We start from the raw sequence: 288,358 nt of genomic DNA, 5'->3' as shown, positions 1-288,358 counted from the left end.
GATGGGGCTTCATGCAGTCCTCATAGCCTCAGTGAGCCCAAATTCACTACACTGAAGCAATGTCATCAAACATTAGGAAGTGAACAGTAAGGAAAGTTAGTGGGTCAGACTTTCCATGATCCCAAGTGACAAGTGCAATTTAAAGTTTAAAATACGATGAATGAACAATCCCAGATTAAGCGCAGTGGTGATTTGCCTGTTCCCATACTTCCCTGCTGTCGTGATTTTACACGTTATGCCATGGCAGCCATGCAAATCAATTACAAGTGGAAATGACAACTCTTCCAGTAATGCATATCACCATTGTTTCAAGGAGCAAAAAGCATTCCACAAGTAATATAAAATCTCTTACTTCATCATGTAGTCGCCATTGAGGAAAAGAACATTTCTGTCATGCATACAGTTAAACTCATGAGATTTGCACATGAGCACTCACAGATAAGGCACTTAAATGCGCTAATGTATTGTGTGATTCATATGATTCTTCTTTTACAATATTTAGCATTCTACTACATTTGAAATGAATAACATACTGGCATCAAATGTATTGAAGAACCAGAATTTGGAATATAAAAACTGGCACAACAGCTATCAGATTTTAAACAATGTTCTGTTGTTCTTTTTATGTTGAATGGATTCATTTTCAGTTAATTTAGGAGATAAGTTACAAATAGAAATCTCTCTGTTTTGTTATAATTATGTATAGAAACTTCAGATGTTCAGTATTTGGAATGCGAGTCTTTCTAAAGGAATAATTTAATGACTAGTTGCATTATTAGGTTTTACGTGTGCTATATCTAAATATGTCTGAGTTTCATTTCCATTATCCATAGCATAATGAGCAGAGATGCACAAGACTAACAAGATTTGATTTGTCAAATTTTGCCTCCACAAAATTAGCCATTGACTCCTGTGTGATTTTGCAAACCCTTTAAGTTTTCTTTATTTGCAGTTTCGGTTTGACAGTAAAATGCAAAATGGTGAACATTCACATGCACTGCTTCAAAGTCCTCTTTCCTTGAGAACTGGGCCCATTTTTGCTCAAAATTTGGCCCATTTTTACTAAAAAATTAGTCCATATGCACAGGTTATTAGACCCATTTTTACTTCCAAAAAATTGCATGCCTCAGCAAAAAAGTTTCAGGAAAATTGGTCCATTTTTCAATTTGTAATTAAATGACAAGCAAATACCTTGAATTCTGAATTTTACATTTCATTTGGATTCTTTTGTACATCTCTGGTAGTCAGAGTTTATAAAAACCTGCTTGATAAGTAACCTCCAGCAAGATTAAAAAATGTCATATGCTCTCATCCTCAAGTATGTCTTGCCCTGCTTTGTTGGTATTTTAGAAACTCGCTATTCTGATGCTGCATAGTTAGAGGAGGCTACAGTATTTCAAAGTGACAGGCTTAGAATATACAATTCACCACTTGCCCTTCTCCTCCCAGATAAGAATCCCTGGCCTTCAGTGAACTCTGTTTTTATTCCTTACATACATAAATATTTTAAATAAATCTATTGCCTTTCCTTTGGCTTGTCTTCCTGTTGCAGTTGTCAGCCCTGATCTCTACTGTAAGCCATGATGATTAAATAAAAATGCTGGGTCTGTCTTGCCGCTGCCTTTCTCCGTGTACTCTTGGAGGCAATTTCCGTGCCTACTCTGATTGTTTGTTAAACTCTCAGATTCAGAATCCAAAGCTCAAGGAGCCAAAAAAAGTTACATTCTTTACTACCCATCCAGCTGTACAATAAACATAAGGAGATTGGCTGATGGCACTTCAGGTGCCTCACAGCTGTATTTCTCCCTCAGTTGTCCCCAATAAAACAACTTTATTGTTTGTAGACTGTATATGAGCCCAGAAATGAAATCTTCTTTCTTTGGCTGCTCTTATTGTCCTAAACATTTTGCAAAGCAGTTTTCTACACAGAAACTACACTAGCAGAGCATGCAATTCCCAGTGAATGTGCATATGCAGAATATTTGCTGCCATCAAAGCTTAGGGATGGTGTAGCAGGTCAGTCCATGGCCAGCTGGCCTTGGGATCAGGCCATAGCGCCACAGTCTTTTTCACACTCTCTGTTCTGTAGAGGTACCCTGCCATGTCATACTCGGAAGGCGTCAGCCCCTCCTGTGGTTCCCCTAGTCTCCCCTTGGGGCTTTCTCTTGACAGAGGGACGGGGGGACCTTGACCTCCCCCTCCACTGGGTCCCAACCCAGCATTCTTCAGGGGTGTTGAAGTGTCCAGACCACCCATTTGCCCAGATTGCACTCCCCCAGCGTCTGTTCCTACCAGGCTAGAGATCCTCTCTTTGAAGCATGATCACAGTCTTAGAAATCTTAGAAGCAATGATCACAGTTTTTCTGTCCGGGAGCGGAGGGGGTTGTTGTTGTAACATCCCACTTGTCTGGGCCTCTCATGAGTTCCAACCTCTGAAATGGGGGCAGGGGGATCTAGATGACTGCTTCAGTGTATAAATACCAGTGTCACAGTCATTCTGCATGTAACTCCAGCCATCTATTCTATCTCACCTCTTGATGCAGCATGTAACTTCCTCCCCACTCCCTCTCCACTTTCCCTGGGCTGCTAGTGCCCTTTTAAATTGTCCCTCCACTTGAAGCATGCCCTACAACTGCTGAGAGGTAGGGCCTCCCTAGCCCAGTATTACTCCATGCCTTGCTCTGCTGTAGTGGCTATCTGTAAACCCCACCACAGATGGGCATTCCATACATATAGGGTAAGTACAGTAGAAGACTGCATTATTTTAAGTATGCAAGCCCGTGGCATCCCACACAGTCCAATACAGGACTCTGACTATGTACCACACAGTCCAATACAGGACTGTAGGTAAATTAATAAAGTAAGTATATATATAATATGATATTTTTACTGTTGTATGTTTTGTCCCAGCGCCTAGAGGCAGGGATAGATGATTTTAAAATAAATCAAAATAATTATACAGGTGCACAGGCTAACCTAAATGGAAAACCATCTCAGGGAAATATCTCACAGAGTTTTTACAAGTCATTCTGTTGTGGTAAAGAGGGGATGTTCCCCCACCCACCCACCCACCCCCGCAGAAATGGATAGAACATTCTGTGCCTCTGTCCATGGATGTACTAAGATTCATGTGGACCCTGGGACATTTGTAGAGGCATACATATGGAAGAGGAGGGCCTCCATGCTGCTGTCTTGGACTCCTGATAGAGATGTGCCTCAACAAAGAGTGGATGCTCCAAAATAATCTATCAGGAGTCACAAAAGTTTACAGTAATGGAAACAGAGTTAGAGCTAGTTCAGTCTTCAGTATCAGATGATTGGAAATCTACCCAGGCTTGAGGGAAGCCTTCAACAGAGAACTCTTCTTCCCAGTTTCTCTCCATCTCTGCCCCTAAATTTTGCCCCACCCAGATTTTTTTTCCGTTGAAATCCAGGTCAAATGTACCACTGACTTTGCTTTCAGCAGGTTGAGGCCCTAATTCTGTATTCAGGAAGGTCTTGTAATGGGGGTTCTATTTCGTAATATCATAGGACTGGAAGGGACCTTCAGATGTCATCTAATCCAGTCCCCTGCTACCTTTTGCTGCCTGTTTTCCCTCTTACCCTCCCTTTTTTCCATTAGCTTTATCATCTGTCTTCTTATCTCTCTTGAAAAGAATAAAATAATTATGGGAGCTTGCACACAGCTTCCTAGTTTCATTTGGTTCCTCGTTTCATAATATGACTTCATATGCCATAAGATTTCGGTAGGTTAAGAGAACATGTCCCATCCATTTATTAATGCACAGTAGGAAGAAAAGTCCACCTTTTTTATTCAGATTCTGTTACTTATGTTTAGTAATGCATCTAATCCCCATACTCAGCCAGAATTTTGCAGAGGACCTAAACCTCAAAGAATGGGATTAGTGCATATTTCTTGTAAATCCATTAATATCCAGACATCCTGCTTCCTTGCAAAATATTTGTGAGAACTCAGTAATGTCCACAGCAAATTATGCAAATATGTTGTTCAAGCTTCCCAACCCAGCTCAGCTCAGCACAAATCCTGACCTTCCGAAACTTCTGCTGTTCCAGCCCTGGGATTCTCCTGATCAGCCTGCCAATTATGTGGGATGGTGCCACGCTATTTGGTGGTTTTTAGTGTGGATAAATGTCCACTTGGGACTAGGATAACATCAACTAATTTAGTGACACATGGGACGTAAAACAGGATCTGAAGACCAGTATTCAGAAGTGAAAGTGTTCTGAACTAAACTCAACCACAAGTTATTGGGCTAGACACAGGAATCCCTAGGTGAAATAGATCACTTGTGTATATATATGCAGGAGGTCAAATTAAGTAGTTATATTGTCCATTCTGACCTTAATATCTAGGAATCTTTGAAACTGATGAACCACTTAGCTCGTTGGGATCTCCTGTTAAGAACCAAGCTTTTATTGATTGTTATTACATATTGAATTCATCTACTGCTTAGTAGGAAGTGGGGTAAATTTGTACACCCTTGTTTAGGCTGTGCAAGACTCATGTGGTAGCATTTGGGGATCAAGTGGGCCATAAAATGCCTAATACACTAGACAGTACACAATAAGAGTTCTAAACATCTTTAGAAATATAACATTTTAAAAAGTGTTTTTCCTATAATAATACATTTTCAGACTCACGGGAAGATACCCAAAGGCATTCAAACAGTAAAAACAATAGCAGCTGTGCAGAAACAATGTTACACTGTGATAGCTGCAATTAAGATAATTTGCAGTGGAAATGTTAGTCAGATCTAACATTCTGACTGGAAAATGGAAATGTATGTCAATTTCAGCTGAATAGTTGGCAGAAAAGGAAAACAATCCATTACAGTGTTCAGTGTGTAAGGATTCAAAAGAACAATGTCTAAAAAGACCTTTGGAGACCCTCATGCTTTTGATCTCAGACCTTTGCTTGCTTTCCATGGGACGCCAAGGAGTCTCATTGGAGAAAAGTACAGAAACTAAAAGGGATCTAGTGCAGTTTTCTGCCCACTGTCCCTACCATGCAGGAGGGAAGACAAAATGCAGAGGATGTAGTTTCATTAGGCTGCAACTTTATTAACTCACCTGGGAAATACCCAACAATAGTTGTACAATGCAGGTCCATTCTTTCCTTAAGCATTTCCACTTATTGGGCTAGTCTCGTGGTTAGTCCTCCCCACTCCTAGCTTGGTCCCAGCCCGTTGCTGGGACAACACCACTCTCCCCTGCTATGAGGGCTACAGAAATCTTGGGAAAATGGTTTGTCTCCCTGGTGCAGTTTCCTGCCCATTATGTTTGTATTACCATGCAAAGGAATGATCTGTCCCTTTGTTTTGTTCCCTATCTTCTCTGTCTTTTCTTGCTCATAACAAGTTGTTTTACTGACTGGATTTACCTTTACACTCAAAATTCTCAGGTTTTATTGCTGTGTTTACCATGATCAGTAGTGAACCAATTCTTGTGTTTAAAAAAAAAAGAGTTTGCGTTTTTTTACTTATTCCAGAATGGTAAACAACAATCAAGTTTAGAAACTTCCTATTCTGCTCTCGACAAATATAGACCACAAACAGCAATGACATCTACATTTTTAACATCTTTTTGTTATTGTCTACCAAGTGTATCTGTGCACTGTCCTTTTGCCTCTTAGGAACCTATGACTTTTTTTGTTAAGGAAAAAAAATGATAGTACATAAACTATGTTGTCCTTAATAATGCCAAAACACAAATCATAAACTCATAGAAATGTAGGGCTGGAAGAGAAGTCATCAAGTCCAGCCTCCTATGCTGAGGCAGGGCCAAATAACCCCTGACAAGTGTTTGTTCAACTTCTCTTGTGTATTAAGGTGTTTTGATTATTACATTCTCCTTAAAAGTAGTTCATTTACAGTAGCAGAGGAGGACTTTTTTTGTCAATTTCACCTCACTTTCATTGCCACTTTCACCTGACATTTTGCAACAACAAGACCTGTACTGATTTCATTAATTATAAAACACAGCTAATGATCTTCATTCCTCTCCCCCACTCCAGAAGCTTGCTAAGAAATGAATTAGTATTGCAAGACATAGAGTAACATTAGCAACAGCACATTGTCACCTCAGTCTGCACAAGTAGATTTTTGGCTAAATGTAATGCTTGCCTGCTTAATGTCACAGTGCTCGCAAATGGGAAGCAGGTTAAATTCATGTCACTTTTATAAACAGCAATTGCATGTAAATAAATGAATTGATTCATTATAGTCTCGTTAAGATTAGCATAACAGCTCACACAGGAGGACATTAAAGAACAAATGTGATATGGTTACATTTACCACATGAAGACCAGGATGTGATTTTAATTAGATCTTGGAAAGGTAAAATAAAATGAAAACATAGGTGGTTGTTATTTGTAGTGAGTTCACTCTAATTCCCAAAAATACTATTTAAAGCAAATACTAGAGAAATCATTTTCTGCTTAGCCCTCACTAAATAGACAAACACCTTTGCAGCTCCAAATAGTCAAAAACATTTGCAAACCAACTTGCTTGGAATTGGAGCAGCTGGTCTGTATTTTAATATTTTTGAAGTCTAGAAAGGCAACCTTAAAAAATCCAGGCAGTTTTCAAGAGTGATAACAGCTCTACTTGTTTTTTCTTTAGCTATATTTGATATGAGTTTATCTCGCAGATAATATCAGCAACTAAGAAGGTAAAATCATTGAAAACACTTGGACGCAAGCAGAGGATCAGCGAGGAAACTGAATCTGACGGTGAGGAGGGCATGCATGAAATTAGAAGGAAAAATGGGCAAAGAATACAGAACGTTGTGCAAAGAAATTTGTGTGAAGATCAAAGAAGATTATGAAGATTTTAGAAAGAAGAAAATGAGAGAGGCAGTCAAAAAGAATGAGAGTCTGAAGAAGGTAGAAAGAGATGTTAGGCTGAAACAGATTATCCCGGCAGCCCTGAAAGATGAAAATGGTGAAAGGACATCAGAAAGGAGCAAGATGAATGAAATATATACAAAATTCTACAATGATCTCTACTCCTCACATTCACTGTCAAGGCAACAGGTTACAGAAGAAGTTCCCAATGATACGTGGGAAGAAATTGAATAAGCAGTTCATAATATAAAGAGAGGGAAGAGTCCAGGAGCTGATGATGTTTGGCCAGAATATCTCAAAGCGGCGAAGATACTCTCTTCAAAGCATTTGTGCCATGGTTCACCATCAACATCAACAGCTAGTTGCTGTTCTTCCAGATGCATGGAAGAAATAAAAAACAATAATATTGTTGAAGTAAGGTGATCCAGAGTAAATGAGCAATTACCGTCCAACCACACTCCTCTCACAAGTGTATAAAGTCTTCATCTGCATCATACTGAATCAGATTAAGAAAGATCTTGAAATGCATGGAAGCAGAGAACAAGCTGGTTTCTGCTAGGGTATTTGACAATTGATCACATCCACTCAGTTCGGCAACTCATTAAAAAAATGCAAGGAATACAAAGTACCACTGTGTATTGCATTTGTCGACTATAAAAAACATTCAACTCGGTAGAGATTAACGCTGTACTCAGTGCGCTCAATGAAATCATAATTGACCTGAAATACATTGACCTGCTGGAAGAAATTAACCACCATTGCGTGACAAAGATATTATGATTCAACATCCCCTGCATTATTACTATACACAGAGGAGTCAGACAAGGCAACACAATCTCATCGAAGCTGTTTGCAGCAGTACTGGAGTTGCTGTTCAAGAAATTGAACTGAGAAGAAGGAATCAGACTTGATGGAGAGCAATTAACACAACTTCTCTTTGCTAAAGACTATGTAATACTGGCAAAGGACACTGCACAACTGGAGAACAAATTGCAGCAACTGCAAACACTTTTGCATGATATCAGGTTGAAAGTGAACACATTGAAGACAAAGTGGATGCAGAATGAGCATTGTGCAAAAGGAATCATCACTGTAAATGGGAAAGAAATCAAGGACATTGACAAATGTATTTACCTGGGTCAGCAGCTGAGCAGAGACAACTCATTTGAAGGGGAATGCAGTAGGAGGAGAAAGATGAGGTGGGCATGTTTAAACAAAATAAAGACATCTCTAACAGATGATGAACTGCCCATGAATAAAAAGAAAGAATGTTTAATTCCACTTTTGTGCCAGCAATGATATACAGAGCAGAAAGCTCATCAACAACAAAAGCGGAGGAAGAAAAATTCTCTGTCACTCAGAGAGCAATTGAAAGGCGAACGTGCAATATATCGCACAGTGATCATATACTGAATGAGGAGATCAAAAGGCATACAGAGGTGACCAATGTAGTGCAGGCAATGTACGATGGAAAGCGAAGATGGGAGGGTCATGTAGTCCGCAAGCCAGAGAACAGGTGAACAACCCGCATTGGTGACTGGATTCTCAGAAACCGCAAGCGACAGCTGGGCAGACTGAAAATGCACTGGGCTGATCCCATGACAAAACTCTTTGGCCAGAAATGGAAAGAACATGCTCACAACAAAATAGAATGGTGTGGTGTCGACTTGCATTCGTGGAGGAATGGGTGAGGACAAGCTGGACAAAGGTGACAACAGTGATATTTGATATTTTAAAACAATTATAATAGACTCTATAACTGACTACCTGTCAAGATTGAATCACATCCAATTTCTAAGTAACATTACCCCTATTGATGATACTGTCCATCTTTCAGGTTCATTCCTTTGTGTTTGTGCTACTGTACAAACTCTTGTAATTTGAATATGAATATGCATTTTAAATTGATTACAAAGACTAGGGTATAGATATACTGTATCTGAATGAAAGCAAAGATCAGGACAATATGTATACAATCCTGCAATGATTAAATGTTTTACATTAAAAACATGCAGGGTGTTTTTCCTCAGAAGTACGAAACCAATTGGTCACATCACTAGGTACAGCCAGTCTACAGAATCTGAAAGGGCAGCAAATATGAATGTATGCCACCTTGGTGCTCCCTTGATTCTAGAGTCAGACAGTGACCAGTTTGGCCCCCTACACAACTTAGAGAAGCCTTAAGACTGCTCTAACTTACCGCTAACTGCAACTATCTCCTAGGGCAAACCACTGCAAAATTTGAGAACACAGCAGGACTCAGCCATTCACCTTATTAATACCATCAGCATGCCCCCTATGTATGTGGTGGGGGTGTGAGGTAGACCCTGCTATGACAAGTCAGAGGAAGCATCAGCTGGCTTTTTGTGTTAGTATTACAACCTCTCTGTATGCTGGTGATGTACAAGGACCAGATAGGGCCAATAAGCTGACCCAGTATCTGGATGAAATTGTTATTATTATACCTCAGTAAATCATTTCTATGTGATGGTAAATATATGCTTATCTATGTGTATTTAATTTAGATTAGGATTCCAGCCCAACACCCTTAAATTGTGTCTGTCCCTACTGAGACATTACACTATTGTGAATATGAGAATAAAGGTTCTGTTTCTTCTTATCTGTAGCAGAAAGCCACAAAGGAGGCACTGGGGAAGTTTTTAGGCAGCTGCTCTGAAGTGAAGGAAAAGAGATGAAGAGAAAATAGCTTTAATGTTTTAATGGCAAAATTCCATTCATTTTAATGGTGCAGCATCAGGGGCCCCAGCCATTAAGGAGAATCATAGAGGGTCTAATATAAAGGAAAGTTATAATACAAGAAAAGAAAATTACATATGGATGTTGATATTGTCACAGTATCCTTCTAGACCCTACCAACTTTAGTGAATTACACAAGGATTATTCTTTTGAAAAAAATTCACATGACTACTCTGACAGTCATAAAGTGTGAGTTATCTTTCTACAATCCAAGGACTCCTTTTTGCAAACACAGGCATACTTTTCATATTAGTAAATCTGTAGACTACTCATATATTATGGTTAATTGAGACTGTTTGTGTGCATAAACTCATACATATGCATAAATGTATGCCAGATCAGAGCCTAAGTGAGTTTATGTTTCCAGTGTCATTCAACTAATTGTTCTACAATTATCATATCATATTCTTCAAGCTCAGTTTTGTAGAAAATTGGTAAGGGAAGCAAAGGGACACAAGAAGAAATATATGGGAGCACAGTTAAGTATAATAAGAGCAGGTTTTTTAAGTTTATTAAGAACAAAAAGAATCCTAACAATGGCATTGGTCCAATTACTAAATGGATATGGTAGAATTATCAATAATAATGCAGAAAAGGCGGAAGTGTTCAATAAATATTTATGTTCTATATCTGGGAAGAAATAGATGAAGCAGTCATATCAGATCATAACTCTAGTATCTCAGGGGGATGCTCAACAGCAATTACTAAAGTTAAACATTTTTAAATCAGCCAGTCAAGATAACTTGCATCCAAGAGTTTTAAAAGAGCTTGCGGAGGAAGTCAGTGGACCATTAATGCTGATTTTTCAATAAGTCTTGGAATACCAGGAAAGTGTCAGAAGACTAGAAGAAAGCTAATGTTGTGCCAATATTTTAAAAGGGTAAATGACAACACTTGCAATTGTAAGCCTGTCAGTCTGACATCAGTCTTGGGCAAGATAATAGGGTGACTGATATGGGACTCCATTAATAAAGAAATAGAGGGTAATATAATTAATGCCAATCAACCTGGATTTATGGAAAATAGATCCTGTCAAACTAACAATATTTTTGATGAGATTACAAATGTGGTTGACAAGCGAATAGTGTTGATGTAATAGACTTAGACCTCTGTAAGGCATTTGACTTGGTACAGCATGACAGTTTGATTAAAAAAATAAACCAATATAAAACTAATATAGCGCATATTAAATAGATTAAAAGCTGAATAATGAATAGGTCTCAAAATGTTGTTATAAAGAGAGAATCATCAAATGAGTGTGATTTCAGAAGGATCCTGCAAGGAATGGTTCTTGGCCTTACTCTATTTAAACATTTAAAATCCTGAGCCAGCAGCTGTTCATGCACCCCAACTCCTTGCCCCAGCCCTGAGCCCCTTCCTGCACCCAAACTCCCTCCTGGAGCCTGTACCCTGCACCCCCTCCTGAGCCCCCTCCCACATACAAACTCTCTTCTGGACCCTGTACCTCGCACCCCCTCCTGAGCCCCCTCTCGCACTCAAACTCCCTCCTGGAGCCCATAGCCCCACCCTCTGCCCTAGCCTGGAACCCCCTCCCGTACCCTGAACCCCTCATTTTTGGTTGCACCATGGGGCCTGCACCCAGAGGCCATATTTTCACACACACACCCAACCCCCTGCCTCAGCCCGGGCTGCCTCCCACAGTCCAAACCCCTCGGCTCCAGCCCAGAGCCCCCTCCTGCACCCCAAACCCCTCATCCCTGGCCCACCCCAGAGCCCACACCCCAACCCCTTGCCCCAGTCCAGTGAAAATGAGTGAAGGTGGGGGAGAGTAAGCAATAGAGGAAGGGGAGGTGGAGCTGAGCAGGAGACGGGACACGGGTTTTTGGTTTTGTGCAATTAGAAACTTGGCAACCCTAATATCGAATAAAGAAGTTATTTTATCTCTGTATTTGGCACTGATGTGACCACTGCTGGAATACTGTGTCCAGTTCTGGTGCCCACAATTCAAGAAGGAAGTCAATAAATTGAAGAGGGTTCAGAGAAGCCTCGTGGGAGTGATTAAAGGATTCGAAAACATGCCTTGGAGCAATAGACTCAAGGTGCTCAGTATAGTTGGTTTAACAAAGAGAAGGTTATGAGGTGACTTGATTACAATAGATAAGTACCTAGGTAGGGAACAGATTTTATACTGAGATGTTCAGTCTAATAGAGAAAGATATAACATGACCCAATGGCTGGAAGTTGAAGCTAAACAAATTCAAACTAGAAATAAGGCATACATTTTTAACAGTGAGAGAAATAGGCCATTGGAACAATTTACCAAGGGTTGCGGTAGATTCTCTGATACTGACCATTTTAAAATCAACATTGGATGTTTTTCTAAAACATATGCTCTAGGAATTACTTTGGGGATGTTCTATGGCCTGACTCGAGGATCACAATGGTCCCTTCTGGCTTTAGAATCTATGAACTTTCTTGCTTAACGCGAAATGAAATATTCAGCTGCATTCATGAGAGGAAGTCGATACATATGGACTCATCCTCTATTTTTATTTCACACCAAATTATGATTTGAATAGAAGAGCTTGAAGCACAAACAATCATCTCAGCTTGATTGCCTGTTTTAATTAATCATCCCAAATCATACTTTGCCTCTCTGAGAAACTGAAACTCTTTTCAACTGTAAAACCAAAACTAGTTCAGAATGTTTGAAATGCCAAAAGGGCTGCAAACCAGTGGAATTTGTACTGGAGGGAACCAGCCAATAAAAGACTCCAGGAGAATCTCATAAAATTTCCCTCCCTACCTGCTTTTTAATCAGTTCATCTATGCAAGGGAGTGAGCTGACCATCATTTATTACTCAGTCCTTACTCATGCAGTCTCCCATATTTTCAGTGGGAATTGGCTTGAGTAAAACCTGAGTAAAAGACTAAGACCTCCAGAATTTTGCCCCTTGGTGCCATGGGCTGTATGGTAGGAACCGTACTGTGACTCAATTGTTCTGTGATATTCCCTAAATTATAGTACTGATGCAGCCCTCATTTTATTTTCATTTTCTTAATGTGCTGTTTTTGCTATAATTATATCTTTGCTCCCATTTACTTGTGTTGTAGGTTCATAGTGAAACCATGACACTAAAAAACAAGTTGTTTAGCAGATAAGAATAGAACTGTAACAGGAAAATAGTTATTTCATAAGGTACAATTTGTGGTAACATTGTAGCAGACAGCAAATCAGGTAAACTTGTTTAAAAATGTATTGAGAATTATTGATTCCCTTTAAGGTAACAATAAAGCAAATGTGAAAAGAAAGTTACTGATCATATGCACTATTGATAAGTGTGTTTTCCGTGTTTGACAGTAAATTTTATTTTACATTTCCTATTAAAAAAGCCACACTGTAGTGATCCAGGAAGAAATCTGCACTGATTTATACTCTTACTTTCCCAGAAGAAATACTGAAGAAAGTGATGTTTGTGAATATAATGCACTACATTAATCAGTGCTGACTAGCAGAACTGTGAACAGTTTGTTGGGGAATTTAATCCCTTTTATTTGGCTAGCTATTTTTACAAATTTGTTGATTGTTCAAAACTGTCAAACCATTGTTATAAACATATTTGAGATATCAAATATTCATGAACTGTTAACAGTGAACAGTCAATTGATTTGATGGTCATACTCTGCTAATACTTTGTGACTGGACTCCAAGTTACATAGTGTTGTATCTCTTCCCTGACTGGATGACCTAGACCTAGATTCAGCAAAGTACCGAAGAACATGTTTAACTTTAAATGTGTAAATCCATCCCTATTTAGCAAAGACACATGCTTCAATCCCATTTTGCTCAATGGGATATAAGTATATGCTTAAAGTTCAGCATGAGGTCAAGTGCTTTGCCAAATTGAGATTCTAAACTACTTCCACTTCAAAACAATTGTTTTTTAATCACAAAATAATTCCTTTTCTTGATTAAATGAATCTTGGCTGTGGCCTGAAATTCTCAGCTAGAGACCATTTGTATGACTCAAACATCACTCATGTGACTTGTGAGCAACTAACAGTAAAGGGCCTGACTAGACAGAATCAAAACACATTTTTTAATATGACATGCTACTTACATACAGGTTTTTTTATTATATTTTATTTTTTGCTGTTTGAAGAGCTCCATTGATTAGATACTGTGGCAGACCACTGGAGGTCTGTGTCTTTAAGGGCTGAGGTTTCCAGACAGAGCAGAAGAAAATTCTTCATGGCAACATATGACAACCTTCTTTCACTGATGATAACTAACAGCTATGAGTATGATGTGTAGAACATACATTTCTAATCTATTCACCATCACTTTATCTACAGCTTTAAATCATTTCAAGGGTTTTTGTTTGGTTGGTTGGTTGTTTTTTTTTACCCTAGATGGGAATACTCTTCCTCTAACCTGCTTTTTCAGAACTGCTTTCTTAAACAGGAATGCTCCAGGCACTGCAAGGTCAGCGTTACACCAGAGGAAAATGTCTGAATGAAAAACAAGTCTTTCATCATGTCATAAAGCTGGCAAGATTTTGGCCCAATCTAACCTCTGCATGTGGCAGTGGGTCCCAAAACCTTTCACAAAAAAGCTCTCTGCCCTCCGCTCTCCACAAGATCCACTCTAAACGCCAACAACTGACGCATCCCCATTGATCACTATGTTAGATTAGGTGTTAAATTTTCAACAGTATTTAGGTCCCTAAATGTGCAATTGAGGTATCTAAATATGGGTAGCAGGATTTTCAAAAGCACCTACACAGGACAAGGCCAACTCACATTGATGTGAGGATTTACTCAGGAAAGAGTTCAATGGGAGTTGGGCATCTAACCTGCCTATGTTCTTTTATAAATCTATATTCTCTTTATATCATGCAAGGAGGAAAAAATGTCTAATGTGTTGAGACTTTAACATTACAAAATATTTTTCTTACTCTGTGTTTATAATTCTGATAATCAAATCAGTGATTAATCTAATTTGGTTGTTATCCAGGCCTTTCTGTCCTCAGAACATGTCAGGAGACTGGGTCCTGGGCAGTCTTGCCTAATGGTCGGACCAGATATCAGTCTGAATGCCAGGGCCAAGGTTTGAGGCTGAGCCAGGAATTGGAATCCAAGGTCAGACTCAGATTACCTGAAATTAAGGAAGGCAGGAGTAGGGCAGGTTTAAGGCAGGATCAAGAATGGGACAAGAGTAGAACAATGCCAGGTGCAGGCAGGGTCAAGGTTAGAGTAAGGCAGAAGCAAGGCAAGCACAGGGAGACAGAGAATACATAAGCATTTGCTGTGAGCTGCTGCTAGCCTTAAGAACAGGCCGGCTAACTTCCTCAGCCAATCAGGCAGGGCAGACCATCAACCAGCCTAGCTGATGCTGTGCTCATTAGGCCATCAGGAGACTGAGCAGGAGCAGCTGCAGGGTCTTATTCCTGACTGATCTGAGTGAACTTTGAAAACTGAATAAACAATAGCTTGTCCAAGCCCTTGAGATAAAAGAGAATCTTGTTTAGCTGTTAGCAGTATAGGAACTATGACATAGCTGTGCAATTATAATTCCAACCAGTAGAGGACAGAGGTACACTTAGCACAACATGTTCAGCAAAGTTAGAGAGAGAGAATATTTTTCGAACTTTCATACAGGTTTAAGCCCTTATATACATCTTCCCTACCATGTCTATTGCTTTGTTTCAGACAGAGCACATGTCATATATTACCTTTGTTGTGTTAGTTGTTAACCTCAGTATTAAAGCACTGAAACTTTTATTCTATGCCCTCATGACAATGATTGTTATACTGAGGACAGGGAATCACAGAAAATGAATTCCATTCTTTTGACAATAATTGAAAAGACACGAGTAAATGGTAGACACCAAATGCATTACCATAACAATTCTCATACTGTTCTGATTGCTATCATATGGTCCTTCCGGATGTCATCCTGCTACAAAGAAAGGAGATGTAAGTATTGCTAGAATCTCTAGTAAAACTCTTTCCACAGCTCCAACATTAACCAACAATTTAAATGCATTACATCAGTAAAAAGATTTTTAAAAAAGAAGGTGTCTGCATCTGCAAGATTATATGTTACCTCAGATACCAAGGTAATGGTGGAACATCACTGTCTAAATACCCAATATTCAGTCATCTGCTGAAAGATAGATCCTTAAAACTTTGTTTGTTACAATGTAGCACTTTTTTCTGTATTTTAAGGCTCATCCCACTTCAGTCATGGGAAATAATGAAATAGCCTAGAGTTTGACATCTCTTGCCTAGTGAAAAAACAGCAGGGTTTAATGGTTGTTTGCAACCATCTCAGCAGAAAAGAAAAGTCAAGCTAACCATTTTTTCCATGTATATTTGAAAGCATTTAAACAGAGAAAATGTAAATGATACCAAATAGATAAACTGTTATCATGAAAACTTTGAATTTAACAGCCATGCATAGAAATTAAAATATTGGGAATACCTTAATTGTCCTAATTTGTTGATAATATATAATCAGTTTGATAAGCAAACAAAATCAAGTATTTCTTCACACAATGCACAGTCAACCTGTGGAACTCTTTGCCAAAGTCTGCTGTGAAGGACAAGACTATAAAAGGGTTCAAAAAAGAACTAGATAAGTTCATGGATGATAGGACCATCAATGGCTATTAGCCAGGATGGACAGGGATGCAAAAATATGCTATGAAGTATCCCTAGCTCTGTTTGCCAGAAGCTGAGAATGGGCAACAGGGGATGAATCACTTGATGATTACCTTTTCTATTTATTCCCCATGGGGCACCTGGCACTGGCCACTGTCAGAAGACAGGATACTGGGTTAGATAGACCATTGGTCTGACCGAGTAGGGCCGTTCTTATGTTCATTGTCATAGCTGTTCACAAACAGCAAATGATAAGGAGTATAGAATCATAGAACTGGAAGGGACCTAGAGAGGTCATCTAGTCCAGTCTCCTGCACTCAAGGCAGGATTAAGTATTATCTAGACCATCCCTGACAGGTATTTGTCCAACCTGCTCTTAAAAATCCCCAATGATGGAGGTTCCACAACCTCCCTAGGTAATTTATTCAAGTGCTTAACCACCCTGAGAGTTAGGAAGTTTTTCCTAACGTCCAACCTAAACAGCCCTTGCTGCAATTTAAGCCCATTGCTTCTTCTCCTATGGTCAGAGGTTAAGAAGAACAATTTTTCTCCCTCCTCCTGTAACAACCTTTTTGTGTACTTGAAAACTGTTATCATGCCCCTCTCAGTCTTCTCTTCTCCAGACTAAACAAACCCAATTTTTTCAATCTCCCCTCATAGATCATGTTTTCTAGACCTTTAATCATTTTTGTTGCTCTTTTCTGGACTTTCTGCAATTTGTCCACATGTTTCCTGAAATGTGGCTCCCAGAACTGGACACAATCCTCCAGTTGAGGCCATATCAGTGCAGAGTAGAATGAAAAAATTACTTCTTGTGTCTTACCTACAATACTCCTTCTAATACATCCCAGAATGATGTTTGACCCCCAAATCCCTTTCCTCAGTACTCCTTCCCAGGCAGTCATTTCCCATTTATGAATTCTAAACATTCATTCAGAATCCATGCATTTTCATAAGTGCATTTTACAGTATTTTCTCAGCCCTAAGAGTGAGCTACAAACAGCAGCAGGTCCAGGCACCAGTGCTCCAAGCACGTGCCTGGGGCAGCAAGCTGCGGGGGGGTGCCCTGCCAGTCCCTGCGAGGGTGGCAGTCAGGCAGCCTTCAGCGGCTTGCCTGCGGGAGGTCCACCGGTCCTGTGGCTTCAGCGGCAGGTACTGGCAGACCTCCCGCAGGCAAGCCGCTGAAGGCTGCCTGACTGCCATGCTTGGGGTGGCAAAAAAGCTAGAGCCACTCCTGGCTACAAAAAGCAGGCATATGCACAGAACCAATATCCCCATCTTGCATTTTAAGGAAGGTATATTGTACAGTTCCTAGCACAGAGCGGTCCTAATCCTAGTTGGGGCATCTCAGGGCTACTGCTATGTACATACAGAAGAGGAAAGGAAGAAAGCAAAGTAGTCAAATTAATGCTCTAGTTGCTGGGTTTACAAGGTGTCACTTTCCCTATCCACAGTCAAATGGCACCAAAGAAGGTGAGATTTAATTTCCCACCTTTTAAAAATAGACAAATATACAAGCATAATAGGAAGTGGGGTTTGGAAAGTTAAATGACCTATGTAGTTGTATGATCACTACAAACAGTGAGCACTAAAATGGAATTCCAATGTTCACAAGATTGAGAGACCAAAAGCATTATCATTCATAAATAATTATCACTAGACACCCAGAACAGATTACAGGCTCATGCTCCCTGTTACTGTGGTGAAAATAATGGGACTCCAGTAAAAAGTAAAGTTTTTAGTGTTACAAAGGGGCATAGCACCCAAGGGTACTTTACAAGAAATGAATCTGTAGCAACAGAAAATGGCAGCTATCTCAGTTCTCGTTCCACAGTAGTGAAATGTATAAAGTGTTATTGCACAGAACTGTGTGAGCTTTGAAAACAATGTTATTGCCAAATAAGCATGCATAACATTCACCAGCCTTTCTGTGTGATCTCTTAATGCTGAATGGTAATTCTATGGGCTTCCTCCAAAATAGAATAAATACAAAATAGGACCTTCAGGCTAGTCATAAATGAAACTTCAAAGCAACTAAACTGGATTGCCTTGAGTGCAAACCTCTTTTTACGTTTCCCACCCCCACATATGTAGATCTGACCCACTGAATTTTCCCTATGGGCTGTATCCATTTGTTCAGTAGACTACAAAGGCAGAGCTATTTCAGAAACTGAAATATACTAATAGCTACATATGGTGGTAAAAACATTCATATAAATACTTAAATCTCTCTTCCTATTAAGAAGCCAAAAGGACATGCAGTATATTAGAAGCTGTAATATCATGACTCAATATTTATTAAGATTTAAGAGCACCCATATATTTCAAATATGATGTCTTGTTTAAGCTTCACAAAGAATTCCACCCAACCAGTAACTGAATGGCAACAAATGCAACCAGTGAAACACACCAAATCAAGTAATTCAGAGGGTAGAATTTTCTGAGAATTATTCTAATCTTTTCACGGTTGTCACAAACAAGACTGCAGTAACAAAAGATAGTTCAAAGCATTTTTATACTGCTTTGAAGGTATTAAACAATATATGTTTTCCCTTGTGTGCTTTAATATGAAATTAAAGTATATATGCTGCATGTAAACACATTGTCACTGAAGGTAAGTAATATGAAGGCTTAGTTACTTAAGCAAATTCCAAGTAAACTTGACCTGAACACGAGGGGGAAAATTCAGACTTGGTGTAGGAAGGTGCAACTTTTTTGACTTAATTATGGAAATTTAGGAGTGGAGCAACTATGGCACTGACTGTGTAAATCCCCTGAGAATGCTCTGTGTATACTATCACTCAGACTGAGAAGAGTGCCTGTGAAGTTAATAAAAGGGCTATGTACTTATTCCTAAACTGAAATCTGGTTATATAGTTTTGATAATAAAATAAAAAGAAATGTCCTTCATGAATAACATTTTTCACAAGGTGATGGTACCTGCCACATTTATTTTTCATCTGTTCCTTGTCGTCTTTACCTTCTCACTCCTCTCATTTAAAGGCAATCTCACCGGAAATTCCAATGTGAAGAATAGTATTAGATGGGTAGCCGTGTTAGTCTGGATCTGTAAAAGCAGCAAAGAATCCTGTGGCACCTTATAGACTAACAGACGTTTTGGAGCATGAGCTTTCGTGGGTGAATACCCACTTCGTCAGATGCATATAGTGGAAATTTACAGGGGCAGGTATATATATGCAGGCAAGCTAGAGATAATGAGGTAGTTCAATCAGGGAGGATGAGGCCCTGTTCTAGCAGTTGAGTTGTGAAAACCAAGGGAGGAGAAACTGGTTTTGTAGTTGGCAAGCCATTCACAGTCTTTGTTTAATCCTGAGCTGATGGTGTCAAATTTGCAGATGAACTGAAGCTCAGCAGTTTCTCTTTGAAGTCTGGTCCTGAAGTTTTTTTGCTGCAGGATGGCCACCTTAAGGTCTGCTATAGTGTGGCCAGGGAGGTTGAAGTGTTCTCCTACAGGTTTTTGTATATTGCCATTCCTAATATCTGATTTGTGTCCATTTATCCTTTTCCTTAGAGACGGTCCAGTTTGGCCGATGTACATAGCAGAGGGGCATTGCTGGCATATGATGGCGTATATTACATTGGTGGACGTGCAGGTGAACGAACCGGTGATGGTGTGGCTGATCTGGTTAGGTCCTGTGGTGGTGTCGCTGGTGTAGATATGTGGGCAGATATGATGAGGTGTGCAGTTCCTGGTGAGAATGTGTTTCAGGTTGGCAGGTTGCCTGTGGGTGAGGACTGGCCTACCACCCAAGGCCTGTGAAAGTGTGGGATCATTGTCCAGGATGGGTTGTAGATCCCTGATGATGCGTTGGAGGGGTTTTAGCTGGGGACTGTATGTGATGGCCAGTGGAGTCCTGTTGGTTTCTTTCTTGGGTTTGTCTTGTAGTAGGAGGCTTCTGGGTACACGTCTGGCTCTGTTGATCTGTTTCCTTATTTCCTCATGCTGGTATTGTAGTTTTGAGAATGCTTGGTGGAGATTTTGTAGGTGTTGGTCTCTGAGGGGTTAGAGCAGATGTGGTTGTACCTCAGTGCTTGGCTGTAGACAATGGATCGTGTGATGTGCCTGGGATGGAAGCTGGAGGCATGAAGGTAGGCATAGCAGTCAGTAGGTTTTCGGTATAGGGTGTGAGGTTATCCTCACACACAACTATTTCAAATTTGATGACAATATATATCTCCAGATCAGTGGCACCGCTATGGGCACCCGCATGGCCCCACAGTATGCCAATATTTTTATGGCTGACCTAGAACAACGCTTCCTCAGCTCTCGTCCACTCACGCCCATTCTCTGCCTACGCTACATTGATGACATCTTCATCATCTGGACCCATGGGAAGGAGACTGGAAAAATTCCACCACGACTTCAACAGCTTCCACCTCACCATCAACCTCAGCCTGGACCAATCTACATGGGAGGTCCACTTCCAAGACACCACAGTGCAAATAAGTGATGGTCACATGACCACCACCCTATACCGAAAACCTACCAACCGCTATGCCTACCTTCATGTCTCCAGCTTCCATCCTGAGCACATCACACCATCCATTGTCTACAGCCAGGCACTGAGGTACAACCACATCTGCTCTAACCCCTCAGACAGAGACCAACACCTACAAAATCTCCACCAAGCATTCTCAAAACTACAATACCCGCACGAGGAAATAAGGAAACAGATCAACAGAGCCAGTTGTGTCCCCAGAATCCTCCTACTGCAAGACAAACCCAAGAAAGAAACCAACAGGACTCCACTGGCCATCCCATACAGTCCCCAGCTAAAACCCCTCCAACGCATCATCAGGGATCTACAACCCATCCTGGACAATGATCCCACACTTTCACTGGCCTTGGGTGGCAGGCCAGTCCTCACCCACAGGCAACCTGCCAACCTGAAACACATTCTCACCAGGAACTGCACACCGCACCATAGTAACTCTCACTCAGGAACCAATCCATGCAACAAACTTCGATGCCAACTCTGCCCACATATCTACACCAGCGACACCATCACAGGACCTAACCAGATCAGCCACACCATCACCGGTTCATTCACCTGCACATCCACCAATGTAATATATGCCATCATATGCCAGCAATGCCCCTCTGCTATGTACATCGGCCAAACTGGACCGTCTCTAAGGAAAAGGATAAATGGACACAAATCGGATATTAGGAATGGCAATATACAAAAACCTGTAGGAGAACACTTCAACCTCCTTGGCCACACTATAGCAGACCTTAAGGTGGCCATCCTGCAGCAAAAAAACTTCAGGACCAGACTTCAAAGAGAAACTGCTGAGCTTCAGTTCATCTGCAAATTTGACACCATCAGCTCAGGATTAAACAAAGACTGTGAATGGCTTGCCAACTACAAAACCAGTTTCTCCTCCCTTGGTTTTCACACCTCAACTGCTAGAACAGGGCCTCATCCTCCCTGATTGAACTAACCTAATTATCTCTAGCTTGCCTGCATATATATACACCTGCCCCTGGAAATTTCCACTATATGCATCTGACGAAGTGGGTATTCACCCACGAAAGCTCATGCTCCAAAACGTCTGTTAGTCTATAAAGTGTCACAGGATTCTTTGCTGCTTTTACAATGTGAAGAATGTCGCTTCCTGCATTTTTGGCAAATATCATGTGAAAATATCGTTGCCAGCATTTGTCCTTAACTACAACATATCTGCTTTATTTATGAAGAAAAGGACATTTTAAAAAATGACATTAGCTGCACAAACTGTAAAGCTAGTCACAATTTCACAAAGATTTTGCTGAGATTTTTTTACAAAATATATCGCTATGTTTTGACTAGTTCCAATTAACATACAGTTCATTGTCACTGCTCAGGTTTCTGGGAAGATATAGTTCTCATATGGACTTCAAGGAGACCACTCAGTGGCTTAAAATTAAGAAAGTGCTAAGAGCTTTGTTGGATCAGAGCCAGAATGTATAGAATCCATGCAAGGCCAAGCCCTAAATAATTCTGCATCATCTTTTGCAACCTTGCTATTCACCCTCTTTCCAAGATCATTCATAAATACATTAGATTGGTGTTACTGCTTCAGAAATTTGGGGCTTCCCACAATTAATCTTTTTCAATGTTGAAAATTAAGCATTTATTCTTATTGTATGAATCTGATTCTTCACGCTGCTATAGCAGTTTTATACCCCAGTAATGCTGAAGCCAAAGGCTTTATTCCATATAACCAATACCTTATGGACCAGTGATATGGTTCACAAACCATGCTTGTTATAAACTCTTGAATGCTGATATGTTCAGGGAGACATGAAATTGATCAAAACATAAAAAGGAACTGAACTGGTAAAAAAATAAAAAATGACAGTTGCAACAGTTGCAGAGTTGGAAGAGATTAAAGCAAAATCAATGTGTTGGTTTATTAAAACAATCTGAATAACTAGGAGTAACCATGGCACCAAATTGGTAATTAATGCCAGTTTGTCTTCTCTTCAGCAAAAAAACAAAACAGAAACCACCCTTAATTTTTCAGTTTAATTTATAGAGCATCTACTGCTACCATAGCAATTATTCAGGCACTGTCAGAATATAAAAATGTGTTTTTTTTCTTTCTTGGTAACCTTTAGTTCAACACTTCAAAATAATGTGCTCACTTTAGTACAATTAGACACAATAAATATTTGAGTTACTGCTCTTTGATCCTTTTCATTAAAAACATGTTTGAGAAGGAAAATTAAATATAATAAGTAACTGTCATTCCTATGCACAAATAACGAATCTCAAAAGTTTGGAGATGCAACTATGGTGGGTAAACAGTCTAAAGTTAACCAAACATACTGAATCTGCAAATTTGAAGTAGAAATCTCATCTGAAAAGGTTTTCTTCTAAGAGTTTGAGTACAGTGGTTTCCATTAAAAAATCACCAGTTGCCAACAGTTACTACACAGTGGTATCCAATATAACGCATTCTTTCCCTAGGTTTGTAATTATGGTGATCTTTCAGACACCACTGTGTGGTTCCTGTTGGGAAATGGTGGTGGGTTTTTTTAATGGGTTACCACTGTTCTTCCTGCTTCCAGTCAAGTCACAAATCCCATGACATCAACCTTTTTGTGGTTTTCAACAGTTTTGTTTCTGTTTCCAGCTGGAAGGTTCAGAGCAGCAAAAGGGTGGAAAAGAAAGGGGAGGAAAGTTATGAAAGTCAGTTCAAAGGAGCAGGTTGAATATGCCTATTCAGGCATTGATCAGCTAAGACTCAGTTATACACAGCCAATACTTTTCCTGTCTCTCTTCCCATACTGTAACCCATCTGCTCTCCCATTCACTGATTAGGTCTTGTTTGTTAGACTGTAAGCTTTTGGGATAGGTATGAGTATTTTCTATATGTTTGTACAGAGCCTGGAAGAATAGGACCTTAATTTAGTTGGCTTCTGGGTACTACCACAATATAAATATGTAATAATTAATAACAATAACCAGCACCAGACAACACTAATATTTACTGACTGGAAGCCAAGTTACCTGAGGGTACAACAACTATAAGCAGGAGCAGCAAACTATTGGAGTAGTTAAGAAGTCTGAGCTTATTTCTGTGTTCATGCCTTTCCTCACACCACTTTTTTACAAATGTCCTCATCATATTGAAAGTTACAGCTAACAGCAGAATTACCTAATAGTCTATCCCTGTTTGGTTTATCAAACAGCTGTAAGAACAACAATGAGGACTTTGTGCCCTGTCACTTCAACTCGACATGCTAGACAGCTTTCTTCCTTATTCTTTCCAAAAACTCTGCTCCTGCAAGAGCTGTAGAAGTCCATCTGCTCCCACTGATCATTAGGACTGGGCCTCAGGTGATGAGGTAGTCCTTGTCAAGCTAAACAGTACATTGGTAAATAATAGCTCCTCCCTATGCTTGCTTATGACCTAAATAACGCATCCTAGATCCAAGCACAGAGGTGCCTATCATCTCACATATTTCCACCTTCCCACATAGAAGAGGTCTTTGCAGCCTCTTCTGAGACTGAGAGCTATGCTGGGAGTAGCGGAAGAGAGTAGGAGAGAAGAGGGAAGGCTCAGGGCTTGGGGAAATCCCTCTCATCTCTGTGAATCTTAGATGAGAAAGCTGAATACTGCAGCAGGCTCTCCAAGTGCCATCTGCAGCCAAGGTCAATCAGTGACAGCATGGATCCAGTGGCTGGGGTCAGGAGGTCCCAAATGTGCAGACAGTCTATTTCTTTATAAAGAAAAGTAAAAATAAATGAATAATTTCTTAAACAAAAAAAAATCTTTAGCCACAGTAACAACCAAAAGAAAACAATGCCAAACTATATGGGTAGAATTCAGTGGAGCACAGAGAAAGAAAAATGTGCAGTCATATCCATGGTTTGCTTAATAAAGGGAAATAACAGAGTAGCACTAATGAACTGATTTAAAGGCCATTGAAGTCAATGGAGTATTTCCATTTCCTTTAATGGGAGTTGAATCAGGACCCAGAAAGCAAATTAAAAAATGAGTATGACAATTCTTCTGAATTGTAAGCAGTGAGGCCCAAATTCTGCCTTTTCCCCAACCCGCAAATGTAATGTAAAAGCTGCATTCAAATGAGCCTTTCCTTCTGCACACGGCACTCTCCAGAAGAATGATTCAGGGATTTGGTGAAACCCTTTGGAATTTGCTGCTGTATGCAGGTGTGGCATTCACTATTTTGGCTGACACACTCGGTATTGAACCAAGGATATCCAGTGCTAAAAATACAAACTGCTACAGCTTGAGCTAAAGCTTTGTAACTAAAGTTGTAATAACTCATATCCTCTGCAGATTGGGCAGAAGGTGACCTGTAACATATCCACCAGTGGGTTACACAGGCCTAGATAAGGCCAGCCACACCCTGTACCTGGCTGATCATTCCCTTTTGAGGTTGTAAAGCGACACTCAAAGTGTTATCCAGGGGCCTGCCCATCTGGTTCCTGCATGGCTGAACTGAGAAAGAGGAAATTGTCTCCCTGCTACCACTCTATTCCCCATCACAACTGCACAAGGCAAAATTTACCCCTTACAATAAATATCCAAAGAAGTGCACATGGATTTAGTTGTGTGTCTCCCCTTGACATTCATGTGATGACATCCCACAAAGGTCATTGAAAATGTCCCACTATAATTAGCTGATTACCCATGGAGGTTTCTAAAGTGTAAGAGGCACGTGAAGGGATTCTAAACAGGGTCTGGCAGGAAAGGGGTTAAAACCCCTTCCCAAAAAGGCAATCATTTTCGTTCTGCTCACAGGACTTGGCGGGTTAGCATACAAATATCAATGACTTTGACTGTCATGAGGGGCATGATACATGAACCTGCAGAGAAGATGTTATAAAGAAGATTTGCTATAAAAAAATGCTACTATTGGCAATTTGCCTAAGGGAAGCCCTGCCTCATGTGTTTAATTTTCTGCTGCCAAGGTCTTAGGGAAACATTTCTCTTTTCCTCTGACTGAAAGTAGCTTGATTTCTTTTTTTCTTAGACCTTCAATGGGATGGCTACACTGCAGCTAGGAGTGAGCCTCCCAGCCCAGATAGACAGACTCACCACAGTACTGGGGCTCAGGATAACATGCTAAAATAGCCATGTGGATGTTCCCGCTCTGACTCTCCCCTGGGCTTGAGCTGCAATGTCCACACAGCTAATTTTAGCTTGCTAACTTGAAGCCCTCTAGTGCAAGTTTGTCTACACATGCTGGGATGCTTGGTCCTATCTGTAGTATAGACACATCCAAAATGGCGAAGGACCTTTTACTATAATGTTCTGTTATACATGATATATTTAAGTGTATGTATTAAAACTAGAAGTGTGTACCCTCCCTTCCAGGGAACAGAGTCTGTTGGCACTGCTGTTACCAAGTAGTGAAAACAAATTCACAGGTAATTTGAGAAGCAATTTTGATGCATTAGCAGTATAAATGAGAAGTTTCAAACTAGCTTATGGATTTATTAGAAAATCAGTATTTGATTTAAACAAAAATGTGAAATGACAGGGAGAAAAAGCCTAACACTGAAGTATTGGACTATTGCAGAGGCTTGTTCTTTTAGTGGCCAGTTTTGATTAATGAACCAGACATGCACAGTCCAGTGTAACATTAACAGTTCATGCACAACGAAGGAGGAAGAGCCTGTTTTGACAGGAGTCTGAAATTCCCAGAGATATTAAGATTTCAACAAGTCAGAGGGCAGTGATGAGAAAGGGGAGAATGAGCTGTTTGAAAGGTTTTGCTGGGAACAAGAGATTTAACTTGCCCTTGTTCCTGGCTTGCAGCTCCGTTCATTAAACAAACTGGAACTTTAGAGGCTGACTAGTATGCACTGTGTTGTGTTAAGTCCAAAAATTCACATTCATTGACACATCCAAAGTTGAGCAATGCACTGGAAGCTAATAAAAAACATATCATTCTTCTGTAATGAGTATGAAAATCCCACTCACAGATTAGATGAGGATGTCTGAGTTATTTTTCTAATTAAGGCTTTATAAGATTATTTTAAGTGGCTATAAAGAGAGATGTGTGATTCTTTGTCTACATGTACCAAACTGAGCAGAGTTAGTCAATAGGAGGCAGCTGCAAAATTCAGATCTATATTCAGGTTTCAAATTCTCCAATGTGTTACAGTGTTTTCATCTAGGGGATTCGTTTAGGCCCATCTCTCCTGTTGAGAATTGAAAGAGACATGCCAGTAGTTCCTAACAGTTAATACTGACTGGGGCACAGCACATTCAATTATGTACACAGTGTTTCTCTGTCTAAATCAAGCCTTTTAAAAATACCTCCATACTTTAATATCACTTGCAAGTAGTGAGCCAAAGTCGTGACTGCACAATTAAGGTTAGAAATCACTTTTATTAAAGCTCACACACACACTCATACACATGCACACACACACAGAAGAAGAAGAGGATAAAAGAAAGGAAACAAAAATTCCTTTTGTGGTATATAAAACACAGCATTTCTTGGAAAAATTAGATATATTTCACTTTTTGAAAAGTGTTCAGCTACACTGAATGATAAAGGCTTCAATGGAACTTTGACAATTTACAGCAGCTTAGGATCCGTAGCCTAACTTCATAGGGAAGAGCTAGACCAAGATAATATCCAAAGCATGGAAAAATAAGTAATCTAAGTTCCCCAAAACTCTGCTAAAAATCACCGAACATCTTAACTTTTAACTCCTAACAGCATTGCCTACTTAACTCACATTTTTCCTTCAAACACATCTATTAACAAAATGTGAACTGCTTAATCATTTTCAAAGTGAAAATATTGCCTCTGGGCATGCAAAGCTTTCTGTTGTGAGCCAAACCTGTCTTATGTGTGTGTTCCAGATACCATAGCTCTAAGCTTTCTGGTGGGAATTCTTTGGCACATGCAGTTTTTATTAAGATTAGGAATTATTGGATCACATGTTGATGTAAACCATCATCTTAAAAAACAATTAAGAATGCTTGTTTGAAAAAAAACATTTATTTTATTTTACTGGCACTGTTTGTTCCTCATTTTAAACATTTTTGGTGTCAGATTGTTCTGCCTCATGATGGTGTACCCAGGTTTGATCATAGCAGCTTCCATTTTTAAGTTCTTTCACTAGCCTGTATTGGAAAAATCTATATGTCTGCTCTAACACAGAAGTTGATAGGAAGAGCTAAGATTCACCTGTCAAGGTTCCTTTCTCACTCTGAACTTTAGGGTACAGATGTGGGGACCTGCATGGACAGTTCTAAGATTAATTACTAGCTTAGATCTGGTATCGCTGCCACCATCCAGAATTTTCAGTGTCTGGATCACTCCCTTTCTCCCCAAAACCTTCCCCTTCCTGGGTAACCTTGAGAGACTCCTTCACCAATTCCCTGGTGAGTCCAGATCCAATCCCTTTGATCTTAAAACAGGGAGAAATTAACCATCCCCCCTCCTTTCTCCCACCACCTCCTGGTGGATCCAGATCCAACCCCCTTGGATCTAAAAGCAAGGAAAAAATCAATCAGGTATTAAGAAAAAGGCTTTTAATTAAAGAAAAGAAAGGTAAAAGAAAACCCTCTGGGAGAGATTAGCATACCAGCTACTCTCACAGACAACAGATTTAAAACACAGTGGATGTTCCCCTGGGCACAAATTTAGTTATACAAAACAATTCCCAAATACCCGATTTGATTCTACCTCTAATTGCATAAGACAGGTTACAAAGAAATAAACGTAAACCTATTTATTACTTTCTAAAACTTACTATTCTGATAAGAGGCTGGTTCCTTGATCATTTTTACTCCGGCTGAAACTGAAACTCTCAAACAAAAGAAGAACTTCCCTCCTTCCTTTTGAAACATCTTGTTCCCCCATTGGTTCCTCTGGTCAGGTGTTAGCTAGACTAGGTGAACTTTTTAACCTTTTACAGGTAAAAGAGGCATTAACCCTTAACTATCTGTTTATGACACCACCAGTGCCAACCCCTGCTTTTATAGGTTACCAATCATGTGAGAAAAGCTCACCTGATCCTAACAAATTATCTCGGAAGGTAAAAACCCTAATGTCCCTGCCAGGATGTCCCTGGGGAAAATTCCTTCTCAGCCACAGGTCTGTCTATCACTTTAACCCTGAGCATGTAATCAAGATTCATGACAGTTAAGAATCTAATCTAAATTTATATTCACACCTCAAAATACCACTGGTGTCCAAGTTTTTGTTCTGGAATCTTTGTAAAGTGTATTGTGCCAGAAGCTAGAGAGAGATTTTCACAATACAAGCACCATAACTTCATTTTTATTCATATTTCCATATTCCAGATGGTTTGGCAACTCATAGTTGTGGGAGTAATAGAACAAACTGGAAGTAAGAATGCTAAGGGAAGTGATCTGGGTCATGAGGTCATCAGAATGCTGATGACACACACTGTAGTCTATTTCTTGTTCTTTTCAAATTCCTATGGGGACTGATCCAACTCCCATTAAAATCAATGGAAAGACCCCATTGGCTTTAGTGGGATGAGAGTTGAATGGGCCCTTAGTGTGGTGTCCATTCTGCATCTGGCTAGATGTTGCTGTATGGACACCTTCACAGAATATGTGTTTAAAGGGTTTCAACTTGTATATTGAATGTTTAGATTAATTTAATTTAATTTATATGAGCAGGAATAATCTGGCAATCAAATTTAGATCTGGTGACTCCAGAATGCATAACAGTAGAGGCATGACTATGACAGTGTTTGTTTATTAACTGAATGATAACAAGTTAGTTTTTAAAATTAAAAATGACTATGAGATCTGAATGTACTCAAATGTGTGTGGAGGGGGGAATGGTGTCAATTTCCATCCCTGTATACTGAAAGAACTGGTGTCTAAGATGACTAGCTTGATAGCAAAGATTTTTAATAAAGCTATCTATTCGGGTTACTACCATATGATTGGAGAACAGCTAACATTGTGCCTATATTTAAGAAAGGTGAAAAAATTAATCTGGACAGTTACAGACCTGGCTGTCTGACCTCAGCAGTATGCAAGGCTTTATAACAAATTATGCAGGAAAGAACAATTAAGTTCATAGAGGTAATTGGTAAAGTTGAATTAGGGAAGCTGGGGATCAGTACAAGTATTGTAAGGTAGATGAGGAATTGGCTAAAGGGGAGAAGGCAACAGATCATGCTGAAATATGAATTATCGGACTGGAGGAAGGTTACTGGTGGAGTTCTTCAAGGATCAGGGACTTGGGACAAGTTTTATCCAATATTTTTTAATGACCTTGGCACAAAAAATAGGAGTATGCTAATGAAATTTGCTGATGATGCAAAGCTTGGAGGCATTGTCAATACAGAGGAGCATTGGAATATTATCCAGAAAGATCAGGATAACCTTGAAGATTTGAGTGGTGGAAGTGGGATGAAATTTAATAGTACAGAGTGCAAGGTTATACATTTAGATTCTAATAATAAGAATTTATTTTATAAACTGGGGGCTCATCAGTTGGAAGAAAGAGATGAAGAGAAAGACTTGTGTGGGGGGTCAATCACAGGAGGGTAGTGGTGGTTGGTGACTCTTTTCTGAGAGGAACAGAGACATCCATCTGTCACCTTGACATGGCATCCAGGGAGCTGTGCTGCCTGCCAGGGGCCCATATCTGAGAAATTACAGAGATTGTTGAGGATCATCCAGCCCTCTGACTACTACCCCATGCTACTCATCCATGTAGGCACTAATGAATCTGTGAGGTATGATCCTCAGCAGATCAGAAGTGACTACAGGACTCTGTGAGTAAGGGTGAAGGAGTTGGGAGTGCAGGTGATGTTCTCTTCGAACATCACTTCGATCCTTCCAGTCAAGAGTAGGGGCCCAGGCAGAGACAGATGCATCCTAGAGGTGAATGCCTGGCTGCAAGGATCGTGTCTCCAGGAGGGCTTCGGCTTCCTTGACCACAAGATGCTGTTCCAGGAAGAAGAACTGATAGACTTAGATGGGGTCCACCTATCGAGAAGGGGAAGAGCATAGTTGGATACAGACTGGCTAACCTAGTGAGGAGGGCTTTAACCTGGGTTTGAAGGGGGCAGGTGACCAAAGCTCACAAATAAGTCAAGAGACCTGGGAGAAGCACAGGACTTGGTGGTGATGAGGGACTTCAACTACTTCGACATCTGTTGGGAAAATAACACAGAGGGGCACAGATTATCCAATAAATTCTTCAAATGTATTGGAAACAATTTTTTATTTCAGAAGGCGGAAAAAGCTACTAGGGAAGAGGCTGTTCTATTTGTTTTTTGACAAATACAGAGGGGCTGATTGAGATTTTAGAAGTGGAAGGCAGCTTGGGTGAAAGTGATCATGAAATGATGGAGTTCATGATTCTAAGGAATGCTAGGAGGGAGAACAGCAAAATAAAGCAATGGATTTCAAGAAGGCAGATTTTAGCAAACTCAGAGAATTGGTAGGTAAGATCCCATGAGAAGCAAGTCTAAGGGGAAAAAGAAATTGAAGACAGTTGGCAGTTTTTCAAAGAGATATTATTGAGGGCACAATAGCTAACTATCCCACTGCATAGGAAATACAGGAAGTATGGAAAGAGACCACCCAGGCTTAACCAGGAGATCTTCAATGATCTAAAAACCAAAAAAGAGTCCTACAAAGAATGGAAACTAGGTCAAGGCAAAGAATGAATATAAACAAATAACACAAGTATATAGAAACAAAATTAGAAAGGCCAAGGCAAAAAATGAGACCCAACAAGCTAGAGACATAAAGCTTAACAAGAAAATATTCTACAAATACACTAGAAGCAATAGGAAGAACAAGTACAACATAGGCCCATTACTCAGTGAAGGGGTGGAAACAATAACAGAAAATGTGGAAATGTCAATGCTTAATTGACTTCTTTGTTTCAGTTTTCACAAAGAAGATTGGTGGCGATTGGACATCTAACATAGCGAATACTAGTGAAAATGAGGTAGGATCAGAAGAGGCTAAAATAGGGAAAGAACAAGTTAAAAATTACTTAGACAAATTAGATATCTTCAAGTCACCAGGGCCTGATGAAATGCATCTGAGAGTACTCAAGGAGCTGACTGAAGCAATATCTGAGCCATTAGCGATTATCTTTGAAAAGTCATGGAAGACAGGAGAGATTCCAGAAGATGAGAAAAGGGCAAATATAGTGCCCATCTATAAAAAAGGAAATAAGGACAACCCAGGGAATTACAGACCAGTCAGCTTAACTTCTGCACCCGGAAAGATAACGAAGCAAATAATTAAGCAATCAATTTGCAAACATCTAGAAGATAATAAGGTGATAATTAACAGTCAGCATGGATTTGTCAAGAATAAATTGTGTCAAACCAACCTGATAGCTTTCTTTACAGGGTAACAAGCCTTGTGAATATGGCGGAAGCATTACACATGGTATATCTTGACTTTAGTAAAGATTTGATACTGTCTCACATGACCCTCTCATAAACAAACTAGGGAAATGCAACCTAGATGTAAAAGCAGCAAATACTTGACAACCTAGATGTAGTAGTTATAAGTTGTTCACAGTCATGCTGGAAGGGCAAAATGAATGGGGTCCCACCGGGATCAGTTCTAGGTCTGGTTCTGTTCAATATCTTCATCAATGATTTAGATAATGGCTTAGAGAGTACACTTATAAAGTTTGTGGATGATACCAAGCTGGGAGGCATTGCAAGTGCTTTGGAAGATAGGATTAAAATTCAAAATGATCTCAACAAACTGGAGAAACGTTCTGAAGTAAATAAGATGAAATTCAATAAGGAAAAATGCAAAGTACTCCATTTAGGAAGGAACAATCAGTTGCACACATACAAAATGGGAAACTACTGTCTAGGAAGGAGTACCTTGGAAAGAGATGAGGGGGTCATATTGGACCTCAAGCTAAATATGAGTCAACAGTGTAATGTTGTTGCAAAAAACGTGAACATCATTCTGGGATGTATTAGCAGGAGTGTTGTAAGCAAGACACAAGAAGTAATTCTCTACTCTTCTCTGCACTGATTAGGCCTCAACTGGAGTATTGTGTCCAGCTGTGGTAGCCACATTTCAGGAAGAATGTGGGGAAATTGGAGAAAGTCCAGAGAAGAGCAACAAAAATGATTAAAGGTTGAGAAAACATGACCTATGAGGAAAGAGTGAAAAAATTGGGTTTGTTTAGTCTGGAAAAGAGAAGACTGAGGGGGGATAAGTTTTCAAGTACATAAAAGATTGTTACAAGGAAGAGGGAGAAAATTTGTTTTTCTTAACCTCTGAGGACAGGAGAAGAAACAATGGGCTTAAATTGCAGCAAGGGCCATTTAGGTAGGACATTAGGAAAAACTTACTGTCGGGGTGGTTAAGCACTGGAATAAATTGCCTAGGGAGATTGTGGAATCTCCATCATTGGAGATTTTTAAGAGGAGGTTAGACAAACACCTGTCAGGAATGGTCTAGATAACACTTAGTCATGCCATGAGTGCAAGGTACTGGAGTAGATGACCTCTCAAGGTCCCTTCCAGTCCTATGATTCTATGACTATGAGCCACCAACGCGAAACAGGAATGAAAAAGGCAAATGTTATTCTAGGATGTATTAGAAGAGGCCTTTCCAGTAAATATTGTACAAGGCACTGGTAAGACCTCATTTGGAATACTATATACAAATCAGGTCATCCATGTTCAAGAAATATTAATTTAAACTAGAACAGAAGCAGAGAAGAACCATGAGGATGATCAGGGGAGTGGAGGGTCTATCTTATGAGAGAAGACTGGAAAAGCTTGGCTTGTTTAGCTGAGCAAAAAGAAAGCTGAGATTGGATACGATTGCTCTCTATAAACACAATGGGAGAGGGAGGATGGTAAATACCAGGAAGTGAGAACAGCTATTTAAACTCAAAGACAATTTTGGCAAAAGAACAAATGAGTATAAACTAGCCATGAATAAATTCAGACTGGAAATTAGAAGGTTTCTAACCATCAGAGGAATGAGGTTCTGGAACAGCCACGGAATTTTTGTTGTGGGGGCAAATAATTTCGTTTTATGACAGAGCTGGACATATTTCTGAGTGTAATTGTATGACACAGTTGCTTGTGATGGTGGTGGGCAGGGCTCAGCAACCCTGAGGCTCACATCTACTTTATGTCTGATGTTCCTAAATTTCATGCTTCAGGGTTTCAGCTATCCACTGGCAGAGATCAGGAAGGTATTTTCTCCCCAGTGTATTCTAGAAGGTTTTCTATCTCCTTCCTCTGAAAAATCAGGGTTGGCCACAGCTGGAGATGGGACATTGGGAGGGGTGGGCCCGGGATCTGATGGGGCACCTAGCATTATCTTTCTCAGGTGCTTGACTAGCTGGTTCTTGCTCACATGCTCAGAGTCTAACTGATCACTATATGCAGGGTCAGGAAGCAATTTTCCCCAAGATCAGCTTGGCAGTGACTTTGGGGGGTTTTCCACTTCCTTTGCAGTGTGTGTGTCATAAACAGATAGCTAAGGGTTAATGTCTCTTTCACCTGAAGCACCTGACCAGAGGACCAATCAGGAAACCGGATTTTTTCAACTTTGGGTGGAGGGAATTGAGTGTCTAAGGTCTTTTGTTTTCTGCCTGCCTGCTTTCTCTGAGCTTTGGAGAAGTAGTTCTACTTTCTAGTCTTCTGTTTCCAAGTGTAAGGACAAAGAGATCAGATAGTAAGTTATATGGTTTCTTTTCTTTGGTATTTGCATGAATATAAGTGCTGGAGTGCTTTGATTTGTATTCTTTTTGAATAAGGCTGTTTATTCAATATTCTTTTAAGAAATTGCCCTGTATTGTGTCATCTTAATACAGAGAGACTATTTGTACTTATTTTTCTTTCTTTTTATATAAAGCTTTCTTTTAAGACCTGTTGGAGTTTTTCTTTACTTCAGGGAAATTGAGTCTGTACTCACCAGGGAATTGGTGGGAGGAAGAAATCAAGGGGAGATTTGTGTGTTGGATTGCTAGCCTGACCTTGCATTCCCTCTGGGGGAATAGGAAAGTACTTTTTGTTTCCAGGATTGGGAACAGAGAGGGAGATTCACTCTGTTTGGGTTCACAGAGCTTGTGTCTGTGTATCTCTCCAGGAGCACCTGGAGGGGGGAAGGGAAAAAGGATTATTTCCCTTTGTTGTGAGACTCAAGGGATTTGGGTCTTGGGGTCCCCAGGGAAGGTTTTTCAGGGGGACCAGAGTGCCCCAAAACACTCTAATTTTTTGGGTGGTGGCAGCAGGTACCAGGTCCAAGCTGGTAACTAAGCTTGGAGGTTTTCATGCTAACCCCCATATTTTGGACGCTAAGGTCCAAATCTGGGACTAAGGTTATTACATGAGTGGCAGCTGGTGGGAGATAGACAGAACCCAGAAGCCAGTAGAAATATTATATTTTTCTTTTCTCTGCTAAGGGCTTTTTAGCAGAGAGAAACAGTTTGGTTTTAAAAGGGAACCAGAGAGAAATTTTTTTTTTCTGCTCTCTCTGGCAGTTTGTGGCTTGCATGTTAAGCAGAAGTCGTTAAGGACTATTAACAGTCTTTTGTCACACAATAGCACTCCCATTGAGAGTCATACCAGCACTATATGAATGCAAATAAAGTGGTTTTTCAGGTTTACTTTCATTGAACATTAGCTAGAAAGAGAAAAGGAAAATTAGCTAAAGGCACTGTTGCTAGGCAGACTTCAGGAGGCAACAGAGAACCTGCAGTGCAGAAGATAAACACCGGAGGGCACCCCAACACAAGAAAACAGGAATCATGACTTCTAAGGCAAAAATTGAGGCCGAAGAACAAATCAAAGAAGCTGAACACAGGCGGCAGATGGAGATGAAAGAAAGAGAAGAACAAATCAAAGAGGCAGCACACAAAAGAAAACTAGAAGAAGAAGAGGTGGCCCACCGCCGAGAAATGGAAAAGCACCGCCGAGAAATGGAAAAGCAACAAAAAGAGAATGAAGAGAAGGAAAAACAGAGAAAACATGAACTGGAGTTGGCAAAAGCTGGGCTGCCTGTGCCAGCCAACCCTAACAACCCGGCGCCAAATATTGCTCCACAGCACCGGAAATTTCCCACCTACAAGGCAGGTGATGACACCGAGGCCTTCTTGGAAAACTTTGAAAGAGCCTGTCTTGGGTACAGCATTCCCGAAGACCAGTACATGGTAGAATTGAGGTCACAGCTCAGTGGACCTTTAGCAGAGGTGGCAGCTGAAATGCCTAAGCACCAAATGAATGACTATAAACTTTTTCTAACCAAGGCCAGATACAGGATGGGGATAACCCCAGATCATGCCCGTCGGCGCTTCAGAACCCAAAAGTGGAAACCAGAGGTGTCATTTCCCAAACACGCCTACTACATTGCAAAAAACTATGAGGCCTGGCTAACAGGAAACAACATTCAAACCTTGGAAGAACTGAACCTCCTCATACAAATGGAGCAGTTCTTGGATGGTGTTCCTGAAGACATCACGCGGTACATACAAGATGGAAACCCCAAGAATATCGCTGAGGCGGGGGAGATTGGAGCCAAATGGATGGAACTGGCAGAAAGCAAGAAAGCTACTGTCAAGGGGAACGATTACCCCAGGGGGCACACAGACCATAAACCCTACAACCGAGGACAGCCAAAGACCCCACATACCACCCAAGTAAAGCCACAGATACCCTACCCTTCAACCTCACCAGTCTCCAGTAACTCACCTCGGCCCAGTGACCCATCAGATGGAAGATGCTTTAAGTGTAATGAACTGGGACATATCAAGGCCAAGTGTCCCAAGAACACCATGCGAGTGCAATTCATTACCCCACCATCACACCCAAGATCCCCAGGCCCGGATGCCTCTCAAATACCCTTGGAGCGAAGGGAAAATTTGAGAGTGGGCGGAAAGAAGGTTACTGCATGGAGAGACACGGGGGCACAAGTGTCAGCTATCCACCAATCCTTCGTTGACCCCAAATTCATCAACCCAAAGGCCAAAGTTACAATTTACCCCTTCATGTCACAAGCTGTAGACTTGCCTACAGCTCAACTGCCTGTCCAGTACAAAGGCTGGTCAGGAATGTGGACTTTTGCAGTCTATGACAATTATCCTATCCCCATGCTACTGGGGGAAGACTTGGCCAACCAGGTGAGGCGGGCCAAGAGAGTGGGAATGGTTACACGTAGCCAAACCAGGCAAGCTTCCAGACCCATTCCTGTTCCTGAGCCGTCCACAGAGGCCCCGTCTGTGTTGCCAGAGACCCAGACAGAGGTAGTGGACCCAGATTCCATGCCAACCACTGAAACAGCCACAGCACCTCCAGTCCCAGGCCCGGAACTGGAACAGCAACCAGCACCAGCAAGTGCAACTACATCTTCAAACTCAACGCCAGAGGGCGCCAGCGAGCCAAAACTGGCAGAAGCAACAGACAGCCATACCCAAAAGGCTCAGCCAGAGCCTGAAATACCCTCAGGTGCACCAGCGGAGAGCGGTTCACCAGCAACAGAAACAACCCCATCACCTACATCGCTTCCAGAGGGACCAAGCCCAAGTCCACAGTCTGAGGAAGAACTGGTGACCCCAGCCTCAAGGGAACAGTTCCAGGCTGAGCAGGAAGCGGATGACAGCCTTCAGAAAGCTTGGGCGGCGGCACGGAGCACCCCACCGCCTCTCAGCTCTTCTAATCGATCCCGGTTTGTTATAGACCAAGGACTTTTGTACAAGGAAATTCTTTCTGGTGGACACCGGGAAGAATGGCAGCCGCAAAAACAGTTGGTGGTTCCAACTAAGTACCGGGGGAAGCTCTTAAGCTTAGCCCATGATCATCCCAGTAGCCATGCTGGGGTGAACAGAACCAAGGACCGGTTGGGGAAGTCCTTCCACTGGGAGGGGATGGGCAAGGATGTTGCCAAGTATGTCCGGTCTTGTGAGGTATGCCAAAGAGTGGGAAAGCCTCAAGACCAGGTCAAGGCCCCTCTCCAGCCACTCCCCATAATTGAGGTCCCATTTCAGCGAGTAGCTGTGGATATTCTGGGCCCTTTCCCAAAAAAGACGCCCAGAGGAAAGCAGTACGTACTGACTTTAGTGGACTTTGCTACCCGATGGCCAGAAGCAGTAGCTCTAGGCAACACCAGGGCTAACACTGTCTGCCTGGCCTTAACAGACATCTTTGCCAGGGTAGGTTGGCCCTGCGACATCCTTACAGATTCAGGGTCTAATTTCCTGGCAGGGACCATGGAAAAACTGTGGGAAACTCATGGGGTGAATCACTTGGTTGCCACCCCATACCACCATCAAACCAATGGCCTGGTGGAAAGGTTCAATGGAACTTTGGGGGCCATGATACGAAAATTCATCAACGAATTCTCCAATAATTGGGACCTAGTTTTGCAGCAGTTGCTGTTTGCCTACAGGGCTGTACCACATCCCAGTTTAGGGTTTTCACCATTTGAACTTGTGTATGGTCACGAGGTTAAGGGGCCATTACAGTTGGTGAAGCAGCAATGGGAGGGGTTTACGCCTTCTCCAGGAACTAACATTCTGGACTTTGTAAGCAACCTACAAAGCACCCTCCGACACTCTTTAGCCCTTGCTAAAGAGAACCTAAAGGATGCTCAAGAAGAGCAAAAGGCCTGGTATGACAGACATGCCAGAGATCGGTCCTTCAAGGTAGGAGACCAGGTTATGGTCTTGAAGGCGCAACAGGCCCATAAGATGGAAGCATCATGGGAAGGGCCATTCACGGTCCAAGAGCGCCTGGGAGCTGTAAACTACCTCATAGCATTTCCCAATTCCTCACTAAAGCCTAAAGTGTACCATGTTAATTCTCTCAAGCCTTTCTATTCCAGAGACTTACAGGTTTGTCAGTTTACAGTCCAGGGAGATGATGCTGAGTGGCCTGACGGTGTCTACTACGACGGGAAAAAAGACGGTGGCGTGGAAGAGGTGAACCTCTCAACCACCCTGGAACGTCTGCAGCGGCAACAAATCAAGGAGCTGTGCACTAGCTTCGCTCCATTGTTCTCAGCCACCCCAGGACGGACTGAACGGGCATACCACTCCATTGATACAGGTAATGCTCACCCAATCAGAACCCCACCCTACCGAGTGTCTCCTCATGCCCAAGCTGCTATAGAACGGGAGATCCAGAACATGCTGCAGATGGGTATAATCCGCTCATCTACCAGTGCATGGGCATCTCCAGTGGTTCTGGTACCCAAACCAGATGGGGAAATACGCTTTTGCGTGGACTACCGTAAGCTAAATGCTGTAACTCGTCCGGACAACTATCCAATGCCACGTACCGATGAGCTATTGGAAAAGTTGGGACGTGCCCAGTTCATCTCTACAATAGACTTAACCAAGGGGTACTGGCAAGTACCGCTAGATGAACCTGCCAAGGAGAGGTCAGCATTCGTCACCCATGCGGGGGTGTATGAATTCAATGTCCTTCCTTTCGGCCTTCGAAATGCACCCGCCACCTTCCAGAGGCTGGTAGATGGTCTACTAGCTGGACTGGGAGAATTTGCAGTTGCCTACCTCGATGATGTGGCCATTTTTTCTGACTCCTGGCCCGAACACCTACTACACCTGGAAAAGGTCTTTGAGCGCATCAGGCAGGCAGGACTAACTGTTAAGGCCAAAAAGTGTCAAATAGGCCAAAACAGAGTGACTTACCTGGGGCACCAGGTGGGTCGAGGAACCATAAACCCCCTACAGGCCAAGGTGGATGCTATCCAAAAGTGGCCTGTCCCAAGGTCAAAGAAACAGGTCCAATCCTTCTTAGGCTTGGCCGGATACTACAGGCGATTTGTACCACACTACAGCCAAATCGCTGCCCCACTGACCGACCTGACCAAAAAGACCCAGCCAAATGCAGTTAAGTGGACTGATGAGTGTCAAAAGGCCTTTACCCAACTTAAGGCAACGCTCATGTCTGACGCTGTGCTCAGGGCCCCGGATTTTGACAAGCCATTCCTAGTAACCACAGATGCATCTGAGCGTGGTATAGGAGCAGTGCTCATGCAGGAAGCAACAGATCACAACTTCCATCCTGTCGTGTTTCTCAGCAAGAAACTGTCTGAGAGGGAAAGTCACTGGTCAGTCAGTGAAAAGGAATGCTATGCCATTGTGTACGCCCTGGAAAAGCTACGCCCATATGTTTGGGGACGGCGGTTCCAACTACAAACTGACCATGCCGCACTAAAGTGGCTTCATACTGCCAAGGGGAACAACAAGAAACTTCTTCGTTGGAGTTTAGCTCTCCAAGATTTTGATTTTGAAATTCAACACATCACAGGAGCTTCTAATAAAGTTGCTGATGCACTCTCCCGTGAGAGTTTCCCAGAATTCAGTAGTTAAAAAGTGTTCTTAAAATGTAGAAGTCTGTTAGTTATATACTTAGGAGTATAGGTAAAGGTGTATGTGTTGTATTAATCTGTTTATTTTCAAGTTCTAGAAGGAAATCGCCGCCAGTGAGCTTCCCCACTGTCTGCAATTTGGGGGGCGTGTCATAAACAGATAGCTAAGGGTTAATGTCTCTTTCACCTGAAGCACCTGACCAGAGGACCAATCAGGAAACCGGATTTTTTCAACTTTGGGTGGAGGGAATTGAGTGTCTAAGGTCTTTTGTTTTCTGCCTGCCTGCTTTCTCTGAGCTTTGGAGAAGTAGTTCTACTTTCTAGTCTTCTGTTTCCAAGTGTAAGGACAAAGAGATCAGATAGTAAGTTATATGGTTTCTTTTCTTTGGTATTTGCATGAATATAAGTGCTGGAGTGCTTTGATTTGTATTCTTTTTGAATAAGGCTGTTTATTCAATATTCTTTTAAGAAATTGCCCTGTATTGTGTCATCTTAATACAGAGAGACTATTTGTACTTATTTTTCTTTCTTTTTATATAAAGCTTTCTTTTAAGACCTGTTGGAGTTTTTCTTTACTTCAGGGAAATTGAGTCTGTACTCACCAGGGAATTGGTGGGAGGAAGAAATCAAGGGGAGATTTGTGTGTTGGATTGCTAGCCTGACCTTGCATTCCCTCTGGGGGAATAGGAAAGTACTTTTTGTTTCCAGGATTGGGAACAGAGAGGGAGATTCACTCTGTTTGGGTTCACAGAGCTTGTGTCTGTGTATCTCTCCAGGAGCACCTGGAGGGGGGAAGGGAAAAAGGATTATTTCCCTTTGTTGTGAGACTCAAGGGATTTGGGTCTTGGGGTCCCCAGGGAAGGTTTTTCAGGGGGACCAGAGTGCCCCAAAACACTCTAATTTTTTGGGTGGTGGCAGCAGGTACCAGGTCCAAGCTGGTAACTAAGCTTGGAGGTTTTCATGCTAACCCCCATATTTTGGACGCTAAGGTCCAAATCTGGGACTAAGGTTATGACAGTGTGGGTGCGGGTCACTTGCCAGGATTATCTGGGCATATTTCACTTAATCATTTCCCTGCAACTGCAGGGGGCTCAGGCACTGATGCACCTTGGGCCTTCCTATTCTCTGCCTGTGGCACATAATAATCTACTCTCCTGTGGTCTGTAATACTTTAATCCAATTTCGGTTGTTAGGTTTAGTGTATAGTTGCTGGGTGGTATTGGTGGCATGTGATATACAGGATTTTAGACTATAATGTGGTGATCCCTTCTGGCCTTAAACTCTGTGACAGTATGGACCAGTTGCTCCCATCTAAGACCTAAATAAACAGTCAGATTTTCAAAGGAGATTAGGTTTTATATAGAGTCCTAAATGAAGTTGTCAGATTTTTCATGAGTACTCAGCACGCAACAATTCAATGAAAATCTACCCTTAATTGTGGGTGCTGCGTTCTTCTGAAAATCTGGCCCATAAAATATAACAAAAGCTTGAAAGTGTTTCTTTTCCACATATATTATTTGAATATATTTATGAATGAGAATATTATTGCTACAAAGAATTCCTCAACTATAACATACATTGGAGATCTGTTGTCTTTCCTGTATTCAAGTCATTTATCTATGAAGACATTGGGGATAGGAAAAAAACAGTGTGTTTCTATAGTTTAGAACAACTGTATAGAAACTTTGCATTAGAAGAGAAGTCAATCTAAATTTGTGCTTGAATTTGATGAAATGTGAAATTAAAGGACCTGAAAACAGTAGGATACTCCAGAATCACATTCAACACGCAGAGATTCATAAATCAATTGTATATTTAATATGAATCACCAAGATGCAGTATACACAAAACACATATTGAAACAACAATTATTACATCTTTTGTAAAAAAAAAATATGGTATTGTACTTGATGAACTGTAAGGTTTTTAAGTTTGCTACAAGTGCAACTGATTGAGATTTCAAATGTCCACTCTTTTGATGAAGACCCTGTATATTGTAAATCAACTTCACTTGTTCCCCAAGCTAATTTACCCAAGCGCTCTGTGTGACTCCTGCCATATAAGAATTTCACAGGTCAGAAAAGCATTGTGAAGAATCCTAGAGGTCATTCAAAACATGTTAGCTTTCTAAGTGGTAAGCGGTTCCATCCAATTGTGGGAGGGAAAGAAAAAAGAAAGAAATTTTTTGCCTCTAATAGTCCCATTCCATGGGGAGATAAGATCTGACAAAAGCAGTAACAAAACTTTACAATATGTGGACCTGAACATATGTTGTTTGTTTCTGATTAAGACAGAGAAGGAGTGAGAGTGAGCCGAAGTCTATCTATATAATATACAAACACATACAACATATATCTGTGAATCATGCATCTATAGTATGTATGTATCTCTATATACAAAATATCTATCTATAGATGTATATAAATAACATAAATATAAACAATAGTGGTTTGTTGAACAGTACTGTAAATATATTGTGCCACTATTAAGGTGAAATCCGGGCACAATTTTATAGTCAATATAGATCTATCTATATGCATAGGAATGTAGAGAAATAATCTGATACTATGAACATACAATATTCTGGTGGGCAAGAATAATTTAAAGGTAGAAAATAGCATAAACTGTGTTTCCTAAGACACTTTTTAGCAAGACGTAGTACTTTGCCATGTACCAGCAGGTGTTTAAACTCTTTGCCTCTGATGTCCAAGGGGTTGATGCACATATAGTCCTGTGGCCTTACGTGGAATTTTAAAGCTGTAGTACCCTAGTGCACCCAGTCCCTGCCCTTCCACTTCCTAAACAAAAACCCCATGAAGTGCACATTTTAAAGATGCTAGACAGGAAGATTCGCACCTTCCATGCTAACAATGAGACATCTATACATGGAAGGGCTCCCAATGTGCAGATCCGCTGCGAATGATTGGAAGGCAAAATTCCCAAAGAAATAGGAGTTTTCCCTGATTAAGGAATTCAGGATCTGACTCTGTATTTAAAGGTAGTGACTTTATGCTGAGAAATACATACTATGATTTTTACTGTATTTTTAGGCCCTGTCTAAAATTATAGATGGGACCAAACCTCAAAGCTGTGATTTTGCTCTGAACTTGGCCAAACCCAGATCTGAGGTTTTGATTCACCACATTACAGAGTTCAGATCCAGGTCCTATTTTCCTCAAAGTGTTTGGATCTGGATCTGGATTTGATTTAGGCCTATGTCTATCTAAAACCAAAATGCTTCAGGATTTCTGTGACCTCTTTGCATTTTAAGTCTGCCAAAGTCCATGGTCTCAAAATGACTATAAACTAACTGACTGAAACTAAATCCTATGAAAATGAACGGCTACCCTGTTCCCACACAGAGAAAATCTGAGAAGGCTAAGTAGGAGAGGAGTATTTGTCAAAAAATCAAATTTTGGGGGTAGAGGGTTTCAACAAAATCAGTTATACCAAGAATATAACAAATTATAAAATAAATAAAATAAATAAAAATAAGCTTTGCTACCATCAAAAGCAAGATAGTATAAAATAGAAGACTGGTAGAAAAGAATGCTTAAGCAGTTTATAAGGATCTTATAAAGATATTTTTCATTACATTCAGAGTCCTCTATAAAAATATAGGATCCCTGCTCTTATCAGCACAGATCTTGCAGTGTATCATGCAGAGCAAGAAGTGGAATGTGGTTCTTATCTCAACTTGCAATAGAAAAACCAATAAATCTCAGAGAAGAGGCTAGAAGTGAATTATGAGGGCCTTACCCTCTTATTTATACAGTATATTTTTCTTTTGTAAGAATGATGGTGTTGATTTAAAAGTGTGGAGAGAAAGATAGAGAGTGGGAGAAAGTGAAGTGGAGAGTTTTTATCTTGTACAAGAAAATAATAGTTCTACACTTTCTGTTTTCCCTTCTCAGAAACACACAAACACATCCCCTCAAACAAACAAAAACTATCACCATTTTATCAACTGTGAAAACAACAATGAATCTGATACAGTAGAAAATATTTATAGCCTTCAAGCTGTTCATACAGCACAATGCTGTAGAATCTAGATAGAGAATACCAACCTGTTAAGAGGAGATGCTGAACTATAGGTAACAAAACCCCAACCCTAGCATGTGGGGTTATGGAATACCTGTGGGGAAAAGGGAACCCTTATCTTGGATTTGTCTTTCTCCTCCGTAACTATCTACTGAAGCCAGGGGAGATACACACCACAGGAGTTCCGATAGCTTTAGATCTGGAGTAATCCTAGCTATACTCAAATCTCAAAAAAGTTAACCAAAATGATCACAACACCCCCCTACTCCAATATTCATCTATAGGAAAAGCTAGGGGCTGTCTAAAAAGTGTGCCTGAGATAAAGGCAGCTTGTCTACTTGCCACTGCTGCAATGGGAATAAGACCATTATCACAATTTTCTAAGCAGAGATTCCTTCAGTGTCTAATTACTGTTCAGGTTAGTGGGAAAGGGAAAGGGGATGGAAATGTTCAGCCCCTTTCTGCTGTCTGATTAAAACCAGATCTGACGGCAATGAAGAGTTAATTGGAAGTTAACATAAACCCTTTTAAATATGCCTTAACAAAATGTTATTCAGCTAGAGAAGAAAGCAGACTCTTCTTCCCTATATGCTATATGTCAGATTTAAAGTTGAGTGGAGGATGGAAATTCATTTTTGCAAAGGGTTTTGGCATTTCTATATTAGGATTTGTTTCAGACTGGAAAAAAAACCCACATTTCCAAATTCTCCATGAAGGAAAATTTAAAAAAATTTTTTTGAATCAATTAATATATTTTGGTTCAATTTTGACTTTTTAATTGTATATTATAATTGATGAGATAATACATAATACATTTTAAAAGAAAAGTCATTTAAAAACAAAAAATTAAAAGGTTTAATTAAAAAAATGTCAAAATGACATATTTCAACATTGATGGAAATTTTCTGCTGGAAATGTCAGTTTTGCAAAGTGTTTTAACTTCTAAGGACCTGCATTTTCCAACCAGCTTTAGTGAAAATGTTGGAAGATCTGCTGGAACTCAGAGCATCTCTGTCATTCCCATACGATGAGTGGGAAAGTAGGGTTTAAACTGGCATTTAATAGCCAGTAAGAAAGTGGGTGAATCTATTTGAACTAGGAAACTGCTTCTGGACTCTGGAACTATAGAAGCCAAGTTATAGCTGAAGATGCTTTCTGAGCTGAACATTAGGAAAAAAGCATAGTTTAAAAAGTACTGACATCCCTTCATTTGCATCTGATTTTTATTATTGTTACTACAGAAGATACAAATGGAATCAGTATTTGACCCTTCAAGCTATTAGAATAATTAAAGTTTGTTATTTAAATAACAAGATATTGATGCAATTTATTAAGAAATAAAACTAGAAGTCAGACTCTCATCTGGTGTAATGCAGCATAACTCTATTAAAGTCAGCTTACACCCACCATGGATATGACCCAAAATAACTGTCTTCTGAAATCCAAATAAAGAATAAAGAATACAATGTATTTGAGACTCTGATCAATTGATTGTCATAAAGTAAGCTCTGTGCAGTTCTCTGCCTTCAAATCAGCCACTTGCACCTGCAAATGTGTTACTGATTGCTACAGTCTTGATTTGCGAATATAACTACGGCCTGGTCTACACTACGGGTTTAAACCAAATTTAGCAGCGTTAAACCGATTTAACCCTGCACTCGTCCACACAACAAGGCCTTTATATCGATATAAAGGGCTCTTTAAACTGGTTTCTGTACTCCTCCCCGACGAGAGGAGTAGTGCTGAAATCGGTATTGCAGATTAGGGTTAGTGTGGCCGCAAATCAACGGTATTGGTCTCTGGGCGGTATCCCACAGTGCACCATTGTGACCACTCTGGAAAGCAATCTGAACTCTGATGCACTGGCCAGGTAGAGAGGAAAAGCCCTGCAAACTTTTGAATTTCATTTCCTGTTTGCCCAGCGTGGAGTTCTGATCAGCACGGGTGGCGATGCAGTCTCAAATCCAAAAAGAGCTCCAGCATGGACCGTACGGGAGATACTGGATCTGATCATAGTATGGGGAGACAAATCTGTTCTATCATAGCTCCGTTACAGAAGATGACATGACAAAGCATTTGAAAAAATCTCCAGGCTATGATACAGAGTCCACAGCACAGTGCTGTGTGACAAGCATAACGGAAAGCCAAAGAATCAAATGAACAGTCATGGAGGGAGGGAGGGGGAACTGAGGACTCGAGCTATCCCACAGTTCCTGCAGTCTCCGAAAAGTATTTGCATTCTTGGCTGAACTCCCAATGGCTGAAGGGTCAAAAACATTGTCGCCAGTAGTTCAGGGAATATGTCATCAATTTACACAGACCCACAAAGAAAAGGGAAAAAAATCATTTCTCGCCACTTTTCAATGTCACTGTATGTCTACTGGATGCTACTGGTAGACGGGGTGCTGCAGTGCTAAACAGCAGCATCCTCTCCCCTCTCTTCCCTGGTGGCAGACGGTAGAGTACAAAATGACTGATAACCGTCCTCGTCATCATCCCATGAGTGCTCTTGGCTGGCCTCTGGTGAGGTCAGCCAGGGACGCCTGGGTAAAAATGGGAATGATTCTCTGTCATTCCTGGCAGACAGTACAAAATGCTGGGTAACCATCTTCATCATAGCAGCTGGAGCCTGAGCTCCATCAACACCTCCCCCCTTTTGTGTCTAAAGAAAAGATTCTGTACTGCCTGGACTATCATAGCAGCAGGAGGCTGTGTTCCTCTCCCCCCCACTCTTTAATGTCCTGCCTGGACTATCAAAGCAGCTGGAGGCTGCCTCCCCCTCACTTTATCTCACTAAAATGTCAGTGTTTCTTATTCCTGCATTCTTTATTACTTCATCACACAAATGGGGGGATGCTGCCACTGTAGCTCAGGAGGTGTGTGGGAAGAGGGAAGCAACAGGTGGGGTTGTTGCAGGGGCACCCCCTAGAATGGCATGCAGCTCATCATTTCTGCAGGATCTCTGGGGCTCTGACCCGGAGCGGCTGTGCTCTCTGGCTCTCTAGTAGACTTGTCCCATATTCTAGGCAGGACTGACTCTATTTTTAGACAAAATATAAAGAAGAGAATCACCCGGGGAGTCATTCCCATTTTTGTCCATGCGCCCCTGGCCGACCTCAGCGAGGCCAGCCAGGAGCACCCATGACAGCAGCAGACAGTACAAAATGCTTGATAACCGTCAACACCAATTCCCAATTGCAAAAGGTACAAAATGATTGAAAACTGTCATCTCATCACCAAATTACAATGGCAGACAGTGCAATAGGGATGGTAACCATCTCTGCTACCTTGCAAAGGCAAATGAAAGCTGCTATGTAGCACTGCAGTACCGCATCTGTCAGCAGCATCCAGCACACATACTGTGACAGCTCCATGGTTGCCATGCTATGGCATCTGCCAGGGCAATCCAGGGAAAAAGGGTGCAAAATGATTGTCTGCCGTTGCTTTCACAGAGGAATGATTGAGTGACGACATTTACCCAGAATCACCTGTGACACTGTTTTTGCACCATCATGCATTGGGATCTCAACCCAGAATTCCAATGGGAGGGGCAGACTGCGGGAACTATGGGATAGCTACAGGATAGCTACCCACAGTGCAACACTCCATAAATCGACACTAGCCTCGGTACGTGGATGCACACCACCGAATTATTGTGCTTTGTGTGGCCACGTGCACTCGACTTTATACAATCTGTTTTACAAAACCGGTGTATGTAAAATAGGAATAATCCTGTAGTGTTGACATACCCTATGTTACTTGTGTGCACTAAAATACTGTGTGCACTTGTGTGGTCCCACCTCTCACTTTGTGAAACTCAGGTCCTTAAATTCAAGTGTTTGGTTACTTTGAGTTTAAAAACTATTTTCTAAGGGATATGCCCTTTTCTTACCTCGGAAAAACCATTGTGATGTCTCTCAGGATGGTACTTTTGTATAAAATGCTAAGAAGGCCACAAGTCTGAATTTCCAGGTCAGTGTTTCTCAGCCTATGGGTTGTGGCCCCTTCATGAGTCAGTAACAGGTACTGTGGAATCCTTTTTCCCCTTCCTTCATTTTCAGCCTTTTGCTGAGGTACGTTTACATAGTAATATTCAACCAGCCTTGCGCAGATGCCAGAAATACTTCATAAACCACAGTGGGATGATTTTAGGGTGCATCTGAGGAAGGGCTGGTTGAATGTGAGGTCAAGATATGAAATATGCTTGAGAATGCCTGTCCCCAACGAGACAGCTGATCATTTAAAGCATAAAACTTGTGGTTCTTATTGTTGCTTTATTTTTAATTTTATTTTAAATGCATCTTTTGTGAGAAAGACAAGCTGGCCTTGTCTCATAGTCAAACACTCCCCCAGAACAAGCAAGCCTTTTTGTTAAATTACAGGAATGCTGAAAGAATTATGATGCCATTGGACAAAATCCTTTTGTTTTAAATAGTTGCCATTTTTCCATGAAGAAATCAGACACCTACTTGGTGTTTTCTTATAGTAAACATAAGGTCACCGAAAGGAAGCAGGCTAGATGAAAGATCAGCAAGCTATTAAATTACTTCCATCTGCAAACATTGTAAATCATGTAGACATAAAAAGAGAAGTTATGGTAAGAACTCTCAAGTGTCATATATTTGGACTTTAAAATGTTCTATTGAAAACTTTATTCTACTGCCAAAATTAAGAAACATGAATTTGTGACTCAGGAGCTGGACCATGTCAAAAGCATTTTATTTCAGAAATGTACTTCTCCCTCTCAGAGTCTTCCTCTTTCATCTTATGTGCAAAAGAAGTTCTAGGAATATTGACAATCCAGTATGATTTCTTTAGTATTTTTATTTTCTTACTTGCTAGCTTGAAACGTCTTCCAGTACAAGTTGGGTTACTTTCCTGATAACGATTAGAGCTATGTGAACTATTTACAGCAAACAGTCTATTGCCTTTTTCTGTTTGCAAATTATCCATGAATTGGTTTCATTATTTTACAGATGTTTCTTATTCACAATTAGTCAGTGAATGGTTAAAGCATACATATTTCACACTATGGATTTCTTGCACTTTCACTGTGTTGAACACTCTGGCTCCGAAGCAGCTAGGCACTTAAGCCTGTGTTTAACTTTAAGCATTTGAGTAGACCCACCAGGAGTCACCTTCAATTTACAGTATAGACCCCTAAATCTGTTGCTTTTAGTACTTGCTTTTCAGATTTCATGGTAGGTGTGTGATCATCTAGGTCACATGGGAGTTTTTATGCTTTCCTATTGGATGACTCCCCAAACCAGAATAACTTTCAAGATGGCTCTGTAAAATATTTCTGGTGTAACTACTCATGAAAATAACTATTTGTGACAACTTCTCTTTCCACAAGTATGAACATGGAAATCTAATAAAAGTAGTAGTGAATGTTGTTTAAAAAAATCATAAATATGTTTACACTTTCTTTTTTTTTAACTATCCACCCTCACAATGATATACAAGTATACATAAAAGGAGTAATCATTTTTCTTTGGGGACTGAATAATTTCAATATAGTTGAGAGGTTTGTTTGTTTTTTTATTTCCACAGCTATGTTGTTCCTTTTACTTCTGGACATTATATCTCCTTATCACATGTATTTCCCTCCTGGTTTATTGGATTTTCAGCCTAATTTCATTTAGGTTTAAGGAAGGAGCCCGTACTTACTTTTTCTTCCACAATGTGTTTTTATATCAAAGGCTTAATATGTTTTTGTGGATTTTTATTCATTCAGTACAGGATATTCATTGCAGGTATTGGCTGCACTGAGAGAAGGTGAATGTTGTGAGTCAGTGTTGAGGCCCTGCATATATAAATATAAAAAAGCTATATATGCACAGACCACAAATATAAACTTTTAACAAGGGTAACTCCTCTTCCCATTTGTCTGTTCCTTATGTGTATCAAACACATTATTTTAATATAACCAAGGAAAGGATGTTCCTGAAGTTGCCTTTCAATTGGATCTTGTATTTATCCATGCATAGAGAGAACCAAACTGTTTATTTATACATGTGGATCTTTATATTCACTACTCAGTTTGTATTGCATGCAAGCATCTAGGATTTTCTCTAGCAGAAGGAATACAAAGGCACACACTGAAGATAATGACAATAGGTGAAAGTTCTATTTGGCACTTGTCCATGCAGCCTGAAGATATTAACAAGGGGACCATAGAGAGAAATGCCAGATTTTTGTTCATCATTGTTATTGAGAGGTCTGGCTCCATGTTCAAGAATTTGTTTCCAACTAAAAGGACCTCCAGGAGTTTTCTTTGATTCTGACTTTGATGAGATCTCTCTAGCCCTCCCAAGAAGATGATGAAAAACAACAGTAAGGAAGAGTTCTAGAATCCTTCAAAGGAAAATTTCCCGTTTCTTTGGGCCATCTGTCTCCAAGGCTAAGTCCAGAAAATGAGATTGCTTTTTGGGGAAAGAAAGACCCTGACCAATGTGGCCAGCATCTGAATGCCAATGAATACAGTTTATGGGACACTAGAGTTATGTAACCCTAAAATATCCTATTTATTTAAACTATTTTTCATTTCAACTATTGTCTGTTTTCTAGAAAGATATTCCAAAGGGAGAAGAAATACCTTTACTTACCAGAATTTTATGAAATTGACAAAGGTTTCCCCATCTTGTTTTGTCCTGTAGTAGAGAAAAGAAGGTAATCTGAAAAGAATTCAAAGTGGAACTGTTTGAAACTTGGAATTCCTTTTTCACTGGAAATTTTGACATTTAAAAAAAGTGTTCCCTGCTAATAACTAGTTGTCTGCCATACGGCTAATGTCTCTCCATTGCCTTCTTTCCTTTGTTAAAGGACCAACACTATCTGTCGTAGAGGCATCTAGCATTTGTTTTCAGGTGACAACACTTCAGTTAGACTAGTAACTTCAAGATAGACTACTGGCTCTTTCCTTCCTATGTAGAAAACAGAGGAATAATTTAGCCTCATGTATCTCATGCTTCATTGGAGGAAAAACACACAAAGTGGCATCCTTAATTTACCTGATCAATCACATACTTTCTCCACAGATGTACAAACAATCCTCTCTTAGGGCTAGATTTTTGAAACAGATTTAAGGTAGGGGATCAACACTGTAATAAGAGGCTAAATCAGCAAGGTAGAATGGGGATATATGTGAAGGACCTTAAAGATAAAAACAAGAAGCATAATTTGTCCTCACAAATTACATGTGGGTTATGGGGGTTGTGTCCAATGTACTCAGGCACAAATAACAGTTGATGTGATCAAGTGAAATGTTATATCTTCTATTAGCGAAGAGCAGAGGAGAAAGGGGAACTATTTAGGGAAGGAGCCACTTATATCAATGATCAGTTCTTTCCATGTTTGACTCCAAATCTTGTAGAACTCTATGCTAATTGCTCATTCCAGCTATTACAACAGGTGTTATGTTAGAATGTGCGCTGCCGCCTCCCAGCACCCAGCCAGACTGTTGGGGAAGAAAGGAGGCATGTGAAGAGAAAACATGCTTTTTGCAAGTAAGGGAAAAAATTACTGGTCAACAAACACTGAATTTTAAGGGCAGCCACTCTATTAGAAAAATTCTGTGGAAATTGTTAAATGAGCTAATATGGCCAAATAACCCTAGGTAAAATCCTTGTCCCACTGAAGTCCAATGGGAATTTGGCCATTGACTTCAATGGGCCCAGACTTTCCATCCCTGTTTCCAAGAGCTCCTCCCAAGCACTCTGTGGCAGTCAGAGGATGGGAAGGAGAGTTGTTGTGATATAATAATCATCATCCTAGTCCCTGGAGCTTTCATAATATTCAAACAGTTTTGAGGCCTTGTCCAAACCAATTCCTTGTGGACTAGAGTGCACCTCACAGAACTACCATCACAATTGGCATTAATTGGTATCCTTGTTTACAGTCTCAGTAGGAAGAACAAGGACTGAATGAAGGTGGAGAAAGAGTTGCGATAATAGTAACGTTTCATTATTAACTTGTGTACCCCTTGTCTGTTTGTTGCTGACTCTGGTTGTCTTCTGTCTTAGGCTACGTCTAGACTACCCGCCATATTGGCGGGTTAAAATCGATTGCTCGGGTATCGATATATCGCATCTCATCTAGACGCGATATATCGATCCCCGAGCGCGCTTATATCGATTCCAGAACTCCACCAACCCCAACCGAGTTGCGGAATCGACAAGGGGAGCCGCGGACATCGATCCAGCGCAGTGAGGACCGGTGAGTAATCCGATCTTAGATATTCAACTTCAGCTACGTTATTCACGTAGCTGAAGTTGCGTATGTAAGATCAATTTCCCCCCGTAGTGTAGACCAGCCCTTATATTTAGATTATAAATTCTTTGAGGCTGTCTCTTTGTTCTGCAGTTGTGCAGCACCTAGCACAATGGGGCCATGATCCATGACTGGGACCTCTAGACACTATTGCAATACAGATAATCATCATAATCATCATCAGTCATCTAAGGAGCTATTATGCCTAGTGGTGACCCTTCAAGAATAGGGTGAAGTAACACTGCTGGGGTAGAGTCAGTTTAAAATGTCACAGCTCCCTCTAATCCATTCAAAGTGTTGCTACTTGGATTCTCTGCTTGGCTTGCCTCTCTGATCATATCAGCTCCCACTTGGAGTCCAGTCCACTGACTCCACTGATTCTCCCTGCATCCTTGCATCAAATGCAATCTCCTTGTTTTAACCTTTAATGTCTGTCACAACTTAATCTCATGCCACCCTGTTGATTTAGTAACTCACTGCAGTGTTAACTCCTGACTGTCTTCAGTAAACTCTTTCCCTCAGACACCTTCGTGTTTTCTCTCAAACAATCTCCTATAGATGAGGAAAATATCCTGACACAATCCATATCTTACAAATCCCTCCTTAAGACTTGTCTCCACTAGAATGCCTAGCAAACCCTGTCCGCATATTATTAGTGGGCAGATGGTGAGCTAAAGCTGTCCCTCTTCCCATTCCTCACATTATTCCTTCCTCACTCTTACTATCTTCCCCTTTCTGACCCTACCTCTAATTCCAATTTCCAAAATTTAAAAAGAAAAACAACTTACCATATAACTCACAAAGCTGAGCCAATGCTTCATCATTTCCATTTGCTTATATTTTGTATTGTCATCCTCTTCCCTTCATCTCTTTGGTGTCTTTTAGACTTTGTATCCTCCAGGACTGGGATCATCTCTCATCTATGTGGAGTGCATCATCCAGCACAATGGGGCCCCAGCCCCTATTGCCTTTGGTCACTACCAATAATAACAGTTCTGTATATATATTCTATGGCTAACCAGTGGTTTTAAAATATGATTAAACAGAGAACTTCATTCTCCAGCGCTGTCAATCCAATTCTTTTCACCAGTACATTAAATCGCTGAAAAAACATTTTAAAATAAAAATATTTTTCTTTTTTTCCCTCTTTCTGTGTCTCATGTAACAGGGTGATGAGTGCTATGGAGATGACTAAAAATAAAATAAGAGTTTATTAATAATATACTTGGCTTCAAGGGTATTATAAAGAAAATGAAATCAAAGGCATGCAGTGTTCATTGTGCCAGGTGCAAGTCACTACAGAATATTAAAACCAACAAATGTTTCCTTTTCCTTTTCCTTTTTATTTATTGAGTAAAAGATAAATTATTTGGATGTCAAGGAAATATAGCAGGGAAAAAATGACACCAGTGGCAAATAGTGGCCAATGTTGGCCAATAGTGGCTCATATTGTTTAACCATAGATGTTACAAAACTTTCCCAAAAAAATCCTTTGTCCTAGCTTTTCAAAGCCTATCCTATGGACTTTATGGAGCTACTGCAGCAACTGCAATTACTCTCTGCCCATTCTTCTTTAACAGCTGTGATTTTGTGCAATACTGCATTCAGACCAAACTTAAAGAGGAGTTCATTGCCCACTTTGGCAAACTGCACCCATTGAACCAGTGAAGGTGGCTATCATTCAGTGGGCTCTTACCACCACTGGTCTCCCTTGAGGACTCTGTGGGGTGAAAGCATCTTTAAGTGCTGTTGAGGACTCTAGTGGATCCCTGGCAGAAAAAATTGCTGCAACAATGAGTATAATCAGCATATCCCATGGCTGCTTTATCCATGTACGCTCCCTGGCCAGCACTGACCAATGTTTCAGGTTGTGCCAATAGACCTGTGTTTGAGGAGAGAATGCAACCAGTTTGCTTGCTGAGGTCAGGGACCCTGCACTATAGTTTACACCAACAGAAGTTGATATGGAACCTCATATGATTCAAGCCAACAGTCAACAAAGCTCGTCCAGCCTACACATTGCAGGCACAGAAGGCAACAATTTCCACAAACATTTCTCTATAGATATATTGGTCCTCTGGCTTCTTTATTTATATCACTTTGCTGCTTTAGTAGCCTACTTTGGAGTTGCTTTTTTAGGACACCCTCTCAGTTGGCCAGTAAGAATGAGGAATGGCTGCCTTCCATCCTCCCCCCCAAAACTAACCACTGCTACTCTATTGTATTGCACTGGCAAATGTTAACATGCTAGAGTTTGTTTGTAAACCCCCAGAACTCAGGGATGCCATATTTCCTTACATATAATTAGTGGCAAAACAGTACTGCATAGTGGAGTTCTGTGTCTGAGCCCACTTCCCATTTGTTCTTCAGTTTGACATATTTCTGTTTAAAATGTCACTTACGTTCTGCATTGGAATAAGATTCTTTGTCCTGATATGCACTTTTTGTTGTTCTACTTTGGGATTAGAGAGGAGGAGATGGTGACAGTGACAAAGGACGACAGAATGGTATCTCATGAATTGTTTACCGGAGCACCTGTTTCCCAGTAGCCACTATCTGAACCTGGTAGAAATATGTCTTTGATTTTTCTTTTATAACATGAACCATGAAATGTTGCCAGCCTATATATTTCTTTGCCAAATATCTAACATATTCTGCTGTTCATAGGATGACTGAAACTGATATCTTCTCCCTCTGCTTCTAGAGTGATGTTCCCTACATTTTCAAATTGAGTTTGGATTCCTTCCATAAAGATGTTATCTGACTAATATGGTACCTACTGTGATACATGTTAGGCACTGACTTCCCACCTGACCATTACAAACAGCTGCAGAAGAGTAACTAAACTGGCAATCTAATTCCAGTGAGTGGGAGGTCAATGCAACATCTGTCTTTCTTATCTTCTGCTTATTTGCACATGACTGTACTTTTTTTTTCTCTGTTAGTTGAAGAGTCTCTCAAGCGTGTAAGTGACTCCTGCTTCACTACGTTTTGCTAAGTCATCAGACTTCTGCAACTCATTTAGAACTTGTTTTATTTTAAACTGAGTGGCTAAAGTGGACACAGATTTTATGGATTATGCATTCCTAATATAATTCCACTGTTTTAGTTATGATAATGAAGTCATTGGGAAGCAGGATTATGGAATTTACGTGTGTGGTATGATACATGAATGTAGTCAGGCACCAATGTCTGACACAAAAATAACAGCACTAAGAAAGATAGGAGTAAGGGACAGCACACAGTTTTAGTGATAAGTGATTTATATGTTTTTCCCCCTGCAGTGCCAACAGCTGATTAGCATGGCCTTCAAGAAATATTAGCATCCAAGCTCATTTGAAAAATTTGGAATCACCAAGTCCTTGACTGCAATACTCTTACTTACAATAAGGAGTAGCTTGCTCCACAGAAGAGCCACTGTTTTCAGTGGGACTACTCAGGGTGGAAAGTACTATCCCAATATGTCCCTAAATGAAAATGTTTTTTCTAGTTTAATAAAGATATAAAGAAAAAAGTAGGAAAGGAGACCAATGATGGGATTTTCAACAGGGATTTTCACTTGAATAACAAAGGGACACAATTCCAGTTGAAAAAGTCAGTGGGATTATTGAGCTGCTAATTAGAACTGGGTGAAATTTTTTGGCCAAAACTTTTTTCAGCAAAAAATTCATATTAGGCAACATCAAAATGTTTCATGAGAAACATGAGAAAACTTAAAATGTTTTGTTTCTACATTTTCTAAAAGAAAAGTATTGATTTTTCAAATCAGAGTCTATTTTTGTTTCTAAATTAATGTAAAAAACACTTGAAATCTAAACAAAATATTTTGTTCAATACACATATTTTTTTAACTTACGATTTACTGAGGGAAAAGTTCTCTTTTTTAGAATTTCCAGCAATAAAAAGAGTCAATTATTCACACAGCTCTATTCCCACTTAGTTACTTAATCATTTAGTTGTTTTGGAAATTAACAACCTAATATCATATTTTGAAATGAAATTCCAATTTAACACTGATTAAAATTAAATAATTTTTTTTAAAAAAAAGCCATGATTACAGACAACATATTTCCAAAATGTTGCTGCTAGTTATCTTCAGTTTGGTAATTAACAGGCATTATCAAATACAAGAGGGAGAGGAATTTACTAGAGATAAAAGGAAGAAAGGTGAATGTAAAAGATGGAAACAAAGCTTGCAAGAAATACAAAGTGGGTTAGAAAATTGAAGAGATTATCCCAAATTAAAGAAGAATAAAATACTGTGGAGTGAAGATAATTTAGTCAGTAGAAATATACATATGAAATTATATTGATTAAAAAATGAAGAAACAGCCAGGCATGTTGTTGTTGTTGTTATTGTTTGTTGTTTAGGGTAAAAATAGGATAGTGAAAATAAGGAGTTTTTAAGCTCCTTCAAGCTTGCGAATGCCTTGCATATGTGGCAGGGTGGAGCTGGCTGAACTCAAAGCAGCTCTTTAACTCCTTGTTGTCCAGTGTGGGGTTTGTATACAGCTGGTAATAAATATGGGAAATATTTAAAAATTTGATTTGATTGAATGTTAAAGAGAGTTTGCCTGAGTAAAGACATCAGGACTCAGCCCAAAATAAGGCCTAAGAAAGTAATATTTAAATCACAGGTGAAAGTAAAAAACAAAAGAAGAAAGGAAGACAAGTCAAGAAAGGAAGTGATAGTCAGCGAGGATTTATAAAAGGAAAGTGCTGCTTAACAAGCAAAGCAATTTCTGAGGCACCAGAAATGGGAGTGGTTACGGGAGAAACAGTATAACAGACATCACTTCTTTGAACTTCAGATAGGGTTTTACTAAAGTAGCATAAATGGTTAGTGTATAAGGCTAGCAAAAAGATGTTGACAGTGAAATACTCATTGGGAAGAAAAACTTAGTAAGCAATCCTAGAGGATAGTGGTAAATGTTTAGAGAGCTGTTAGGATGGAAGTGGCAATGGAGTGTCACAGGAATCAATGCTGAGTTCAAATTTATTCACACTATACATCATTGAATTGGAGGCTAGAATGGGCCTGGCTCCTAAACTCACTGAAGTCAACTGAAGTCTTTCAATTAACTTCATTGGGTTTTGGATCAGGTCCAAAATGCAGGAAACTGTGAATATTTGCACATATTATAAACAGGGTGAGGATGGCCAATGTAAAATAAATGGAAGATTAGAGCCAAAGAATCAAGAAAGCATAGGACCAGGAGCAGAAAAGTGGCTTATGCAATTTACTGTACAAGAGAAAAATGGGAGAAGGGACAGTGCTCTGAGCAGTCCCCCAAAATGCAAAACATAGACCTGGAGGCAGATAAATGGGTCTCGTCCCCCCAGTTTCTTCAGTATGATGATTCCCAAACCAGCAGTGTCCATGTGTAGCAAATCAGTCTGACATTAAATGTGAATCATACTTTTAATCATCTCCATAATAACATCCGTGTTAAATTTTGTTTAAACCACATCAAATAAAGCCTTAAGCAAACTAATCTACTCTGGGTAAAATGTTGTGTGCTTTTATTGAGAAGCTGGAGTTGATGAACGGAATATTAAATAACATTCAGTAATTTTCCCACTCATGAGTTAATCTCTTTTCTTCCTGTTGATAGAGCTCATGCCTCACTTATCACAATGTCAGGCCCTTGATATAAGTTATTAAATCATTCTGAACATTTTTAAGATTACTCAATCAAACCTTGCAACTGCTTTATCTCATGTCATTTGTTTGATGACAGCTGTTACCTTTACAAAGTATGGATGACTCTAATTACAAAGTCAGGAAAATTCTGCAGTAACCAGTAATTAGCAACAAACACCTGGTTGGGTCTATGAAAGACAGGAGAGTAATCCCTCAACAAGTTGCCCCCTCCCCTCCACACACACCCTCGCCAAGAGAGGGAATTATATGAATATCAGGTTGTGCTGCTGGCAAAGTTTCAGCCCAGAAGAAGATACTGTTGAGCAAAATGGGAGGAGACATTACAGGCAAGAATATATTTCAGTGTATTGAGTGTTCTGTTACGTCAAAATATCATTAATAGTATTAAAGCAACAAAGAATAGATAAATACACAGAAATGGGAGTGCGGCATAGTAGGTAGGTACAAATCCAGGGAGAAGATTAAGACAAAGGTAAGGATGTTTCATAAAGCAGTTCTAAAGAGAGAGGTTGGGTACATTATTTTCCAGAGAATTTCTGTAATATTTATTCATGTTAAACAGGGTTAAGGGAGCGGATCCACTGGTTATTACTCAATTTGAATAAGGGCAGCAGAATCTTGCCCTAATTTTGGGGTCAGATTCTCATATATTGAATATCAAATTTCACCCCGTTCAGCAATCTGATCCTTTAGGCCTTTGTGGAGTCCCACTGAAATGAATCAGGCTCTGTACAAGTGTAACAATCCCTGTGTTTGAATCAGATTGCAGAATTCAGGCCCTACCTCTTCAGGAACATCATCTATCTATCTACTGAGAGTCAGATGAGTTCCATGTTACTTATTTATCAATCAATCAATCCCAAAAACTCACCTTTGGTTGGCTAACTCTGAAGAACTCTAATATACAATTTAACACAAACAAATGATGTTTGCAATGAAAAGATTGACTCTGGAGAAGAAATGGGTGTGGGCTCCAGGCCAGTGGAAGCTAAAACATGGTTATGTCAGCCCTGCTTCATATTGATTCAGTCATGGGGTGAAAGAAGGGAAAGAGGCCACAGAGAAGGATGATTGACACTCATTACTCATATCAGTCTGCATTACTTTCTGCAAGGTAATTCACAGAGCAGCTAATATTGCTTCCAGAGAGAAAAGGAGAAGCGAGAATGACAGACACATACTAACCCTTTGTCCCTCTAGACACCAAGTCAAGATGCCATAATTACAATATAGAAGAAAATAATAAAAGCAGAAAAGTAAAATAATATTAGAAAATCCATAATAATAATGACTAATACATTTGACATCTGGCACTATGTTGCATCTGTATAAGGTAATTGAGCTGACTAATTGAATTTGTGTTTCTTAATTTTCATAGCAAGGCTATGTTTAGTGCCTAAAATTAAACACAAGAGAATTTCTGAAAATTCAAAGCTCTCCAAGATGTTATTTCATGACATCCAGGAAATAGTTGGAATGAGACTTTGGAGGCTTAGCAGTAACATCCTAAAAACACATCATTTTACAATTTAACTAGAAAAAATTAAGGGCCAAACTCTGCCCTGACTTGGCTTCCCTTCTCCTTCCATTGTAAACTCACTTATGACTTCATTTTTGTGTCCCTTTTTTACCTCTTGCAGTCACACATCATGTCCAGCAGATAAGTGTAATTTATTTCTACACAAATAAAGCCAAAGTAATGATCATGGCCTGAGGAAAATTGTTCTAGTTCCCAAGCCAGAAAGGGAAGACAGTGGAGATTACAAATTAATACTGACAGAACCCGAGGAAGGCAGCACCCTTGGGAAACTTTAGCAAACAATGACTGACCACATCCTGGGAAAGTACATTATTGCCCAACTTAACACACAGATATCTTGCATAGATGTGACACATTCTCAATGGAGATCATAAGTCCAGTCCAGTAACTCTTTTATTAAGATGAGACTTTAGTAGGTGTCATATATTTAGTGTTACAAGAAACCCCAGCTGCATTTCAAAAATTATGCAAAGAGAAACTCAGCCAGCCTGCCACTTATAAAAAATTCCTTTCCACTCCTTCAGCATTCCCTCCACCTTCTAAAACAGCTCCACCCAATAGATGTCTTTTGTAGTACACCAAACCTAGGCTATTTCAGACAAGGGAGGGGAGCAAGTTCCAGAGTCCCAGAGTCTTAACAGAGAGGGGAGTGCAGCTTAAGCATCCCTGCTGACAGCAGCTAGGCAAGTGTGGCAGGTCTTAGGCTTTACAGCTCATAACCAACACATTAAGCTCCCCCTGGAGATCCATGGGCAGGCAGGTTTGATTCTGTTTTTTATTTGATTTCTGTTTCTGAGACCATATTTTATTTCGTTTTGGCCTTTTGTCCATATTTGTCACTTCCAATATCCATTTTGGAGGTTTCAATAATTGTCATAAGCTTTCACACAGGTAGGAGATTCTCTATACATGTGGATAAGTCTGGCTAAATAAAGTGTTTGCAGTCTAAACAGTTTATCACATGATATATTTTGCTAAATCTTCTGACTCAAGGTTATTTACTTATCCTAAGTTTTATTAGGCCTAATGTGTCCTTATGCTAACTATTACTACCACTAGTCTTCAAGCTACATACTTGGCCTCAGGTTCACTGAAAGGTCTATTTTAAAGTAATCTTAAAGTTTCTTTGTTTACTCCTACTTGCATTGTAGCTTTAGATTCATTTGCACTAATTTAGCAAGCATCTTAATTTTTCTCAGATATAAATGATTCTTTACATGATTATATGAGCTCAGGTCAAGGGTCAACACTACAAACCTGGGAGAGGTACAGTAATTCATAGACCTCTGCAGATTTGACAGAAGATTTGTAAAAAAAAAATTTCACAGAGCAGGCAGTGACATTATATCATCTAACTAAGAGCAAAGTATGACCTGTATCAGGCAGGGGGTCAGACTAGATGATCACAATGGACCTTCTGGTCTCGGAATCTATTAATCTATTAACTTTGTCTGGACAGAGGAACACCAAAAACTGTTTGAGTCACTGAGGGACAGACTGAGGGGAGGAGGGATAGGTCAGTGGTTTGAGCACTAGCCTGCTAAATCCAGCATTGTGAGTTCAATCCTTAAGGGGGCTACTTTGGGATCTGGGGCATAAATCAGTACTTGGTACTGCTAGTGAAGGCAGGGGGTTGGAATCAATGACTTTTCAGGGTCCCTTCCAGTTCCATGAGATAGGTATATCTCCATATATGACTTCTAAATCATAGAAATGTAGGGCTGGAAGGGACCTTGAGAAGTCATTAAGTTCAGCCCTCTGCACTGAGGCTAAATCTAGAGCATCCCTGACAGATGTTTGTCCTAGCTGTCCTTAAAAGCCTTCAGTAAAGGGGACTGGAAGCCTCTTCCAATACTACCCTTATAGTTAGAAAAAATTTCCTAATCTCTGACCTAAATGCCCCTTGCAGCATATTAAGCCCATTACTTCTTGTCTTACTTTTAGTGGACATGAAGAACAATTTATCACAGTCTTTTTTATAACAGCCCTTAACATGTTTGAAGATTGTTATCAGATTCCACCCTCTGTCTTCTTTTCTCAAGACTAATCATGCCCAGTTTTTTTAACCTTTCATCAGGTTTTTTAAACCCTTATCATTTTTGTTGCTCTCCTCTGGATTACCTCCTGTTTGTCTTTGTCTTTCCTAAACTGAGGTGCCCAAAATTGTACTCAGTACTCCAGTTGAGCCCCCACCTTGCCTTACAGATGACATTCCCGTTAATACTCCCCAGAATATTAGCCTTTTTCACAAATACATCACACTGTTGTCTTATATTCTACCTAGCCAATTATCCTCTGTTTTGTAGTTGTGCATTTGATTTTTCCTTTCTAAGTGAAGTAGCTTTGAATTTATCTTTATTGTGCTTAAATTCTCAGATTGGGCTTAAATTCCCATTTGTATCCCTTCTGTTCATGGCAACCAGTAATCTTTTAAAGGTTGCTGTTGGATTTGCATTTGAACAAATGGATGAGCTCAGTAGGTGCAGTAGGTCTTTTGAAGGTCACTAGTTTAATGAAAGGAAACTAGGTATTCAGCTACAGAACTAGAGTGACAGACTATTGTGGAGGACCTCAAGACTTATCACCCCAATTTACTAGGTAAAGAACTTATAATATATACAGATCATAGTGGATCTTTACAAAGCACAACCCAGAATGCTGCTTGTGGAGATGGATTCACAAACAGTCTGAATATACATTCCCGGTTCACCATAAACCTGGAAAGGAATACCTGGTTTCAGATACTCTCAGCTAGGTAAGGGCAGTGAGAACAGCCTTGTGAGGGCTTCTGGCAACAACAGTCACAAGACCTCAAAGTTACGTTGAGTGTGTCAGAAGATCTACTGAAGGAGACTCAGACTGGGGAGGTTCAACACAGTTCAGGAACAATTATCCATTGATCCTGCTACCAATGTGCTCATGTATGAAGGTACAGGATTGTCTTGCCAGCGAGATTACCGAAAATAGTACCAGAGTGTCTTCATGATAACAAAACAGCAGGGAACTTTGGGTATGAAAAGACACTAAGCCAGGTATCTGACAGATTGTTCTGTCTGGCATGGCTGCAGATGTTAAGGTCTGTCTTATCTGTCAAGAATGGAAAATGCCAGCAAGAAGAGGCAGAATGCCTTTAAGGAAAATTTCCCAACCTAGTAAGCCATGTGAATTCATACATGTTGACTTGAAAGGCCCAGTACCAGAAACACTTGCTGGAAATCAGTGTTTTCTGGTAGTGTATGATACCTCAAAGTATGTGGTGGTGCAACCACTGAAGGATAAAAGGATTGAGACAGTTATGGATGCTCTGATAAAACATGCAGTGTTGCAATTCAGCCCACCAGGCTGCATTTGCAGCGGTCAAGGGAAGAAATTTAAATCATGGTTGTTACACGAGGTTTACCAACAACCCCAGATAAGCAAGGGGAGGACCAGTGTTGGCCACCCTTCAAGTAATAGGAGAGTGGAAAGAGAAAACTGCATCAGTGGTTCTCTGCTTACAGTCTAGTCAGTGAAGACCAACAAGACTGGAATACGAAGTCACTTTTTGTCATCTTTGCATATAACACCAGCCAGCACTCAACTATCCATTACTTTCGTTATGAGATTATTTCTGGACTCCACAAACCCATGTTTCTGTGTTCAGGCAGCAAGAAATGGTAAAGCTACCTGCACCTGCACTGATGGGTGACGTGGCAGAGTCTTATATTAGTCACCCAAGGACAGCATTTCAGGGGGTATAGGAAGAGAATAGCTGGAAGTGAGTATGACAGGGAAAAGATGCCTGGATAAAGGAAAATTACATGCTGATTCAGGAAGAGAGACATTGTGGCTAGGCAACTGGAAATAATCCCAAACATAGTCCTTTTTGGAGGGGACCTTACACAGAGATTAAAAAATTAAACAACTTATCCTTGCTGATACAAAAAGCAAGAGCTTGCCCCTTTGTAGTGCAGCAAGAACTCATTCACAGATTTGTTGAAATAAAGGGGCAGGCAAACACTGGGGATACTCAATAACTATCTCATAGGGGAGAGGAGAAGGATATGGAGCTACCCCAGCAGGCTCCCGTGACTCGTAATGGGAGACCTGTTGTGGAAGAGTTCAGGGACTACAGCACACTTCCATCTTCAACAGTCTGTCCACCACAGATAGACCTGTCCTAGGGGACATGAACTCTGCACTCACTGATAATCTAGATCCAGCTATAGGTATGGAAGGGGCAGACGAACATGGAAACCTGTGTGGATGGCAGACTACCTGGATTCCTAGTAGTTACCATTGAAATTCTTATTCAACTAGTGGCAGGGGGTGGGGTGGGGGACATACTTGCAATGATTAGTGTAGACAGCACCTCCACCAATAGATGGTGTATATCCTTATCTTAGTATGAAGTTGTTGGCTTGTATGTTATTAAGTTGTTGATTTGACTGGTGGGAGTTAGCCTACAGGAAGTTCAGCCCTGCCTGTGTTTGGTGGAGTTAGTACTTATACTAATGAGGCTGTGTTTGACTGCTGACAGGCCCTCGACATTAAGCTGAAGAATTCAAAGTGCCAGTCAAGTGCCCACTGACTTATTTTGATGGCAGGCGACTGCCTCTCCACCTGGCTGATGATGACGCTGTTAAATGGCTGGGCACACATTACACATACACCAATGAGCACTTGTACTGTCCCAGTAAAACAGGGCCAAATTCTCTGCTGGCCTATATTCACTGAAGTCAGTGGGAGCCACACAGGGGCTCGGTGTCTCTGAAACAAAGCCATTTTTATTTAGGTGCCTCAATATGGATTTGGGAGCCTATCTTCAGGCACCAAGGTTTGAAAATTTGGGCCCCTGTGCTTTAAGTCTGGTGACATCTCAGTTTGGGTTGCAGAACACTCCTCTGAGGACACCATTTTAAATGCAACCTGCATAAAAAGGACACTACATCCCTTTATTTGGCTAGACAAACTGTCTATGGTGGTTTGAAGAAAACACGTTCTGTTTTCTAGGATGCTGGTGGATTTTTTTTTTCATCTCACTTACAATTTGCCCAATTGTTGAGTATACTGCAGCAGCTTTCTCACCTGTGATTATGTGTTCCACATCAAATTTGGGCCGGTCCTTAGGTCTCCTGGAGTTTCTTATTCTACTCTGATTTTTCTGGGATTTTTGTGACCATGCCTGTTCATCAAAAGTTGGAGTAAGAAATTGGTATTTTGAGTATTTTTCTTGATGCATCATGTGACCTCACTCCTCCTGAAGCTTTTTATTTATAATGTGTTCCCCTCTTGTCCCAAGACACATATATCTCTGTAGTGTGAAACACCAAAATGAGAAGGTAGCTTATTGCCACTGGCCTGTGACTGCTGGACTAATGGAATGTTTATATGAAGCATTTTTGCTGCTGTTATTGTAAAGGACCTTTAAATATAATTTTGCTAAAAGAGGTTAAACTACATCCTGACTAAGATGAACTGTTACCTCATAAAAAGTCTAAGAAGTAAAAAAGCGTTGCCTGATAAAAGGCTCAAATGTATGCCAGGGAAAAGGCAAGAGGAGAAAGACAGACATTGACTTCCAACAGCTTCCAACAGCTGCTGAACACTGTGCCACTTAAAGCTTCATAGCTCAGAAACACCACTTTTAGGCATGCATGCTCCAGGGGCTAGCAGTAGAAGTGCTAGGAAAAGAAGATTGAAAGAGATTTCCACAGAGTCAAAAAGAACCCAGAACACATGGGGCAGTGACATTTGATTTGTGACTCTTCAAGCTCCAAGTGGAGCTCTTGCCACCAAACTGATTAAATGAAAGGAGGGGCAGCTGTGCTGGTTTTCACTCACGTTAAACTGGCAGAACCAGGGCTCAGGAAAGTACCAGCATCTTCTTCTTGAATGTCATGTTTACCACTCCACCTGTCCAGCCCTTTTCTCTAAACATTAAGAGCACTGCTGTCTCAATTCCAAGCAGCATATGTACCTCCACCCGCTCCCCAAGAGCTGGAGGTGGAAGCTGGTGGCAGGGCATTTTCAGCGAGGGTCCTCCACTTTGGAATTCCTTTAATTCCTTTATGCAAAAAAAGAATGATCTGTTGAACATCAGGGCATATTACAAGACTATCTAGCTTCCCAGGCTTTCTCTGAATGGATATTCAATACAGTGATTGGAGCATGTGATGGGCTGAGGATGGTGATTTTATTTTGGGTAAGTGGAGGAAATTTCTCTTTTGGAAATCCTTTTCTATTTTTTAATTGATCTATTTATGTGGACTCAATTTATGTGTTTTTATTAAATTAGTATGTGTGAAGGAGCAGAAAAACTGCTGCCTGGCACAGCAGGGATTAAAGAAAACCTATGGACTCAGCTAGCCCCACCCCACTGTACCTGCAGCCAGTAGCAGGTCTGGAGGGGGGAGAAAGGAAGGGAGCCTGGCTTTACTAGGGGCTCTCTGGCAAGGAAGCAGAGCTCTCTGTTTCCTTGCCTGAAAGGGACAGATCAGCGACTGGCCAGCCATCACAGCCACTGGCGGCAAGTAAGCCTTCCCCTGCCAATGGGAGCCTGCATCTAAGCCCCAACAGTGGAGTAATAGAACTAATGGGGCCACACCCCAAACTAAAGAGACTCTAATAAGAAGTAGCCCAGGGAAGCAGGTTTTAAAACATAATCCCTCCCCCCACCCAGCAGAGAAGCAGACCCTCAACCCCTGTTTCAGGGTTGAACTGCATTGGGCCTGGGGAAGGTCCAGTCTCCCTCCAACCCCTCTGACCAGCGATCTAGCCACGAGGCCACCTGGCCACCAAAGGCTCTATCACAAGTGGTGGAGAATGCAGGCATCACCCTAGTCCCTGCTGAAGGGATTTTTTTTAAATGCCCAAATAAAAGGAAAGCTCTTGGATGGAAATGGAACAGCTGCTGAAATGAATGGCCAAGCAAAACACCCACCATCAACAGCAACAGCAGCAACTTTTGCAGCAGATGGCCACGCAGCAGAAGCAGCTAATTTGCAAGTCGACAGCCCAGCAGCAGCTGGTCCAGCAGGTGGCCTCTATATTGCAACCTAGTGCTCCAGCAGAGTTGGCTAACCCCGCCCTGCCCCAAGATGCGGTCTGATGATGAAGGTTTAGAGAAACTACCGCCTGGCACAGAAGGAGTTAAAGAAAACCTGTGGGCTCAGCTAGCCCCACCAATGCCAGGCCTGGAAGGGGAGAAAAGGAGGGAGCCTGGCTCAGTTGGGGGCTGTCTGGCAAGAAAGCAGGAGCTCTTTGTTTGCCTGCCAGAAGGGACCAGTTACTAGCCAGCCAACACAGCCACTGGAAGCAAGTAAGTCTTCCCCTGCCCATGGGAGCCTGCAGCTAAGCCCAAACTGTGTGGTAATTGAACTAGAGGAGCCACACACCAAACTAAAGAGACTCTAATAAGAAATAGTCCAGGGAAGTGGGTCTTGAAACTTCACCCTCCCTCCCCATGCAGCACAGAAGCAGACCCATCAAACCTTGTTTAGGAGTTGAATTACACAGGGCCCTGGGAAGGGTCCGGGTCCCCCTCAAAACCCTCTGACCAATGATCTAGCCACTAGGCTGCCTGGCCACAGAGGGATCTATCACAGTATGTTATCTAGAGGTCTGGACAGGTGACACTAATTTACTGAAACTAAATAACAGAAAATTCAAAGGCTGTGCTTCCAGAGTTGTGGGGAGGGTAGAAGATTAATGCTGGAATCAGGATATGTTAAACCAAATAAAAGGGGAAAGGTAAATATTTCCCCAACAGAAAAATGCTGAGGAAACTATGGAAGAATTTTCTGGTGTTACAATGGATAGCACAATCAGGCTCGTTATTAATTAAAGTATCTCTTCAAGGTAGTATTTTAAATATAAATACTACTGTTGTATTAAAAGCTGGTACTTTCTGTTACTTCCACTTTGCTCCTCAAGGCACACCACTAGATTTATGGAACATATGCCATGCTTACTATTTCCTATCTGAAGATAATGTTTATGTTGAGTGAATGAGTAATGCAATCGGTATACTGTATATTGAACTAAACACTACTAGTAGTTAAGTTATAGTCAAAACAGAGCACTGAACACTGGAAAAGCCATGGACTTCTTTGAACCACCCAGTGCTAAAATTAACCTTCTGTTTCCAGTGCCATCTCTTTAACAGCCCTAACCAGAGCAATTCATAGAAGTGCAGAGTCATCAGAACATTGTCCATCACTATTCCTTTGGCATAATTTATTTTTAAAGACAGCAAGAGCAGATGATGCAATTTACTGGGGGAAACCATTACAGTTTCTTTTCAAACTAATTTAGGATGAAAATCAAACCATTTGATATTTAAAAAAACATATATTTTATCTGCAGCATAATTCCATGGATGTTAATGACCCTTCTGCCTCCATATTGTAAATGGACAGACAAGTTCAAAATTTCCCTACAAAGGAAATCAGCTGGGAACTTACTGTTGAGAACCACATGTTATTTCACATTTCATTAAGCTCTAATGACAGATATGAAGAAGAAACTTCATCTCATTGTAACGCAGATCACATGCATGCTTTGTCTGAAGTCACACTGACAAGTGCTCTAGAAACCACACTGAAAACCTTTGTTTGAATTCGGAGAGCTCTTGTCATGATCAGAGAACATAACAGCAAAACTGATTGCCCAAGCCCGGTCTCACTCAAGCCAATGAGAACACTGAAAGCAGGAACAGGCCCTAGACATATCAATTTGCGAATCGCTCCTCTCCTGTAAATCAGGCTTTGATCTAATAATCCTGCTTATCTTCTGATCTTGTCAGCTAATAAATAATATCTGATACATGTGACAAAACAAGTCATCCACTTCGTAACACTTGTTTAAATATAATTTGAAATGTTTTAAATGGTAATGTTGAGGGCATTGTATTATTATTTATTAAAGGGACCGAAGGTGTATGAGACAATTCACAGAAGATGTAGTCCTTGCCTCAAAGAAATCATTATGTGGCCAGATTCTTTTCTGTGCCAAGAACCACTGCACGCACAGAAAATGAGGGGGTGAGTGCTGCCAAGCAACCAGTTCTGGCCACCAGATTATCAAACTTCCCCGCCCCCAGTTCCAGCACAAGTTAGTAGTCTAGTCTTCAAAGGTCTTTATGGCACTTGAGAATCGATGAAATGTAAGTTGACTCTTCCCTGCTGCCAACATGCCTACTACTGACAACTTCCTTTGGCTGCTACAGAATTTTTATAACTAAAAAAGACCTGAATGTGTTTTTTTTAACTTTAAAAATTTCAGAAATATCTCATCTGATCGTCCCAAGTTTTTTTTCAAGGACCCTCTCTCAGGGGTGTTCAGGCTAACTGAACTGGTAATGGTGCTAACCGTTTAACAACCCCCCCTTTCCCCCAGTAGTCATTGAACTTAAATAAGTATTAACAAAACTAAACAAAACAGTGTGACTAAAACTTTCTTCCACTCTTAATGGTTCAGTTTCCATGTTTGTGGCTCTTGTAATGTCATCACTTCACTGCCTCTCCCATTATGGCAGAGCCTTCCATGGCAGGTAAGACCTGAAATTCTAGGGTAAAAAAGAAGCCGTTTAAAAAAAAATCAAAAACAAACAAAAAAACAACAGCAAACTAGCAAGCCAAAAAGGTCATGAGCTGCAATTATTTTTCCCTTTGCAGATGACCTTTAATAAATTTGAAATGTAAATGCTAAACAATAATAAATAGAAATTGACACTGCTCAAGACCTTATAGTAGCAAACTCAATATATCACACAGCAATCTTGATGCAGAAATTGCTGGGTGAAGTTCCATGACCTGCATAATGCAGAAGATCAGACTAGATTATCATAATGAACCCTTCTGGCCTTACAATCTGTTAATATGGCTATTATATTTTTAAACTATTTACTTTCAAAAAAGATGAGCTTGTAGAGCTAAAAATACAAAAAAAATGTTTGTTTACGTATCCAGTTTGTTTTAAAAGTAACCTAAATTATGTTTCACAAATGTGATGGTATTTGTTTTTCAGGAACTGGCAACAATTTCACATATTTGTTTTGGAAGTTAATACTACAACATATGCTTCTGTCATGGACATATCAACAAACCGTGTTTATACTGCATTATATGCTTTTCTAACGCACCACAGCTGAGGCCTGATTGAGGCTGTAGCCTTAAGTGACTGTAAACCAAACAATTATTTTTGAGACCTAATGTGCATGCTTCCTAATGATTCATAACATTAAACTCTCACTTGGTAGGGCAGCAAAAACTTTCCTGTTTGCTCCAGGCATAAAAAAAAATTAAGGAACATTTTATTAAGTAGTCATGGGTGACCAAAATGCAATTTAAAATATTAACAGTATTTGCTCAGCATTTCTTACTTACTGTAAATTGTTTCCAGGATGTTTGTTTGGAAATTTATTAGATTATGCATCACATGCAATACCAATGTAGGCCAAATTCACTGCTGTAATACTTGGCACTGCAATTGGTTATGCTTATTTCAGCAGCATTTAAAAATAGCTAGTTCTTTATGCAAGCAAGAATAAAGGTAATTTCAATCTATGGTTCTTTCTTCCACATGCATCAGCATTAAATGAGTTGCAACAGAAGTTATTTATGATTTTCTGCCTTGCAATTTGTTATGGCCATATTTTTTACTTCTACAACAAAAGCAAATCAATTTTTTCTTTTATTCTTTCTTTCAATGTAAAAGTGAATTTAATTTTTGGTATAGGGATCAGATTAACATCGCTAGAAAATTCTCTATACACAGCTAATGAACATAAGAACATAAGAACGGCCACACCGGGTCAGACCAAAGGTCCATCTAGCCCAGTATCTGTCTACCAACAGTGGCCAATGCCAGGTGCCCCAGAGGAAGTGAAGCTAACAGGCAATGATCAACTGATCTCTCTCCTGCCATCCATCTCCATCCTCTGATGAACAGAGGCTAGGGACACCATTCTTTACCCTTCCTGGCTAATAGCCATTTATGGACTTAGCCACCATGAATTTATCCAGTTCCCTTTTAAATATTGTTATAGTCCCAGCCTTCACAACCTCCTCAGGTAAGGAGTTCCACAAGTTGACTGTGCGCTGTGTGAAGAAGAACTTCCTTTTATTTGTTTTAAACCTGCTACCTATTAATTTCATTTGGTGACCCCTAGTTCTTGTATTATGGGAATAAGTAAATAACTTCTCCTTATCCACTTTCTCTACATCACTCACGATTTTATATACCTCTATCATATCCCCCCTTAGTCTCCTCTTTTCCAAGCTGAAGAGGCCTAGCCTCTTTAATCTTTCCTCATATGGGACCCTCTCCAAACCCCTAATCATTTTAGTTGCCCTTTTCTGAACCTTTTCTAGTGCAAGTATATCTTTTTTGAGGTGAGGAAACCACATCTGTACACAGTATTCGAGATGTGGGCATACCATGGATTTATATAAGGGCAATAAGATATTCTCAGTCTTATTCTCTATCCCCTTTTTAATGATTCCTAACATCTTGTTCGCTTTTTTGACCGCCTCTGCACACTGCGTGGACATCTTCAGAGAACTATCCACGATGACTCCAAGATCTTTTTCCTAACTCATTGTAGCTAAATTAGCCCCCATCATATTGTCTGTATAGTTGGGGTTATTTTTTCCAATGTGCATTACTTTACATTTATCCACATGAAATTTCACTTGCCATTTTGTTGCCCAATCTCTTAGTTTTATGAGATCTTTTTGAAGTTCTTCATAATCTGCTTTGGTCTTAACTATCTTGAGTAGTTTAGTATCATCTGCAAACTTTCCCACCTCACTATTTGTCCCTTGCTCCAGATCATTAATGAATAAATTGAATAGGATTGGTCCTAGGACTGACCCCTGGGGAACACCACTAGTTACCCCTCTCCATTCTGAGAATTTACTATTAATTCCTACCCTTTGTTCCCTGTCTTTCAGCCAGTTCTCAATCCATGAAAGGATCTTCCCTTTTATCCCATGACAGCTTAATTTACATAAGAGCCTTTGGTGAGGGACTTTGTCAAAGGCTTTCTGGAAATCTAAGTACACTATGTCCACTGGATTCCCCTTGTCCACATGTTTGTTGACCCCTTCAAAGAACTCTAATAGATTAGTAAGACACGATTTCCCTTTACAGAAACCATGTTGGCCATTGCTCAACAGTTTGTTTTTCTATGTGTCTGACAATTTTATTCTTAACTATTGTTTCGACTAATTTGCCCGATAGCGACGTTAGACTTACCGGTCTGTAATTGCCGGGATCACCTCTAGAGCCCTTTTTAAATATTAGTGTTACATTAGCTAACTTCCAGTCATTGGGTACCGAAGCCGATTTAAAGGACAGGTTACAACCCTTAGTTAATAGTTCCGCAACTTCACATTTAAGTTCTTTCAGAACTCTTGGGTGAATGCCATCTGGTCCCGGTGACTTGTTAATGTTGAGTTTATCAATCAATTCCAAAACCTCCTCTAGTGACACTTCAGTCTGTAACAGTTCCTCAGATTTGTCATCTACAAAAGCCGGCTCAGGTTTGGGAATCTCCCTAACATCCTCAGCTGTGAAGACTGAAGCAAAGAATCCATTTAGTTTCTCCGCAATGACTTTATCGTCTTTAAGCGCTCCTTTTGCATTTTAATCGTCAAGGGGCCCCACTGGTTTTTTAGCAGGCTTCCTGCTTCTGATGTACTTAAAAAATATTTTGTTATTACCTTTGGAGTTTTTGGCTAGCCGTTCTTCAAACTCCTCTTTGACTTTTCTTATTACACTCTTGCACTTAAGCTGGCAGTGTTTATGCTCCTTTCTATTTGCCTGACTAGGATTTGACTTCCACTTTTTAAAGGAAGTCTTTTTATCTCTCACTGCTTCTTTTACATGGTGGTTAAGCCACGGTGGCTCTTTTTTAGTCCTTTTACTGTGTTTCTTAATTTGGGGTATACATTAAAGTTGGGCCTCTATTATGATGTCTTTAAAAAGGGCCCATGCAACTTGCAGGGATTTCACTTTAGTCACTGTACCTTTTAACTTTTGTTTAACTAACCTCCTCATTTTTGTATAGTTCCCTCTTTTGAAATTAAATGCCACAGTGTTGGGCTGTTGAGGTGTTCTTCCCTCCACAGGGATGTTGAACGCTATTGTATTACGGTCACTATTTCCAAGCGGTTCTGCTATAGTTACCTCTTGGACCAGCTCCTTGGACTAGCAAGCTTCCTTATGCTCCAGCAACAACATGTCTCAAAGATGACCTGAAAGTACCTCTTTTTCTTCTTCTTTCTTGCCACTTCCACATTCAGATTTGGCAATTTTTATAACCTTTCTTCTAAACTTATGATTGTATGCCTGGCTGTTGTGCTAATTAATCTCTCTTAGGTCTGCTGATATCTGGTCCATGTATAAAGTCCTTGGCCTCCACCTAGGTTATCTTCCATTTGCCTGAAAGTACCATTTTAGAGATTTATTTGTGTATTGTATTGCTGTAGCATCCTGAGGCCTCAGTCAGGGATCAGGTTCCTTTTGTGCTAGGTATTGTACAAATACAGATGAAGAGACAGATAACCATATATTTTATATGGAAGAGTATGTGAGGGATAGAGATGCATGTGCAAGTGTCTTCAACTGTAAACACATCTTGTGCCACATGGATTATTCTCTTGTGATAGAAGGTGTTTCACCCAGCAGAGAAGCTGGAATTCTCTGCAGTGCCATAGCCTGACTTGTGAGGTTGATGGACTATAGAAATTAAGGAACATATAATTTTATTAAGTGTTATTTTTAGCATAGGTTGAGTTCTGACTGGAGAAACAGTTCTTCACCTCTCTGGAAGGAAATGGAATTTTTAGGTATAGTTAGAACAGTTGTAGCAAAATAAACTGTTGAGGTTCTTTTCTAGGGGAAAAAAGTGCTAGTTTTAGTTCTGCTACTTCCATTTTTTCAGAACATTTTGCTTATCGATGTAACCCAAACCAGACTATAAACTGCACTGGATTACATGTTAAGTTAAAATAACTACTCAAAAGTTCAGAGGCAAAACTCCCATTGACTTGAGTAGGGGCAGGTTTTTAAACAAAATGATTTTGCTTACTTTATTTGAAGCTTTTGAGTGCACAAATTTGCACGAACGTCTCACAGACATAAGTTTTCATTTGAGATTTCTGACGTGTCCTGCTTTCTCTCAAGCCTGAACTGTCATTATAAAAAATTCTTTTTTACAATTTTTAGGACACTTATTCTAGTCCTTGATAGAAAAGTGAGTCCATGTTCTTTCCTATGATATGGCCACTTCATGCTACTCTGGATCCAGCTAACTGGGAATGCCACTATTATATTCATAAAAACAATGAGGAGTCCGGTAGCACCTTAAAGACTAACCAATTTACTTGGGCATAAGCTTTTGTGGGTAAAAAAAACCACTTTGTTGCATGGAGCGAAAATTAGAGATACAGGCATAAATATATATTGGCACATGAAGAGCACATGACTTGTCTGTAGTTAGCATAAATGTCACCTATGCACAGTATCGAGAGTTTACTTTCTTTGTCAAACACTTCACTACCATATAGACAATTTACTAATATGATTTTCATAACTTTTCAGAATATGCAAGATAAATTAAATATGAATTATTCATGATAATCTGTTTCAGAAACATTATTCTCAAATAATGTTCTTCTGTTGATCTGCTACTGTCATATTCACTTTCAATACCAATCCAACTATACTCAGAAGCAGTGTAAATGATTTAATGAGATCCAGTTGCTGAAGTTGTTTAAAAAATCTAGAACTTCAGCAACCTTACACTGCAAAGACAGAAATTCTGTAAAATAGATTATTGGATCAGGTACATCTAGCCATCCCATAAAGTTATCAAGACAGTACAAATCAGATCATAAAAATTATGGTATAAAAGTGAACAAATCACAGTTTATTTGGGTTCACAGCTTTGAATGTGACACATAAATATTGAATTCCATCAGTGTTCTAGGTACTGTGCAGACATACAAGAAGATAACAGTTCTTATCACAAACAGATTAATGTCTACTTCAGAGATAGAGAAAACAGTTCAGATACATAATACACCAAGTGATGGTACAAAGCTTGAGAGGATGGAGATATATTGCATTGTTAAAATGTTTTATAGTGGAATAATTTTTGTGTCAGAAGGAATTTAAAAGAGAAGAGGCAGGTCATTTAATGACTAAGAAAAGGAAGACAGATCCAAGTGCAAAAAGGTATGAAGATGAGTAAAGAAGGAAGATACTGATTGTGCCCTGTCATCTCTCGAAGAGTAGAAACTTTGCAATTTCCAGACCCTCACTGCTCACAAGGGAACAGGCAGGAAACATGGAAGGGTATGTTAGGGATAGAGATGCATGTGCAAGAGTCTTCAACTGTAAACAAATCTTGTGCTACATGGATTATTCTTTTGTGGCAGAAAGTGTTTCACCCAGCAGAGAAGCTGGAATTCTCTGCAGTGCCATAGTCCTGTCTTGTCAGGTTGAGAAACTACAGAAGGAGCACATAATTTTAATAAGTGTTATTTTTAGCATAGGTTCTGTTCTGACAGTAGAAACAGGCTGCCATTTTGTCTTTTCCTAGAATACAAACCAAGATGAGGATGACTATTAGTTCTTTGTTCTTGGACATGAGCATGAATGAAACCCAGGAGAATGAGAGGTAGGAACATTCAATCAGAAGCAGTTCAGGATTCTAACTGGTGAAGAAATGTGGGTTGGAAAGAGCCAGGAAAATATGACAGAAAAGTATTCATAAATATTCTTCTGAAAGAAAGCCATGAACTCACTTTTATGGTATCTACAACCCTTTTTATTATTTTCCCTGATGAGAGATTCAATATGTCTATGTTTGTAACCATTTTTATTCACTGTACCAGTAACATTTGTGCAAACAGCACAACCATTTAGGGAGTAGGTTGCATTTGTGTATGCATTGGTATTCTTGCATGAATGAGCTTATTTATATGTGGATGAGTGTATTTACATTGGATATTCACATTAGTGTGTATTTACCTGGTCCTCTGATATAAACATGCAATTAACTGATGGAAATGAAACATGAGAAAATTGCATGTAAAGTCAGCTGATTTACACATTTCTCTCTCCCTCAGTCAAGAAGGAATCCAGCCATTTTAAAATATGGAATCTGTAAAACACATAAATGTAGTATTCTTTTTGTGTAGTGGAGGAGAGGAACAATATGTTAAATGTCCTAATATTCCCAGTGTTTGCTTACCTCTTGCTATGTCTCCCTCCCTAATGATTTGTTCAAGCACTGCTCCTCTTTACAGAGATTATAGAGGTTAGGTCACCCAATCAGGAAAAAAATAATATATTTTATGCTTTAGGTAAATGATCACACAGACTGAATGCCAAATTCCAACTACTCAAATGAACTCTCTCTAGGATTCAAACACTCCTAGTCCCAAATATATTTGCAATAACTAAATTGTCAAACAATTATGAACAAACAAATATATAAAATACATTATCAGATTGTGTAATTTGTGAACAGAAAATTAGTTCAACAGCTCCAGTTCTCAGTCAACCTTTGGGGATCCCATGTGTCTTGTCATAAGAACAAAAGAACAGCCATATCGAGTCCAACCAAAGGTCCATCCAGCCCAGTATCCTGTGACCAGTGCCAGGTGCTTCAGAGGGAATGAACAAAACAGGTAATCATCAAGTGATCCATCCCCTGTTGCCCATTCCCAGCTTCTGATAAACAGAAGGTTTGCATCCCTGTTCATCTTGGCTAATAGCCGTTGATGGACCTATCCTCCATGAACTTATCTAGTTCTTTTTTGAACTGTTATAGTCTTCATCTTCATGGCATCATATCTGTGTCTATCATTTAAAATGTAAGATCTTTGAGTCAGAGATTAGTCTTATTCGCTTGTTGTACAGCACCAGGCATATCATCCACCCTTAATAAATAAAATACAATACTAATCATGGTAGCTGGACAGTTAGTAATTCCACATTACCAAGTTTTTATGGTATATAGGCACAAGTGTAATCTATTTGTCTAATCCAGATGTTTATAACACATTGATCAATGTGGTACTTTATTATTCTTATTTACTAGTTCTACTACAATAGCACTTAGGAGTCTGAGTCATAGACAAGGACTTCATTGTGCTATGTGCTATACAAACAAACAGAGAACAAAAAGATGGTCCCTGCCGTAAACAGCTCACAATTGAAGTAGAAGACTGGTGACTAGACAGCTAACACAGTACAAGATAGAACATATACCAAATGTAGTGTGGACCCTAGAAGAGGGATATTATCTAATTCTGTTTGCTCCTATGATATAATGATTCACATGCTAGGTGGATTTTTAGAAATCTCTATGTTCTATTTAAATCTTGTATGTTTCCATTCTGAATTTGGACTAACAGCTAACTCCACCCATATTGACTAAATAGAAATTCTCCTGAATAGTCATGTGCTTCTGATAACTAAACTTGGCAATTACTCAGAATTTTAGCAGTCATAATTAGAGAATAACTATGAGATATATTTGTGACTAAGTTTGACTTAGTTCTTGCTGATTTCCGAGGTGTCAGACTTCTCAGGATATCTTTTGCGAACAGGGGGGTTCGAGAGGGAGTTTGGAAGGGGAGTGGGAAAGGGGTGAGATACACTTGCCATTCTTTAAAACCTTTAACCTAAACTATAATCAAAACTTCTTGATTTAAACAAAAAGCCTAACATTAACTTAGGTAGCTATAGGAGAGAATGCAGGCAGAAGCCCAGCAGCAGAGTGGGAACTATCCTGTTTATTGCACCGAGTGCAGCATGTATGATTACCTGCCCTATGGGCGGGTGGTGTGTGTGTGCATTTGGTGAAGGGAGCTCCTGGTCCTCAGATACCATCTCTTGATACAGGAGAGAAGGAATCACCCCCAACAGTTAAGGAGGCGAAGCCTCATACCCCTAAGGCTGGGAGGTCTGCTGCCACCACTGATAATAAGAAACGTAGGGTAGTGGTGGTTGGAGACTCTCTGCTGAGGGGGACGGAGACACCCATCTGTCGCCCTGACCGTTCATCCCGGGAGGTATGCTGCCTGCCAGGGGCCTGTATCCGAGATGTTACAGAGGCATTGTCGAAGATTATCCGGCCTTCTGACTACTATCCCATGCTACTCATCCATGTGGGTACAAATGATACTGTGAGGTGTGACACTGAGCAGATCAAGAGTGACTACAGGGCTCTGGGAGTACGGGTTAAGGAGTTTGGAGCGCAGGTGGTATTCTCTTCGATTCTTCCTGTCGAAGGTAGGGGCCCGGGCAGAGACAGATGCATCGTGGAGGTGAATGCCTGGCTGCGAAGATGGTGTCGCCAGGAGGGCTTTGGCTTCCTCGACCACGGGATGCTATTCGAGGAAGGACTGCTAGGCACAGATGGCGTTCACCTTTCGAAGAGGGGAAAGGCCTTATTTGCGCACAGACTGGCTAACCTAGTAAGGAGGGCTTTAAACTAGGTTCGACGGGGACAGGAGAGCAAACCCCACAGGTAAGTGGGGAACAAGACCTGGGAGATGGGTTGGAAACAGGAGGGAGCACGGGCTATAATGGCAGAGAGAAAGGAGGGTCAGGGCAAAGCTGGGAGGCAAGATCAAACCAGTATCTTAGATGCCTATATACAAATGCAAGAAGTATGGGTAATAAGCAGGAAGAACTGGAAGTGCTAATAAATAAATACAACTATGACATTGTTGGCATTACTGAAACTTGGTGGGATAATACACACGTCTGGAATGTTGGTGTGGATAGGTATAGTTTGCTCAGGAAGGATAGACAGGGGAAAAAGGGTGGAGGTGTTGCCTTATATATTAAAAATGTACACACTTGGACTGAGGTAGAGATGGACATAGGAGATGGGAGTGTTGAGAGTCTCTGGGTTAGGCTAAAAGGGGTAAAAAACACGGGTGATGTCATGCTGGGAGTCTACTACAGGCCACCTAATCAGGTGGAAGAGGTGGTTGAGGCTTTTTTCAAACAACTAACAAAAGCATCCAAAGCCCAAGATTTGGTGGTGATGGGGGACTTCAACTATCCAGATATATGTTGGGAAAATAACACCGCGAGGCACAGACTATCCAACAAGTTCCTGGACTGCATTGCAGACAACTTTTTATTTCAGAAAGTTGAAAAAGCTACTAGCGGGGAAGCTGTTCTAGACTTGATTTTAACAAATAGGGAAGAACTCGTTGAGAATTTGAAAGTAGAAGGAAGCTTGGGTGAAAGTGATCATGAAATAATAGAGTTTGCAATTCTAAGGAAGGGTAGAAGGGAGTACAGCAAAATAGAGACAATGGATTTCAGGAAGGCGGACTTTGGTAAGCTCAGAGAGCTGATAGGTAAGGTCCCATGGGAATCAAGACTGAGGGGAAAAACAACTGAGGAGAGTTGGCAGTTTTTCAAAGGGACGCTATTAAGGGCCCAAAAGCAAGCTATTCCAATGGTTAGGAAAGATAGAAAATGTGGCAAAAGACCACCTTGGCTTAACCACAAGATCTTGCGTGACCTACAAAATAAAAAGGCATCATATAAAAAATGGAAACTAGGTCAGATTACAAAGGAGGAATATAGGCAAATAACACAGGAATGCAGAGGCAAGATTAGAAAGGCAAAGGCACAAAATGAGCTCAAACTAGCTATGGGAATAAAGGGAAACAAGAAGACTTTTTATCAATACATTAGAAGCAAGAGGAAGACCAAGGACAGGGTAGGCCCACTGCTCAGTGAGGAGGGGGAAACAGTAACGGGAGACTTGGAAATGGCAGAGATGCTTAATGACTTCTTTGTTTCGGTCTTCACTGAGAAGTCTGAAGGAATGTCTAATATAGTGAATGCTTACGGGAAGAGGGTAGGTTTAGAAGATAAAATAAAAAAAGAGCAAGTAAAAAATCACTTAGAAAAGTTAGATGCCTGCAAGTCACCAGGGCCTGATGAAATGCATCCTAAAATACTCAAGGAGTTAATAGAGGAGGTATCTGAGCCTCTAGCTATTATCTTTGGGAAATCATGGGAGACGGGGGAGATTCCAGAAGACTGGAAGGGGGCAAATATAGTGCCCATCTATAAAAACGGAAATAAAAACAACCCAGGAAACTACAGACCAGTTAGTTTAACTTCTGTGCCAGGGAAGATAATGGAGCAGATAATTAAAGAAATCATCTGCAAACACTTGGAACGTGGTAAGGTGATAGGGAATAGCCAGCATGGATTTGTAAAGAACAAATCGTGCCATACTCCTCAAACTAATCTGATAGCATTCTTTGATAGGATAACGAGCCTTGTGGATAAGGGAGAAGCGGTGGATGTGATATACCTAGACTTTAGTAAGGCATTTGATACGGTCTCACATGATATTCTTATAGATAAACTGGGAAAGTAAAATTTCGATGGGGCTACTATAAGGAGGGTGCATAACTGGCTGGATAACCGTACTCAGAGAGTAGTTATTAATGGCTCCCAATCCTGCTGGAAAGGTATAACAATTGGGGTTCCGCAGGGGTCTGTTTTGGGACCGGCTCTGTTCAATATCTTCATCAGCGATTTAGATGTTGGCATAGAAAGTACGCTTATTAAGTTTGCGGACGATACCAAACTGGGAGGGATTGCAACTGCTTTGGAGGACAGGGTCAAAATTCAAAACGATCTGGACAAATTGGAGAAATGGTCTGAGGTAAACAGGATGAAGTTCAATAAAGATAAATGCAAAGTGCTCCACTTAGGAAGGAACAATCAGTTTCACACATACAGAATGGGAGGAGACTGTCTAGGAAGGAGTATGGCAGAAAGAGATCTAGGGGTCATAGTGGACCACAAGCTTAATATTAGTCAACAGTGTGATACTGTTGCAAAAAAAGCAAATGTGATTCTGGGTTGCATTAACAGGTGTGTTGTAAACAAGACACGAGAAGTCATTCTTCCGCTTTACTCTGCGCTGGTTAGGCCTCAACTGGAGTATTGTGTCCAGTTCTGGGCACCGCATTTCAAGAAAGACGTGGAAAAACTGGAGAGGGTCCAGAGAAGAGCAACGAGAATGATTAAAGGTCTTGAGAACATGACCTATGAAGGAAGGCTGAAGGAATTGGGTTTGTTTAGTTTGGAAAAGAGAAGACTGAGAGGGGACATGATAGCAGTTTTCAGGTATCTAAAAGGGTGTCATCAGGAGGAGGGAGAAAACTTGTTCACCTTAGCCTCCAATGATAGAACAAGAAGCAATGGGCTTAAACTGCAGCAAGGGAGATTTAGGTTGGACATTAGGAAAAAGTTCCTAACTGTCAGGGTAGTTAAACATTGGAATAGATTGCCTAGGGAAGTTGTGGAATCTCCATCTCTGGAGATATTTAAGAGTAGGTAAGATAAATGTCTATTAGGGATAGTCTAGACAGTATTTGGTCCTGCCATGAGGGCAGGGGACTGGACTCAATGACCTCTCGAGGTCCCTTCCAGTCCTAGAGTCTGAGTCTATGAGTCTATGGGCTTTGGAGGCCATGGTGGCAGAACTGGAAGGGCTAAGGAAGCAGAGAGGTATGTTGATGAGGCCTTCCTGGACACTGTAGATTTGTCTCACCTCTGGTCAGACAGCCCCTGCACTGTTAAGCAGGATGAAAGGCTCAGGGAAGGAGAGCAGTCAACGGGAGCAGAGAGAAACCTTCCCACAGTTGGGACCCTCCTTCCAGATGATGTTGGCGCATCCTCTCGCACTGAGGTTACCTCTCCGGTGGAGGGAACTCCAGTCATTAGGAAAAGGTAGGTGTTAGTAATGGGAGGTTCTATCATTAGAAACATAGATAGCTGGGTTTGTGTTGAACGGGAGAACCGTATGGTGACTTGCCTGCCTGGTGTGAAGGCTGCAGAACTCTCGAGGCATCTAGATAGACTTATATGTAGAGCTGGGGAGTAGCCGCTAGTCGTGGTACATGTAGGTACCAATGACATAGGGAATGATAGGAGAGATGTCCTGGAGGCCAGGACACTAGGCTGCTAGGAAAGAGACTGAAATCCTGCACCTCTATGGTAGCGTTCTCAGAAATGCTTCCAGTTCCACATGCAGGGCCAAGTAGGCAGACAGATCTTCAGAGTCTCAATGCATGGATGAGATGATGGTATAGAAAGGAGGGGTTTAGATTTATTAGGAACTGGAGAAACTTTTGGGATGGGAGGAGCCTATACAGGAAGGATGGGCTCCACCTAAACCAAAGTGGATCCAGACTGCTAGCACTTAACATTAAAAAGGTTGCAGAGCAGTTTTTAAACTAAGAGATGGGGGAAAGCCGATTGCTGCAGCGGAGCATGTGGATTGGACAGAGACTTCTGTTAGAGGAGAGTCTATTGACAGAGATTCTCCTGGTTTTAGTGAGAAGGAGAGGATGGAAGAGTATAAAAGTATGGGCCAGATCAGATGAGAAACATTCACAGAAAAAAGAATCTGACACATTAGAAAAGGGCCGACAAATAAACAGTGACAAGTTTTTAAAGTGCTTGTACACAAATGCTAGAAGTGTGCCACCTATTGAATCAACAGCCCTACTTTTTTTAGTCTCTTAGTGATCTTTGAAGGTCTCCTATCCAAGTAATCAGTCTCGACCCTGCATTGCTTCCAAAAGCTGAATAGATCACAACCTATGGTGGTCCCCAAATAAGCAGAGCTGTAATAAAACAATCAGAAGTCAAAAACGTCACTGTATGGGTTCCACTTCACATCATGGCAGACTTGGAGGTTTGGTATATTAGGTACATGCTACTATTTATTATTATTCAATATGCTTTTAAGTGTGCTATATTGTACATGCTGATGTTGATTATTATAGAATATTTCCTGAATTATGGAGTCCACACATTTAACATATAAAGAGGCTGAAAAAATATTTTGGTATTATAGAAAATCCTAGCCTAATTTACAATAATTCAGTAATTTCCTGGTCACAAATCAAGGGCCTTGATAGTTATAAGGCCTGATATCTGCCTTTGGGAACCAAATGTTAAGTATATTTGTCTTTATATTAAGAATTTAAGATGCTGTCAACAAAAATTGGGTAGTCAAAGCACATACATAGCAATGACCTAATCCATTGCTCATTGGAGTGAATAGAAGGGCTCCCAATTAGAAAGAGAGAGTGTTGGATCAGCCCCAAAGATTCCAGTGGTGGAATGACTCTTTATGCATTGTGAATAGTACCCAATGAACACTGAAGTCACTGAGGTCTATTCAAAGTTAAGCACATGCATAAGTCATTGAACATTTGGGGCCTGAGTTAGAAAGGGCCCTTCATCCAGTCCATAGCACTTTAACTGAAAAGTAAGTTAACGTCTCTTAAAAGCCAAAAGAATCATAGCCTGTGTGGCAAAAGGATAAACAAAAGAATAAAGTTAGTGAGCAGCTCACATGTCATTCTAGAGACCTTTGAGAATTTTGATTATTACGTTTATATTTTAATTACTGTGGACAAACTTGATTTTTGTTACGCTCAGCCAATAGAGTAGCAATATGTAATTTCCTACAACATATAATCTGTGACTTGAGTCATCACAATCTGCCCCCATGGAAATACTTATTCCTATTGAAAACATACTATTTGGGGGGCTCTTTGCATAAATGCACAGGAGATGGTTCTTGTCTGAAACACAATTTCCTTTTAAGCTAATGGTAACTTTAACTGAGTCCCAATGAGCCCACTTGCCACTATGCTTTCAAATTTTCATTTCCACTTTTGTTCTTTCTCAGCCCAGTATTGATGTGTGGTTGAGGGGGAGGGGAGTCCTATATTTAGCAAGGTACAATAATTAAAATGTTAAAAGCAAAACACTGAACTAGAAAGACTATCTACATGAGCTCCTCTAGCCCAGCTATGGTTCGGCAACTTGAACAATATATTTCATTTTCTTACACTCAACTATTCCTGATCAGTGGAGCTTTGAAAATCCACAGAGAGCACCTAATCTCTTCATGTGTTCGTTTTCCTGCTGGCTTCTTAAACTCCTGGCATTTAGAAAAGTGGTGGCGGTTTTTTGGGCCCTGAGAAGCTTCACACAGCCTCACTTCAAGGAATTTATTTTCCCTCTCTTCCTAATCTTTTCAGCCACCCAAAAAAATTCCATATCCTGGACCAAACCCAAAACTTCTGGTGAAGGTTACAGTTCACTATACTCACCTGGATCTCATTGAAAAGTCTTAGCTGGCTAATGCTTCCTAATGCTTCCCATCAGGAGAGAATAAGCAGTGGAAGGGAGAAAGGGTGGCTCAATGGAAAGGATGAAGGAGAGGAAGAGAATGGGGGAAAAGTACTTTGGGCCACACATAAAAGCTTTGTTTTCTTTTAATGGAATTATTTAATCTCCTAGATCAAGACAGCCCTGAACTTTTGGGGAAATTTGGATCCAAATCTGGCTTTGAACTTTGCACTTTAGGCTCAACTCCATTGCAAATACATTGTCCCCCTTCCATATTGAACTTGTTTCCTGAGTCTCCTTTTTTTGTACATAAACAGAAGGTAAATAGCACTTTTCATTGTTCAGCATAGCCTGAAAAGCAGGCCAGTGCCAGTGTGAAGGATCATGAGGTAACTGCTGTTATGCTCTTCAACATGGAAAACAGAGATGACATGCTGGCTGCTTTTCACCCAAGGCACAACACCTTTGTCCAAGCGATAACTAACAGGTGGGTGGCTACAACTTGTCAGTAGGTTTTGCCTGCTCAGCCCAAGCTCGAGATAAGCAACTGCTTATAAATCAATCAAGTAAGACTTCATTGTTCTGTAAACCACATCTCTGTCTTTAATAACTTGGAAATGACAGCCACAGTACCACATTAGTATGCTGGCTGTAGATACACAAATGGTAGTTATAAAATGTCCAAAAGTAATAGAAAATAAGATTAGAAATGACTTTTAGCCACAAGGCTTCCCTCAGGCAAAGGAAGGCAAAATGTAAGACTTCAGCTTAGTGGGTTTAATTAGTTTGTTTCTGTCATTTGGCTGATATTTATTATTTATTCATTTAGTTTTATAGATGTTTAATGGCTTTCCAAACAATATAAACATTCCAAACCAAGAAAACTCCACTTTGCATCACTCCATTATTTTTTCTCTCCCAAGCTTTGTGTACGATCTTTTAAATTTTTCTGTAATTATTAATTATTTTTATTGCAGTAATGCTTAAAAGTCACAATCAAGAATTAATCCCTATTGGGCCAGGAACTGTATACAGATAGTAAGGATATGGCCTTATTTAATATATAAAATATATGGCCTCAAGGCCTTATTTAATATGTAAAAGTAGGATAAAGCATGTTAAAATAAATTATTTTGTACTGGGATGAGTAGCTTACCATGTTCATCACATCAAAATAGTTGTTTGGTTTAAATTCATCATCACAAGGTCAAGGAATTACAATTGGGAGAATAGCCAAAGGTGCCGGTTCTGTAAATTTCTCCTGAATCTCTTGTAAAAATGAAACTTTCAGAACAAGAGCGATCTTGAGTTGTAGTGATTGTTATCATCATGAAGGTGGTGCTGATGCTGGAGCATCCTCTCTTTGCTTTCGTTCCTAGATTGTGCACATTATGACTACTCTTATTGTCTCTTCATTCTCTTCCCTTCCCATCTTCCTGGGTTCTCTAGTTCTACTGATTCCTTACTCATTTTGTCTTCTGTTTTTCCCACCAGCCGCTTATCTACTCTTGTGAAATACCATAGTCAGTTAGAAACAAGAGAGCTTACAACCAAAGCACAAAACCTTTTTTGAGCAAGAGTCGTCAGTGAGATAAATCTTCAGCAGAGTAATTGTACCTTAATCTTCACTAGAGTTTTAATTCAGGTTATGGAATGTTTCATTCTCTCCAGTGTATTCAGACAACGCAGCCAGGAATTCTTTTGACAGTAATTAATAAATTACTTAAGATATTACTTATGTCACTTAGGAGACTTGAAGCAAAATTACGGGGTTTAATAATAGATATATTTCCCATCTTATATATCATAAAATTGTCCTATCATGCCAAGACTATCATGCAAGGCTTATGTATAGAACATTATTATATTATAATATATACTTTACAGAACTTGTGCAGTTCCTGAGAAAAATCATAATAATCATCTCTAATTTCCTCACATTGAATTTTGTTTTTCATTGTCAAGCCATCCCTCCCCAAACTGATCACTGAATGCCAGTATGACACCAGGCCTCAGCCAGACCATCTTGTTTTTTTCATAATTAGATTGCATTATCTATGTTTTGTAATATCACTAGGATACTTGGTAGACCTCTAGATAAGACCTCCAGATAAGAAATATGAGTTTTAGCAGTATGACTAGCACTTTATCTTTGGTTGACTTTATAGATGTCTCCCACTTCCAGAATGTACCTTTCTTTAATATCAGCATAACACAGGGAAGAGGTCATTGGAATGTCAGCTGATTGAAACAGTGATGCTCTACGGAAGTGATTTGAACCTTGATGGAATAAATATTTCTTATTTCACCTAACACCAAGGAGGAAATGTCATCCAGTGCAAAAATATGGAGGAGAATTCAATCCATCTCTTTACTATTTTAAATTATTAAAGTACAGATAATTTAATCCAGTTTAGGCTTTATCTTGATCTTAAATATGTAACTGGGGAAAGAATTTAGGTCATTAGGTGATCCAAGTTACATTGCTTTTGTTTTAGCTGCATAACATTTCACCGATTGACCATGAATCTGTGCTTCATTAAGATCAGATTGTAGAACATGTGATTTCTTCCAGTAATGGTGTATCATTTGCCAGCAACAAAAGAAACATTATGCATGAAGGAGAAGGAAAAAGGGACTGAAGTTGAACCCGTGAGGAACAACCCTTCTGTTCTGAACTAAACCAGACGTAATCCAATGTAACAAGGCAATCTGCTTTCTCTTCATGGGGACTTTAACAACGAATTATTGATGTGCTCTTGTTAATCATTCTGAGGTTTTTTTAGGTGACAGGAGACTATGATATGCCTTGTCATATGCCATAGTCAGGTAAAATAACAATATTATAATACATTCCACTGAGGATGCTACCAAAGAGCAAATGAGAAATTAATATGTAGCTGTAATATATGCTAATGTCTCATATGCAGCAGTTAATAGACAGAAGATGAAAGTATGGAGATCTGCAAAGACACCAATTTTCACAGGTCATGTTAATAATTATTTCTTCGTGTCACAGCATTATCACTTTATAAAGATTCCAGGCTATTCTTGTCCTAAGATTTTGTTCCATCTCCCTAAAGCTACTGGTTAAATAGCTTTCTTGTTCTTTTTTTCCTCTTCTTGATGGACAACTTTCCACTTCATATCTTTTCCTACACCAGCCTTATAAATATTAAAGGAACTCTGTCAAGACTGGTCAACCTAAGATTAGACCTACCAACTTTGGTTTGGTTTGCAAGATGGCACATTGTCCCTCTACTCTGCCTGTCCACTCTGTTCTTGTGAGCAAATAAGATACTAGAATTTACAAGAATCCTCTCCTTGCAACAGGATTCTTGTAAATATCAATTTATTGCCTGATCACTAAACAAAACGCAGAGTGAAAGATTGCTCTATGTCATTCAGTGTGAGGGTTTGGAGAAGAATTCAATCCAATTTCTTTACTATTTTAAGCTACCAAAGTAAAGATAATTTAATCCGGTTTGGGTTTTTCTCCATCTGTAAATATGTAATTGAGGAAAGAATTTAGGCCATAAGGTGATCTGCATCACAGAATGGAACAGAATGACAGAGTGAAGGGGGTCAGTGTGGTCTGCATGTGCCAGTGACTGCAAAGTAACACAATGCTCAGGTATAATGACTGTTAGTCCCAGAACAGTTCCATATTTTCAACACACACACTCCTATCCCTGTCCCCCTGTTTTTAATCCATCGCCCCATCTCCACCTCCTATCTCTGACCCTCTTTGGTCCCATCCCCTTCCCTGCTGCCTTCTGTCTTTTTCTCCCTTCTATTACAACAACCGTCCTCCCATGTGGGTCCTGTCTCTGTTTCCCCTCTCTATTCAACACCCCTTTGCATTTGAGTCAGGCTGAATCTCCTCCTCTTCAGAGCCTGGGCACTAGGGTAGCCAACTGCCACTCGGTGAAAGTCTCTAAATGGTAAAAAACAAAAAAAAATCTCCAAACTCCAGAGAGACTGTATTATCAGAGTATAGCCAGCTGAGTGATAATTTTCTCTCGGTGGACATAGTCATGGGGTAGGAAGACCCTGTGTTTTGTTCAAAACTTGCACTATAGGCAAGACTAAGGAAAGAGGGGGTTCTGGGTGTGTGGGAGGTGCATGGGTCTGGGTGGTTGGTGCCTGCTAGAGTTGGGGGATGCAGAAGGCTAGGTGTCCTGGGGGATGAAAGGGGATGGAAGATGCTGAGTGCCTAGCAGAGGAGATCATGCAGGGGGCACACGGAGGCACATGTCCCCCCCCCAGATTTCTGCTAGGGTTTATATGTCCTGCCCTGAACCCCACTACATACCACCAGAACCTTTAAATGGTGCCCTCTCCCACCACTATCAATAGTTACACATCATCTCTGGTACCTTGGGGGATGCAGGGAGCTGGGTAAATGGTGGGGGCTGGGTATGGGGCTGGGTTGTGGATACTATCTATATGGGAAATTCATGGTGACCAGGGGTAGTGGGTAACTGTCTGTGGCAGGGGGGGATGTGCAGTGTCTGGGGATGACAGGGGGTAGGTGCTGGGATGCCACCGGTTCATTCTCACCTCCTCCCTTCCATACACCCCTGTTAGGGTGAAAACCAGGTGCCTTGCCACAAGGGCACAACCAGAAGTTTCCTAAGGAGGGAGAACAAGAAAGCATGCATGTGTATGGGGATCCCCCCATTCACATTGTCATGACCTCTCCCCCCTTTCCCTCCCTTCCTCTTCCCTCCCACCAGAAAGATTGGGACTGGCCAGGATTTCACCCCCCACTTCACTCCATTCCCATGAAAGGGACCCCAGCAGGCTAGACCCTTTCCCCCCTCCTCGCCACTACCCTTCCAGGCCCCCTCATTGCACCCCTGCCTTTCTGCATCCACTTCTTGCCTGCTGAACCCAGTGAGATCATTGGAACCCAGAGGCTCTATCCTCTGCACTGCTGCTTCCAGTACATCAATGGGGATGGGCTATGCTATGGCTGCTGAGTGTTGCTGCCTACACATATACAAGTGCCCACCCTGACCCCTCCTCTCACTCCCCCCCACCAAATCTGGTGCCCCTGAAGTGCACATGTGCAGACTTCTGAACTCCAGGCAAGCTGACTGAACTGCCAGAACTGAAGCCCCCTGTCCAACCCAGGCAAAAAGCAAAGGCGTCAACAGACTGTTGACAGATTTATTTAAAAGTCACTATTTAGCAACTTGTCACAATAACCAGCAGTGGAGACACTGAGAGCTCAGGAAAGAAACTCTCTGCCCTCTTTGTACAGAGCTCTTCCAGGGGTACATCAACTCATCTAGATATTTGCCTAGTTTTACAACAGGCTACATAAAAAGCACTAGCGAAGTAAGTGCAAATTAAAATTTCATACAGACACATATTTGTCCATATACTATATTCTGAAATGTAAGTACAATATTTATATTCCAATTGATTTATTTTATAATTGTATCGTAAAACTAAGAAAGTAAGCAATTGTTCAGTAAGTGTGCTGCGACACTTGTATATTTTTATGTCTGATTTTGTAAGTTTTTTAAGTGAGGTGAAACTTGGGGGTACTCAAGACAAATCAGACTCCGAATGGGGTACAGTCATCTGGAAAGGTTGAGAGTCACTGGCTTAGAATTACAGTAGTCTGTGTACTCTCTCTAGCACAGGAATTGCCCCTCTCTCTGATCTTTACACCACTCACCCTTGGGAACAGAAGAGTTCCTTCCATCGTTCCCCTCACTGAGACCCTGAGTAAGGGTCCAGGCAGGATCAAACCCAGAATAATTTTATTAGAGCTGCTCATAAAATGGCTCCAGATTTTCATGACCATTTTTTATAAAAAGTTTGATCCAATTTTTCACTGAAATTTTCCAAAGTTTTGCTGTTCTACATTTTTTTGTATAATAATCTTCTCCTTTTCTATCCTTCTATGGAAGATATTTATATCATTGCCAGATCATGTAAATAAGGGTACCAGGATGAGCTCCTTAAATCTCAGTGGAACTATGACAATTTACACCAACTAAAGATCTGCCCTTTTGTCTTTTGCTGATTGCTCTCTTTTAAGGATAGTATCAGAGAGGTAGCCGTGCTAGTCTGGATCTGCAAAAGCAGCAAAAAATCCTGTGGCACCTTATAGACTAACAGACTTTTGGAGCATGAGCTTTTGTGGGTGAATACCCACTTCACATGCATCTGATGAAGTGGGTATTCACCCACGAAAGCTCATGCTCCAAAACGTCTGTTAGTCTATTAGGTGCCACAGGATTCTTTTAAGGATAAGATTTAATGACAGCTCTGGCCGGTGATTTGCCAGTCTCAACTTCAAATTAATTCCCCCTTTTTTTTAGATAGAAAAGATAAAACATTTTCTTATAACAATAATGAACCGAATTAATGTCCCTATTCTTTTTTACAAATTAAAGATGCATTACACTGTACTTTAGTAAATGTCACAGGGAATAATGATATTCTTGACTGACATCTTCAGCCATTAGCAGAAGTGTCCTGCAGCTGCCTTTGGTCATTTGGTCAGTAATTTATAAGGTATTCAAGATATAGCTTTTTTGTGAGAATTCTGATTCAGAGGCGGTAGGCTTCAAGCTTGTTCTGCATTCTAGACCACTTTCTCTGTATGAGCTACCTTTTTTCCTACTCCTTTGTCTCTCTGGCTCTTTTAAAAGATCTGTTTTTCTCACAGAACCAGAGTCTGGGGGATTCACTTTCTTTCCAGTGGTTTTGTTGTTTATGTATTAACTTTTTTTGTTTCTATTGCTGTGGCATCAAAGTACATTGATTCAAAATAGTTTAAAAAGTACTCTACAAATAATAGAATGTTATCACCATTATTGGTTATATGTTAGAATATACGGCCCATTTTTGCAAGGACCATTAACAACCACAAATTAACCAAAAGCTAATCTAGTAAATATACCTTAGATTGTGCTCTGAAGACAATCATCTTGGGATCTAGCAACCCACAAAGCAGCAGGAGTTCCATAGGTGAGAGCCCTTCTCGCGGCTAGTTCTGGAGAGTTAAATTCCAGGAACTGAGGGAAAATCATCCCAGCAAATCTTAAATTGTGGAAGGGTGACTGTGACAGAGTATAAGGGAGATAGCAGTGTCCCAGAGCTTTAAACGTTGTTAACTATATCTTGACCTGCAACCAAAATTGAACTGGAAACCAATTCAGAGTTTTGAGCACAGATCTCATGTACTCATAATGTCTTCCCCACTTAGAAGATGAGCAGCTATATTTTATCTGAGCTGAAGCTTCTAGAAAGGCAGGCCTGAGCAGACCACATGGTTTAGCACAGGTGGGTATGAATCTAACCTGATGGTGACAAAGTTACACTGTCCACATTAGAGAGAAGCCAGGCTACAACCTGTTAGCCACCTGTAGGAGAAGGTTGTAAGAGCCACGGTTGCTATCTTTGGCTGCAGGATTGGGTCTCAACAATCCAACCGTACTTGTGTCAGGTAGAGCCAAAGAGCCAAAGAAAACTTATAAAATAGCCTTTTCATATCTCAACTTTCTAGCATGTCTATAATCTCGTGCCTTTCCAGGAGGAAGGAAAGTGCTGGCTCAGTGTAACAAACAATGAGTATCCTCATCCCAACATATAAAGTTCTTGCTTCCAGATCTCCAGGGCTATGGGATATCAGACTTAAACTGTGATAGCTGTGGGTTTAGGAAGGTTGTCACGGGTGTTGCCAATACTGGTATTCCAGGAGGTCTGAGATTAGGGGAACTCCACATGAGGGAGAAGGAATACACATTGCTCCAAAAGGTAGATTTCAAAAATAATTGCTGTTTGAAGCCTCTCAGGAAGCAGGGTTGTTAGAATAAGTCCTAGGGGAAAAATGTTTAATGGCAGAAAGCAGGTGAGGAAGTCAAAGGAGCATAATTCCTTTACCACATGGCTGTACAATTTATCACCTACCTATATGTAGTGTGTTTGTGTCTGTGTACGCATATTAATATATAGTTATCTGTAGCTAGATAGATAGATAGATAGATTGATATGGTGTGGGGCCAGAGGAGTAAGATGGAAAGAAGCAACAAAAAAACTCAAAACCCATCTACTTCAAATGCTGAGGGGTTTTGTTTAAGTGGAGATTTTGTTGTTGTTGTTTGGTTTTGATTTTTTTGTGTTTTGTTTTGTTTGGGTTTTTTTTAATTCCTTCCCTTTCTCTCTTAGAGTAATAATCCTATCCTTGTGAAAAGGTCAGGTACCATTTATGACCATAAGGAATGAGAACCTTAGTTACAGATCTCATTGAAAGATGGCACCTCCACCAGAACGGTGCAACTTAGCATCATGCAATGGCACTGGATCAGTACTGACTTCGAGTTAAGAATATTTGCTCCATCACACAGCACCTTTTCCATGATATTGTTAGTAATGGCTCTTAGTATTTGGCCAGGTTTGTACGTTTCACATGTAACCTTTCTGCCAGGTAGAGTCGGCAGCAACCAGGGCCAAGTTCAATATGTAGGGGTTCCCTTTCAACAATATACAATACAAAAACAACAATTGTTGTTCCTTTTCAATAATACAACACAGAACTGACTCAAGCCCCCATCCAGTAACCTGGGAAAATTACACACACATCCTGGACTCCTCTAAGAGACAATTCTTCCCTTCTCACAAACATAGTCTGAGTGTAGAAAAGAAACTTTTATGAAAGGAGGAAAGACAACCAACATTAATTTGGGGAAATGCCACAAGCAGGATTCAACCATGAGCAAAACACCCATCTCAGAGCATGTTGGGCAGTGTCTTTTGCCCCAGGTTCTTGAGTTCAACAACCAAAAGTTCCTTTAACATGTCCCTCTTTTCTCCCTCCACCACACTCCACTCACAGTGATTGTCCTTGGTCAGTGAAGACCCAGAGTTTAGAGGTGCATCAGTGTGAGTTCACCTACCACCCAGGGGGTAGAGAAGGCACCTTGACCTCTCTGATGGACTGTGGTGGAGAGGCTTGGATGGGCTAAAGACCCTCAGAGGCATATTGTCCTGAGCTCTGATACTCCTCGTAGGGTCCCCCTTGATGAACAGGTCTGAGACAAGGCCCCTGACTAACTGTGGTCCAAATTTCAAAAGACCCCAATGGTGGATTGGGTGCATATAAAGGACCTTCTAAAACTCTGCAGCTTTGAAGGTGCATGAGGGCTGCAGCAGGAGGGAGACACCTGGTTGTCTTGGATCTCTTTGCCAATGGGTCAGGGTTTTCCCCCTGTCAAGTTTTGTGTGGTTACCACCTGCACACTAGTTTCCCCATGTTAACAGATTTCACACGCAGGCCTCTGCCAAAGGATTCACACCTGCACGAAGTCTGGCGGTGGTGGATGAGTGGTAGACAAGACAGAAGCAGTGATCTCTGGGAGTCATTAGTCACAAATCTGCATGCAGGCAGCAGATTTTGTTGTTTTGTGCTGGGTTGAGACAGAAGTGCATTTTGGCAGCAGCAGCTCTGACTGAGCAGGCCTTTTCAGGATCCCCTCTGCTCACCCCAAATGGGGAGGAAGCTAGAAATGGTGCCTCAACATAGGCTGTCTCACACTCTTCTGACTGGATGGCCGTATCCAGTGGAATCACTCAACTCCACAGCCAAAAAAAGAGATATAAGACTATGAATTTCACCATCTGGCATGTCCACACCTTTATGAAGCAACAGGGAGTCTTGTGGCACCTTTAACACTAACAGATGTATTGGAGCATAAGCTTGCGTGGGTGAATACCCAGTTTGTCAGAAACATGTAATGGAAATTTCCAGAGGCAGGTATAAATATGCAGGCAAGAATCAGTCTGGAGATAACGAGGTTAGTTCAATCAGGGAGGGTGAGGTCCTCTGCTAGCAGTTGAGGTGTGAACACCAAGGGAGGAGAAACTGCTTTTGTAGTTGGCTAGCCATTCCCAGTCTTTGTTTAATCCTGATCTGATGGTGTCAAATTTGCAAATGAACTGAAGTTCTGCAGTTTCTCTTTGGAGTCTGGTCCTGAAGTTTTTTTGCTGTAGTCGTGCAGAGCGCAATGCCATCCAGAGCCTCAGAAACAACTCTGACCTTATAATCAAAGAGACTGATAAAGGAGGTGCTGTTGTCATCATGAATAGGTCTGACTACCAGAAGGAGGCTGCCAGACAACTCTCCAAGACCAAATTCTATGAGCCACTTTCCTCAGATCCCACTGAGGAATATAATAAGAAACTGCACCATCTACTCAGGACACTCCGTACACTAACACAGGAACAAATCAACATACCCTTAGAGCCCCAACCGGGGTTATTCTATCTACTACCCAAGGTCCACAAACCTGGAAATCTCTGGAATTGGGACACTCACTGAAGGACTATCCAGATATGTGGATTCTCTGCTCAGACCCTATGCCACCAGCATTCCCAGCTATCTCCGTGACACCACAGATTTCCTGAGAAAACTACAATGCATTGATGATCTCCCAGAAAACACCATCCTAGCCACCATGGATGTGGAGGCTCTCTACACAAACCCAGGGCTGGGGGCACTGAGGCTAGGGCCACACCACACCACCACCTGGAGCTAGGGTTGGGGACACTCCAGCCACGCTGCCCGCCCAGACTCCAGCCACGCTGCCCACTGTTTCAAGTTGAGCTCCCAAAACTTGAGGCACCCTAACTCAACAGTTATTGTTTTAAAATCTTGCTCTATATTTACATCTTAATACATGGCTGTCTGAACACTTAATTCACAGCAATGCTAGTGATGGGTATGCATGTAGAACCCCATGTACTAAGATAAGAATCCCAAATATATGAGAAAATATGGTTTGCAATGTGTGTATTTATTTTGGAAAAGGAATCATGATGCAAATATGACAAATGCCATTATGTTCAAAGAGCTGAACAGAGGCACTGGATTTATTACTTATTACAACAACCTGTAACCCACTAACCCCCTCTTTTTGTCCAATAAGTGCAGATGTGTTAACAGGCCATGCTACCTTGAATGATCCTGTGCAATATGTGCTAATGACTTTTGCTAAACAATCTGTTCCCCCTTGCATTTTGTTGTGATGCTGGGAGTTCCTTTCCCAAACCTGAAGAAGAGCTCTGTGTGGCTCGAAAGCTTGTCTCTCTCACCAACAGAAGTTGGTCCAATAAAAGATATTACCTCACCCACCTTGTCTCTTTATTATGTTCAAAGAGTCAGATAAAGACCACAGACTTTGTGAAATATTCCAGGATTTAAAAGTAATATGGACATTAGAAAACATATTAAAATCCATGTCATTTGTTTAATACTTTATTTACATATCAGTAGAAATGGAATGTGTGACATACAAGCTTTCCAATCCACTGTTAGTACCAAATACCATGAGCCTAAATCCTATTTACACAAAAGCCTCTTTATACCACTCTGGCAGTATAAGAGGTGTCTTAAAATTACATTTACACTTTCTTTCAGGCCCCTTTACACTGCTTTGGGCTCAGTATGTACCAAAAAATCCCTATCAGGGAAAAGAGAATTAAATACTATATTGTTCTTAAAGAATAAATGATTGTGTCAACAGCAAGTCTTTGTAGATATACTATAATATGCATGGCTGGCTGTAAGAGTGTCAACCTTCATCATATCCCAGTGTATTTTAGTGATGGTGACTTTATAAAGTCTAGCAGCAATGCCATGAATATTCTTCAAAGGCAGGTGAAGGCACATTTACTGAAAGACGTACTGTGGTTCATGTGAAAAGCCCACAATACTTCTGAATAATGTCACTAAATCAGTAATAAAGCTGCCACTGTTATACATGTATTAGACCCATTTATCATTATTTGAATTCCAGCTGCGTTCAGTCCAAAGTATTATTTTGGCCAAGCTCACGTTATTTTCTTCATGTACCAGCAAGTGCAATACTAAGATAAGCAATGATGGAGTTTCCATGTATTTTCTTTAAATATGAGCCCCTTTGGGGTCTGTTCTTCCACTTTACTGTAATATTCACAGGAACTCTGGAAACAAAGTGGGTTCCTTTTAACAAAGATATGAATTGTCCAAACGATCTCGAAATCTTCACGAAAGCCATTTTGCAAAATAAAATGATTCCCTATATGGCTTAGCCTATAATTTAGGAAATTATGACCAGAAATCATTATTGTAGCTGTTAGGAAGCTGTGAAGAGGAAGGAACATAGACCTGGAAGACAGGAGGATTGGTCTATTCTTGGTTCTGCCACAGACTTCCTGTGTGACCTTGAGTGAGTCACTTAGGACCTTCTCAGACAAGGTGAGCACCCATAGCTCCCAATGACTTCAGTTAGAATTCTACCTGCTTAACACATCTGAATATCAAGCCCTTACCATCTCTGGGCTTCAGTTTTCCCATCTATGCAATGGGATTAGAACTGGTCAAATAATTTGTTCAGTTAATTATTTTTCCATTATTCACCCCGTATACACAGTAGGTTTAATATTTCATTAAGATTTATATTTATATGAACTATATCACATTTTTAATAAAATATTCATGATTTCTTCCATTATTCCCCAATGGGCTCATTAATATGCAACTATCCTCAAAGGGCGTTGTTGAGGCTAAATTTTCTAAAGGTTGGCTAGTGAGGCACTACAGAACTGTTAGTTTCACCTAGCTACCGTGAAGGTCTGCCCACAATCTATCAACCCCCTCGACTCATAATCGGAGCGAATTAGGCTTTACCCAATTGGAGTGGTTTACACTGTACTGGGATTGCAGTCACTCTCTGTGAATATCTGCTGTGTTTGTATTCTTTTAAACCAACATACATTGTGTTTACTTAAGCTAATGACGCCTTCAATTTTAAATTTATTTTGAATGCAGTCAGTCATGGTAATGTGTATGTCTTCTATTTAGCATCCTAAATTGCCTCTCACAAACAGCCATGGTATTGTATTTCTAGACATGTAAACATACACAAAGGAATCACTTCAACAAGCACAGAAAATGAACCACCCATGGAATTGCTTTGATTTACACCAAACTGTAGAGATGCCCCAGCTGGGCACCCTTCCAGACACACTCCTTACACTGAGATATGGTGTGGGAGCCACTTGGTCAGCTCTTCGTCACCTGAGAATTTTCACCAGCTGGTACTGCAAGTTCTTTGCCAAGAATCTAACCCATTTTCACAAGTGCCGCTTGAGCATCTGCATACAGAGTATTTATTATGCTGTCAAATAAATTACTAGATTACAAATGTGTCTTCTCCCACTTCCAAAAGATTGCTGCAGTTTCCATTATATTTATTTGTAAAGATCTTAAATATGGAATAATATTTTTGACACCGAAAAACATTTCACTGCCTAAACACAGACTTAGTCATCTCAGCAGTTGATATAAGCCTCTCCTGAGGAAAGTGTAATTAATAAATTTAATTAATTTTCATGAGGCAATATTCACAGAGATATGCAACATTGAACTCATTAATTTATTTCCTAATAATTACTTAAGAATATTCATCTGTTTGCTAAGACATGTTAATGAGTTGAATATAATGTTTATACTGTATGATTGGCTGGAAAATGGCTACTGCCTCCAAAATATTATTCCTCAGTTCCTACCCTTGTCATGTTCTTGACTGCAACTGTTCCTATCATCACTGGTGAGAGTCATTAGCTAAGTTACCCCATATTTTATTCCATGACTCTAGTTCCTATCAGACATAACATTAAGGTTGTTTTGATATATTTCAGTTTTGCATGGCTTGGGTCCTTCTTTCCAAATCCTGTGTTTGCTTTTCAGGATAGTCTTGTAGTAATCTACTCTTTCACTTGCATTCATCAGGTGCAAAAACATTCATTTACAGTACACTCAAGCTGTAGAACTTTCTTCTAAAAGATGTAAGCTTGCTAGCTCTGTAGAGAATTTTAGGATAGATCGAGAAGTCTCTTATTTGAATAGTCTCAGATATGGGCCAATAATCTAAGAGCACATTTTCACTGTATTTTTCAGTATAGTTCTTTTATAAGTTATTTCGCTTTTCCATTTCTTGACTACTAAGCCCACTACTGAGTACTGAAATATGAATGCTGTTTCTTTCTTTTTGCTTTGTTGGCCTCTTACTTTGTGCCGTCATTTTACTCACTGTCAGGGTAAGGACCTAGAACAAGGGTGGGCAAACTACAGCCCACTGGCTGCTTCCCACTCATCAGATGTTTTTATCCAGCCCTCGAGCTCCTGCTGGGGAGCAGGGGTCTAGGCTTGCCCTGCTCTGCCCACTCGGCGCTCCCCAGCTCCCGACTCACAATTCCCTTGATGAGCACCATCTTCCGGCACACAGAGCCACACTGCGTAGGCACAACTTCAATGTGCTGTTTCCAGGATCGGAATGCTGTCCCTATCCACCTTCCCCCACCTCACTCAGGGGCACACCCAATCCCCTTCCGATCTCCTACAGCCTCACCCTCAAGAGCCTCAAAACTACCCAGGGGCCACCACCCATCCCAGCTAAGGTGCCTCCACCCATGGCAGTGCCCATTACTGCCGTCTTGGTGTTACTGCTTGCAGGGCCCCTAGGAGTCCCTGGTACAGCTCATTTAGAGCCCTCACTCCCCTTATGCCACACCCAATGATTCCCCCCACCTCGGTAACATCCCTTATAGATTTCCCCCATGCTACACCCTATAGAATCCCCCTCCCCCCACCAAGCATTCATGGCCTGCAACACAATTTCCATACCCAGATGCGGCCCTCAGGCCAAAATGTTTGCCCACCCCTGACATACTACTAGCTTGCTTAACTATCAGCTTGACTCCCAGGCAGTCTAATGAGCACAGATGGACCCAGTAGAGCCACCCGATTGGCCAAACTGCCCAATTGGATGAAGGGATCAGGAAACCTGCTCTTAAACCCACCACCAGCAGGGCATTGGCTGCAACCTTCTGCTGTGTTAGCTTGTGCGTCAGCCCTGGCCTAGCCTCACTCCTGCCTTAGACTCAGTCCTGCTCTGCCCTTCCTTAACTCCAGGTAACCCATTTCTGGTCTTCAGCTCCAGTTCCTGGCTCTAGTCTCTGGGTCTGACCATCTATTTTGTTTCCTTGCTCCAGATGCCTGCTCTGACCACTGGGAAAGATGGCCCATGTCCTAGTTCCTAACACTTGCATTGGGTCAGGTAACTTGGTTTTGAGGAATATTGACCCAAACTAAAACCACTCTCAGGGGCTTTATGTAGATAGATAAGAATTAGATTTGGAGAAACTGGCTAAATGGGTTAACCCCCACCTCACCACCAGTTCTGCCACCAATATCATTCAGTCTCTCTTTCCATATAGATTACCTCAAACTTCCCTGCTACTAGCATTGTATTTCATTTCTCTGACTAGTCTGTTAAACTTGTTTATATTTTAAGGACTTCTAATGTTGCCTCAGATTCTGGGCCAAATTCAGCCTTGTTTAAATGAATGCAACTCCCATGGAAATCTCTGGCTCAAATTCACTACTGATGTAAATGATGACATAGTTACAATTCAAGTTAGTAAACTGGTGCAAGTGGTAAAACAGTGCAATTTGCATAACTGGTATCTTTGTACTCTAAAATGGTGTCTTTATGGCAGCCATTATAAGTGATCTTCCTTCATAAAACTTTCTATCATTTTTTATATATTCTCTTTAAATGTATACCATTATGCAGGATTGTGCTCACTAACACACAACAGCCATGGTTATATAATGGTTTTGTAGAGTAAAAATAAAACAAGACACAAGAAAACTACTTGCAGATAAAGTGTCATTAAGTTGCTCATCCATAAGGCAGAAAATGACATTAATAGCCGGTAGAAAATAAGATATCAGGGGCGTAATAAATGTAAGCCACACTGGTTATGTGGAGTTTTTCATATGTACTGTAAGTTTTGTGAATTTCAGGCATGAATGGAATGCTATGCTTGGTTAATTGGGACTTCAACTGGCCAAAGGCCAATATGAGCCATGGGGATTCAAAGCTAATAAGTCTACAGACCCTTCTATGTTCTGCAGTACTTAATATCTGGTTTTAGAAAATGATCAAGATATTTTGAGATTGCAATGGAGTGTTCTAGTCTTCTCTTGACATTTAAAGTTAGATGCTATTCACTCCATGCTTTTGTGCCAAGTATTTATTCCATTTCCAAATTCTTTATTCTTTATGCCAAAAATTGTATAGGTTCCATTAAACCCCCCCTGGAAAAGTCTGGAAATTTTTAGGGTTTGAGACTACTATTAGACAGAAAAACAAGTGTAAATCTAGTATTTATCAAAATTGTTAACTGAAATCCGAAATGATTTTTCTAGCTAATTTCTTTAAGAGTATACATAAATCAAAACAGATTTTAATTTTTATTTTCTGTGTATGTGTTAACATGGGTCTAAGAGCTACTGTTGGTTAAATACATAGCACTCAATAATTATTAAAAACTAAGTCTTTTAACCCTAAAGTGTAAACAAAAACTACTCTTTCTTTAATTTCCAATTAAATATAGGAGAAATAATTGCAGGCTAGTGACTAAAATATGCTCTAATTACACAAACCCAAATATTGTCTTTTTTCTTCAAAAATCAAATAAAAAATGTATTTACTCAAAATTCAGAAAATTTAGCTATTATATATAGATCTAGAAATAGAAAGTAGAATAACAGATTCTATCAATAAAATCTTAACAAGTATACAAATTTCTGTCAAAGAATATTCATAACCTTACACTGGCCCTAATTTTAATCCACAATCCAAAAGTCAGTGTTTTCTATCTATTGCAAAGTTCTTTATGGCTTCTCCATATCCATTGTTTTATTGTGTATTGATTGATATTCTTTTAAAAAGCTGAAATAGTTCAGACTGATTCTAATAGTTTTGTTTAAGGGTAAATCACAAGAGGGGGGCTGGGAGGGAAATGAGAGAGGACTTTGGGGTATTTCACACAGATACATCTACGTCAAGAAATAAAACATTAGCATCTAAAGGAAGCCACGCATGACAATTCATGAGTCCAGTAGGTACATTGCGAGTGAAGAGATAATTGCAGGATTGTGAAGTGCTGGCAAAGTAGAAGTCAAGAAAAAAACATTCTCCTCCTCCCCCCAGCATTGGCTGCACTTATTTTAGCACCAGCCGAGCAACAGAAGGCAAAACTAGTGCTCAAACGGAAAGTGTCAAACCCTTGGAAAAGGATTAGCTTGAGGTGAAAGAAGGGTGTCTGTGTAGGGTGTAGGATTAGTTTATGCATCTCTACCCTACAGGCTGAAAAACATTGGTGGAGCAGTGCAGAAAATCTTTTGCTGCCACTACATAAGCAGTATTTGTTCTGGAGATGGAGGATTTCTGCCTCCCGACCATCATCCAGCCCTTCCCCAGTTTACACTTCATGGGTTATTTGGACAAAATGTGAAGCCACGTATTTGTATTAAACATTAATGTTGCTTGCTACAAAATATGGATGAGATTTGCAAAGCTCAGCCACAGTATGGGCCAAATCCTACTGCTCAAATAAAGGCAGTGAATGGCTCTGAATGTAGTGCAACCAATATAGTTTTTAAGCATGAAGGCAGGATGTCTATCCCACTTTTTTCCCTGAGGAGAACAACTCTATTATTGTTCTGTGCAGTCTAGATGTTAGGTGGGGCTTAGGGACAGTCTGGGGAGTAATAGAGTGTGTGATCTGCATGATTGTGAATCAGCTAGCCAAATATCCCTATGGCTGAGAGATGCAATGATGACAAGCTAGAGTAGCTGTACAAGTACTTGAGAAATGATACTTTAGCTGCACCAGGAGCATGGTCTCCACCCTCCTGCCTCCCCCACAGCCTCCACAGCACACAGCCCATTTACTGGTACCTAACTGGGTGCTTTATTGGCTCATTCAGACTGTTATATGGTGATGCTGATATCCCTGTCTTTTCTTGCACTGTACTATTTTTACAGAATTACTAAATCATACACTTCTGATATCAAAATGTATCATGATTATAATATAATTAAACATCCATAAGTGGCAGAGGGGTTCCACAGATGGAGCACAAATCAGTTCATAAGTTCCTGATGATAGCTACATTTGTCCTCATTTTTTTTCCTGAAAAAACTAGGAAGATGGACAAAATGATTAAACCTCCTCTGCTGCCCAGGAAGCGAGAAGAGGATGCAACGACATAGGACAAACAGGAACTAAATCTGTAAGACACAGACAGTGCAGTGCCTAAACTGTGCGTGGCAATAGCACAGAAAAAGACAGCAGGATTAATTCTATCCTCTGTTCACTGAATCTTCTAATCCTTTCAACTCTGAGGATTATTAGTTTGATAGCTAAATGTTCAGCGAGGTCTGCTATTATTGCTGCTTTATATTACAGAAAAAGATAAAACATGAACTCTGACTATAGCTGGAAGGCAGCATCTTGAAGTAGAAAGTTTTAAGGAGAAACCATTTCACACCACCTGTGTTTCAAAATCTTTTGTATATTAATGTGTGGTAAAAGATGCAATCTCAGGGAATAGATAGTTAAACCTTGAGGAAACCTGATACCCATAATAAATCTTAAGATATATAGAATGAAGTCTAAAGCTTAGAGTAAAATAGCAACATCTCACTGGATCACTTATGTTACAAAAAAAATCAAGTACAACAAAAAACAGCTTTGAAATTAAGTACTTTAGAAAGGTAATACATTTATATTTTTTTAAACTGAACTTGAATTGAGTGTATCAAAATTAGAGATTAAATGTACCTGAACTATAGATTCTGCCATAAGAGGATGTTACTTCCCCTTATAATAACTGGAGGTTATTCAAAATGTGTAGTCTATCTGCATTCCACTTCCATACATATGCACAACATGCCCTTGGAGTTGGAGAATTCTTGCAAGTAGTGTCCATTGGTACATGCACATGCCTTTCCTTCTTCATGCTTCCAATCAAAGGAATAAAGGGCAGAGAAGACCATCTCTCAAGTTCCTTGTCTACTGTGAATCCAGTAAAGATCCAAAGCAGAGACGAAGGAGGGCTAGTAGGTCTCCAAGTGCTAGTCCACATGTGTATTCCACTGTGGATGATTGACAAGCCACACACAAATAGGAAAAGAGTTCGAGGATGCAGATGGCAGACCCATTTGGAGAACCACTGTCCCAAAGTAAGTGTCGGCTGAGAAGTTCTACACTAAAGCATATTTTCTCATGAACGTATTGATGGGACTCTATGTAGCTGCTCTACAAATGTCAAGTAAGGGTATTTCCTGAAACAATGCCACTGAACTTGCTTGTGCTCTTGTAGGGGAGAAAGATACAACAACTGGTAACAGAGCAGGATACAGCCCAAGATCCATTTAGATATCCTGTGGGAGGATATAGTTTGAACTTAGACTCATTTCACTTGGCTGAATAGCATTTCCTAGTACTCTTTCCTGCTGTTAAGGATGGTTAGTGAGGCTTCAGAACAGGAATGTTTTAATGCTGATGCCCATCCAAAAAGCAAGCCATGAGATGGCGATATACCTATCTCATAGAACTGGACCCTGAAGGGTCATTGAGTCCAGCCCCCTGCCTTCACTAGCAGGACCAAGTACTGATTTTGCCCTAGCTCCCTAAGTGGCCCCCTCAAGGACTGAGCTCACAAACCTGGATTTAGCAGGCCAGTGCTCAAACCATGGAGTTATCCCTCCCCGCAAAGTGCTGCAGCATTGGGAAGCTTGATCTTCCCATTTTTCCTGGGTCAAGAGACTGGGGAAAGGCCTGGGTGGTGACTGGAGGATGAGATGACTGTTGTAGTATATTTAGGAACCAAAATGCCTGGGCAAGTTGTGGGACATGAAGATAACTTATGGAAAATTCATCAGGACAGGGCACAGGACATGAGGTAGGAGCAGTAAGGAGGAAAGGCATGGCTCAGATAGTCTGGCTGGAGGGAGGAGAGTATTGCCCTGAGTGTTGCCCTTGAGCTTCTCTGGCGCACTATATTTTGCACTTCCTTGTTCATTTGGGAGGTTGAACAGATCCCATTTGGGGCTCCCCCATTTAATGAAGATGCTATTTACTACTGAATTGTGAAATTCCCATTCATGATCAATGGCTAAATGCCTGCTGAGGGTGCTGCCAACACATCCACATCTGAGTATTGTGTCCAGTTTTGGGCCCCCCACTACAGAAAGAATGTGGATAAATTGGAGATAGTCCAGCAGAGGGCAAGGAAAATGATCAGGGGGCTGGAACTCATGACTTATGAGGATAGGTTGAGGGAACTGGGCTTGTTTAGTCTGCAGAAGAGAAGAGTGAGCAGGGCCATAGCAACAAAGAACGTGGCCCCCTCCGAACATACGTCCGGCGCCCCTTACAATGCAGAAACTGGAATGCGGTATTTATTTTATACAATATACGGGGTTCATATTATGTATACATAGACCTACAGTGTACGTGTATTCCATATTTACGCAAAGCGCTTCTTTCGAGCCTTGTTCTCCACAAATTGGTTAATCAATGCGTCATAGTCCAGAGATCTGGCAATCTTGTTTTCGACCGAGATAACTGCAAGGGCAGAAAGCCTGTCATCTGTCATGGTTGAGCGCAGGATATTCTTGATCAGTTTCATTCTGCTGAAGCTCCTTTCAGCACCAGCGACAGTAACTGGCGTGGTCAGAAGAATTCTGATGCAAATGCAAAGATTCGGATATATCTCCTGAAGGCTGTTCTTGTATATGTATGTTAAAAAATTGTTTGCCGTGACAAGTCCTCTCTCTTTCTCGATGACATAAATAAAACTATTCAATTCCATTATGAGTTCGTTGGCATCGATGTCTCCCATTTTTCTTTCAAAATTTTTGCTGTGATTCTCCAGTTCATTTTCTCTGTGACACTGCTTCAGGCTGCTAGCGTTGTACAGAAATCCAAACAACTTATACCACTCCACGAGTTGGTCAAATCGCGACGAAACAGAAGATATGGCCTGATCAGTGAGAACAAGAAAGAACTGCGATTTGAATTTTTCTTCTGCAGAAAGACGACTCGAATCATCAACACATTCGTAATCAAACATTGTCTTCTTACGTTGCACCCTGGTTTCTGGAAACACCTGCTCAATACCCATATGCTCTGCTATTTCACGTGCATTTGTGACCACAGAGTTATATTCTGTATTTCGATAGTCTTCCAAAAACTTCATTGTAGCACCGACTTCTGCCTGCAGTACGTCAGTTGACACATCTGGTGACTGAATTAATTTGCTGGTTTTATTGACGTGAAATAGTATATCGTACCACGTGTACACAGTCAGAACAAAAGGCCACGTAGTAACATGGTCTAAAAGCGCACCGGCTTCTGTTGCTGTATTGCCATCTTTCTTTTCGAGCTCATATTCTCACAAAGATGACAAAGCATTGCACAATTCTTCAAGGTAATAATGCAATGGCTTCACAGCATCAATTCTCGACTCCCGAGTGTCCGATAACCCTTTAACAGATATTGGCATATGTTCTTGAAGTATATCCCAATGTGAAGGTGAAGAAGAAAAGATAACGTATATTCTGTTAATCAGACGGAAAAAGTCAACAGCATATTTCGATGACTTTGCCGTGTCTGAGATCACAAGATTCCATGTGTGAGCTCCACATGGTACATACAAGGCATGGTCATTTATTTCTAGCATGCTGGCTTGAACTCCTTTATTCTTTCCTCTCATATTTGCGCCGTTATCATAAGCTTGGCCTCTCATGTCAGCAATGTCTATTCCTAAGTTGTTTGCCTTTTCAAGAAACTCTTCCAATAAGCCCTAGCCAGTTGTATCATGAACATTAAGAAAACCAACAAACACTTCACGAATATTGACACCATCTTCACCGTTGCATTCAACAAAGCGTAACACCACAGACATCTGTTCTTCATGTGACACGTTGAGAGTACAGTCCAAAATAACTGAATAATATTTTGCTTTTTTAAGCTGCGCTATGTTGGCCTCTTGAATGTTACTGGCAACAAGTTGAAACAGTTCGTTTTGGATCTGTGGACTGAGGTACTGAACATGTGTCTCTGCCTTCTTAATCCTCTGTAAAAGTTCGTTAAGGACAGTATCATATTTTGCAAGCAATTCAAACAGTCCCAAAAAGTTGCCATTCGAAGGATCGCCGAGCTTTTCATTACTTCCTCAAAATGCCAAGTTTCTTTCGGACAAGAAAATAATGATATCAACCATGCGTTTGACAACATTTCTCCAGAAATCTCTTTCTTTCAGAAAAGCCTGCAATTCGAGTTGGTCAATAGATGTATGGTTTACTATGCCTGACCGAAGGTCAAACCATTTCACCATACAGTCTTGATGACCTTTGCCTGTTTCATGCTGCTGAAGTCTTTTTGAAAGTGCTTTCCAAGCAGATGTTCCACGACGTAGCGGTATGTCGCCAGTGCCAAATAATTTACAACAAAAACAAAAAATGGCATCTTTCTGAACTGAGTACATTAACCATGAACGTCTTATTTTCTCGCCATTTGCCATGGTTCGATAGAAATGAGTACTTCTGAACCTCCGTCTTTCCTCGTTAAATGGAAATTCTTAACTTTCATTCTGCTGTGGTGGGCCACGTGCAACAATGTCACACACTGGCCTGTCCGATATTATAGATGGCCAATCTCCTGGATCATCAGTCAGTGGTTCAAATTCAGATACTTCTTTCCCGGCAGCAGCTGGAATATCTGTCACAGTTTGTTTGGTAGAACAACTGGCTTCACCTTTGACCTCACTTGAGGCACTTCTGGATACTTCTGGATATGATTCGTCGCTGCTAGCGCTGTCCGTTTCATGTGCCTGTACCTGTACGTTGGATTGCAGTGCAAAATACTTTGACAACTTTGGAATTTTCTCAAGTTCCTTCTCGGCATCTTTTGCTGCCTTTCGTTTACTAGCTCCGCTCTTATACATTCTCTTAGACATCACAAAGCACACTTCTGCGTTGGAAACGATAAAAAACTAAACAACTAAATTAATAACATTTATCCGCCGACCGCCATTATGAACGCAAATACACATTCTTTGAATGGGTCCAACTAAAATTCGAAACTGACCGACAGACAACTGATGTAGCCAATAGCATTATGATGTATCATAATGACTTCACGGTTTTGTCAGTAAAACCGACATGGATTGTGCAATAGCGTCAATAAATGTCACTTACCTAGTTATACCTTACATTTTTTTTGCCACTTTTAGGGGCCCCCTTCCTTGCGGGGCCCCCTCCGGTCAAAGGGTATGGAAGGCGCTCACTACACCTCTGAGAGTGAGCGGGGATTTTATAACATCCTTCAACTACCTGAAGTGGGGTTCCAAAGAGGATGGATCTCAGCTGTTCTTAGTGGTGGCAGATGACAGAACAAGAAGCAATGGTCTCAAGTTACAATGAGGGAGGTCTATGTTGGATATTAGGAAACTATTTCAGTAGGGGGGTGGTGAAGCACTGGAATGGGTTACCTAGGGAAGTAGTGGAAGCTCCACCGTTAGAGGTTTTTAAGGCCCAGCTTGACAAAGCACTGGCTGGGATGATTTAGCTGGTGTTGGTCCTGCTTTGAGCAGGGAGTTGGACTAGATGACCCCCTGATGTCTCTTCCAACCCCAATCTTCTATGACTCTATGATCCTAAGTTCCTGGAAGATAAGCTGCCAACAAGGTGATTCGATTCCTTGTACACCAGTTTCATAGGGTAACAGATTCTACACACAGGGTTATTGATCTTGCCCCTCCCAATTTTTGTTGATGTAAAAGAGTTGTCATGTCTGACATTGTGAGGACATTGTGGGACTGGATGACTCATAAACAACCCTTGCAAGCTTCTCTGACTGTCCATTAACCTTCTGGTATTCTGTGCACCCTGGTCTCTCGGGGTGTCCAAGTGCCTTGTGCCATCTGGCAGTCCATGTGGGCTCCCTAGCCTGAGAGAGACATCTGTGCTGATCATCTTGTCTGGCAGGGATGTAGGAAGGAGATGCCAAAATATACCTAATGAGGATCCTTCCACCACATCAGAGAAGACATTACTTTGGAAAGCCTGGCAAAGAGGGTAACATAAGTACTTGAAGCCATGTGCCCCCAGAGGGAAAGACAAGTTCTGATGGAGTTCAGGGGTTGCACTATTAGGTCACTCATGGAGTGAAACCTGTCTGAATATAGTCTGTTTTGGCATGAGGACTGACTTTTCCAAGTTCACACTGACTCCTAGGTTTCCTGACGAGTCATAGAATCATAGAATCATAGAATATCAGGGTTGGAAGGGACCTCAGGAGGTCATCTAGTCCAACCCCCCTGCTCAAAGTAGGACCAATTCCCAACTAAATCGTCCCAGCCAGGGCTTTGTCAAGCCTTAAAAACCTTAAAAACCTCTAAGGAAAGAGATTCCACCACCTCCCTAGGTAACCCATTCCAGTGTTTTACCACTCTCTGAGTGAAAAAAATTTTCCTAATAACTAACCTAAACCTCCCCCACTGCAACTTGAGACAATTACTCCTTGTTCTGTCATCTGCTACCACTGAGAACAGTATAGATCCATCCTCTTTGGAACTCCCTTTCAGGTAGTTGAAAGCAGCTATCAAATCCCCTCTCAATCTTCTCTTCTGCAGACTAAACAATCTCAGTTCCCTCAGCCTCTTCTCATAAGTCATGTGCTCCAGCCCCCTAATCAATTTTGTTGCCCTTCGCTGGACTCTTTCCAATTTTTCCACATCCTTCTTGTAGTGTGGGACCCAAAACTGGACACAGTACTCCAGATGAAGCCTCACCAATGTCGAATAAAGGGGAATGATCACATCCCTTGGTCTGCTGGCAATGCCCCTACTTATACAGCCCAAAATGCCATTAGCCTTCTTGGCAACAAGGGCATGGTTGACTCATATCCAGCTTCTCATCCACTGTAACCCCTAGGTCCTTTTCTGCTGCAGAACTGCTTCCTAGCCATTCAGTCCCTAGTCTGTAACAGTGAATGGGATTCTTCCATCCTAAGTGCAGGGCTCTGCACTTGTCCTTGTTGAATCTTGTCAGGTTTCTTTTGGCCCAGTCCTCTAATTTGTCTAGGTCCCACTGTATCCTATCCCTATCCTCCAGCGTATCCACCACTCCTCCAAGTTTAGAGTCTTGGCAACCAGAAGCCAATTATTGAGTTGGGGGGAAATGATTAAGCCTTTCCATCTGAAATGAGCTGCTACCAACAGAAAGACCTTGGTAAAGACTCTAGGGGGCAGTGGAGAGGAAAAATAGGTGCACCTTGTGTTGAAAGTGGTCAGGGCTCATCATGATTGAGTGCACCTGTGGATGGGATGAACAGCCACATGAAAGTGAGCATCATTCATACTGAGAGCTGTAAACCATATATCTTTTTCCAGGGATGGGATTATTGATGCCAGGGTGACCATGCAGAATCTGCTAATAAAACAGTTGAGAATGTGGAGACTGAGGCTAGGTCTCCAACCTCCCATCCTGTTGAGGACTAGAAAGTATGTAGAGTAAAACCCTTTTCCTTCATGTTGAAGAGGTATGTGCTCTATTGCTCCTCCCTGGGGGAGAGATTCCACTTGATGCTTGAGAATTCACTCATGAGAATAGTCCTTGAGGAAGCACAGGGGTGGGGGTTTTGTGGGGAGGTAGGTAAATAAGCTTGATCACATAGCTGTCATGGATGATACCAAATCCCCACTTTCTGTTATTCTGACACCCCAGTTGTGGAAATAGAGTGCAAAATGACCCCCAAATAGTATATTGGGGTTGGGTAGTGGTGGCATCATAAATAGCATGGGGATTTTGAAATCAAAAGTATCTTTTTGCCAAGAGATGAGATTCAGATGGTGTAGATGGGGCAGGTGCAAGGAAATGAGTATCTTGTACTTTGTTTCTTATGAGGAGTGTCATAAGACCACTCAGGATAAAACTGAGATGCCTGTGTAGGTTTTTAAGACTAACTGCCTATGGTATTTCCCTTTTGTGCCAGATGTGTATATATTCCCAGGGAGTAGAGGGTGGCCCTGAAATCCTTTAAAGTATCCTGTCTTTTCATTGAAATGGTGAGATTCATCAAACGCTAAGTCCTTCATGGTGTATAAGACCTCCCTGGAAAACTCCAAACTGTGCGACTATGGCTCACGCCATTGTGATGCACTCATTGGCATTGACCTAGATGATGTGTCTGCTGCATCAGCTGCTGATGGAAGTGCACTTCTGGCCACCATCTTACCCTCTTCAATCAGAGCCTGGAAGTGAGTTCTGTCCTGCTGTGGTAACTTGTCTACAAAATCTGTGCACTTGGAATAGTTGAGATAGTTCTACTTAGCCAACAGCGCTTAATAGTTCACTGTACAAAACTGAAGGCTAGTAGATGTGAAAACCCTTCTTTCCAACAAGTCTAGATATTTAGCCTCCTTGTCAGAAGGAGTGGATTTAAGACGTTGTCTAGATATCTCTGCGGCAACCTTGATGACCAGAGAGTTCAGTGCAGCGTGGATAAAGAAATCCTCCATTCCAGTAGGTGGAATAAAACAGTGCTTCTCTGCCCTCTTCAGGGAAGCAGTGCATGTAGCTGGCGTATGCTATGTTCCAGAATAGCTTCATTAAGTGGAAGTGCTATTTGACTGTAGCCGGTGGTTTGTAGGACATCACAAGAGTTTGTGTTGAGGGTCCTGGAACTCCTCTAGGGAGTTCCTTTGCCACCCTTGGCAATAAACTCTGAAACTGCTTATAACCATCCAGCGAGGACAGAGATGCTGGCAGGACTGGTTCATTGGGAGAGGAAGAAAATAATCTTGTCAGTACCAGCTGAACCGTTTTGTATTCCTCCTCTTCCATGGGGAGGCTTTAACTCTTCCCTTATATAGGAATAATGGAGTGATTCCCTGACAGAACATATGGGCTCTGTGTATTTGGTATACAGGTCCTATGTTCCCCAAAATGACCAGTATGTTGGTTCATGAAGAGGATGTGACATTCCCCAAGGCATGGGGTACCTTTAGTCCCCAGGCAAATATCCAGGAGGCTCTCAATCTTCCATCAGGACTAACATTTCTCAGAGTTAAAGGCAATGGATCCTCTAGAGGTTCAGATTCTCCTGAAGAAGGTAAGAGAAGGTCTGGATCCGGCCGTTGTACTGATGAATGAAAGGCACAGCTGGTAGATGGAAGAGGGAATAGGCTTCTATCAAAAGTAACATGCCCTGGTGGAGTCACAAACCCCGTAGTGAGAAGGTCCAGATAAGTGTGGGGGGGGTCTGGGGAAGCACTGAAGAGCAAAGATGTCCCCTGGTGTAGTATGTCTCTGACCTCCCTGGAGTGCAATGGGTCTGATATGTTTGTGCTGATGGGGGCAGAGGAGGGAGGCTCCAGGTGGCCAGAGTGTGAAGCAGTGGTAGAAACTCTGATTGTGCCAGAACTGACAGATCTCAACTCTTTTTGACTTAGACAGTACTGGTGGAGCTGGTGTCAATGGTACAGAATCCACTACCTGTACAGCCCTAGATTTATGGGCTTTAAAATCATGGCCCTGAAATGTAAGACATCCCAAGTCTTTGTGGGTTAGGTGAGTGGACTTGATCAATTTAGGCACAGTTGTAAGACATCTTCAAAGCAGACTTATCGGGAGACCTGCTCTCATGCTTCTGTAAACATTCTCTGCCTTCCTGACGAGACCCAATAGGGTGGATCTGTGGATATGGCTTCCCCTCTAACAGAGTCAGATCTCCAGTTAGAAGGCATGTTCCATGTCCATTCAGGCCAATGTACGGGGGAGTCTCTTGGCCTAGGTCTCATGGCCTTCTCATTGAGGTGTTGTTTAAGCTGGAGTTTCCTGACCTCACAGATATGGCTAAGAAAAGAGCAGCAGATTTTAACCAAGCTGAGACATGTGCCTCCCTGAGAGAGTACAAAGAGTACTAAGGGCTGTCACTGACTGAGAAGGGATAGGGGCAGGGCATCTGGGTTCTGTCTGATACCGGTACTAGGGTACAAAGTGTGTGTGGGGGGGTGTCTCCCCAGATGGGGAATCTAACTAGAAAACATTGCTAAAAACACAAAAGGCACTAAGGCAAACTCTGAAATATTTACAATTTGAAGGAAAGCTTCAGACACTGAACGTTCTGATGCAAGCTATGCAGTGATAAGAAGGAACTAGAGATACGGTTGATCTGCTCTGCCCTTTATCCCTTTGGCTGGAAGCATGAGAAAAGCAAGAGCGCATGTGCGATCGAACACTGCTTACAAGAATTCTCCAGCTCCTAGCGCATGGAGCACAGGCACACACCCACAGTGAATCACCCCCTACCAGCACTCAAAGAATGGATATTCCTGAAATTCTTGTAGGCAAAGCAGGAAGCCTGAAAAATATGGATCAGGTATTGACCAAGAACTGTCTAGTCAGCAGTGAGTACTAAGAGATATTCACGGTTCTGCCATGGGACCCCCTTACCCCTATCTGAACATTTAAAATAGAGAAACTATGTTTTCCTTTATCCCAATACCGTGCACCATTGCAGCTGTCTGTTTAACAGCATCACTTTCAGATGAAGGATCCAAGAGAAGGGCAGCTCCTGCAATGCTTCTGACTACGATCCCATATGCCAGAAGAGGGCTCCAAAGCAGAATTAGTGTTCCAGGAAGACTGCTTACATGCCACTGAACAGCCCAGCAGCCACAAGAAAGGATCTGAGAAGCAGGTTCAAAGCTGTCTGTAATTAACCAGCACATGCACTACTAATAACCTGCTCTTAGAAGCTATCATGGAAAACTGACAAACGTGAAGAAAATAACAAGTCTTTACAGTGCTGTTGGGGGTTTTCTCTTACAGATGCTTCAGCAAACTTATGCCAGCCTGCCTACCTCAGTGTCTGTCTGTCTGTCTGTCAAAATTTGTACATACGCTATACAGAGGTAGCTAGCACCTGCTGTAGAGAGAGAAGGTAATTCACTGTTATAAATATTGTTAGCCATATATCTGTTGCTTAGTGAGAGGTTGTCTACCTCTTGCGGCTCACTAATGAGTAACTACAACTTTATCAGGGCTCCTACACAACTGGCAAAAGGCAAATCTAGCTGGAAATAGGGAAGTTCAGGGACAGCTTTGAGTAATTCGAATAAGAAACCAAACTGTTGGGTGCTTCTCTGAGCCAGACTTTTGAGCCTCTTCAAGCTTGTGCTCTGTTTCCACTGACTTTACTATGATTGAGTTCCTTATTACACTGCATCAAGTAGTGACGGGCTTTGTCACAGGGCCATGTTTCTCCACAGCTGCAAAATGCTTGGTATATCAGAGCATGCTTTGGAAGGAGGATTAGTTTCTTAACAGAAGTTAACAAACAGACTTCACTCATTCCTTAGCTTTAAGCTTCAGGGCCACCTCTCCTAGGGTCACTGGCACTCCTGCTCCTGGCAGCTTCCGAGTTTCAGCCAGTTCTAGGGTTGCTTTCTTGAGCCCTTGGTCCTGGGACCCACCACAGTAGTTAGGACGCTACACTGGAGTGGAGCTGTCTCTGTCTTCCAGTTGCCACTAGTAGCCCTTTATAACCCCAGGTGTAACCAAGCCCACTTCAATTGCCTGGCCTGAATTCACATGCTCTGGTCCAGGGTCATTGAGCTTAGCCTATCCACAGCTGCCAACTAACCTGTGACAGACCTCAATTAAAATCTCAGACACACACAGTTTTAAACATTACGTTATCTGCAAAGGTACATACAGAATCAGGCCCCAAGGTATAATGTGAAAACAAAAGAAACAAGACCAATGGCTCCCAGACTATTAACTTCTGTTTTGGTGGTACCCAGAAGTTCACCTTTTCAGATAGGTGTGGTACAAATGCAGAAGAAGATACAGTTCCTGCCCTGAAGAGCTTACATTCCAAGAATTTTTTACCTCACTTCCCCCCACCGCACACAACTTGTTTGGGTCGTCCATCTTCTAGGTCTTGGTTTTTAGATGGCAAGCTCTTTTGGGTAGGAACTGTTTTATGTTTGTACAGCACCTTGCACTATGAGTACCAGCCTGACTGGCCTCTAGGTCATGACTTTCAATGAGACTTATACTTCTAATATTGTCTGCAGTATTCTTGTAGCCACGTTGGTCCCAAGTCTCCTTCACCAACAGAAATTGGTCCAATAAAAGATGACCTCACCCACCTTCTTTCTTGTACTCCTAAATCATTTAGGAGCTTTTAAAAATGTCACTCAATTGTATTTGATGGCTCCAGGAGCTCTTGCTGGGGGCAGGACACATTTGCACCAGAAAGTCCTGAGCATTTTATTAAAAGTATCAAAGTGGGTGTCAGCTGATGTTCTGTATCACAGGCTAGTCACAGAACTTTCTGGGAACATCGCTAGTCAAATGATGATTTCCAAGCAAAGAGCACAGATGTCAGCCTGACAAAATCATTGCCGTGTGAAAAACATTTCGCAGCCTTAAACTTCACCAATACAAGACCCTTCAAATATGTTCCTGAGCAACAGCTACTTCTCTTCAGATGCTTCTACACTTAAAAATGATTTGTAAAATGTCTTTGGATCATTTCAGTTTGCCTGGTAAACCATATTTGAGGGCTGAGTTAATCCATCTGAATCCTTCTGCTCATTCCAACTGCTGTTTAACATTTTGATCTGACAGTTTAATGCTGTTTCACCACAAAATATATGTTCCCACTGAAAACAAACATTCTTCATATTAGCAATACAGGCAACTTCAAGGGATGAGGTTATCATGAGATAATTACACCCCAGGGGATTACAGGCACATATATCATGATATAACCTTATCTCTATTGTGCTTTATTGAATAATTACAAGCATGCCACAGCTAACTATAAATACACATATGCTTTTCAACTATTGGCTAATACTTGAATAAAGGTAAAAGCTTGTAACTTTTACCACTTTTCCTGCAACTTCTAAACAAGCCTTAATCTTAACATTAAACTTGAATTTGAAGTATGATACAGAGACCTAAATGTGTCATTTCACAGGAAGAAACAGGAGCTGAATTTAGCCTCTCTCTTTAACCACTATATGCAATATTCATTGAAACACTATTCTTCTCCCATTGAAGTCAATGGGAGTTTTGCCATAAGTGTTATTCAGCCATTTTGACATTAGAATTATTGCCATTGAGCACTTCTGTAAATCCCACCAGAGAGTCATAGAATCTATCCAGTTGGAAGGGATCACTACAGGTTCTCCTAAAACATCATAGAAGGGGTACTTCAAAGTTACTCATAGAACCAGAGGGTTAGAAGAGACCACAAAGCTCGTCTAGTCTAACCCCTTGCCAAGATGCAGGATGTGTTGTGTCTAAATCATCCAGGACAGATGGCTCTCCAGCCTCTTTTTGAAAACCTCCAGTGAAGGAGATTCCATTACTTTCTTGGGCAGTTTGTTCCATTGTCCTACTGTTCTTACAGATAGGAATTTTTTCCTGACATTTAATCTTAATCTACTGTGCTATAGTTTGAACCCATTGCCTCTTGTCCTGCCCTCTGTGGCAAGAGAACAATTTTTCCTCCATCATTTTTATGGCAGCTTTTCAAGTATATGAAGTCCACTATCATGTTCCCCTTGCCTGAATGTTTTCTTTTCAAAACTAAACATGCCCAGTTCCTTCAACCTTTGCTTAGATGGCTTGCGGTCCAATGGAGCTATACAGATTTACACCAATTGAGGATCTGGCCCAAAATCTCTAAATAATTCTGATTAGTTTCAAATGTAGTCTTAAGTCTACAACAAAACTTGCCTTCTTTTTCTACTGTATGTTTTGATGAGGTTATACATCGCTGAGAGCTGAACAAACAGAGATAAAAATATTCTGTGAATACTCATTCAAATTTGAAAGCAGTTTGATTTGACCAGATTCATAACTCTTACATCTTCACTCTCTAGTAACATTTGAACAACTGAGCTTTCCTGCCACAGATACTGCAAAAAGTTAAAATGTTAAGCTTCAATGCTCCAATACTCACCAAAAGCAAATTTCAAATGATCTATTTTAATAAGTTCACTCTGCGTTGGTTGATTATGTCACTATAATTAAATAGGAAAAATAGTTCTAAATCATCCCCACCTCTGCCTCTTCTAATGTGTCTGATCTATGCATCTGTCTTTAGATTATAAATTCTTCAGGGCCACTACAGTCTTTTTGTATGCATTACACATAACTGAGTACATGGTCAGCTTTAAACAAATTAATAATAATAATGAATCTAATCAAGGACTAGCACCACTAACCAACACAGCTCAACTTCTGAAATTTGAATATCCTGATAAACTCTTCATAATCTAGTCATATAGAGGGATAAATGTAATGAGGAAATTCACAAATGATATTGAATAGTGAATAAATCTAAGACTGGTTAACCCAAAGAGAATCAGAAAGATGAATACATGTGTGATGAATTGTGTGCTGAGCTCTTTTTCCCCCCCCTAATATTAAATCTAAACATTTCCTGAGGCAATATATTACTTGCTCTATTCACATCTACTAGTGAAAATAATCAGTCTGTTCTTGGCCACATTATAACATGACTTAAGATAGCTGCAGGCCATTGAGTCTCATCATTTAGCTCCAGAGCCTTATATAGCTCTTCAGGGTACTATTCCTGGCTCTCATGGAGTCCCTGCTGCAGGTGCACAGCAAAGCTCTCACATGGTTTATTCACTATTGTAGGCTTGTGTCATAAACAGATGGTTAAGAGTTAATGTCTCTTTTACCTGTAAAGGGTTAAGAAACTCAGTAAACCTTGCTGACACTTGACCAGAGGATCAATAGGGGACAAGATACTTTCAAATCTTAGTGGAGGGAAGTTTTTGTTTGGTTCATTGTTCACTCTTGGGGCTAAGAGGGACCAGATATACACCCAGGCTTTCCCAATCTTTCTGAATCAGTCTTTCATGTTTCAAAATAGTAAGTAATAGCAGGCAAGGCGGATTAGTCTTACGTTTGTTTCTTAACTTGTAAATGTGCCTTTTTGCTGGAAGGATTTTTACCTCTGTTTGCTGTAACTTTGAATCTCAGGCTGGGTAGGGGAGTCTCTCTAGTCTATATGAATCTGAGTACCCTGTAAAGCATTTTCCATCCTGATTTTACAGAGATAAATTTTACCTTTTCTTTCTTTAATTAAAAGCTTTCTTTTTAAGAACCTGATTGATTTTTCCTTGTTTTAGAATCCAAGGGTTTGAGTCTAAACTCACCAGGGATTGGTGGGGGGGAAGAAGGAGGGGGATGGTTAATTCCTCTTTGTTTTAAGATCTGAGGAGTTTGGATTGGTGTAAAGCTTCACAAGGCAACCCAGGGAGGGGAGAGTTAGGGGGGAAAAGGAAGGGGATGGTTAAATTCTCCTTGTTTTAAGACCCAAGGGGTTTGGGTCTTGGGTTCCCCAGGGAAGGTTTTGGGGGAACAAAAGCGTGCCAGACACAGACTTCTGGCTGGTGGCAGCATTACCAGATCTAAGCTAGAAATTAAGCTTAAAAGTGATCATGCAGTCTCCACTTCTTGAACCCTAAAGTTCAAAGCAGGGAAAAAATCTTGACATGATGAGCAGCATTGGGATTTCTAGGAACCAAAAGCCAGTAGGATTTTTTTTCTCTCCTTTCTAGCTGCTTGGAAAGCAGCCTGAGGGCAGAGGTGTTAAGTTTTTTTAACAAGGGTCTTTGTTAAGAGGAGGCTTCAAGCTGTGAGCCAGCAGACAGCCAACAAAAGGCATTTACAAGTTAAATTGTCTTTTTTTTTCTTTCTACCTCTCTGGTATAGCTAGTTAGAAAATCTCTGTTAACCAAGCAGCCTGAGCTGCAGAAGTAGTGTGGCCAGCACAAGAAAGCAGAAAAAATGAGTGCCAAAAAAGCAGTTAAACAGAAAATGGCTAGGCTGGATGCAGAAAAAAAAGCCAAAGGGGCTGACCACAGGAGAAAGCTGGAGATAAAAGAAATAGAAGAACAAGCCAAAGAGGCTGCCCACCAGAGGGCTTTGGAGCTCCAGAGGGAGGCCCACCAGCAGGCCATGGAATTAGCAAAGGTTAAGCTGAATGGAACAGCCAACCCTAACAACCCTTCTCTGGGTACTGTTTCCCATCACAGAAAATTCCCCACCTACAAGGCAGGTGATGACACTGAGGCCTTCTTAGAAAATTTTCAAAGGACCTGCCATGGGTACAACATCTCTACAGACCAGTACATGATAGAGCTGAGGCCACAGCTCAGTGGACCCTTAGCAGAGGTGGCGGCTAAAATGCCTAAGGAACACATGAACGATTATGAACTTTTTCAAACCAAGGCCAGAATCAGAATGGGGCTAACACCTGAGCATGCCCGTCAGCGGTTCAGAGCGCTAAGGTGGAAACCAGATGTGTCATTTACCCAACATGCCTACTACATTGGAAAGAATTGGAATGCCTGCATATCAGGAGCAAATGTTAAATCTCTGGAAGAGCTGTAGGCCATTGAGTCTCAACATTTAGCTCCAAAGCCTTATACAACTCTTCTGGGTACTATTCCTGGCTCTCATGGAGTCCCTGCCGCAGGTGCACAGCAAAGCTCTCACATGGTTTATTCACTATTGTAGGCTTGTTACACTATTAAAGAAAAAATGTTAGTATGGGATTATTTTTTTTCATGAACTTATTATGGCTATACATTCTCCTCTACTTGCTTATAGACTGATCGCTACTGATTTATTAATCATTCAGCTTGCCAGGCACTACAGTTAAATTCACCGGGCTGTAAATGCTTCAGTCCTCTTGTGTTCCCTTCTGAAACTAATTCATAGTGTAAACCCAAGAGCTTTGTCTTTTCCCATTAATTTGGCTGCACCTGACCACCATGAAATCTCAGAAATAATTGACAGTGACTCTCATGATTATGTGGCTAGTTTCACACATTAGGAGATAAAGGCATGAGGGTACTGCTGGTCTGAAAGTGTGTGGGGGGGAAAACACCTTCCATGCTTTTTATTTTTAAGGGGAAGATTTTTGTAGGGTTAGAGTAATTTACACAATCAGTTGCTAGAAGCAGCATTAACTTTCTCTCTCCACTGTCCACTCCTAAGTAACAGGCAGTGGGGGAAGAAACATAGGGAGAGGATATCAGTGTCATTTAAAGGAGTAGGCATGGGCCAGAGAGCAGACCCTCTGTGCAGATGACTTAGGATCCACAGGGATGCAGCTTTCAAACTCCTTTGGACTCTAGGGTTTGATGGCAGTGATTTCTACCCTCTCTGCAAGGCAACAATCCCTTCCCTTCTGACAGGAACATTCTATGAAAACTTCACAAGGTGAACCTCATAGTGATTCATGAGTTGACTTGATTGGTCCTACAAGGTGATGATCACTCTGGCCCTGATCCAGCAAAGGATTTAAGCATGAATAGTCCCATTGAAGTTAATTGGATGACTCAGCAGCTTGCAGGAATGAGCCCTGAATGATTTGTATTTGTGCATATTGCGATAATATCTTGCAACTGAAAACTCTCCTGCTGTACCAGAATGGTACCTTCTTCCATTTTGGTGCCAGTCCTCCAGTGGGAAGATCCAAGATAACTCTGGGCCCTTGTCCCTGCAAATCAGCAATGAAGTTCACCTGTCTCTATCATCCTGGGGAGGACAGATAGGCTTAATCTAAACTGAACTGAGTTTTGACTGCTCTATCTGGATGAAGTTACTGCCTTGTGCTCTCCAAGGGAATGAAGCTAAGAAGCTTTTATTTGCAATTTACAGAACAGAGAGAAAACAGAAATAAAAATAATTGATAGGTAATGTCTGTGGATACTGTGAAAAGCACAGTCAGACTAGCCCTCATGATTCACCTTGTCCCTCAGAGGGTATTAGTCTCCATTTTTTTAAAAAATCAAGTTTTCTCCAGCATTTCCCTTCAGAGCTGTGAGGAGTGTGCTTTTAACTCACTGCCCCTCATACAGCACAGAGGCATCACAGAGCATGTACTAGGCAGTTTGTGATGTCTCATGCTTATGGAGAGATCTGCAGTGTTGGGTTGGGAGGGAAAGACATGAGATATGATTGGCTTCTTCCTAGCTCATCTTTTTAACTGTTGACTATGTGGAGATTTTGCAGAGGGTGGACAGTGGCTAAAACGAGAGCATAAGCCATCCCTTTTTTACACTACTTTCCTCCTCTGTATGAGTCTGCTGCTTCTTTCCCATGGATCTGCTCCTCTTTGCACTTCACAGTAAAAGAAGGGCAAAATCACATGGGCCACAGACACACAGCACACTCTGAAACCGTGGTCTGTTCAGTGCATTGCATGGATATCAACATGACTATAATTAATATGTTTCTATTTTCTTGCTGATCTTATAATGCCAGTATTGTTTTCCTGTTGGCACTGGCTTCATATAAAAAGAACTGAACTATCTTTTGAAATCCTGGGGGTGATGTTCAAAAGCAGAAAGGGAAGTCAATGGGAGCTGGGTGACTAACTCACCTAGGCACTTTTGAAAATCCCATTTTACATTGGGATGAGAAAATAACTGAGAGGAATGCTCTTATTTTCAAGCCTGAACATATACAATAGGCAGCTTTGGTTGCCTTACTACAGACTGTGATGGTGCCACCAGAGAATGATTGTTTTTCTTGTACATTTCAACCATTCCTTGCTCTCCATATTGTATAAATAAATTCATAGCACATATCAGAAAGAGCATTATTCAATATTAATATTATTCAATATTAATCAATACTGTAATTACCACTACAAGGCTGAGACATAGGAAAAATTTAAGATGACAAGGTATAAAGCTGTTCTCTTTAATTTTACTAGTCTCCCCTTGTATGAACTGCTCTGCAGGTCAAATTAATCTGTGCTCTCTCACTTCCCTTTACTCTCACTGGATTTCAGCATTCTCTTCCTTACCCTCAAGTGCCATGCATATTCAACACAGTCTGTTCCCTGCTCTCACTTTATTCCAACTCTCACTGAGTAGCTCATTCATTATCTGCACCCTTCTCCCTGAGTGCACATTCAATGTTAGTGTCAGTCATTCTACAAATAGCCAGCCCAAGTTCTCCATAACTTCCTGCTTTTATAGCAAGGATGGGCCTACTCTTGTTCCACTCTGCACTTAGGAGGAGGAAAAGAGATTGTGCCTCTCTTCTTGTCTGGAATTCTCCATGTGCAAGAAGAATTTATTGTTTTTGAAGAATTACTTAGGCTGAGAGACCAGTAGCAAACTCTGGTAGTAAGTGCCTCTTATTCATCAGAAAAGGTTCTGGCTGAAGTGGAAGAATCAGTGGGACCCAAAGTAGTTCTCTTATTTACTTTAGCTTTTCCATTTTGTATTTCAATTAATTTTCCTCTGAGACATACTGACAAGAAAATGATGACTGGTTCACCAGTTTTATTTAAATTAAACTCTCTGGGGAGAGGGAAAGCAATAGTACAGATGTAAGGTTGATAAGGCCATAAATGTAATTAATATTTAAAAATATTAAGGATTTCATCTGCTGAATGGAACTCACAGAAATCCTGTCACTATGAAAAGTCTAAATTATAGATGGGCCAAAACACACATTCTGTTTGTTAATACACTGCAGATTTACCTAATTTTACCTTTTAAAAAGCACTCAGACAACTTAGGAATCACACTCATGTCTGAAATTGATAGCAAATGTCCTCCAGTATTTCCTACAGTTGTTACAGATAACACCCAAGGCCCTGATCCTGCAAACAGCTGTGTATTCAGGCAGGGATCCAGCAGGTTCCATGGAAGCACAGAGACTGGCCTGCATGGAGCAGCTTGCAGCATTGGGGCCTGAGATTACTGTACCTGAAAGAAGTTATTTTTTCTTTTTCCAGTTTGTTTACCCCAGTGGCAGATTCTGCTGCACGTTTACACTGATTTCAGTGGGATTACTCAAGGAGTAAGGTGCTGTTTATTGGGCCAGAACCTCAGCTGGAGTAACTTGGATTAATGGAGCTATGATGAGTTACATGAGCTGGGGAGCTGGCCCACTGTGCTAAAGACCACAAGATCTGGCTCCTTGTCCATGTGACAACATTTTGAGCTTGATTCAGATTTTAGGCACAGCACTTTGAAAACAGCACCACCCCAAGCATAGCCTCAGGAAGCATTGTGACTCAGAGACACACAGCTTCCTCCTGTTTTTCCGGGGTAGTAATTTGCTGATGGCCTATATCAGTAGTAAATTCTTACTCCCCTCACTCTGGTCCAGTTACTCTGGCCATCAAACTAAATAAAAGCTTTGCCCATTCCTCCATCCACTCCCCACCCGCCTGCTCCATGGAAGGATAGCATAGCACATCCAGGGGTTCTCTGTGTGGGTACATAATGCAACCTAGCACTATCTGGACAGGTAATTTCCCTGTTTCTGCATACAGCTCATTAGGCAGTCAGGTTCACCAGTTTGATTGGGTCTTTCACAAAGTAAAAGTATTAAGAAAAACATTTTAAAAAATAAGACAATGTAACTAACTCCACAAAAATAGGCTGTAGGACTTAGGGGTAGGTATAAAGCCTGAAACAGCTTTAATTTTTCAGTTTACTGTGTCTATTTAATTTCTAAGCGCTATAACTTCTACCATATATTTTAAGAAATATGTATTAAACTGGGACAATATATTTTGGAAGATGCATGATGAGCACATTAAAGTTTCAGCAGGGTGCCTTTTGCAGTTCAGTCAAATATGGATTTTTCTATGTTCATTGCATATTTAGTTCCTTAAAGAACATGCATTTTCAATGTGTATTTTGTTTTTGCATTCACAAGGGACCCGTGTGAGGATCTAGAGTACATACATGAAACATTCAGGACCAAATGGACCAGAAAGATTGCAACATTAAGGAGAACGCCAACATTAAATATTGATGCAGCAATGATGTAATCTAGTACATGTCAGAAATAAACAAAACAAAAAAGAGTTGAGTTAAAAATGGAAAAGATGACAGCTAGTGTTACAGACGCCATGAAAATGAAGGGGATGGCACAATTTAGGGGCATTCATTATCTCTGTAGTATTATGTGCATTGGTATTACTATAGACTTTTATGTATTTAGGACTATCTCTATATGGATTTTTAATATAACTACTCATGTTGGTAACGAGTCATCAGTGTGAGTTAAGTCTTCTCAGTCTGGACATCAGAATGCTGTTCATGACAGTTGTAAAAAAAAGTTTAAGTTTTCCCTGTGTGTTCTGTACAATGGGAGCATTTCATCTAAAAAATGTTGTAACCAGGCTGTACCTTTTTACAGGTAACCATTTGCATTTGTACTAGGAATGCTTATGTACCATTTGCGCACAAGGCAAACAGGCACAGATTCTGCCAAATGTATATGTGGAGCTAGCTCTTCAAATGAACGAGAGGCCAGATTTTCAAGTGCTCAGCACCTTCATTTGGGGACAGATTTTCAAAAGAGCTCAGAAAAACTGCTGTTTCCATTTGTGATACGTAGGGAGAGATTTCAAAAGAGATCCACACCCAAATTGCAGAACTCTTCTGAAAAACCTGGTCCAGACTGTGTGCATGCTGAGCAATCTTGGAAATCCAGCAGCCTATGCTCAGTCTGTTGATGGTCTACCTCTATTGATTATATGGAGGGGAGGGAGTTTCCTCTGTGAGACTGTGTCCTAGGCTGATCTAGGTTTTATCTTCAGTTAGCATGTAAGGTTTTTAATTGGTTTGTTTATTTAATGTATTTTCTTTAATTTAGTCTAGCAATTAACAAGCAAACTCTGCCCCTCATTGCCAAGCCACCTCTGTGCACACTCTGCCATTGCTTTCCTCACTTTCTCCTGGAGACTCTTGCACTTTGTGTTTGGCTGTATTTAGAAAAGGACACCATCTTCCAAAGCCATATAATATTGTGTTCAGATGATCAAATAACATAAGGCTTCTCCTGCAATATGTCTCATTGCAGGATTGGGGCTTAAGTGAGTAGCAGACACAATGCCAGAAGCCTATAAAACAAGCAGAAACTCTGTACATTGATCTATCTTCAGAGACTATAAAACAGAGAAACAACATTGACAATTTTTTCACTACCCCTCCCTTCCTCATTTATCCTGAGTTTTCCAGACTTCTTTTTTAATCTTGGGCCACTCTACAGTGTATTGCCAGCCATACCAAACTGTGTAGTGAATTTGTGCCTTGGATCAGTGGGTAAAAATGTATTGTGACCTATATCTTGAATCAGTATTGGACTCCCCCTCCCACCCCACCTCGCAAGTGTACATGGATCCTTGAAATTATATGTGAAAAGTAATACTTCATAAATACATGGCTGTAGCATCAGGAATATGCCAATTAAATCCCTTTTCTCCCATAATAGACCCCTGAAACAATTCCTTCATGCTCTGCTGTAGGTGTAGCAATTTCACACTTGTGCAGTATTGTTCAAGACTTTTCATGCCTCACCTAATAGTAGCAATTCAGTTCAATGTCTCTGTTGTACTCCATGTTGCAGAGTGTCAGAATGTATTTCACGCAATGTCACTCATGTGCTAATTTGACAAATTATTTCAGATTCAAACAGTGAGATTTCCTTTGAGGATATTTAAACCCACAGCACAAAATACACATTTACTTCCCAAAACTCAGGTTTTTAATCTCACATCAAGCATGGGCAATGCCAATCAAGTCAGTTAGGGATTCTAGCATGGCTTGACCTACCTTCTAGGAGGCAAATATACCCACTGCAAACTATAAAACATTAGAGGACATTCTGACTTTTAGAAATCTAACGGCTCTGTGCTTTGAAAAGAGATGACTAGTTCAGACTTTGAAACAATAATGCTTAAAAACTGCATATTAACAGTTGGATTGCCATTTTCCTTGCATGTATAATATGGGCCTGATGCAAAGCCTGCTAAAGTCAGGGGGAGTCTTTCCATTGACTCCAATGGATCTTGGATATGCCCTTTGAGTAGACTCTGAACATTGTGATGGCTTGAGAGACAGTTTTCTCCCCATGGTAAAGTGTTGTGTTTATTTATCATTGTGAATGAACCAACCCGCAGCTTTACACAAACCAACAGCTTTGATGTTCCAAAACAGGCTTAATTTGTACATAGGTGCTAATCCTTCTGAACATCCATGCAACCTTCTGGTAGGGATCTTGTTTTCTTGCAGCTCCAGTGTTCATTTCCCACTCCCACTATCTTTCAGTTGAGAAAGGCTCTATACTGGTCCTTGAGATATGCTCTGTAGAGCATAGTTAGCAAAGGCAATAAAAAGTTTAAGATAAATTCCTAAAACCATCAAACTTTTAGAAGCCTATTCAAGCTTCTCCAGGCTTTGAGACCTTAGATATTCTCCCACCTAAGTCATTTCCATTCTCTACAGTATTTGCAGTAAGAATTTAAGGATTAAGGCTCCAATTCAGGAAAGCTCATGCTTAAAGTTAAGTTAATTCTTAATCACCCTTCCTGAATAGGGATGTTGTCCTGAAGCGAGAGCAGTACATAAATAAAGTGAATCTGTAAATGCACCTGTAAATTAAAAATTCCTGCCGCTGGTCAGAAAGTGATTAACAACAAGTTATCAGGCAATTTCCTAGCCATTTGATATATTTAAGTCCTAAGCATGCCCCAGATTTTCAGTTATTTCTCTTATAGAATCTTGTTAAGGTTACAAAATGTATGGGGAACGCAACAACATTTTTAGCCTTCTTTGCTCAGCATCAGGTTTTCTGGTTCTTTGGATGAAACACCATGATAACCCAGCATGCATCCTACAGGCCACCTGGCTGTTATAAACTCAAGGTTAAGGAGTCTAGAGTTGAAGAGCAATAATTCTAACTCCTATTTCAAGAAAATAATCACTTAAAGGAACTGCAGGATGGTAATTATAATAATAATGAAAACAACCTAAAATACAACACTGCAAATTGCTTTTCACACTCACACATTATAAGCAATAACTGTGCAGCAAAAGCCCCTTTCCCAGATCTATTGGCTCCATACTCAGCATTTATATCATCCAACAGAATGACCCTGAAACATGCATCATGGGAACTATATCAGATGTTAACATGTAAGAAGTTTCATTGCATAATCAAAAACGGAGACCAGTAAAAGTAACCTTAAATGCCATTGACAGATCTGCTGTCCATTCAATTCACTATCACTTCATGTAGCAAAGTATAATCACACATATTTAGCAGATCTTGTAAAGATGATAAATGCTACATAAGTGCTAAAAATGCCCTATAGGGAGCCATCAATTTAAAAAAGGGAACTTTGAAATAAAAAAAGAAAATCTCTGCTAGAGGGAGTATGTGATATAAATCTAGCATAAGCTCCCCAGATTTGTAACAAAAGTCACACATCAAACTGCGGAGAAGTTGGTTTTCCCTAGCAGACAGCACAGCTGGAGATGTGTAGTTATTCAAGTGCTTGTAGTTGGCGAGATGCCTTATATCGGGAAAATACTCACTTCTTCATATTTAATACCTGTGATTTGATATTAAAAAATAACCCTGGAGAGACTGATATTCCTCTCCATTTTTTTCTCCTTTCAAGGTTGACTTTTAAAATAATAATACAAAAACTTTTATATAAGTTTTTCAAATGTCCTTCTCTGCTCATCATTATTTGTCATGTTACCTAGGGTTATGTTGTGTCAGAGCTGAGATAACTCAACATGACATGGCAGTTCATAACCCAGCACACTCCACTGAATGATACTCTCCAGTCAGGTTGTACTTGACTTGTAGTGAGCAGTTCACCAGACAAGCAAACTCAGCAATGGACAATCTTTCAGAGGTCCTCAGCTGACCACTGCAAGTTCCAATGCAGGGACTTGATCTTCATTTCTTGCCCAAAAATGTCATAAGATCAGTGATGAAGAACTATCCTGAAAGGAATGTAAAAGAAGGAGAGAGAGAGATGACAGAGCATGGATCAAGTCCCTCAGCAATCATTTTAATGCATTGGCACCATGGTCTAAATGTGTCGTCTGAAGGCAATGCAGATCACGTTGCAAAAGTTCAAAACAGCTCTCGACTTCTACCTCTAAGATAAGAGGATTCAAGTGGTAAAGCAGATGAAGTGAGAGAAAAGGGAATATGAACTGACCTCAGAGCAATTCTTTTGTAGCATCAAAAAGTAATGGGAATTGAATCTGGTTCCCATTCTGTTAAACTCTATGGAAAAACCCCATTGACATGCACAGTGAGTCTCAGGGCTGCTAATAAGGTGAAGTATGGCTGGTTCCCTGCCCTCTACTGCTTCACTCAACTGCTCTCCCCAGCTGAAGTGCAGAATCTAAGGAGCTTCTGGAGTTAGGCAACATCTTTGATCATGCCATCAGGACACACCTTCCATGATTCCTCAGCCCTGATCCAGGGTTTTCGGAAACCCTCTCCTTCCACAAGCAGAGAGGAGCATTGGGACCTAAAGCAGGAGAAATGAGTGAATTTGGATTAACTCTTAAAGAAGTAAAAGAACAGAGGAAAGCTGGATACTTTCAGCTCAAATGCAGTGGGCTTTTATGTAAACATCTCAATAACAATACGACTTGTCCTGGTGGCTCTTGAATATAATACTGTGGCACAGCCGAACTGTCCATTCAGGGCAAATTTACAAATGCTCAGCACACACAGTAGGGGCAAGATTTTCAAAAGAGCTCAGCCCCCAGTAGCTCCTGTCATAACACTTACAAACGGACTTTCAAAAGAGACTTTCAGCATATGGTGTGCTACCCACTTTGGAACACCTGGCCACTTCTTCTGGTGCCTGATGGATGTTGAGCTCTTTTGAAAATCAGGTCCCCAGTCAGCAAGAAGCACAAAGATTCAGACATGTGTCAATGATGTAATTAGGAGCCATATATCTACATAGCTGAAAACTAATCCATTTGTGAATGAATTCAAATTGTTTTGTGTATGAAATCAAGCTTTACCAAGACTTTACTGAGACTTTACTCTTCAGATAGCAGGCCCAAAGCCCAAATGGAACAACAGAATTTAAGCAAACTTTTGTACAGCTTTCCAATTTCTCAAAGTTCTTTACATATATTTCAGAAACCCAGGGAGATTATTTACTTCCCTGTCTGGGTTTTTCAATGCTTTCATACCTCTTATCTTCAGGAGACATAATCAAATTTAAGAACCACAGCTCCACAAGAGACGTGCAGAAGGAAATTTTGTTTTTGAATCCCACTTGGACTCTGCATCATTCAAGGAATCAATAAAGCCTCATGAACATCCATGAGAATAACTGCCAAGATTGGGGCTTTTTTTCCATGAATAGCGGCCCTTGTAACAAAAATAATATTTTACATGTTCAGACACTGACAATATGAACAACAAAATTTATTTTCACCAACTTTTACTTTCTACAATTAGATCATGGATATTGGTGATTTATATGAAGATGATATTAAAGGATACTAAGTCTCTGCTAGAGATATGCACATCTGCTTATAGTTAGTTATAAAAAAGATCATTCATTACAAAATAATTATATGTATATTATATATAGAAATCAATCATGCTAGGCAGGTAGTAATGCACATACAGTACTAGTATCATATAAAAACAATGGATTTATAGGAGACTTTTGTCTCAATTATTTAGCATCAAAGACCTGGTTTTGAGGTATGAATAGGAGTACACATTAGAATAAGATTCTAGTAACTGCACTTGGTTAAACATGAATTTATAAAGTATTGTGGTTGGAGAAAGAACAAACACTCACATGATCTCCACAATCATTGGAATTTATCTGTAGGAAGCTTGCCTGAATAATAGTACAAGAAGCTGCTGATTTTTTAATGCAGATGTACAGTACAGCTAGTGAATTATTCAGTGACTCAAACTGCCTGTGGATAATTCAAAACTAATATCTTATGGATACCAAATCCCTCACCCAAAACATCCTTTCAGCTTTAACAAATTATATTTTTGTTGTTGTTCACATTTGGAAAATTAACCAGCACATTAGGTGAATCATGTAGTGAAAATAATGTCCATTACCAGGATCTAATAATAACTATTGCATATTTTAGCAAAATAAATAACATGTTTTTCTGAATTCTTCCCCATTGTTATAGCCTCACAAAACTGTAATTTATTAGAAAAACAGTATTCACTGTGTAAATGTGAGAGAATAAAATTACTTGAGAAAGAAACCAAAGCAGGAAAATCAAGGAAGGTCCATTTTACATGTAAATTTGCATACACAGATAATGCAGTGAACATTTACATCAAGTACATAAGGCAGAGCAGTGTCCTTGGTTGAACTTAGATCTGTCCCTAGGGCTTGATTCTGAACTCACTTTAGTCTAAACCAGGAATAACTCCATTACAGTCACTGGAGTTAGATCAAATGTGTAAGAGCAAAATCAAGCCCTAGAGAGAGACCTCAGCCATGAAATTTAGATCAAGACCCAAACTTCCCAAAGGTTTGTTTCATTTAGATCTGTATTATGGCTCTGATCTGTCTCTTCTTAGAAGCCACCTGCAAACCTAATTACAAAATCATTTCACTTGCAGGAAGATAAGGGTTCATGGAGAAGAATTTTTCCATTAAAATTACTGTGTGAGCGAGCTATTGAATCTTCATATAAGCCTTCCACTCAGGCAGTCAAAGCTCAGAGAGCAAACGTCAGAGTGTCTGGCTAAGGTCCATTCCCTTTGTGCTGCAGGATTAATGAGATTAGCAAATCATTGCATCTCCCTAGTCGGTGATTCCCCAGCATGCAGGGGTCCCCAGAAGTTATAGGCCTAGTGTAACCAGCTCCTACATCAGCTCCTGAAGTAGGGCATCTTAGGGTGTGCAAATGATGAAAAGCGGGCATGACTGAAGCTGATGTACCCCAGCATTCTTCTGCTGGAATAGTTTAAAACAGTCCCTATGCTATCATAGGATTAGGACCAGCATAGTTTCCTCAAACAACCAGTGTGCACCTCCCCAACCTCTCATGTACTCAGTGGATCTTGGCCAAGGAAAGCCAAGTAGGAAAACCAAGAGAAAGACAAAAGTGGTGAAATCTTGGCCCTGTTGAAATGAATGGGAGTTTTGCCATTGACTTCAGTGAGTCCAGGATTTCACCCAGAGAATCCACATGCATGCCACAACAAAGTGCCAGTATCAGATAGTGTCTGTGAGGGAAGAAACAGAACTTCATCTGCTAATTATTCTGAAGTGGTTTTTGCTTCTCATTCAAGCTGAAGATAATTGTGCACTTCGCACAAACAGCTCTGCAAGCATAGGTTACTTAAGGAGAAGCAGGAAAGCACTTCCCTGTTCTCTCTTGATCTCTGGAGTTCTCTAGTTTGTGCAGTGTGATATTACAGCAGAAAACTCATTTGAATAAAGTAATATAATGGGTATGATTCTCCTTTTTCTTATGCTAATACAAATCAGGAGTAGCTTCTATGAAGTCAATGGAGTTATAAAAGTGTATAAGTGTATAAGTATAAAAGTGACGTAAGCAAGAGGAGAATCAGACTATATATTTTGTCAATGGGGGAAATATTCTGTCACAAAAAGGAACTGTAGAGATATAGGGTGAGATTTTCAGAACCTCCTAAGTAATTTAGGAGCACAAGTACTAGTTCTATTAACAATGGGACTTGTGCTCTTAAATGAGTTCGGAGCTTTTGAAAACCCCACCCTTAATAACAAAACAAAAAAATCAATAGAAACCATGAGCAACCCTGTGTATCCACACATTCTCCAGGCTAATTGCAGTCAAATCACTTATGACATTGGACATTATTGGGCAGATTTTCCCAAAACTCACAGCTCCCATTGCAGCTGTTCATCATCTCTCTAAAGCAAGCCTGAGATAGTGTAAGGGACAGGCACAGTGCTTTACTTTTGCCTTGTCTAAGCATAAATTGCAGTCCTACATCTCCTCTCCTCTCCCTCTTTTTCTCCCCAAGTCCTGCCATTTACTAGTCCTTTTAAAGGGTCTAGAATTGACAGACAGTAGAACAAGATTAAAGACATATGATTTTGGCACAGAACTCTACCTGCTGCTTCCTCTTTACTCCTTGCATGGAAGGAACAACAGCAGTGGCCCCTGCTCCACTCTCCCGGCCAAGAAAGCAGTAGGGGTTTCCTTTTCAGCTCCCTGATCAAGGAAGCAACAACTGTCATGTGCTCTTCATCTTTCCTCTGGGCTAGAGGAAAAGCAGGATCCTCTTCTTTCTCTGGACTTGGGCAACAACACGAAGTCCTTCTTTTCAATTACCTACACGAATAGGATTTTCTTCATTCCTGCCCTCCTCCTGCCCACCTGACATCTTAGAGTAGCATAGGATGATCTCATCTCTTTCCATATGAAAAGTGATTAATAAGACTGGGACTTTTCAGCTTGGAAAAGAGATGACAAAGGGGGGATATGATTGAGGTCTATAAAATCATAATGAGTGTGGAGAAAGTAAATAAGGAAGTGTTATTTACTCATAACACAAGGACTAGAGTCACCAAATGAAATTAAAAGGCAGCAGGTTTAAAACAAACAAAAGGAAGTATTTTGTCACACAATCCAGAGTCAACCTGTGGAACTCTTTGCCAGAGGATATTCTGAAGGCCAAGAGTATAACAGGGTTCACAAATGAACTAGATACATTCATGGAGGCTAGGTCCATCCATGGCTATTAGCCAGGATGGGCAGGGATACAAAACCATGATCTGAAATGTCCCTAGCCTCTGTTTCTCAGAAGCTGAGAATGGGCAGCAGAGGATGGATCACTTGATGATTACCTATTCTGTTCATTCTCTCTGAAGCATTTGGCATTGGCCACTGTCAGAAGACAGGATACTGCATTGGATGGACCATTGGTCTGACCCAGTATGGCAGTTTTTATGTTCTTATGTTTCTTCTGAAAAGGCTAACAACAATGGCCTCCACTTCCAGGTTAGGGTAGCAGCAGCCATAGTAGCTTTATAGTAGGATTCTCTCAGGCCTCCACTAAGCCAGGAAAGCAACATCCCAAATCAGGATACACATACACTCCATGCAATCCTAGGTCTGTATATTCCCCCTGTAGTCCTATGTCTCCTCTTCTTTTTCTTCTCCCTCAGCCCCACTCTTCATTCTGGTTGTGCACAGAGAAGATGAAGATGTGAGAATTTCTTTAAGGACAGCAGTTATATCCTAGCTGGTTGGTATCAATTGCTCTATTCAAATTAACCCAGTGGACTCCAGGATCAGATCTCATTGACAGTAGTATATGAATTAAGCTGACCTTATAAATGATTATTCTAATAAACTGAGTATCGGTTAGAGTTCAGTGAAATATCTACTGTGGGTTGTAGACCACAAAAGATTGTTGTCTATGTTTGCCATGATCTGTGCAGAGTATTTATTTCTTTAATGATCTATCTTGTTTAATTTTTACATACGTTTCTGTTTTGCTACTTTTATTCTACTGTACATGTAAAACACGGTGTGTAGCATTCATGGATCATAGTCTGAACCTTACTTGATTACCAAGCCTCCCAAACTCTCCAGCACTCTCAGAAAGATCTGTCCCAATTCCACCTCGCTTTCTTCTAGCTCCTACCCAACTTCTGCCACTAACATAAACAGTATTTTATTTAGAGAGAGGTATAGTATTGTATAGGCGCGAGAGAACGTCATGGAGCTTGGAGTCTTACAAAGCTAACAGACTGTTTTGGGGGTTCACAGTGTTTTCTAAGCTAGCTAAACAAGACTTTTTCCAAGGTTGATTCCATTTTTAACTAAGAGGAATCCTATGCTAAATACCAGGGATAGAAATTCACTCCCACAAAACTAACATAAGGCTAACATAAGTGTGTAGCTGTATACAGTATATAATTTTTCATTTGAAATTTTCTTTGTCATATTTCACAGTCTTTGTATATTTTTTCTCTGCCCATTTTTTTTTTGCCTTTTTCAGGAACAGTTTTCTTAGCTCACATTCAAAAATTAAACCTCAGTCTTTTTCCTACTCTGTGGATATGTGAGACACTGTGATGTATTGGTTAGTGCACAATAGCACTTGCTATGCATGCCACCATTCTCTACTGAATGGAATGTTTGACTTGCTCAAACATTATCATCTTGCCCTCTAATATTGTCTCTAGATCAGACACAAGCCCAAGTTCTATGGCCACTAAAGGACATTCTATTTCAGCTTGTGTGACTATGTTCAAAGGAATTAAGTTCTCTCCTGCTAATGTCCATGGACTCTAATTCAACCATGTGGTATGGTTACACAGGCAGCCATGATATCTGTATAGATACATCAATGGATTCAGGCAGACATAACAGATTCAGCTTCTTTAAATGATATGTGTGTCACATTGGGTAATGTATGACCATCCCTAAAGCCTGAGTTGTGACAGTACAATGTAAACAACGCAGTTCTCCTTGTTTTACCTTTTGCATTATAACATTTCTCTGTATACTTATGTGATGAGCCTGCTGTACTATGGTATGGCTCCCCTTGTGAAGACAGACACTGTGACATCACATTACTCAGAAAGACCACTGTTTCTGTGAACCGCATGAATAATATAAAGAAGGACAGGTATTGATAGTCACTCTCTCCCCCCATGTGCTAATTAATAAAGAATTTCTCTCAGCATATTTGTTTCGTTCAAAGATTGACAGGGCTTTTTTTTTTTAAGGTTTGAAATGAAGCCTTCCTCATGCTTTAGGAAAAAATAGTAGAGTTTACAGAAATGTTCCAAAATAACCAAAGATAAATAGGGTATTCATCAGTTAATTACCACATCTGCCACCACTTTAGACCAGTAGTATTTTCAGTCAGATAGCCATTATTCAAAATGTCCAGAAAAAAAACAAAGAGATGCCTTTAAGCATTACTCCCTGTATCAAGATCCGTTTCCTACTGTATGTCATCACTACATGAATGGATATTTATAATTATCATTTGACAGTGCACTTTATATCATTCCTATGCATACAACTCAGCTTTTGCTAAGGGTCAGTTTAAACCTAAATCAGGCATTTGTATCTACATATGAAAGTAGGTATTGAGGGCTCCACTGAAAAATAAATGGAAGCTTTAAATGGTAGGTAGAAAAAACTATAATTTTATTACTGTCCAAGCTCAAGAAATACTGAAGATCACTCACTGGTATCAAGGATCCGGACATTTTAATCAACACACAGCATCATAATCATGCTGCTTCATTTCTGTTCTGGTTTTAAAAAAACAAAATACAATTTTTAAATAAAAATAGATTTTGAAGTCATTTTTAATTAAAAGACGTTTTGTTAATGTTTTATTGGACTGTAGTATCTATCTGCCTGAAATAGTTTTCTGCCTGCCCTCTTTTGTTATAGTTGGCCATAAAATTGAGAAGAGCAGAAAGTATAATGCTATAAGGTTCCATGCAGTGAACCAGTAGCATGGGGTACGTCTGCAAAATCAAAACTTTGCTCTTTTTGTTTTCAAAGAAATTATCTATCTACGGCATTTATTCCCAAACCCCATTCAACATAGAAATGTATGTATTTGAAATCTCATTGATAATGATGAAGAGTATTTCCCCCAAACAAACTGGATCTTGATTTTTGCCATATGCAGAAGCTAAAATGCAGTTATACAGCAACAGCAACTTGAAGATAATTTCCTAGTATTACTGATACAAGCATTTCGTAGGTAGAAATTGTGATGGCAAGTGATGATCCTTTGCCTTTTAGAGTTTCCACGTTGCAGACAGCTGGTAGCAATGCGACCATCAGGCTATTGTCTAGTGAGCTATCTACTTTTGCTGTGTAATTTCATTGCTCTAAAGCACACAATATGTACTTTAAAATGCATTTCACTTCCAAAATTGGAAAACCAAGTGACTTTTTCAAAATTTGAGGGAACATGCTCTTCTCAGTATGGAAGTCCTATTGGTTGGGATAGATAACTATTAAACATAAGAACAAATGTCAAAACCATACAAAACCAAAGATAGCCAGCCTCATTAACACAAACAGCAGATTAGAACAAAATATTCACTCAAGTCTTGCTACAGGGTTCTACAGTCACTGTTTGCCCTGGGACAAGAATACTAATTTACATGATAACAAAAATAATGTATAAAGAAAGATTCAAAGGGACATATTCTGACATCCTTGTCTTTGCTTACAATGAGGAATTCCTTACTCCATAAGCAGTGCCATTAATTTCAATGAGGCTACTCATGGAGTAAAATACTCATCATGGGCAAGACTATCAGAATGTGACTCAAATAGTTAAATATATATAGAATCATAGGAATGTATGGCTGGAAGGGACCTGATGACCACTGAGACAGGACCAAGGATGGCTAAGCAATGAGTTAACGGGCAATATGATAACACACTATAAATATTTGAATAGAAAGTACCATGGAGGGAGAAAAATTATTTATTATAATAAAAGGTGTCATATATACATACCATAATAAAAGGGTGTAGCTAGGAGCCATGAGATGAAATTAAGAATAGGAAAATGTAGGATGTGTATCAGGAAAAAGGCCCTGGCATTTAGAACTATTAGCTTGTAGTTTTAACCTCCCAATTGAATTCCCATCACCTGGCACATTTAAATCTTGACTGGACAAAATACTAATAAACAATAAGGATCAATTCTGCATTAGTAGGGAGTCGGACTAGATAATATATTAGGCCTTATCCATCTCTAGAATGTCTGGTTCTATTATAACCTACTTGATTAAAGGACATTTGTGGGAGGAATGTGGTATCGATGAAAAGTTACCATATTGAAATATCCTTTCACAATGGGATTCTGTGAATAATTCAGCATCTGTATGTTGTTGTGGAGGGAAATTTTTCTGGGCCACTCTGGCAAGTTCCTAGAACAGAGCTGATATATAATGCAATGCAGACTATTTAACTAGGTTTTCCCTGTGACATTGTCAAAGTAGCTAACTGTTTAAGAACGTCGTACAATGATAGGGGGTGAGGGAATAAGAAACAAATACAGGATGAAATGTTTTATTAGTTATTTTATTGGTCCTCACAGAGGAAGAGAGAGAAGATCATCCCAGCCTAAAATAGTTAGGAAGCTGAATCATTCTTTCATTCTGTAAGAGGTGTCAGATTTACTGCAATGGAAAATGGAGTCCTCTATTTAGTCCCAGAATTGTTGTTACAGGTTGTGAGGCCAGACAACCAAAACAGGGAATGTCTATAAAAGAACAGACGTAGAGGAGAAATATATGGAGTACTCTGTGTCTTTTTTATTTTCCAGATTTAGTTTAGAAGAATCAATACAGTGCAGGGCTAAAGGGACTAGTAATAGTAGGTTGAGAGAAACCCTTTGTATACCCTACCAAGAGAGATGTGCAGAATATACAAAGGGTGCAGGGAAAGCTGTAGCCAAAATAGTTACCTGATACTTTGCCCTCCACATCCCTTCTGCTGCAGACAGAGCAACGCTGACTTCCCTGTAGTGGGTCAATCCTTTCAAGTAGTGCAGGAAAGGTAGCTGGTCATTTTCCTCCTCCTCCCAACCGTCATCTCCCTTCCTATGCTTTCCTCATCATCAAGGAGAAATTCTGAGAGATGTTTGAATACAAATTAATCTAATTTTCCCTAAATTTGAATCTGTGGTGAAACCACAGGTTTACATTCAGTAGGTTCAGACCCCATCACACTGATCTGCTGGTTCATTAGAAGTAAAAAATGGGTGTAGCCACCCTTGCAACAACAGAACTTCAGTCTCTGGGATAAAACTTTTTTCTTCTAAAAGTAAGTGGAGGTTTAGGGGTGAGGAGCATCCCAGTCAGGTGAAATCCAGTTCTATTGGTTTCAGATATGAATACATTGTCAAAACAAAAAGTACAAATTTCTGGATACCAATGTCAGAAGCTTAAAGGCAAAAGTAGGTGAAATAGTATGGCTAAGAGGAAGGTGAATTTGTGGCACTAGAGTGTGAATTAGGAGATCTAGGTCCAGTTTTAGGTTCTGTCATAAGCTTCCTGCAAAACCATGGGCAAATCATTTGACCTCTCTGTAGCTTGAATCCGCATTGTAAAATTAGACTAGTAATACTTCCTTTCTCCCACCGCTGGAATGTCTTCCCTGTTAAGATTGCACATTTAGAAGGCAGGGACTGTCTTTTCCTTCATGTTTGGACAGCAATTCTACTGCAATACAAGTAACGATAATGTAGTAATACAGTATCCAGTATAATAGATAGCTTTGAAAAGTGAACTAACAATAAATGAGATTTTGTATATCTGGGTATAATTTATGCAAGAAGGACCCATAAAATCACAAAGATGGGTGAATGACATGTAAAGGTCATCATACTGGAATAAAATATCTGATTGCAGAGAACCATGTAGAATACTGTGCATGGACACAAATGTCAAGTCATAAAATAAAAATTATATTAATGGAGGTAAATTACCAGCCAGCTGATGAGTCAAGGGGTAACGAATTCACAACTTTCAGAGAGATCGAACAGGCCACAATTCTGCTAAAACAGGTGGGGAAAGGCTGACTTCAACTAAACAAGTACTCACTGGTCAACTATCACATCACAAAATAATTTAGAGGAACAATTTCTCAAATAACATAAACTACTAATTCTTCCAAGAGTCAGTTCTGTGGCATGCATAGAATTAAATCCCTTGAAACAAATATCTTAACATGGCATAAGTGTGTGAGATGAGTTTGATCCCTACATGCCAAAAAGTTTTATATGATAGAATATATAAAGATATCCATGTAGTGCAAGTATGTTTAATGTATGTTATACATGTTCGATGAATAAGCAAGCTGAGTGAGTAAATACGCAGGTCAACATTTTATATCAATCAACACATTGCAATTAAATTCCCCTTTCAGAATTTACACACAACTTAGTCCTAAAAAACAGTCAGGAGTTCAGTGAAGAAGTATAGAAGTATCTGTAGTTGATCCACAAATAAAAATTACTGTAATAAGTTTAACAGCCTCTTGGAAGGGATCACACCAACTCTGCCATTAAACTTTCTGAAAGAAAATATGAGAAATGGGAGAGGTAGGTCAAAATACCCAAAGGTAAAAGGAAGAAGAAATATCAGGAAGGCTACTTAAACATCCCAAGTCAGAGTCCCAGAAAGTCTGTCTAATCATAGACAAAAAAAGGAGCATAAATATAAGGAGGGGCAGGAAAAGTTCAGTAATGCAGGAGTTTGATCAAGTCAGAATAGCCAAGGCATATAATTAGCATGGATGGGAGTCAGAATACCATAATTTATCATTTCTCAATGCAACTAACTTCCTAAGGCACTAATGACTCTGTGACAGACCCTCAACATTAAGCTGAAGAATTCAAACCGTGTGTCCAATGACTTGGAAGTTGAAGAATGGTGATATGAGTGTTGGGTCACAGTCAGATGGCTCATGACCAAGATTCATCACTGAATTTGGTCTGCTGGGGTTTCTCTAACAACCCACAATGTAGATGCGGTCAAATTCAGACTATGTCACAAATGCATGCTGACTTACTTCAGGGGTAGGCTACCGGCTCATCACCTGGCTGATGACAATGCCATTATATGACCGGGCATGCTGTGCATATGCTGGAAGACTGACTTCCTGTATGACCTTGGGCACCTCTCTGTCTCATTTGTAAAGTGGGGATATTACTTATGTATCTAATTTGCAACAGTCTTGTGAGAATTAGTCTGCATAAGAGCTTCAACGTGTAAAGTACTGTATAATGTGAATTATTATTACTGTTTATTAGAAAATTTCAAGATCAAACAGCCAAAGATTTAATAACAAACAATAGGGAAGTCAATAAGTATATGAAAGAGTCAAAGAGCCCATCAGACAACCAAATAGTGAAAGGGGAAATAAATGTTGATAAAGACATTGCAGAGAAGATAATTTTTGCACTAGTCTTCACCAAAAAGGTTGATGGGAAAATACCACAAATTCTTTTTTCAGAGAAAAAAAACCAGGCACTGTAAAAAAAAACAAACTGGAAGGGCTTTTCTACACATGGAGTTATTCTGGTATAGACATTCAGGAATATCTATTCTAGAATAACTCCATGTGTGTGGACTCCAACTCTGGAACAAGAATGTCTTGTTCCAATTTAGTTTAATCCACTTAAAATAAACAAGAACAAGGCACTCTTATTCTGGAATATGATTGTCCACATATGGAATTATTCAGGAATAGCTACTGCAATTTAAATTCACATCCTACTTTAATCAGAATTAACTTTCAGGTATAGACAAGCCCAACAGCATCCAAAGGAAAGGTGTTGGAACAAACTGTTAATTTAAATTTCAACACGTCACTGAGTCCAGATGGTATTCATATCTGAGTTTTGAAGGAACTCATAGGTTGAGCTGCTAGCAACAACATATAATTTGTCACTCCCACAAGGTGATATTCCATTCAAAGAGTATAGCAGAATTCAGAGATTAGAAGAGGATTAAAAAAGGATTAGCTAACAAAAATATCCACAGTGAGGATACAAATTTAAAAACTTATCACCACCTACAAACCAACTAGTAACTACATCTGGCTAGCAAGAAAATTCCTCCATAGGCAAGTTATGCTATAATTATCCACTATGGGGATTTTGCACCTTCCTCTGAAGTATCTGGTATGCAGGACCAGCCTTAGCAGTGGGCAATCCGGGCAGCCATCCTCAATGCCAACAATCTGGGCTGTCATTTCTGGACCAACATGTGCCCTTTGGCCTCCTCTTGAATTCAGGCAAAACTGCACTGGCCCACACGTATGCCTTTCCTGTGCAGATGGAAACATCTGGATGAATTTCAGAAAATGGTACAACTGCATATACATAACAAGCCTGTATCTTGGCCCTGAGCTGGGGAGTAGATTTCACTTCCACAACCCATCTGCACTACACCTGCCTGGCTCAATTACTCTGGCTCCCTGTGGATGGAGTAAACACTACCCAGAATGAGCATGAAAAACACAGGTAAAACTTCCAAAGAAATATTGTGCATCTGATATTAATTAACTATATGAGCCACAAAATATAGTTTACATTCTATTCACCCAAATTAGGCAAGACTAGAGCTTTCTATCTAACCTGAAGAGAATTCAGTGCACCTCAAGTTTATAAGACTTGAAAACCACTATTTATTAAAATATGCACCTAATCTTAAACATGTTTATCAGATAGGAGGTATTAGATATAGCATATTGTCATTTCCCTATGAATCTGAAGCCAGTGTGAAAATTTTTGAAGTACAATATATTTTTCCTCTTTTGGTATCAGCCTATTAAAAAGTAAAATTGTCTCCTCTTTTGGAGAATTCTTATTAATATTTAGTTTTGAAAAGTCCTATTTTGTTATAAAAATTTGGCCAGATATGGATCCTTTGAAATGAATGTCAAGAATAAATCTATCGTTATCAAGGGCAGCTGTCTTTTGTTTGTCTGTGAAAGTAATTTTCCTTCATATCCGGATATCTCAGACATAAGGAAATGATTCACCTTTGACACAAAAAGAAAAATATGTTTAGTTCTAAGGCTGCATTTTGTAGTATTGGAATATGTGATTGGTTTATATGCATTGGTATTCCCATAGCCATATGGATCAAATAAGAAAAGTAATTTTGCAGATTATCATAACAAATATTTATGTATTTCTTTACCTCTAACAGTATAGGAGTCACACAATCTGTTTTATTTCAAACTCATGCATTCCACCTCCCAACTATCAGAGTTAAAATTAGAAAAAAATTAAAGGCAAAATATGCACTGATAAGTATTTTCTGAAAATAATATTAATGAAAGTTTACACCAACGCAAAGCTTCTTTGTGACAGCAATGGGAACTGTCAGACACAGTCCTCATACTTCTGAGTCACAGGGAACGGAGGCCTGGTCTACACTACGCGTTTAAACCGAATTTAGCAGCGTTAAATCGATTTAAACCTGCACCTGTCCACAAAACGAGGCCCTTTATATCGATATAAAGGGCTCTTTAAATCGGGTTCTGAACTCCTCCCCGACGAGAGGAGTAGCGCTGAAATCGGTATTGCCATGTCAGATTAGGGTTAATGTGGCCACAAATCAATGGCATTGGCCTCTGGGCGGTATCCCACAGTGCACCATTGAGACCGCTCTGGACAGCAATCTGAACTCAGATGCACTGGCCAGGTAGAGAGGAAAAGCCCTGCGAACTTTTGAATTTCATTTCCTGTTTGCCCAGCGTGGAGCTCTGATCAGCACGGGTGGCGATGCAGTCCCAAATCCAAAAAGAGCTCCAGCATGGACCGTATGGGAGATACTGGATCTGATTGCTGTATGGGGAGACAAGTCTGTTCTATCCGAGCTCCGTTACAGAAGACGAAATGCCAAAGCATTTGAAAAAAATCTCCAGGTTATGATACAGAGGCCGCAGCACAGTGCTGTGTGACAAGCATAACGGATATCACAGAGCGTAATGTCACAAGCGTAATGTCACAAGCGTAATGGATGCTCATGGAGGGAGGGAGGGGGTACTGAGGACTCCAGCTATCTCACAGTCCCCGCAGTCTCCAAAAAGCATTTGCAATCTTGGCTGAGCTCCCAATGCCTGTAGGGTCAAACACATTGTCCGGGGTGGTTCAGGGTATATCTCGTCAATTTACCCCTCTCCCCCCCGTGAAAGAAAAGGGAAAAAAATCGTTTCTTGACTTTTTTCAATGTCACTGTATGTCTACTGCATGTTGCTGGTAGACGTGGTGCTGCAGCACTGAACAGCAGCATCCTGTCCCCTCCCTTCCCCAGTGGCAGACGGTACAGTGCAGAATGACTGGTAGCCGTCCTCGTCATCATCCCGTGAGTGCTCCTGGCTGGCCTCAGGTGAGGTCGGGCGGGGGCTCCTGGGTAAAAATAGGAATAACTCCCGGTCATTCCTGGCAGATGGTACAGAACGGCTGGTAACCATCTTCATCATAGCAAATAGGGGCTGAGCTCCATCAGCCCCCGCCCCTCTTTTGTGTCTAAAGAAAAGATTCTGTACTGCCTGGACTATCATAGCAGCAGGATGCTGGGCTCCTTTCCCCCCCACCTTTTAATGTCCTGCCTGGACTATCATAGCAGCTGGAGGCTGCCTCCCCCTCATTTCATCTCCCTAAAAGGTCAGTGTTTCTTATTCCTGCATTCTTTACTACTTCATCACACAAATGGGGGGACACTGCAACAGTAGCACAGGAGGGTTGGGGGAGGAGGGAAGCAATGGGTGGGGCTGTTGCAGGGGCACCCCGTAGAATGGCATGCAGCTCATCATTTCTGCGGGATCTGACACGGAGAGGCTGTGCTCTCTGGTACACTGGTTCTCTAGTATACTTGCCCCATATTCTAGGCAGGACTGACTCTATTTTTAGATAAAACATAAAGGAGGGAATGACCTGGGGAGTCATTCCCATTTTTGTCTTTGCACCTCCAGCCGACCTCAGCAAAGGCCAGGCAGGAGCACCCATGACAGCAGCAGACAGTACAGAACGACTGGTAACCGTCTCTGCTACCTTGCAAAGGCAAATGAATGCTGCTGTGTAGCACTGCAGTACCGCCTCTGTCAGCGGCATCCAGTACACATATGGTGACAGTGACAAAAAGCAAAACAGACTCCATGGTTGCCATGCTGTGGCGTCTGCCAGGGCAATCCAGGCGAAAAGGGCTCAAAATGATTGTCTGCTGTTGTTTTCACGGAGGAAGGAATGAGTAACGACATTTACCCAGAATCACCCACGACACTTTTTGCACCGTCATGCATTGGGATCTCAACCCAGAATTCCAATGGACGGGGGAGACTGCGGGAACTATGGGATAGTTACGGGATAGCTACCCACAGTGCAATGCTCCAGAAATCGACGCTAGCCTCAGTACATGGACGCACACCACCGAATTATTGTGCTTTGTGTGGCCGCGTGCACTCGACTTTATACAATCTGTTTTACAAAACTGGTTTATGTAAAATCGGAATAATCCTGTAATGTAGACGTACCCTTTATCTGGAACCAGAGAGTTGCTAAAAATGTCACAACGTTTAAAATAATAATTTTTAAAAAAAAACCCAGAAGTGTCCAAAATATAAATCGCAAACTGTTAATCTGGACAATTGTTTGATCCACCTCTGAATTTATTATCTGATGGGAGTCAAATATGTATTTAATTACACTTCAGAGACCATCCAAAGTATTTGTGATAAATCCATTAAACAAATAATGCACTTGTACATATACAGATATATCCAAAGTTTTCCAATAAAACCAGGTAAATATATCTCAGTAATCCAGCAAAGAAACAATAAATTCTATAAAGATTAAGTATTCCAAACCAATCACAATATGATTATACTTAAATTAGGGCAAAAAGTCTAGACAACATAAGGCCAGATTCATATAATAATATCTCCATTTCTCTTTCATACCAGGCAAAACATATTTCTCATGCCTTTTAGGCCCAATTCATCAAAAAATTCCTCCTCTGTAGGTACATGAAATTTTTCCATAGAAAAGAGAATCTGTTACTGACAAATAAGCTTGTACCTTAGCTGGGAACTGTTGTCCTGACTCTTCACTGACCTGTATCTTGGGTAATCATTTATATGAGTGCAAAATGAGTCAAAGGGAGTATATATAGGGATGCCAACTATCATGAAATCCTTGTAAGTTGTGTGATTTTGCAGCATTACAATAGGCCGCTCGTGTTCTAACACTACATTTCTGGAAGTACAGGATTTCTTCCTGAGCTGTAATGATGTTGCAGTTCTGGCAGCAACCATGAGAAGCTGCTGCTGGGAGTCTTGGTGTGCACCAATATCAATCAGAAGTAAACAAAGGGAGGTTCCCCCCATTTGCGGGATGTATTTTTTTGCACTTCAGGAGGGCACACTGCTGACTTATATCCAGCTTCTCATCCACTGTAATCTGCAGGTCCTTTTCTGCAGAACTGCTGCTTTGTCAGTCGGTCCCCAACATGTAGCGGTGCATCGGATTCTTCCTTTCTAAGTGCAGGACTTTGCACTTGTCCTTGTTGAAACTCATCAGATTTCTTTTGGCCCAATCCTCCAATTTGTCTAGGTCACTCTGGACCCTATCCCTACCCTCCAACATATCTACCTCTAGCCCGAGTTTTGTGTCATCTGCAAACTTGCTGAGGGTGCAATTCATCCCCTCATCCAGATCATTAATAAAGATGTTGAACAAAACCGGCCCCAGGACTGACCCCTGGGGAACTCCGCTTGATACCGGCTGCCATTTAGACATCGAGCCATTGATCACTACTCCTTGAGCTCAACAATCTAGCCAGCTTTCTATCCACCTTATCCATTCATCCAATCCATACTTTTTACTTGCTGACAAGAATACTGTGGGAGACCATATCAAAAGGAGATACTGTAATGCTACCCATGTCTTGTAAACAAGAAGCAGGCATCATTATCTTCTGCAAATTGTAACCAACTTTGTTTGTCTGAGTGATTGGCTGAGAGAGAAGTAGGATTGATTGGACTTGTAGGCTCTAAAGTTTTACATTGTTTTAGTTTTGAGTGCAGTTTTTTTGTACATAATTCTACATTTGTAAGTTCAACTTTCATGGTAAAGAGATTGCACTACAGTAAATATATGAGGTGAATTTAAAATTACAATTTTTTTGTTTTTTACCGTGCAAATATTTGTAATAAAAATAAATATAAAGTGAGCACTGTACACTTTATATTCTGTGTTGTAATTGAAATTAACATATTTTAAAATGTAGAAAACATCCAAAAATATTTAAAATAAATGGTATCCTATTTTGTTTAATAGTGCGATTGATAGGAATTACTTTTTTTTAATCTCTTGTCAGCCCTAATTGTTTTATTTTTGAGTGCAGTTATGTAACAAAAAATCTATATTTGTAAGTTACTCTTTCACGATAAAAAGATTGCACGATAGTACTGGTCTGAGCTGAATTGAAAAATACTATTTCTTTTGTTTATCATTTTACAGTGCAAATATTTGAAATAAAAAATAATAATATAAAGTGAGCACTGTATACTTTGTATTTTGTGTTGTAATAGAAATCAATATATTTGAAAATGTAGAAAAACATCCCAAAATATGTAATAAATTTCAATTGGTATTCTATTGTTTAAAAGTGCAATTAGTTATGATTAATTTTTTTAATTGCAGTTAATTTTTTTTAGTTAATCGCATGAGTTAAATGCCATTAATCAACAGCCCTAATATTTATTTTAACAGGTATCCCTTTAACTAATCAGAAACTACTTTGTAGGCTCTGAAGTTCTAAAAACTTAGACATGATAATGTTCTAGAAATAGATGTTAATATTCTTATTGACAATCTAATCACACACCTAGGCACATGCAAAAATATTTATCTTAATTAGAACACTGTCAACTCCTGTACTTATTTTATTAACTGCTTTTGGCACCTAATGTTCAGATTAATGACGGGGCATATATCCTTTGCCTGTCTATTATCTAAATTTAGAAAGTCATTCTTAGAAGCCCATTAACCTGAAGAAATTATTTCAACTGTAGTCAAGGACAATACAATGTAATAAATATGTTTGTGATGATCCTAGTGAATGGGAGGTGCGGGGACCTGATTTAGCCTTTTTTATTGCTGCCTCACTGTAGTGTAGACTGGACACAAGAGTAGTTTTTCATGCTACCAAAAAGTTTTCCCGATGCTAAAAAATGTTTGTATTGTATTTTATCTCTTTGTGAATCTTTTGAACCGCTGTATCCATCCCCACCAAACTTTTTGGATTTGAATGAAATAAATTCAGGATTCAAATCAGTAAAATCATACCATTCCAGCTATCTGTTAGATCCAGAATGGGCCCAACCAAAGCCATATAATAATACTTAGCACAAAAACTTGGAAGATTCTGGAAGAATAGCCTTGAATCCAAACCATAGCCCTGAAGCTGCAAACCCTTCTACGTATGATAGTCTCCCTGAAGTCTCAGGGTATAATCTTGGCTCCACCAAAATCAATAGATGTATTGCTATTGACTTCAATGGAACAAGGATTTTGTTCAAAGAGACTATCAAAGCCCAGGTCTGGCTTTATAATACTTGATCAATGAAGATTTTTTTAATTTTAAATCTACCACAGTTTTGCCAGTCTCTAGTCACAAATACTTAGAATTGCAAATGGCTAGTTTTGCTTGCTAAAGATGATCCTTTATGACATTATATTTCCTTAGGAAGCCATCTAGTTGTTTCTAGAATAACCCCTCTAGGCCTTACATCACACACATCTCATATGCATCATTAGCATACAAGAGTTACTGTCTTTGAAGCTGGAGGTAAAATAGAAACAATTAGTAGCACCAGATATAGTTGCCACCTTAAATTGACTTCAAGATGACATTGGTAAATGAGAAACTCATTCTGAAACTCGTGAACTTCACATTAATGCCAAAAGCTGTGTTCCCAAAATGTCTTTAATAGGACTATCTCTAGTGATTATGCTGTCAAGGTTCTTGGAGAGAGCACTGGTGCAAAAAGAAATTAACAATTTGCAGTAAACCTTCCCTTCAACGAAAGAGACAGCAGTGCCCTGCTTTTGACACTTTCTGTCAGATGGTTTAAGATCAAGCTATTTGAAAAAATGAACTTCTGTCAGTTTTATGCAAGCATCTTCCCTAGAACTCATCTCTGTCAGTTTACATAAGCCAGTCAACATGGCAGCTCAAATGGAAGTGACCACTGCCTCTCACCATCACTCTTGATATTGTGGCTTGCAAGGTTCAGTAAACACTATAAATGATGGCATCAACCAGTTAAAAAACCAAAACCTCTCATAATACTCATCATGAGGACCTCCTGCAACATCTAAAATGAGTGATGTCATCATTTCTGTATGTGACCTGATGTGGCGTTAGTGACATTCATTTATCGATGCTTTGTTAGTTTCTGCACTGTCCACATTTTTTCTCACTCTGCTCCAAGTCTTCTGCAAAATCCCCCAACTGCAACCTTAACAAATATTTTTTATCATTGCTTCTTAGCATTCACTGCTCCAGAACGTTCCTCTCTCTTCAACTCCCATTTTCTTATTGATCAGAAAGAGCAAGCTGATGCAACTGGGTTTATTCCAGACATATTTACTGCTAGCAATTATGTATGGTCGAAGGCTCTCCAGGGAATGCAGACCTTGCAGTTTTGCTTCTCTTCTGCACAGGGGCTTGGGATGGAGAGATGTGGGGAAGAAAGGCTCACCTATGCACATCTATGGAGTAACCAGGGCAGCCTAATCAGCCTTAAGCTAGAAAACCTGGCAAATGAGTTTCACCACAGACAAATGCAAAATGAAGCACAATGTAAAAAACACCTAAAACTGTCATTGTGTTAATGGGTTCTGCACTGATTGCAGATATTTGTGAGATAGACATAGGCACCCTTTTAGGCAGTTTCCAACTCTTGAGATCTTCTCACATGTCTCATGATATTAGATGCCTTTTAAAGTCTCTGCTTCTGGAATCATATTGTTTTCATGATAATCTCAGGGGTTTGGGGTTCTTTTAAAAGGCAAGTTTTTAACTGTCATGGTTGTGGAGGAAAGCTTGGAATTGTGTCCCAAAGATAAATCAGCTTATTAAATCTAAAGGCTCAAAAATCAGAAAGCCCCCAAAACAAAACAAAAACATATGTCATGTATTAATTTTTTAATTCATGTTTTGTAAGACAATCACATGATTTTGGGAGCCCTGATTCATGATTTGTGAACATTTGGGCTTGGTAAAACAGCTTAATGAAATGCCATTATATGAACCAATAGTGTATTCAGTGTTTGTCACCCTGTTTGAAAAAGACATTTCAGAAACAGAAAAGGCTCAGGGAAAAATAATGAAAAATAATGAGAGACATGATGATTTCACACTGAGATTATGGGCTTAGTTTCTGATGCTCTGGGGCTTCTTTACACAGCTTGGTACATAGAGATTACTTGATTGAAGGCCAGACTTTTGTTACTTCTCAGCCACCATGCATATACCTTTATTATTTTAAATGCTCAAGGGCTACATAGCCTAGTAAAGACAGAATGGGTCTTTAATCTCCTGAAAGTTAAAGATCACGTGCAGCCTTTTAAAAATAGACAAAGTAGAAAAAAGAACATAAACATTGGGTTAAAGCTTGAGTTGAGCAGGAGTTTTATATGTAATAATTCTATAAGGGAGTTGCCATCCTCATAAACCATAATACATCATTTCAACTGACCAGATCTCAATCAAGCCCACAGGGCCGCTTTGTTATAATTGAAGGGAAACTAGCTGATGAAACAATTATTTTAATATATGTATATGGTCCTAATTAATACAGATGGTGCTTTTTTGTTGAGAACATGTTAACTAAATGGCTTCCAGATGTTGATTTACCTATTTTAGTTGCTGGAGATTGTAACACAGTACTCGATGAGAAATAGGACAGAACTGAAACCTCAGAGGAAGAAAGAAAATCACAGCTACTGTGGAAGGTACTTCTTGAAAAGCTTAAGCTGGGGGGCACGTGACGATCATGAAACAAGAGCGTATAATTTTTTACCCAGTCCCCTCATACAACATGTAGAGACATAAATGTATTTCTTGGGGTCTGTGGCTCTGCTAATTGTCTCAATTAGAGGCCACATCCTTCCCCTAGTAGAATCTTTAACCATTGTTTCTTTTCCTAAAAACTCCCTGCAGTTGTCAAAGAGCTGGTGCCAAAAGGCCCAAAAAATAGGTTTTCCAAAAATAAGTTTTTATGAAAACTAACACTAAGTGACATTTTTTCCATTTTTTTATTGTTACATTTCAATGGAAACCAATAAAAAATATTCCATGCAGTGTTTGCAACTCAGATAATTTTGCTAATTCTTGGGAACTAGAAAGTGAAACTGATTAAAAAAAAAGTGAAACATCACTAGAGTCCTTTTGTTGTACCCCCGTGGAAAGTAGTCAGCAAAAAAGCATTAATCCTGAAAATTAAAATTGACTGTAAAATTCTCTGTTTTAATAATATAAAGTGGACATTAGGGACATAGGCAAAGATTATTAGGGACATAGGCAAAGATTTTGATTTTTCAACACTGATCTTTTAAACTGACAGTGACTTGACCCTCACTTTCTCTCTTCCTGCTTGTAAATTGGGGTACAATGTCTGCCTGCCAAGAATGTAGCCACTTCTGAGAGTTTTGCTAAGTTTTGTGCAGCTCCATGTATGACATTTCATGAAAATTATTTAATGAGTTTATTTGCATAATTGCAGGTAATTTAAACGTTATCTCACACCTCATTTTTTAAAAAGTCTGGATTTATTGCTATTAGATGCATCAGAAGGACAGTTCTGGTGACAGCTGTCCTCTGTTTTTCCACCACGATTTCAACAGCTTCCACCCCACCATCAACCTCAGCCTGGACCAATCTACAAGGGAGGTCCACTTTCTAGACACCACAGTGCAAATAAGTGATGGTCACATTAACACCACCCTATATCGAAAACCTACCGACCGCTATGCCTACCTTCATGCCTCCAGCTTCCATCCCGGACATATCACACAATCCATTGTCTACAGCCAAGCACTGAGGTACAACCGCATCTGCTCTAACCCCTCAGACAGAGACCAACACCTACAAAATCTCCACCAAGCATTCTCAAAACTACAATACCCGCACGAGGAAATAAGGAAACAGATCAACAGAGCCAGACATGTACCCAGAAGCCTCCTACTGCAAGACAAACCCAAGAAAGAAACCAACAGGACTCCACTGGCCATCACATACAGCCCCCAGCTAAAACCCCTCCAATGCATCATCAAGGATCTACAACCCATCCTGGACAATGATCCCACACTTTCACAGGCCTTGGGTGGCAGGCTAGTCCTTGCCCACAGACAACCTGCCAACCTGAAACATATTCTCACCAGTAACTGCACACCGCACCATAATAACTCTAGCTCAGGAACCAATCCATGCAACAAACCTCGATGCCAACTCTGCCCACATATCTACACCAGTGACACCATCACAGGACCTAACCAGATCAGCCACACCATCACCGGTTCATTCACCTGCACATCCACCAATGTAATATATGCCATCATATGCCAGCAATGCCCCTCTGCTATGTACATCGGCCAAACTGGACAGTCTCTACGGAAAAGGATAAATGGACACAAATCAGACATTAGGAAAGGCAATATACAAAAACCTGTAGGAGAGCACTTCAACCTCCCTAGCCACACTATAGCAGACCTTAAGGTGGCCATCCTGCAGCAAAAAAACTTCAGGACCAGACTTCAAAGAGAAACTGCTGAGCTTCAGTTCATCTGCAAATTTGACACCATGAGCTCAGGATTGAACAAAGACTGTGAATGGCTTGCCAACTACAGAACCAGTTTCTCCTCTCTTGGTTTTCACACCTCAACTGCTAGAACAGGGCCTCATCCTCCCTGATTGAACTGACCTCGTTATCTCTAGCTAGCTTGCTAGCATATATATACACCTGCCCCTGGAAATTTCCACTACATGCATCTGAGGAAGTGGGTATCCACCCACGAAAGCTCATGCTCCAAAACGTCTGTTAGTCTATAAGGTGCCACAGGACTCTGTGCTGCTTTTCAAAAAAACAAATCAGTTCCTTTATCAACATGTCCAGAAGAACCACATTATCATTAAAAAGAATATTTAATGAAAGCATACTTAAATTGAAGAGTCTTAATGAAGCCGCTTTAATGCCAACATAAGAACAGCCATACTGGGTCAGACCAAAGGTCCATCTAGCCCAGTATCCTGTCTTCCAACAGTGGCCAATGCCAAGTGCCCCAGAGAGAATGAACAGGTAATCATCAAATGATCCATCCCCAGTTACCAATTCCCAGGTTCTGCCAAACAGAGGCAAGGGACACCTTCCCTGCCCATCCTGGTTAATAGCCATTGATGGACCTATCCTCCATGAATTTATCTAGTACTTTTTTTGAACCCCGCTATAGTCTTGGCCTTCACAACGTCCTCTGGCAAAGAGTTCCACAGTTTGACTGTGCATTGTGTGAAGAAATACTTCCTTTTGTTTGTTTTTAACCTGCTGCCTATTAATTTCATTTGGTGACCCCAAATTCTTGTGTTATGACAAGGAGTAAATAACACTTCCTTATCTACTTTCTCCACACCAGTCATGATTTTATAGACCTCTATCATATTCCCTCTTGCTCATCTCTTTTCCAAGCTGAAAAGTCCCAGTTCTATTAATTTCTCCTCATACGGAAGCTGTTCCATACCCATAAACCATCAATAACAAAATGTCCAAACAGCCCCTTTTGCTTTGGTTTCCTAGCTCCAGATTAAGGCACTTTCTTTTCATTGAGCACTGTTCTGTTCTGGCATGGAGTGCAGCACAGTCTCATAGGCACCAGGCACCCAAGCAGTTCCCTCGGCCTGTTTGCCAACCAAAGAGCTCAGGCTCTGGGCCTGCTACATTCTGCAGAAACAGCATGTATCCTTGAGGCCAGTCTCTTATAGAGTGCCATCCCCATCATCCGATCCAATGAAAAGAGAGCAGGAGAAGAAGTAGGGGTGGATTTCCTGCTAGCTTTCTAGCCAAACAAGGCTCTGGCCACTGTGTGTATGTGTGTGTTTGAAGGAGGAAAGGGTTGCATATTATGTAGCACTGGAAGAGGGAGAAGCTGCAAATATCATGTGTTTAGGGAAATCTGTAAGGTAAATATGGAAAAACTGATCCAGCAGGAGAGAGACAGAGCTTCAAATATGCGTGTTCTTTATTAATATATCCTGACAATGAACACGGGCTAGCAATAAAACCCAGAACATCCAGATTCCTTATCTGAGTACTAAATTGAGATCTACTCCATGCAGCTATTATAATGACATTGTATAACTTTATTATTATATGTACAATTATATGACTCCCCATCTTCTTGGCTCCAGCCAGTGCACCTTGACAGTGATACTGTAATTATAATAAAGACGTAACTGGGGTTATTTTGGCTTTTATATACCTATATGAGGCTGCTTGAAATGTCAGACTTTGTATGTGCTCTCTCAGGGTGGTTGATTATTTTCTTACCTGCTTTGCTGCATTGTTCTTGTTATAATTTTTTACTTAATAAAATGCTTTTATGAAACGATTGCCGAGGAAGTGAGTAATGAATTGGTACCGGCAAGGGATACAATATAATGAAATGGATCTACTGAGCAGCAAAGTAACTATTTTTCTTCTAATCCCCCATGGGTTATAGGTCATAGGTCAGCAGGAAAGGAGGTAATTGGGAGGATGATACAGCAGCAACAGCAGACAGCACAAGAGCTGAGAGAAGGAGGGTGGGTGAAAAGCAAAGACTCAAACAGGGAAGCAGGCTTTTACTTGCAGAGAGCAAGCAATAGGATGTAGGGGTGCAGCATGCAAGCAGGTAGCATGAGGCTACTAATACGGATGTATGATCAGAAAACAATGCAGAGGAGCCCCTAATGAGACCTCCTATCATGGGATCTATTTCAGTGGGATCACAGACCAGTACTTAATTGCCCTCTCAGGATATGTCTACATTGCTATTAGACACCCATGACTGACCCATGTCAGGTTTGCGGGGCTCAGGCTGTGGGGTTGTTTAACTGCAGTGCAAACATTTGGGCTCAGGATGGAGCCTGGTCTCTAGGACCCTGCAAGGCTGGCACAGGCCAGCCATAGATGTCTAATTGCAGTGTAGACACACCCAAAAACAAGAGTGAATTACAAAAGGCCCTCCCCCCAAATACACATTGCTGCCCACATTTGTGTAGGTCTATATGTGACGTTTTATTAATATTTAGTGAGCTAATGTGCATATAACCCTACATTTAAGTTAACGGACACCACCCCACACACCCCAAAGCAGTGTAGGGCACAGAGATTTGAAGCTGTAGCTGAGGTAGGTGGTGTAGGGTGTGGGGGAAGTTGCTTGGGCTGTTGGTATAACTGGGAGGTGTGTCGGTACAAGGGCTAGGAGTGCTGGGGCTGCTGCAGACTAGTGAGTACTGGCATTATTGGGGCTTCGTGAGGGCAGGAGGTTGCTGGGGAGTAGGTAAGTTCTGGGACTCCTGGGTGTCTTGTATTTCCTAGCAGAGTGAGTAGGAGGTGTATGGGTTCCTGAGTGGAAGAGACATGGTGCTATTTGGGTAGCTTGAGGTTGAGAGTTTGTGATGGAAGGAGCCTGGTGCAGCTGACTGCAGAGGGGGAGGGAGGCAGCCTGGGGCCAGAATCAGGCCTTCCCCTTAGGCTAATGCTCCCATCATGTTCTTGTCCAGCTGCCATCACCTCCGGGCTCTTCCTTCCTGGTCCTGATCCAGCAGGGGGAGAAGAGAGAGAAAGCACCTGCCTGCTGGTTCCTGGCAGCCCGCTGGACATGTGACAAGCTGAAATGCAGGAATGCATGACAGGATTGCCAAATGCACAGCTGTCTCACAAGACCTGTGACACCTGACAGAGCCCCTAGGGCATAGTTACCTTTACATCCATCTGACGAAGGACACTTCTGAGGTTGTTAGGCACTGCTGTGCTGATTGTCTCTTGTAACTGACTAAGCCATTGTACTTGGGGTATTTGCCCGCATTCTTTTCCTAGTGTATACGTAAATCCTTTTGTATGAATAGTATGTGCAAGTGTTTATCAGTTGCCAAACTGGTGCTAGAGCCCATGGGGGTCTAGTGAATGAAATCCCTGCAATACTTTCTTCTAAGTTTGTATACACCTGGCATGCTACAAAGTATCTGAAAGTAGCACAACACTCCCAGCAACCCCACTGGATGGGGTCAAGCAGGGACAGCTCCAGGCCCCAGCACGCCAAGCACGTGCCTGGGGCGGTAAGCTGCGGGGGGTGCTCTGCCGGTGCCGCGAGGGCAGCAGGCAGGCTGCCTTCGGCAGCTTGCCTGTGGAGGGTCCGCTGGTCCCGCAGCTTCAGGGTTGCAAAGTGCCTAGAGCCGCCCCTGGGGTCAAGTACCATAAGATTTCAGGTGAAATTTGAAAATATAGAGAGAGTCAATAATGCAGAGACACAGGAAGGTAAGTCAAGGTGGCAGAGACTGCAGAGGAAAAGGCACTCGCCAATCATGGTGCCAGCTTGTGTGAAGAAACAGAGAAGAGACCAGTGCTGGATGGCTGGAGGAAGTAAAGAGAGACACACACACACATACAGTGCATGGATTTGTCCTTGACACCTTTAAATCACTGTGACAGAGTGCTAGTAGCATAGGGCTGGCTTACCACTCTGTGTAATTTATAAACTTCCCCTGCATGGGAAATAGTTGATTAGAGCTGGGGGATTAACCAGTTAACAAGGGGATTCAGCTCAAAAGCCTGGGACAGTTAAATGGGAGACAGGAAGTGAGAGAGGGAAGCTGGAAGAAAGGCAAAGCAGCCAAGGATCTTACAGAAGTGAGACCTCTCTCCTCAGCCTCTCACCTTGTGCCTACTTGGGGTTGTTAAACTTGAGGGAAACCTTATGGCGATGGGACGTGAAGCTGTGCAAGACATTGTAAATACACCATGGTGAGCTTACATTATAGTGCGTGAGGACTGCTTGCAAGAGAACTCCAGGGTGAGGGAGCTTGCCCCGTGATGAGCACACTTCTAAGATGTCTGCTCATCAGTGGTTTTTAGCATCTCTAGTGATACTAAAGGACAAGAGAATGTCAGAACATGTTTGTTTAATCTTTTAGAAGCCAATTTTGTGTGCCAAATCCAAGGGAGGAAGCCTGCTCATCTAACACATTTAGGAGACCCATATTCTTCAAATGATATTCAAAGTAGAAAGACTGCATTGAAAATTAAGTTTTTAATTTTTTTCTTCAGATTGATATGGTGTGGGTGCATTTTTTGACTACAGTAATTAGTGAGCCCTGGCTTGTCCTTTTGCTGCATCCCACTGATATCTTTGGATTAATAACAGTCAGTCTTAATTTCCTGTGTGAAGAAAACCAACCCCTCGCTTTCCAAAGGTATTCTGATTTTGAGTTTTAATCTAGGAAAGAACATCTGAGCTTTTGAAATTAGGAAAGCTGAAAAACAACATTCAGACTAGATAGGATCTCTGTATACATGTGTTGCAATAATGGTAACATATCCAGTGGGAATATAAATTCTCTGCCTGTGCCTATGTCACCGACAAAAAGAGCTGCTGAGAAACCATGCACAACAAGCATAAGACTTTATCACATTTCTTCACCTCTACAGGAACCAGTCCATCAGATAATCTCTTTAAAGAAATTCCAGTACTATAATTCGTCTTTTTTGCTTTTAATCAATGATGAGATAATATAGAAGCGACGTTCAATGACTCAGAATGATTTAGTCGGCAGGAAACCCATTCGTTTAAACATATTTTCCCATAGTTTTCAGCACCATGTCCCGTCATCTGGAAATAATAGAAACCATAGTAGTAAATTTTGTAAGCCAAGAAAAAACATGCACGGACAGGTCACCCAGTATTTATTGGTATGCTAATGTTAACCCAGTCTAACCAAAATGAGGGTTTCTCTGTAAACTTGGATTAGGCTTTCCTGTGAACGGATACAGAAGTGGTGTTAAAAACAAGTGTGTTATATTTATTTATATGACAGCAGGAAAATAAGCCAGACATATGGATCCTGAATCAAAAGGACATGGTAAATGAACATTTTCCTATAATTGCAAAAGATACACACTATTAGCTTTGTGTGTATGAATGCAAGAGAGAAAGGAAAATACAACATCTCAAGTCTGTCTAATTTCCCTTTGCTTTTCAGTCTTAAAAGCTCTTTCCCAAACTGAACATTTATCCATCTTTTTAGAGAAGCTATTTTAAAAAAAATACATAATTAATGCACTTTGGGGAGCAATTTATATTTGCTATATTAAGGAAGAAGAAAGAAGCCCTTTTCATAAACATCGAAATCTGACGATCCACCGACTGTAATTTTGTCCTCCACATAACAAGATACCATTTTTCACTGAGAATATTGTCCTCCAAATCCAACATAGTAAACACGTAAGACTCAGATGCTGAGTCCTGCAGATTAGGTATGAATGACATATAGATGTTTAGTTTTTGAGACTGAAGGAGATATCTAAGGTGGGTTTAATTTTTTATTGCAGGAAGTTCTTCATTTCAGATTAGTTGTGGAAAATCCTTAATAAATCCATGAAAAATTTCTTCCTGGGGAGAGTAAAAAGGAAGGATGGGTGAAGGCATTATAATCTTAATGTGCTTCCAATGCTTTCCTTGTGACTTGCAAGTGCTGTGAAAAGATGTGCATTTATTGATTATAAGAGGGGTCCAATTCTAATACCTTTACTCTCAGTATGTAATACATTACTCCATGAGTACTCCTATGAAAGCTGATATAGCTAGTTGTGGAATAAGGTGCTACTAAACAAGAAAGAGGGTACCAGGTCTGGCCCAATGATAGCTGTACTTGGATCTGAATCAGATAAAAAATAAAATGGCAAATGGGATGACTCAGAGGAGTAGTAATAGGCTAAGATGTATTTTCCTTCTACATTACAGGATCTACTCAGGCCTGATTGATAGAAAATGATATCTGGTGGCTATTCATGGATTATATGAAATTAGTTGGTAGTTTCAGTCCAGTTTCCAGATATCCACTTCACAATAGTAATTGTTATTTACTTCCCAAGCACACAAAACACTGTGGCTCGGTGCCTCCCAAAATCAACTGAAGAAATGGTCAGTGCCCAGAAGAGCAGACAATCTACATATGGCACAATCCAAGTGAAGGTAATCTGACAATAAAAACTTGGATGAAGAGAAAGGAAGGACAAGTTCTTCCAGCAAGAAGATCACATGTTTACTCAACTCCATAGGTGTGTACGGTTTTGTCCCGCTTTTTTAATTGCTTAAACTTTCTTCCCAGCCTCACTTCTCATAGGCAAGAGATTTGAATGATACAAGTCCAATGGTGTGGCAAACAGGTTTGTAGAGGGCATTCTGGGCATGGCAGAAGACATGGAGATATATGCGAGAGGTAGAGAAAAGCACCAAGCTTGTGTCACTGGAAGGGAGATCACAGTTATAAACTTCTAATGGTCTAGTACAGAGACTAAATCCATTGAAATCAATGGAGAAACTCCCGTTGACTTCTGTGGGTATTGGATCAGGCCCTGAAAGAGCATGTAAATTAAATTCCCTCTTTCACTTCCAGGGGTGGTTCTCGATCAGCACAGTTTAAGGACCTGAAACCACTTAAAAAGCAGGTGTTTAATTTGAAGTAGTCTCATGGGAGTCGACGGGACTATTTGTATGCTTTAAGTGTTTTGCTGGATCAGGGCCTAAGGCTACATCTATCCTGCAGCTGGGGTGAGATTTACAGCTCATGTAGATGTACCCACGCTAGCTTGCTAAGAAAAGCAGTAAGGATGTGGCTGTGCAGGCATTAGTACAGGCTGCACAAGCCCACCTGACCCTCCCCTCTTCTCCTCGCTACATATTCACTTGTGCAGCCTGTGCTGAAAATCACACCACGTTCTACACCCTTACTTCTATTTTTAGAGAGCTAGATTGATTAATCAAGCACAGGTATGTCTACAAGAGCTGCAAATCCACTCCCAGGGTGCTGTGTAGCTGAACCCAAAGATGCTGTGAAGATGTTTCCTCTGCTGAATATGTGCTGTATCCATTTCTGGATAAACAGAGGGATTTGCTCTCCATGGCTGTCCATCTGGCACCTTATTCAAGTGTTAAACTCACTCAAAATTTAAAAATAAACAAAGCTGAAAAATAAAATATTTTATTGGCTTCTACATCATGGTTTCAATAAAACTCTTGACAAGAAACGTTTATGATCCCAGAAATATGTATATGCCTATCAGATAATTTGGAACATATTTGTATATGATCCAAGGAAGGTGAAGTTAAAACAACAGGGATAGGAGAGAAAAAAATAACTGAAGGCTTTTCCAACAATATTCCACCCACACTACAGATTTGGAAAACACTGGAAGAGGAGAAACATTTAATGCCTTTCTTCCTTTAAAGTCGGGTTTGTTTTATTGGCATGGACTTTTGAAATGCTGCATTTATACTGTGGGAATATTTGCTAAGAACTGATTTAGCTTGGCTGCTCTAAAAGATTTTGTTAAAAGTTAGTATTTGTGACTTTTTGGGGAGGAGAAAAAGAAAGCTCATCATACATATTAGTGGTCACTACGAACCATTGAACTTTCATGCACTTTTCATATACATAAAAAAATAATAAGCCCTTGGTTTTGTTTTCCCAAAATCCACAATCCTTTATATATAAGATGCCCAAAGTCAGAGTTATACAGGGCACAAAGAAGATATTTGTGTACAAGAGAGAATTGCAGCATTCTCTGAACTATGTCCTTTGACAAGACTTTTAGATGCATGCATTTTGTTTTGACTGTACATCCATTAAATGAAAACTCACAGAATGAAAACAAAAGTTGAATATTCAAGCCAGAGGTATTTGATAAAATGAGATGAAGCTATAATATAAATTTCAATTAGTCTAAGTTGTAATAAGTTTTGATACAGTTTGAAAATTTGACTGCAACTCACCCTCCAAAAAGAATAACAAAGAAAAAATTAAATTTCTTATAGAGTACTATAACTTAAATCATACTTTTTATTCAAAGACAGAACACCACAAAATTAGACCTAAGTTTGAAAATCTGTCTTGGATGGAAGGAAGGAATAAAGGCCCCATTTTCCAAAGCATTTAAGTATGTGCTTAACTTTAAGCATATGTTTAAATCCATACCTATTCAGCAAATCACTTAAATTTATAAAATTATAATTTAAGATCTTGCTTAAATCCCATTCAACATGTTTTGTGCTTTGCTGAATTTGGGTTTAAAGCCAGCGTCAGCCCATTAGTTCACCTAGAAAAAGTGTCATTAACTATCATCTCACAGTTTTAATATGGTAAAACACAACGAGACAAATTACACCAGAGATGATATATACCATACATATATACCATAACAAAACAATACAAAATTATATATTCTATTTTCTTTATACATATATAAGTATACAGATATAAAGATATGAAGATATAGGTGGACTCATGGATACATATTCTGAGATCAAGGAAATGTATTTGTCCATTACATGTTTTTCTAAGGAACTCCTTAGTATCTGGATACCTTTTGCATAACTTACTTAATAAAAAAATAACACTTTGCAAAATAGAAATTAACACTCTGTCCACTCAATTTCTGACCTCATACCTATTTCTGAAAAGTTACCATTTCAGGAGATGGCCAGTATGGGACTAATTGTCAGAGGTAATTCAATACTCAGAAGACAACCTGAGCAAGGATATGCATCTTGCATCATGCCCTACAACTGGTAGAACTCAGTCATTAATGATTCCCAGTTAGAAGTGAATGCCAGAGAAAAGGACCCTCTAATGAGAATGTTCTGCCCTCTACCCCCATTAGGCACTCAGCAATCATAGTGCAGAGGACACTATATATAATTTGACTGACAAACAGATACATAGACTGAAACCTGAAGTTTTCCCATTAATCACAAGTGCCTGGTGGGTCATGGGGGAGAGCCAATCTCTGAGATACTGTGATCTTAGATAATTTTCAGTTTTAAAATTAGTGACCAAGACCTTGAATTGGCAGTGACCTGACAGTTAGTGTATTATATGGAGTATTGTTATGATGTGTGATTGTTGGTCCATGCTCCCTAGAGGTTGGGCTGCCATATTCTGTACTAGCTGCAGCTTCCATGTGTCCTTCAAGAACAGCTTCATGAACAGTAATCTAACCTAAGCATGAGAAAGGTGAAGTCAAAGACCTCATCTGAGAGGACAGGATACAACATTTTGGCCAGTCAAATAATAATATAAGGCAAGTAATGGGGTGTAAAAACCCCTCACAAGTCAGGAAAGGTTAATAAGTAGCTGGGGACCCAATCAGTCCCACACTGCAATACCTAGAGCTGGTGTCAGGCTTCAAGGGAGGAGTTAAAAAGGGAGAGCCCAGCTCAGGTGTTTTCTGTCTGGGTGGGAGACAAGGTTGGCCAGGGAATGGGGGAGACCCTTGTGTGCCAGAGTGTCCCTCAGTGAAGAATTTACTTTTATATTTATTTGTTTTGGATACCTTAGAAGAGGTGGAACTTCTATATGACCTATCTAAGGACTACATCTCATCAATCTGGAAGATGTTGGTGGCTGGGTAGATCAGCAGAAGGCCCAAAGGGAAACAGAGGCAGGGCCACTACTTCTCTGATACATACTATTAGGGGGCATGCTGGGAAGGCATCTGACCACTGCTCTTTTCTTTTAATACAGAAGCAAAGATAGTTCCAGTAACCATCAAATTACAAATCAGTTTTAAAAATGGAAGACTAACATTTTTAGACTTCTAGCAAGTACTCAAAAAAACTCCTTACTGCCAATAAGCAGTCCCTTCATCAACTCCAGACTGAACTTAAGCCAAAGAGGTTTCATTCTGGACCCTGCCTTGGACTGTCACTAGCACATCAAATAATATTATGTGGAGATATACCTATCTCATAGAACTGGAAGGAACCCCTGAAAGGTCATTGAATCCAGCCCCCTACCTTCACTAGCAGGACCAACTACTGATTTTTCCTCAGATCCCTAAGTGGCGCCCTCCAGGATTGAGCTCACCATGCTGGGTTTAGCAGGCTAATGCTCAAACCACTGAGCTATCCCTCCCTATGGAAACAGCACTGTCTGGGCTCCAAGGGGAGGTGTAGTAACCTCACATTTTGACAACCCTGCAACTCATAGCATCTTGTATTTTCCCCTGGTGGTTTCACATGAGACAAAGGAATCGAGAAAATGAGTCCTGTAGGATTCCAAATGTGAGTACATTTGGGAGAGGACATCTCCCAGAGGAACTGAGTGAAGTTTTCTTAAAGTATTTCCATACACTCTGCCACAAACATCATCATCCACTAGCATGGCATGATCAATGTGATTGAAGACTGACAATAAATATAATAATACCACCCTGAATATCTGATCTATATCCAGTATCGTGAAGAAATTATCCACCTGTACAATCAGCATTGTCTCTGTCCCATATCTAGATCCATGGTTCAACTGACAGAGCATAAACAGACTGCAAGAAGTCAGGTCCTGCTGAAAGTTGCCTAACACCATCTTCTCAATAATTTTTCACAAAAAAGGAAGGTAAGGGACAACAGTTTTGTCAACCAGCTAACACCTGTAGATCGTGTAATGAATCTGAACGCTTGTATGTGGACTGTACGTTTCCAGTAAGGTATGCTTTTTGAAGCATGTGTTCAAAATACTTTTCTGAGCACAAGCAGCCAAACAGAAGCATGGAGAACTGCTTGTGTTTCTTGTAAGCTTCTGCTTGGGGCTTTCTTGTAGGTCAACTGTGTAAACTGTTAAAATGAGATTTTTTCCTATTACTATGTCATGTCTCTATTCCATTCTTACGTTCATTGACAATATCAATAGTGGCTTCTTGAGCTAAGCATGGGCTGCAGTGTTCATAAGGGTAGCTGCAATTAGCCCTTCCTAGGAGAGAATAATTGGTCTACAAACCAGATATTGAGCTCAAACAGAGGGGAGAAGAAAACCTCTCCTGCTTACAAGGAAGCAGCTTGATTACACCTCCTTGCAGCTGCCAGAACTGCCAGTCAAGGACACAGGCACCCACAGCTGCAAACAATGGGGGAAACAAGATCTGCTATAAAGGAGGGAGCACAGAAAAAGGAAAAGAGGCAGAAAGGCTTAGGACACCCAAGGGGAGATGGCATTTCACTAAGCTGTCTCCAAGAAAGTAACCAAGGAACTGAAGCAGATTGCAAGTCTTAAAATTAAAGAGCTGCTGTCATAAACAGATGGTTAAGGGTTAATACCTCTTTTACCTGTAAAGGGTTAAAAAGTTTACCTAGCCTAGCTAACACCTGACCAGAGGAACCAATGGGGGAACGAGATGTTTCAAAAGGAAGGAGGGAAGTTTTTCCTTTGTTTAGAGTTTCAGTTGGAGTGAAAAAGATCAAGGAACCAGTCTCTTATCAGAGTAGTAAGTTTTAGAAAGGAATAAATAGGTTTATGTTTATTTCTTTGTAACCTGTCTTAAGCAATTAGAGGTAGAATCAAATTGGGAATTTGGGCATTTTTTTGTGTAACCAAATCTGTGCCCAGGGGAACACCCTCTGTGTTTTGAATCTGTTGTCTGTGAGAGTAGCTGGTATGCTAATCTCTCCCAGAGGGTTTTCTTTTACCTTTCTTTTCTTTAATTAAAAGCCCTTTTCTTAATATCTGATTGATTTTTCCTTGTTTTAGATCCAAGGGAGTTGGATCTGGATCCACCAGGGAATTGGTGAAGGAGTCTCTCAAGGCTACCCATGTAGGGAAAGGTTTTTTGGGGAAAGGGAGTGATCCAGACACTGAAAATTCTGGATGGTGGCAGCAATACCAGATCTAAGCTAGCAATTAAGCTTAGAAGTGTCCATGCAGGTCCCCACATCTGTACCTTAAAGTTCAGAGTGGAGAAGGAACCTTGACAGCTGCTTATTAGAGGTGAAAGTCCAAATATTTACCTGATCAAAGACAAGCTAAGGAGAGTCAGTCAAGAGAAGCTGGGGCCCTTTGAAAGACCACAGCAAAAGACCTTGACAGGGAACTATTAAACATCCTCCAGCAATGGATCCAGGCACATCCTGTATTATAGGGATACTGGTGATATGAATGACTTCAGAAATTAACTAGCTGATGCTAAGGCATGCTTATATGTTGCACTACTAAGGAGACTTTTTGAGGTACAATCCTAAGTATAGATTCTCTCCAGTGCCCTGGCCCTAACATGAATTATACTCATTTAAGGGCTGATTTAATTTGTGACCGTTTATTATCATCTATAAGTTCACACCCCCAACAAGTCCACTTACACCAGTGTGTAATTAACATTGGAGCTAACTTTATGCCAGCTGAGAGTCCCTCCTGTGCCTGCTGGGGCAGAGAAAGTAAATCCTAGTTATTGGATAGAAGTTGCTGGAATAAGAAACTAAACAGTATTTAACCATTGCACTGTCCAGATTAAAATATATTGAAAACCAAACTCTGTCTGATAAGCATACACCTCTCTATTTCTATTTTATTATGTGTAGCTATAGTAAGATAGGAAACCGTGATTTAACAGTAAACAAAATGTCATGCTATACACTAAACTTGTTAATATAAATAGGCATTAGGCCAAGTAGTTTTCTTTGTTTCTAGTACTTGATATTTTTAATAAGCTGTAAACTCAAATAGGATAATCTTTCCAAAGGTCTAGTTCTCCTAATGCAGTGGTTCTGGACCACACCCACTGGGGTGCCCCAAGCAGGTTTCAGGGTGTCCACCAAACAGGGCCAGCATTAGAGTTGCTGTGGCCCACGGCAGAAAGCCAAAGCCCCACTGCATGGGGCTGAAGCCTGTGGTTCCAAGCCCCGACACCCAGGACAGAAGCAAAAGCCTGAGCAACTTAGCTTCACAAGGTCTCCTGGGACCATGGGCAATTGCCCTGCTTGCTACTCCCTAATGCTGGCCCTGCCTTTTATATGCAGAAAAACAATTGTTATGCACAGGTGGGCTGTGGAGTTTTTATAGCATGTTGAGGGGTGGGGAGGCTCAAAAAGAAAAAGGTTGAGAACCCCTGTCCTAATGTTGGGCATTTTGTGATAACTTTCTGCAAGTATACTGCAAGGATATGATCTGACTAATCATACATTTTCTCAGCCAGCAAGGAGCAGTACATAAAAGATCAGTGTTATGATGACATGTATAGGACACAACCTAGAAGTTATGGTGGTCCTTGCTCGCTATACAACACTGAGAACACCGGGAAACCACAGAGGCACGTCCTTCAGGATGATCAGTCCTACAACCTATCCTGAAGGACGATCCCTCACTCTCACAGACGTTGGGAGGCAGGCCAGTCCTTGCTTATAGACAGACCCCCAACCTGAAGCAAATACTCACCAGCAACTACACAACAAAAGCACTAATCCAGGAACCAAACCCTGCAACAAACCCCGGTGCCAACTTTGTCCACATATCTATTCAAGGGACACCATCATAGGACCTAATCACATCGGCCACACCATCAGGGGCTCATTCATCTGCACTTCTCCCAAAGTGATATATGCCATCATGTACCAGTGGTCTGTGATGGGATGTTAGATGGAGTGGGATCTGAGTTACTACAGAGAATTCTTTCCTGGGTGCAGGTGGGTGAGTCTTGCCCACATGCTCAGAGTTTAACTGATCACCATATTTGGGGTCGGGAAGGAATTTTCCTCCAGGGCAGATTGGCAGAGGTCCTGGAGGTTTTTTGCCTTTCTCTGCAGCATGGAACTCGGGTCACTTGCTGGAGGATCCTCTGCAGCTTGAGGTCTTCAAACCACAATTTGAGGACTTCAGTAACTCAGACATAGGTTAGGGGATTGTTATTGAAGTGGATGGGTGAGATTCTGTGACCTGCATTGTGCAGGAGGTCAGACTAGATGATCATAATGGTCCCTTCTGACCTTAAAGTCTATGAGTCTATGTACCAGCAATGCCCCTCTGCCATGTACATTGGCCAAACTGGACAGTCTCTGTGCAAAAGAATAAATGGACACAAATAAGACATCAAGAATTATAATATTCAAAAACCAGTAGGTGAACACTTCAATCTCCCTGGACACTCACTGAAGACTTAAAATTAGGCCTGAATAAAGACTGGAAGTGGATGGGTCACTACAAAAACTAATTTCCCCCTATGTTGATACTCACACCTTCTTGTCAACTGTTTGAAATGGGCCACCTTGATTACATTGAACTCATTAGCACTACAAAAGTGATTTTTCCTCCTTTCTTGTCAACTGTTGAGAATAGCCTACTTCCACCATAAATGAATTGGCTTGTTAGCACTGACCCCCTCACTTGGTAAGGCAACTCCCATCTTTTCATATGCTGTGTATTTATACTCTACTGTATTTTCCACTCCATGCATCTGATGAAGTGGGTTTTAGCCCACAAAAGCTTATGCCCAAATAAATGTGTTAGTCTCTAAGGTGACACATGGAATCCTCATTGTTTTTGATTTCTAGTGTGGATTTGCAACCTCATACTAGCTCTAATATCATACACAAACCATTTAAAGCCACATGAAACCCTTATTTTTCTTTCCTTTCATTATCTGCTCCCAAGACATACCTGCTCTGAAGGAGCTGCTCTGTTTCTTCTGACTGGCCTCATACGCTCGTTTGCATATTGAAATAAGTGGGCTGTTATGAAAGAACTCTATATCTGTATGTTATAGGCAGGGCAGGTAGCACTGCCTATTATTATACTTGCCTGAAATTTCCCATTATAAGATCCTGTTTCCACTTGTTTATAATTGCCAAATTTTAACTCTTCAGGCTGAAATTTTCCATGCTGGATGTCTGCTTCAGGCTGAATTTTTCTGGAAAATTTCATCCAAAACAGTTTTCCAATTTCTGAGAGCAAACCAGTGGGCATGGCTGGGGAGGGAAAAGACAGCTCAGATGAAGAGCTGTAAGGGGAAACTAAATCTGACTCAGCAAGAAGATTGGGAATATGAGCAGGGGAGGGAGACTGATGATTGGGCTGGGGGAAGGACTGGGACAGATAGTCCAGAGGAGACAGTGGGACTGGGATGAGAACATTGTGAAATGGAGACATGAGGGGAATGGAGCTAGAAGATGAAGAGCCAGAAATAGAATAGACAGGAGCTGGGGAAAGACAGACTGAAGAGGGAAGGGCAGAAGAGTTTGTGCCCACTGAAACACATTCCCGTTCAGAGCTGGGAATGGAACCCAAGACTGAGCCTCATCTTTTGCTGTCAGCAAAAATCTGTGAAACCCTCTGGCAAAGTGTCTCATGGCCCATCTGAGTCTGTGTAGAGGGTGATAGCCTAGTATCGGTATCAGTTATTCTCTTCGCTCAAGAGGCAGAGGTCTTTTGTGTGGTGGTTCTGATGCTGATGACCCATGTGGATGTCAAGGTCATGCCACATAATGGAATTTGGTTTTATTCTTTTCTTTTTTTTTTTTAACTGGGAAATTGACAAAAAGACAACTGTAAAAGAACGTTATTAAGGTTGCAAAGTTGAGCAAAAATTAGGAAAATGATGGAAATAAAGTTGTCTGTGAAACTTAATTCAACATCCTTGTATGCATGCATTATGATACAGCCTTTACTTATATGATCTCATATTATTTTTTTCCACAAGATCTCCCACTTCATTCAGGGATGGACCTGCTCTGTGGATGAATCAGGGTCATGTAACAAAAAAGAGGATTATCTGTAGGATCCCTGCTTCATTTGTTGTAGAATTTGGAAGGTGGTTTGTAAATGAGTCATGGGATTGCAGGAAGAGAGAGAGAGAGATGTTCTCATGTGTAAAGTAGGTGAATGCTGCCCTGGAGAACTGGATTCTATCCTTGCTTCTACTACAAGGTTTCTATGTGATACTGGGTAAGTCACTTAAACAAAACTTTTCACAGAAAGTCACTATCTCTGTTCCTCATTTCCTGACTGAGATCCTGGAGTCTAATTTGCAGAATTTCTGAACATTCACAACAACTGAAGTCAAAGGGAGCTGTGATTTGAATATATTAAGACATAATACTAAGTACTCTGAAAAATCATGTCCTAGATGTCTCAAATTGGGCTCCCAAAATTAGTGGATAATTTGTCCTTAATCACTCTATGACTCCAGTTCCCATCTGTAAAATGGGGATAATACCATCCCTTGCCTCACTGGGGTGCTACAGAGATAAAATAATAAAGGTTTGTGAAGCAGTTGGGCTATAGTGATGAGCACCATAGAAAGCCAATAGGGAAATTAATAAGTCTCTCTTCAGAGCAGGGATTGGACAGTGTGTAGTAAATAAGGCATAGGGCCACACACAGATCAGTAAGGAGAAAACAAAATATTGAATAGTTGCTCAGTAAGCGAGCACCATCCATCTTTTCCTGTGCACTGAATGAGGAAGCGTTCTTTGGAAAAAATAGTATGTGATCATGTGATTAAAGACTCACACAGATAACTACCTCAGTCTTAACTCTCATCTTTAACATTACCTATTACTGCAACACATAGATATACCACAGTTGCAGTAATCAGTAGATATTCTAATGTCATTTTTCTTATCAAATCAAATTGGTTTATAATTATTCTGTCTGTCACCTGTACATGGCATTCAAATCAGCACCTTGCATTGTACAGGGTAAATCAACATAGTGAAAGCTGTTGACAACACACAATTTTTACAATAACTTGGACATAACCCATTAATTAATAGGCACACAGTGAAGTTTTGGTTTGTGATAGCTTTATTACAAATCAGTCTAATTAGCGTTACGATATTGGGGGGGGGGCGCAGTTTTTTGCTTATAACTTTATTGGAAATAAGAAAACTGATGTGAGGGACTGAAACCTGTGTCTCCTATCTCCCAGATTATTGCTCTGGCCACTGGGCTATAGAGTTATTCCAATTCTAGCTCTCTGGTGCAATGAATGTTTAATTATTTATACGCAGTGGAACAGCTTCAACAGAATAGATGGAGATCTCAGGAAAAGGTTCCTAACTGTAAGAACAGTAGGGCAATGGAGTAGATTGCCTAGGGAGGTGGTGGAATTGCCTTTGCTGGAGGTCTTCCGCAATCAGATACTGGCCAAAGCCTTCCAAAGAAGGCTGGATAACCATCTGGCTTGGATAGTTAAGACACAACAAATCCTGCATCTTGGCAGGGGTTAGATTAGATTACCTTTGCAGTTCCTTCTAATCCTAGGCTTCTGTGAGAAACACCCACCCCAGAATAGCCAATAGCCAGTGGTTAAGGCACTCACCTGGAGGGGACCCAAATTCAAATCCTAATTCCACATCAGCCAGAGTGAAAATCAAACCCAGTTCTCTCACATCCAGGGTGAGTGCCACATCCCTCTCTCAGCGCTTCCTACTGCCTGGTTTAGACAACTTCCCATCAAATTGCCATAGGCCTCTTTTCCAAACAAATGCTCCAGTTCCACATCTGTATTCATAACACCCTTATGATACAGTCAGAAACCTTTAATGAATGTTCAGATCTGAACTATAGTAATGCAAATTCCCTGCCTTGTCATAATCTTAAAACAAGGAGGTCCCCATGGTACGGAGACTGTAAGTCAAGCACTCCCTGTGTGCTGGCCAGTGAGGAGCAAACAAATCTGCTAGTAATAGATGTTCTTTTAAGTGTGCCTTCAAGAGGATGCCCTGAGTGAACTTTTTAAGCCATGTCAAAGAAGAGTAGACATATACTCCAGGTCATCAGCTGGTGTAAATCAGATGGCATAGCTCCACGGATATCCATTAATCAGCACCTGAGCTTCAGGATATTAGAATATGTTTTTATGAGGTAGAGAATATTGTTATCCAACCTTTACCAGTCTAGCCTATTTAGATTGTAAGATCGTTGATGTGGGAATGATCTCTTTCTAGGAGTATGTACAGCACCTAACGCAAAGGGGCTCTTTGAGTTATCTTTGCTGGGACCTCTAGGTCATACTGTAATATAAATCATCAGTAATAATTGAACCTCAAGGTAGTTTCCTAGATTCTTTTTTAAGTGCTGTGGTTTCATACAGGAGAAGTTAATAGATTTACAATGGGACACTGGCCAGCAATTAATTGTACTGTACATAATATGCTAAATTCACCACAGTTTTTCTCATTGTGTAAATGTTACAATGCCTGAATTCAATGCACTGTAATATATAGGCTAGGGCTGCTTTCTACTAACACCTAACTTTCCCATGAAGCAAGCACTGATATAACTCATGGGTAGACCCCCATCATCATCTTCATCTTTCACATTCATAGTACCCCACCTAGTGTTTTAAACTGCCCTTAAGATATTACCCTCCATGCAAGAAGGGGGGGCGGATTTTAACAGAAGGAAAGAGGGTGCACAGCACAATCTAGAAGCCAGATAGAACCTACCATCTTTTCCATCAAGATATGCAAAAATCCAAAGGAGAAGAAAGGGAAGAATAGAGGTCTGACAGTGTTAGGACTTAAAGGAATATCACTGGCAGAAAATGAGGTAAGAATTTATAATATAATGAATATTTGATGTTGCAAAGTTAATGAACACACACTCCTGATGCTCCTTAAGTGCCGCAACCTAGCAGATATAATTCCATATTTTTTATGTGTAGCAGTAAAGCTTTTGACAGCTAGACAGAATCCTTGCAAAATATGCTTTGAACCCTGAGATAATTTATATCATTAAAGCATGGACTTTGATAGAAATTTAAGAAGTACCATAGTATGCACACTTCACATAGCCAAATATTACATATCTGCAAAGATGCAATCCTTGCAAAACAACTAGAAGATGTAAGGGTTTGTATAAAGACCAAGGGAAATCAATAACCATAAGATTACCATGATTACCTGTATACATTACTAAAGTGTCTAATAAATTATCCACAAGTGCTTTTCAATAGCACAGAGAAGACAGACATGTAATGATGTCTCATTTCCCTATCTAGATAACAAAAGCAGCTGATGTGTGTGTGTTACAGCATTTTAAAACAATTATTTAAGAATGCTGCTGTTTTGCTTTCTTCTCCTATCAGATTTAATTCAGCTTTCAACTCAGAAAAACACATGCACTTATTCTAAAATTCCTAGGGAGAGAAGAATTAGAGTTTGTAATGATCAGATGTGGTAACAGCACATAGAGGACCATAATTCATTAGCAATATCCTACAGTGAGCTGGATCTTTAAGAAGAGTGCAGATCCAGGCCCATTTGTTTCTTCCTTGGTATTTTCAGTGATTATGTGACCTGACTAAGAAGGGTCATGTGACTGAGGAGCAGAAGGAAGAATATTTAAGCAGGAATATTTAAAGCTGCTGGTGGTTTAATGAGAAAAGAGGATTTGAGAGAGCAGGCTGTGCTTATGAGATGCCCTGATGCAGCCAAGGGAAGAGACCTGCAAGAAGGGACTGTGGTAGGTAGTAGCTTCTGGATGAGAAAGCAGAGAAGAGGCCAGACTGGGTGGCTGCTCCTCTATATAGTCTGTGGTAGAAGGTGGGATTAGGCTCCCCAGTGCCTGAGCTATTCTACCTTGGAGTTTGTGAGTGAATGACCATGATAACATTTGACTAAGGAGAGATAGGAAGTCCCAAGAGAAGAGACTATTTATTTGGTTTAGGGGATTTTGTGTTGGATTCTTGGTGATTCTAGAAAAGGAGAAGTTTGCTTTGGCTGGAGGACCAAAGCAGCCTTCTAAGCTAATTTAGAGGGTGCTCTGTGGACCACTGTGAGAATGACAAGACCTTTTTGGCCAAATTACGCAACAGAGACATGGCTCTGTAATATTTCACACAGGAAACAGTTAACTTTGGTCTTAATCTTCTTCCAGTCAGTGTCAGTCCAATAAGCAAAGTCTTCTCAAAACAAGGTCTCTACCTACAGTACCTACAGTCTGAGGCAAGTGCTGTTTCTGACCAGTGCCACTGTGCAGAGTCCTCCCTTTCCGGAGTTCCAAAGGGTAGGGTGCCAGCTTCCTTCAAAAATTTTCCAAAGCAAGCACTTAGAGCACAGCGACCTACAAACACCTAGGGTCTCAAGTGGTAGCTGAAAATTTTAAATCAGGAAGGGCACCTGCTACTTCAATAAGCTAATGCTACTATGCCTATAGGAAAAATAGCCTCCACATGTAGCTATTTGCTGTCCTCCCACTGGGCAATAATATAAAGAGAATAGTAAATATAGCACGATTTCCATGCAGGGAACCAGTGATAACAAACCTAGAGGAAGAATATTTGACATGGATCTGAGAATAATTATGTCCCATTGCAAAGAGAGGCCTAAATTTGAAACTTCGGAAGGTACAGGGCTGGAGAAGTCAAAACATGTAGACGCACACAACGTTACCTCTATTGCTAATCTCAAAGGCTTTGGTCCTGTTCTTGTTGAAGTCTTTAGTAAAGCTCCCATTTATTGCTTTGTTGTAGGATCAGAGCCAAGGAGGAGACTATATATTTAACACATGATTAGCTCCATGATGTAGAAGCTTCCAAAATGTTCAAATCTGGGTGCCTTAAATTTGACCCATATTTAAGGACCTAAATAAAAGTGCCCAGGTTTTCAGAGGTACTTATTTCTGTTACGAAGTGACTAATTGCTTAGCATTTCTGAAAAATTGTCTCTTATTTAAATTCTCTATGTATGGATTTAGAAGACAAATTTTAGATATGATGTTTACAAAAAAATTTCCCTGGACTGTAGAGGAGAAGAGCTAATGATATTAACTGTTACCTACTGTCTAAGGAACTGGTTTATATTTGGAAGAATCCATGAGTGCTGTAGAAGTAGAGGTTTCCAAGCCTGCTGAGAAAATAGTGGTATTTCCCCCAACTCACGTAGATGCAGTTACCATTCCTGTGAATTTCCTCAGTACTAAACATCCTTCACAGGTTTTAAGGAGTTACACAGCTTTCATATAGGCTGGAGAGACATATTAAAATAGAGTAATGCAGTCAGTAATAGCTTTAAAATATCCTTCTTAGTAACATGAAGGTTATATGCTTCTTCACAAAGGACTTCAATCAGATATTGGCCAAAGTGTGAGAATAATATACCCCTTTAAATGCATATGTTAATAATATCAGAGATATACCCAAATCAAAGAAATCTGAGATTTAGTATCATCCTGGCTTGAACTGGGTCAGATTGGGTTGGCAAATTGGTACTCTTCTTGAGACTCCCATCTTGTTCTTTAGTCTCTCAGCTTTCATTTAAAGAAATAAATGTTTCTACCACTTATGGTTTTTTTTATAAAACTGTAAAAATGTGAACTGGGTGTGAACCAATACAGTGAAGTCCCCCTGAGTTTGCAAACAGCCTAAAACAAAAGTTTTGAGGTATGAAGTACATGCATCTATCTGTATGTGCTGTTAGCACCGATGCCCCATGATGATTAAACTGTTAATATTTGTAGTGTATAGAAGTTGGGTAGTATCTCTTTAAATAATGTGTGAGCTTTCTAGTAACCCTCACTATTTTCTGCCTTTCTGAAGCCACAAGAACCGTGCCAAAGCTGCACTGTATATATGTAGCTATGCCTTGTGTGCTCTATGTGTTTAGTAAACTCAGTTATTTGGACCCAAGTGCCCATGTGGTTCCTTCAACTTAAGCAAGTAGTGTAAAGCATAAAAGACATGTAGCTCCTTCCCTCCCACAGCCCAAGTTGTGGTTCAAGCCTTCTCCCTGGTGCTTGCTATGTAGAGTGGCTTCTTCCCTCTCCTCACATGGGTTGGATCCAGGGTTCTTTTTCCGATGCCTCCACACAAAGTGACTCCTCTCTGTGCCCAAGACACAAGGCTCTCCTATACTAAGGGCAACAGTATAAAACCCACTACACAAGAAACAATAAAGTACACCGATACAAACCCCAGCAAAGAAATGACACACTCAGAAATAATGATGTAACATAGAGGAACTTTATTGGGAGACGGAAAATAGGATCTTGGGAAGGACAGGATTAGGGTTAACTAATAAGTACTAAACATTAAGGAATCAATCTATTCCCCACCTCCCACATTTTTCCCAACCCCAAGTTCCTTCCCTGGCATCTTCGCAAGCAGATGGCATACTGAAAATGAGTCCGGAGGCAAGTGCTACTGTTCTGTGAATATTGGACAGCTTAAACCAGAAGGGTCCCTTCTTGTGTCTTTGCCCCTGAGTGGAGCTGCATCCTCTCCTGGCTTGCTGGTCTGGAGTCCTGTGGAGGTCGTGGCTGGCTCTCAGTAGACCACACTAAGTCACATCTCTGCCACTTTGGATGCTGGTCTTTGCAAGGCTGGAAGAACCTGACTCACGCACTAGATCCCACAGCAGTTCAAAGACTCCCTTTGTGGGGAGTGGAGTTAATCAGTGATTCCCTCAGCTGTTCCGCTTCTCTTTCAGCTCCCTAGCTCAAAACTGAAACTTGTCTCTTGTCTCTGAGTCAGGCTGTCCTCTCCCACTAGGGGTGCTGAGCACCCCAAGCTCATCATTGTCCAGATCATAGGATTTCCAACCCTCAGGGATTGGCCTGGACTCTCCATGAATTGGACGTATTCCTGGAGGCTTGGAAACCTCTACTTCTACAGCACTCATGAATTCTTCCAAACATAAACCAGTTTCTTAGACAGTAGGTTACAGTTAGCTCTTCTCCTCTACAGTCCAGAGAAAAAAAATTGTAAACCTCATATCTAAAATTTGTCCTCTAAATCCATACATAGGTGCCGAGGTGCTAAGCAACTACTCACTTCACAACATGAAATAAAACTATGTTTTCAAAGGTTGTGTATGTCTGTGGGGATGCTGCAGTTGGGACTTGGAAGGGAAGTGCAGGTGCTGGAGCTGCCAGGAGCCCAGGGCAGAGCCAGAGCCAGGTAGCTTGTCCATCCTTACAGTAGAGCCATCAGTTGGGAGCAGGAGACAGGCACAGGGAGGGGGAAGCAGGGATGGAGCAGGGTATGGGAGAGTCACCTCTTCTCCTGTGGGTCTCTCCCATCTTCCTCCTTGCTCCTCCCACTCAGGCAGTAATAAGGAGGCTCCTGTCCACTGTACCTATTTCCTCTCCCTCTTTCAACCCTTGGGGACCAAAGATCCTCATTACCCAATTGGGCATGGGGGACACATTGCTCATTCAGATAATCAGGATTTTTGGTTAGTTGAAATTCAGACTTCACCTGTACATGGCACAATGGTAAACAAAGGGAAACTAAACTGAAATGCATCCCAGAATGTGCCCCCAATTAGACTAGCAGTCTGCATGCCATGTAAAATCCGCCAAGGTGCCATCGTTGGCATGTGTGCCATAGGTTGCCAATCCTCACTGTTAGGTGACGTAGTTGTGCCATTAACCCACTAAGATTTGAACACTGCCTTCTTCAACCCACCAGAAAATGTGACTGAATACCACTGCCCTCAAGACTCAGTCTGGCATTCCAGATACAATAGTATTATTGACTATTTCACAGCTGATCAAAGCATGTAAGAGAGGCAGGGATGATCATATTATAAAGATTTGCACAATCTGCTGTGAATGCTGGCTCATTCTGGCATCACAAAGGAGAGTACTACTGCTTATTTTTTCCCTGCTCTCTCTCCCAGGAAGGAGGCGGGGCCCCACAGCTCCCCCCACAACTACACCCCCCACCAGAGGATTTAGCAGCAGGAGCTAGGGCTGTCCCATTCATCTCCCAACTGCCTGGAAGAATCTAGACTCCATCTCCACTAGCAAGTGGTAACAGGAATCTCTTCTCTCCTAAGCAGCAGACCTGTGGGGTTCTAGTCTTCTCTGGCTGTTGATATGGGTCCAAGTAGCTTCCTCTCTGTTTCTCTACTGGCTGTCTGCAGACTCAGGAAGACATCACTACTTCAGTTACATCTGGGTCAAGTTTTCAAACTTTTCTTTGCAGTCATGAGGGCTAGAAGTATAACTTGTTTTAATTAAAGCTTACATATCATATAACCCTGGCATCTACACATGTCACTGTGCCTTAGTTGGTGCAGGAAGCAGGGATGACACAGGACTGGAACCTAGCAGAGAACGCACACTATCTATCTGAGAGATTAGCACAATCTACTCTGAGTAGAACTTTGTGGGCAGAGTTCGGGAGAGTACCACTGCTTTTATTTTCCCAGTCTAAGTATGGCAGCATAGCCAGCACCAGCCCATCATTATAAGGACTGCAAACTGCACCTTCCAGCCATTTCTGTATTGTTTCCAATCGACAGCGGTTTATGTCAAAGAGTGGACTCTAAACAAACCCAGCAAAGCCCTGTTGCAAAGTGAGAGAGAGTGCCTGTTTGCCTCTCTCTGCTTCTTAAACCAAGGGGCTAATGAGAAATATAGTACAGCAAACAATTGTGAACTGCTTACCGCTACAGACTGACAGTAGAAAAATACTGTGACAAACTCTTTGGAAAGTCCAAAACCCGTTACAGAGAAGCTTAATAATTGCACAGAAAGGCACTTTTTCCTGAGCTCTTCCATCCAAGGAAGTGCAATTTTAATCTAGCTCAGATCACATAGTCCCGTTGTGCTCTCCTGTTAAAATGCTTCATAGGTGCAAATTATATACCAAGGATGCAAGAGCCCTATTTAATGGAAAACCTAGACATACACAACCTTTGAAAACCTAGCCTGTAGTGAGCATTTGCTGTTGGGAAAGGTTTGTTAATATATTTTTATTTACTTTCATTTAATTTTTAAGAAAACAAAAATTGGAGCCTGATTTTAAAAGAAATTGTCATCAATATTTGCCTTCAAGAAAATTTATGCGAAAATCTATCTTGTCCTGGTAATCTGATATCTCTTGGATGAAAGAAATCACTGATTACCTTATCTAAATGAAATAGGCCATGTATATAAATAACTAGGTATGCCTCGAACATATAAAACAGCCCCAAACTTCAAACAATCATAATATAAAGCAGCGATTTTTGGTACTCATTGGGGGAGAAGTGAGGATATGCCTCATCTGGTATAGAGGGTTCAAACTGAGCTTGCAAGAAAAGTGAAAGTTAACATGACAAAGCCATAGTACTGACTACAGGTTAAAACAACAAGGCGTCCTTGTGGCACCTTAGAGACTAACAAATTTATTTGGGCATAAGCTTTCATGGGCTAGAACCCCCTTCATCAGATGCATGGAGTGGAAAATACAGTAGCAGGTATATTTATATATAGTACATGGAAAGATGGGAGTTGCCTTACCAGGTGTAATTCCTGATGTCAGATATTACAACATTCAAAAACCAGTAGGAGACTACTTCAGCCTCCCTAGTCACTCAATAACAGACTTAGAAGTGGCAATTTTTAACAAAAAAACTTCAAAAACAGACTCCAACGTGAAACAGCAGAACTGGAATTAATTTGCAAATTGGACACCATCAAAGTAGGCCTGAATAAAGACTGGGAGTGGATGAGACATTACAAAACCTAATTTTCCCATACTAATTTCCCCGTACTGTTATTCACACCTTCTTGTCAACTGTTTCAAATGGGCCACCCCATTATCACTACAAAAGTGATTTTTCCTCCCTTGGTATTCTACTGATAATTAAAGTGTCTCCTAGACTGACCCACCACCTGGTAAGGCAACTCTTATCTTTTCATGTACTATGTATAAATATACCTGCTACTGTATTTTCCACTCCATGCATCTGATGAAGTGGGTTCTAGTTCACAAAAGCTTATGGCAAAATAAAGTTGTTAGTCTCTAAGGTGCCACAAGGACTTCTAGTTGTTTTTGCTGATTCAGATTAACACGGCTACCACTCTGAAACCTGACAAAAGGTTGTTTATCCTAAAACACAGTGATGAGTGAACTTTGGAGGACCAAAATGTTCAGAAATTCAGACCTCATTTCAAGATCTCCTTTCTCCTTCCTGTACCCATTCTTCCATCATATCACAGCCATATTCCTTACCCTTCCCCCAAATCAATATTTTCCCTCCATTAAACATCTCTTTTCAGCCTACAATAGGGCTATAACTGCCACTGTCCCTTGTGTGCTCCAACCAGGTGCTTTATTGAGAAACTATGGGAGTAGAATCCATTTGCATGACCTTGAACCTTTGCATGTCAAGCGCCTCAACTTTCGGCTGGTTTGTACAGTACAGTCTGATGGATAGAACCAAGGAAACACAATTTTCATGGTTATGAAAAGCCACTGTATTAAAAATTAAACAAGGATGATACCTCACAAAGTAATAATTAATTTGCAAATATTTGTGCAGAAGCTGAAAATGTGATATGAGTGTATTGTAATAACTGTGCTGTAAAACCATAATGAAAAAATTATCACTCCCCCCCCCTCTCTCTGTACTGGTGTCTAAACATGACCATAAATTCATGTCTGCAACTCTGATAAAATCAAATGAAAAGTAGCCACACAGATTATTGTTCAGATATAAATGACATTGAATTCACTGGCTTACTGTTGTGCTACACATTTCTCTTTTAAGTGGGAAAAGATTCATTTTTTGTATAAAGTTTTCTTGAAGAGTTTCATTTTTGTGAAGAGAATATCTTGGATTAAAACTACATCCCAGTGAGGCTTCCATTGATTTTAGTGGAGTTACACTAGAGAAGAATTTTGTGGAATTTAAAATTCCATTTAGAGTTAACATTTCAGTGAGTAATATACTTGTACAAGTAACTCTTGCAAAAGAACTTTGAAACTGAAGATATTAAGATAAATGTGAACATTTCAGATTAGATTTGTAGCAGCCCTCAGTGGGAATTTGGTCAGTCCTCTTTCTTTTAATTGACCTGAACTGTTAACCTTTAATTATTGAGTTATTATTCTGAGTAGAAATTATAGTGGTCATTTTCTCTGTGATTAACTTAGAAAATCATGAACAACTAGACTAGAACTTGTGTATTTGTGTCTGGATCGTATGGAAATAGCTCACTCAAACTGGAATATCAAGTTATATCACCTAGCTGAGGTCAGACTAAGAGGTCTTTTTATTCCCTATCAATATGGGAGTGGGGGAAGATGCCTGGCATTAATCAATGGAGAAAATGAATTATCTTATGAAGATTTATAAGTATCTCAATATGCAATTGCCTTGTTTAGTCAAGGTATTGGGTCAAATTGTTTAAATCATCTTCCCTTTTTGTGGTGGAGTTTTCATGTGCAAAATATCCACTTGTAAATCTGGATATTTACACTTGTACTTCTAGCCACTTAACTACAGATGCAAAAATGCAAATACAAATTTTGAACTCACTCCTAGTGTTGTATAATATGTAAGAATAACATGAGTGGACTTAATGACAAGCTCAGCTCAGGCAGTTTGAAAATATTTGCTTCGCTAGAAGAAGGGACTCTTTATTTTATTAATTTATTTTAAAGTGTGTCTAGTTTCACCTGTAGTAGTGAAATAAAAATGTCACAAAAAGTCTCATGTCTTTCCTTGGCGCTGCCCCCGCACTCCTCACACACCTCACCAGTAAATTTGTTTATCTGTTCTCATAGACCCTAATCCTGAATTCCTTAGTCAGGCAGAACTCTCATTGACACCACTGGGAATTTAGCCTGAGAATGGATTGTATGATCAGGCCTGAAACAACCTGCAGCAAATTTTCAGTCTTGAAAGATCATATTCTTTCTACTCAGACAAAATATCAAAGGTGACCTAACTGGATAAGTGCCTGACCGCATATCTATTAAAGTCAGCTGGAAGACCCATAAATTTCAGTGGAGTTTGGATCAGGCCCCAAATAATGAAGCCCTTGCTCTCGGCAAACTCACATTGACTTCAACAGAAGTTGGATGTCAGTAAGGGTTGAGTAATAAGGACCTCATGTTTTGGCTCTCCTGTAAGCCTACTCCTACCCCTACTGAACATATAGCCCAGTGAACTTATGAACTTATGGCTCTTTGAGTTCACTGAGACTAGGACAAGGCCCAAATTAATGTAAACAGTAAAGTTCTTTGTAATTTTAATTCACCTTAGGAAAAAGTACTGCAGTATTCTACAGGAGAGATCCAAAACTTAGAGATCTGTTGAACTTACAACAGTGACACTGTAGTACTGCTGTAGAATGAAAAGAGCTTTAAAATGAAGATTGAGCCCATCTGATCAGACAATGATTTGTTGAATAATGGAAACTAAATCCTTCCTTCCAGTTCCATGCCAGAGAAGCTGACGTACTGTTCTGAAATAGAACAAAGGAAACAAATTGGAACTATCCAATTGTACAATACTTTTGAGCTACAATTTTGTGAAGCCTTACAGTAATTTAACACATGTCATGGAGCACTTGGAAATGTAATAAAAATCCTGTTTATTACCAATGCCGCTTTGGGCCAAAGCATTTTTGTGAGACTCATCTGATCCTTATAGTTGATGACCTTAGAATCTGTCTCCATCAGAAAGAACAAGAAGATTTATTGTTCTAGGGATTTTGTAAGCACTGCAATATAGTTCCATAGGCATATGTGTGTGTATTGTTTAGTAGAACTCAGACTGCGATGTGCCCTGAAAGGAGCCATCGGTAGATCTCACCCTTCTGTGTGGAAGATAGGAGAGTGTCACCTCCACACTACAGTTTTCCCCTCCTTCCTCAAATGGATACCCTCTGCTGGGGTGAAGATACACAGAGTGGAGAGGGCTGGGTGAGGGCAAGGGAAGTACTGCAATATCATCCCCTGCTTTCCTCCTGGATTTCTGCACTGAAATACAGGTGGCAGGTTATACAGCTGAGAAACTCCCTCTCTCTGGGTCTGCCTCTACAGAATGATCCAGGTAAGGACAGTATGACTCCTTTTGAAGCCATTTGCAGGTAGGAAGGTGGGCAAGTGGGATGGCTTCTGTCTTAGCACTAATGAGTGTTCCATCTCCCAGAGATCATAAAATTATAGAAAACTCGGGTTGGAAGAGACCTCAAGAGGTCATCTAGTCCAACCCCTTGCTCAAAGAAGGACCAATCCCAACTAAATCATCCCAGCCAGGGCTTTGTCGAGCAGGCCTTAAAAACCTCTAAGGATGGAGATTTCACCACCTCCCTGGGTAATCCTTTCCAGGGCTTCACCACCCTTTTAGTGAAACAGTGTTTCTTAATATCCAGCCTATACCTCCTCCACTGCAACTTGAGACCATTGCTCCTTGTTCTGTCACCTGCCACCACTGAGAAAAAGCTGAGCTCCATCCTCTTTGGTACCCCCCTTCAGGTAGTTAAAGGCTGCTATCAAATCCTCCCCTCACTCTTCTCTTCTGCAGACTAAACAAGCCCAGTTCCCTCAGCCTTTCCTTGTAAGTCATGTACCCCAACCCCCTGATCATTTTCATTGCCCTCCACTGGGCTCTTTCAAATTTGTCCACATCCTTTCTGTACTAGGGGGCCCAAAACTGAATGCAATACTCCAGATGAGCCTCACCAGTGCCAAATAGAGGGGAATAATCACTTCCCTCGATCTGCTGGCAATGCTCCTACTAATGCTGTCCAATATGCTGTTACCATCCTTGGCAACAAGGGCATGCTGCTGACTCATATCCAGCTTTTCATCCACTGTAATCCCTAAATCCTTTTCTGCAGAACTGCTGCTTTGCCAGTCGGTCCCCAGGCTGTAACGGTGCATGGATTCTTCCGTCCCAAGTGCAGAACTCTGTACTTGTCCTTGTTGAAACGCATCAGATTTCTTTTGGCCAATCCTCCAATTTGTCTAAGTCACTCTGGACCCTATACCTACCCTCCAGCGTATCTACCTCTCCCCTCAGTTTAGTGTCATCTGCGAACTTGCTGAGGGTGCAATTCAGCCCATCATCCAGATTATTAATAAAGATGTTGAACAAAACCGGCCCCAGGACCAACCCATGGGGTACTCCGCTTGATACTGGCTGCTAACTAGACATCAAGCCGTTGATCACTACCCATTGAGCCTGACAATCTAGCCAGCTTTCTATCCACCTTATAGTCCATTTATCCAATCCATACTTTTTACTTGCTGGCCAGAATACTGTGGGAGACCATATCAAAAGTTTTGCTAAAGTCAAGATATTTCACGTCCACTGCTTTCCCCATATACACAGAGCCAGTTATCTCATCATAAAAGGCAATCAGGTTGGTCAAATATGACTTGCCCTTGGTGAATCCATGTTGACTGTTCCTGATCACGTTCCTCTCCAAGTGCTTCAAATGGTTTCCTTGAGGACCTGGTCCATGATTTTTCCAGGGACTGAGGTGAGGCTGACTGGTCTGTAGTTCCCCAGATTCTCCTTCCTTTTTTTTAAAGATGGGCACTGTATTTGCCTTTTTCTAATCATCCTGGACCTTCCCCGATCGCCATGAGTTTTCAAAGATAATGGCCAATGGCTCTGCAATCACATCCACCAATTCCCTCAACACCTTTGGATCCATTAGATCTGGATCCATGGACTTGTGCATGTCCAGCTTTTCTAAATAGTCTCTTTGTTACCTATGAGAATGCTTGAAGTCAAACTCTGAGAGTTTAATGTCTTGGAATTTCCTGACCTCTGATCCCCCTCTCTGGAATATTTCTACAGAGCAGGGGTTGGGCTTCAAATATTAGGCCCGGTCTACACTAAAAAGTTAGGTTGATCCAGCTACATTGCTCAGAAGTATTAAAAATACAAACCCCTGAGTGATGTCGGTAAACCAGCCTAACCTCCAGTGTAGACAGAGATGGATTACCTTCACCAACAGAACCCCTTCTGTCAGTGTAGATAGTGTCTGCACTGAAGCACTACAGTGGCACAGCTGCAGTGATGGAGCTGTGTCACTCTAGCATTTCAAACATAGCATTACAAGCCTTAGCTGTGAAAAGATAAATACCACAACAATGGGAAAACTCTTGAGGGAGGGATCTGGGGAAGGAAAAGCTTCACTAACTTCCCTCACAGAACTTTCTCTAAATTCTGCTGTCAGAGTATTGTAGTTCTGCTGCCCTTATCCCAGCATACCCACCTGTGTAACAAGCAGGAGTAATTGACCTCAAATTGTATGTCTTAGCTGTTCTACCTGACTTATGGTCTGCATGACTACAGAAGAGCATGATAGGGCAGATGTCTTTGAAACCCCCTTAATGAGGGCTTGCAATGTGGATCAGGCTGTACACATCAGTCAATACAGTTTCTATTTGAGGGGTGGATGAGATGAAGTGCATCCCCTCTGTCCTTTATTATCCCATGCCACATGCACCTAGATCATATGGCCAGTCCTCTGTAAGTCCAGGAAAAATGAAGAAAAGTGCTCTGGATGCATCCAAGTTCTATCTGGAGAGACAAGGTGGATGAGGTAATGTCTTTTATTGAACCAGCTTCTGTTGGTGGAAGGGGCAAGCTTTCAGGCTTCACAGAGCTCTTCTGCAGGTCTCTTTGGAGAAAGAAACAAGAGTGTTCAAGCCAAATAAAAATTGGGACAGATTGTTGAGCATGTGAGGTTCACAAGTTGTAGCAGACCACTTAAAATGAAGTGGGCAATTAAATCCCATGCAACTGTAAGACAATGGAGAGTTGGTAAGCAGCAGGGTGTGTTACAAGTTGTTTTAATAGGCCATCAAACCATTGTCTCTGTTAAGTCTGTGGTTTTTAGTATCCAGCAGAGTTATGAATTTAAAATCTCAGATTCACCTTTTGGAGGTGTTTATGCAAGTTTCCTTTGAGGAAGAGGACTGAGAGGTCAGATATGGAATGATTGCTTCGTGAAAAACGTTTACCCATGGCTGATAGGATATTTTTTTCTTTTTTTTTTTTAATTTTCTGTGTGAGTTCATTTGAGGGTGTGGCGATTGTCTGTTTTCACCCACATAGTTGCTGTGGGGCAGTTGATGCACTGGATGAGCTGCATGTGCTGTGGATCTACTGATCATCATAACAATGGAGATATATCTGCAGGTTTTGCATCTGTTCTTATGGCAGGGTCTAGTGCTGCTTTGAGTTGGTGGGTCCTGATCTGTGGGGAGCTTGCTTCTGATGATGAGCTTCTTAAGGTTGGGATGTTGTTTGAAGGCCACAAGAGGGGGTTCAGAAAAGATTTCTTTCAGGGTGTGATCCCCATCAGGTATTAACAGTGCATCCATCTATATAGTCACTTAACTGGGCCCCTTAACCATAGTACCTGAACAATTCTCATCTATTTAAAGATAGCGATAGCAATATCTTGTGGAAGTGAGTTCCAAAGTCTTGGCTTAGCTCCTGTGAAAGTTCTGTCTGCTGCACTTGTGGAAACTCCTCCTAGTGGTCAACAGTGTTGTTGATCGTCATGGAAATTGGAAGATCTGTTCTTGGTGAATCTTCTATATACTTGTATCTAGGGGGCACTATCTGACCAAAATTCTATTTTCATATGAACTGAATGGCTAGATTTAAAAAAAGGTAACTGTAGAAAAGCTTATTCTAGCTGCTTGAGTTTACTGTGAAGATGAGGGAAAATTAGCACAATAAGGAAACATTTTGATGCATTAAGTAGAAATTTGTGTTACAAACAATTTGTCTCTAGGCAACAGAAAATGCCTTATTGAAGGGGCTGATAAAACATTGTTGTAGAAGTGTTGTTGATTCCAATGAGTGGGTGCAAGTCAACAGACTGCATCAGCGATAGAGTGCATGTGGGACAAAAAGTGAGAGAGCCATTAAAAAGGCATTAAAATGTGGTTATTTTATTTATTTTTCAAATGCAGGTAAGATTACTCTTGTCCTGTGCCATATTAACCAGTATGTCTAGCCACTTCACTTCTAAGATCCTCTTATACTCTCTCCTCTCACTGACAAAAGGCTAATTTATTTCTGTAACTAGAGCCCCATGAAGCAAATATATACTGTTTAAAACCACTTTGCAGCACCTACGCCTAGAATTAATGTTTTAAAACTGTTCAGTGTCCTCCCTGATAAATGCTGCCTTGTTTCTTCTTTCTCATTTTACCTTTTACTGCAAATTGCGTTTTGAACAGTCCACTGATTTGCTGCTAACATCTTAACAAGAAACTCTCACAAAAATATTTCCCCCAATCCAAAACCTATTTAAATTAATAGGAGTTAGAGATAGTTGGAAAAATATTGATGCAACATTTTTTTCATCAAACCTAAATGTTCCATGGGACCGTGTTAATTTCAGATACATTCCACCAGATATCCTGCCAACTCAACCACCTGGCTTCCAAGTTCCTGGCTACCTATCAGCACATCAGGTTTCCAAAGTCCCTAGTTCCAGTACAATTTGGTCACATGGGCTACCTCAGAGCCAGGGCTTCCAGCAGAGCTGGGTAGAGAATGGTAATTCCATTTCAAGGAGAATTTAGAAATTTTTGGATTTTGTTTCAAGTTGGAAAAACATCCACATTTTGAAATCTCAAAGTCATCTACAACATGGAATTAACTTTCTCCACCTAGCTGTAAGGGGAGTCGTTCTGCTGATCTCAGTGCACTTTGGATCATGCTCTTAGTGCACATTACATTCAGGGATTGGGGAATTTATTAATTTTGTTTTCCTTTTTAAACAAAAAAACACTTTCTGATTATCGTAATTGAGGAAAAAGGCGGTGCCACCTGGCAAACAAGCTACTATTAAGCTATGCATTCAGTGGAAATATTTATACATTTTCCCTGAATAACATGCTGAATATAATGATATCATAGCACACAATGTTCAGTTTGTATACTTGGAAGGAGAGGAGGAGTGTGTGGAAAAGAAGTGTCTGTATTTATCTGGGTGGCTCAGTTCCCAAGACAAAATTTTATTATTCAGAAATATAATTGATCTCAAAGGTTAAGCCATGCCTCAGAGGGATGATTTAGCAGAACCCAGCAAGAGTCAAACACTTAGGGCTCACTATGGGGAGATCGATGCTGCTGCAATCGATGCAGCAGGGGTCGATTGAGCGGGTCTACTGAAGACCCGCTAAATTGACGGCAGAGTGTGTCAATAACCTAGTCCCAGATTTGGACCTTAGCGTCCAAAATATGGGGGTTAGCATGAAAACCTCCAAGCTTAGTTACCAGCTTGGACCTGGTACTGCTGCCACCACCCAAAAATTAGAGTGTTTTGGGGCACTCTGGTCCCCCAAAAAACCTTCCCTGGGGACCCCAAGACCCAAATCCCTTGAGTCTCACAACAAAGGGAAATAAATCTTTTCCCTTACCCCCTCCAGGTGCTCCTGGAGAGATACACAGAAGCAACCTCCGTGAATCTAAGCAGAGGGAGTCCACCCTCTCTAATTCCAGTCCTGGAAACAAAAGCACTTCCCTCTTCACCCAGAGGGAATGCAAAGTCAGGCTAGTAAATCTAACACACACAGATCTCCCTCTGACTTCTTCCTCCCACCAATTCCCTGGTGAGCTGCAGACTCAATTCCCTGGAGTTCCTCACTAAATAAAAACTCCAACAGGTCTTAAAAGAAAGCTTTATATAAAAAAGAAAGAAAAATACATACAAATGGTCTCTCTGTATTAAGGTGACAAATACAGGGTCAATTGCTTAAAAGAAATATGAATAAACAGCCTTATTAAAAAAGAATACAATTTAAAGCACTCCAGCAACTATAGACATGTAAACACAAAAGAACATATAAATCCCTATCTGATCTTTGGTACTTACAACTGGGAAACAGAAGATTAGAAAGCAGGAAACAGAAATCACTTCTCATCCGAGAGAGCATACAGGCAGAAGACAAAGAACTCAGACACAAACTTCCCTCCACCCAGAGTTGAAAAAATCCTGTTTCCGGATTGGTCCTCTGGTCAGGTGCTTCAGGTTACTTTTTTTTTCAGGTGAAAGAGACATTAACCCTTAGCTATCTGTTTATGACAGAGTGCTCTCCAGTTGACCCCGGTACTCCAGCTTCCTGAGAAGATTAAGGTAAGTCAACCAGAGAGTGTCTCCTGTTGATGTAGCACAGTTAAGATACTGGGGTAAGTCGACCTAAACTACGTTGACATTATTCACATAGTGGGAGTAGTGTAACTTAGGTTGACATGCCCTAGTAGTGAAGACAAGCCCTTAGACCAGGGATCGGCAACCTCTGGCACACGGCTCGCCAGAGTAAGCACCCTGGCGGGCCGGGCCAGTTTGTTTACCTGCCGCGTCTGCAGTTTCAGCCAATCAGGGCTCCCACTGGCCGCAGTTTGCTGATCCAGGCCAATGGGGGCTGCAGGAAGCAGCATGGGCCAAGGGATGTGTGCCAAAGGTTGCCATATGCCAAAGATTACTGATCACTGCCTTTGACCCATAGCTAGGGCCTTGATCCTGACTCAGTTTGGTGGCAGAATTTTTAAAAGGCCATTCCAGGGTCCCCCAGAACCACCTTCAGCATGTTTGTGTAACAATTCATATGGAAAAAAGGGAGGGGCAATCATGTGTCCACAACGTGAGGTCTAGTCAGTGCCTAGCCCCAGCACGCCTGCACATGGAAAGGAGAGAAGGATACAAGGAGCCTTCCCTCTATTGCACACTTTGTGCAAAGGCAGGCCAGGCAGAACTACAGTCCTTGCACTTTGGAAATGTGCCTCTGCCTCCCTTTCTGCATTGGCAGGCAGAGCTTGCCAAGTAAAAGGATAGGGAGCATGCTGCCTGCCTGCAATGGAGCTCCAGGCAGAACTGTATCTTTGGAAACAATCCATCCCAGAGCTCTTCATGGGCCACCACTTACTCAAGACTGTTATTTCATGGTACAATTGAGCCCTAAATAATCAGCTCTAAACATTAAAATGTTCCTTTCTACTAGTGTGTACTTTATCCTGGATCCCTCCACCACCAAAGGTTCAATTTGGGGGTTGTTTTGGGGTTGGGTTTTGGGATTTAATTTTTTATTGATTTTCATAAAGAACCAAACAAAAATATGAAAAGATAAATGACTTATAGCTTGTATATGGCACCAAATACCACACAAGATATACAATAATAAGAGACAATTAAACATCTTTACAACTTGTCAAAGCTGCAAGATCAAACAATACAAAATCAGACAATATTATACAGACATAATATGTTAAGGAGATGATAATAAATAATATTAATTAATTAATAAAATATACCTACAAATAGGAAAAAAGGAAAGGAGGGGACTGGGGAGGGGGCAGGAAGGAAGAAATACAAAGAAGTCAGGTGGAATGGAAGTCTGGCACTATTTGAGCTATCTCAGCATTTTTTATCCAAATGTATCAAGAAATGGGGTCAACGTTTCTTCGAATTCATATAATTGCTCTCTATATCAATAAGCTATTCTTTCTTTTGCTGCTAACTAACAGACAGATTCAAATACTACTGCTCTATTCTGGGCATCAGTCAATGCCTCAATTTTTGTAAAATCATGAGCTTGGCAATCATTGCAGCCCTTAAGAAACAAAGTCTTTGTGGTGGAGTTAAACCCAGCATAGTAGGTACATAAACTAGAATATAATTTTCAGCTGAGATTTAGTTGCTGAAGCCAAGCACTATTTTCACTCTTGTGTCCACCCTTTTCCACAGCTGTCTGTCTGTCAGCTAGTCTCATAGCATATGCATCAGGGTTCTTTTTTTCTTCTTCTTATTATTATTATTATGTCAGCAACAACAAATATCAGAGGACCAAGCCCCCTTCTTGCATAACCTCTGTAGCATCCAATACATTTGGAATAGAACCTTTTGCTATTTCAGGCAAAGCCTGAGATCCACAAAAGCATTTGTAGAATTCTGTAATATGTTCTGCCATTGGGGTTCTTTTAAAGGCTGTTAGTGAAGTATACGTAGTGAGCGGACATGGGTCTGAGGAGTTTATGAAGCATTTCCAAGGTTCCTAGTAGCTCTGGGGCATCTGGACCAAGCTGATACATTAGCAAGTATTTTAGCTATAAGTACTGCCACATTGCTGAGGGTGGCAGGCCATATCATTGCTTTAGTGTTTGAAAAAAGAAAGAGAGAGAGAGAGAGAGAGAGAAAACTCTCACCACTGACTAATTTGAAAATCCATTATACCCTTTCTCAGTCAGTTCTTACAAATTATAGTTTTTTTCCTAATTTGCAAGTCTAGGTTACCCCAGGTACAGTAATTCTTCACTTAACGTTGTAGTTATGTCCTTGAAAAAATTCAACTTTAAGTGAAATGATGTTAAGTGAACCCAATTTCTCCATAAGAATTAATGTAAATGGGCGGGGTTAGATTCCAGGGAATTTTTTTTTGCCAGACAAAAGACATCTATATACATATACAGTATGAGTTTAAAACAATTTTAAATAAACAGTGTAATACAGGTATAAGTTTTAAACAATTTTAAACAAACCATTTAATACTGTACTCAGCAATGATGATTTTGAAGCTTGGTTGAGGTGGTGGAGTCAGAGGGTGTAAGAGAGTGGATCGCCTCGCTGCTCCTCTTGCTGTTCTCGCTCCTCTCCTCTCCCCCTCCTCTCAGTCTCCTGAACACCGTGAAACAGCTGATTGTTGCGGGCAGGAGGCACGGGGAGGGAGTGGGGAGTTGCTAATCCGCAAGTCTGCCGGCAGGTGGGAGGCTCTGGGGGGAGGGGAGCTGATAAGGGGACTGACCATCCACCATGGTTCCAAGCCCCAACAGCCAAACAACATTATAAGCAAACATTGCGCAACTTTAAATGAGTATGTTCTCTGATAGATCAGCAACATAACAACAAAACAACATTAACTAGGATGGCTCCAAGTGAGGAGTTACTGTAGGTCCTTTTGCATGATGGTGAGGAAGCTGTTGGTACCTCTTAGCCAGGATATCCCACACCCTTAGTGCAGAGACCATTATAAGCATTTTATTTTTCTCCTTTGGACAAAAAGAGGAACTAAGCAGACCCACAGGGGGAACTGGATTCATTAACACCTATTTAGTTTCCACCCATATGGGTATTATCATGCTGTGAGCTATTGGACATCTGTGACATGCTAAAAGCATAAGAGTAATTTTGTAGACCTAGCAGCCCAACCCACCCACCTCACCCTCCAGCTATAGGGAGCTTGAGTTTTTTAAGTGTTGGTCAGAGGTGTTGACCAGGGCCTAACAGAAAGCCTCTAATAATGTTTAAATTTTCTAAAATAAGACAGAGGGATATATACAAGTAGACTGCTTATGATATAGAGGAGCATGGGCATATGTCATGGCTGAATCTCCACTCTGTCTCTCTGAGTGCAGGAAGTGGGGGCCCGCAAGGATTTTAAAAAATTAATACTTGCCACTTCAGGCTTCTATTAAACTACCAAGGTTAAAGCTTTTCTCTGACCTTGGCTTGGTAAATGCTGCCATCACCCAAATGCAAAAAAAACCTTTGAACCCAGGAAGGAGCACTTGGGAATTCCTCCCTGTGGGGTACCCTCAAGCCCTAGCCCCAAGGATACTTAAAGGAAGCTGGAACAAAGGACAGTAACCACAGGGGGTGTGAGTGATTGCTGGACCCAGGCTAAAAGGAGATTAGCATGTAAAAGGGAGCATTCTGGAACTAGTGAGGATCTTATCTGTATTCAATTTGATTAGACATAGATTTGCGCATTTTATTTTATTTTGCTTGGTAACTTACTTTGTTCTGTCTGTTACTACTTGGAACCACTTAAATCCTACTTTCTGTATTTAATAAAATCACTTTTACTTATTAATTAACTCAGAGTATGTATTAATACCTGGGGGAGCAAACAACTGTGCATATCTCTCTATCAGTGTTATAGAGGGCGAACAATTTATGAGTTTACCCTGCATAAGCTTTATACAGGGTAAAATGGATTTATTTGAGTTTAGACCCCATTGGGAGTTGGTCATCTGGGTGCTAAAGACAAGCACACTTCTGTGAGCTGTTTTCAGGTAAACCTGCAGCTTTGGGGCAGGTAATTCAGACTCTGGGTCTTTGTTGGAGCAGACAGGAGTGCCTGGCACGGCAAGACAGGGTGCTGAAGTCCTGAGCTGGCAGGGAAAACAGGGATAGAAGTAGTCTTGGCACATCGGTTGGCAGCTCCCAAGGGAGTTTCTGTGATCCAACCCATCACAGCCAAACCAGAGCCAAATAAAAAAGTAAAGGAGACAACGGACATCCTTAACTAGTACGCCAGGAAAGACTAAAGGTATCCAAGGTGATATTGTTGGTTGTGATGCAAAAGGTTGGGTGAGAATATAACAGTCGGATCCTGGAACTACATATGGGTCCAAAGTCTAGTTTTTGTGGAGTATAAAACATATACCTCCAGGCTAATACAGCTTGTGGTTCGGGGCCACACTTCTTTGAGAATTTATTGATATTATACCAGTGGTTATCAGAGCCATGACAACCTCTGACAAACCTGATTTGATCTCAGTATATCATAGAACCCCAAACCTTTTCCAGTCTGATTGCCAGAACTTTTGCTAATATTTTGACATTGCTATTAATAAGTTAAATTGGCCTGTAACTGGAACACAGTGCGGTATCACTTCCTGGTTTAGGAATAACTGATATCAAGACCTCGCTCAGCATAGGGGGATGGGTGCCCTCTAGGAGTGGTTCATTAAACATTTTAATCATCCTGTCAGACAAGAGGTAAATGAAGTATCTGTACAATTCAGCTGCAAAGCCATCTGGCCTGAGGGCTTTCCCCACTGTCTTATTCTTAATCACCTCAATTAACTCATCCTCTGTTAGGGGCATACCAAGGTTTCTATACTGGGCTGCAGTCATTGGTGCTAATTTAACTTTTTGAAAAATTGATCCAAATATCTGTGAGGGTGGTTGTGTTGAATTTGTCCTGAATCTTTATAGAAATTAAAGAAACCTTTTTAAATATCTTTAGGTGATGTACCTAATCTACCAAGTTTATCACGTGAGGCCTGATTCTATGTGTAGAGGTCTTTTGTCTTAGGGGGTATGCTAGTAACTTGCCAACTTTTTCAGCCAATTCCCAGAAATCCTGCCTGAGCCAAAATAGGGTGAATTCAGTCTGTGCTATATACACCTTACTGAGTTCATATCTACAGTTAATCAGGGATTGCAGCAAATCAGCAGATGTGGTTGTGTCATTAGATATATCAAGCTCTCTTAGGATACGTCTTCACTACCGGCCATATCGGCGGGTAGCAATTGATTTCTCGGGGATCGATATATCACGTCTCATCTAGACGCGATATATTGATCCCTGAACACTGTCCTGTCGACTCCAGAACTCCACCAATGCGAACGGCAGTAGCGGAGTTGACAGGGGGAGCCACGGACGTCGATCCCGCATCGCGAGGATGGTAGGTAACTCAATCTAAGATACTTCGACTTCAGCTACGTTATTCATGTAGCTGAAGTTGCATATCTTAGATTGATCCCCTCCCCTAGTGTAGACCAGCCCTTACTTTTTTCTCAGGGGCTATCATATTTTCCCTGCATTCCCTCTGCTTGGCAGACTTCTCATCCTATCCCTTACATAGGCCTTGAGTATCTCCCACAATAGCCGGCTAGAAGATACTGAGGGTTTGTTTGTCTCCAGGAACAAGCCAATTCATTTTTCAGTTAGAATTCTGAAGTGGGGACTTAATAACAGTGAAGAATTAAATCTCTATCTGCAGGTGTTTCTCGTGTGGGTCTGTTGCTATTTGAAGAGTTATAGGGGCATGATCGGAGAAGGCAGTTGTATTGATGGAGGAGTCAATTACAGAATTAGCCAAGTCCCCAGGGATCAGAAAAAGCAATCTATATGGAATAGGACCCATGTACTGGAGAAAAGTATGAATAGTCCCGACACACTGGATGTATAAACCACATGATAAAGCATAATCCCAAATCTTTAATAAGCAACTCCAGAGCCATTTTAGTCTTCATTGGTTTATGACCCTGCGGCTGAGATTTGTCCACAAATGGAGCAAGCGTCTCATTGAAATCCCCAGCAATCACAGTAGGCATATGGGGTTCTCCATATAATTTAGTAAAATACCTATGAAAGGTTTTAGGGTCATCAAGGTTAGGCCCACGTATATTAGCAGTGATTAGTTCAGAGCCATATATAGTGACTTAAAGGATTAAACATCTGTTTGATCATCTTACATTGACTCAGAGACTGTTACTGCCAGTGCTTTGTGGAAGAGGATGGCTACCCTCTTTGGCTTTGGATGAGAAGGAGCAAGACTATTAAACTAATGTGATTATCACCATGGCACATTGTCTTCTGATAGTCATATCATAGTCACTAGCTGGAATGCAGTGAGCAATTTAGGGGAAAATTATATTGTGCAAACCTAGGTGCTTGGAAAACTTAAGAACTGGCCCACTCTTACAAACTCTCATCAATTTGCTGAGAAGTTTTTCTGACACCCCAGCTACAAAAGCCTTTTGGCCTTTACAGAAATCCATTTGAGGAGGATATGTTATTGTCTTCAACTCCCTCTAGCAGTAAACAGAACAGAACAGAACCTGAGCCACATCGAAAACCTTTCTGTTTACAGCAGAGAGGAGTGGACAGGGAGCTGTAGATGGGAATTTGAGAGAGTTTGACAGAGGGAGGCTTACAATGGTGAGGAAGACCCACAACACCTGTGCCAGCACTGCTTCTGTCTCCTCCACCTGCGCCTGTAGCCAGACAGAGCACCAAAGCATGGATGCTTTTACCCAGATTCTGGTGTGGGCTTGCAAAGACTGTAATTTGCAATTTCCACTTACTGATATCCAGGCTGGGGGTGGCATCCAATGTGAAAGGTGCCTACTGGTGGATTCTCTCAGGCAGCAGGTGGGAGAGCTACAGGAGGAGGTGGCCAGGCTGAGGAACATCCATATCCATGAGCAATTCCTGGACAGTATCCATGTGGAGACAGCTGATGGTGCTGTCCCAGTTGACAGGACTACCGACACTCCAGTGGAGGAGGAGATGCCTCAGGGTGTATCTGACACACCAGTGGAGGAGGAGGCTCAGGGTGGACACAGCCAGCTGGTTACTTCTAGCAGCAGGCAGTGCTCCACCGCTGCTGCGAACCCTCCTGTTGTGGTAAAAGATAACCGTTATGCTCTTCTTGATACAGGAGAGAAGAAATCACCCCAACAGTTAAGGGGGTGAAGCCTCGTACCCCTAAGGCTGGGAGGTCTGCTGCCACCACTGATAACAAACGTAGGGTAGTGGTGGTTGGAGATTCTCTGCTGAGGGGGACGGAGACACCCATCTGTCGCCCTGACCGTTCATCCCGGGAGGTATGCTGCCTGCCAGGGGCCCGTATCCGAGATGTTACAGAGGCTTTGTCGAGGATTATCCGGCCTTCTGACTACTATCCCATGCTACTCATCCATGTGGGCACAAATGATACTGCGAGGTGTGACGCTGAGCAGATCAAGAGTGACTACAGGGCTCTGGGAGTACAGGTTAAGGAGTTTGGAGCGCAGGTGGTATTCTCTTCGATTCTTCCTGTTGAAGGTAGGGGTCTGGGCAGAGACAGATGCATCGTGGAGGTGAATGCCTGGCTGCGAAGATGGTGTCGCCAGGAGGGCTTTGGCTTCCTCGACCACGGGATGCTATTTGAGGAAGGACTGCTAGGAACAGATGGCATTCACCTTTCGAAGAGGGGAAAGGCCTTATTTGCGCACAGACTGGCTAACCTAGTAAGGAGGGCTTTAAACTAGGTTCGACGGGGACAGGTGAGCAAACCCCACAGGTAAGTGGGGAACAAGACCTGGGAGATGGGTTGGAAACAGGAGGGAGCACGGGCTATAATGGCAGAGAGGAAGGAGGGTCAGGGCAAAGCTGGGAGGCAAGATCAAACCAGTATCTTAGATGCCTTTATACAAATGCAAGAAGTATGGGTAATAAGCAGGAAGAACTGGAAGTGCTAATAAATAAATACAACTATGACATTATTGGCATTACTGAAACTTGGTGGGATAATACACACGACTGGAATGTTGGTGTGGATGGGTATAGTTTGCTCAGGAAGGATAGACAGGGGAAAAAGGGAGGAGGTGTTGCCTTATATATTAAAAATGTACACACTTGGACTGAGGTGGAGATGGACATAGGAGACGGAAGGGTGGAGAGTCTCTGGGTTAGGCTAAAAGGGGTAAAAAACACAGGTGATGTCGTGCTGGGAGTCTACTACAGGCCACCTAATCAGGCGGAAGAAGTGGATGAGGCTTTTTTCAAACAACTAACAAAATCATCCAAAGCCCAAGATTTGGTGGTGATGGGGGACTTCAACTATCCAGATATATGTTGGGACAATAACACCGCGGGGCACAGACTATCCAATAAGTTCCTGGACTGCATTGCAGACAACTTTTTATTTCAGAAAGTTGAAAAAGCTACTAGGGGGGAAGCTGTTCTAGACTTGATTTTAACAAATAGGGAAGAACTTGTTGAGAATTTGAAAGTAGAAGGAAGCTTGGGTGAAAGTGATCAGGAAATCATAGAATTTGCAATTCTAAGGAAGGGTAGAAGGGAGTACAGCAGAATAGAGACAATGGATTTCAGAAAGGCGGATTTTGGTAAGCTCAGAGAGCTGATAGGCAAGGTCCCATGGGAATTAAGACTGAGGGGAAAAACAACTGAGGAAAGTTGGCAGTTTTTCAAAGGGACACTATTAAGGGCCCAAAAGCAAGTTATTCCGATGGTTAGGAAAGATAGAAAATGTGGCAAAAGACCACCCTGGCTTAACCTTGAGATCTTGCGTGACCTACAAAATAAAAAGGCGTCATATAAAAAATGGAAACTAGGTCAGATCACGAAGGATGAATATAGGCAAATAACACAGGAATGCAGAGGCAAGATTAGAAAGGCAAAGGCACAAAATGAACTCAAACTAGCTATGGGAATAAAGGGAAACAAGAAGACTTTTTATCAATACATTAGAAGCAAGAGGAAGACTAAGGACAGGGTAGGCCCACTGCTCAATGAGGAGGGGGAAACAGTAACGGGAGACTTGGAAATGGCAGAGATGCTTAATGACTTCTTTGTTTCGGTCTTCACTGAGAAGTCTGAAGGAATGTCTAGTATAGTGAATGCTTACGGGAAGAGGGTAGGTTTAGAAGATAAAATAAAAAAAGAGCAAGTAAAAAAATCACTTAGAAAAGTTAGATGCCTGCAAGTCACCAGGGCCTGATGAAATGCATCCTAGAATACTCAAGGAGTTAATAGAAGAGGTATCTGAGCCTCTAGCTATTATCTTTGGGAAATCATGGGAGACGGGGGAGATTCCAGAAGACTGGAAGGGGGCAAATATAGTGCCCATCTATAAAAAGGGAAATAAAAACAACCCAGGAAACTACAGACCAGTTAGTTTAACTTCTGTGCCAGGGAAGATAATGGAGCAGGTAATCAAAGAAATCATCTGCAAACACTTGGAAGGTGGTAAGGTGATAGGGAATAGCCAGCATGGATTTGTAAAGAACAAATCGTGTCAAACTAATCTGATAGCGTTCTTTGATAGGATAACGAGCCTTGTGGATAAGGGAGAAGCGGTGGATGTGATATACCTAGACTTTAGTAAGGCATTTGATACAGACTCGCATGATATTCTTATAGATAAGCTAGGAAAGTACAATTTAGATGGGGCTACTATAAGGTGGGTGCATAACTGGCTGGATAACCGTACTCAGAGAGTAGTTGTTAATGGCTCCCAATCCTGCTGGAAAGGTATAACAAGTGGGGTTCCGCAGGGGTCTGTTTTGGGACCGGTTCTGTTCAATATCTTCATCAACGATTTAGATGTTGGCATAGAAAGTACGCTTATTAAGTTTGCGGACGATACCAAACTGGGAGGGATTGCAACTGCTTTGGAGGACAGGGTTAAAATTCAAAATGATCTGGACAAGTTGGAAAAATGGTCTGAGGTAAACAGGATGAAGTTCAATAAAGATAAATGCAAAGTGCTCCACTTAGGAAGGAACAATCAGTTTCACACATACAGAATGGGAAGAGACTGTCTAGGAAGGAGTATGGCAGAAAGAGATCTAGGGGTCATAGTGGACCACAAGCTTAATATGAGTCAACAGTGTGATACTGTTGCAAAAAAAAGCAAATGTGATTCTGGGATGCATTAACAAGTGTGTTGTAAACAAGACACGAGAAGTCATTCTTCCGCTTTACTCTGCACTGGTTAGGCCTCAACTGGAGTATTGTGTCCAGTTCTGGGCACCTCATTTCAAGAAAGATGTGGAGAAATTGGAGAGGGTCCAGAGAAGAGCAACAACAATGATTAAAGGTCTTGAGAACATGACCTATGAAGGAAGGCTGAAGGAATTGGGTTTGTTTAGTTTGGAAAAGAGAAGACTGAGAGGGGATATGATAGCAGTTTTCAGGTATCTAAAAGGGTGTCATCAGGAGGAGGGAGAAAACTTGTTCACCTTAGCCTCCAATGATAGAACAAGAAGCAATGGGCTTAAACTGCAGCAAGGGAGATTTAGATTGGACATTAGGAAAAAGTTCCTAACTGTCAGGGTAGTTAAACACTGGAATAGATTGCCTAGGGAAGTTGTGGAATCTCCATCTCTGGAGATATTTAAGAGTAGGTTAGATAAATGTCTATCAGGGATGGTCTAGACAGTATTTGGTCCTGCCATGAGGGCAGGGGACTGGACTCGATGACCTCTCGAGGTCCCTTCCAGTCCTAGAGTCTATGAATCTATGAGTCTATGAGGGGCAGCAATTCTGGGTCATTCCTAATCAAGGTAAAATGTCAGGGTCACATCCATGGGTCCAGTCAAGCTGTACTCAGCAAATATTTAGAAAGTAGATGGGCCGTGGTTTTAAGCCACTTTCCACTGTCTTGATCCTTGGTCCAGGTTAGTTACACCAACTAGAGCAGTCTCCTAAGGACTCTTCTGGGGCAGGAGGGTCGCCAAAGTAAAGTCAACCCCCTCTTGCCTTCAGCCATGCATTCAGCCCCATTACCCCCTGTCAAGGTTCCTTCCCCACTCTGAACTTTAGGGTACAGATGTGGGGACCTGCATGGACACTTCTAAGCTTAATTACTAGCTTAGATCTGGTATCACTGCCACCACCCACAAGTACTACCTTTTTCCCTGGGTAGTCTTGAGGGACTTCACCAATTCCCTGGTGAACACAGATCCAAACCCCTTGAATCTTAAAACAAGGAGAAATTAACCATCCCCCCTCCTTTCTCCCACCAACTCCTAGTGGATCCAGATCCAACCTCCTTGAATCTAAAAAACAAGGAAAAATCAATCAGGTATTAAGAAAAAGGCTTTTAATTAAAGAAAAGAAAGGTAAAAGAAAACCCTCTGGGAGAGATTAGGATACCAGCTACTCTCACAGACAACAGATTTAAAACACAGAGGATGTTCCCCTGGGCACAAATTTAGTTACACAAAAAAATACCCAAATACCCAATTTTGATAATTCCCTTAATGATACCAAGACAAGTTACAAAGAAAATAAACATAAACCTATTTATCCCTTTCTAAAACATACTACACTGATAAGAGGCTGGTTCCTTGATCTTTTTCACTCCAGCTGAAACTGAGACTCTAGACAAAGGAAAACTTCCCTCCTTCTTTTTGAAACATCTTGTTCCCCCATTGGTTCCTCTGGTCAGGTGTCAGCTAGGCTAGGTGAACTTCTTAACCCTTTACAGGTAAAAGAGGCATTAACCCTTAACCATCTGTTTATGACACCCCCGCTCCTCCCCGAAATACTCTCTGACTTTGTGGTGCACATAAAGTCATTTTGTACTGCCTATGGTCTGTGTCCACTATATCAGAGGGATCCTCAGTTGTTCTATTGTGGGAGCTCTCCATCCACTTTATGCTACTGGAGCTGTGCAAGGGACACAGAGCAGGACCAGAATATGGTCCCGAACATGCAGGTTTGGTGACCACCATTTTAACTGACATGGTGGGGATTAGAGCCGGGACCTTCAAAGCTAAAAGCATCAGCTGCTACAGCTCTCTAGCAGGCACTGTAAAAGACTCATAGCCTCTGTGGTCTGGGCACACAGTCATTACTGGGCTGTGCAAGCTTTGACTGAACCAGTTACCAGACTACAATACATAGTTAAACCTGAGACTACTTCCAGAATCACCAGAGTTGAGGCCTGTGACAAATTGAGGAATCTGTATAATCTATGAATTCTGTATGAGATTATAAACTCTGTCAGTATCTTTACCAAGCTGCAAATTCTGTTTTGAAAGTGCAGCCTTTTGCCTTCTCTGTTGGGCTCCATATTGTGCTGAAATTCCACAGACTGATAGGAAAAGACTAACAAAAGAGGATCATTGACATTAAGTGCTTACCCATCTAAACTGAATAGCTCTAGACAACAAACTGGCTTCCAACCGGAAGTGGTTAAGCGGGAGAAACGTTGCCATGGCATCAGTCACCTGGCAGGGGTCTGTGATCACATGGGTGTGGTGTTTAGATGTTGCTTGTAATTATTAGAACTGGGAGCACTGGCTGTTGGGAGTCTGAAAGGACAGGAAACAGGAAGGAGGGGACAGGAGTTGAGGAGGCAGAGTAAGAGTTACAGAGGGTGCAGCAGCAGCTTGGTAAAGAGGTTTCCACTTTAAAAATAAAGTCCTGTTGAAGTTTGTTAGTACCTTGCCTGGTTGATACAACAATGGGGAAGCTGAGTATATGAAGAGTCTGGTTATAAAATGGGAGGATCTGATCTATTTGGGGCCACTGGCCATTTTTAGCAGCTCAGGCTGATCGGAGCTGGTGCAGCCTTATGAAACCCTGCTTCCCTGAACACATATGGTACTCCCAAGAGAAGGGGCCCTGTGATTAGCATGTGTGTTGGGTTCTAGATGACCTGTACTCTCTTGAGCTATATCTAAGTACAAGAGCAATTGTGTTAGACTCTGGGAAAAGTGTCTCAATCTGTGTGTTAAATGCTTCACAACTATCAAAGGGCTCCTGAAAGAGAGAAACTGCAAACTAGAAGGTTCACACCTCTGGATGGAGTTCTAGGGGAGGGTGTGTTTAAGTGTCAGGACAGTCTGAAGGGTCAGCACTGAGCCATGGTGCAGGGTCCATCTCTCAGGAGGAGGTGCTAGACAAAGAGTGTGCATACGAACCCCAAGATTGGGTCAGTGGCTGTGCTCCATTCAGATTCCAAAGGCTTAAAACACCAGGAGAAACTGGGTTTTTCTGAAGCAGTCTGGTGGGCATCTGACAGCGGCCTGACTGGCTCTGTGACAGGGATGGTTTGGGATCAAAGAAAAGAAGGAAGAATTAATTGGGGAAAAGGGAAAAGGCCCATATCAATCGGGGGAAAGATGGAGAGTATTCCATTCTTTCTTCAACTAAAGAATTCCGAAGGCATGGAAGGCTAGAGAAATATTTGATTCCCTATGATATTTAGGGATAGTAAGATATCTGACACAGGAAAACAACGGATCTATTAGGTAGCAAGACAGAAAGCTGACAAGTGACTTCAACGTTGATAGTGACTTTGTCATTCTTAAATCTCTTACTAGCAAACCAATAAATGAGTACAAAGAAGGAATTGATAATCTGCAGCTGAGAAGAACCCTGCCAGTGGAATTCTATGCCTTCTGCAGATTCTGAAGAACTTTATCAGAAAGGTCAGCAAGTAAAGAGATGCACTAATCAATCCCTGAAGTCACAGAAGTATGTAGCAACATATCCCCATTAGGATGCATTAAAAATATATTGCAACCTACCAGTGTTTCCTACACTATAAAGAGAGGAACAAAAAGCATCAGCTTTTAAAAACAATCTAGTCTAAAAGCCACACCGAGCTGCTGGCTGTAATGGCTGGGAAGATCTAATGTCAGGCAAGTTACCTTTAAAGTCAGAAGTGGTGGTTTAGTAATTTGAGTATGGACTACTACATTCCTAAACAAAATGCTTTGATAAAAAGAGATTAGTTTGAAAATCTGCAATAGTCCCAAAATTACACTTCCTTTGCAAAAATTCTACAACTTCAAAAAATCCCATATGTTAAGAAGACTGAAAAAGATCAGATTATGGATCCAGCCAGTGCCCATTTAATCCTACAAAACTAGAAATCATTCCAACTAATTTATACCACTTACTCCATCTTAAATTTGCAAAAGTATATACAAATGGTGAAAATAACAGATTGCTAGAAGATTTTTAGAAATGGATCCCTAGAATTTTAAGGTTTGATGGCCAAAGTGGGCTAGGGGCAGTCCAGAGCCATGGTCAATCCATATCAGACGTAGTCTGGGGCAATGGCCAGAGTTCCCACAGGGGTCAATAGCCAGGAGATCCAATCTAAGGGGGCCAGGTCAACAGGTTATGAAAGTGAGGGTGGGCAAGGTGGTAAGGCATGGTCAGATAACACAGCAAGGCAGAGCCAGGCAAGGCAGCAGGGTAGCAAGGTAAGGCTATATACAGGAGTGAGGCAAGGCAGTCTAGACAGCAACTAGCAGGCAATGGCTCATTTTGAAGATAGATTCCTCTTCCTGTTGGGGTCTTTTTGTAATCCAAGTACCCAGTTAGAATGCTATCTGTCCAGCCAATCAGGGACCTGTGGTATGGCTGCTGTGGGGCCACAGGCCTTGAGCACTCAGGCTGTTGTTTGGGCAGTGGCTCAGCATACCATTGTGGCACAGAGACTAGGGGTGCCATATAGGGATCCACTGAACTGGGGTCCTGACAATAGTAAATGGAATTATATTATCTTCTGTGCATTGATTATTTTGACATATGTATTATTTGTAAATTTTAAGGAGCAAAATTAAGGGTAAGTGGGCAACATAAATCGGTTGAGGTGACAATGAATGATGGAGGATGATCTAATACCTCAGATACTATAATTATATGTATATGTGACCAAACCACACTTCATCTTGTGTCTTTCTTGGGCTGCTCAGGGTCTCTCCAGGAGTTTGTCAGTTTCAGCCTTTTGCAACAACCTCACTGGGAGACTGACTACTCTGCCTTTGTCTTAGGAGTGAGGCTGAGGGGGTGATTTAGGTTCCGTAGACTTTTTACTCTTTAGCAGCTCTCCTTTGAGATTGCAGGATTTTATTTTCCTGAAGGATGAACTGATTGAAATACCCACACAATACTAGATATCCTTAAGACAACTTTATTAAAAACAGAGAAATGGCTTCCTTAAATATATGTACATACCATAAGTTAAACTAGATAAGGCCCTGGCTCAGTTATGGAAAAGTAACTAAAACCCTGTATATCCAAAGAGCAACCCATGGCTCTGACCTATCTATCAGTTTCAGTTCCCTGCTGTATCCAGAAATCAAGAGAACTTCTTCCCACACCTAACTTGTTTTTTAAATCTTGGATATTAGAGTTTTATTTCCATTTTAGGCTACCTGTCTTCCCAGTACCCCTATTTTGCAAACTTTAAGCATAGTACTTCATATGTTGTTCTGGGAGTATCTGCTTGACTCCTCAAGCAGATTGGTTTCTGCTGGGCCATACCCATCGTTTTGGAAGAAACTAGTTTTGTCTGGCTGGCTGGAGTGTTTTTCTGATTCACCTCCTAATCTCTCTAGGTAGTTAAATATTAATTTAGTGACAGAGTATATTTAGTCTGTCACAGAATACCTGATATCTCCTGTGCCCAGAGAATCCAACATGAACTAAAGTCTATGAGCTATTGGTGTTGAGCCCTGCAGCAATTAGTGGTTTTTATTTGCATTTTATTTGTGTCTAGCCAGGTCATGGCACCATTGTACCAGCCCTTGAATAGATATCAGTGTCAATTTTCATCCTTCACTAGGTTCTACAACAGAGTGACCCCAACCAAATTTGAGCAAGTGAGGATTTCTCAGTGTGAAAGATCATAAAAGAGGATAAATTTAAACGGGGCCTGGAAGTGGAAGCACAATGGTGCTCAAGCTTATTCACCAGGAGTAAAAGAAAACAGCATTGTGGGCAGCATACAAAGAGATCAGGAGCTTTTCTAAAGGTTAGCCAGGTTCTGTACTTTGAACACTATCCCTCATATTAAAAGTTCCACCCATTTCAAATGCTAGATCATTTTGACTGCTCACTTATCTCTTTTGCAAGCTGTAAATATTTTAGTAGCTTTTGTCCTGTGAATTTGATTCACTTATTACAACAGTTTTCTCCACCAGTTCCATTAAAACTTGAACTAGTCTGAAAAAAACAAAGAGCTTCCTTTCCAGGCAAGCATTTCTAAGCTTCCACACACTCTCCCAACCTTATAAACTTAAAGATTAAATCTTTGGAGACAACTCCAAGAAAAATCAAGCCTTTCTTGAAGCCAATGGCTCAATCATGATTTTTTAAACCTTTTTTAGTTTTAAAAGATCTCTGTATACAAACAAAATTCCAATGTTCAATATGTGTTTGTATTATTTTGCATTCCAAGTGGACTGGGAAATACCACAGCCCTTTTATGCATGGATTGGAAGGTTGTTTATTTTTATTATAACTTTGAAAGTATCTCTGTACTTATAGCAATACTCTTCAGTGAATCATTGTGTCTTCCTCAGCTACAGAGGAACACTGTCACAGAGTACTGACTTCTGAGTTCAACTACACAGGGGTGCTGTGGGGATTAATTAGTTAATTTCTGTACAACGCTTTGAACCTACTAGTGGAAGTACAGAGCTATTCTTCTGACCCACTCCAGCTACCCAGAACAGGTGGGTCTTATTAGCTTTACTTTGTAGTTCCTTCAGCTATAGGTCAAGATAGAGTCTTGAGGCTCACGGCTTATTTTTAAAAGCGCAGGCCTGATTTGAAATTCTGTTCCCTTGTTCTTGAATAAAGTTGAGTCCCAAGAAGAATTTAAAGACAATACTCTGTGTGCTATGCTAGGAGATAAGTGTGGGCCTCTTGTAGTGTAGTTCACTGCACATAAAATGCAATCTTAAAAATTAGTAAAATAATCAGATATATTTTCTTCAATTTCCCAAGGCTTTTCATCCTCAACTTAGAGGAAGAAAACAGCATGAGAGGTGTATGGTTTCCCAAGAAAATCTAGAGAAGCGTATACAAGGTCAAATCCCTAGTGAATATCTGTAGTTCTGTCTCTCAAAACTATTCTCACCTTTATAATTAAATTTGATAGACTACTAGTCTGTTAGTGTAGCTGGGCAGAAGAACACTGTATATGAAACTAAAATTGAGATATGAAATGTATTCAACTATCCAGTTTTTCAAAACTTTTGATGAAATAGTTTTTCTTGTAAAATATGCTTATTAATCATAGATTTACCGGTAAGAGCAGTTTTAGTGACTATCCCAAAACAGAACTGTCTTCCTCAGATAAACAGTTTCTGAATTGTTAATCACAAAATTGTGAATATTTTTAAACAGAAATGCATTACTGCTATTCTCACAAAGATCTGTGAATGCAAGATAGATTACAGGGCATAAAAGTCTTGCCACAATGGGGTTAAGTTGATCTATATGCAGCCAACAGATTAAATGAACTACACTATCATTCTTATAAATTCTAAATCATAGTTATAAAGTACAAAATAAACAGAGCAATCCTTGTTCCTTTTTATATTTGTCTGATTTAGTTCCAAATTCTCCACGTGTCTGCTTGTTCCCCTCAGTATCATAAATCCTTTCAGGATTTTTTTTTTTAATGACAAATAAGAGCAAATGAACACATTTTTTACAAAAATTAATAAATAAATAGATTTTATTTATTCTTTCACCGTTTTATAAACAATCTTGCTTGTTTTATTGAACTTCTGATCCTGAATTCACAATATAATTTATTATTCATGTGCATTTTAAGGACTAGCGCTCTTAACTGAAATCACATGCTTAAAGAAAAGGTATGCTGAAAGAAAGATACCACAGCAGTAGATTTATATTCACCCAAATGCTTTTAAATAGACATTCATAAGACACTTCAATTATTTTGTTTCTCTTAATAGATCCAATCCAACTTCTACTGGGGGCACGCCACACATTAGAATGCTGGGCAAGTTAGGAAAATTGGAAACCCACTGCTGCTTCCCACTCTACAGTTGGTAGGATGTGGAAGATTAAGGTAATGTCTTCTCTAGGTGGACATATCTTCACATGAGTTTTGGGGCCCAGATCCACAAAGGTACTTAGGAACCTAAGTACCAGTTTTAGCTTCACTGCAATGCACAAAACTCCTGCAGAACCCTGTAGGCACCTAAATTTCCTTGGCACTTGTGTTTTCAGAGTAAAAGTTCCTTAGGTGCCCATGAGTCTGCCTATGAGCATGTGACTGCTGTCTCCCTCTAGGTGTCTGGATGCCTATGTCCCACCTAAGCTCCAGACCAATTCACGGGCCAAGGGTCAATGGGCATTCAGCCACAGGGCCTGACCTGGAGGAGGCCTCTGACCACATCTCCCTGATTAGATACCATTCAATATCGAGGAGGAGGAGGTGGTGTCACCCACTTCATAACTTTCAGTGCAGTGGTTAGAGCACTCAGTTGCGGTATGGGAAACCCAGGCTCAATTCCACCCTCCCTGCCAGATGGGGAGGAAGGATTTGGACGGGGATCTTCCACCTCTCAGTTAAGTGCTCTAACCACTGAACTATGGGATATTCTTGGGGGAGAGCTTCTTCTCCTGCTGAAGTTGTTCTGCTGTATATAAATATTTAAAAAGTCATAGAGGCAGAGAGCGAGAGTGACTCTGTAGTCCAGCCACGAGGGCACCCACCTGGGAGACCTCAGGTCCAAACCCCTGCTCCCATCGCTTTTTTGTTATTTATCCACAGTGGAACAGCTTGAACAGGAGAGGCTGAGGCAACTCAGTGTCAGAATATCCCATAGCTCAGTGGTTAGAGCACTGCCCTGAGAGCTGGAAGACCCCCAGTTCAGAATTCTTTCACTCTCATCTGACAGAGAGGAGGGAATTGAAGCTGGGTCTTCCATATCACGGGGAAGTGCTCTGCTACCTGGCTAGCAGTTACAAGGTGGGCAGCTCCTCCTCCAGTTGTTTTGCATGGAGCAAGGCAGGCGCCCAACTCATTCCTGCAAGAAATGCCTTAGGTGCCTACGTCACCTGCCTCGAGGCATCTGGTTCCCTTTCATGGATCACTAAGCAGAGATAGGCACCTCCCTCTAGCCTAGGCTTAGGCACCTATCTCTGAGAGAGGAGTGGGGCCTTGCACACACTTCTGTCACTGGCATCTCCCATTGGCTAGCATAGGCAGCTCCACACTTAGTGTGCTAGCTTTTGTGCACCGCATTCTTAGGCACATATCTCTCTTCATCCATTGTACAGGGAACCTCGGTACCTAATTCAGCTTTGCCTAAGTCTCTTTATGGATCCCACCCTGGGAGGCTATGAAAAAAAACATGAAAATTGCCTGCTGGGGCCAAGCAATGTATAGTGGCTATTCATAAATGCTCCCTGCTACTCCAATTCTTTCCTCTGGTAAGCTGCTCCCATACTAAGTGGAGGTTACTGAGGGAAGGGAGTCCTGCTGGGGCTACTAGTTTCCAGCTATAAACAATGCCTGTTAAGCCTGCCCTTTCCTAAGGAGAGAAGGCTCACTGGTGAGGCTCTTGGTTCAAAGCTAGATACAGCATCTTTAAAAGAAGATCCCAGCTGTTTCTGTCCCTAGACCAAATGGAGGAGACTTGCCAGGGCTACTGATTTCACTCTCCATGTTGATAGACGTCCTGGTGCCTGAGGGATAATATTTATAATCATAGTGAGGGATTATAGGACTGGGTGCTATCAAGAATCCCACACAGCATATAGAATAGATTTGGTGTTGGTTTCTGGTGGAGCTACTTATTCTGCTCTCTTGACAGGTTGCTATCATTCAGAGAATGCAGCAGCTGCTCAGGCAAGAAGGTTGCAGGGAGAACCTCTAACAAAATCACCATGAAAACCGTTAGTCCAAAAATTGATTAACTATAAATGTAAAGATATCTTAGGTATATTCCTCTGGCAAAGCTGCTAGAGGGAACACAGGAGAGGGCTGTAAGCAGTATACACAAAAAGAATGGAAGAAAGGAAAGATTCATTATTTTGTTCACTTATGCCAAATAAACATTTATACTACTGATATTATATCTCTAAAGCCAAGTTAATAATCAAAAGATGACAGTATAATCGGTGCTCTCTAAAAGTCCATATAGACAAAAGTTAACACATGGAGTTATCTGAGATAGCACGGTTACTTCCTATTATAAGTACAGAGAAATAACAAGTATCAGAGGGGTAGCATTGTTAGGGTATGTCTACACTACAGGATTATTCAGATTTTACATAAACCGATTTTGTAAAACAGATTGTATAAAGTCGAGTGCACACGGCCACACAAAGCACAATAATTCGGCGGTGTGCGTCCATGTACCGAGGCTAGCGTCAATTTCTGGAGCATTGCACTGTGGGTAGCTATCCCGTAGCTATCCCATAGTTCCCACAGTCTCCCCCGCCCATTGGAATTCTGGATTGAGATCCCAATGCATGATGGTTCAAAAACAATGTCACAAGTGATTCTGGGTAAATGTCGTTACTCATTCCTTCCTCTGTGAAAGCAAAGACAGACAATCATTTCACGCCCTTTTTCCCTGGATTGCCCTGGCAGACGCCATAGCATGGCAACCATGGAGCCCGTTTTGCCTTTTGTCACTGTCACCGTATGTGTACTGGATGCCTCTGACAGAGGCGGTACTGCAGCGCTACACAGCAGCATTCATTTGCCTTTGCAAGGTAGCAGAGACGGTTATCAGTCGTTCTGTACCGTCTGCCGTGCCAGTGTAAATTGACGATGAGATGACGGGTTATCAGTCATTCTGTACTGTCTGCTGCTGTCATGGGTGCTCCTGGCTGGCCTTCGCTGAGGTTGGCCGGGGACGCAAAGATAAAAATGGGAATGACTCCCTGGGTCATTCCCTCCTTTATGTTTTATCTAAAAATAGAGTCAGTCCTGCCTAGAATATGGGGCAAGTGTACTAGAGAACCAGTGTACCAGAGAACCAGAGAGCACAGATCCCGCAGAAATGATGAGCTGCATGCCATTCTAGGGGGTGCCCCTGCAACAACACCACCCGTTGCTTCCCTCCTCCCCCAACTCTCCTGGGCTACAGTTGCAGTATCCCCCCATTTGTGTGATGAAGTAATAAAGAATGCAGGAATAAGAAACACTGACTTTTTAGTGAGATAAAATGAGGGGGAGACAGCCTCTAGCTGCTATGATAATCCAGGCAGGACATTAAACGGGGGCGGGGGAGAGAAGCCCAGCATCTCGCTGCTATGATAGTCCAGGCAGTACAGAATCTTTTCTTTAGACATGAAAGGTGGGGGGGCTGATGGAGCTCAGCCCCCAGTTGCTATGATGAAGACGGTTACCAGCCGTTCTGTACCATCTGCCAGGAATGACCGGGAGTCATTCCTATTTTTACCCAGGCGCCTCCAGCCGACCTCACCTGGGGCCAGCCAGGAGCACTGACGGGATGATGACGAGGACAGCTACCAGTCATTCTGCACTGTACCGTCTGCCACCGGGGAAGGGAGGGGAGAGGATGCTGCTGTTCAGTGCCGCAGCACCGCGTCTACCAGCAGCATGCAGTAGACATACGGTGACATTGAAAAAAGTCAAGAAACGATTTTTTCCCCTTTTCTTTCACAGGGGGAAAGGGGAGTAAATTGACGAGATATACCCTGAATCACCCCGGACAGTGTGTTTGACCCTGCAGACACTGGGACCTCAGCCAAGAATGCAAATACTTTTCGGAGACTGCGGGGACTGTGGGATAGCTGGAGTCCTCAGTACCCCCTCCCTCCCTCCATGAGCGTCCATTTGATTCTTTGGCTTTCTGTTATGCTTGTCACACAGCACTGCACTGTGGACTCTGTATCATAGCCTGGAGATTTTTCTCAAATACTTTGGCATTTCGTCTTCTGTAATGGAGCTCTGATAGAACAGATTTGTCTCCCCATACAGTGATCAGATCCAGTATCTCCTGTATGGTCCATGCTGGAGCTCTTTTTGGATTTGGGACTGCATCACCACCCGTGCTGATCAGAGCTCCACGCTGGGCAAACAGGAAATGAAATTCAAAAGTTCGCAGGGCTTTTCCTGTCTACCAGGCCAGTGGATCCCAGTTCAGATTGCTTTCCAGAGCGGTCACAGTGATGCACTGTGGGATACCGCCCGGAGGCCAATACCGTCGATTTGCGGCCACACTAACCCTAATCCGACATGGCAATACCGATTTCAGCTCTACTCCTCTCGTTGGGGAGGAGTACAGAAACCAGTTTAAAGAGCCCTTTATATCGATATAAAGGGCCTTGTTGTGTGGACGGGTGCAGGGTTAAATCGGTTTAACGCTGCTAAATTCGGTTTAAACGCGTAGTGTAGACCAGGCCTTAGTCTGGATCTGTAAAAGCAGAAAAGTGTCCTGTGGCACCTTATAGACTAACAAATGTATAGGAGCATGAGCTTTCGTGGGTGAATACATCCGACAAAGTGGGTATTCACCCACAAAAGCTCATGCTCCTATATGTCTGTTAGTCTATAAGGTGCCACAGGACTCTGCTGCTTTTTGAGAAATAACAGTGGTACCTGACATACTGCTGCTTGGTAACTGTTGTCAAGTACTGGATGGGTTTGTTTTAAGTAATTCAGTTTTTTGTACATGAATTAATATGTTTATGGTTTGCCTACCGAAATGATAATTTTATCCAGTTCTAATGAGACTGATGCATGCCCTAGCCAATTCTGTTGCAAGCTGAACATGAGTAGTTTTTGTTTTTTTTAAATCTGCAGTGTTTCTAGCTGGTAAAAGTAAACCATACATATTCATAGAGAAAACAGAGAATCATTTGCAAAATTGCAGTTGGTAAACACAAACTGAACCACTAAGGGAAGTGTACTATTTGCATTTTCATGTCTAAAACTTCTGATTTTACTACAATTAATTTGTCAGCCAATAGGAAAGAGACTTATCATGGGAGAGAAAATCTGGGCACACAGCAGGTTAGGTTCATATCCTTAGCAGGTATTAATTAGCTTATATACACCAGCTAAGGATCTGACCCATAACCTCGTAATATAGTCAAGTTAATATATTATGGTTTTTAATTAGAATCACAGGGAGAGATTGTCCTAAGCGATTTAGAACCACAAATCCTATTTAAAGTCAGTGGAATGTTTGCTCCTAAATCCTTGAAAATGTTTTGATCATCTCTCCCATAGAAATGCAAGGCTGAAGCAACCAGTAACGGCTGCAGATCAATTAATGATTTTTCCATCTGCTATATTTCTAATGTTTGGTCTAGCACTTTGAGATTACTCCAATGATGTAGTTTCCATCACTTTTCTTGGGAGGCTCTTCTAAAGTCAAACAGATATGGCAATTATGAGATTTTTTCCTATTACAGTCAATGTAATTAAAACATAAATAAGTACTATGACTAGGTTTATAATAAATGATACATAATGGTATTTGTATGGTACTGAAGTAAGTGTTCAGTACTTAATGGTGCTTGCTGCAGCTGTATTCCAGAAATTAAAATTAAAATTGACAAGCAATACAATACTAATTATCTAACAAAACTTCATTATCTTTAAGTTAAGGCGGATATTAACATTGAAATAGAAACGTGGATGCCAAAGAATGTTCCTGTTTAAAAAAAAAACTAAGCTTTTAAATTCATAGAAATGCATAGTTGAAGAAAGCTAGATTCAGAAACAAATATTCTCCTGGTTTATACAAACTATTAAATAAGTATAGTATTTATCTAATTTCCTTTGATTCCATTTTCATACTTTTGAAAGCTTATGGGATTTTTTAATTCCAGTGTTCCTTTCCATATAGATATGGTTCAACTTTAATACTAAGGAACAACCTAAACTTAATGGTAACAGTGTTGTTTAATTTCCTAGTTCTTTTAAAAATGAGTCAAAGCAGATTCCTTGTAACTCCCGCCCATTGATTCCTCCTGCCCTTTGGAGTTTAGATAAGCCCAGGAGCCCTGCAGAGTCCCCAGATCTCTCACCCACCTCTCCCTGCTGATGCAGAGCTCATGAGATATGCAAACTCATTGGCTACATTCTTCATACTGATGTGCACAGATGCACAGTTCCACAAAGTAGCCAGCTTCCCATATCTCCATGATTTTATCTGTCCTATGGAATTTTTCAGCACCTCAAGTTTCCTGGGGTCTTGATTCACACTTACTTCAACTACCCTGGAGGTAACTGTCTCACTGGATCAGCAAACTTTGCACTGCCTTTTGGAACCTAAAACTCCCACATTGTTTCAGTCTCTTCTCTCTGTCTGCTTGGCCTACATTAAATATATAGAGCATGCAGGGAGAAGCAGGTTTTTAAACATCATTCTCCATATTGTAAGTCAAGGGTTTTTTTCTTTATTGTAAATAAATCTTTTAATTTGCCTGTGCACTAGATTTTAATAGTTTGTAACTGTACGTAAAGTAGGATGTGTTACAATCCAATGAGTTTTGAGGTAGAGGGAACACCAAGCTGATAGACATTGAGTAAAATTTTAGACATTTTGAAATTTTACTCACATCAGTGGCCAAGATTTTCAAAAGTGACCAATGATTGGAGTGCCTTAGTATTTTGAGTGTTCAACATGAGATACTTGAAATGAATCTGAGTTTCAGAAAATACTGAGCATCCATTCCCTGAAGTTCTGGCCCCTTTAAACTGTCTCAACTGTCTTCAAAATTGTTTGACTAATTGCCTTCAAACTTTCCAAAAAAAACTGAAAATATTAACAAACAACAAGTTTAACTGAAATTACTTTCCTATAACAATTTATATGAGGCATAAAAAGAGGGTTTACAATGGCACTCTGGCTGCCATCCAAACCAGGAGCCGTTACCCAGCTCTGCCATAATGTGGGTAATTTATAATGACCTGCAAGTCAAAATAGTTTGAGTATTTTTCATGTGGAAATGAGTTGGTGACATTCTATGGAAGAAGCTATGTTAAAAGAATATTAAAGTTGTAAAGTGAAGCACTCAAAAGTCACCATAAAACTTTTATGTTTAATCCCTTGCTCATACGTTTTACAAACCAATCTTTAATTGTATGATCCCATAGTAGGGAAGCAGGGAAGACTAGGACAGTGTTAAGATTTGTGATCCGTACTAATAGTCAGTCTCAGGGATAGTTTAGTGGCTGGTTAACAGTACTGTGTTCTGCAGAACAGGAAATCAGTGTAAAGAAACAAGTGTGCATCTTATATTTCTCCTTTGTCTCTCTCCCTGCTTCTCACTTTCCATGTTTTCCCCTTTCTAGTTCTTCCTACTTCTCCCCACATCCTTTCCAACTCTTCTTCTGCTTCTGTCTCATCCTCCATTTATAAAATTTTAGATCAAGACATATTTTGTCCATGTGTCTCAGGAAGCTATGCCTCCCACTCAGAAGTATTTCTCAAGATGCCTCTGAAGAAAGATGGCTTGTCACTCAGCCAAATAAACATCTGAAAAATGGGTTCAGCTAAAAGCAGCATGACAATTGTTGAATCTGCTGTCAATATTCTAGGGGCCCTTTTCATTACTGTTATTGTTTCAATTAAGATAAATCTGCAGTATCAAGTTTTCTTTTCAGCAGGTTCCATTTTAGTGACCAATTAAGCTATCTCATTAGAGTTATCATGACCTCATCGATCCATATTAAAACCATGACTGTTTCAAATGTAAGTTGAGTCCTTATAAACTTTTAGGGTTTTATACATTAATGCAAGACCAAGCTGCTAAATAGGAAAAAGATGAGATTTATATGACCTAACAGAGGAAGAAAATGTTCACTCAGTCTTGCTCACAACCCTGAAAAAGAAATTCGAACTCCTTTACATTTTTAAAAAAAAAGCAAAAACACATTTGTAGGCAGTCTTCAATGTCATTTCTAGCTGATTCTGTGCCCTGATCCTGCTTCCATTCAAAAATCCTATTGACTTCAGTGACAGAAAGAGTGGCTCGTATAAATCATACCATAACAGCTACCAGTGTGAGGAATATGACTGAGATAAGAGCTCCATAAAATAGGAAAGAAGTCCTAGTTGTTATTGCTACTGTTCAAGTAGCTCTCATTTCATTTACATGACAACCACTACAGTATTCCTGTCACTTAAAAGTAACATCAGGTATGAGAGAGTGAAGGAACAGACTTTCAGTAATGGAAATGAGCTGTAAGAAAGGGGGAGTGTCCTGATGAGGGAGGGCAAAAGCAGGGAACATTTCTTTGAACAGTGTAATTCTCTCTGAGTGGTTTTGATGTTAGCTCAATAGTTCATATAATTAGAGAAGTAAACAACAGTAAAATATCTACAGATGCTAGAGTAACTGCACACTGATTAACGGCTTGATTTTTGCACTGATTCCAGCATGCACGTGTACCCCTGTATGCCTGTTCCACATCTAGCCCTTTAAAGGAGTTGATCCCAAGTGAGAGGAATTAGAGTTGTAGGCATGGCAGTCAAGCAACCAGACATAATATATAAGGTTGGGTAGGATGAGAGATGCTGGATAGGGTGCTTACTTACTTGGGGAGCTGGAGGAAGAGCTTGGGGAAAGATTGAAGGACAAGGCTAGACTGGATGGCTAAGAGCACATCATCTAATTATAGAGGCTTCCCAGGGCTGGAGATCCATAGTAGAGGGTGGCTGCAGATATGCCCCCCACACACACCCATCCATCCCCTTGTCCTGCTACCATCTTGGGAAGTGGGTTAGCCACGCTGTTGACAGGGGCGGCTCTATGTATTTTGCCGCCCCAAGCATGGCAGGCAGGCGGCTTTCGGCGGCATGCCTGTGGGAGGTCCACCGGTCTCACACCTTTGGCGTCCCCGCCACCGAATTATCACCAAAACCGTGGGACCAGCAGACCTCCCACAGTCATGTCGCCGAAGGCTGCTTGACTACCTCCCTTACAGCAACCGTCAAGCCGTCACCCTGCAGCTTGCCACCCCAGGCACGTGCTTGGAGCGCTGGTGCCTGGTACTGCGCCTCCCTGTTGAGCAGAGGAAGAAGGGTTGTTTAAAAGCTGAAGTGGAAGGGCTGAAAAGAACAGACCTGCAGATAGAGTGACCAGACCTCCCGATTTTATCGGGACTGTCCCGATATTTACTTGTTCGTCCCACGTCCCGACCAATGTTCGGTCAGGATGCAAATTGTCCCGATATTTTGCACTTCGGTGCACAGACGGAGGGGACTCATACCCCCAACTCAGCCCCAGTACTGCCCCAGCTCCGCCCCCTCCCTGCCCTATTGGATTCCTCCCCAAATCCCTGCCCTGGCCCCGCCTCTCCCCCAAGTATTCCTCCTCCTCCCCCCTCCCTCCCAGGCTTGCGCGAATCAGCTGTATGGCGGCACAAGTGCTGGGAGGGAGGGGGGAGAAACAGGATGAAGCAGCCAGATCAGGGGAGGCGGAGGTAAGCTGGGGCGGGGCAGGGCGGAGAGCTGCCAGTGGGCTGAAATTCTTTAATACCACAATGCACTGAAGACTTCTGAGTACAAGTACCATATAAGCTAATTGGCCTGGGACAGAGATGTGTGAGAGGAATTAAGGCAGCAGCAGGGCTGGTGCTGGATTGAGTAAACCTGTGCTAGATGTACCTATTTAATTATTAGTTCCAAAAATTCAGCTAATAAGTCCAGTATTAATGTTCAGCAGTCATGGGAGGGGAGAGAGAAAGTGGGATAAATGTAGTGGAGTACCTCCAGGATTTTTCTCAACTCTTTTTCAACAAGCAGCATTGAAAAGTGGGGCTATGATATGACCACCTAGAACTCTCAGTTCAATCAGTGTGTAAAAACCTTCTTCTCTTCACCAAGTGAGGTTGTCAGAATGATTTGGGGAACATTATGACCTAAGGCTTTTTGAAGGCAATGGAAGTCTCTCCGTAGATTTTTGATGGCCTTTGAATTAGGTCCTGTTACTCTCAGCCTGTGCAAACTGTATGTTACAGAGTTTCTGTATTAGAACTATGATTCTGCAGCCCTTTCCTATGAAATTTTATTGCTGCATGATATCACTGATGCCAAGAATTTGGGAGTAAAAACAGACTAAATATTTACATTTCTAGAAAACATTGATACTCACAATAGTTAGATTTTTTAAAATGTAACTATTATAAATCCTCTTGCTAAAAGGCAACTCCTATCTAATAGGGATTTGGACGAAACTTCCCATATGGGCAATTTATTTTAAAATAGCCCAGGACCTGGTTACTTGCCACTTCTGCTGAAGTATCTGGTACTGGCTACCATCAAAGAGTTACTGAACAAGATAGAAAACAGGTCCACTCTGCTGTGGCAATTTCTGTGTTCCATGTCAATGGGACTACTGATGTGATTTAGTGCTGCAGGATCTGGTCCTATATCAGTGATCTTCACTTATCATGAAATTTATAATCTCTTTGGTGCATGATGACAAAATGCAAAAGCCTGAATGCCCATGTTTTAAAATTATGATTGGATTAAATATTCCAAGAAATTTGAGATTATAAATCAATATATGACACTAATCTGACAGATTCTAAACAAGAGAAGCTTTTAGATTTTTTTTAGTAGAACTAGAAACCCTTCTGTAAAGTTAGACATGAATCACTGCAAACATATTTACCTTGCTCCTGCTCCTACGGACATCAGTGATAAAATTCTCTTTGACCTCAGTTGGTGCAGAACCAGGACCAATGCATAGGGCTTCTGATTTTCAATTTCAACCAATAAACACTGATATAACACCTCTGACCAAGGGTGAGGGCTTGGGGAAGGGGTGGGGTGGGAAGAGTTGCATTGGGGTGAGGGTTGGGGGAAGGGGTGCGGTGCAGTGGAGCAGGGGCAGCAAGGGGTGGGGCGTTAGAGGAAGGGAGTGGGTGGGGGTGGGGCAGACCAGGGAGCTGAGCACCCCCGGTGCCCAGAGGAAGCTGGCGCTTGTGATCTGAGTAACAAGCTAAATAATACTACTTTCAGGGATTAGTGCTCCTAGGTTTATCTTGGGTGTGGACTGAAGCCAATGGAGCTACTCTAGTTTACAAAGCCAGATTTTCAGCTGGTGTATTTCCCACTCCTCCGCAAAACTAGTCCAGTAAATGAACTTGTTTGTGTATGTGTACAGATGTCAAAATCAAACATAAACAGTTATGTTCTGCTACAGAAATTAAATGATAAAACTAATTTCAACCACCATTAAATGAATATATTTCTTTAAATATATTATCCAAGTGCTAAACCAGCCAGACATATTGTAGAACTTTAATCTAATACCTATTAAATAACAATTATCATAACAGCACTATAGTGTAGTTAACATTTTCTATTATTTAGTCCTGTTACCTTAACATAGTAGCTGTTGTAATAGCTAATGAACCCATGAGAGCTATAGGTAACTTGGTACCCTTGGCAAAACTATTGGCTAGATTCACAAGGGGGCCTAACCATTAGGCCATGGGATTTCTAGGGTAGGTCCTTCTCAGTGTCTCCTGTTGACACTGTTTCCATTTGTATAAAAACTAAAATATTCATTGGAGCAGGGACTGGAACCTAGATCTCCCAACCTCTAAGATATGGAGCCACTTTCATGTTCTCTCTCTGGCCCAATGAATATACAGGTATTTTATACAAAGTGGAACAGCTTCAACAGGCAAAACACACCCTGCTATAACCTATAGCCCAACGGGTAGGGCATTCATCTGGTGAGTGACCCAGCTTCACGTTCCTGCTCCCCAACAGGGAGTGTAGGGATTTTGAACCCACGTTTCCTACATCCTGGGTAAATGCTCTAACCAGAGAGATATTTGGTGTAGGAGAGCATGACTTCCTTCTCTGTTTTGTGTGGGGCCTGATCTGGTACGTATTCTGGTAAGTAGCCTCTGAGCAAACCTACCTGATTAGGCGCTGCAGGCAAGGTAGCAGGGAATGCTTAGTTTGTAAAACTCACTGGGACTTAGGCATGAATTAGGCACTAAGCTAGCTGGGAGTCTCAGGAGTTATGAGGCAGTGTTCTTGCCCAGCAACAGAAATGTAGGCATCTAGGGGATTTTTCTGGTGGAAATGTGAGCACTGAGGGACTTAAGATGCCGCCAGGATTATACAGCGGTCAAAGAGGGGTTTTGTGAATGCCAGCAATACCTAAACATTGGATTTAGGTGCCTACGTCCTCCTTGTGAATCTACCTATAGTATAGCTAATCTTCTTACCTCTCAGAATAATACATTTTTATGTATAGTGTAAGTAAACTGTCATAAGAGGACCACATGGCATGCAAACACAGTGGGCTGACTACAGGCAATTATTCTAGTGATGCATCAAACCTGGAAAAAAGTTTTTAAAAAATCAGCAAAATCACTTTAATTTGGTGGCTGGTTATTTAAGCGAAGGGAATAAAGGACATAATTTCTCCTGAGCCACTTCACAGGAGAGTTTTCAGTACTCCTGACAAGCCAAAATAGGCACTGATAATCCTGGCAGCCTAACACTAATCTGCAGTTAATTTACACTGGGGGAAAAAAGGTTTAGAAAATGTTAGAACAAATAGTCTGGTGTTTTTAAACTTTCCTTTCTACCCAGAGGAAACAATGTAGCCTTCTTGTGGTGAATACACATTGAATAGTTATTGAAAATATTTTTTTTTAAGAATGTAAAACAAAATCCCTGCCAAACGAATTTCAGACATCTGGAGTCTGATGTATGCTTGAGCTCTCCTATACCAGGATAGATGGAGAGCGGGGGAGGGGTTCAAATGTATTAAATAATTGAACTGATTGACGGACAACACAACGAAGTTGCGCAGTGCTCCTTCCATTTTAGTCAATGAGAGTTTTGCCACTGACTTTAATAGAAGTAGGATTGGGTCTAGAGATCGCGACCAGTTGGGCAGATATAATTCAATGCTACCTAAAGTTGAACTGATTGAAACTACTACTTACCTTTAACCAAACCAAGGGATAGTACATCAAATTTGTGCTGTTGTTTTGAGCTAATTGAAACTGACCAGTTGTGAGGTATGTCAATCTAGTTTACAGACCCAAATGTGTCTACATAATCTCTTGTACATTCTGCACAATAATGCAAGTCAATTAGGTTCCATAGGTTGGAAGTCAGAGAGGAAGTGATTTCCACAAGAGCAGTAGAGGGGAAAAGGAGCCCCCCAGGGGTCACTGAAGAAATGCCAAGACAGGCATTTTAGCAGAGAGGCCAGAAATGAATGGACAGGGATACTGAACTACATTCCCATGCAGAGACCAAGATTTAGGCACATTTACAGGGTACAGTGGAGAAGATTGCACTGCTACAGCTTATGCTGAGTCAGTCCCCTGGGCAAAAAAGGACATCTGCTTCCAGGGCTATTAATCCAACTTCTTTCCCAGGCAGTTACAATTAAACAGACAAGCATAAAAAGGCAACATTTTAAGAATCAAGTTCTTCATCTTTCTCTTCAGTCTTATTCTATGCATACTATTCAGAGCAGCAGCATTTTTCCATGCCAGGCACTTATCTTAGTTTGTTTATAAACAGAGTTAATACTTTACAAATTACTTTCTACTATAATTCTTTGAAACAGTAAATAAAAAACAGCACTCAGTTATATATATTCATGCTATCCCTTCTTACTGCTGTTAAATCTTCTTTGTAGGGGGAAAAAGTTGTTTAGACTTCCACTTATCAAGATCATGTTTCCTTGAACTGCTAGGAGATTATAACTACCTAGAAGGCAGACAACTTCCTGTTGAACAAAAAAGGTTAGATGAAGTTAAAAAAATGCATTTAATGATGTTGGTTTTTTCTTGGTAACGGTTGTTATGTAAAGTAATCTGATTTGATGCCATCAATTATAATGAGTGAATATTTCAGGATTATTACACTATGTTAACAAAAGAATAATGCAGCAGCTCAACAGTCAAACAAAAAGAGAGACAATGGGGAGCTGAAATTACAAGAAAAGCATATATGTAAAGAATAGAACACACTTTGGGCTTTGTTTCAATGTCTCTTATGGAGCAACCATTGCCAAATGATAAACAGAAGTATCAAGAAACAGAAACCATAAGGCTGGCTTCAAGAAGCTGATAAGACATGGAATGCATTATTTACATACAGATAGTCACACACCTCATAAAAGCAAAAGCCTTTTCTTATGGAAAAGCCTCAACCCCCCCCTCCCCACCTAATACTATAATGTCCATTGGCCTGTGGAAGTTAGTATTAAAAATCCTCTACATAAAAACATTTTTTGTTCTTCAGTTGCTGCGTGTGCATGTTCTGCTGATAGCAGCCGTGACTTCCCCACACTTTCGCAGAATGCGCTTGTAAAAATGCTCAGACAATGTGGCAGATGTATACAGAAATGTGGCTACATTTGATAGGGAGGTTACAATTCAAACCACCTTTGTTGTAACCAGGTCTGATGAGCGTGATGCAACCAATTAGAAAAACGTGTGTATGTAATTTGAGCAGGAACTAAAAAATTCACAGGCTTGGTTTTTAATCTTATTTGAACTTCTTCAGTTCTAGCTGGACCAGAAATGCTGTAAAAATAAACCCATAGACTGTATTTTGGTTTTTCAGTTCCTGATCCATTCTAGAATCAAGGAAGTGAAGAGGTATGAAAATAAAATATTAACTAAGCTATTCTGAACCTAAGAGAAGATTCTATTTAGGTTTGGTTTAAAATGTTGGTGACAGTTCTGGCCAGTTTTCACTCTTATTCAAATCATTCACCCACCAATACTTTCATGTTAGCATCTTTCAAATCACCTTATGCTCTTTCTAATTCTACATTTCCGAAGTCTAATATTATTTAATCATCATGTTTGGAGAACATCTTACATCCAACTATTTTCATCATGACTGAATATTCACCAACTGCTGATTTATATTTTCTTCTTTGAAGAAAACAAATAAAATAGCCTTGGACCTCGCTGGCTACTTGAGCTGGTTTAGTACATCTTGCAGTCTGAAATAGCCTGTCTTTCCTGGCCACTTCATAGCGCCGAGTTTCCAAAATATAAGGATAACTGAGATCCTGTATTATCAGTATTGTACTCTTCATACTTTCTCCTTTAGCTCATCATTCAGACCTTGAAAGTCTCTGAAAGTTTCCTATAATTATTTTCTTGGCATATTTATCTTTCATTTCAGTCCAAACGGTTTGTGTTAGCATCCAATTTCCAAATGTCATTTTTTCTTCTGATATATTCTTTATACATTTTATAATGCATGCCCCAATCCTCTTGAATCAGTCCATTCTATGGGCTTTATATTTTATATTCCAGGTCCTTTTCAGATTAAGCTAAATGTCATTTCTATGAATCACATTACATATCACTTTTTTAAAATGTGCACTCAAGACTTGCAGTTGCGCTTACAGTATTTCCATTATGGTTTTTTGTATTATCTGTAAAGAAACAACATTTCAAAATACTTTGGATCCCTTTTTATAAGAAACGGTCATGTTTTCCATTGTATTATTTGTTACTTTTCCCCTCTTTAAACATCTCTGCTTTAACAACATTTACCCACCATCGATTTCCTTCTCTCTCTTCTTTTCCCGTTCAGATGCATCTCCTGTTCAATGGCTCTCAGCTTCCACCTATGACTGGCAGTGGCACCGAAGCTGAATGCACTACCTTGTATCTTCTTTCCCACAGTCTCCCTAGGAGATGTCTGAGCCTCATGTCTAAAACCACAGATCTCCACTCTTTTGTCCTTTATACCCAGAGATGCATTAACTGTATTCTCTTGCCATCTAAATTATCTTATCACTGAGCTGTCTAGGCCTCTCTTTAGTATAACAGTTTCATTTCACACCAAGTACTGCACTTTCCCTGTCAGTTCTTTAATTATGACATCAGTAAAGTTGTTAGAGGCTGGGAGCGGAGAAGAAAATGTGTTTTTCCTTTAGGCAAAGAAGAAAAAAAAATCCTGCAAAAAAAAATGAAATAAACAAATCCATTTGCTAACAAGGCAATCTCAAAAAACCCATTTCTATTACTTGCTAGATTCTGAGAGTCAGAGGCTCAGGAAAGATGCAATATCTTCAATGGTGTCTTAGTACCACTAATTACCCTGGCTCTGTCTGCAATTCTCCTAGCACTTGTAATCGCTGCATAGAAATAAGATGCACAGCCTCCTTTCAGGATACCCCTATATCTTAAACAAAAATGTCTCACAAATTCCATATTTCTTTTCTGAGAAGAGCGTTACATTTAAAAACTGGTCCCCCTTGCCTGGTTCTCTGCTTATTTAAGTTCTCAACCTGAATCTCATTATGTACAGAAAGAGCTATTACCATGGGCCACATCCTCGGCTGGTTTAAATTGTTGTAGCTCCACGCTTCAGCATAATTGATGGAGCTATGCTGATCTATACCAGCTGAGAGCTGAGGCACCAGATTTCTAAATGTGCAGAGATTTGACACCCTAGTCCTTTGAGATACTGAGTTCATAAAGTAAGTTAATATGCAAATTTAATCACACTCTCTCTTGTGACTTCTCCTGATACTTTTCTAATAACAATTTCCAGATTGTGATGCAGTGCCGGATTCTAAACTCAGATGAATGGTGTGCTTTTCTGTTTATCTTGAAAATCTGTACCTTTGCTTCCATGAGTAAAACCAGTAAAAGATGTTACTAGAGATGTTGTAATGCACACAAACATCTGAGCTTACATTACATTGTGGCCCTTTTACTTTATTCAATCTACTGCAATAAACTATTTCTGAGACTTTCTGCACCTATATCAGAAACCCTCTTAATTTCCTGCCTTTTGGGTAGTGTTGTATGCTGTTAAACAAATGCTTCATTTCAGTTGTTGAGTAAAATTCAGGCTCACTACAAAACTGTCTCAAGAATGAGGTGCATGTAAATATATCAAAATATGTGTTAACATACACTTGTATGTATACATCAACGTACTCTAGCAGTGTGCCCATATATGTGAGAAAGAGACTATGCATAGTTACTATTGCTAGGTCAGAAGGTGTATATGCACTGATACTTAATTATGAACCCTACATCCTGCCCCAGAATGCCCATCTCTGCCTTCCATGGGCTGGATGATTATTTAACATGTTTTAAAATCATATTTCAACAGATTTTATTGAAGGAAAACTGACTTCAGTTATACAAAGACATACATAGATGTAGCTGGGATGGAGGAGGACTCATTATTTCAAGAGAAACTGACATTCTATAGCTATCCATCTGAGCATTCACAGAATATAGTACGATGTACACTTCTTGAAAATTATAAGCGAAATCCTGACGTGCTAACTGAGTCTTCAATGGGAGTTTAGACTCCAAACATCTGTTATAATAATTAAGCTAAAAAAGTGACTTTCTTTTTCCTAACTACCTCTTCATGATTCTATGGTTTGGGTGGAGGCCATTCATAAAACAGAAATTCAAAAAGTCACTATCAGCCTAGCCTTTTATCAAATCCCTTACAAACCCTACAGCCACATGTGAGAAGTGAACTTTGAACAATTAATGAAGTGAAACAGTAGTACATTTTAGCATCTTCAAAGGCAGAGAGCAGGTTTTGAAAGCTAAGTTCTTTTAACATCCTTTATTAATTATTTAAATTCTTCTTTATTTTGAAGTTACACTTCTGTAGGCTTTTGCCTGATTACGATTTTTATTGTTGGAGAATTTTACTATAGAACTATTTTCAGTTTTACTTTAATAAAATATCACTTTAAAATAAAGCCTAAAAAAAAAAGTAGACAATAGACAGGGATCTTTCAGGTCAAACACAAATGGCTTTATGATGGCAGTAATATAAAACTATACACACTTTTTAAAGAGAAACTAACCATACTAAGAAAATAAATGACTAAAATAAAAAATTCTAAACACAATGGTACTTTATGATCTATTTAACCCTACAGATGTTGAATCTCTGGTACACAAACAGGCTCAAATTGAAACGCACAGGCTCAGATTCAGAATAGAATGGGTAAGGTGGTGTTGCCCCTTACAATAACATATCCTCTTAAACCTGGCACTGTCAGGATTTAGTTGATGTACGTGTGCCTACCTAAAGAAATGTAGGCACTTAGGGGCTGTCACAGCTGGAAATGTAGGCGTCTAGGGACTTCAGGTGCCTATAATAGGCAGCAGCTGAGCAGTGTACAACTCTCATGTGCAGACAAAAGCACTTTATAAACACACCCTCTTGAACTGTTAGTGTGCATCAGCAGGGTCCACATGGACAATTAGTATATGGCAGACTTGTGCAGGATAGATTTATGCCCTAGCTTGCTGTGAACTAAATGTTAATGAAGACAAGCCCTATGTCCTCCTGGTGAATCCAGCCTTTAGTCTTTCTGTTCTTTAGTTCTCCATCTGTAACAATGGGGATGATAGTACTTCCCTACATCTGTCAAAGGTTAGGAGGCCCTCCAATATGACAGTAATGGGGTCCACTTAAGTACCTTAAAGCTGTCACAAATCATCCACCCTGCTTTGCGTGCTAGTTTTTCTATTTACTTAAGTTAAATCAACTTTGACTCCATCACACAAGTAGGTTGTATAAGTAGGTATAAGGGACTCTGAGTTAAATTAATTTGCCGGGTCAAATTTATATCACTTTATATGTTACCTCTGAATTTGGCCCTGAATTTGACTATGTACTTTGGCTTCAAGCAGGTGTCATCTGAATTCTGGCTTTAGCCCCTCAAAAAACTCCAAAATGCCTGTTCAAAACCAAATACTTAGAAGGATCCTTAACAACGATATCTGCATCCTGACTTGTGTAGACAGTGGCCCAGCATGGCCGATGGGTGGAATAAAGAATATAAAAAGGTACCACTGCCTTCCGCATCCTTTCTGTGGTACTAGGGATAAGAAAGGTTAAGAAGAACAACTTCACATCAGAACCACTCAGTGCTCCTTCTCTCTCATGGCTTTAATCACTTCATGCCCAAAAGGGTCAGAGAGGAGGGGGGCCATAATGCTGCACCAGACCATATAGTGGTCCTGCAGCATCAGAGACCAGGGGAGAAACAGACTGCACTATCTTGCAGTCTCCCTGTGTACTAGGCCACTCCCATACAATATCTCCCTGATCTCCCCATGGAACAAGGTGGCTTCATTATACCACTACTTGTCCACTGGCCATGTGCCACCATTTGACTCTAAGTTACAGATTAAAGACTTGAGTTGTCTACTCCTGATCCCATTGAAATGAATGGCAAACTACTTCCTCTGATGGCAGGAAGATCAGGCCCTTAATCTTGTGGGGTCCTGTGCTTTGCTGGTCTACAAGATGCTGGAAGAACACTTGGAAAGTCTCCACCTCAGTGAAGCAGCAGGACAGGATCTATCCAAAATTCTCAACATTTCCAGACTACTGTGTCCCTTTCAGGATTCTGATTTGTCTTGTGCACCCCTCAAGTTACACCACACTTAAACTATTTGCTTACAAAATCAGACATAAAAATACAAAAATGTCACACCACATTATTACTGAAAAATTGCTTATGGTCTCATTTTGCTTCCTCTCATTTTGCTTACTTTCTCATTTTTACCAAATAATTATAAAATCATTGGAATACAAATATTGTATTTAGATTGCAGTGTCTAGTATATGGAGCAGAATAAACAAGTTGTCTCTATGAAATTTTAGTTTGTACTGACTTTGCTAGTACCTTTTATGTAGTCTGTTGTAAAACTAAGCATATATCTAGATGAGTTGATGTACCCCCTGGAAGACCGCTGCATACCTCTGGTCGAGAACCACTGCCCTAGCCCATGTATCCCATCCCAAAAGGGAATGGTCTTTGGGCCAGGAGAAATGTTGCCCTGCTTAACCTGGTATCACTAATGCTTTGCTCACAATTTATATTGAGGTTCCATTTGTAAAATGTTTGTAAACGATTACTAGACGTTATAAGCATAGTAGACATGTATTATAGGTAGTTATAAGCACATCATTAGAAGGTGATATAGAAGGTTATAATAAACCTCTGGACTCTACAGCAACTGATAATAGTTGATTAGCCTCTGGCTGCCAGAAGCTGGTTGTGGTTGACAGATGGATCACTCGATATTTGCCCTGTTCTGTTCGTTCCCTCTAACACACTTTGCATTGGCCACTGTCAGAAGACAGGATACTGGGCTAGATGGACCACTGGTCTGATCCAGTATGGCTATTTTTATATTCTTATGATTAAAAGTGTATTTAACCCTTTTTATACTACATTACAGTTCCATTTATGCTGTGACCAATGCATCAGTCCATAGCAAGCAGTAAATATGTATGCACTTTGCTTCTTGATAGGGCAGCAAACCTGCTCCACAACACATCCTCTGGGTCTCCATGTAGAATTCTGTCCTAGATACAGAGAATGTGCTGAGCAGCATTTCTTATCTCCTCCTCCTCTGTGACCTACTATAGTTTTTCTAGATATTCAAATGTCATGGTTTTGAAAGTCTGATACCTCAGGATCTTCCAGCATTAGCAGCAAATGTATCATTTGAGAAAGCTGGAAATTTTTCCCTTTCTAATAGTACAGAGCTCCCATTTCTAGCCCTGCAGGGATTTAGCTATTGGACAAATGTTACTGGTCCTGGATTAAATATTGACCATTCTGCACTTCAGACCAGTGTAATTTTCTTCAGATTTAGGGAAAATAAGGAAACTGTTTTTGAATGTTCATTTTACAAAGAAAAACAACAAACATAATGGTTGTCTGGAATGCTGGAATGCAGTATTGTTGTAGCCATATTGGTCCCAGGATATGAGTGAGGTGATATCTTTTATTAGACCAGCTTCTGCTTGTGAGATAGACAAGCTTTCGAGCTTACACGGAGCTCTTCTTCATGTCTGGGAAACTAAGGCTATGTCTACACTACCACTTATGTTGGTATAACTTATGTCACTCAGGGGTGTGAATAAACCACCCACTGAGCCACATAAGTTACATCAACATAAGCGCTGGTGTGGACAGTGGTATATTGGCAGGAGAGCTTCCATCACTCATTGATGTGGATTAATTAAGTCCATGGGAGAGCTCTCCCCTGTCAGCTTAGGGCAGCTACACTAACACCGATGCAAGCACAGCTGCACCGGTGCAAGTTCTCTAGTGCAGACATTGCCTAACTCATAGTGTCACTGCTAAATACAAGATAGAACAGATTGTTCAGAATAAGTAGTTAACACATAGTTCAAGGAACCATTCAAGGTGAAGTGGCCTATTAACACCTCTCCAGCCACAGAGAGGAAAGGAAGGAGGGGGAGTAGCTGGGTGGGAGAGGGTTGTTGTAATAAGCCATAAATCCAAGTCTCTAGTTAGTCCATGATTTTTAGTGTCTAGCAGAGTTATGAATTTAAGCTTCCAGGCTTATCTTTTGAAAGTGTTGGTTAGGTTTCCTTTGAGGATGAAAACTGAGGTCAGATATACAGTGGTTGCTTTGTGAAAAGTGTTTACCCCAGGTGATGTGGTGTTTTGGTCTTTTATCATGTTCCTGTCTGAGTTCATTTGAGTGTGTAGTGGTTGCAACCTACATAGTTGCTACTGGAGCATGTAGTGGCCTGGTTGAGGTACACCACATGTTGTGATTGGCATGGATCTTGAAAGGTGTGTTGTGCGGGGTGTTGATTATTGTAGCAATGGGAAGTGTGTCTGCAGGTTTTGCATCCATTGTTCTGGCAGAGTCTGGTGCCACTCTGAGTTGGTGTGTTCTGATCTGTGGGGAGCTTACTTCCAATCATGAGCTTGGAGAGGTTTGGAGGTTGTTTGAAGGCCAGAAGATGGGATTCAGGAAAGATTTCTTTTGGGATAGAATCCCCATCAAATATATGTTGTAGTTGTTTGTTGATACCCCGTATGGATTCCAGTGTGGGTTGGTAAGTCACAACTAGGGGTGTGCGGTCAGAGGGGCATTTACTCCTGTATTGAAGCAGGTTCTCTCAGGCTATTCGGGTGACCCATTTCATGATGAGATCCTTGCAGTGTCCTTGTTTGGTGAGGGTGGTTTTAAGTGGGTGAAGGACGGTGAAAATTTATCAAACCAGTGAACTAACAGTACAGGACTGTCGCATCTTACGCACATTTAACGTACGCGATTTCAGCTTTACGCGGTCGGCAAAAACAAAAAAAAACAAAAAAAAAGAGAGAAAAATAACAATTTTAATACTGTACCTGTAGTGCGGGCAATTCTCCCCACCATTGAACTCAATGTAATTTTGATTATACACGGTTTTCGCTTTACGCGCTAACCGCGGAACGGAACCCCTGTGTAAGATGAGACAGATCTGTATGTCTCCCTGGTTGCATTAAATGAAACAGATCTCAGAAGGCTGCAGGTGGTAGAAATGAGAGTTCTTCAAAAGATGGTAGGTGTAAAGTGGAATGATTTTAAGACAAATGAAGAAGTTAGAAGGAGAGTAGGTTGTGATATCAGGGTACAGGACTGGATACAATCAAAAAATTCTGATGATGGGGACACTGCAGGAAAAAAAAGATGATAGGATGCTAAAAAAATAATGAAAGTGCAACCAAGGTCGTTCCAATTTAGAGGCCCACCACGGACTAGAGGCAGGATATCATACACAGAGATTTGACCAGGCTGGGCTTAATGGAGGAACAAGTCATGGACAGGAATAAATGGCAATGCTGTACTGCTCTCTCTATCTGCAAAGATGCTCTGGGATGAAACAGAAATCCCTAGTGGGCTCAATGAGATCTGTCTTTTATGAGTTATAGAAAGCTGCCCTCGGAGTAGGGCTTTTATTGGTGGGGGGCTGCTAATGGGGGGTTGATGTTCTGAACATCTGATAAATTTAGATATACAAGACTAATAATCAGAGGGGTAGCCGTGTTAGTCTGTATCTACAAAAACAACAAGGAGTCCGGTGGCACCTTAAAGACTAACAGATTTATTTGGGCATAAGCTTTCATGGGTAAAAAAAACCACTTCTTCAGATGCATAGAGTGAAAATTCCAGATCCAGGCATAAAGTTACCTTCTCTTCGTGTATCAGTATATTTATGCCTGCATCTGTAATTTTCACTTGATGCCATTTTACCCATGAAATCTTATGCCCAAATAAATCTGTTAGTCTTTAAGGTGCCACGAGACTAATAATATAACATTGCATACTCTGTGTGTGTGTGTGAGAGAGAGAGAGAGAAAGAGAGGGAGAGATACATGATGGAGTTGAGATGGGTGCACCAGTGTGCGAATCATGAGTGAGCTATGCCAGTAATCCCAAACCAATGTCAATAAGAATGTTACTCCAAAACACCCCATCATTTATTGTTTATAAACCATGTATGTTACAGAGAGATGAGGATATTCAGAGAATGTTTTATAGGGTTTGGAAAAATCAAATAGCCCTATCTTTCATACCTCCACCTATAATTCTTAGTTCCCATGAGTCCAACTGTACAAGGCTCTGAGGGCATATAAAACTTCTTAAACTGACTTTTTCTACATTTAAAAATGTCACCACTTTAAAATCTGATTTCTAGTCCTTCCCAGATTAGAAAGCAAGTGCTGGGTCTATTTAAGAAACTGGGAATCTCCCCTTCCATGTAGTAAAAAGTTTCTCTTTCAAGCTCTACCATATGATATGAGACTTTAAAACATTGCAACCATAATATCTAGATAGGAAAAGTGTCACTAACCTGACAATGCCTTTTGGGGCAGATTTGATTTCTAGGGAGGGATGAGGGCATTCAACATTCTCTGTAGCAAATCGACAGTTTTAAAAGGCAGCTGTTTGAAGCTTCTTAGGGATTGGGAAAGTTAGAATGAGAGTTTCTGGATGATAAATTGTGGGTAGAGAGAGCAGGTGAGGCAGAGAAAGGTACATAGTAGTTAACCTGCTGTGATGTCTGATAAATTGAATCACCTGAATCTCACTTCCACCTATGTGTCCTGTGGGGGTGTTTATTATTTTTATAGATGTATGTGACATTTATCAATATAAACAGTATGGATAACCACATACTGATTAGAACCAAGATGTCAAAAATCATGGCCAAATGTGTATAATTACAATACTCCTTCCCTTATTGCAGTGAAGAATACTGTTTGCTTTGGCCGTTTCCTCAGTGAAGTTGGCTGTTGTGGCCATTTATGGGATGTAGAATTACAGAAGCATAGGACTGGGTGGGACTTTGAGAGGCACTCAGAGGCAGGACTACATAGTAACTAGACCATTCCTGACAGGTGTTTATCTAACTCGTTCTTAAAAACCTCCAATGTCAAAGATTCCACACCGTCCTGTAGTAAGTGAAGGCCCTGATAAAGGCCCAGTATGAGGCCTGAGGCCTGAACTAAAGTAATGGTCAAGACTTTGCTAACATAAAGCAAAGTGAAGCTGTGAGCCAGAGGCAGGCCCTGCTCACAGAAGCTGGCAAGGAAAGGGCTGATGCTGCAAGAAGATACGTACCTAAAAGGTACTGAACACTAGAGATCAGAACATTCACATACTTGCACATTCCACACAGATAACAAGGAACAGGCCGACCCATCCCAATGACAGGGGCAAAAGGGTAATATGATGGATAGAGTTGTTTTGATCGAACCAACATGTACAAGGTGAGAGGTGGCACTTTACTACGTAGAGGGGTTGTACCTCAATACGTCAGGAGTGATGTGTAACTTGTTTGTACCTGTGTATAAAAATGTATCCCTGGGGCGATGTCTTTGTCCAGCCTAGGGGGCAGTGGAAAGTCCCGCCACTGACTGAGCCGGGTCCATTGCCAAGAGGCACTTTCTCGTAGTATGCCCTGAATTAGGCTAAGAAACCTACAGGGAACTGCAATTATGTCCGAAATCGCAATAAACCTGGCCGACATGCCTTCGTACCTTACTAGACTCTGTGGTCATTGGAGGTTCTCTTCAGGTCTGCTGTGTCAGCTATCTGCAGAGCTGGGGCAGCACGCAGAGGGAACACATGCACGCAGCCGAGTGATACCAACAAGGAGAGAGCAGAGCAGAGCACCACAGCGGTAGCACCTCTGACAACACCTCTGACAACACCTCCTTCGGCTATTTGTTCCAGTGCTTAACCGCTCTGACAGTTAGGAAGTTTTTCCTGATGTCCACCCTTGCGGCAATTTAAGCCCATTGCTTCTTGTCCTATCCTCAGAGGTTAACGAGAACAATTTTCCTCCCTCCTTCTTGTAAAAACCTCTTATGTATTTGAAAACTGTTATTATATTGTCCCTCAGACATCTCTTCTCCAGACTAAACAAGCCCAATTTTTTCAATCTTCCCTCATAAGTCACATTTTCTAGACATTTAATCATTTTGTTGCCTTTTTCTGGACTTTCTCCAATTTGTCCACAGCTATGCTGGAATGTGGAGCCCAGAACTGAACACAATACTCCAGTTGAGGTCTTATCAGCACAGAGTAGAGCAGAAGAATAACTTTTTGTGTCTTGCTTACAACACTCCTGCCAATATATCCCAAAATAATGTTGGCTTTTTTCCCCCTCCCCCCAGCAGTTTTACACTGTTGACTCATATTTAGCTTGTGGTCCACTATGACCCCCAGAGCCCTTTCCGCTGTACTCCTTCCTAGGCAGTCATTTCCCATTTTGTATGTGTGTAACCGATTGTTCCTTCCTAAGTGGAATACTTTGCATTTGTTCTTACTGAGTTTCATTTTATTTTCTTCAGACCATTTCTGCAGTTTGTCCAGATCATTTTGAATTTTAATCCTAGCCTCCAAAGCTCTTGCATCCCCTCCAAGCTCGGTGTCAGAAACTTTATAAGTGTGCTCTCTCTGCCATTATCTAAATAATTAATGAAGATATTGAACAGAACTGGATCCAGGACCAATCCCTGTGGGACTCCACTAGAGATGTTCTTCCAGCTTGACCCATAACTATTCTCTGAGACAAGTTTTCCAACCAGTTATGCACCTGCCTTATAGCAGCTCCATCTAGATTGTATTTCCATAGTTTGCTTATGAGAAGGTCATGGGAGACAGTATCAAAAACCTTATTGAAGTCAAGATAGACCACATCTACCACTTCCCCCTATCCAAAACCACTTTGTACAAAGGCTTGTTACACTGTCAAAGAAAACTATTAGGTTGGTTTGGCACAATTTGTTCTTGACAAATCCATGCTGACTGTTACTTATCCCCTTATTATCTTCTAGGTGTTTGCAAACTGATTGTTTAATTATTCACTCCATTATCTTTCTAGGTATTGAAGTTAAGCTGACTGGTCTGTTATTCCCCGGGTTGTCCTTATTCCCCTTTTTATAGATTGGCACTATATTTGCCCTCTTCCAGTCTTCTGGAATCTCTTCCGTCTTCCAGACTTTTTGAAGATAATCGCTAATGGCTTAGACATCTACTCAGTCAGCTTCTTGAGCATTCTAGGATGTATTTCATCAGCCCCTGACAACTTGAAAACATCTAATTTGTCTAAGTAATTTTTAACTTGTTCTTTCCCTATTTTAGTCTCTGATCCTACCTCATATTCACTGGCATACACTATGTTAGACATCCAATCAATACTAACCTTTCAGGTGAAAACTGAAAAAAAAAAAAGTCAGTCAGCATTTCTGCCATTTCCACATTTCTGTTATTGTCTTCCCCTCTCATTAAGTAATAAACCTACCTTGTCCTTGGTATTCCTCCCACTTGCTTGGCAGCTGCAAGATACCTCCCTTTGGAATCTATTTTTCAGCATCATATGTATGTGTGTGGTTTCTTTCTTTGTGGCCTCTTGCTGACATCATTGCTTATTTAGTTCTTGTATCATGCTAATAACCATGGCATGTGAGCACCTGTCAGTGGTGCATTAAGCAACATGACTTGCATCTGTCACATAAGGACCTTTCTTCCTCTTACCTCTTTATTTCACCAGGAATCAAATTTTATGTGGATTTTTATTAATAATAATTTTATGCTGTACTCTGCCTTGCACTTGGAGTGGAAAGTGATGAAGCTTGTATTGCTTCTTAGATCTTGCAGGAGTTCTTTACACAGTTTTGAACCAGCCCTTGAAAGATTCCGTCTCCTGAATAAATGTTTTACCTATGTGGTAGACAACTCCGTTGGTCCAGGGGAATAGAGCTGTTGATGGCAGTACCTTTCTCCCAAACTCTCCCCAGTACCTTTGAGGTTATTTCTTGGTATCCTGGGATCAGACCATCCAGCAATTTGAAGATAAAGCTCAAGATTATGAACTTGATTTGGTACTACATGTGGAATCAGTGTAGCGAACAGAGAACGGGTTCGATGTGTTCATGGCAGCCAATGTTACTGAGAACTGCAATATTCTAAATTGGCTATCATTTGCTCAGGGCTGACCATTTCGTGCCCAACTAGACTGTGTATCACTGAGGCCAGGTTATCATCTGCCAGGGCAGAATGCAGTCTACCATCCAGAAGTTTGGGTGATCAAACCAAGAACTGTAAAGCTCAGCTGCTTTAACCTTCTGTTGTTTATTTCCCTGTATCACTGTAGATAGGCTACTAACTAAATTTTGGTGAAATCTGCAGTTTCCCTTGATTTCCATGAAACTTTATATTTTTCATAGTCAATTTCAAACTGACTACAACACTAATAAACTAAGCAAATATGCAAACTTTTCATAGAGTTTTAAGGCCAGAAGGGTCCATTATGATCATCTAGTCTGATCTGCATAGTACAAGCCATAGAACTTCACCCAGTAATTTCTCTATCAAGCTATAACTTCTGTTTGAGCTATAGCATATCTTTTAGAATGCTATTCTGTCTTGATCTGAAGACTTCTAGTGATGGGGAATCTACCACATTTGTAGGTAACTTGTTCCAACGGCTAATTAAACTCTCTGTTGGAAAAAAGTGCACCTTATTCGTAGTCTGAATTCACCTAGCTTCAGCTTCCTGGTATTGGATCTTGTTACGCCTTTTTCAGATAGATTAAGGAGCCACCACTATCAAATGTTTTCCCCATGTAGGTTCTTGTAGACTGTAGTCAAGTCACCTCTTACTGTGTATTTTAGGTAAATATTGAACAAATGAGTATTTCTTGAGCTGTTCTAAATTACTCTGGGGCCAAATCAGTCCTCATCTGATCAAGAATCAGAAAAGTAATGTGGCTTACATCCAACTTTCTACCATCCTCCCCTTGATTCTGCACCAGACACAAATCAGTGCAACCATAAGGATGAGGCCCCTACAGTAACAAATTCAAAATTCCATTTCCAGTTGCAAAGTTCCTCCACATTCTCCTTCAGGTTTTGTTACACTTTCATAGGGTAGTATAATAAATCTGAGTAGCACTGTTGATTTTTAGCGGGCCTGCTTAAAGTAACTTGATATTCAGTGTGAGTCAGTTTAGCAGAGTGGAGCCCTGATGTGCTCACCAGTACTATCAACACAGAAACTCTTGCTCCATACTTATGTGGGTTTTCTTTGCTTAGTGCAGAATCATCTTTGTCTCTAGTGGACTGAAATGTGAAGATGACAAGACATGCTTCTCTAGCATATGCACACATCACTAAACTTCCTGAAAACACCTGCCTGTGCGTGTGCGTGTGTGTGAGCGCACGTGTGCGTGTGTGCAAGGTAGATAGTTCTCAAAATGCCCATGCATGTTTTATAGCTCTACTATACAAATAGATTGACTTTATATTTTCTCTTTTCAGACCTTCTATATTAGCAAGGTATTTTTCCCATTGTGACAAAGCCAGACTAACAAGATTAATAATAATAGGATTTATTAGCCTGTCAATTGATCTCTACTGGATAATCTTCATACTCTAACAAACTGATCATATCTGAGAGAAACAAGATTTCCTAACATATCAGTAATGTTTTACTTGTGACACTGGACTTCAGCAAACTCTGAGGACAATTTAAAAAGGAAAAACAACTCCATGTACCACTGCATTTATAAATGCCCCAACTGTAAACCTGGCTAAAAGGGGCAGTCAAAAATGCTTTTCATTCTTCCTGGAAATGAGTCTGTTAGAATGGTGTAGTGTGAGAGTACTATCCAAGTAATTCTTGAAGGCAGCATAAAGATATATATTTCTATTTTGTTAGCCCCAAATGTTATGAGCCAGACCCCAAAAAGTTAGGAGAATTGCCCCCAAATCATATTTTTAACTTCAAATTATTGAATCATGCTTTGTGCTTCCTAACTCCTTCTGTGCACACCCTATTGCAGGTTTTCTCATCCCGTGGGTCAGGACCCAAAACTGGGTTGCCAGAAGTTTCAAAAGTCACATGGCAGTTCCCATGGCTCCTGTCCCACAGGCCTGGCTGGGCTCGCCTTCCTGCTCCAAGCACTGCAACCTCTGGGGCCCCAGCACTACTCAGGTTTGGCCCAGCTGTCATGATGATGGAAATCCAGGTAGGCCAAATTTTAGTGAGTGGCACTGCAACTCCATGAGGCAGGTCACAACTCCACTCTCACAAATTTGGTCCGGGAGGAGAAGGGGGTTGCAACACCTGAAGCAGAGAGCCAAGCCCCATAGCACAGGAGCTGCAGCTGGAGGAGCCACTACTGTGGGGTGAGTGCCAGGCAGGACCTAACCGTGCCCCCCAGAGGCAGGATCCCATCGAAGACACTTGAGGGCAGGGCTGTAACCAGAGCAAGTGGGGCAGCCCCAGAGGATGCAAAGCCATGAGGGCGGCTCAGATCAGCAACACCAGGCAGCTCTGGTCAGCCTCGCATGGCAGAGCTCAGGGAAGGAGCACACCTCCACCTCCTGACTTACCTCAGTGGCCTATAGGGTTGCCAACATTCCCTTATTATAAGAGATGTCCCTTATTATTTCATCTATGTACAACTAGATCAGAGTTGCTGAGTGCTGCAAAAAAGCAGCAAGAAATACCCCAGCAAATATAGGTGAGTACTGATGATGATTACTATTATTAATTAAGATGATAATAATATCAGATGTGTTGGGCAGGGTGCTAAGAGAATAGTCTCTTATTTTTTAAATATAATGATGGCAACCCTAGGGGGCCACCCAGCTTCTCTGGCTTTGGGGGACTGCAACCAAAAAATCTAGGAGGGCACGTGACCCCATGTGATCCCCACCACCACACGTCATCTCTGGTAGGGGCACAAATACGCTTGCTTGCCCAGGGCACTAAAATGCCTAGTTACAGCTCTGCTCCAGGACCTCTACCCCCAGACTATTTAACATAAGAACATAAGAATGGCCGTACCGGATCAGACCAAAGGTCCATCTAGCCCAGTACCCTATCTACTGACAGTGGCCAATGCCAGGTTCCCCAGAGGAAGTGGACCTAACAGGAAATGATCAAGTGCCATCCATCTCCATCCTCTGAAAAACAGAGGCTAGAGACACCATTCCTTACCCATTCTGGCTAATAGCCATTAATGGACTTAACCACTCTGAATTTATCCAGTTCTCTTTTAAATGCTGTTATAGTCAACTATAGTTTACTGGGTCACCACAGGCCATAAACTTTTACTAACGGGTCCTGAGCCCAAAAAGGTTGAGAACCACTTCTCTATTGTGCCTCATATCTATTAATAATGCTAGTGCTTACAGATTTATAGTGAGCAATGAGATTTTGCACCCTAGAAAATCCAACCAAGATGAGGGCCCCCATGTACTCACCATTTCACAAATCTGGTAAGAGACAGTCCCTGCCCCAAAGAGCATAGTGTCTAGTGAGTTTCTGATGTGGCAGCTGGAACTGGGACTCACCAAACTCCTTTTGTTAGTGCTACTGTACATCCTTTAGATTAAAACAACTCTTAATTGGGGACCATAGTGCAAGGGTCTATAGCATGTTAGCAGGCTCCGAGGCATTCTGTCACCTTCGAGAATTAGGTTTGCTCTCTGGAAATACGATACACTTATTAAATCAAGTTCTGCCTCTTTTTTAAGCTTCCACTCGGTAGGATCTTCTAGTTTGTGGATACAGGCAAAATCTGCCACGTTTTCTCAAACACCTTCTAAATTGCCACATCCTATTCTTAAAGGGACAGTTCTCATTAACCAACTGTTACTAATAAAAATACAACAGTAAAACAAATATTAGCACACCATTCAAATTCCCTTCTAAACAAGTTTTTCAATATAAAATCACTCCAACAACTACTGCTGTATCCTTACCCTTACTTTTACATGCATAAAAAGTAGGTGTCACTTCCACAAGGGTCATAAGCAGACTTTAAACCCATAACCTACAGATTCACAGCACAGACCTTGTATACTTCCAGTGGGAAGAGACACACCCTCACACTGGTGGAGAAAAGACTAGAGAGCTCTTCTGGGCCTGTTCACCACTAACAAGGTGCAGCTGCAAGGCTTGTTCTGATGATGGGGGGAGGCTTAAAAGGGAAAACCTGCCACAGGAAGGGATGGTGAATAGGAAGAAGGCTGCCCTGCCTCAGACAGCTGAAACAGACCCAGTGAGAGGGAAACAGTGGAAGCCCTCCCCACTCCCAAAGCTGCATAACCCATCCTCAAAACAGTACACCCCAAGAGGAGGGGTGGAGGTAGACCCCATTCTAGACTAAGCCCAAAGGGCTGACCCAGAAAAGACTGACTCATATCCAAGTCACCCTTGCCACTCTTTGTTTTTCGGCAGACGCCCCTCTCTCATAAGGGAAGGAAGAGGGAAGAGGACTTTTCTTTTGTTTGCTTGAAGAAATCCCCACACACACACACACACACACACACACACCTGGATGCCTACTGAGGGAGGGGAGAAGAAAGACATTATTAAAGGACCAGAAGTGGGGTCTGTTCCCTAGATCATTACAGGAGCAAATAGTAGTGGGGGAAAGGTGCTGTTATTCTCTCTGTGGACCAATCCATACAGAGTAACACAATACACACTGCTGGTGGGTTACACAAATATTTGTCAGATACCACTGGGCACCAGGATTCTTGGTTTCTGATTAAAGGGAATGAACTCGGGACCTCTGGATGTGAAAGTATGACCAGCTACCATCTGACCTAAAAAACCAGATCTCGTAGCATGGAGCTAGCATTGGAGTCATAAGCCTGTATATGTGGCCTAGTTTAGAGGCTGACACAGAACAGGTCACACAAGCACCTGAGACGTTCCCCCCTGAAACATCGTGTGGCAAAATGGATGCTCCAATATTTTAAAGAGCTGGGTTTTATTCTCTGCTCTGCCTGAAGTGATGTCATCCAAGCTTTGAGTTATCTTATCTGTTAAATTGAATGATAGTTACCCCCACCCCACTCCCAGAGTATGAAATCTTGGATCCTAATAAAGGTTATAGAATATAACAGAATATTAACAGAAGTCACCAAAAGAGCTGGGACTAGAATTGATCTCTAAGCTTGCAGTTCAGTGCACCTTCCACTAGGGTACCGGGGCATTGTGTGAGTGGGATACTTGCTGGCTATATCTCCCCAGTTTCCCTTCACAAAAATCATACGAAGGTTGCAGTTTACACATCATCACTAGTCTGCCTGTAACAAGGGTCAAAATTACATTATTCAGGAGAGTTGGCAACAGTGATATTTCCTAGAAGCAAGCTTGTCATTTACCCTTAGTTGGTTGCACAGGGGAATAAGGGCAGGTGAGCTCCACCCAACCTCCTGGACAGCTTGCCTGAGTCAGGGCTCCAGGTCCGGAGAGAGAAGCTGGATCTACAGGGCTGCTGCTCCCACCCCACCCTCCAGGAGTGAGTGGGTAGAGACGGGTGGTGAGTGCTCCTAACAGGCCAGCCAGCATTGCAAGCTGGCACAAGATTGGAGGAGTATGGCTGCTCTGTGAAGGGCAGCAGTAACTTGATTTCTCCACCTCCCTCCCTCCTGCAAAGGGGGGAAGAGAAGCAGTTGTGATTTCCTGACGCTGCTTTAAGGTAGCACAGCTCCACAGGGTTAAAAATTGAGTCTTGTTGTAGCCCTAGCGGGCCCAGTGGTGCAAGTGAGCCAGTGAGGTCAGGTACGCCATAACGTTAAGACATTTATTGCTGGTATGCTGTACTGGAAAGACACATTTTCAAAAATGAATTGTAGAGCCCTGCGTGGATACAAATTTATACCTTGGATGCAGATATCTCTGGACAGAAATTGGTATCCAATGAGCCTCAGGTCTCTCCTGGGAACTGCAGAGGTGAAAGGAGCAGAACATGGGGCCGCAGCTCCCAGGAGCCAGAGTCCACACTGGCAGCTCCTCCACCATGGCTGTACTGCCTCCAGCTCCACCCCCAGCCCTGGTCTCTTGCGGGGCTGTACAGACCCCAAACAGGAGACAGAGTTGCGTGGAAGGGCTGGGGGAAGGGCATGGGACAGGACAGCTACACCAGAGGAGTCGCCTGTGTGGGGTGCTGGCTCCTGGGAGCAGTGGCCTCACGTTCTGCTCCTTTCACTGTTGCAGTTCCTGGGAGAGCCCTGCAGTTCAGCGGTACTGATTTCTATCTGCGGATATCCGCATCCGCCGGGGTATAAATTTGTATCCGCATGTATAAATTTGTATCCACACAGGGCTCTGGTCACGGAACATTTTTTGTGAGGGAGGGTGAGGTCAAGGGGGTTGGTACCGTACCAGTAAGAGTTAAAATCTACTTGCACCACTGAGTGGGCCCATGTCTACCCCTGGATATTGATGCATGATTCAGTGTTTTTAAGTCTTTACGAGTAGTTTGTGAAGAAAAACCTTATGTAACCTGAGTTGAATCATCTTATAAAAAATGGATGGACAAAACTGGCATCCAGTCTTTATAGTAAGCTTGTAAAGATGCTGGAAGTCTGCTGGTTCCAGCACTGCCAGCAAGCCAGAAGACAGGAAAGCATCCTTTTGATGTTGATTTGACTGCATGGCTATCAGACTGAAACCCAGAAAGCCATTTTGAAAATGCTTCAATGCCACAACATGAAACCAACCAAAGGCATTCTGTCACACCCCATGATCTGCCATACTCTCATACTAGATAGGCACAGATGTGTAGAGTGCCTTTCATCCCAAAGGACCTCACAGCATCTAAATCTGGAGGACCCAGCTCAGATTCTGCACAGCAAAATCCTATCAACTTCAGAATTGGCCTTTTATGCATCAAACTCCTTTAAAGTGGAGAGTGACAGTTATCTGGGGTAGAACGTGCAATATATCAAAGGGCAAACCAGAAACTTTCACCAAAGAAAATGATGCAGACCCCTTTATAGAAAGTCTGTGTAGAGCAAATAGAACCTTGGCTTTTAAAATCCCATTTCTAAAAGTAAACATGCAATACCGGTACAATAGCTATGATTCTGAGCACCACTGCTTTGCAAAATGCTGAATGGTAAACTAATGAGCATGTACGCTAATGCATTGGCACAATAGGAATTCAGGAAAGACAAGTGACTTAACATGAATGCAAACTGCAGGATTTGATTTTGCTGATGGAAACCAGGCTGTTGGTGCCAGGTGACAGAAATTCCTCTCAGGATGGTGCACAGCAGTGGTTCAGGGCATCTCCTAGGCAGCATTCTCCCTGTAATCCCCATTAATGCCTCAGCCACAAATGAAAGCTCTTGGACAGAACCACCAGGGAAGGGCAGCAGTGGTTCAGTTCTTGCACACCTCTAGGATGGAACTCTCCCACTCAAATACAGCTGTCCCCATGGGAGAGCAATACATTCCATTATCTTGCACCTACAATCATGACTGTCATCTAATGTGCATAACAGTTTTTAAGTATGTGTATCTTATATTTCTTTGGAAAGAAGACAACATGGGATTGCTGGAGCTTTACAGCTTGCAAAAGTGTTTATCTTATTCCCAAAATGAAAGCCATTAATAACAACATTCTCAGATTTTTTGTAAATTTACTCAGTGTTTTCACTTCTAGCTAAATGTATTTGTTTACATTGTTCAGATATGTAGATGAATGATGTGAAAGGGACTGTCAGTATTTATGTGATGGGATATGGCTGTTGAGTGAAATCTATGGGGAATGCTTGGTGTTATTAAATAACCAAGGAATTTATCTATCAATATTGTGTATAAAGGTGGGTCACGTCTTTTGAAGTCTCCCTGAATGACAGCACATTTCTTATTTAGATATTAACCTTTAATGAGAGAAGTGGGGAAGAAGCCAAATATCTGTCTACTGCTGTACTAGACATGCTTTTTTGAATATGGGCCTCATTCTAAAGAATGTTCTTCCTACTTCCTGACTTCATATTGCGTAATTTAAATAAGAACCATGTAAGCTACTTTTATTTTTCTTTTGACCCAGTTTTTGGAAGTTTAGTCCGTACAACAGAACATTATGTTTCAAAGAATCCTTAGCAGCAATACCAGTATGCTTGACTGTTCAGGTCTGCAACCTTTTAGGAGACAACCCTTCCATCCTCCTTACTCACAAGAGGATGAGAAGGTTAGATGGCAAATGCATTGGTCAGGACTAGTTAAGGTTTTGACTTTATACAGAGAACTGACAAATGAGGTGGAGGAATCTAGAAACCCCACCACCACAAACAGCTTCAGTGGGCTGTGACAGCATGTTGACTGATCGTTTATCATGCTGCACAAGCTTCCTATACATGAAAGAGCAAATGAAGACTTTACCACAGACTGTTACCCAAGTATATTTCTGTAAAATAGATGGTCCTAGTCATAAGATTAGATTCTTGAATAAACTTTAGCTAAGCCAAGTAGTGCACAGCATAGCTCTGAAGGGTTTAGAGGAGCAAATACTGCCTTTGTATTCCCAGGCTTCTGAGCCCACTCTGCGCTAGTCCAGTCTCCAGTCTAACATTGAGCATCTAGGGCAACAGGCCCCCAGGATTTGATACAGCAGCTGCAGAATCAGAGATACTAGCTTTAAGCTGATGATCTACCAGCAGTGTGGTACAAAGAGGCAACGCAACACCACAGGATATGACCCTTCATTTTCAGGGAAGTGGCATAGATTGGGCTGGAGATGCTTCTGGAAATCATCCCCAATAGTATCAGAGGGGTAGCCGTGTTAGTCTGGATCTGTAAAAGCAGCAAAGAATCCTGTGGCACCTTATAGACTAACAGACGTTTTGGAGCATGAGCTTTCGTGGGTGAATATCCATTTCTTCAGATGCATGTGGTGGAAATATCCAGGGGCAGGTATATATATGCTAGCAAGCAAGCTAGAGATAACGAGGTCAGTTCAATCAGGGAGGATGAGGCCCTGTTCTAGCAGTTGAGGTGTGAAAACCAAGAGAGGAGAAACTGGTTCTATAGTTGGCAAGCCATTCACAGTCTTTGTTTAATCCTGAGCTGATGGTGTCAAATTTGCAGATGAACTGAAGCTCAGCAGTTTCTCTTTGAAGTCTGGTCCTGAAGTTTTTTTGCTGCAGGATGGCCACCTTAAGGTCTGCTATAGTGTGGCCAGGGAGGTTGAAGTGCTCTCCTACAGGTTTTTGTATATTGCCATTCCTAATGTCTGATTTGTGTCCATTTATCCTTTTCAGTAGAGACTGTCCAGTTTGGCCGATGTACATAGCAGAGGGGCATTGCTGGCATATGATGGCGTATATTACATTGGTGGATGTGCAGGTGAATGAACCAGTGATGGTGTGGCTGATCTGGTTAGGTCCTGTGATGATGTCGCTGGTGTAGATATGTGGGCAGAGTTGGCATCGAGGTTTGTTGCATGGATTGGTTCCTAAGCTAGAGTTATTATGGTGCGGTGTGCAGTTACTGGTGAGAATATGTTTCAGGTTGGTGTTATCCCCAATAGATTGCCCTTGGACTCTACACTTCACTCACATCTTTCTAGATGAGCCCAACCTTTACAATCATTCACTGCAAACCCATGGAAAAGCCAGTTACCTGCACCAGCAGTATTCATCTAATTCCTCTGCCTTGTACATATTTGCACACTGCTTAAAGAAATATTGACTTCCCCTCAGTCTCCCAACTACTTATGAACATGATAGCACAACAGCACTAAGTCTCACTGAAGTGAATAATCAAACATAAATTATAACGGCATATATCAGAAAGTTTGTGCCATCAACAAAAAGTTAAATGAAAGGTTCGGTCTCTATCCACTTACCAAGAAAATATTTCAGATTCCTCCTTCCTAGGCTTCAGTTCTCTTGCCATGTGCAAATTTGTCAGGTTTCCCACAGAGATATGAATATGAATATTCTGTCACCATGCTCCATATGGAGCTGTGGAGGATGAAAAACAGGTGATGACAAATTTAGTTAGCTTAGCTGCTGCTTTGCCTTCACACAAGTCCTTCAGGATTCTAGTATCAAAGGAGTTAAATCAAGATATGTCATCAGCTAAGCAGGGCAGGGATAGGTCCTCTGTTAAGCAGGGCAGAGTAAGTGCTTGCAAAGAAGGCTTCTAGGAAAAACCCTAATGCTGCAAAAAGTGGTGTTGCTATTTCAATGTGGGGCATTCTCCCGCTGACTCAGTCCTAACATGGAGCTGTAGAGCACGATGTTGCTGTAGGTGTGGTCTTTCAGATAAAGTGTTAAATGGAGGTCCTGGCTTCATTAGAATTTAAGGCACTCAGAACCCCATAGGAGCAGACTCTTTCTCTGGGATGATCTCCTGTGAGTCCTGATATAAGAACCTGGATAATCTGATTTGAAAGAAAGTTTTATGAAAACAGGGCTTAACAGAATCAGCAAAGTACAGAATTCCTCAAGCAGCTGTACAGAACATAGTCAAGCCTTCACACCAAGCTGTAGCTCTTCAGGGCAGGAACTGTCTTGTTGTTATGCGTGTTAGTACAACGGGGCTTTGATCTACAATGGGCAGCATCTAGGCATTGACACAATACAGCTAATAACAATAATCTTTGATTTCTTTTTCACAGAACTTCTACCAGTGTGATTTTTATTTTATTTTTTAACCCAGGCTTTAGTTCCTAACAACTTCATTCTGCAGGATGTAGACTTACTAACCTTAACAAAACAGGACAACATAATTCCTGAAGTAGTTGTATGTCTTAATCTGTTACCCTAAATTCTTGATCCATAATAGAAATTGGCAAGCTGCTCAGCTAGTGTAAAACACCATTGTTCCATGCATTTCAACGGATCTGTGCTGATGTACTATGCTGTGCTAAGAATCTGACCCTGAATATCTCCAGCTTTTCTTTTCATTAACTGGATGGAGATGAGGTATGTTCAATACCAATAGCAGTAATCATCATTTGGGTCTGCAGAAGAAGTGGAGGAAACTATTACCAGGGGCGGCTCCAGACATTTCGCCGCCCCAAGCACGGCGGCATGCCGCGGGGGACGCTCCACCAAAGTCGCGGGACCAGCGGACCCTCCACAGGCACGTCTGTGGGAGGTCCACCGGAGCCCTGCCTGCCGCCCTCCCAACGACCACCAGAGCGCCCCCCACAGCATGCTGCCCCACGCATGCGCTTGGCATGCTGGGGCCTGGAGCCCGCCCTGACTACTACAGACTCAAAGAAAAAATAATCAGCTCAGAAAGACAAAACTCCAAGAAGACAGACATTTGGAAATTTGTTTATCATAATATATACCTGTTCATAAGCCGATTTTTTTTTAGTAAAAAAGGGAAGCACCAGAAAGGGGGGTTGGCTTATGAATGGGTATAGAGAAGGACAGGTGGGACACAGCCCCTCTCCCCAACAGAGGGAGCAAGGAGAGGCAGCACGGCCAGCAAAGACAGAAAGGAAGAGGCAGGGCCAGAGTCTCTCCGCCTCTGGCCACGCTGCTCTCTCCCCAGCCTCCGAAGTAGCTGCAGCTCTAGGGCTGGTAGGCTGTGCAGGCTCTGTGGCCGTGCCACCCGGCCCAGCCTTCTGGAACATGCTGCAGTCACGCCGCCCAGTCTGGCCCTCCCCAGATAAGGTGATGGGGAGAGTGTGGGGGTCCCAGGCTAGGGGTGTGGTCATGTGGGGGGTGGTCACAAGCTTACTCCCCTGACTCCCAGCTTCTCTCCCCCAAAAATTCCCCACCAGTTGCTGTCCCAGCCCATCAGGGTAAGCAGCTGGCACACCAGGACACTTTGTTTACTCTAAGTTTACCTCTGTGCCTGTGGACGCTCAAGGTAAACAAACCATCTCGGCCTGCCAGCAGCTTATCCTGATGGCCTGGGAGCCAAAGTTTGCTGACCTCTGAATTACAGGGTCAGCTTCTGAATGGGTTATAAACATTTTCCATTTTTACTTATCCACCTTGGAAGGTCGGCTTATAAATTAACTGGCTTATGATCGAGTATATATCAATTACATTACCCCAAAGTCAAGTGTACAAAGCAGAGGTGGGGGGTTGCGTGCACACACACACACACAGAGTCCCCTTTTAGTTTGCCCACTTCAGTGATTTATCTAAAGGGTGGGAAATGTTCACGCTTTAATGTGTCTTTAAGGAATAATGAAAAATATAGATTTACTCATTTACACTGACAAAGAGTAGTTCCTTAGGGCCAGACGCAAATAATATCTTCATATGGCTTCCAGACTGCACAAAGCCACAAAAAATAAAATAATAATAATAATTTCAGAGGGTTTGCAGAGCACTCTTCAGTGTTTATCAAGGTAAAGAAGTTCTTTACAGTGTAGCTAGATTGGTGCCAGTATATTAGAGACAAGATAAGTGAGGTAACATTTTTTATTGAACCAATTTCTGTTGGTGAGATACAAGCTTTCGAGCAACGCAGAGCTCTTCTTCAGGTCTAGGAAAGGTACTCAGAGTGCCACAGCTAAACACAAGGTGGTATGGAACAGATTGTTCAGCATAAGTAATTAACATACATTGTAAAAGACCATTCAAGTGAAGTGGTCAGTTAACACTTCTACAGTCACAGAACAAAAAAGGGGGGGTTAGTGGGTTACAGATTGTTATAGTAATCCATAAATCCAGTTTATTTTTTAAGACCATGATTTTTAGTGTCTTGCAAAGTTATGAATTTAAGCTTCCAGGTTAGTCTTTTGAAGATGTTGTGCAGGTTTTCTTTAAGGACAAGGATTGAGACGAGAGGTCAGATATGGAGTGATCATTTTGTGAAAAGTGTTTGCCCATGGATAATAAGGTGCTTTTGTCTTCTATCATTTATCTGTGTGAGTTCATTCAAGAGCAGAATGATTGTTTCATTTCACTCACAAAGTTGTTATTGGGGCATTTAGTGCATGGGATAAGGTACATCACGTATTGCGTTAGGTATGGTAGGACCCATAGATCTTGAAAGGTGTGTTATAGGGGTATTGATCATCGTAACGGTGGAGATATGTCTGCAGGTTTTGCATCTGTTCTTATGGCAGTGTCTGGTGCTGCTTTGAGTTGGTGGGTCCTGATCTGTGCAGAACTTGCTTCTGATGATGATCTTGTCAGTTCTGGGGGGGTTGTTTGAAGGCCAGAAGAGAGGTGGTTCAAGAAAGATTTTTTTCAGAATGTGTCCCTATTGAGTATGGGTTGTATCTGTTTAATGACACCTCATATGGGTTCTAGTCGCACACCCCTAGTTATCACCTACCACCACACTTTGGACCCCACTAACTCACTTTTGTCCTGTGACTGCAGAGGTGTTAATGGTCCATTTTCACCTTGAATGGTCTCTTACAATATCTGTTAACTACATAAGACAAATAATCTGTTCCACCTTGTTTCTAATTGTGACAGTAAGAGTTCTGCGTGGCTCAAAAGCTTGTCTCTTTCACCCACAGAAGTCAGCCCAAAAAGCAATATTACTTCAGCCACCTACTCTCTCTAACATGGAGGATATTTCAACAATTGCTGAGACCATTTGTCTGAGAAGAATAATGTATGGTACTCATATTGTACTTTTTTAATGTCTTAGTTATTTTAATTGATTCAGATGAACACTCTAAACCCAAAAATACTAAAAACATATTTTTTAGTGTGCTCTGTGGTTAGGTCTGTTAACATACTCAGTAACTTTTTTTCCTTTCCTGTTTCTCTCCTGAAATTCAAATAATGATGAAATGATCAAAGAAGAAAGAGGATACCTACTGAAAAAATAGTTACACCTGGTTTTAACTAATTTGATTTTCAGGTTGCATTGCAGATTTCATGTTTTTAAATATTGGTCCTTCAGCTGCAGCCAACAAGATCCCCTCTGGAAATGACATAGTACATCTCTATGGAATATATTTCCTGCATTAAAAAACCTACAATATAAAAGTAACTCCATGATGTCTGCAGCATAGACTAATTACAAGGCATATATATTACTTATTATAATATCCTGCACTCCATTCTACACTTTTTATTCAGAGAAGAATCCCAACAATGTCAATAGGAGTTTTTTTCTAAAATGAGGAAAACAGAATCAGAATTCTATTTCAATATTTTTTCTTCTGTGTAAACATTTCTTAAAATGCTTTGTTATAAGTAGAGCACTAATTTCATTATTCATCTATCTTGTGCTACTAATGAACAATCTGTTATCTGAATCATACCTGCATATTCATATTTTTTCTGAAGTTTTTTAATATTCCTCCCCTGAATACTTCTGAGGGGGGTTTTAGTTATTTTAACTACAATACATGTCCTTTTTGTTTATAGGAATAAAGCCAGTTCAGGCAGGAAAACAGAATAACTGGACTTTCTTTATCTTAAACGTTCAAACATCTTCAGTGTGCTTGACATATTCAATAGCTACAAAAAAGAAAAAAGCCAAGGACATATCATTGGTAATAATAAGTTAACTCAAAAAGCATGCTAAAATATTAAATTTGGGGAATAAATTGTGCTTATTATATTACTTACCCTTGCAGTGAACTAGAAAATGAATGTGGTCATTCTAGACTAGTTAAATTGGAAATATATTTTATGCAGATGTGTCTAATGTAGTTTCCTGGCACAGACATAGTGCACAAAACGTATAAGTATACAAATATGGTTTTATATTACGGTACACTTCTAAATCTGATTTCCCTTTCTGCTTTTTGGTTTTCAATTTCAGGACATATTTATCCTCCTCTTTTAGTTATTTTAAAATCTCTTGTTTAAATCATTCCTTGCCCACAGATTTTGATCTTCCTGGAGTATAAACAAACTGTATTCCATTCAAACCTAAGAGCCATCCTTTATATTTAGCTTCCGATAATTATCTTGTTTCTACTTGCTGCTTAGTTCTATTTCTTCATAAAAACATGAATGCTAACTAACGGGCCTAATCCTGCTCCCATGAAAATGAATTGTGAAAGTCTCATTGCCTTCAGTGGTGCAGCATTAGGCAATTAGGCCTGATCCAAAGCACACCAAAGTAAATTGACATATTTCTAGTTATTTCAATGGTGCATCATTAGCGCTAATTGAGCTTCCATTGGTTAGGACAAGCGAGACAGTGTTAAGTCTGATTAATCTAAATACATAGGACGTTGTCATGACTAAGAAGGAAGCATTGCCAGTCACAGAGAACCATCTATAAATAAATACATTTTACATTCTGTTTCTTGCAGAACAGCTCCAGTCTTTAGAATTTAACTACTTCAAGCATGGGAGTGTTCTTTAGTTCATCAGTAGGCCAGATATTGTCTACCTGCAAACTGCAGGCAAATTTCATACTTTATGAAACTGGAGAAGAGAGAATTCATGACTTTAAAAGATGTCCTGGTCTATTTACTCTCATAGGGCATTAACATCCCATTTCTCCCAGACCTGAACTGCAAGGGATCTCCTGTGCATTTGAGTAAGATTTAGTTCCTTTAAAAACATTATGTATATAATTTTTAAGTCCCTTTCTGAATGTTCTCACTCCAGGATTGTTATTTCCTGAAATATTCACCCTTTTAACTCATGATGACCAGGCCCCACAGACCCTAGGCAGCTAGTGAAGAAACCTTTAACTTTTCCTTTTCATTACATTTTTGGTATCTCTCCTCATTTCTATTACTTTTCAGGTGTCATCGCATCATATATGTTTATTTACATATGAGAAATATTCCATACTGGTTAATAACAACATGCCCTGAAGACAGATTTGGATATCAAAGTCTGCACCTGAGGCTGACTCTCTCGCCTTTGGTGAGCTCTGACTTTTAAATATTGTGACATTATTTAGTTTAATTATGTTAATGGAAGAGAGTATCCTATGATCAATACAGGGATGCTTTGAATTTAATCATTGATCCCTTACTCATAAATATTCAGATTTTCAGCTTCCTAGTAGCACTGATTACAGGGGTGACTTTAGTATGGTCAAAACTGAATGAAGTCATTTCACCAGGTCTTAAAGCATAGTAAAACTGGTCAAGGGATTATAGTCATATCATATCATATGTCACTGCTTGTGCATGTTCAAAAGTTGAGGAAATGCTTAGAGTTAATGATAAAGTCACTTTCCTCCTAAGAAGTTCTGCCATGAAAATGCCCTTGTGCAACATGAAACTGTCCATGAGTAAATTCACTCTCTCTCAAACATTACAAAACAGTCATTAATGTCAATCACTAAGGGCCTGTGTCACAGAATGGCATTTTAAGGGAGGTGGGCTTAGCATGACCTCTGAGTGACTAACTGCATCTGATTTTAGGGGTATGCGCTCAGGGATCAGGTGGTAGACTGCAAATCACCTGTTCTTTAGATAAAAGGCTATCAAACAATTCACTTAAGGGAAGAACTTGATAGGAGATGAAGGGGATCTCCATGCCAGCCAGAGGGAAAGGCCTGGCTGGAGTCACCAGCAGAGAGAGAGGTTGGAGTAGAAGCCTTAAGAGGAATGGCTTAAGGAAATGCCAGGCAGCAGGACCTGGGTTTGGGAAAACAAACACTGAGCACCAGTAAGTGCTGGAGAAACTAGATTTGGAGACAAGTATCAGAGGGGTAGCCGTGTTAGTTGGAATCAACAAGAACAATGAGGGGTCCAGTGGCACCTTAAAGACTAACAGATTTACTGGGCATAAGCTTTCTTGGGTAGAAAAAACATTTCTTCAGATGCATCTGAAGAAGTGGGTTTTTTAACCACGAAAGTGCATTGTTCTAGATTTGCGGAAATACTACTTTTGATTTAAGAGACCATTTGAATTGTAATGTTTTAACATACCAGCCCCCAGGAAGAGGTTTTGCTCACAATCACTGGGTCCAGTTTTTGAGATGTGAAAACTGAGCTGATAGCAGTGCCTGATGATGGATTAGATTTGATTCTGTGCAACCCTTAGCCCTGGTCTACACTTGAGGGGGAGAGGCAGGGTAATCTCAGTTACACAACTTCAGCTACGTGAGTAACGTAGCTGAAGTTGACGTACATAGATCTACTTACTGCAGTGTCTTCACTGCAGTAAGTCAACTGCTGCCACTCCCCATCGACTCCGCCTGCGCCTCTTGCCATGGTGGAATATAGGAGAGTGCTCGGGGATCAATTTATCGTGTCTAGACTAGACGTGATCAATCGAACCCCGCTGGATCAATTGGCGGGTAGTATAGACATACCTTTAGACTAATGGACCTAAAAGACTTTAACTAGGCATTGGGCCTCATGGCTTCTTGTCCCATCTCTGCATAGAGAACAGCAGTAGTCTTTAGATAACTTTTGTTGTCACTCAGTCAGCTCTGAAACTTGGATGCTGGATATTTTTTCCTATCACTGTATTTCCTTTGATTGTTGGCATGCCTACAACCTGCCTCTCTCATACCACTGCTGTGTTTCTGTTATTCAACTTTAATATCCTCCCCATTTTGCTCTCACTCTTCTCTGTCTCCCATGCCTTCCTCTTTATAACCCCCTGCCCTGTTTGATGTGTCTTTATCCACATCCTTCTTACTCCCAAAATCCTTGCCTCCCCCCAAAATATTTCAGTTTTAAATAAAATATGACACAAGCCTGCTTATGCCTGACCATTTTGTTTTCTTCATCCCCTTCCGCCACCCTTCTATCTTTATTCTTTAGATTTGGCTCTTTGTTGCAAGGACTATTTGCTTATATGTAGAGTTCAGCTGGATGACAATTTTCCAGCAAAACAGAATTTAATTGAAAAATTATGACATGTGGAACCTGCAACATGTCACAAAAGCAATATGGATCTGATGAATTTTCATCGAATCTCAGGCAGGGTTCTGATAGAATCAACCCAAAACCAATTTCAAAATGATTAAATGTCTTGAGAATTGGAAATTACAAATTTTGGCCAGCCCTACTTATGTTTATATAGTGACTGAACCTAAATGGAGCCTTTGCACATTACAATAATTGTAAGTGGAGCTGGTCAAAATATATTGTCAACAATATCTGAAGAAAAAAAAGCCTTCTTATTAAATGAAAATGTCAGTAGAAAGCTTTTCTTTCTTTCTAAATGTTCTGGTTTTGTTACACACAAAGAAACCAAAACTTCATAGTTGAAAAAAGAAACAAAAGAAAACCGAAGGCAAAACAAAATATCACACACAAAATAGTTACCATATTCCAATCATCCCTAATAAATAAGAACAATTTATACCATTGAAAAGAGGAGATTCTCTACTTTTCAGTGAGGCCTACTTTTGAATAAAGGAACCATCAGAAACTCAAGCCAGAAAAACCGTTATGAGGGTGTGTGTGTGTGTAAAAATAATAAATAGCATACGCACCCTTATGCACACAGTTTTTCAAAAATAGGACCCAAACTTTTTTCATAGATAAATAGGCCAAAGGGACCATTGTGATCATCTGACCTCCTGCATAAAACAGATAACAGGACTTACCTGAATTCATTCCTGTTTGAACTAGAGCAGATCCTATAGAAAGACATCCAGTCTTGATTTTAAAATTTCCAGTGATGGAGAATCCACCACAATTCCTGGTAAGTTTCCCCAATGGTTAATTACCCATATGGTTAAAAATGTGGCTTATTTCCAGTCTAAAACTGTCCAGCTCAACTTCCAGCCATTGGATCTCATTATAGCTTTGTCTGATAAACCTAAAGAGCCTTCTATTATCAAATTTATTTCCCTGTGTAGGAACTTGCAGACTTTGATAAGTTACCCCTTAACCTTCTCTTAGACTGAGCCCACTGAGTCTATCAATTTAGTTTTTCACCATAAGGCACATCTTCCAGTCCTTTCATCATTCTTGTGGCTCTTCTCTGAGCCCTCTCCAATTTTTCAATATTTTTACTTTTTAGTTTTTTAGGCACCCAAGTCCATAATTAAATATGTAAGTAAGTGGCCTGATTTGCAAAAATATGGAGCTCTCAAAAGCCAGTGGGAACTGCTAGATGGTCAGTACCTTTGAAAACCAGTTGTGTAAATATGGTGTCTGAATATGAACAGAAGAACCTAACTTTATTTACCTGTTTTTGAAACCATGTTCTGTCTATATAATATGCACAATTAGTTGCATTAGATTTACATGGATGTAATTAAGATCAGAATCAGTGACAAAGTATTTTGCTTAAATAGAATGTTTTCTGACTTTTAATTTTTAATCTGATTAAGTTTTTAATATTTAATTCATAGATGCTTATCTCATCTATTTCACTGGTCTTGTTGTGTGCTTTTCAGTGTTTCTAATAAGGATATTAAAAACCCTTAATTACTTCTACAAAAGTAGAGGGTAATGGATATTAAGATGCTTGGTTGCTACCTCACATCCAGTTGTTATGAAATGACAGTCCAGCTTTAGCCCAGATGGTATTCTTTGTGCCTGTCTTGTTGTTTCTTCTGTCATTAACCAATATGTAAAGAGGCATAGGTAACTCTGAAGGTTGTTCAAAAGTATGAGTAAAGAGGCAAGTTATATTTTGTTACACGTACAATATAATTGCCATGGCATCAGATATAATTTTTCTAAATACTTCTCAACAAGCATGGACAGCTCCCAAACTTGTACTGAACATTTAATGGGAATGAAGATATTACTGAGCATTAACAGCCAATGTCACTGTAGGGTTCTATAAGACCAGGCTAAAAATGTGGGGCCAGATTCTTGAAAGCACTCAGCACCCACAAAAGGGACTGGATATTCAGAAGAGCTCAACTGCAGTGACTAAACAAAGTGTTCAGAATTTCAAAAATATTCAGCACCTAGCACCTCTCCTATTGTTCTCAGTGCAATTGTGACTGGGAGCTGCAGGCTGCTGAACACTTCTGAAAATCTGGCCCTAAATAGCTATTAAGATCATTTTTATGATTTATTTATTTTTAAACAACATACCAAAGAATACAATCCAAGGCCTAATTATAGAGAAATTACAATGAGTTTAGTCTGGGATTAATACAAGATGCAGAAAGGCACGTAGTCATCACAACATTTACACTCATATTGTAATTGCTTGTGTTGAATACATGTGTGAATTATTGTTAATGCACTAGAGCCAGTGGGCTGCACTGCAGTTCCTCTGCACAGCGTGATTGTGAATGTGCTGGGGTAGAAAGTATTGTGGCTGGACTGTGCTGTGTTCTGTTGATCCTTGGCTGGTGTAATAGCCCTAAAGGGCTATTACAAATCAGCATCATTTTGAGTAGCCTTCAGGATGTTCTAATCTACACTGAAAGCAGAACTAATCCCCAAGTTTCTCTGGAATTCAGTGACTGTAATGCAGATATAAAACCAGCAATCTTTCCCTTTAACCCTCAGGTTCTACACTTAAGATAAATTGATCTGTCTCAAGAATCAGAGCTCTGGAGTCCCTGTAGTAGCATGTCTTCACCTCATGGGCTCCCTCTCATCTCTCCGAGTATTTAATGGGGTCCTCACCTCTGGCACCCCCTACATGGCTCTACCTAGGACCTGCAATAACCTTTCTCAGCCTGCATCTTTTCCTGATTTCTCCTCTGGGTGTTCTGTGGCTTGACCCTCTGGCCAAGTCACGTATAAGTCTAAACTCCTTCTGGGGTAGCACAAACAAGTCCAAATGAAAGTCCAAACAAATATTCAAATTAATAACCCTTCCATCCCTCTTTGCCTAAAGGAGCACAGCAAATCATTCAAGATTTTACTGATCATAAAAACTTTGGATATTCTGGAAGGCTTGGGCCTTAAACCAGAGGCAACTAAGGTAGGCCTTTTCCCCACCTCAATTTGACTTCACAGTCACCTATTGCCCAGGGGCAAGAAGTGGAATGAGCCAGAAGGTCATGGCTCCCTTTTCACAGAAGGGAAAATATTAACAGGAGGGTGAGGAACCCAGCCAAAATTGTCCTACCTCCTTAAGCCCGATATCTACCTCAGCATCATGACCCACCAAGATCTGATCCTCCTCCTTCAAACAAGATCCAGTCACTAGGGAGATGCAGCATGATGTGGAGTTAACCAAAATACGATGTACTATGTGAGATGGAGTGACCTACGTCAATGGGTGACCTAGTGCATTCCTGTTTAGAAATGCTATGTCTCCACCATAACTCCCATTGTCAGGCCATTTTGGCCACCTCAAGACCTTCTGCACAAACTCTCATTTCTTCTGGTGGCCCCAGATGCCAGCCAAACTTCGGGCCTATATAGACTCTTGCAACCTGTGTGCATTTCAAGATTTTCTAAACAAAATCTCTTGGCTCCTAGATAACCCTAGAGACTCCAACCCAACCCTGGGCATCAATTACCTTGGACTTCATCATGGAACTCCCCAACTCTAATGGTCACGCTGTAGTCTTGAAGACTGTACATCAACTAAGATGGCACATTTTATCTCCATGACAGCCTGCCCTCTGTGAGGTGACAGCCCAGCTCTTAGTAGAAAATATCATCCATTTCTGTTCCGGGCCAAATCATCTCTGACTGGGACCCACAGCTTATTTCTCACTTTAGGTATGAGACGTTCTGGTTGCTAGATGTCCATGCGTACACTTCCACTGTATATCACCCTCAGACAGATGGACAGCCAAAAAGAGTAAACCAAGTACTAGAACAATATTTATGCGTTCATCAGTTATCAGTAGAATAAATGGTCCACCCTCTTGCCTTTTTCTAACTTTTCGTACAATAATGCTGCCCCCACAGGACAGAGTCCCTTTTTCACTAATTATGGGTTTCATCCCTTCTTCCACCAGACGTTACCAACAGATTCACTGAACCCGATGGATGGTAACTGGGTCCAACAGAAAGACCACATCCAGGAGCAACTAAAGGACCACCTGGAGGATGTGAAAAAGGCCTATAAGCAGTATGCTGACCGACTAGAGGAATGCCCATTTTTTTTAGTAGGCCAAAAGATCTGGCTTACTGCAAGACACTTCCATACAAATAAATCTTCCCACAAGTTGGACCTGTTCCTCAGCTCTTCTAGATCTGTCAGCAGATCAGCCCCTTTGTCTTCATACTGCAACTTCCTCAGTCCCCCCAAACTACACTGCTGCTTCATGCTTCACTTTTGAAGCTTTACACAGAGGATCCATTCCTCGACTGGTCCCAACAGCAGCTGCCACCAGTCAAGATTCAGGGACATCAGGATTACATAGTGCACACTATTCTTGATTCCAAACCACAATGAGGCTGACTCTACTACCTCATAGAATTGGAGGGCAACAGCCCCAAAGAACTCTCCTAGGAACCTGCTGCCTAGTAAAAAAGTCTTCACGGGGAACATCCTGACAAGCCAGGCCTGGCACCACACTAGAGGACAGCATGCATGAGGGACGGGGAGGCGTAAGGATCCACAGGACTAGAATGTTGTCAGTGAGGAACTAGATGAAACAGCATCCTGCAATTACTGGAGGATTAGGCACCACAGGAAGTACTGCCTGAACAGCCCAGAACAACAGAACCCTGCAGCTGCCTGAATGGCCCACACCAACCATTTAAACCAGAAAGTTGTTCCAGGGAGCTGATGGAGCAACAATTCACAATTCAGACTCTGACTTGCTACAGATCTCATCTTTTGCCCTGTCTTGACCCTGGCCTATCCTTAGTACCTATCTCCTGACTTGATTTGGTATCTAGTCTCCACTTCTGTCTTTGACCTCCAGCTCAGCAAACACTACTGGCCCAGCTGCCTTTGCCCCAGCCGTTGCAATTGGAGTATACATTCTGGGCAGAATCAGGGTCTTAGGGTAAGAGAGGGGACACTAAATTGAGCAGTGGTGCTTGAAGGGAGGTCTTTGACATGAGGAGAACTTCTCTCCCTGATAGAGAGTCTAAAGCTTAAATCCACACAAGGAGGTTACCCCACTTCTAACTCAAAGGTGGGAGTTCAGGATTGGGATGTTAGTTGAACAAACTCAATAGGGGTGATAAGAGGAAGTAAGGATGATGTAAAGATTCCTGAATAAATTACTCAAATTTCAATGCCTTATTTGACCTTCTGCTTCATGAGCCACTATGGGCAAGGAGGGAAGGAGAAATCTCTGCTTCGATGCCTACAAAAAACTCAACAGTGGTTAGGCAGCTGTTGTGCTGGGACTATTTCTTCTCATACTAATCAGTATCATCTGACTGTTTTCTTATCCTCCACAACGCACCCCGTTGTATCTCATCTTAGACTGTAAACTCTTCAGGGCCAGGATCTGCTTTGTCATATGTTTTTACAGTGCTTAGCACAATGGAGCCTGGCCCTCCAGACACCCGCTGTACAAACAATAATAAATCTAAAGAATCAGCAGAGCAACTCATGGGTTGTCTCCTGGATGAAGTATTTCATATGACCTCTGGCAGGCATAGGACTAATTTTCATTTCTGTTTAATAAAAGTTGTTTGTATATAAATGAAAATTCAAAGCATTTATCCTGTGGATATTTTTTACTGTGTATAAGATTTACTTTTTTTAAACCTCATGTTTCTTACAGATATATATTCACCTCATAGCTTTCTGATGAACTTAACAATAAGCCTTCCCCTTTTTATTTTCCATTGCCTTGTACATGTTTAGAATTCCAAGAAACTGCACTAGAGGAGGTAGATAACACAACTACAATAACTGCCCTTGAAATACACTGACTAGTGTATCATTCTAAAGCATTCAGGGATATAACACTTAGAACTGAGTTTTACATCCAAGCATCATCAGGATGAATTTGATAGCAGTGGAATATCATTGATTCCAACTGAGCTATATTGACTCACACCAAATGAAGATCTGGCCTACCTTTTATTTTATTTTGTTTTTCCTCTGAAACAGTAAAGCCACCAAAATTCATTTGTTATAATCAGCTTTTGAGGTGTGTTAAAAGTCTGCTGTGACAATGGGAAACACCAAGAACATAGAAAATATTAGTGGGTCCCAGCAGGTTTGTACTGCTGTTATAATGTCTGGACCTTCTTGTTATCAGAATAAATGCTAATTTGTCAAATGACACTTTTGAAGATCCAGTTTTGTAATTTACAGTTCTGAAAGAATCACTATTGCTAGCAGTTTGCATTCTGTATTGCTTCTCTAGGCCAAGCTCATTGCACTCAGGAAAGGCTCCTTGCATTCTTCCCTTCCCCCACCCCACACAAGCTCCCTGTATGCCACTCTCCCATCCCCCTCTATTTCAGGGACTCTATTCATCCTTCCCCATCCTCTCCCTCAGGCCAGGTTCCCTCATTCTTCCCACATGCTAGAGAATATCTGTGTTTGCCAATTACCTTTTTCCCTTGCCCAATTCCTCCCTTCCTCCCCACTCCCCACATACCATAATCGTCCATTCTCTTTCCTGCCAAGGCAGTCTGTGTGCCCCATCATTTCACGCTTCCCCTTCAACTCCCATACCATTCTTATTTCCTATCTTCCAGTCAGGAAGATAAGTCGTTCAGGGTGTCAACATTTTATACTAGGTTGAGATGGGGGGTGTTGCTATACTGTAAGGTGTTAATGGCTGCCATCAACCAGTTCTTTGATTGACAGACACAATTACAGAGGTGGCTGGAGCTGCTGGCTCTGCTAGCCAGATGTCAGGGGCTCTGTGTGTCCCCCATTTTCCCCCCTTTCAGTATTCTGATTTCAGTCCCTGAAATTGTAGAACTGATCAGATATGGTATTAACACGTTATCACATGACAAAAATGTCAGAGTTGAGCGTAGGGCCTCACTTTGCTCAGCCAATTAGTATACGTAATAAAACTGAGGATTAAAAAAAGCTGTATTTACATAACATTTACTATCACTCTGTCTCAAATTGTGGGGAGAAACGCTGTTCATTCATCTCAAATCACTTCTACCCCGATATAACGCTGTCTTCGGGAGCCAAAAAATCTTACCGTGTTATAGGTGAAACTGCTTTATATTGAACTTGCTTTGATCCACCAGAGAGCGCAGCCTGCCCCGCCCCCCCCCGGAGCACTGCTTTACTGCATTATATCCTAATTTGTGTTATTTCGGGTCGTGTTATATCAGGGTAGAAGTGTAGATGCCGGAATTAAAGATTGCAACATAAATCAACAAAAGTCAGTGTAATCCAACAATCTAATCCTGCTTCCACCAAAGTCAATGGCACAACTATCAATTTCAAGAGAAGCGAAGCAGGGACAGGGCCTTGCTTTTGTCTGTACACAGGTGGTGGTTCCTTGTTTTGTATTGATGAATTTCATTTAAAAGAAAGGTGTGGGGGAGCAGGCTATATGGAATGTTATTGTCTCTAGAGTGATATAATCTCTCATGTACAGAAACTGTTGACCTGATCCTCTAATTAGATATATTAGTGGGGACCCGTGCTCATGTAGAGCCTCAATAAAGTTAGGATTGAGCCTTAAATATTTATGGGAAACTACAGTTAATTTCATTAAGTCTGTAGGAAATGTTCAGACTGGGTAAATCGATATCTGAGCCTTGTTATTAAATCAGTATATATACCTGATATACTGGGATGGTTTTGATCTAAGGAAGCAGTTTATTTTCTGATACTGTAACATAGTTACTGGGTTGGCTGAGTGAGTTATACCAGGAAACACTCACTCACTCAGTCAACATGGCAACAGTATACACTATATGATAGACCAGACCAGCTTGGTTTTGTTATGTTCTATCATGGATCTGGAAGTGAGGCATGTGTTTGGAGGCTGAGAACATCTAGGCTTGGCAGTTCATAATCCTGGCACTTCAGGGCTTGCTGCATCAGTTATGAGTGTAAAAAACTTGCTTGAGCCCCTGCACCTAAATGCTTGAGCCCTGGCATCTCTTTCACTACAAATTAAGCACTGGGAAAAAAACCTTTGAAGACTAATGGAGAGAGGAAATCACTACATATTCCATATCTTGTCTGCTTTAAAATTATTTCTAGTATCGAAAGGTCTTAGTCATTATCATAAAACAATAACATGCAACATTTTATTTTCTTTTGTTTCTTTCTTTTGTTGCAGAAATGCAATAAAGCACCTGGAAAATTTTAACAAATGTCCCAAACGTGTGGCTTTTTTACAGTCTTATAACTCAAAACTGCTGAAGCTATTATGTTGAAATTTTGGTTTAAAAATCTCTCTTCTCAGGCTTACTTCTTGTAAACTAAGTTTCAGCACAAAGTGAATTCCTAATGCCTCTTAAGAGACACCCCAAAATTGATCTTTAAATAGAAATGATTACATAACTTTCTTATTTTATGGTAAAAGCAGTAGATTTCCCTTTGCAATGAACAAAACAATAAAAGAAAGGAAAGTACTGGAATAATGTCATAGCATTAAAATGAAATGATTTATAAGAATCACTTCATTTACTCTTTCTCAAGCAGCTGCACAGAGACTTTTTTTGCTCTCTGCAGTAAATATGAGTTTTTAATGTGCTTTTAAAAACATTCTGTAATTATGTGACTATTTTGGGGAACAGGGAGGAATAGTGTTTGGGAAGGGAACTGAGAAGTCCTACCTTCTGTCACTACTCCACCACTGATTTATTCTGTATCCTTGGGTAAATCACTTGGAAGGTTTAATTCGGCTCCTATTCAGGTAAATGCAAACATTTCCATTGACTTCATGTGGGAGTTGGATTGGACTCTTCAGGACCAATTGCAGTCAATAGAGCTATGCCAGGTTACATTGGCTGGGGATCTGTCTCTAATTGCCTTGTCCCTTAGTCTATCAGAAAGCAAAAGACTTTTTCAAGCATAAGCTAGGTTTGCTAAGTGACAACAATGTACTTATCCAGCACATCATTTACAAACCTCAAATGCTTAAAATCAAGGAAATGAAAAATTAAGGATGTCAAAACCCCCCCAGTGTTCATATATGACCCGAACCAGTTCCTGTTACAGTCAACATAAGTCTTTTCATTTACTTTACTTGGAGCTGGATTGGGTACATAATAAACAAACACATTGCCCCCGATTCACCTCTTCTCTGTGTAAAATGGCCAAATGACCCCGCCTGTATAAAGGGGGCTTCCTAGTAGCATAGGGATAGTGAGCAGCGCTACACCATTTCCTTCTCACAGATCCTGGTACGGGTCAGGAAAAGTAACCAGAGTGCACTTTGCTGTAGTTATTCTATGCCAGCAGATCACTCTATAGGTGACTGAGAGCTGCAGCTGTAATTTACAGTGGCTTTGATGCTGGCCCTGGGATTGGGGAATGTAAAAGTGACTTAAAGCCACCTTTACCCTCTCCCATTTAGTTCTAGCCTTCATACAACATGGCCAGACCACAGAACCTGAAGCAGAAGATAGTCTACTACTTATTTATACCTAGGTTCTTTAATACAAGAGGTAAGAATGTTCTATTCCTCCATACAAACCATGGAATTTATGCACCCTGTAACTTTGTAAGAATTTTTTTAATAATTTGAGTATGTGTGTGATTGCATAGTAAAAGACTGTAGCATACGGTGCATGCAGCTCATTATTTCCTGTGTTTTGAATGCTTAAAAAGGCAACTAACATTCTCATATCATTTTCTTTTTTACCTAAGCTTGGCCATAGTAAGTCAGAACAGTGGTCCATCTAGCCTAGTACCCTGTCTTGTGACAGTGGCCAGTGACAGATGATTCAGAGGGAATGAACAGAACAGGGTAATTATCGAGTGCTTCATCCCCTGTTATCCAGTCCCACCTTCTGGAGGTTTAGAGGCACCCCGAGCATAGGGTTGCATCGCTGACCATCTTGGCTAACAGCCATTGATGGACCTATGATCCATGAACTTACCTAATTTTATCTTTTTGAACCCAGTTATACTTTTGGCCTTCACAACATCCCCTGGCAATGAGTTCCATAGGTTGATTATGTGTTGTGGGAGAAGTACTTACTTTTGTTTGTTGCTTATTAATTTCATTGGGTGAACTCTATCATATCCTCCCTTAGTCATCTCTTTTCTAAGATGAACAGTTCCAGTCTTTTTAATCTCTCCTCATATGAAAACTGTTCCAAACCCCTAATCATTTTCATTGCCTTTTTCTGCATCTTTTCCAATTCTAATGTATCTTTTTTGAGATGGGGCGACCAGAACTGCAAGCAGTATTCCAAGTGTGGGCATACCACAAATTTATATACTGTCATTATGTTATTTTCTGTCATTTCATCTATCCCTCTCCTAATGGCTCCTAACATTCTGTTAGCTTTTTTCACTGCAGCTGCGCACTGAACAGATGTTTTCAGAGAACCATCCATGATGACTCCAGGATCTTTCTTGAGTGGTAACAGCAGTGCTTAGTTAGTGCCAGGGCTTACCAGGCTGATCCTTGGCACCTCTAGGTTTGGCAATTCAGCCAGTTATGAAAGTAAAAAAATTACTTCAGCCCTGGCACCTAATTGCTTGACCCTCAGCACCTTTCGTTACAAATTAAGCACTGGGTAACAACTAACATCAGTTTGTATGTATAGTTAGGATGTTTTCCGATATACGTTATTTTAACGTATCAACTTTCAATTTTGTCTGCCATTTTGTTGCTCAGTTTTACCCAGTTTACTTAGTTCCCTTGTAACTCTTTACAGTCAGATTTAGACTTAACTGTCTTGAGTAATTTTGTATCATCTGCAAATTTTGCCACCTCACTTTCACCACCTTTTCCAGATCATTTGTGAATATGTTGAAAAGCACAGGTCCCAGTACAGATCCTTGGGGGAACCCACTATTTACCTCTCTCCATTGTGAAATATGACCATTTACGCTATCTTTTCTTTCCTACCGTTTTAACCAGTTACTGATCTATGAGGACTTTCCCTTCTATCCCATGACTCCTTTCTTTGCCTAAGACCCTTTAATGAGGAACCCTGTCATAGGCTTTCTGAAAATCCAGCTACACTATGTGGACTGGATCACCCTTGTCCACATGCTTCTTGACATCCTCAAAGAATTGTAATAGATGGGTGAGGCATGATTTCCCTTTACAAACGCCATGTTGATTCTTCCCCAATATATTGTGTATTTCTAGGTGTCTGAGAATTCTGTTCTTTAATATAATTTGAACCAATTTGCCTGATACTGAAGTTAGGCTTACTGGCCTGTAATTGCCAGAATCTCCTCTAGGGTCTTTTTTTTTTTAATTGGTGTTACCTTAGCTATCTTCCAGTCATCTAGTACAGAGGCTGATTTAAGCAATAGGTTATATATTACAGTTAGTAGTTCAGCAATTTCATATATTAGTTTCTGCAAAACTGTTGGGTGAACACCCTCTGGTCTTAGTGACTTATTACTGTTTAATTTATGTATTTTTTCCCACACCTCCTCTACCGGACACCTCAATCTCAGACGGTTCCTAAAAAGAATGACTTGGGTGTGAGGATAACCCCCATATCCTCTTCAGTGAAGACAGATGCAAAGAATTAATTTAGCTACTCCACAATGACCTGGTCTTCCCTGAGTGCTCCTTCAGTACCTCAATTGTCCAACAGTCCCACTGGACCCCACTGTTTGGTAGGATTCCTGTTTCTGTTGTACTTAAAAAAACATTGCGTTTAGTTTTTGTGTCATTAGCTAGAAGCTTGTCAAAGTCATTCTTGGCTTGATTTATTATATTTTTCACTTGACTTTCTACACTTGAATTTCCTAGATCAAGATTATAAATGTAGGGCATGGTGCAGTTTGCGCACCCCTCCCTGTGTACTTCAGAGTTCCATGAGAAATTGACTCTGCACCAGTTACATAAGTTGGCCTTAATGTTACAAAATGTGAGCAAAAGTTCTTATTTAATGCTTACTGTGGCAAACCTCCATAGACAACAAAGATTAAGGAAGAAAGATTGAAGCGTTTGACCCATTTCTAAATATTATTTCATATATATATATGAAATAATCATTTTTCTTTAAAAATAGTTATTGTATTCAGCACTTCCTTGATTTCTTTAAATTCAAAATAGGAAGATGTGATTAAAAAGGAATACCCATATGCAAGCAGGACCAATTCACACCATTAAATATTAGCTTCATTCATGCAGACTGTAGTTTATGGATGGCACAAAGTTCTTGAGTGAAAATAATCTATGGTGGAAGTATCCATAGGAGAATCTTTAAAAATGCATCTAGTCCAAATAATGTACACCTGTCAAAAAACAGATCAAATAAACTTTTATCAGTCATCGACAAAAATAGTTCATCATAACTCAAATTACGTATACATACAGACTTTTTTTTTCTCTCTTAAGCAAAAACTCAAGAAATGTGACCCTCGTTGGAGGGTCTATATCAGATGAATGCTACTAAACTAGTTCTATAGAAAGAGTGTGAAGTATTCTTTGTAAGGTGAGACAACATGCATTGTGATGTAGTGAAAACTGTGTATACGCAACTAATCAGCCTTTCTTTCCAATGAACATTGATGTAGAGTGGTCTGGCATGATCATATCACAGCTAATGTTTTCCTTTTTTTAACCAAACTACTTAATCCCTGGTGTTTTCTGATTACCTTCATAGACTCTATTTAATATTCATGAGGTCACATGGCAGAAGAACAAATATTTAATGAAGGAAATGTCAGAAACAGAAACAGGCCAGAGATTTTTTTAAAAAAAAACTGTATTACCAAACCTTTACATAAATACAAAAGAAAAAAGTCATAATTTTCACCTAGTGTTCTCATTTTCCCTGTTTATTTAAACAATAGAGGCAGTTCAGTGCTGTGAGATTCAGGGTTGAAGCACACTGGATTCAGTAGAATCATAGATGCTAGTCCTGTATGGTTGTTTCAGTATTTTATCCTTCCAAGGTATATCATTTGAGAGTATTACTAGTGTATAGCCTAAAGAATTCTTGGTACTTTACAGATAAAATAGACTCTTTGTCTAGTGGTAACAATAGCAAAAAATCTCACATTTTGTTTCACAAAGATGTTTTATTATTACATATCAACATAAATAATATTCATCACCCAGTACAAGTTCAAATCGTATGAGTGACAATGTACCAACATTGTTTCTTGTTTTGGATATCGCAATAATGGAAACTTTTTGGATGGATATATAATGTGTCGCAGAGTCCACTGGCAGATAGGAATAGATTCTAAGGTCCCTTTGTTAGAGTTAAGGTCTGAAAGTAAGAATTCCTGAAAAACTCTGAAGACTGTCTTATATTTATTTTACAGAGCAAAGCAATGTATTTTCAATAGCTATACCACAGATGGGATACCGTCTGTTAGCATATGGCATTGACTCTTGAAGGAATGTGTTGGCTAATATATGTAGTTTTGGCCATTTAAATAAAACAATTTTTAAAAAAAGAGGATCCCGGGTTATACAATAGCTCACTAAGTGCCTTGAATCCTATACTGTAACTTCAAGGGGTTCCATTCAGGCAGAACAATCCACCTGCATGGATCACAATGCAGGATCAGGGACTAAAGGAGTAGAAGTTCCAGAAGGTGGTTCAAACATAGCACCCGTAGACTATATTTGGAAAAGAATGGCTTTTACTTACACCAATACTGGAATCTGAATTTGTTCAGATTTCTTGGGTGGGGTGGAGGTGGGGAAGGTGTGGGAAAAGTGCGTGTGTGTGTAAGTTTAGTTCATTTTTTGTACAGAAAAGTATATTTGTGAACTGGGATAACTACTTCAGTGGCATAGCTATAATACTGTAAAGTGCTCTAAAACAATAATATACAAGGCAACATTGATTGGTGATGACTGCTATATCAGGGCATAGTCTAGTTAAGACATGTCCGTTTTGTTATTAACATAGGCCAACTTACACTCTGTTTCACATGTGTTTCCATTTGTTAGTCTGATTCTCTGGTTCATTTCACTAGTTTATGTGGGTGTGACTCCACTGAAGTCAGACCTGCATAAACTCAGTGGCATTACACCAGCACAAAAATGGTGTAATGGAGCTAGGAATCAGACGTACAGGCAATGGGTTTTCACCTGTGCAACTGAGAGTAGACTCTAGCCCAGGGATCGGCAACCTTTGGCACGCAGCCCGCCAGGGTAAGCACCCTGGCAGGTTGGGCCAGTTTGTTTACCTGTGCGTCAGCAGACTTGGCCGATCGCAGCTCCCACTGGCCGTGGTTTGCCGCTCCAGGCCAATGGGGGCTGTGGGAAGTGGTGCAGGCCAAGGGATGTGCTGGCTGCCACTTCCCGCAGCCCCCGTTGGCCTGGAGCGGCGAACCACGGTCAGTGGGAGCTGCGATCGGCCGAACCTGCTGACGCAGCAGATAAACAAAGTGGTCCGGCCCACCGGGGTGCTTACCCTGGCGGGCCGCGTGCCAGAGGTTGCCGATCCCTGATCTAGCCCCTACATTTTACACATCCTTTCTTTTTAGAAGTATGCAGACTGAGTAAATGTGAAAGAGTATGGATATAGACTGTATGTATTTCTACATGCCATGACCCGGAAAAGGGCATGTTCTCTAGGAAGAAGGGAATTTCATGGAACAATGGTGCATGCTCAGTAAATAAGATCCGTGTTCATTTTCAGTGCTGGTTTCTGGCAAGAAAAGTACTATACAATGTCAGAATAACCAACACCTATGGGGCGTTGTATGAGAAAATTGCATTAAATAAAAGGGTTGGTGGTTTAGTTAAGCCTCTATTTTCCAAAGCAGGTAAGCTGCTTTTTTTCTGAAGACAGGAAATATAAATTATTTAGCTTGTGATTTCATAAGTTTTTAATGGCTGGGTTTTTTAAAGAAAGCTTATAGTGGTATATCATCCTTTCAATTGCACTTAGCAACTTGACTGTGCCTTAATAAAGCTTTTTGCAGCTTAATTTTCCATTAGCTTCTGGGCAATGGATCTGAACTTCTGATTTGAGTATTTTAGAACTTTTTCTTGTCAGATCTCTTTTGGACTTAAAAGAAGCTTTAGGCTTTGTTTACGTTAGCACTTTTGCCTGTAAATCTTTTGTCGGTCAGGGGTGTGAAAAAAAGACATATGTTTCACCAACAAAAGCACTGGTGTGGGCAGTGCTATGTCGGCGGGAAAGCATCTCCCACCAGCACAGAGCAGCTACACAGGAGACCTTACAGCGGCACAGCTGCAGCCGTATATTTGTGCCACGGTAAGGTCCATGGTGTAGACATAGCCTTTGATTGATGAACTGACTTAAGACATATTGACACTACCATCTTGTGATGTGTGATTACAGCTCATGTAGACATAGCCAAGCTAGATTTAACTTAGCCATTTGGGGTACCAGAGCAGAGAAGCTACAGCAGTATCTTGCTGAATCAAGACTTCAGTCACACGTATGATTCTCCTTTTATTATGTCCTGCTGTATGTATTTGTTTCTTTTGTTAATGTCCCTAAAAAACTGGTTGTTGTTTTTGGTACCATGTCATCTCTACAGCTTTCATTTAAAATAACCATACAGCAATTTTAAATATCAGATGAACTATATAAAAACAATAAATCATTCCTAACAGCCATTCTTCAATAATTCAGATCTGACCTAATATAAAGCCAGTTGAGAAAAGGGTAATTTTTGTAAAGGACCTGTGTTATTGCAGCTCATTATTTTTGCATATACAGCAAATACTAGGCAATGAAAATAAACCAAAGCACTATATACAATTAGTAATGCAGATGCTGAAGACAGTTTTATTCTCTGTTATTACTATTACTCTGCTTCATTTCTTATGTATAAAACAGACTAATGGTGTAAATACATATAATATTAATATCCTCTGTTAATAAAACCAATAGTTTGAAAGTGATGTTTAGATATGTTAGCTTACAAATGAGCATCAAATACAAATTCTGCTCTCATTTCAGACAGATGGGTAGTGCTGTGCTGCCAATATTCTACCAAGGGGCTTCCTCAAAGAAATGTGCCCTTTGGCCTGTGACAAAGCTAATGTGTATGTAACAAAAAGAGTGGAGCTAATGTTTTCCGAATGGAGGAGAGCGGGACTGAGAAATCTCTTTGTTTTCCTATTTAAACAAAAATAATCATAAACATAATCCCTGATTTGCAGCTTTTTAAAAGTGATGGCATGATAGAAGTCCCAAGCATCAAAGCAACACCAGCTGGCAAACAAGCTTGTAGTAAGCTGCACTCTGCAGGAAACATCTATATTTTTTTCCTGAAAAGTTATCCTAAATATTTTGATAGAACAACACAGTGCTCAGAAGTTTGCCTCTTTCCCATCCTGTCCCAACATACTTCCTATATTAGGGATGAAGAGGAGGAGGCAGCATTGTTGCCTGCTACACCACTATGGCCTGGTCTACACAACGCGTCTAAACCGATTTTAGCAGCGTTAAACTGATTTAACGCTGTACCCATCCACACTACGAGGCCCTTTATATCGATATAAAGGGCTCTTTATATCGGTTTCTGTACTCCTCCCCAACGAGAGGAGTGGCGCTAAAATTGGTATTACCATATCGGATTAGGGTTAGTGTGGCCGCAAATTGACGGTATTGGCCTCCGGGCGGTATCCCACAGTGCACCACTGTGACCACTCTGGACAGCAATCTCAGCTCGGATGCAGTGGCCAGGTAAACAGGAAAAGCCCTGCGAAATTTTGATTTTTATTTCCTGTTTGCCCAGCATGGAGCTCTGATCAGCACGGGTGGCAATGCAGTCCCAAATCCAAAAAGAGCTCCAGCATGGACCATATGGAAGATACTGAATCTGATCGCTGTATGGGGAAACAAATCTGTTCTATCAGAGCTCCATTACAGAAGATGAAATGCCAAAGCATTTGAAAAAAAAATCTACAGGCTACACAGTGCTGCGTGACAAGCATAACGGGAAGCCAGAGACTCAAACGAATGCTCATGGAGGGAGGGAGGGGGTACTGAGGACTCCAGCTATCCCACAGTCCACAGCAGTCTCTGAAAAGTATTTGCATTCTTGGCTGAGCTCCCAATTCCTGTAGGGTCAAACACATTGTCCGGCGTGGTTCAGGGAATAGCTCATCAATTTACTCCCTCCCCCCCACGTGAAAGAAAAGGGAAAGAAATCGTTTCTTGACTTTTTTCAGTGTCACCCTATGTCTACTGAATGCTGCTGGTAGACGCGATGCTGCAGCAGTGAAGACCAGTATCCGCTCCTCTCCCCTCTCCGGTGGCAGACGGTGCAGTAGGACTGGTAACCATCCTTCTTATCAACCTGTGAGTGCTCCTGGCTGGCTTCAGGTGAGGCTGGCTGGGGGCGCCTGGGTGAAAATAGGAATGACTCCTGGTCATTCCCAGTAGATGGTACAGAACGGCTGGTAACCATCTTCATCATAGCAACTGGGGGCTGAGCTTCAATGAGCCCCCTCTCTTTCATGTGAAAAGAAAAGATTCTGTACTGCCTGGACTATCATAGCAGTGGGATGCTGGGCTCCTCTCCCCCACACTGCTTAATGTCCTGCCTGGACTATCATAGCACTGGGAGGCTGCCTCCCCCTCATTTTATGTCACTAAAAACTCAGTAAAAGCAGCAAAGAATCCTGTGGCACCTTATAGACTAACAGACGTTTTGGAGCATGAGCTTTCGTGGGTGAATACCCACTTCCTCAGATGCATGTAATGGAAATATCCAGGGGCAGGTATATATATGTGTGCTAGCAAGCAAGCTAGAGATAACGAGGTCAGTTCAATCAGGGAGGATGAGGCCCTGTTCTAGCAGTTGAGGTGTGAAAACCAAGAGAGGAGAAACTGGTTCTGTAATTGGCAAGCCATTCACAGTCTTTGTTCAATCCTGAGCTGATGGTGTCAAATTTGCAGATGAACTGAAGCTCAGCAGTTTCTCTTTGAAGTCTGGTCCTGAAGTTTTTTTGCTGCAGGATGGCCACCTTAAGGTCTGCTATAGTGTGGCCAGGGAGGTTGAAGTGCTCTCCTACAGGTTTTTGTATATTGCCATTCCTAATGTCTGATTTGTGTCCATTTATCCTTTTCCGTAGAGACTGTCCAGTTTGGCCGATGTACATAGCAGAGGGGCATTGCTGGCATATGATGGCGTATATTACATGGGTGGATGTGCAGGTGAATGAACCAGTGATGGTGTGGCTGATCTGGTTAGGTCCTGTGATGGTGTCGCTGGTGTAGATATGTGGGCAGAGTTGGCACCGAGGTTTGTTGCATGGATTGGTTCCTGAGCTAGAGTTATTATGGTGTGGTGTGCAGTTACTGGTGAGAATATGTTTCAGGTTGGCAGGTTGTCTGTGGGCAAGGATTGGCCTGCCACCCAAGGCTTGTGAAAGTGTGGGATCATTGTCCAGGATGGGTTGTAGATCCTTGATGATGCGTTGGAGGGGTTTTAGCTGGGGGCTGTATGTGATGGCCAGTGGAGTCCTGTTGGTTTCTCTCTTGGGTTTGTCTTGCAGTAGGAGGCTTCTGGGTACACGTCTGGCTCTGTTGATCTGTTTCCTTATTTCCTCATGTGGGTATTGTAGTTTTGAGAATGCTTGGTGGAGATTTTGTAGGTGTTGGTCTCTGTCTGAGGGGTCAGAGCAGATGCGGTTGTACCTCAGTGCTTGGCTGTAGACAATGGATCGTGTGATGTGCCCGGGATGGAAGCTGGAGGCATGAAGGTAGGCATAGCGGTCGGTGGGTTTTCGATATAGGGTGGTGTTAATGTGACCATCACTTATTTGCACCGTGGTGTCAAGAAAGTGGACCTCCCGTGTAGATTGGTCCAGGCTGAGGTTGATGGTGGGGTGGAAGCTGTTGAAATCACGGTGGAATTTTTCCAGAGTCTCCTTCCCATGGGTCCAGATGATGAAGATGTCATCAATGTAGCGTAGGTAGAGAAGGGGTGTGAGTGGACGAGAGCTGAGGAAGTGTTGTTCCAGGTTGGCCATGAAGATATTGGCATATTGTGGGGCCATGCGGGTGCCCATAGCAGTGCCACTGATCTGGAGATATAGATTGTCATCAAATTTGAAATAGTTGTGTGTAAGTATAAAGGCACAGAGCTCAGCAGCCAGTTGTGCTGTGGCATCATCAGGGATAGTGTTCCTGACAGCTTGTATTCCATCTGTGTGTGGGATGTTTGTGTAGAGAGCCTCTACATCCATGGTGGCTAGGATGGTGTTTTCTGGGAGGTCACCAATGCATTGTAGTTTCCTCAGGAAATCAGTGGTGTCACGGAGATAGCTGGGAGTGCTGGTGGCATAGGGTCTGAGTAGAGAGTCCATATATCCAGACAGTCCTTCAGTAAGAGTGCCAATGCCCGAGATGATGGGGCGTCCAGGATTGCCGGGTTTGTGGATCTTGGGTAGTAGATAGAATAACCCTGGTCGGGGCTCTAGGGGTATGTTGATTTCTTCTGGTGTTAGTGTAGGGAGTGTCCTGAGTAGATGCTGTAGTTTCTTAGTGTATTCCTCAGTGGGATCTGAGGGAAGTAGCCTGTAGAATTTGGTATTGGAGAGTTGTCTGGCTGCCTCCTTTTGATAGTCAGACCTGTTCATGATGACAACGGCACCTCCTTTATCAGCCTTTATCAGGAGGTGCCGTTGTCATCATGAACAGGTCTGACTATCAAAAGGAGGCAGCCAGACAACTCTCCAATACCAAATTCTACAGGCCACTTCCCTCAGATCCCACTGACGAATACACTAAGAAACTACAGCATCTACTCAGGACACTCCCTACACTAACACCAGAAGAAATCAACATACCCCTAGAGCCCCGACCAGGGTTATTCTATCTACTACCCAAGATCCACAAACCCGGCAATCCTGGACGCCCCATCATCTCGGGCATTGGCACTCTTACTGAAGGACTGTCTGGATATATGGACTCTCTACTCAGACCCTATGCCACCAGCACTCCCAGCTATCTCCGTGACACCACTGATTTCCTGAGGAAACTACAATGCATTGGTGACCTCCCAGAAAACACCATCCTAGCCACCATGGATGTAGAGGCTCTCTACACAAACATCCCACACACAGATGGAATACAAGCTGTCAGGAACACTATCCCTGATGATGCCACAGCACAACTGGCTGCTGAGCTCTGTGCCTTTATACTTACACACAACTATTTCAAATTTGATGACAATCTATATCTCCAGATCAGTGGCACTGCTATGGGCACCCGCATGGTCCCACAATATGCCAATATCTTCATGGCCAACCTGGAACAATGCTTCCTCAGCTCTCGTCCACTCACACCCCTTCTCTACCTACGCTACATTGATGACATCTTCATCATCTGGACCCATGGGAAGGAGACTCTGGAAAAATTCCACCATGATTTCAACAGCTTCCACCCCACCATCAACCTCAGCCTGGACCAATCTACACGGGAGGTCCACTTTCTTGACACCACGGTGCAAATAAGTGATGGTCACATTAACACCACCCTATATCGAAAACCCACCGACCGCTATGCCTACCTTCATGCCTCCAGCTTCCATCCCGGGCACATCACACGATCCATTGTCTACAGCCAAGCACTGAGGTACAATCGCATCTGCTCTGACCCCTCAGACAGAGACCAACACCTACAAAATCTCCACCAAGCATTCTCAAAACTACAATACCCACACGAGGAAATAAGGAAACAGATCAACAGAGCCAGACGTGTACCCAGAAGCCTCCTACTGCAAGACAAACCCAAGAGAGAAACCAACAGGACTCCACTGGCCATCACATACAGCCCCCAGCTAAAACCCCTCCAACGCATCATCAAGGATCTACAACCCATCCTGGACAATGATCCCACACTTTCACAAGCCTTGGGTGGCAGGCCAATCCTTGCCCACAGACAACCTGCCAACCTGAAACATATTCTCACCAGTAACTGCACACCACACCATAATAACTCTAGCTCAGGAACCAATCCATGCAACAAACCTCGATGCCAACTCTGCCCACATATCTACACCAGCGACACCATCACAGGACCTAACCAGATCAGCCACACCATCACTGGTTCATTCACCTGCACATCCACCAATGTAATATACGCCATCATATGCCAGCAATGCCCCTCTGCTATGTACATCGGCCAAACTGGACAGTCTCTACGGAAAAGGATAAATGGACACAAATCAGACATTAGGAATGGCAATATACAAAAACCTGTAGGAGAGCACTTCAACCTCCCTGGCCACACTATAGCAGACGTTAAGGTGGCCATCCTGCAGCAAAAAAACTTCAGGACCAGACTTCAAAGAGAAACTGCTGAGCTTCAGTTCATCTGCAAATTTGACACCATCAGCTCAGGATTGAACAAAGACTGTGAATGGCTTGCCAATTACAGAACCAGTTTCTCCTCTCTTGGTTTTCACACCTCAACTGCTAGAACAGGGCCTCATCCTCCCTGATTGAACTGACCTCGTTATCTCTAGCTTGCTTGCTAGCACACATATATATACCTGCCCCTGGATATTTCCATTACATGCATCTGAGGAAGTGGATATTCACCCATGAAAGCTCATGCTCCAAAACGTCTGTTAGTCTATAAGGTGCCACAGGATTCTTTGCTGCTTTTACAGATCCAGACTAACACGGCTACCCTCTGATACTTAAAAACTCAGTGTTTCTTATTCCTGCATTCTTTATTACTTCATGACACAAATGGGGGGGACACTGCCACGGTAGCCCAGGAAGGTTGGGGGAGGAGGGAAGCAACGGGTGGGGTTGTTGCAGGGGCACCCCCCGTGAATGGCATGTAGCTCATCATTTCTGCGGGATCTGACACAGAGCAGCTGTACTCTCTGATACACTGCTTCTCTAGTACATTTGCCACATATTCTAGGCAGGACTGACTCTATTTTTAGAAACCATAAGGGAGGGATTGACTCGGGGAGTTATTCCCAGTTTTGCTTTTGCACCCCCGGCCGATCTCAGCCAGGGGCACCCATGATAGCAGCAGACAGCACAGAAGGACAGATAACCGTCATCTCATTGTCAAATTACACTGGCAGCAGACGGTACAGAACGACTGATAACCATCTCTGCTATCATGCAAAAGCAAATGAATGCTGCTGTGTAGCACTGGAGTATCGCTTCTGTCCGCGGCATCCAGTACACATACGGTGATTGTAAAAAAAAAAGCTGAATGGGCTCCATGGTTGCCGTGCTATGGCGTCTGCCAGGGCAATCCAGGGAAAAAGGGCACGAAATGATTGTCTGCCGTTGCTTTCCCGGAGGAAGGAATGACTGACGACATTTACCCAGAACCACCCGCGACAATGATTTTTGCCCCATCAGCCACTGGGCTCTCAACCCAGAATTCTAAGGGGCAGGGGAGACTGCGGGAACTATGGGATAGCTATGGAATAGCTACCCACAGTGCAACGCTCCGGAAATCGACGCTAGCCTTGGACCATGGACGCACACCGCTGAATTAATGTGCTTAGTGTGGCCGCGTGCACTCGACTTTATACAATCTGTTTTATAAAACCAGTTTATGTAAAATCGGAATAATGCCGTAGTGTAGACGTACCCTATGATGCTCATCCAAGACTCTCCTGTGTAAAGGGAATCCTCAGCAGGGGACAGGTAGATAGTTTCCACTTCCTTTTCCCCTTCTGAGTATTGCAAAGAATCTATCCCTATGTATTTATGGCATCCCTCACAAGAATTAATCACACATTTGACTCATTTAGCTCAGTAACCTATCTCTGACAATAGGCATTACCTGATTCTTCAGAGAAAGGTGCAAGAACTCAATAACCTAATAAAATAAGTACAGAATAACCTGACTATATTATGATTTTCCTTCCAACCCAATTATTGGTTGGCTTATGCAGAAAAGCATGAGAGTTTATTATCACATATATTACAAAAAATATCACAACCATGGATACCTATAATTACCTATAATGCTATTCCTTTGAATCCTACTAAGCAGTTGATCCTAATGATATACTGTGGTAATGAGTTCCATGTGTTAATTATGTGCAGTGTGAAAAAAAGTGCAAAATGCTTTGCTGAAAGGTACTGTACAAAGGAGAGATTATATTAAGAAATGCACATAGTGAACTCAGGTAGACAGAAAGAGGGGAAATGATGCTCATATATGGAATAGAGGAAATGAAAAGAGAGGCAAAATATAATAATGATAAAGAGCTCAATGACGGAGGACTCATTTTTCAGTTTTAGGTAGGAAAGATAAATTCTCATGTAAATATAATGTAGTGGCTATGTCATTATTACAGTACTACTAAAACATTGACATTCTGTGTAAAGTGTCATTTTTACTTTTATCAAATAAGGGCAATAAGTTTAAAAAATGCAATTCTTTCAAAGCTGTTGTACCTCAAATTAGGTTGTGGGTTTATCTGATAGAATCTGAAAAGCTGGTTTGTTCTAAGAACAATTCATGGTAGCAAATTGCAATAACGGCTTAAGAAGCTGATGATATCTGATCATTGACTTTACTACTCCATTAAGTATCCTATATTTGCCTTGATCATTAAAATATAGTTGTCTGAACTTTCTATAACTTTTAAAATGAGGGAAATGAAAGACAAAAAATTATTCAGATGATGAAATTTTCTTAATGAAATTTTAAAATAACCTTTCACATTTCATTTCTGCTCAGGGCTTCAACTAGCAAATTTTTTATAGAAAATTCTAAATCTGGGGTGATAAGAAAAATTATCTAGAAAAAATTACTTGCTGGAACAAATCCACATAATGCCACAGGAAAAACTGCAAGCTTGATTCTCTACTGCAGCTGAGGCTGTTGGGGAGCAGATCATGGTTCCCTGTTTCCCAGCCACCTGACTTCAGTGGGTGCCAACTTTAACGTATGCCACTAATGTAAGGTCCCTCAGGCATCTATACCAGTGAAGAACAGGGCATAGCACAGTAGAATTCTGCCTTTGACAACCTAGATTTCCTAGGTTGCTGGCTGAGGCAGCAACAGTCTGTCAGAACTACTAGGCAATGGAAGTGTTCCAAGCCAGGTTATGACCCTGAGCAGACTGAAAAGACTGCTTCCCTTAGGCACTTATATAGCTGCCTTGGGATCACCTGGGTGGGTCCTCACCTTGGATTGGCTGATCCCTGATTGAATGATTTGGGGCCTATGACAAGACCCACAGGTAATTGCCTCTGACTCATCACACTCTGGCTCAGGGATGACTCATAAGGCTTATGCAGGCTCAGGCTCAGAACTAACTCAACAAAGTCATCTCTCTCCACTAATTTCTCTTTCCCTGCCCTGTCCTTTCTCCCTCCCCCTTATGGGTGAGAGGAGAGGGTTCCACCTGTTGTGGATTATGGGAGACAGTAGACCTAAATCCGCCCATAGCTAAAAGCCCTCCCCTTACCTGCGGGGGGGAGAGGCCAGTGAACCCAAGCCACAATTGAATACTCGGGACACAAATGATAGAATAAGGATGTGAATGAAGGTCATACGGTGAAAACCAGGTACCTGGAAGGGGACACCAAGCTGAGAACCCTCAACAGCACCCATTGCTCCTCAAAGACATTCAATGAGTCAAAAAACCCAAAGAAACTCTGCTCAGAGATGTGACCAGACTAGGGGTCTGAAATAGGCTGGACTGTGGCAGAGTAGCTCCATCCAACTTCCTCCTCCTGGTGTGATGGAGGGCCATATGGACCAGTGCCAGGAGCAGGTTGATAAGGAGATCCCACGGCTTTGTGCAACCACAGATGGAGTGTGCAGGATCAAGAGGTACAGGGAAAAGTGCAGCCAGAACCTTATTGAAAGTTTCTGGAGGAGCCAGAAGAGAGACTGTAACCTAATGCACTCTACAAACATGTGCACCAGGGTCTTCCTCTCGCCCCAAAAGTGATAGGTGCCAGAAGAGTTTGTGAACTGCTCCAGGTAAATGCTCATGCTCACAGCACATGAAGGAACTACTAACTAATATCCCTCATGGGCTACGGGACCAGAATGGATTACAGACTGGTTTACCGGGGTTGCTTGCCTACTTAGGTGGCAATAGGTCCCGTCACTTGTTGATGGGACAGGACACAAGGGCAAGGAAGTGAATGGTGTGAAGCACAGATGTATGCAGATGTTGTCTGGGCACGGTGTGCAGGCAGACCAACTAGATGGCATTCAGCCGATTTCGATTGCATGTTGCGAGTGGCCAGAGAGGCTCATGTGGCAGGAGTCTGATGATGAGATCCAATGGGCAAGGGTGATAGATGGGTGGGAAGCACTCTCCTGCAGGGCCTGTTCAAGGAAAGCAAGAGAAGCAGGAGGTAAGACTGCCTTTAACTTCTAGAGCACACAATGGGGGACATATGGGGTGGACAGCCTGATGCACTGACTAAGTGCCATGGGGTCAGTCTAGTCCCTCTGATCATAATCTAGGAGGTCTCCAACTCTGGTGGTACCAGACAGGACCAATCTCCCACCACCTGCATACATAGATAAGGGTTGTGTAGCAGGAGTTCTGCCAGCAGGTCCTCCCCCTCGGTGGCTGCTATGGACTTAATCGTGAAGACTAGCTTCCAGGTCCTGAGGAGGTCCTGGTAGAAGACCAGGGGGGAGACCTCTCAGGTGAGGGTACAAGAATTGTCAGTTGTATCAGAGCCCTTGGAGGTGGCAGTGGAAGATGTGCACCAGCACACTCCATGCCAGACTACCTGTGCTTTAAAGGAATTGCTGCAAAGCCTGAAGGAGGAAAGCATGGACCCAGCTGCATGGAAGGATGGGAGAGAGGAGAGGGTACCTGTGCAGGAGGCACTGTCATCAATGTTGGAACTGGCTCAGAAGGAAGCAGAGCTGTCTCAGCTTGTTGCAAAGCAGCTAAGATGTTGGCAGATGCCATGTGGTGTGGGTGTTTGGGTAACACTGAGGAAGTGGGAGATGGGTCTTGCTGGACAGGTGTTTTGCAGTAAGTGTTGAGTTTCTGAGAATCTGGCAGATTGTTGCATTTTCCAGACAGTCTGGTAGGTTCACATCTCTGAGATATGTGCTGATAATTTCCATTTGCTCACTGTTACAGCATCAGGGTCGCAGCACCTTTAACCTCCAACTCTTCAGGGTCTACACAAGAAATGCACTCTCAGGTTGCAGGCCTTCAGCCATCACCTTCCTCTGAGCAGGGATCCTCCTTCTTGAGCAGAGGTTTAGGCTTGTAACCACCTTACACTTCACTGTTGATTCCCTCAGCCAGTCTGACTATAGTCCAGCCCCTGCATTTTGTTTCTCTCCAAGGGCTATGACCAGTGTATGACAGAAGTTACCAGTAACCAAATAGCTCTTTCAAAGAGAGTACATTTAGTTTAGGATAAAAACTTTACAGAGAAAAGATATAAAAGAGTCTAAATACATATTTAAGCTTACCAATGTCCCCCATCAGTCCTGTGGAGACCCTGGCAGGTTCCAGTCCTCTACACTCTTCTGAAGAATTTGTTTCTCCCTTGGACAAAAGGTTATGTCCATTTGTTGAATTATGAAGCCCTCTCCATCAGTTCAAGTTCAGCTTTTATACCCCAAAAGCCTTTGTTCTCAGGCCTCCTGAAACAGGTAAAACCAGTCACTGCCACTTTCCCCAGGGCTGTGCATAACCAGCTTTGGGATTTTGCATTAATCACTCCCTAGTGATTCCAGGTTCCACAGAAAACTCACTCAATGAGCCAGGAACGCACAAGTATTTATAGCACTTATTGATACAAAGGTCCATGAACATTCTATGCAGGGGTGAAAGTAACGTACATTCCTTATCGCAAGCAATCCGCCTCTCCTACACACTTAACTTCATGGATCCCTTTGCATGACTTTGATGTACAAATTAAAGCTACTACTACCAATCCTATCTCTAATAAAACTTTAATATTGGAATAAAAACCTGTAAAGTGAAAACTCACTCTGTCACGTTTCTCTCCTCTCTCCTCCTCCGGCCACGCTGTGGAAGGCAGCTAGGCTCGGCGCTTCACCCCCACCTTGCATTCCAGCTTGCAGGGGGAGGAGGGGACTGGCTGACGGAGAAGCCTCGGGGGCGCTTGCATAACAGCTTAAATTCAGCTCCATCTGCAGTTCCACCCTCAGGATTAGGGGCCATTTCTGGCATCCTTATTTATTTCGCAGTTGTTGGTGTGACAAAGGGGCAATTTTTTTCTGCCGTAGATTCAATACACAAATACAATCGGAGTTCAAGTCTATCCCTCCCATCAGAGGATGAATGTGATGCCCAAACTGCTTGCAGATCCTTGTTGAAATGTTACTTTAAAAAAAATGAAGAATGTGGTGGGGAGATGCAGGGCCGCTCAGAGGATTCAGGGGGCCTGGGGCAAAGCAATTTTGGGGGCCCCTTCCATAAAAAAAATGCAAAACTATATTCTCGTGGGGACCCCTGCGGGACCTGGGCAAATTGCCCCACTTGCTCCTCACCAGGGGCAGCCCTGGGAAAAATAAACCTTCCGCATCTCGGCACAAACCCAGTTTTGAGAAAACTTCTTTACAAGGTATTGCTGGTTCTCAGCATCAGCTAGTGCTAAAAGGCACTAATGCTCATTAAAAGGCTTGGACAAATATTTTCTGTCAACTCTTTTTGGATCGAAAACTAGGGGGTTTTAAAAAGCAGGAAAAAATCACGGACGATGTCTGCTTTCCTTCAAAATTTGTTGTGGTTTTTTTTAACTGAAAAGCTGACATTAGTCTGCCAAAACCTGAATATGGTTTGGGGTTTCAGAAGTGTGTGGCCAAATATTTGCTGCTTGCTGTGTTTGATTGTTTAAAGAAACACTAAAAAATTCTGCTTAAAAAAATCCAAAACTTTTGAACCACCTCAGCTTGTGACCAAACGCCTGAGACCATCCAGTCAGGGCCTTGCGCCCTCCCCACCCCGCACCCCCACCCTGAGGCACCACCCTCCCGCAGCAGCTCCTCCCCCTCCGCCCTGAGGCACCCCCCCACAGCATCTTCCCCCCCTGCCCTCAGGCACCCCCCCTAAGCTGATTGGCGCCACAAGCCTGGGAGGCGGGAGAAGTGAAGCAGCCACGGAGTGCTCGGGGAGGAGGCGGGGCAGAGGTGAGCTGGGGTGAGGAGTTCCCTGCGTGCCGCCCCCCCAACACACTTACTTGCTGCAGGCTGCCCTCCCCGCGCTCCCCTGCTCAGCTCCCTCTGCCTAAATGCCGGCAGCAATCGGAGCAGACGAAGATCCGGCCGTGGCTGTTGCTGCCAAAGAAAATGGCGCCCCCCAAATGCCAGCGCACCAAGCGACCACCTAGGTTGCCTAAATGGTTGCACCGGCCCTGCATCCAGTCAGAGATTTTTCCAGGTTTCTGATACTCTGCTGGCTTCCTTGACTCATATCTGTCTCCATAACTTTGGGTTCATTTAGGTTAGAACATAAGAACAGCCATACTAGGTCAAACCAAAGGTCCATCCAGCCCAGTATCCTGTCTACCGACAATGGCCAATGCCAAGTACCCCAAAGGGGGTAAACCTAACAGGTAATGATCAAGAGATCTCTCCCCTGCCATCCATCTCCACCCTCTGACAAACAGAGGCTAGGGACACCATTTGTTACCCATCCTGGCTAATAGCCATTAATGGACTTAATCTCCATGCATTTATCTGTTTCCTAGAGACTGGCCCCATGGGGTCCCTCACAAACTGGAGACGGTTACTGTGGGTTTGTCTTTAGTATAGTTTATGTACATACTCCACGAACTGAGCATTTGAGCTTGTTCCAGAATCTGAGATGAGCCTATGTTGTGAAAACTGACATGCTTAAAATAGCAAATGCATGTGAATGGACACAGGGTGCTAAAATTAAATTAACCCAGAGGTTCTCAAACTGGGGGTCGGGACCCCTCAGGGGGTCACAAGGTTATTACTGGGAGTCGCGAGCTGTCAGCCTCCACCTCAAACCCCGCTTTGCCTCCAGCATTTATAATAGTGTTAAATATATAAAAAAGTGTTTTCAGTGTATGGGGGGGGGGGTCGCACTCAGAGGTTTGCTATGTGAAAGGGGTCACCAGGACAAAAAAGTTTGAGAACCATTGAATTAACCCCTCTGAAGCCTCAGGGAATGTGTGGGGGGTGTCTCCCTTGGTAGGGTCAGGAAGGAGGAGGTGGTGTAGGATATTGCTCTTCTCATGTGATCCCTCCCCCAGTGGCTAATTTTAAATGAAGCTACTCTCCCCTGACATGAATCTCCCTATGGCACTGAAATTAAATATAAATTATAATTTGGCATTTGAGAAGTAAAACGGATGGTAGCCCTAATGGAAAAGCTAACAGCTTGGCTCTTCTGCACGCCTCAAACTGCTGAATGAGCTTTAGAGTAGGGAAGACTGTGCCTCCCAAACAGCCTGGCCCTGCCCCCTATCTGATCCCCCTACTTCCTGCCCGCCAACTGCCCGCCCCCTCCAAAGAATCCCCGATCTATCCTGTTCCTTGACCCCTCACCGTCCCCCAGACACCCACTACCACCACCACCCCGGGACCCCACCCCTGCTCCCTGTCCCCTTACTGCCCCAACCCCTATCCACCCCCCCACTGAGTCCTGACAAACCCCTGGAACACCCACAATCCAACCCCCCCCATTCCCTGTCCCCTGACCGCCACCCCAACCTCTGCCCCCTCCCTATCCCCTGACTGTCCCCGGGACTTCCTGCCCCTTAGGCAACCCCCCCAGCCCTGGCCCTGGCACCCCACTCACCCAGAGCCTCAGCGCGTCGTATCCAGCAGTGTCCCTGAACAGTGGTGCAGCATGGCTCCAGTGGGGCTCCTGAGCTCTGCCCCGCTCACAGCCACATGGTAAGGGGGTGGGGCTGGGAGCTCAGGAGCCCTGCCGGAGCCACAGTGCACTGCTGTTCAGGGATGCTGCTGGATCTGCTGAGGCTCCGGGTGAGGGGCGGAGGCGGGATCGGGCTGGGGCAGGAGCCTCGCCCGTTCTCTTGGGGGCCTCTGCGGAGCCCAGGGCCTGGGGCAAATTGCCCCACTTGCCCCTCCCTGGGCGGCCCTGAGAAGATGTGTCATGATGATTGGGGCTTATTTTTGGCAAAGGGATTTTGCTAAAGCAAGGAAAGAATCACAGGGAAAGCAATTAGCCTGATAGACAAAACCACAAAGGGGAAAACTGAATATTTAGGGAAATTATTGTGCCACCTTTGAAAGAAAATATAGTTTCCATTCCACCCTATTTATATATTGAATTAGAAACCTGAAATGTTGTTAGGACATACAGGCGTGATCTCAGATCTTTCTGTTTTGTTTGTGTCCTGTGGAGGCTGAAGCTGACAAAATTTTCTGTAAGTAACTTGTATGTTTCATAAAGGCTATTCTAGTTGTCCTTCATTCACTTCTCCTTCACCCTATTACTAGCCACCCATTGGTGCCCCCTGTGCCCTTTTATGCACCTGGGAGATTAAACAGTCCTTGAGATCTGTTAATTTGCTAGGAAATAGGGAGGGTCTAGGCGGGGCACTGGCGATCATGGCACGGCGCAGCTCCTTGCATCCTGCCCTCTGGCTGGCTGTGGTTTTTGCCTCAGTTACTTACTCCTTGGCAGACCCAGCCCAGCACCAGGTGCAGCAACAACTGCTCTGGCCCTCTGCAGGCAGCAGCCGGTGAGGGCTAGTTGCTATGTGTCACAATGCAGCTGCTGCTGACCAGCAGCGACCCCAGCAACCTGGCCTTGCTGGCTGCTGCCTGTTTAAACTGAGTTTAAGCAGTTATGCAGTCAATCCTGCAGGTTGAACTGCGGAAGGAACATTAGCTGAGTTTGCATAAATGTTATGCAGCCAAAAGAGGTGAAAGTAAGCCGGTACTGAATGCTTCAGCCACTTTCTTACTGGTGTGCTGCTGCACTTTTTTTTACCAGTACACCATACCAGCTTACTTTCACCCCTGATTCTAGTGTCCATATCATCTCACCCATCTCAATATAATTTTCATGCTGTCAAGGGTTTGCTCAAACATACATGTAACATTCATAATGCAAATACAATAGTCTCAAGAGACATATGTGTTTGTCATAACTGTCACACTCAATTTAGGATAAATGCTTCAAAGCATCCCAAACACTTACTTTAAATACTTACGTCCATAAGGACCCAATTTTTAAAGATATTCAGGTGCCTAAAGATGCAGATAGGTGTTTTTGAAAATTCCACTAGGCACCTATCAGCATTTATGTCTGGCCCTAAGTGACTTTACAAAATCTGGCCCTAAGTGGCTTATAAAGTACATGGCGGGGTTTTTTATACTAATTCTTCTAAAACAGGGTCCTCTCTTACCCAGTATGCAGTTATCTGCACCAATCTGACCCAACTATAATATTTAACGTTCGGAGAGAAAATCTTCCCTAGACTAAGGAAGAACAAATTTATAAAAGGAATCTGAGGTTTCTCCTCCATCTACACAAACCTCCCTTCATCCCCCCGCCACCAGAAAAACAGACTATGCTTCTTCTTGACACAGAATTGTGACAGCTGTAGGGCTACAGTGTTGTCAGTTATAATCCCTTACATGTCACACCTTCAATCATGCAATGGGCCATGCATGTTAAACAGAAGTCTGTTGTTTTCTATTCTGTGGCATCAGAGTGCCAGGACATACGGTATATAACCATATGGGTGTCTCTTTGCAGGACATATGTTGTACATCTTTAGGCATGAAAGAAGCTAACAGGCAACTGTAAAAAAAAAACAAAAAAAAACTCCAGAGTAGCGTTTTGTTTTTAAAATTACATTGGTAATGTATTCCATGGAGAGATTTAGAATTTAAGTGAGAGGTACAATGATTGTGAATGAGAGCAACATGCCACAACATTTTAATATAATTTCCTTCCAAAGAATTATTATAATGTTCACATGCAGGTAGAATATATAGACTTGAGTACAGGAGCTTTTAGAAGTAGAAAGGGAAAAGTGACACACAGGAGAACAGAGCTGAAATTTCAAAAGTAGTATAAGTACAAGTGGGTCCTTCTGTAGTATGACGACAACAAGGAAAGAATATGAGGTTGCACTAGAAGGTAAGGAAAAGAAAAATAGAATGAAGAGTCATTAAGATGAACTAACTATTTCACTTCTAGATCACCGTTTTAATCTCATCCAGGTTAGTAGTGAAGCAAAGTTATTTTCTTCTGCTGGCTTTTCTATGGCCTTGGTGAAATAAGCTGTTGAGCTCAGTCCAGTTTTTAGTGTACAGATCATCAGTATCTCCATGACTATTGGCACAAATTGGAGTAACAACCTAGGAACTGCCAGACCGGATCAGACCTATTGTCCATCTAGGCCAGTATTCTGTCTCTGGCAGTGGCTAAGTTCCAGCTGCTTCAGAGGAAGGTGTCAGAGCTCTGCTGTAGATAGATATGGGATAATCTGCCCCCTACATCAGGTGTCAGTCACTGTTAGAGACTGGCTTAAACCCTGAAGCATGTGGTTTAATATTCCTTCCAAATTATTTGTTACAATTAATTATGATGACTCTGGATAGTCTTGCTATACATATACATGCCCAATCCATTTTTAATTTTGCTAGATTCTTGGTTTCATTGACTTCCCAACGCAATGAATTCTACTGTCTAATTATGCCTTGCGTGAAAAAGTATTTCCTATTATCAGTTTTGAATTTGCCATCTTTTAATTTAATCAATTATCTCTTCATTATTGTGTTCAGACAGGGAGAACAGAAGCTCTGGATCTAACTTCTCTATACCATTCATTATTTTAAAGACTTTTGTCATGTACCTTCCCTACTCGTCTCCTTTCAAGGGTAAACAATCCTAAAATTTTCAATATCTCTTCATATGAGAGTATTCCATGCCCTCTGGTATCCTTGTTGGCATTCTAGTTGCTCTTGAACAAATACCCATATCACAAAAAGCAACATAGCACCTTGTTGGCAGAGAAGCCAAGGATAAATGAGCAGGGAGACTAAAGTATCCTCTCACCCACAGGGATGGCAATGAGATATTTAGCAGGAGATGAAGATGAGGAGACAGAAGCTTATACTGACACTACCTGTACTATACTTGCTGCATGGATAGAAAACTTAGGTTTCTTGGCTGGAAATTCAGCACCTCAGTAACTCAGACAGAAGTTATGGGTCTATTACAAGAGTTGGTGGTCTATAAGTCTATGAGGACTTGTAACAAGGTGTAAAGGTGCTCTGGTATGTGAGGGATCAACAAGTTTCTACTTCTCACATGGCTGAACTGGGCATGGTTATACAATGTGACAGATCCAGACCAGTGGGGTACAGGAGTCTGGTCGAAGGCAGATATACTGGCCACTGGATGAACAGTTTTCTGTTCCCTGAGTGACCAGAGCAGGGGCTGCCCAAGAGCAATCAGGAACCTGCTAGAACCAATTAAGACAGACAAGCTAATCAAGACACCTGGAGCCAATTAAGAACTTTCTAGAATCAGTTATGGCAGCCAGACTAATCAGGACACCTGGTTTAAAAAGGCCCTCCTATCAGTTAATAGGTGGGTGTGCAAGGAGTAAGAAAGTGTGCTGCTTGAGGAGTGAAGAGTTCAAGTGTGATCAGGCTCCAGGAGGAAGATCCTGCACTGAGGATAAAGAAGGTGCTGGGGGAAGGCCATGAGGAAGTAGCCCAGGGAGTTGTAGCTGTCACGCAGCTGATACATGGAACATTGTAGACAGCTGCTATCCACAGGGCCCTGGGCTAGAACCAAGGCTCAGGTTCCCCCCATCTCCTAATTGGACACAGGAGGAGTTGACCTGGTCTGTGAGAAACATCAGAAGGGAAGGTCTAAATTGGAAAGGGATCTGGACTGTTCCTGACCCACAAGGTGGGACACAGAGACTGCAGGGATTGTATTCAGTTTCCTCCATGCTGGCCAGTGAAGAGGTTAGCTCAGTGGATGGCAGGTTTGAGCCACTAGCAAAAGTGGCCAAACTGAGGGCTGCCATGAATCTCTGAGTCAAGCAAATCCGCCAATAAGCGCAGGACCCACCAAGGCAGAGGAGGAACTTTGTCACAACAAGGAAAGGGAAAGCTGGTGCAAAGGGGCTACTGAGGGAAGGGTGTGTTCTCCCAGCTGACTGAAACTAGATAGGCCCCAGGGAATTATTATCTGGTAATACGATAATTTGTTCTGGCTTTGAGTTTTGTTTTTAGAGATGAAGCAAGCCCTGAGGAAAGGGATGTGAACTGAGCTGTAGCTGGGCCTTTTATTTTACCTTCCCCATCTGATGAGACTACACACTGGGTTACATGACTAAATTCACTTTTACTAAAGCCCCAAGAACAGTATGGCCTACAGTATTAGGAATGAGTTGAACAGTCCCTCTCCCAGAGTTGGTTTTGAGATCTGGGAACAGTTAATCAATACCTAATCCCTCAACTCAGTTCTGCAAGCTTTGCCACTCTCTGGGGTTTCCCTGGTAGTGATTTCCCAAACAGCACAGTGCTCTGCAGCGACCCAACATTTCGTTGGATTGTGGCTTTCCAACCAAAAAATAAATCCTGAGGTCCACAACTACAAGGATGAACAGTGGGTTCGCTTCCATTCCCTGAGGCTTGGGGGGAAGTCTGTAAACAAATGAATGACGCTGGGAGGAGAGTTGGGGAATGGAAAAGCCTGGGAGAAGAATACAAAGTTTCCACTGAAGATTACTGGTACTGATTGGAAGGGGGAAGTCCTCCTACCACAAAGGGAGAGAAGGGATCCTCAAAAGACCTGATTAGTCTGGGAAACTTTGTATAAGAACTTGGGAACACTTATCTGAAGTGAATCAAAACTGAGAAACTTTGGAGACTCACTATTATTAGCCAAATATTTTTTTCAGAAGAGTCTGAAACCTATTGGATTGAAAACATCAATGGCTTCAGTCATTATATCCCTCTGTCAGTCACTTTTTGAGCCCTTGGGACTACTATTTTACACGCTAAGCCACAAATCCTTCTCTCTCCTATTAGCATAGCACACATGTAATATAGACACACACATTATTCACAGTAATTATGCTACACACTTACCTACATTCCATAAGAGAGTTAAAATTTTCTTTGATCAAAGTCCTAGTAAATTAAGAAATTTGAAAGACCTTGGTTTAAATGGTTCATAACTCTTTAACAAGCATTATCATTTTAAAGACATTTTTAAATACTCATTTTTTTATACTTTTCAAATGTAGCACTGAAATCATTTTGATCGTAGCTACAGTATGTCTAATTCATTTTTAATTGCACAATAAAAAAATGCCCAACTTCCTCTCTATTTTTGGCTGCTTTTTATTATTTAAAACAACCATTTTTTATGTCCTAGGAAAAATATTTACCCCAAAATTAAAAACAGGTTTCTGTGTGGGTGTTCTAGTGTCTTTGTGGGTTGCTAGCTTTAGAAATATTTTGGCGTAAGGTTGTGCTATGTGACCTTTATGAGTTTTTGAAATTGTTAAAATGTTTTAGGGTTTTTTTCAACACTTGGGAGTGTTCCTTCCCCCATAATTTATCACTAGAAATTATAGCCCTAATGTAGCTTCCAATAAAGGTTAAAAAAAAGATTTAGGGTATAAAAATTTTACCACTAAAGATTTGTTTTATGAGGACTCCTCCACCAGTGTTATATCTGTGATGCAGAAGAGTATAAATAAAAGCCAGAAATTAAGGGAAAGAGACAGCATGAATTTCTAGCCTCACTGAGGTCAATGGGAGTTTTGCCATTCATTTCAATAGGGCCATAATTTTGCGCCCCTGTCAATAATTTTCAGTTTCCTAGATATGACTCTAATTCATGAAACTATCCCTATTCAGCAAAGCACTTAAGTATTAGTTTTAAGCTCATAGGATTTCAGCATGTTCTGTGGTGCTATGCTGAATAGAGATGGCTTTACGCATTTGCTTAACTGCTTTCCTGAAGTTGGGTCTATCTGAAGAGAGCATCATTAAGTGTCAATAGAACAGCCTTAAAAACAGACACTTAAAGACAAATAATGAGCAAGAGTTCTCTTAAATAAAACTTCTATAATCTGGTAGTTGTCTCATCTCCTCCTTCCTTCCCTCACTCTCACCTGAGCAATCCACAAGTCCTTTCCTTCTGAAAAACCTTGTCACAGAAATGCTCATCTTTTGTTTCTCCTACCCACCTCTGCAATCTCTCCCCACCCAATAATTTTGTTCTTGTGCTGTTCTTATATCCCTCGAACCTTCCACCCTGCTCAGTAATTATGATATTTTAGACCATTTATTCAAGTGACACAGTGTAACTCTTACCCTCTCTGAACCAAGAGTAAAAATTCATATTTCAGAGTGAAAGCAATTTTCTGCTTTAGACTACCATTCCCTGTTCATCTTAATAAGCCTAATTGCTTACTGCTGCTCATCAACTTGATGCCCTGTTGCCCTCTCAGATGTGTCCAGAATCCTCTGTGCCTATCACGGCAAAATTGCTAAAGAAAGCATCAGGATGAAATGAATGAACAGAAAATAGGGTAGTTATGTTCTGAATATGAATGGAGGAAGAGTGGGCCAGACAGGTTATAGGAGGTTGAAGTGGGTGCACAAAGTGTTGGAGAGGATGGTAGTGATAGTGGTAGCCCATCTGGGTGGGAGTGGAGAAAAGGACACTGAAAAGAAGAAAGAATCTAGAACAATGATCATACTCTTATATTTAAATATAGGTGGGGCTATAGCACTGCCATCTAAGGTTGCCCAAACTTCCCATTATAAGACCCCTTTTCCATTGTTTATATTTTTTTCACATACTAAAGAATTGGGCTGAAATTTTACATGCTGGGTGTCTGCCCCAGACTAAACTGTACTAGAAAGCTTTAAGCAAAGTGATTTGGTCATTTCTGAGATGAAGGCTAAGGAAAATATGTTGTTTTGCCCATCTTAAAAAATATTCTGTGGACCTTTTTTAGAAAAGTTCTAGCACCTCTATGCTTTGGAACAGAGAGTTGAAATATGGCAAGTGGTGGCCTTCATGTCAGATATGTGCCTTTTACAGTAAAGAATCATAGAATCATAGGGATAGAAGGGATTGAAAGGTCATCTAGTCTAACTCCCTGTCAAGATGCAAGATTTGTTGTGTCTAAACCAGTGGTAGGCAATTTGTGGCCCTTGGTCCACACATGGCCTGTCAGGGCAAGCCACTGGGAGCTGCCGAACAGTTTGTTTACATTTGCACGACCACTCACAGCTCCCAGGGGCCACCTGGCCGCTGCTTCCCGCAGCTCCCATTGGCCGGGAACAGCGAACCATGGCCACTGGTTGCCCACTACTGGTCTAAACAATCCAAGACAGATTGCTATCCAGCCAGCCTCCGTTTGAAAACTTCTAGTGAAGGAGGTTCCCCAACCTCCCTAGGCAGTCTGTTCCATTGTCCTACTTTTCTTACAGTTAGGAAGTTTTTCCTGAGATTTCATCTAAATCTGCTAAACTGTAGTTTGAACCCATTGCCTCTTGTCCTGCCTTCTGTGGCAAAAGAGAACAACTTTTCTCCATTATTTGTATGGCAGTCTTTCAAGTATTTGAAGACATCTATCATATCCCCCCTTAATTTCCTCTTTTATGAACTAAACATATCCAGTTCATTCAGCCTTTGCTCATATGGCTTGCATTCTGTCCCTTTGATCATCTTTGTCTCTCGCCTCTGGATCCTTTCCAGTTTTTCTATATCCTTTCTATGCATTACTGACCAAAATTGGATACAGTACTTCGTCTGAGGCCTAACCAATGCTGAGTAGAACAGTGCTATTGTCTTCCATGAGTTGCATGCTACGCCTCTGTTAGTACACCCTAAAATTGCTTTTTTTGCAACACCATCGCATTGCTGACTCATGTTGAGGTTGTGATCTACCAGAGCTCCCAGATCCTTCTCAGCAGAGATGCTGCCAAGCCAGTTTTCCACCATTCTGTATATGTGCATTTGGTTTTTCTTCTCTAGGTGTAGAGCCTTACATGTATCTTTGTTGAATTTCATTTTGTTGTGTATAGCTCAGTTCTGTGTCATCTGCAAACTTGATCAGCATGCTCTCTATACCTATCTACAGGTCATTATTAAAGATGTTAAACAAGACAGACCCAGAACAGTTCCTTGTGGAACCCCACTTGAGACCTCCCTCCAATCCAACATAACAGATACTCTTTGTCTGCGGTTGTTTAACCAATTATGTATCCACTTAGAATGCGTTTTCATTTGACCAAATCCGACTTCTTGTACTTTGACTTATAATCACTTAAAATCTATCTTTATAGTTAATAAATCTGTTTGTTTAGTCTACCTGAAGCAGTGCATTTTGTTTGAAGAATGTCAGAGATTCCTCTTGGGATAACAAGCCTAGTACATATCAATTGCTTTGTTAAATTGACAAACTCATATAAGCGTGCAGAGTCTAGTGGGCATAACTGGACACTGCAAGATGGAGGTTCCTAGGACTGTGTCTGGGACCAGAGATTTTGGGTAGTGTCATTCGGTTGCACAATCCAAGCAGCTTACATGCCAGAGGCTGCGCATGAACAGTCCAGGAGTGGGGCTCTCACAGCAGAGCAGGGTAAGGCTGACTCCCAGAGTCCAGGATTGGAGTGACCTAGCAGATCACTGGTCCAGATAACACCAGGGAATATCACACCCACCAAATCAGTTACCCTGTTAAAGAAGCCAATCAAGTTTGTTTGGCATTATTTGTTCTTAATAAATCCATGCTGGCTGCTAGTGATTACCTCTTCATCTTCTAAGTATTTGCAAATTGAATGTTTTATACATTGCTCTAGTTAGCTTCCCAGCTATCGAAGTCAGGCTGACTGTTCTATAGTCCCACAGTTTATCCGTTCCCCCCTATTTAAAGATGGACACTACTTAGCCCTTTTCTTTTCTTCTGGGACCCTTTCTGCCATCCATGAGTTTGTAAATGTTATTGCCAGTGGCTTCAAGATTTCTTCAGCTAATTTCTTCAGTACCCACAGGGGAATAGCATCTGGCCCTGTTGATTTAATTAAGTCTAATTGGTCAGAAGATCTCCGATGTGTTCTTTACTTATCCTGATCTGCATCCTTTCCCCTTTATTGTCTATAATAACTTCACTAGTCATTTGATCACGTTATTTTTTGTAAGAGGACTGAAGCAAAGTAGGCACTGAGCAACTCTGCCTTCCTGTCAGCTTCTGTTACCAGTTCAACTTCTCCATCGAGCAGTAGACCCACACCATTCTTAATCTTTCTTATTTGTCTGACATATTTGAAGATCCCCTTCTTGTTGTCTTTAACATTTCTTGCCAGCTGTAACTCATTCTTTTCCTTTGCTTTCCTGATTTTTTCCCTATACGCTCATACTATTCCCATGTACACTTCCTTGGCGACATGTGCCTCCTTCCATTTCCTGTTTGTATCTCTTTTGATTTTTAGATAGCTAAAAAGCTCCCTGTGCAGCCACATTGGCCACCTGTGGTTCTCCTTATCTTTCCCCTGCATCAGAATAGCTTCTACTAATTACATCTTTTGAGAACTGCCAGCCCTATTTGACTCCTTTTCTTCCTAACTGGTCTTTTCATGGGACCTTACCTGCTATTTCTCTGAGTTGGTTGAAATCTACCTTTCTGAAATCCAGTGTCCTTGTTCTGCTGTTCTCATGTCCTCCTTTCCATAGAATCTTGAATTCTATCAGATCATGATCACTTCCTCCCAAATTACCAACCACATTCACGTTCACAACTAATTTATCCCTAATTCATTCATTCATTTAAAGTCAATGAGGAAATTGATAATTCTGTCTTCAGAACACAGTTTTAATAGTGTGCAGTGGATAAGGCCAAGGGCCACACATTGAACAATGAGGATAAAACACAATATTAAATATTGGCTCATTAAATGAGAACTGGCCATTCTGTGCACTGAATGAAGCAGGGGTCCTGTGGAAAAAATAGTGTGGGATCACATAATTATAGGTTGTTTCAGCATTTATATGCACAAAGGGGCTAAATTAAGGTTGCACAATCTTAATTCTGGCATTTCCTACCTTTTGAGTGCTTGACTTTGCAACTTTAATAATGTCTTTTTAATGTAGCTTTTTGCATGTAGTCCAATCTTGTTTCACAGCAAGAGTAGGTACAATAGCTCCCATTAAAAAGACAACTCTGGCCAACTGAATCCACATCGTGGTACCTGAGAGGTTGCAGTTTTTTCCTATGCTTAGAACAGGAAATACATGAGGAAATTACACCACCAGTGTTGGCAAAAGTCTTTTTAATTGTAATCATTGTACAGGTTGCCTAAAAATTAATGCAAAGGTTTTCAAAAACAGGAGGATAAAGGTAGGCTATAGTCATAATTAGACACAGGTTTTCAAAAAAGTTCTGAGCACCTAAAAGTTCCCATTGATGTTCACTGTGCTAGACAAAGTCCCAATCTACTGGATTAAATTTGACTCCAGGAATGTACAATATTTCATCAGGCTTTCTACTGGCTATCTTCAGTGGTTTGTTTTTTTTATAAAGGCCTCTTTAAGTCAACAGTCCTCAACAATAATATTACCCCAATGAGAGATTTTAATAACACAAGCAACCAGCA

The 288,358-nt window shown here is 41.2% G+C and overlaps 2 protein-coding genes and 1 pseudogene across 4 annotated transcripts; 2 read left to right on the top strand and 1 right to left on the bottom strand.

Annotated features, from left to right (window-relative positions):
- Window positions 1-6,751: 6,751 nt before the first annotated feature.
- LOC127047397 (uncharacterized) lies at window positions 6,752-8,556 on the top strand (annotated as a pseudogene).
- A 68,960-nt stretch (window positions 8,557-77,516) lies between these two features.
- LOC127048238 (uncharacterized) lies at window positions 77,517-194,186 on the top strand. Of its 3 annotated transcripts, none has more exons than XM_050947844.1 (2): window positions 77,517-77,675; window positions 192,289-194,186. In XM_050947844.1, the coding sequence occupies exon 2, from the start codon at window positions 192,891-192,893 to the stop codon at window positions 194,184-194,186; it is 1,296 nt and encodes a 431-aa protein (XP_050803801.1). In that variant the 5' UTR covers window positions 77,517-77,675; window positions 192,289-192,890. The 3 variants fall into 3 exon arrangements, with proteins under 3 accessions (XP_050803801.1, XP_050803802.1, XP_050803803.1); XM_050947845.1 differs by lacking the exon at window positions 77,517-77,675 and adding an exon at window positions 77,815-77,864 and having other exon boundaries at window positions 192,478-194,186; XM_050947846.1 differs by lacking the exon at window positions 77,517-77,675 and adding an exon at window positions 78,413-78,478 and having other exon boundaries at window positions 193,092-194,186.
- LOC127048246 (uncharacterized) lies at window positions 89,867-266,820 on the bottom strand. Its single transcript, XM_050947857.1, has 2 exons — window positions 265,441-266,820; window positions 89,867-89,928 (listed from the first exon to the last, which is right to left on the bottom strand). Exon 1 carries the CDS (start codon window positions 266,809-266,811, stop codon window positions 265,582-265,584), a length of 1,230 nt encoding a protein of 409 aa, XP_050803814.1. The 5' UTR covers window positions 266,812-266,820; the 3' UTR covers window positions 89,867-89,928; window positions 265,441-265,581.
- Window positions 266,821-288,358: the final 21,538 nt, after the last annotated feature.

This window comes from Gopherus flavomarginatus, chromosome 3 (assembly GCF_025201925.1).
Source record: "Gopherus flavomarginatus isolate rGopFla2 chromosome 3, rGopFla2.mat.asm, whole genome shotgun sequence".
Classification (NCBI taxonomy): Eukaryota; Metazoa; Chordata; order Testudines; family Testudinidae; genus Gopherus; species Gopherus flavomarginatus.
Note: the sequence above shows the minus strand (reverse complement) of the source record. Positions and strands in the feature narration are given on the sequence as shown.

Excerpts from the sequence above, each read along its gene's own strand:
- LOC127048246 (XM_050947857.1), bottom strand. The coding sequence starts at position 266,811 with ATGGCCCCACAATATGCCAATATCTTCATGGCCAACCTGGAACAACAC.
- LOC127048238 (XM_050947844.1), top strand. The coding sequence starts at position 192,891 with ATGGGTAATAAGCAGGAAGAACTGGAAGTGCTAATAAATAAATACAAC.